Source organism: Taurulus bubalis (genome assembly GCF_910589615.1).
Source record: "Taurulus bubalis genome assembly, chromosome: 4".
In the NCBI taxonomy this organism is placed as follows: domain Eukaryota; kingdom Metazoa; phylum Chordata; class Actinopteri; order Perciformes; family Cottidae; genus Taurulus; species Taurulus bubalis.
In genome coordinates this window covers 25,345,613-25,633,970 of record NC_136592.1, presented here as the reverse complement: position 1 = coordinate 25,633,970, position 288,358 = coordinate 25,345,613, and the positions used below count along the sequence as shown (strand labels likewise).

At 42.0% G+C, this 288,358-nt stretch overlaps 7 protein-coding genes across 8 annotated transcripts in view; 1 reads left to right on the top strand and 6 right to left on the bottom strand.

The window, feature by feature from the left end:
* The window catches only part of neo1a (neogenin 1a), a gene marked incomplete at both ends in the record, with an annotated part of 146,129 nt that extends 127,161 nt beyond the window's left edge, over nucleotides 1-18,968 (bottom strand). The window contains one exon of the mRNA XM_079217567.1: nucleotides 18,878-18,968. Within this exon, the coding sequence (XP_079073693.1) occupies nucleotides 18,878-18,968 (91 nt within the window). The remainder of the gene's footprint in view (nucleotides 1-18,877) is intronic.
* Nucleotides 18,969-71,752: 52,784 nt separating this feature from the next.
* Nucleotides 71,753-84,931, bottom strand: bbs4 (Bardet-Biedl syndrome 4; the record flags this gene model as incomplete). Of its 2 annotated transcripts, none has more annotated exons than XM_079216710.1 (16): nucleotides 71,753-72,537; nucleotides 74,481-74,685; nucleotides 75,151-75,295; nucleotides 75,397-75,466; nucleotides 75,739-75,910; nucleotides 76,205-76,357; nucleotides 76,564-76,632; nucleotides 76,803-76,857; nucleotides 77,755-77,882; nucleotides 77,973-78,026; nucleotides 78,358-78,430; nucleotides 78,686-78,797; nucleotides 79,046-79,109; nucleotides 79,714-79,793; nucleotides 82,866-82,908; nucleotides 84,872-84,931. In XM_079216710.1, 16 exons carry the CDS (start codon nucleotides 84,929-84,931, stop codon nucleotides 72,395-72,397), a joined length of 1,626 nt encoding a protein of 541 aa, XP_079072836.1. In that variant the 3' UTR covers nucleotides 71,753-72,394. The 2 variants fall into 2 exon arrangements, with proteins under 2 accessions (XP_079072836.1, XP_079072837.1); XM_079216711.1 differs by having other exon boundaries at nucleotides 71,753-72,549; nucleotides 84,872-84,912.
* A 370-nt stretch (nucleotides 84,932-85,301) lies between these two features.
* scamp2l (secretory carrier membrane protein 2, like) lies at nucleotides 85,302-92,854 on the bottom strand. The gene is made up of 9 exons (XM_079216705.1): nucleotides 92,749-92,854; nucleotides 91,797-91,874; nucleotides 91,612-91,698; nucleotides 90,560-90,689; nucleotides 90,346-90,474; nucleotides 89,670-89,829; nucleotides 88,930-89,031; nucleotides 88,295-88,412; nucleotides 85,302-87,031 (listed from the first exon to the last, which is right to left on the bottom strand). Exons 1-9 carry the CDS (start codon nucleotides 92,803-92,805, stop codon nucleotides 86,885-86,887), a joined length of 1,008 nt encoding a protein of 335 aa, XP_079072831.1. The 5' UTR covers nucleotides 92,806-92,854; the 3' UTR covers nucleotides 85,302-86,884.
* A 1,567-nt stretch (nucleotides 92,855-94,421) lies between these two features.
* myo9aa (myosin IXAa) lies at nucleotides 94,422-167,525 on the bottom strand (the record flags this gene model as incomplete). The annotated part of the gene is made up of 44 exons (XM_079217305.1): nucleotides 94,422-96,877; nucleotides 96,978-97,120; nucleotides 97,291-97,499; nucleotides 97,737-97,754; nucleotides 99,021-99,144; nucleotides 99,861-99,992; nucleotides 100,080-100,185; nucleotides 100,338-100,466; nucleotides 100,578-100,770; nucleotides 100,997-101,058; nucleotides 102,019-102,130; nucleotides 102,364-102,414; nucleotides 102,728-102,916; nucleotides 103,475-103,591; nucleotides 103,824-104,047; nucleotides 104,155-104,282; nucleotides 104,714-104,811; nucleotides 105,488-105,700; nucleotides 105,926-106,025; nucleotides 106,816-108,525; nucleotides 108,935-109,242; nucleotides 109,955-110,104; nucleotides 111,335-111,457; nucleotides 114,355-114,465; nucleotides 114,685-114,765; nucleotides 115,923-116,045; nucleotides 116,134-116,173; nucleotides 116,723-116,863; nucleotides 120,631-120,706; nucleotides 121,296-121,343; nucleotides 122,107-122,226; nucleotides 123,435-123,630; nucleotides 123,948-124,089; nucleotides 126,076-126,197; nucleotides 129,977-130,111; nucleotides 130,304-130,420; nucleotides 133,205-133,294; nucleotides 134,011-134,137; nucleotides 134,754-134,851; nucleotides 137,165-137,218; nucleotides 138,790-138,889; nucleotides 139,727-139,789; nucleotides 139,885-139,979; nucleotides 166,641-167,525. 44 exons carry the CDS (start codon nucleotides 167,523-167,525, stop codon nucleotides 96,384-96,386), a joined length of 8,097 nt encoding a protein of 2,698 aa, XP_079073431.1. The 3' UTR covers nucleotides 94,422-96,383.
* A 24,610-nt stretch (nucleotides 167,526-192,135) lies between these two features.
* Nucleotides 192,136-193,380, top strand: senp8 (SUMO peptidase family member, NEDD8 specific; the record flags this gene model as incomplete). The annotated part of the gene is made up of 1 exon (XM_079216558.1): nucleotides 192,136-193,380. The coding sequence occupies one exon, from the start codon at nucleotides 192,136-192,138 to the stop codon at nucleotides 192,799-192,801; it is 666 nt and encodes a 221-aa protein (XP_079072684.1). The 3' UTR covers nucleotides 192,802-193,380.
* Nucleotides 193,381-201,018: 7,638 nt separating this feature from the next.
* Nucleotides 201,019-227,756, bottom strand: gramd2aa (GRAM domain containing 2Aa; the record flags this gene model as incomplete). The annotated part of the gene is made up of 11 exons (XM_079217184.1): nucleotides 201,019-201,127; nucleotides 202,134-202,227; nucleotides 204,087-204,264; nucleotides 205,653-205,709; nucleotides 205,814-205,885; nucleotides 208,258-208,356; nucleotides 208,989-209,092; nucleotides 210,083-210,155; nucleotides 211,912-211,969; nucleotides 218,899-219,003; nucleotides 227,617-227,756. 11 exons carry the CDS (start codon nucleotides 227,754-227,756, stop codon nucleotides 201,019-201,021), a joined length of 1,089 nt encoding a protein of 362 aa, XP_079073310.1.
* Nucleotides 227,757-233,138: 5,382 nt separating this feature from the next.
* znf609b (zinc finger protein 609b) lies at nucleotides 233,139-278,194 on the bottom strand (the record flags this gene model as incomplete). Its single annotated transcript, XM_079216455.1, has 9 exons — nucleotides 233,139-233,514; nucleotides 234,682-234,760; nucleotides 235,004-235,384; nucleotides 236,581-236,947; nucleotides 237,080-237,673; nucleotides 237,806-239,525; nucleotides 241,680-241,767; nucleotides 251,611-251,836; nucleotides 277,436-278,194. The coding sequence occupies 8 exons, from the start codon at nucleotides 278,192-278,194 to the stop codon at nucleotides 234,687-234,689; spliced, it is 4,209 nt and encodes a 1,402-aa protein (XP_079072581.1). The 3' UTR covers nucleotides 233,139-233,514; nucleotides 234,682-234,686.
* Nucleotides 278,195-288,358: the final 10,164 nt, after the last annotated feature.

Here is a 288,358-nt window from a genome sequence, read left to right as displayed (position 1 = left end):
TGTAAACCTCATTAAAAATAAACTATTCAATAGCAATTGAGGAATTGTTTGTTCAGAACATGCGTGTACACTCATGGGGGGGTTTGATCACATGGTTAGTGGAATGAGAGACCTCTGATAAGCTAAAAACCATTATGCCCACGCAAGTGATCACTTGAAGGGCAACGTGTCCCACTACTCGGCAGCACGTAGTGCTTTAAACTACATTAACAATCTCTCAAACACAACTGAGCACATATATCGTTATAGCCGATGAGGATAATCCCAGAGAAGTGGACGGCAGATATTTCCACTCTTCTGTCAGCCGAGAGTCTTGCCGCCCTCCTCTGCCCTTTTTCATTGATTTTGTTTTTTGTGTGCGTGTTGTACTCTGGTTTGAGCGTGACAATCTATGACAGGGGGATCCAACCAATACTGGTTTCTTGTGTTACGAGTCTGATGCGTTGGGTGGTCTCTTAAAGGAAATATACCCATACCCACACACACACACGACAGAGTGACATAAATCACTTGTTTGCTTCGCAAGTTCAGAAAGCCATGACTGCTGCCACCAACTATGCTGCCGCCGGAGCGCCGGCACCACAACCTCAATTAAGGCTCCTATGTGGCAGAAAGTTCACGCGTCAGTTCATGCGACTGAATGGGCGGCGCTAATTGAAGCGCGGGTAAAACCAGGAAACGCCCCAACAGATGACCAATCCGTTTGGATCGCGACAAAATTATATTAAAAAGAGAATGATTTATGTCCCTTGAATCATAGCCACGTCTGCTCACACCTTAGTTTAAATACTAACTTATTTTTATTTTAGTGTCTACCACGAATTGAAATAAATGAGGCAGCGTCGTAGGCAAGTAGTGTCTCCAGTAGGATTAACAGCACTGCGAGACCTCGGCCCGTTTCTCCACGTATACATTTCATTTATCATGGTGAGAGGATTAGCGTGGCATTAGGGTCTTTCAGATGCCACATGCACGGTATTTATGATCGCATCCATCATCAGCCCACACATGATTAGCGGCATCACATGTATGTGCACTTTTGAAGCCACTGCACAACGTGGCAACTGGTGTGCCTTCTTAATGCACTAAATCCATACGACAGGTCTCGGGCGTTGATGTTTTCCACAAATAGAAACTTAAACCGGATTATTTTGCTCGGTGTTGTTCTTTAGATTTATAAATCTATACTGTTTGTTCTGATTTACTTTCGGCTTAAACCGTCACTCGGACTCTGTGGTGTACATCCAAATAAAATGTAATAGATGGGGGAGACTGGGGAAAGGATCATGCTTCTGCATTCCCCCTGCGCAGGTGAAAACATGATAAAGATGTAATACAGGTGGTATGTTGCAAATGAGTGTGGGCTTGCAAAAGTTGCATCAGTTGCATGGACAGGACGAATAATCCAGTTGACTTGACTGGCGACTAAATCTACTGTGCACTTTCCACCGCTTTTGTGTCGATTCCTTGGCACTTAGATAAAGATTAAAAAGAACATGAACTATAGATGCAGCGTATTGCGTAACACACACTGTAGTCTGAGAGAAGCAGAACATAAAAAAAGGGTTAAGCTTGAGAAACTGGTGCTTAGGGAGCGTTATCGCGTAACAAATGGCAGATGCAATACTGAAGTGACAATCAAGATAATATTAATAAAACGAGCCTTTTCCCACTGTGCGTGCAGATGCGTCAACAATAGCCTGTATGCACTCCCCTTCATTCTCAATAACTCTGCCGTTTTTATTTGTCATTCATTTGTCATTGTCTGCAGGTTTCTGTCACGAGAAACAAAACAAGCTAATGTCCTCATCGAAAACCCTGATAATACCGGCGGCTGCAACAAAAAAAAAAAAAAAAAAAAAAAAAAAAAAAAAAAAAAGGGAAGCCAAACACACTCAAATATTCAACAATGTTCTGTTTTCGGGCAGGTGGATGTGTCTGTTGGATGATGACTGTTTGGGTGCTGCAGGGTGTGTGTGTGTGCGGCCAGCGCCACAATGATGTATGCACACCTGCCACGGCTCCTGGCTCGCAGTCGCACAGCTGAAACGGTGGTGGGGGGGAGGGGAGGCCGGGGCAGGATGGAGGTAGGGAGGAGGAGGACCGGGGGGAGGGAAGGGGTAGACGCCTTCAGGGGCAATGCTGTGGGGGGAGGCAAAAGGAGCTAGAGAGCTGTATCCATTATTAATGGTAGTTTGGTGTACGGAGAAAGAGATCTAATGTGGCCGCCAAGGTTGCAGCGCGTGTGTAATCGACAACGACAGATTCTCTCATTGCGCCTCTTAAGTCGCTCTCGTTCCCCGTTCTCCTCTGCACACCATCTTCCTGCTTCTCTCCCAGAGCATCCTCCCACCGCTTTCCTCAAAATACGAGATGTATTTGCTAGAGATTATCCTCAACACAACAGGTTGCACAAAAGAGCCCCACAAGAGGAAATTGGCGCTCGTTAGTTGATGGGATTTGATGATACAAAAGGAGAGTACAATAAGATGGGATTTGAGCTTCATTGGTAATGTTTCCCATAAAGCTTTGATTCCAGTGTGCGAATAAATCTCCGGTTTATTATTGACAAGATATACATTTTAACATTTCAACTCCCCTTTCACACAACAAAACAGAACAAAAACAGCTGGTGGCAGGTTTTTACGATAACAAACGTGTATTGTCCAATATTTTCACACTGAGCATATTCTTAAAAAAATAAACTGCTTTAAAAAAAAAAAAAAGTCCAATACATTTTGTGTGTCAAGGATGCGTCTTCGCTGTCCGAGAGCATGTTCATGCGTCGGATTAGTTTTCCCCCTCATCCTTTACAACAGGCCTGATGTGGGGTTTGATTTTTAATATAAGCTCAACATTAAGCCTCACTGCCTGGTGAGAAGAGAAGGGTGGCGGGAACAATAGAAATCAGAAAAAAGGAAAACAGTCTTTAATAATAAAAAAAGACACAATGTACCTTAGGGTACTGGGGAACCACAACCGTGCAACACCAAACAGAAATAAATTAAACAGTAAAGATACTTAAAACTAATGTCTGGTGTTGCAGGTACATGGAAAGAAGCCCTCTGGCCCGATACCAGCTGGGGCGGGGCCAAATAACTGCACCACCGTGACAAATCTAATGCAATTACACACATCGAGGTGTTGGGGGGTTGACAGAGAATGATGAAGCCAACATCAAACGCACGGTTGATAAATGGAAAGCAGGGAGCGGCTGACCAGAGGAGGAGTCCGGGGGGCGGGGGGAGAAGGCGGGTGAGGCGATTATTGATTGTACTGCCTGTGTTCTCGTTGTGAGGAGGATGACGAGGGGAGGGAGGATGATGTGTGAAGAATCGAGGGCAGGGTTCGCCTCGCGGGCAGCAGTTAAAGCCGAGTGCCCCCTGAGAACACGGCGCACTAGCCTCCAATGAGCTGCCCATTGGTCACACTGAATATTTGATTGACACGCGCACACAACCAGTAACTTCTAACACCCTATCCAACCCACCCCTCCCCCCGCAAATAAAACAACAATGCATCCAGGGGCCAATTGAAATTCAAGAGCGAGCCTCGAAGCCACAGGCACAGACAGTGACGGGTACAGGGGGGCGGGGGGGCATGTTGTGGCTCACTGGGGTCCCATAAAAAAAAGCAGATGCTAAATCACTTAACAACCCCTAAATTAGTTGCTGGTGAATCTGCTGGGACACGGGGACCCTAACGGTCTGGGGACAGTGTGGTGCAAAGCCTCTGAAGGCGCACACGTCCCCGCAGGCTAAATGGACGCCAGCAAAAAAAAAAAAAAAAGGGAAGATGGCCTCACAGGAGCAGACTTCTTCACATGCCACAATGCAAACAAGTCCCTGCGAAGATGCATCATGTGACATTAGCATCGCGTAACTGACGTTGCCGTTAGTTGACAAAGCTCCGCTGTGAAGGACTACCCGCACCTCCCGTCGCACGAGCGCCCAAAATCAATTTATCGGAAATGAGGACATGAGCGGCTGGTGGCTGACAATGCCATGTGTGCATCTCATTTTCTGACGGAGGCTTAGCCGCAGGATTTATCGCCACCTCTGATCTCATTTCCTTTTCATATGCTAGTAAATCCCAGGTAAAGCAGACATTTGGGATGATACACGGAGAGTGGTCAGACCGCTCAGATTGGACCCCTGGAATTAATCTGGGAAAATCCTCAACGCTAACCTGCTTGGGGGTAAACCAAATATCAAATTACACTAAGCACAAAATGTGGGCCAGATAACCACTGATCCCAACAATTAAACCAGAATGGCAATCTGGAAACTGGTTCATTGGATTCTTGGTGTATAATTGGCACATATTACATTAAAGTTTAGCAGATGCTCATGGAAGAAAAACAAAGCTAATGGAGAGAAAGTGGGCAACACTGCCGCACACAAACACAATTGAATTTTGCCTCATGCATTGTAGGATTGGTCGTCGTAATCTAAATCCCAACAACATTACCAATCTTCTCTGAATGCAGGTCAGCTCAGACACGCTTATGCTCTCTCACTCAAGGGCAAAACAACTTTCCCCTGCAGGGCTTCTCAGGTGATGACTTAAGTAACGCCGTCTGTCGATGAGTCACGCCGGCATTCCGCAGAGAAAAATGAGGATGTTGCAGCCGGGTGAGGTTAGCGAAGAGTTGACGGCGAGGACTGCGAATCGATTTACAAAGCGCCTACGGTGCAACGACAATGGGTGACTTTTGTTTTTCCTCATGTAGCAACTTTTTTGTTCTTTTTTCCAGCGCCGGCATTAAGCAGTGTTGGATTCAAACTGTGAGTTCCAATTTCACACAATCTGGGTCAGTTAAGACGCAGACGACACAGCCCAAAACATTTTATATTATGCCTCATTAGCAGATTGTTTTCGGACCACATCTACTGAAGGCTACCTTTGAGCTATTTTAAAACTAACAATGAGAGAAGTCTGCTTTTTAACCAACCTAGTTTGGTCAATTAGGAGCACAATGAGCATCCTGCACGCTCCTGTGTGAGCACAGTTCATTTCCTGCCATTATTGCTACAAGTGCTGGGCTCATACAAAAGTGGATGAAATGGGGAGAGGCCCAGACACTATTTACTCAGCAGGGAGAGACATGAGTCCCCGGCTTCCTGCATTTCACACAATTGTTTCCCCTCAGGAAATCTTATTGATACGGACTGCTGCCGCATTGAACCAAAAAAAAAAAAAAAAAAAAAAAAAGCAGATACTGTGCTTTAAGTAGCTTTGGAAAAGTTAGTTTAAAAAAAAAAAAATTAAAAAAAAAAAAAAGTGATCCTACCATTCAAAGAGAAAGCCCTGTGGAGTGTTTAACCTCGCTTAACACCGACTACAAGCAAGCCAGCTATATCAAAAAGTGCAGTACAGCTCTTGTTGTATTCACAGGATGTGTGCGTGTGCAAAATCAAAATATTGAATATGAAAAGAGCAGTTAGCTCAACTGGGCCCAGAAGTCACTCCGTGCCAGCTTTTGCACATTTTGGTGCAAAAGCTGGCACGAAATCCAGCAGACTCTGATGTGCTAGTGTTCGTGCTAAAAATAAACTTTGCGCTGGCAAATAACAGTTGCTGCTGGCTTTTGGGCCGGACTAGACTTTCCCCTCTTACTTTCTAGCCTCTGAGAGAAGCTACGCTAAACACATCAAAGTGATCATCTCAATATTAAAAGCCCAGAAATGTAATTATTTCAAATCATCAAACTCAAGGTAAGACGACATAAAAGTATTCCTTTCAGTACATTTTAAATGGTAAAATCAGAGGAGACTCACAAGCACATGATGGAACAAAACAACCTTTTGAATTTGTATAAAACGTCTTTAAGAAAAAGGGAAATACAGGATCTCTATCAAGGGAGATAAGCCCGTCCATCTTCAGGACCACCAGCTGTATTTCTCATGTAAAATATGAGAAAGGGTTAACACAGTTAACCTTTCGCCGCATACACAGGAGCCACAGGTATGTGTGCGACTAGCAGAAACACAGCCCATAAAATCCACACTCAGCCCCTGTCTAGCACGCGAGGAATGTTCTGAGCGCTTCACTATCGGCGTTGAGCCAGGAGGGGCTATCCTCGGCTCTTCTTTGAAGTCTGCGTGGGAGACGGGTGAAATAAAAAAAAAAGGGGCCGTAATCACAAACCAGAGCCAAGAGGCTAGCTATTGCGGGGTCAGCCAATTTATTTCTCATTAGAAATTAATTACCGACGTAGCCGGTGCGGGGGCCGAGCCGCAGCGTCGCTAGGCATCCCGTGCATCGCCCCCACGGGAAGCACTTGAACCCCTGACCCCGCCCCCCCCCCCCTCCACCACACACACACACACAACCACGGTCGCTCGGGGCCAGAAGGGGTGCGTGACATGGCTCTGGCCCAGAGACACTGCCCCGCCAGGCTGGGAATGCAGTGGCACTGTGGGGGGATTGGGAGAGGGACAAAGAAGGGGAAGCGGGGCTCCACTGATTCGGGGCTCATTGGGTTAGAGAGCTTCATTATTAAGTCCCCCGTCACTCTGCAACAAAAAGCACCCCAAGAGCCGGCCGGGGCTAATAAAACCACCGCCCTTTATAAACTCAAGACCACTTCTGACATCTTCTTTTGAGGAGTGCGCAACCCCAGCTTAATGAAAGTATGCACGTCTTTCGGCTGAATGAACCGTTGCTTCATGCTGAACACGGACCGACGAGGAGTGCCAAAACCCGACTTGAATTAAGCTGCTTTCACACCTGCTTAATTAGATAATGTTGGGTGAATTTTCATTTAGACTTGCTACACTTCACTACGATATTATACGGCATCTGGCACAAACAGACTGCAGGACATATTTTGAGGATCTAGCTCCGTGTGTGTCTGTGGGTGTGTTCTTTGAGTGAATTTGTTCAGCAGGTGTCCTGAGAGCTTAAATGATATGCTTATGCACTAGTTTAGGCCCTTCAGGTAAATGAAGTACGATAGCAGAAAGAGCATTTTAGCTTTTTCCCAAACTGGTAATTTGAGCACTTGGACCGTTTGTTGCAGGGTGGGGAAAAAAAGGTTATTGAAGAGCTCACCGTCCTTCATGAGAGAAACATACATATTCACGTTCTCAATGGTTCTACCTATGGTTATAACATACCTCCACTGCTGCTGTTAGTGTTGAAAAGCTCATGTTTGAGGAGCACAAGTGTCACATTTCATTGAGGAAAAGAATATTTCTGCTGAATCGGGATCATGCTGCATACACATGATCATTATACTGGCTGTTAATTCCCTCATCAAGCCAACGTATGCATTTATTTATTTATCTGCATCCACACAATCTGATTAAAACAACCATGCACCACCTGTCAGTGTCAACCCTCTCAAGGTCTTTACCTTCCCCCAACAACAATTCCGATAATTGATTAATTATTCGAGTCAATTTCTCAAGGGGAGAAAAGCAAATGCAAAACCAACATGTACTGGTTCTAGCTTCTCAAATGTGACGATTTGCTGATTTTATTTGTTATAATGTATAATCATATTCAATTGAATATCTTTAGCCTTTGATTGGGTCTTGGGCTCTGGGAAATTCTGATTAATTCAATCAAAAAATTATAGATAAAGCAATAATGAAAATATTTGTTGCGCTAGCTGCAGCCCTATTTACATAAAAAGGAAAGCCACGCTTAAAAAAAAAGATCAGGCCTGGAAGAAAAACCCAATTACTGTGTGCCCAAACATGTCCTGCACCTCATCCCGGCGTGATGGAAACGGAGGGAATAAATGAGCAGACAAGTTTAGCTGTAGTCATTAATGTTCATCTCCCTGTGTTCTTGATGGGACACCTCATTAAAAATCTGTTGGCAGCAGCTGGCCTGCTATCCCACCCCATTACTGCCCCACCATGCCAAAACCCCTGCCATTGGCCCACCCACCCCATCCCCCACTCCAAACACGTCCCTCGTGTCTCGTATGACATCTGTGTCTCGAGGTCCTGTGAAGGAATGCTGCCTGCCTGCTATCCCTCTGCAGGTGCTCCCTGCTGGCCGCCATCCATTCTGCATCCATGCTGGTGCTGTGACTGAGTGACCTGTCAGAGAGGCTGAGAAGGAGGGGGAGGGGGGTGAGTGGAGTCAAGGTTCAGGGGACAATGGTTAAGGAATCAGAGGGAATTCATGCAGCTGCTTTCCATCACTGCCCTTTGTGTACACTTCAAGCTGGATACAAAATTATAATAAAATCCTCACCTCTAGGAGCTTACGGCCCTGCTTTCACCTGCTCATCCTCCTCCTCCTCTTCCAAATCCGTATCAGACAGAGGAAGGTCGCGTCTGTATTTAGACACAGCTCGAGAGACTTGGTCGTCCCAGATGTGAGTCTCGGGTTCTGTGCGACTGAAAGTTAGCTCTACTCCATGAGTAATTTTGGCACGGTGCCAAAGAAAGTGAACGCAATTATTCTCCACACTTGCAGCCATCAGTGGGGCAAATATGAGAGATGCTCTGAGACATAATGTGCCAATTGTGCAATCTCCCTCTGCATTGTGTAAGCCTGTCAGTGACCCGACTTGTTTCTCACCATCTTAAGTTTCATATCGCAGCCAACTCTCGTCTTTTAGACTCCATAAAACAGACGCAAGTCGAGATTATCATGTTTTCCCAAAAAGCCGAGGGCCAGAATCCACATAACTCATAACTGAGGGAAGCGAGTGTGTTACTATAGTCGCTTGTCACCTCGCGTCAAAAAAGATTGGTGCACACAAATCACAAGCAAAGGAGAGCCACCCAGAAGCTCTCGTTTCTGATATTGTAATACAAAAGAAGCCAGTGCCATTTTCATCAACAGGAAAATGTATTCAACGCCACCGTAAATCAAATTTCAAGGAGCCATTAGCATTTTCTAAAGCCGTGTAATATTTACATTTAAAAAAAGAAAAAAGCCATCACCTTTCAAGTAAGTGCTGCTGAGGGACACATTTATTCGGCTGTGAAGGGCCAGGAAAGCAGAATCAAAAGAGACGGCCAATTCCATTACATCATGGCAGTGTATTAAAAGGGCTTACAGCAGTAATTTCTCCATTTCTGCTGGCTCTCTTGACCTCTGTTAGTTTCAGATGAGCTCAGAGTTGAGGAGGGAACTGGCTCCAATAACATGGTCAGAAGTCACTGCAGTGAGTGGAGCCCCACGCCGATGGGGAGCTCCCGACGGCACAAAGGAGCCTCTATCTAATGCTCAACTTTTCAAAGACTCGCTTCAGCTCGGATTTAGCAGCAGGAACATCGGCTAATAGTGGGAGATTTTTTATTTTTTTTTTCCAGTGGGGAGGTGGGGGTCACCATAGCAGCAGGTGAGATCAACAGAAAACCTGGGCGGTTGACTGGAGAGGCTCCAAGAGGAACTGGGACGCTTGTTGATGTATACGAGACTGGGACTTAACTCCAAACTGTTTAAACCCAACAATCCAGAACGCTGCTGCGCGCCGCGTGCTGAGAGCGCCATGGAAAAGTACGGAGTGGGACCAAAAAAAAAAAAATATGACACCTATTCTCACTGAAGCCTAAAACACACTATGTGCTGAAAGTTAAAGTGGTTTCTATGGTTTTCCACTATAGAAACTTGAATTAAATTAGTAATCTTGGGTAGAGTTGAGCACTGGTATGGAATTGGGTTATGTGCGCCATCTAGGCCTTACAAGTGCACATGTCCATATTGTGCAATGGAAAACATCAGGTTTTGATTTACGTGAATCTTATAAAATCTTTTCCCGAGCACATTTATTTATTTTTTTGACAACCACACCACACAAATACAGAGCTCTTTGCAATTCACATCTATATGGAAAGTTATAATTTTGTCTTTAGCTAAATAAAGATCTTTACAATGACATTTTTGCCTGTAATAATAAAAGCGGTGGGGCAATTAAATGCATCCCTCCCCCCCCCACCGCTTATTGGGGGGGGGGCACTTTTTTATTTTTTTCCCAAAATGCTGGAAAGCGATGTCAAGTCGGGGAAACTCTCTGAACCTTGTTGATAAAACAGCTGTTCATCCCCAGATGGGTGGCATACGCCTATACAAACACCCACCCAAACATACACACATCCCACCATGTCCAAAGCGGCCAAGAGCCACAGGCCAGGCACAAGATGATGGCAGCCAGCTCCACTGGGCCGCGCTCACAATCCTCTCTCTGTGGCCGCCGGCCCCCACGCCCTCGGCACATGAAAAGTCCCTTTGACCCGACGCCGGCTGAGAGGCTCTATGTGTTTGTGGGTGACTGATACTTTATGAGCGAGCGTAAGATCTCTCTCACACACAGGGAAACCCAACGCCAATAATATGATGAGGAAAATATCTGAAGTTAGAAACAACAAACACATGAAATGGTTCCATCACAGATCTGAAGGCCACGGGATCCATAAAAAAAACAAGCTGTGGGAATACCAAGAGTCAAGTAATGTACAATTCGAATGCACAAAAATCATTATATTGGAAAAAGTTGCATTGATTCTTGTTTGCGCGCATTATCTTTGAAGCACGAGCTACTTAACAGCTGCTCTGCACCATGAAACTGCGCCGCAGAGAAGAATCGTGTTAGTTCATCACACCCTGGACGTCCTCCAAGAAAACGGCAGAGAAGGAATTCTTGCCCGAGAGCTGCAGGATGTTTGAACTACAGCAGGTACCAAATGAAGGTTATTAATTATTAGTCTTCCGAGAAGAATACAAGTCTCTCTTGATTTACGTCACGGGCAGCTGCCAGGAATGCATCCAGCCACCTGATAGAGAAAATACACATTGCGCTGATTATTTTAGAAGTTCTTGAGGGTAAAGAGCTGCAAAAATCTAAATGCATTATCGGAAAAAGTAAGGTCAACTATGTGTTTTGTTTAGACTTGTAATATAAAGCCTGAGCCACACATTTGTCTTTCTAAAGTGCTCCTGCTTCCTGTTTGAGTCATTACACTTAAAGTGTTGAATGATTTTCGTCTTTATGTTTCCTTCTCTGAAGTCTCTAAACAATAGTCTCAAAATGACAGTCGTTTGTCATTCTTACAGGTTTATGGAACTGTTATGAGATGCCATCGGGAGATAATGCCGTCGGTAGAAAACCTTTGTCAATACGGAAACATAATTTTTCACACCGTAAACAAAAACATGCTTTACGTCTGCGCTAGAATATCACGATTTGATTTTAAAAGATTTCAACCAGACCAAGAACTCTAACGTTAATGAAAACAAAAACACACAACAAACCCAGCCTTGTCTAACAAGTGGTTAGAAATGTAAGTCAGAAGTAAAAACAAAAAGGCTCAATTGTATTCTAATAGGAAAAGTCTGTAATATGCCCCCCCAGGCTGTAAAAGCAGTTCAGTGTATAACAGAGCCTTGCACTCATTAGTCCGGGCTCATCTGACAAGCACAGCTTGCATGTGTCATAATCCGATGCAGCTGCCACTACCGACAGGAGACACCGCGACAGGAGCTCGGCAGAACCAAAATAGCAAAAGTTTGGAGGAAATTTCGAGGCAAAAAGTCCTCCCAGGGCCGCTTCCCTTGCATAACGTAACGATCCCTTTGGAAACACCACAGAGCCCATCGCCTCGAGGTTTTGCTTGAAATGCCAGGCCGGAGGGGGTAAAATGCTTCCTTGCTTGCAGTACACTACTTCAATCCAACATCAATACACTCGCTGCCATTTGCTGCTATCATGCTGCAGTTGGAAAAGGACGTGCACTGCAACGCGGGAGCTTGACTGCTGCAGTTTGTCCGTATGCAGTAAAAGACCGGACACCGCCACGCTGTCCCGAAGAACACGGCCAGCTGCGATTGCAGTCTTGCAGAACATAAATATTACAGTGACGGGCTGGAAGACTCCTACTTTCTACTCATACCGCCGTCACCGAGGAGTCTTTTTGGGCCATCTTGTGCGCTGCTCTGCTAGAGGCTTCAGTAAACAGTGGCGCTAGAATGTGCACATCATAAATGGTTATTAGTTTAACATACATCCCCGCTGCAGTATGAAACTACGCAGAGTTGAAGGAATGTGTGCAGAGATGTTTCCTTGGAAAGGCAAAGCAGTGGGAGCATTTGATAAGATTTTTATCAGTGCAGCTTCTCGCCTGATCAGATGCTTTTAAGATTGTAAAAAAAGATGTCCAAGACAAAGTCTATAACTGCCTCAAATCCAAAACCGTGCCCAAACACAACGGTGTGTTTGTGTAGCTGCGGGACTGCAGAGGTCGCCTTATTGCTGAAGCATAAAGCAGCAAAATAAAAAAGCAAACTAGACATAGACCGCTGACATATATAGACACAAGTTCAACGTCTTCTTTGTATGCTTTGCTCGCACTGCTACTAATGTGAGTCAGCTCCATGGAAACTGAAAAGACCCTGCTCTCAGTGGTCATTAGGCCTGAGCATCATTCAATCACAGCAGAACAGGGCAGCCTGAACAGCAGCACAGAAAAAAAAAAAAAAAAAAAAAGAGAACCCGAAAGGATCCGTGAGGCAAACATGTCTGCAGCCATGTCTCCAGCAAAAGATAACAATATTGTTGAAGTAACATCCCTCAGGTTCCCGTAAAGTCTCAAAGGACTCAGCACACCGGGCAGTGTGGACAGCTTTATAGCTTCTGTACTATTTAACTTATTTTTCAAAATGTTTTTTTTTTTTTTGCTTCTGTTTTGACATGAAAGGGCCGGCAGACACAAAGAAGACGCAGCCAGACTGGAAAGGTGCTGCGTCTGTCACAGCAGGGACACCTCCGAGGCTGAAAGAAGTTCGGCTTTTAAGAGGAGCGCACTTGATGTGAGCCGATATTTGTGGACAGACCAATCATAAAACGCCAAATAGACCGGCTTTCAAAGTACAAAGAGAAACGGATGGCTCGGGACAACACCCATAGCCCATTTGCAACACATTCAAAGGGTTTTTTCCCCCTGCATCCAGGGAGCAGAGCTCCACTAGGAAATTGATTAGCAGAAGTTGTAAGGTATTTGTATATAAATATATATATATATATAAATAGAAGAAAAAAGCACCTTTATTCTCTGCCAGCACAGACACAATGTCCTGGTAGAATTGGTGGACCAGGAGCTGCTGCTGTGAAGGTGGAACTTTAACATTAAACTAGCCTTGCTAGTGAATTGGGCATTTTGGGTCAAGCCAATGTTTGAACGGCAGAGGAATTTGTTTCCAACATTCCCAAATAGTTTTCTGTGCGTTTTACGCCGATGTCAGCACATTCACCACACGCCACCTGTCGTACAACAACCCCAGAGAGCATGAACACAGAGGAACGTTTATAGGACAGACGTACCTGTAAGGCTGGGCATTACCTTTGAAATTAGAATTCACAATTCTCTTTATATAAAGCGCAATACAAATAAAATGGATAGTGTAATTATTGTATCACAATGTATGGAAATATGGGACATTTTTGCAAAATCAAATAAGATAAACTGAATGTGGGTGACACTTCAGAGGCCTCAGAACGTGTCCCAGAATCAGCAGCTGGTAGACAGGCTTGGTTGGAGAGACAGGAAGGACTTCAAGCACGTTTCACAGAAACAACTCTGATGCTATTTCTTCTTCGACAGAAGGCAGCAGAAGCGGACTTGTCCGTGATGCTCTCTGGGTTTTAGACCATGACCCTTGGCTTCTCTCAATTTAAAAAACAGCACTTCCCAACACTATCACAAGCAGCCAGCCCATGTCTGAAATACACAGGGGGAGTGGCGACATTGCCAGTTAGAGAAACAGTTTTAAACCCACGTGCACAACAGCAATCAATAAACATACGGAGAAATACTGGATTAAAATTTATGGAGTGCGGAGAGAGAATTAATGTTGATTCAATCTGGTGTACAAGCGTTGCACCTCCAGACAAGCAGCTGCCGCGTGATGGTTTGATATGTTGGCGGGGATCAAACCGTGTGCGTTGTTTGCACAACGTACGCATGAATCCTGCTCACACATAATCCCCTCATTCCTGACGATTTGCCACAAGTTTCTAGCCAAAAACTACATTTCAGATTTACATTTAAGATTACATTTGAACACATCATAAGTTAACATGATAATTTAATTTCGGCGAATGGAGCTTGAATGCGTCATAATGTAACTCAATGGAATCGCTATGCATTAGCTGTCCGTGTCAGTATTAACAGGTAGCTCCGTTGTTAGCATCCGCTGTTTAGCCGAGCAGCAATGCTTACGTTATGAGTCGATTTCAACCTCGATTAGTTACAACAATTAAGGTGGTAACGGTACGAGATTTTCAAAGTACCATTACCATCTCTGAAAATGTCACACTTATTAGTATTAAGTAAGACACACTGATCCGGAAAGGATTGAGGACAGAAGATGGAATATCACAGAAGCTAGGGAGCTCACATGTTAGCAGGATTAACATATCAGGACCCCTTTAGTCATGAGCCCCACTCCCTCCTATGGTACCTGCAGTACTGCAGAAAAACTAGGACCGCTACACTTTCAGAATTTTAGCATTGACTTGGTACCGAAGTATACTTTTTAATGACATCCCAATTTAAATAACAGCAATATACGAGCAAATCAACAAAGTGGAGAGCCCAGTTGGATGAAACAAAAGCCCTAATATTTTGACACAAGAGTCAGCTGAAAGCGGATGATTACAGACCCCCCCCCCCTCATCAAAGAGATGCAACAACAGGTGTGATGACATATTGAGAGGATATTGATCCACCTTTCCGCCTGCCAATTACACGTGATAAACTGCCGCGACAGCTAGGGCAAATTATTTCAATAGTTGCCGCCACTTTCACCTCCGCAGACGAGTTGTTATTTTCAACCGTGATCCCAAACTGCTGACGTCAGCACGCCACCTCTAACACAAGGACACGGCACCGCAACACACTAGAGTCCCCACGTCATTGTCCATAGCAGACCAGTAGCTTCTGATGGGGGGTTTCATGAGTGAAACATAGGAATCAAACACTTGGCCAAGTGTGCAATTATCCATCTCTCGATGCAACCCTGTCTCCTAAAAATGACGTTCCCCCAGAACTAATACGCATTCCCAATTACGTTTGATCAGAAACGTATCTCCTCCCTGATTATGTTTGACGTATAGGTTGACTATACACGTATAGGTTGATTAAACACGTATTTTTGTTTTTATGTTTGTGTTTGACGTATTACAAATACGTTTATTATCGTGTGTTTGTGTTATTGTGTTCTTGCTTTATTTAAGCATATTTTAATTTTTAAACTCTTTGGAGAAAAAAGAAAAGAGGGGCGGGGTGAGGCCAGTGACAGCCGGCCAGCCCGGGCCGGGCGCCGGCCGCACCGGGAGCCCAAGAGTCGGTCGCACCGGGAGGCGAGCACCGGGGGGACCAGCCGCACCGGGAGGCTCGCGGCTCGGTGTTCAGACGCTTGGCGTCGCCGTCAGGCCGGCGGTAACAGCCTCCTTCGCGCCGGCGCCGGTCTTCTGAGTCGGGTTGTTTGTGAATGCAGCCCAAAGTGTGTGATGAACTCCATCTAGTGCAGTAAACCACTGCGATCATCAGCAGACACTCGGATCTCTGTGGTCACATCATGTGCAGAATCTGACGTGAAAAATATTCAAACGGGCGGAAGGAGTCACGGGACCCAACATCCGGTTTTCAAAATACTAACTGATATGAATGTGTTCAGAACATTTCTGACCACATCCAAACATATTTACTGTACTGGTCTTACATAAATGTTGTAATAAATCAAACACAACGTACTGTTACAGTAAATGTGGTCAGAAATGTTCTGAACACATTCATATCAGTTAGTATTTTGAAAACCGGATGTTGGGTCCCGTGACTCCTTCCACCCGTTTGAATATTTTTCACGTCAGATTCTGCACATGATGTGGCCATAGAGATCCGAGTGTCTGCTGATGATCGCAGTGGTTTACTGCACTAGATGGAGTTTATCACACACTTTGGGCTGCATTCACAAACAACCCGACTCAGAAGACCGGAGCGAAGGAGGCTGTTACCGACGGCCTGACGGCGACGCCAAGCGTCTGAACACCGAGCCCCGAGCCTCCCGGTGCAGCTGGTCCCCCCGGTGCTCGCCTCCCAGTGCGACCGACTCTCGGGCTCCCGGTGCGGCCGGCGCCCGGCTGGCCGGCTGTCACTGGCCTCACCCCTCTTTTCTCCAAAGAGTTTAAAAATTAAAATATGCTTAAATAAAGCAAGAACACAATAACACAAACACACGATAAACGTATTTGTAATACGTCAAACACAAACATAAAAACAAAAATACGTGTATAATCAACATACGTGTTTAATCAACCTATACGCGTATAATCAACTTATGTGTAATACGTCAAACACAAACATAATCAGGGAGGAGATACGTTTCTGATCAAACGTAATTGGGAATGCGTATTAGTTCTGGGGGAACGTAATTTTTAGGAGACAGGGTTGCTCGGTGGATGGAGGTCATTAGGACTTTATGGGCGACTGGAGCTCATAAATAGATGATCAGAACAGCAGCAGACTCTATTTGGCAGACACAACAGGTGACTCTGCACGACACCCCCTCTCAACTCACCACGAGACGATGGGGACGTGTGGAGCAGACGCATCTATTTGGAGCCGGCGATTAAGTTGTAAAGATATATTTGTGCAAATGACGAGAGGAGAAACCTTTTAGTACACTTTGCATACAGATCCCACTGGGAAACGAAGGCCATGACCGACATTCTTGGAATTCAGGATGAGTGGAGATCTAAACGTTAATCCTTCCGACTTCTTTTCCCCCACAAACTGGGATTTAGGACCACCGGGGCTTTCTCCCCCACCCCCCCAGACAACACAAAAGGTGGTGAATTATTTTCTTAGCAGCAGAGTCCACAGAGAAGACCTTAAATGCGCCAAAGAAAACAGTTGTTTATTAAGTCTCACATCGGAGGTGGTCTGTGAGGATGACACCCTGGCGAGTGGTCTGTAAGAGCAGAGAGGGTTGGCAAATGTTTACACATTGCTGCAAGTTATTTGCATTGTCCGCTGGGAGACAATCAGCCCACTATTCCCTCCCAGCAGAATTACAGAGATAAGATAGAGCCTAAATGGATTTTACACTCCTCTATCAGGGACTTATCTACAAAACACAAAACTTTTTTGAAGCCATTTTTTTTTTCCTTCTTTAAAGTTAACTTGAAAAAGTACAAATGGAAGCAGTGCTGCTTAAGTTTAACAAGTTATTTCAAAGTAAAACAAAAAAGTGAGACTATCTATTATACATGCCACCCCCACAAAAACAAGTGAGACTGAAACTCTTATGGCTGCAACTATGCCAACTTTGAGAGAGATAGGTTCTGGCCACAGCCAGGACCTCAAAGAAATGTGTTTTGAATAAACAGATCTTTTCAGAGAAGGGGACCCCACAATTAGTAATTTGAGACTCTCTGCCTGTGGGTCCCAGTCCAATTCTCTGGAATCAATCAAAGCTCCCAAAGGAACTCCCAGGTCCCCTTAATCTCCTGGTTTTATTACTTTCCAGACAGTCGGCCTGTTTCACCCTACCCCCATCTTTCCCTTTTGTACTGATCTCCAGCAAAGCCAAGGAGGGGCTTTTTTTTTTTCCTTCTCCTTCCTCTCTCTCTCTATCTCCCCTTCCACCACTGCAGAGTGCTTTTCATGCAGGAGAGGGTCTTTCATCAGGCTCCACACGCAAGAGAGCCCAACAGCTAGCACAGGCCTGTCACTCCGGGCCCGTCTTCTATGCACATTCATTCTGTTTCAAAGGCACATGGACTGCCTTTTTTCTTTCTTTCTTTATTAAAAACACATATGCATGCACAACCATTTTGCATATCAAAAGAATGATGGGAAGAAGAAAGAAAAAAAAACTGGGCCATGTTGCACAAGAGTCAGTTATATTTACAATGTTCCAGACCACATACTGCTGTGTTTGATAGCATCCAACAGCTTAAAATGATAAAGATGTCACGATGGGGTTTGTGATATGGGTTGGAGTTGTGCTCCCCAGTGACTGCCCATCGCTTTGAGTGCTTATACCCAATTGGGGTGAGTTATGCTAAAAACAGACTCGAATCAATACCTCCAATGTGAAGAAATCCCACTTCACAGCAGTGGAATATCCTCGCCACACAATACCACCAGTTGGAATAAGAGCGACTGCAGTTACCCTCACTTCAAAACAATTAACAGAAGCAAATTAATTGGAGTCTGTTTATCCATCATCTAAGCATGTATTGACGCCCAGGTAATGAGATGTCTGCTGGACTGATGATACTGGCTTATTACCCGACAGTGAGCACTAATGACTATTTTTTTGTATCTATTTTTTAATGCAACTTCCTGCCATCCTAAGCATTCCCATGACCACCACAGTGCTGGTCCAACACAGGTAAGATGGATGATCTCAATTTGACCAAAAATAATAAAAATGCCATTTCTTTGTTGCAAAATACAAAAATGCGCAGAACCCAAAAGACAAAATGTGTGAAACTACCAACTCCATGCCGCATGTCTACGAATCATCTGAAAGACAGAGGCACCTATGAGCAGTTGTGCCTCGATGAGCCTCCATGCAGACAAAAGGACCGGGGAGTGTTGCTTCTCTGCTTTAAACCGGGCTGCTGCTGGAGTAAATAGAGTGTCTGTACTTTTAAAGTTGCGTAAATGGTGGAGGAGTAGCTGCTGACCCGAACACAGCAGAATTAGCTCCCTAGATCCATGTCTGACTTCCAGAGCCAACAGCTTGCATTCCCGTGTGCCCTTTTTTTTCCTTCCCCTCTCTCCCTTTTTTTAAAAAAAACTCGTGATACAATGCCAGTGGATACATTCGAGGCGCAAAGCAGCAGACACAGGGCAGAACCAGCAGCAGTGCGTTAGACGGGCATTCGTTTTTTTTTTACCTTTGTCGACATGCTTCGCCGCGGCGGTCTCCGTGGAGAGAAAGGTGAGACAGAGGAGAGAGAGGAGCGGCAGAGCTCCCCGCTCGGCCATCACTTTTCACAAATAAATCGTTGCAGGCTTTCAGGAACCCCGGAGTAGCTTTCAAATAAATAAATAAAAATTCCTTAAAATCCCCGGCCACCTCCTGCAAAACGCACAAGCGGAGAGAAGAAAAAAAAAAAGAAAAAAAGTTCAAAGTCCTAAAATGTGCAGAAACATCCGGAGCCAGGTACTTTTCAAACTGTCCGGATGAAACATGTAGCTGTGGGGAGAGAGAGCCGCAGGTTAGAGAGACTGTTTTCTCAACTTGGTCGAGGCAGAGGTCGGAGAGAGAGAGAGAGAAAAAAAAAAAAAAAACACTGAAATCAATCCATTGCCACGGAGGCGCCGCGCAAAGGACGAACAGATTGTTGCGGGCGACTGAGCACCAACGCGCTCGACTTAACTCCTCCGGTGTGCGTCAAAGCGCTGGAAAACAGTAAAAAAAAAAAAAAAAGGGGGGAGCTCAGTCGGGGACAGAAAAGATAAGACCCGACCAGAAGGAGAAATCTCCGCTGCGGCCAGCTCTCTGCTCACCACGGACGGGACGTAAGAGAGCAGCGTGTTTGAAGGGCTGGATCTTCACCGGCTCCCCGGAAAACAGGGTGTGGAGTCTCACGGAAGTTTGGATCCTGGCCGCCTGTGTGCGACGGCGAGAACTAAAATATGGTGTGGGATCGCGATCCAAGAGGAAAAAAAAACGCCTCATGTAATCACACCGCAGGTGTGCTCAAGTTAATGCGCAAAATGACTGCATTATCAACAAGTTTATACTAACTTGAGGTTCCAAAACATACCTGTTGTATTTCCACAAGTGCTCCGTCTTATTAAAAGCTAAACTACTCGATATGTTTCATTGAGTAACTTTAATTAACTGTTTGGCACAGGTGCGTTACTAATTACAGCGCCAACCCCAATGAGAACAACTAACATGACGTCATTTCTAAGCTATTTTCATCTGTTGTGAGTTTACTCACCGCCTAGTTTTGTTGACTCATCTTAACCTGTTAAGGTTAAATGTTAGACATTGTTATATGTGGCTCACTATGTGCAACATAATAGTTTTTTCCATTTGAAAATGTTGCACCGGTGATTAAAGTTAGGTCAAATTAACATACAAAGCTTTTAAAAAAAACAACCTCAAAGGTAGTTTGGCAACACTTACCCCTCTTTTGAACGAGGTTTCCAGATTCTCGAAACATTGGAATGGTAAAAATAATCTGACTTTTGATAATAAATAGGATTTACACTCTAATTTACTGTTTACTGTTCTTTTCTTAAACCAAGCAAAGATGGCGGCCGGAAGTGGCACCATATCTCCTCATGAAAAACCAAAAAGCTACAGCAAAGCATTTGGCTTATAGCGAGCCTATTTATCTTTGAGGAGTAAATGATTTAGTCGAAAAGTTGAGCTGTGAAGAAATATTAATTCTATATATATATATATATATATATATATATATATATATATATATATATATATATATATATTGCTACAATCAAATGAGACAGAGGCCTGCAAGGTGTGTCTACCATTTCTATTGGATCTGTGAGAGGATCATTGTTTGCTACAGGTTAGTGATGACAATTTGTCAAGCTAATGCCAAAGGATTATTGCTGCAGAGTTCCGCCCCGATGGTGAGACCATGTTTAATAAGGTTTACATTTTTAACACAGTTGCCTGGAAACCATGGGCTTTCCATTTTAGACCAAACTCACCACCCTCAAGTCTGTCCTGTTTCTCTATCAAAGCTGTGATGAATTAGATGGTGTGCTGACTCAAAATGGTCTGTCAATATATATATATATATATATATATATATATATATATATATATATATATATATATATATCTATATCAGAAAAGCAGTGAACTATAGACTTCACTCCTGAACTGTTAAGATCTTCATTTACTTTCTGGCATATTTTCTTTTTACGTTGTTTTATACCGCATAGCGAATGTTGTAAAACGGAGCCATAAAAGTTGATGACAGACTATCTTTCGCAAATAAAAATGTGGATAAACTGAATTTAGGTGGCTTTACCCTCCAGCGCAATCGAGTCATGCTCCTCAAGGGGACATCGACTGAGATTCAGCTGAAAAGCAGTAAAACATGATCTTAATTCATGCCACAAGAGTCCTGTATATCCAGTAGTCGTGAGTTCAATAGCAGTGAATCTGGTGAGCCACAGTCTCTTAAAGCCTAATCCTGTGATTCATAGCAGAGCAAGCAGTGCTCCACCATGCCCATTGCAGCTGTCCTCATAAGTAGTTTATACTCAGCTCAAATAATGGCCAAATTTGTCCCTGTTTAGAATTTAACTCACAGAAACTGAAGCACACGCAGAGGTCAACATCTGTATTTTGACTTTTAAAGATGACGTCACATAGTGGCTGGAAATCAAAAGATAGGATTAAGTTGTTTAAGTTTCAGATCCAGTTGCTTAAAATAATCCTGTGTGTGTGTGTGTGTGTGTGTGTGTGTGTGTGTGTGTGTGTGTGTGTGTGTGTGTGTGTGTGTGTATGTGTGTATGTGTGTGTGTGTGTGTGTGTGTGGGACAAGAGGAGGTGAAGGACTGGAAGAATTAAATATCTCTGTTTGTTATGATACGGGATGGAAAGAGTGTTCAACCAAGGTGAAAAAGACCCTATTTTTTTTTTTAAGAAGCTCCTGTATTTGTTGGGAATGGAGCAGAATTGTGACGGCAAAGAAAACAAGTGCTGTATTCTCCTTCAGCTTGTGACGAGGCTTTAGGGAGAAGGGCAAAGGGAAGGGTGGCCTGTTAGGAAACGAGTGATATCCCACCACTGCTGTATCACCCAATAAAACACTCAGACCCATGGAACAGCTCCCCCCACTGGTTTGAGTAATCCATGACATATTAATCATGAACATTTCCCCCCATGGGCACGACAGAGCCTTGTTTTGTTGAGCGTCTCTGTAGCCGCCCTGGACTGGTTCTCATTTCAACTGTCAAACATTTTCCCTCTCGACTAATGACACTTTTTTTCGGCTCCACTGATTGCATGGTGTGCCTCAAGGCTCACCTCTTGGGCCAACCATTTTATTTTTCTTTATACCGTTGTCATACTATTTATCAGGTCTTTTCATTCCGTTACAAACATAGTCCCCTCCTTTCGGTAAACTAAATCCTTGTAATTATTTAACCTCTTTAAGTGGCTGTCACCTGCTAGATGTCTGAGGAAAATCCTTTAACCTAGTTCATACAAACTTGGTATCCTCGTTATGGGCCCTGAACACATCTCAAGGAAACTAGGACACACAACACTACACGGTTCAGAAGGACTGCAGAGGAGAAAGCATGCATGATTTAATGTGTCATCTGTAAATACTGTCATTGGCAGTAGGCGGCAGACAGACTAATTATGAGTGGGAGAGAATGGAAAATAAATCAAGGTGCTTTTAAAATAATTAGTATTAATGTAAGTGAGAAACCTTTTGGATCCACAAGGTAAACACTGAGCAACATACTACACAACTGGGTGCTTCGTTCCAGGAATATTTAGCGGTCATTTATTCATGATGATGCACTAATGTACCTTTTAATAACCGCTGCTATAACCTCAGAATTGAATATGAATCTAGAGGAGCTGGTCAGATTGTGCCCAATGTTTTATTATGCACCAATAAGTCAACAATCAAGACGTATTATATGATATATCATCATCATCATATCTGTTTTAGTTGTTGATTTATGAATGATTTATGAATCGAGGCAATGTGGTTCACATACGAATACTTCATATTTACACATCAAGGATATGTCTTGGTTTGGATATCTTGCCTCCTGAAAGTCATCATGAAAAACCATGTGAAAATCTGAGTATTTTTGTGGCAAAGGTTTCCAGCACAGGTGTTTCCAGTGCCGCTAATTAGCACAGGTGTCCCCACTCTCCTGACGACCCTCTGCCACGCCCACCCGCAACCCTGCAGGGACAACGGCCATTGGCAGAGAGGGTCGTCACAGAGTGAGTCATCATGTCAAGACTAACCAATAATGTGTTGTACCTTTGTCTCACCAAATCATTTTTCTAAATAAATTTAGTGATTTAAAACCAAATAATACTAATATATTCTACATTTCTTGCTGCAAAATGTTGTTACACTGCAAGATTGCACAGGAGAAGAGTCTCTCTGCAATATATGTTGCATAAATGTATGATATCCAGCTAATGGTACATTTAAAAACATACAGTGAAGACAACATACTGACAGATGATCATGATTTTTTGCTCGTGGCTCGGTCTACATGACCCTCCATTATAATGTAATGGCCAACATTTGTCCCCCTACAAGACACATCCCCAGTCCGCTGAAACAAAATCATAACATTTATTCCAACACTACATGAAACACAACCACAGCTTTTTTTACAATATGCTCTGCTCTTTATAATGAAGCAGTATATTCCACTGCAGACCTGCCTGTTAAAGTCAGTTCACATCCACGGGCCAATTATATTATGTACATGGACGCAGCTGGGCTCAAACTCGCTTCTAATTCTTTAACAGTGTGTTTTTTTCTTCCCACGGCTTGTTGCTCTGTGTTCTGAGAACATATTTCTTGCAGATTATAGAACAAGGTCATAGTAAATCTCAATTCTCCAACATTAAAGCGATATTCACGTCATGAATCAAGTAATGGCAACCATGCAATCGAGGAAATGGCCATTAGATTAGTGTGCGGACAGGACGGTGGATTAACTTGCACTTGAAGCAGCTGTTTAGCGTAATGTTTCAAACGTTTCGAAATATTTTTGAACTATTTTTAATAGCAGCAGCCATATGTACAGTACAACACATTCAGGCATCATTAAGCTGCATAGATGTGTGTATCTTTCAAAGGGCCGCTGCTGCCATTAGCTTAATGTGTGCAAGGGGAGAAAAGCACAGCCAGTACAGATTAAAAGGGAACATCTACACATGCATCTATTATCACTTTTATATGTAATTCATAATTAGATGCCATATTATTTCATCATAAACAGCCCCCTCTTTAATATTACCATGACCAATATCCCCAAATTTCACAAAATTAGCTATTCAGTTCAAATGATTGGTGTGGATTACCAATACAGGCATTGAGTTGAATGTGATCCCGTCATGATCCTGATCCGGATCTTATTTAGATCCAGATTAAGAGGCACAAGGTTCAACTGGTAGCAGAGCCGGATGAACAGTCCTTTGCGTGGCATTTGGTGCCTCCTGAGGATTATTCATACTCTGAATGAAATATCACCTCATGCCTGCAACACAAAAGTGCAGGACCAACGCTAAATCACAATGCAATTCAGCTAACCGACCAATAATTGTAATAAATAGGACAAATATGGTCAATGCATAACTATGGTGACTGTGTATGTGTGTGTGTGTTGTCTGTGTATTTAAATGCAACACTGTTTAAATCACATTAGCCCCAAGAAAAAGGATGGCATTTCAATCCTGAGACAGCGGTGATATTTCCTCTTATCTGACACATTTGACCGATACGCATGGATGTGTGTGTGTGTGTGTGTGTGTGTGTGTGTGTGTGTGTGCGTGTGCGTGTGTGTGTGTGTGTGTTTGTGTGGCGGTTATTTGCCCACGGAGACAAACAGCTGCTGTGTACCTGGCCCAAACCCCGGGCTAAAGATGGCAGCGGCACATGGCCTCACGGAGCGTTTTCACCTGCCACTGCACAGCACATAACTTGCTTCAGCAGGAAGCAGCCGGCGTGTACTCAGAACTCCCCCCCGCACCCCCCCCCTCTCGTCATACATGTGCTTGCCTGGGCTCTTTTTCAGAGCCTGGCACAGCTCAGCTCACACAAGTCAGCACTTTCTTTCCCCCCGTCTTCACTCTTTTCCTGGACGCCGGTGATCATTGGTCTAATTACCTCTCGGTGTGCTGCTGGGATCTCACAGCTCGCAACCCACTGAAAACACTGGCTTGATTGACGTCAGAAGTCATGACGAGGATGGAGAGGGCAGAGGAGCAGATTTGTGAGCACATAAACCGAGCATCTATCTGAGTCTGAGCATTTATTAGTTCAGGTAATGGTGTATTTTGGGGATTACTTAAGAATCCAAGATACTGACCACAGTCTGGAGATTTGCTCTAAAAGGAGTCAGATACAATGCCAAATTATCTTAAGTATTGGACTCCATGAATTGAGTGAATCAGGAGACGGAGTCATTTTGATCAACACAGTTCTGCTGTCTGCGTAACAGGTTTTCTATAAACATCCTCTCTTGACCTTGACCCAGATTCTTCTTTAGTCATCACATACACAATACACAAAACTGGGAAAAAAAGAAAAACAAAACAACAAAGGAATATTAAAAGATGAAATAAGATAGATAAAAGTAAAACAAAGACCAAAGACCAAAAAGCAACACTATGCATAATGCGTTAACAGAATCTGAGTCTGTAATAAAAAAGGGAATATGGAACATGGGAAATAAAATATTGATCAAAATGAGACGTAGAGGGCCAGAATGTGAATATGGATATTGTAAATGATGAAATTTGAGAAATCGCTACTGATTTAGTCGTATCATTCCAACCAGGGATGTCTTAATTCATACAACCACAAATAGTTTGCAGGTGCTGGCCAGCAAGCGTGCAAACAAATGTCTTTTGTGTAGTCAAAATGTTGTCAATGTAATTACATAAAATAACAGAATTGGAAACAAGAAGGCAGTGTGTGTTTCCTTTATTCTGCTTCACTGAAACGTAACCCTCATGATAAACGATAGGGTGTTTACCTTTTTATGAGGAAAAATGCACGATTTTAGATGTGTTCACCATGAGGGAGAGGGACAAATAACGATAGTATAGCATATGGTTCAGCATCACAAACTACCTTTAAACAGCTGGATGGTATCCAGACCAGGGCCCTCAGAATGTGTATAGGTGCAGTAAGAACGTCACCGGAGTGCGCCATCCAAGTAGAAACAGGAGAAATGCCATTATGTCTTCGCAGAAAAACAACTGTTGGTAAGGTATTAAAACACTCAGGTCACTTAATCACAAGTCAATCACAAAAGAGGGTCATACAAAGTTAAGTGCAGCTCTGTTAGAGATCTGGCAGTCATCCCTTTGATATATGAGTTTTCAAAGCAACATGAGCTCCAAAGAGGCAGAACTCCCTGTGGCCAAACTGCAGGTGCATCTGTGAAAAAAGGCAAAATGATTTCATGTGTCAAGAGGAACAGTCGGCTTTCACGAGGGTCTATTTTACCCACGAACGCAGACTATACATTTTATGTGTGCTCTGGATATAAGGGGATATTGACAGGGCGTTGCAACCAGACAACCGCTCCTCTCCTAAATGGCACCAAACTAAATATACGGCCCACTCCAGCGTGCAATGTTGATTCAGTTACATCAAAGTTAAAGTTGTTTCTCATGAGGAGCTTACATTCCTATCTATCTCCTGCAGGTCTTTTAGGTCCATAAGAGCTACATTTATTATGCAGTATGTTGCATAAAACTCTCTCGCGTTGCAAAGGTACGGCGGTGCTTTGAAGCGTCCAACATACCTGAGCGTATACGCTTGTCTATGAGCACATCAAACCCTTGAATAAACCCATCAATTACGTTCTTTTTCCCCCCTGATTTCTTTTGTGATGTTCTCTTCTCTCATTAGTTGGTTGAGTCTGCTTTTAAAAACAGAGAGAATTGTAAAGCCGATTAAAGGGAAAGCATGTGTCCGTATTTGTTTCTGCTTTTGTCTCTTCGGGAGAGACACATCACTCTTCTTTTTAAAGGTTAGTCGTTGACAATGGCGAACAGGTGTGCTTAAAATGTCAATGGTTTCTAATGAAAGGAATAGAAATTCAAATCAAAGCCATTACGCCCAACAGCTCTTGGTGGGATAAATCTCCTCACCCTGCTGCAGTTCACGGGCACAATTCTGTCTTGGTGCTTATTTCACAGGCAGGCGTGAGGGATTTTATCCCCGGTTCATTTGCTAAATGTGGACAGTCCAAATGCACGTTCGAACGCAAGACTTGAAAGAGAAAAAGGCATTTACAGGGAGATATTAGGCTGAAGGAAGGCGCAATTTGTCAAAACTGGCATTTCAAACTAATTCGTCGGTGCAGTCTGGAGAGCTCTCCGTCCATCTTCCCCTCCTCTCAGTTAGACTCCGTCTTGTGAAGGCAGAGCCTTCCTTAGCATCCCAGCAGGAGCCGGCTGCTGGGAGACGCGAGACTACCAAACCGAGCAGCGTAAACATGGTCTTCAAACCGAATACTCAATGCTGTGTGGGTTTTGCCACGGTGCCCCGCTTTGAGTTATATCCATTGAAATGTGTTTAAACCAGGCAACTGTGGAGGCACTTGGATTTTCTTCTTCTTTTTTTCTCTCGCTTTTTTGAGTAAATATTTAGAGAGCTTGTGGGTACGTTCAAAATCTAAATATGCTCCGGTAATTGTGACGGCGAGGAGTGAAGTGTGTGAAAAATGACGAGACACACAGCCCAGCAACACTCGCAGTACTGTACAGGACCCAATCAATTGTGCGAGCCCATGTTGACACCCTCTTGTCCTCTCTCCAGATGGAGCTGGCTTGTTTTATGCCGCTGCCCTGAATGGATGGCTTTCTATCGCTCGTAATGAGCACCATTGAGATGAGGTGAAGTCACTTAAGGGCCTGTCTGGGCAACACATGCAGCCTTCCCAAGATGTACGACCGCAAGCTGCCTTCCCCCTGGCTCACCTCCCACCTCCCCCTCCAGACCCAGCTCTTGTGGTTAAAGGCCTTCTTCCTGCCAGAGGAGGTCGACTGTTGTTGTTGGAATTGCCACGGCCACTTAAAGGGGCTCTCTCAATCAACAGGGACTACGACTCCTTAAATGGGTCTCGGGGATCACCGGAAAATACAAAACAAGAAGCAGCAGCTAATCTCGCATGCTCCACACTCTCTCAGTCCAGAAAAACGTATTCAATTGGAAGCTGACAAATAGGGTAGAGGTTTCCTTTAAGTGCTTCATTTTGATAGTAGGTGGCCCATTTTACTGGCATATTTGCTGTGCTTATCCTCTCATTTCCAGCCTAAGCAGGAGCTGATGGCCGCGAAGGTGCAGTGTAATATTTTATTCGTGATGGACGGTCATGAGTCTTCACAAGGGAGGTGGTCAGTGGGCTTTAGGCTCAATGTAACGAGTCTATGCTACAGCAGCGCTGCCCAGACTGACAATGAAATGGAGAGTGCCATACTGCAATAATGGGAAAGGGGAGAGGGAAAAGAAGAGAGGGAGGAAGGAGATATATTCAGCACTCCGACAGGGAAGCAAAATACCACAATCTGTTCTGGCAGAACAGATTGAAACTATTACAGTGAGGGGAATATTCAGTTTTAGGATTTTTTTGCCCCTGCCCCTACACTCCATCTCCTCTGTCATGAAGTGCATGAATGCTCTGACCAGAGTGTGTGTGTGAGAGAGAGAAAGAGAGAGAGTCACTGCCAAATCAAGCCTTGATGTTTGTAGCATCTTGCGTCAATCTTGGTTTCATGACTTACATGTGTGAAGACCGATGATAAGAATAACATCGAGAAAAAAGAATGAAACCTTCAAGCTAAAGACATGACAGCTTGTTGAGATAGTTCTTATTCAATGGGGCCGCAGTAGAATTAGCCCAGTCAGTGTTTTGTTATTTGTTGTAAGAATTAAAGAGCAACGTTTCATCAAACATGAAAGTCATTATCAGGGAGATACCTCAAAACCATTACCAACAATATATTACTTTAATATCTATAACTTTCCCCACAGTGTGGTCGAATAAGATGCTATCCTGTGTTCCATATTCAAAATGATTTATAATTTAGGAAAAACCTCACATGAGTTTTTTCTAAAGTGTGGATCCCCTTTAAGATTTAAAGCAAAAACCTGATCCAGTTAGGTATTACATTTGAATTTTTGTATTTGATACTGTTGAAATAACTTTGTCATTTTTTTAAATTGTTAATCCCTTGTTATTATGGCTTGGATACCCCTCTGAAAGATGTGTATATGAATTATTGTAATAAGAAGGGATTCTATATAGAATTCTATTTAGAATTGAATCCAATTCTATATAGAATGCAATCTAATTCTATATAGAATTCTATATTGAATGCAATCTAATTCTATATAGAATTCTATATAGAATGCAATCTAATTATATATAGAATTCTATGTAGAATTCTATATAGAATGTAATCCAATTCTATATAGAATTCTATTTAGAGTTGAATCCAATGCTAGTAAATATATTATCATGAAGAGTTAAATATGTCATCATGTAGAGTAAATATAAACACTGAATAGAATAAAAAATACTAATTAAAGCTGCGAGCAGCTGTGAGCAGGTCCTCACTTATCCCGGCACATTTGGGGTAGCTGGCGGGTCGCTGACTGGCCTCAGAAGGAAACTGGCCAAACCCATGCATGGTCTCAACAAGCGCAGGGACCAGCAATTAATGTTTACAGTTCAATCCTGGCAGTGCAGTAGAGCTACTTAGGTTTCAGCGTCACTGGCATCCGTCATGGTTCCAAATTACACGGGCGAAAGGCATGCTGGGAAAGACTGTCTCAGCGTTGGGCAGTGAACAGCGGTTTGTATGGCGTGTCTTCCGGTCTGTCTCTTCCTGTTTTGTTTTGTGCGCGAGTGTTTCCCAGCATGTAATTGGGCGCTGTCATTTTGATTTAAATCCGATGCTGTTTGGCTGATTTCCTTTGGCCAGTAGGTGGCGCTACGACAATGTGAACATATACTGTGTGCCGAAAATGCCAAATTGGCCGAAGTACTGTAGCGCCCCCTATTGTTCAAATCGGACGCCTGATTTATTGCAAGTTAGGGGATGCGACGTGCACATATAACCCAAGTTTGGAGTCGTTTGTCCAAATAGTTTTAATGTTATGAGTGTTTAAAAACAACACACGCCCCTAAGAGGTTGATTGGTCGATATCTCCTCAACGCAATGAGATATCCAATAAATGTCAATGCAGTATTGATGATTCAGCTCCAATAATGATAAGTACCAAGTTTGGTATGAAACGGAGCAAGCGTTTAGGAATAAACTACAATAATGTGTTTTTCACAAAATTCAAGATGGCGGAAAATATTCATAGGCGGACTTTGTGGGTCTGAGAGGCTTTTTTGTAGAGCAGGTGGAGACAGACATGTGTGTTTCCTCACAGTTCCCCCCCCCAGAAATGCATAAAAGTGGAAACATTTTGCACTGCCATGGTATTTTTAAAGCAGATTCATCTGAAGGCAGGCATCTCTGTGTGATCCCCACCTAAGGGTGTCCAAGGTCATAATGATCTAGCCCATCATTCAGTCATATATTCCATTTATTACCCAAACTTATGTTACACCTGATTACCCAATGTGTTCTGCCCTCATAACTAAAGCTTAAATACATATTTACATTCACTATGAGACCAAAATGTCCCTTGCAGTGAATCTTTGGCATATATGCACAAAAAAAGTCCCAAAAAAAGTTCCCCAATCGCCACAGCAGCTAAACATCTGTATGATCAGAGAACCTCACTGTGAACCAAACATGCCACAGCAACATGCCAGGCAGGAACATGACGCATTAACTCCCCATGGCACATTACAATGCCTTCCACTAGCGTGCCTGTCTCCTCTCCAATAGTTATTTATTCCTACCCTGTAATTAGGCCAGCCTGCAAAAAAAGTCGATTTGTTTACCCCGATGTTTCTTTCTCATTATGTCTGGAATACATCCCCTCGAGAATTACTCTGCATGTAGCCTGCAGAGCACAGGGGTAGCCAGGGTTTTCTTTTCTTTTCCAGCAATGATGGATAGTTCTTCCTTTGTTCTCCTTAGGAAATAATGTTGCCTTTTTTTCCATTCAGGTATCAGTCATGGAATTTAGGCAGGGTCATTCGTGTGTGGCTTGGTTTACACAGCGGATGTCGTTTACGTCACTAAATGTTACACTGTTGCCTTGAATTGATCCGTGTACAGCTGCGTTGTTGTTGAGACCTACGTATCAAAAGTGACAATTTATGTACTCCAAATATATGTGTATTAAATGCATACTACATACATATATGTGAAAGTATGGCATGCACTGTAGTGTTAAAGGGTGCAACTATACATGATTTTGAATAATGTTTCATGAAGTCATCATTTAACTTTAAAATGGTGTGTTTGTCAACGAGACTGAGAGTCTACAGCCACAATATGTGCTGTATATAAAGCGGTGCATTGAGCTCAATTCTCACATCAGCATGCTAACATGCTAATAGGCTAAGAATGACAATGCTGACAGGCTGACATTTAGCAGGTATAATGTTTTCATTATCACCAGCTATCGTTATCATTTTGACCTGATGACGGTGCTCGATGAAAAGTTACGATATTGCTAAAGTTATCGTAAATCGTTCTCCTGAGGGGGACATGAATGTGTGCCCCAAATATTATGGCAATCCATCCAAAAGATTTCGAGACATTTTTACTACAAGAAAGAAAAATGTCTCATGCACAGGAGAAAAAGTCAGGAAATCACTCGAGTCACCACGAATGTCTGCACAAAGATTCAGGGCAAACCATTAAATAGTCGATAAGATATTTAAGTCAGGGAAAGGTGGCGGACCGACGTGCCGAGCGGCATCGCCATCCAGGCTCAAGGCCGAATCAGATTTACCTCCGACCCGGACGCTTTAGTCACTAAACAGTTGCTAAAATGGCTCTGCAACCTTGCAGCATTTGACCACAGAAACAGTTTAACCTTATTTGAATAAGCGGTATTAGTGTTGTGAGCAATTCATGGTCCAGGATTACTGAGGATTTCGTCTTCTTCGGATTCATTCAGCACAGAGCATGATTGTTATCCTGGGGGGGGTCATGGCTGGTCTGCAAACAAAATAACGGGGTTAATAGGGCTAAATGACACAGCTGCTATTCTAACTGCCCTTCTGGAGATTATGATCGGAGATGTCGAGGATGAAAAGGTCAAATCATATGTCGACGGAGAAATCAATGAGGATAATGGAGGAGTCAGCGTGTGTTAAGCTTCCTCCTGCAATAGCAAAAGTAAGATAGAACACAGTGAAACTGGCTGTACTGGGTCTTGTCTTAAAAGCAAACAATTCACTCTATGTGTCTGTGTTGTCTAATGTTTGACATTCGAAAGAAAAATGTCTATAAAAAAGAAGCCCCAAATCTATCTACAGGGTCAGCCGTCAGACAGTGGACGTCCACCTGTTCCTTCACTGTCATATTCAATAACAATAATAAAAAAAAAATGCAGATCACCAACTGTCTGGCACTGGCAGGCTTCGCTTGATATCTCACATCTCCGAGTGGCGTTGCTCACAGCTTGTCTCAGCAGGCTTCTTGTTAACAGGATAGCGCCTCCGAATCTGCTCCTGCAACACCTCCCAGCACGGGTCATTACCGCAGAGATTGCCACTGATGCCCAATCAGATCGCAACACGAAAAGCATTCCCTCCAATCGAGGGGACAGATGCTTACGCGCAGGCATTATAACAATACCCTTAAATATCACGCGGAGACGGGAAGTGGTGGTGTGGCGCTAAAGCGAGCATCATTATCACATGGACTGCAGATGAATAGATTTGGTGTGATGCGATGAACACACCCGGATCCACGTGTGACTGTGCAATTACAGCACATTTACTGCGCCAGCTGCTGTATAAATCGTGGAGTTGGTGCAGTGTGGTGTGACAAACGCTCCCAGGAGATTGAGCAGTCGCGGGCTTTGAAGGTGAAATATAGCAGAAATATATTCACACTTGAAGTTGTGTCAAGATAATTTTAAGTCACTGGGCACAATTGGACGGTAGAGGAATACTAAATGAAATCAGCGCTGTTGATTCAGGAGGAAAACACCAACCTCCAAAACAAGGCCAGTCGACGTACGCATGTAGAAACTGCAAACTGCTTCTTCTACAAATACTGTTGGGGCACTGGAGAAAGCAGTGGGCAAGATTAGTCGGCTTCACCTGGATAGATGAATGAGAGATATCAGGAATAAACTGGACCGAATGGGGAGATGATTGTAGTTGTATGAATGGCACCTGTAACACTGAGCAGCGTGGCTGAGGCTCACGGACTGAATGCTTTGATGCCGTTCTTTACTGCATGTGCGTGTGATTCTGTTTATTTCAATGCAAAACACAAGCTCTCAAACTCAGGGAGACTTTGCAACACACTGGTGGAAGAAAACTAATTAATGTCCATACGCTCCAGGACATTACTTGAGTATTTCCATTGTATACTTCTACAACACAAGATATTCCTTCTTTTTTTGAGAGTTTCATATCATCATAGAATAGAAACCATTGCTAAAGATGTAGCTAGCCAATATTATATATAGTAGCCAAGTACAAAGTTACATTTTGATTATAAATTGAGAAGTCTGCATGGGTTTCCTCGACTGTCTAAAGACATGCAGGTTACGGTAGTTACACCTGGAGCAGAGACTCCCTTCAGCGCCTGCATGTGACACACTTACATAAGCACTTCCTGTACTTATGATGTTTTTTGTTCATTTATGATGTTTTTTTTCCCTAAACTTAAGTAGTTTCGTTGCATTGACCTGAGCATTCTAAGTATTATTTCTGCTTTTAATTAAACGGACAGTGTGTCGGATTTGGCGGCCCCACCTCTCACTCCTTTTCCTTTCAAAGACTGCGGTAACGTGAGCCGCCGAATGCAAAATCATGCTAACGGGGTCTGTATAGTACAAAGGCCAAACTCACCACGTAACACAAGCAGAAGTCAGATGCCGGCTGGCGGTATCATGGTTTTGCTCACGTTACCGTAGATTCACAAGCTTGTCGGTGGTTTGTCCGTTCTGGGCTCCTGTAGACTGACTGTAGGCTGACTCCATGGCTCATTCTAAGCTCATGAAAACACAACAGGTTTCAGGTCATTATATTCTCTTAGTATCATGAACCATTTCTCATATCTCCCCCTTAAATGCAACACACTGGCCCTTTAAGCAAAAAAATACTGAATACTTCTTCCACCATTGAGCTACTCTTTGTTCTTTATCCACAACGACATGATCTGGAAGTAATTATGTGCCCGTGATGACAGGAAATCAACCAGGACTGTTCTCTGAACTCACAGAAACTCACTCTTGACACTGTGACCACACTGGAGAGTTTGTTCCGGTAGCCTCTCTCCCATGTGCTGACATTTTGTGTGACACTTGCAGCGCTCCTGCCAATTAAGCCATTCATAACCCGGAGACAGTCTGCTTGGCTTATAAAGACGGTGGCTGGAGTCGCTTGTTGGAAAACGCATTTCTCTGATATATCGAGGTCTATTAGGACCCACTACTATTCCTTATGTTCCGTATTAATGCGACCAGAAAGGAAGATCTGCAGAATTCACTCCACCAGCTAAAAAGAGAGCTGTTATCAAAAGCACATGTATTTTTAAGGTCAGTTTTGCTAATTCATGCTCTGGAAATGTTCGCTTATGGAAGTGACTTTCAATGAGAGCCATAAACACCATGAGAGAGATGATGGCTGTTCAGTTCAGACATTAATGTGAAGCACAAAGGGAATATTTCAGTGTGCCAGTCTGATCTTTTAAAATGTCGTGGAGTTGCGTTACAAAATGTATGATGGTGTTGAATCTGCCAACGCTGTCAAAGCACTGACATCTACGACCCTATGCTGTCATTAAAGTGTGGATTGATGGAGGGAAAGACAACTCAGTTCTTGCATTCAAGGTTTGCCATTCAATTCTAATAGACAGAATCAGATCATTGTAAATATACAACATGCACATGCAAGATCACCTAAATGGCATATTATATGATTCATAGACTCAAGGTCAAAGCATGAACATAAATGCAATGAATGTCACATCCTTTCTGTGATAATCAAATGTTTTCTGCATGTGTCAGCTATAAAGGAATAAGGAGGTCTGGCAATCCGCGTTCGGCTATTTGAGCTTTCATGGCAACACTAGAGAGCAAACAGCGCTCAGAGAGGGTCTGAAACTGGTGGTGTGCCGCTTGAAAGCTGCAAATTATTTAATGTGTCAAGGGGAAGCTGGGAAATCTAAATCAAACTGAATTGACAAAAAGGGAGCCGTGCTCCAATTTGCAGAGCAAAAGTGATAGTTAAAAGTTGAATTCCTTCCTTTTGGAAATCATTCCAGTTTTGTGTATATTTAATAATGTAACATTTTTATTCTAAAATGTGTATTCATGACAGAGATTGTAAGTAAATATTAGTCACTTCCGTATAGGATTGAAACAAAGGTAACAGCGGCAAAGCTTTTCATTTCATAACAAGCTCTTTTACTATCAAATGCCATTAAATCATCAATCTGTAGATTCTAACACAGAGACCAATTGGAAAAAGCAAATCTTCACCAACATTTATTGATATAAACAGGATTATCAGGTGATTCATTTAAAGATAGAATGTTTTTTGTAATCAATACATGGCTGCTATCTCCATCTGTGGCATGTTGAAATAAATATGGTGGATTGATTGAGGTCTGTCACATTGAACTGCTTATCAAGGTCTCAAAAGTAGTTGTGTTCATGCTGAGTGTAGTTGAAGGCATTTTACTGCACACCTGCAACAATACTGAAAAAACAATATGCGTCATACATTTATTGTAGTTTTTAAATATACGATGTATGATCCGTTGTAGATTGCAGCTTTAAACGACACAATACCGATGAAAATGTTTACTGAAGACGTTTTGATGTTTGCCAGAGTGGCAAAAGCTCAGGTATAAATAATAAAATGAATACTGGCTGAATTCCATTTCGCTGCTCCAGTTTCTTGGTCGCGGTGTTGTGCAGACGTCATGGCTTACAGGGACATTTGAATACAACAAAGCCATCATGAATGTTATTCGAATTTTCCCGACTATAACGAGCCAAATTGTCTGCGGTGAAAAAGGCCTGGAAGTCAACTTATTGTACATGGCAACAATGTTGGTGGACAAAATGGCTCAATATAAAAAAAATCAGCACGATATTTCACTGCCGTTCTTTGTTTTAATTCTAGCATGACTGCTAATAATGACTCACCTGCCACAGTGCGGTGATGCTGTGAATCTGGGTGCCATATGGAGGCCACTGGAGGTTGCACTTCAGGTCCCCACTGAACAGGTGGAAGAGCCGCCCCCCTCTGGGCAGCCGGAGAGTGGACGGCCACAGCGATCGGAGGAGCTCCCCGGTTGGCACGCTCCCATCCCTCGGCCCCGCAACCACACCGAGTGCCAGGGAGATGGCATGCTGCATGCCGAGGCACCGAGCCATGCCTCCGACAGCGATGCCAGGTGGGATGGGGCGGGGTGGGAGGTGTGGGGGAGGCCCCGGGCCCTCAGAGTGGCAGCGGTGTGTGCGTGTGTGTGTGTGTGTGTGTGTGTGTGTGTGTGTGTGTGTCTGTCCTATTACAGGACACAGCCGACAAGAGACAATCACACAACAGACGCACGCACAGGCAAATCAGACACACGGGCCAGCAGTGATCACTGGAACGAAGCCCCCTGTGAAAATGGTGCTCACAGTACAGACAGCTGGTTCCCATGACACACACACACACACACACACACACACACACACACACACACACACACACACACACACACACTTTATTCATAGGGAAAAGTAAAAAGACGATAGGGTCGTCATCATGCAGACTATAAAACTATTTTTTCTTGTCGTCAATAAGCGCTCAGTCATCGTAATTAATCATCTGCATCACAGAGCTCAAAATATAAGACTGTCACAGACGAGCATCCTGCCGTGACTCTCATTCATCAATCGGTCAGCATTAATTTCGCTCATCGCCATGCGTCCGGACGGTGGATCATTACGAGTATTGAGAGGAAGAGGAAAGGTCAAGAATGGCCAAGCTCAGAGTAAAGCCGTCTCGCTCTGATCCGACATCTCCGGCGTCCATCAATCAGCCTGAGCCGCTCCTCTGTCAGTCTCCTCTGTCGACCTCAATTTTTTATTTTAAGTACGACTGAAAATTGGTTTGTTTAAGAGTGATTCATACGCACTAATCCAATCACATGCTAATTAAGGCTCCTGTCGCAGGCCAGTGGTACGGTGCCCCCTGTTGACACATCAGCTCTGCACCAATGGCTTTGTTGCCATAGCGATTCATTGAATTGCAACTATTTGTCCTAGTTTGCTTTGATTATTGTGGCCACCACACTATATGTATACTCTTTGTTGTGTACATATAACAATAACAATGACAGTAATTCATATTATTTTAAAATGTTAGGTGCTTTTACACATTTTGTTGTTGTTGTTGTTATAACATTGTCAGGTTTTGGTCAACCAATCAAATGAATATATATACAAAATCATAATAAAATGAAGATAAAATATATGCAGAATAATCATAAAAAACTAAAACAAAAAAACACAAAATAATAAATATATATCCCGACATTAATCTGCACCATTAGCTAATCTAATTTACAAGCAACAAACTAATTGTCAGACACACGAAGAATACGAGCGTTGTGTGATGGTGTGTGCTTTACATTGAGATCTGCCCACATTAACATCGTATTCCAATAGTTTCACCACTTTGAACCGTCTTTCACTCTCCTGCTCTTCTGGCTGAACGAATTTAATTCGTATGACGCCACTTTTGCCAACTCCGGGAACCAAACCTGAGAAGAGGGCTCAGCTCGGGTTCCTCCAGTTTCTCCTCTATAATGTGTTTTCCCACCAATTATAAATAAATGTCGGTGGCTCCGCAGTGCGATATCATTCGTGGATCACATGAGAATGTACAGCCTCAAAATTGGTCCTGGCAATGCTTTTTTTTCTGGATCGTGGGACGCTTTTACATCTCGTTAGTGACAAGCCGAGACTTTGTCGAGCAGCAATCAGGCTCCTGGTGAGCAATGGTTGAAAAAACTATAACATCTTGCAAAGATTTCCGTCGTCTTTGGCTCTTCCACCAGCTGTGATAATTACACCAATCAAGTTTAGAGGTGAGTACAGTTTCGATCTCCCATAGCCTAATCTTGGTTAAATGTCTCAGTTGAATCAAGACTGCACAAATAAAAATGTATCCCTATAGATTATGAGCATCTTGATTGACATTGTTAGATAAGGCAGCAAGACTAGATGACATTATGAATGTGAGTACTGACACCAGGAGAGGTAATTATAATAATCGTCATTCAAAGGCATGAAATGTACACGAAAGGTAGAGTATGATATAAAATATATATTATATGATTATGAATAGGGCTGGGCAATAAGTCAATATGATAATTTACCCTCTTTCAAGGGAATCATATTGAGATGAAATCATATATTGAGATACTGTGAAACACAATTTCCATCTAAATTGATATTAACAAGCATATACTATACAAGTTTTGCACTAAAGTTTCAAATTAACGGTCAATATACTCTGTCCTTTTTATTAGTTTCAATATATATATCTATATATATATATCTATGTATGTATAGATATATATACATATATATATATATAGATATAGATATATATCTATATATATATATGTTTATATACACACCCACACATATATATAAATAAATATAGTGAAAGAATTTGGCCATATCGCCCAGCCAAGTACATGTACAAGCATGGAAATAATCTTTTTGTTTTTGTATAAGTGTATTTAAGCGCACATGTTTCGACATATGGGACTCTAATGTATTTTCTTTTCATGCAGGGTATTATTCTGACTCACAACAATAGGAGCAATATTTAACCAAACACCACAACCCTGGCTTATCTGCATTTACTCTGCTTACCGCTGTTTTCTTCCAATGTGGCCAGATTACATGCTGGTGAAGCATGAACACATGGATTACTGCAAAAGCTTTTTGAGATGCACTCTTCAAGAAGAAGAAGAAGAAGAAGAAGAAGAAGAAGAAGAAGAAGAAGAAGAAGAAGAAGAAGAAGAAGAACGTTGGGCGTTCGACGTTTGTGTGCCGCCTTCATTAACATGAAATATGTGGCGTGATGATCACATGAGTGGAGGGAAGTTGACATGATTTACACATTTCAAAGAATGCGGCTCACTTTGGTGGATTAAAAGGGTTACTTTTAAAAATAGAAGCGTGGTGTGCGATGCTTCTTTAATCTACGTACGAACACATCACACTAGCCATCAGCAGTAAACCCACTGCAACAATACGAGCTGAAGCCCAACAGCTTGACGTTGCGGAGCCATCAGTGGCGTCTTCCAACAGAGAGTACAGAGGGAGATAAGAACGAGAGGGAGCCGGAGCCGAGCCAGTGGAGCTGTTCATCTCTCAGACAGAAGTGGAAGGGGAAATGTTCTCTAAAGATGGCCATGATGATGAATGGGACTCTGTGAGACCAGTTAAATATCTTGTTACTGTATGAATGGAGGGGCTATTTTCATGATAGTATAGTCTGCAGATGAGTTAATGATTATGGGCCCAGGGTGTATGAATGATAAGGTATTACACAAATACAGCCTGAACAAGGCAGCCTCATTTTTGCTTTCATGTGGAGACATTAGCATGCTATGTCCCCATTTCATACCACATACTGCATTGTAATGCAATAATATGTCATAACACAACTTCCAAATATTGCATTTCCCTCTCTGGCTACAGCACAAATCTGAAGAAATATTTACAACTGTTTGGCTGAAAAGAGAGTTTTTATTATCATACTGTGTCATATGTTTAGACACATTGCAATAAGGTTAAACGTGTTAGTCCAATGTGTACAAAGATTAAATATAGTTAGGCAAGACAATGATCTTTTTTCTATTCATTCATAACAAGTTGAATATTATTATTTTTGTATGGTTAGATGTTTGCTTAAAGTATGTTTGTATGTTGTTTGCTTAAAGGTTTACCCACATAATGACTTCTTACATCAAAAACAACAGAATATGTTTTTCCCCCTGCTTCTAGTATTTTAAAATATTGAGTTTGGTCTCCAATTGGAGGACAAAAAGTAAAGAACAGAGTAAAAAGCAATTTAAATGTTCCTTGTCATAACTGATTTGTTAGACAGTGTTATAATTACAGCAACTCCCACATGACGCAATTCTAATATGACTTATGTCGTATTAAAATAGGATCTGAACACCAGAGGTCTGTCCCACTTCTCTCTTCGCCTGGCTCTGTTTCTCCTCAGCTCGGTTTCAATCTGTCTCCCTCTTCATCACCTGTCTGTCTCCTCATTCTGTCTCTCCTCTATCCTTTTTTGCACAAGACTCTCCCACCTCCTCTTCCAGGTCTCATCATCATCCAAATCATTATCACCATCATCATTGTTATCTGGTTCCCCCAGACTCCCGGACCACCGGCTGCATCCTGGAGGCTCCTTGACCTCGTGCACAGCTCTCCACCGTGTCGGATGGCTGTGAGGCTCTTACAGCAGGTACTGACCAGCTGGAGCTACTCTGCAATCTCAAGTGTTTTAATTCAGCAAAGAGAATGCAAAGATAACATCTACAATAACCAAAGATTAAGAATGAGAGTCACATCAAAGAATAAAAAGATAAGCATGCAAATCATAAACAAACTTTAAATACATAACTTTTTTAATTAATTGTGTAAACTATAAATGCAACATCGTCACTGATGATCGAAGCTACTGACTTATTTCTTACAGCTGCAATATGTCTAGAGCCCTTGAGGGCTGAAAAGCACTCACATTCCACACATTAAGTTGTTCAGCAGGTCACGCTCACGCATTCGTGGTCAAGATGTCATAAACCACAACATCCTCGGTTGGAATCTGGAGAGGGACCTTGGTTGCATTTCTCTGCATGTCTCTTTTTTTTCTTGTCATCTTTCCACTAACTGCTTTTATCAAATAACAATGGCATGCAAACATGCCGGGAAACTCTTGCCTATTTATACTGTATGTGTAAGAATGTAAGTCAAGTATTAACTTTTCATGGTTCCTTTCAAGAACAGAGAAAATGTGCAAAAAGAAAATAACTTTCTTCATCAGCTATTTACTCGCCTGACTCACCGGATGACTTAGATTAGCCAGCCAATGGCCACGTATCTCACTCAATCTCCTCCCCTTCTGCCATCTGTGCTGTCTGCAGAGAGGCGAGGACCCGCCCCTTCCAGGAGGACCACCATGTGACCTCGATTCAAGAAAAATATGTACGGTTGTCAACGGCGAGATCCTGTTTAAAAAGACAACCGTGCACGTTAGGGAAGTTGCATTTTGTCGTAAAACTGTTGAATTATAAAGATCGTAAATAGATAATTAGAAAGAATATACATCCAAAAGTCCTGTTAATGATGTCCATCGCTGAAGCTATGCGTAGCATACAATTGTCAATTTAAAAGATAATTGTGCACGTTAAGAAAATTGCATTTTGTTGTAATACTGTTGACGTACAAGAGAGTAAAAATACATATTTGGAAAGACGACCAACCCCAAAGGCCTGTTCATGACGTCTCTCGCTGAAGCTACTAAGCTTGTGTGTTGCATTCTGGGATGTACTCGCATGAACAACTGGGATTTGCTCGTTCTGTCGTTCTGTCGTTTCCCAGCTGATAAAAAGAGTCGCTGGATAAAACACAGGAGCGCTAACGTTGCAAACCAAAAGGTAAAAGGCGGCAGCGGTGACGTACATCGCAATATAGTATTATCGTATCGTATTATCGTATCGTATTCATCGCCAGATCCTCCCTGCTGACACCAGACTGACTTCATCAAGGTGTTTACATGCAAACTAAAGACTCATCTTAACTTTCAGTTTGTTGCTTGTTCTTTTATCACTTCAGGCCTTGGACCATCACCACTATCCTTCTGTCAGGTCGATCCCAGTACTTACAGTCCATGTTAAACTGTACATTGTCTTAAAGTGCGTCTCTCTAACCGTCTGTTTGTTTGTCACACAACGCACACAACCATGCAAGCTGTGCGCCAACCTCGCTCTTTGTCTCGCTCGCCTTATTTTCTCCTCCTTGTCCTCTCTCTCCACTCGGGCGCCTCTGTGTTTGGATCAGGATCTTCGTCCTTCAGAGAGATTCAGCCTCTCCTAGTGTCTCTCCCGCCCTCTGTTGAGCGTGTTGTCCTTGCGTTTCTCTATCTCTGTCTTATCCATTCAAATGATACGCTAGCTTCAGCTTTGCCTCTTGCTTGTTTGTGCAGTCTGTCCTCTCTCCAGGTGTCCATGGAGGAGAGAGGTCATGGGGCTCAGGTTCAATCTGTGTGGCAGCACCTGAAGGGGTGCTCAACATCACAAACACACACACACATATATATATACACCTACACATACATATACACACACACACACACACATATAAATAAAACAGCCTTGGTTTGACTAAAATCAACATATGAGCACATCTTTCGTGAGCACCAAATAGAAAAACCAGCAGGACTCCAAACATAGAGCATATGGAAACGCTCAGCGTATGTTTGGTGAAATAATACATGACATGTCAGATAGTTTTCAATGACTATGCACACATGGAGCCAAACGTCTGATTGCCGAGCAGGTGAAACCACTTCCCATGTGGCGTAGAAGGCCATCTGGAGCCATACACACAGTTTTTGATGAAATAAGCCAGAGCACATTTTCGTGACCTTGGTGCAGTGAACTCAGGACATACAGTGAAGAATGTACGAGCATCAGCAGCGGCATGCTTTTTCTTCCGTGTCTTTCTCTTAAGGACAAGCTTTATGGGATGTCACATGAAATGACTGGCCATTTCAGAAATTGAAGGCCCGGCTGGCCAAACGCTCGACCAAGCAACCGTCTCTCAACTTCTCATCGGCCATCTGGACGTAACTCAAGGCGAGGCACGGAGCCAAATTTAAACAATCCCTCCTTTGGGCTGTTGCGCTGACTGATGAGGTGCTACGCGGCAGCCATGACCCCGCTCAGCTCTCCGCTTTTTCCAATAACAACATACACTCATAGTGGCATGTCCGTGCTGCCAAAGAGAATTGCCCCTGAGATAAGTGTCTCCATTACACAACGTGTCACTATGGCTGCATATGAGTGCACGCATACATGAAGCGGGAAGGGTGTTATGGCGCATTCCTCAGTGAGGCCCATTGTATAGAAACCATGGGGCCCGTAATAAAACCCAGCGGTTGTAAAACATGACATTTGACAGTAGCAGAGTAACCTGAGAGATTTGACTCCGGATCTCCTGAATGACATAGCTGGAAGTAATGGCCGCGCACTAATGAACGCCGGTGTTTATTCTAGCCGTAAAGTGGTAAAGCAAACACTTAACCACTGTCCCTCGTGGTTACTTTATATCTTGAACTAGTCAAAACAGCGTGCACTTTTCATTATGTTGCTCCAAATGGTAAAAGCAACATACCGAAGGGGCTGTGAAAGCTGTTTTATTTCAAGAGTCACCACAGCATCTACGGTGAATTTGCCACGATGACTTCCTTTCCCAGGCCTACATTGCTGACCTGTACTTCTCCCAGCACCTCTATGCGCCGTGACCTTGACGACAGCTCACCTAAATCTGGCTTGAATTACCCTGTATGACTGTATGAAAGCCACACAACCCCCACCCCCCTTATTCCTCAGCTTCCAACCCCCCCCCCCCCCAGTTCCTCAAAAAAGAAAAACTCCAATATGAGCAAAGGGGAAGCGGCTCCAGCTCAGACAGCCTCTCAATCTCAGGCAGCCTTTCTCCCGGCTGCGGCGCTCCCTGTCCTTGCTTCAGCCTGAAGGACTGCCTCCACCTGTACGGATTAACACATTTCCTATGTGGGAATCAGCCTGGAGCAAGTGCTGCACTGATCCAATAATCTCCACGTCAGATGGATTACCTGGCTCTTAATCAATGATACGATTGACACATCCACATCATGAAATGCAGCTCCTATAAGCGGCGCCGGGCGTCTGCTTTAAACTGATAAAAGAGTTTCACAGTCAAGCGCATTCAAGTGTGCCTTTATTTTGCTCTCTCATGTGAAATAGTCGCGGATAAAAACGACGGTCCGCTCCGTCTTGAATGGCACTTTTCTGATTTTGTTTACCCAATTGAGGCCATTTGAGTTTGAGAGAACAAAACTCAACTGGCTCATGAAAGCTGGTCATTAGACGCGCATTATAACTCCATCCATCATTCATGCGTACGGCTTCATTCCTAATTTCTGGCAGGTTATTTTTGGATCCGCTCTATCTTCCGCTTTTCTTCTGCACTTACGCCTCCCTGCTGACACAATGACAGCAACCTGTGGAGCCGTGCGAGCTGCTGATACGTTTCCTGGCGACTTGCTCGCTGGCACCGGCGGAGGCTTCTGTGTGATAGGCGGGAAATGATTAATGAGCATGTCTAAATGCCGCACGGGAAAGTCGACAAAAAACATTTCCAGTTTTTTTTTTTTAAACCTGCAACATGTCAAGACGCTGACAGAAACGGAGAGGTCCAGGAACCGAGCCCTGTGGGACTCCCCACTGCTGCTTGCCACCGCGCTGCCTCCCTCTTTGAGCTTGATGGTAAACAGGTGGCTGGTTCTAATAGATGGGTGTCTTCTAAACACTAATGCAAGATATCAGGCATTTGGCCCTCTCCTGTTAACAGCAGCGAGCACGACGCTGCATCAACACCCCGCTGTGACTCTATTTGCTCTGTCATCGCTCATCAGATAATTATTACAGCGATACATCTTCACTGTCTTTACTCACGCTGCTATCTCGGAAATAGGTCATTTATCACCATCATCAGCAGGCGATCTCTTCATCATCAATTGCCTGTTTTTATGTCTGTTGGATCAATAAGGATGCACAATAACCATCAAAGATCTCTTCATTTTGTCATATGCTGGTTATTATGCTACTGTATCTGTTATTGCATTTACATACTTTATGCAAACATGTATAATTATACATTTGTTTATTATGTTATTTTGCACATTATGCTTGATTTACTAACTATTCATAAACACTACACGTAAAAAATACATTCTAAATATACAGTATCTACTGTGGTACTTTATCAGAAAATATAACCGCATTATTGATTCAATAACTATATTTTGGTTATTTACCTTTATCGTGTTTCTTCAGACCTCTCTGGCCTGTTTCTTGTGATTAATTTGTGCTAATTTTCCATCCTGGGGATCAATGACATATGTTTTATATTTATAAACATATACAAATGTTGTTATCTGCTTGTCACCACATTTGAGTGTGCTTGTATACTGCTTACGAATGTGTTCACGCTTTCTATGTTCTAACTTTAATCTCTGAGGAGAAAATTGTATTTTGAGATTTTTCACGCGCCATATGCTGCAGTATGTGAGCATACTCTCAGCAGCTCGCATCACATCAGCATCATACAAATCTTATACCGAGGATTTGACACATGTGCAAGCATTCGGAAATCCAGGTATGCTTCCAGCTCTGTCCTCCCGCTTTCTTAGATTTTACCTCCCATTCCTTTTCCCCCAGTGTTGCTATGCAGCATACATCCTCAGACACACGCACACGCACGCACACACACACACGCACACACACACACACACACACACACACACACACACACACACACACACAGTCAGCTCCATCAACGTACCTGCCGAGCTCAGATTACAAAGCCTTTGCCGTGGTAAGGGAAATGCCCCTCAGCTAAGCTACATGGGAGGTAGTGTTGCCGGCTGCCTCTCCAAACCTTTTCACTCCTCTATGGACTGTAATGAGCTGCAGTGAGGGCAGCAGCAGTAAATATAAATGTGATGTGCATTATAATGGCCATACTTCTGCGCTCCCATCTCATCTTTGTGAGGTTTTGTGTGCTCAAAAATGTGATAAAAGATTTATCTGTAGAGACAAATCCAAACAAAGCTAGCTTCCATCAAACTACTACTTTCTATGTTTTATTGCGTTCTTTCTTTTATCTTCTCATAAGTCTAGCCATCTCTTATCTAAACTAGACAACGTATCCACATTGTTATTTTGGGTACTGTTGCACCGTCCACAAACTGTATTTACAGTCAATAGATGACACCATCGAAAAACAGACACAACTTCCATTTTGTGTCTTGTTGATGCGTGAAGAACTGTTAAGACCATAAGTAAATAAAATTGTGTAAGTGTGTGTGTGTGTGTATGGGAGGAAAGGTGAATAGAGATAGAGAGACACAGATAAAAGGAGAAGAATGCGTGACCCTTGTTGCTTTGACCTCCTTTCATCATGACCAAAACACGCCATCAATCACTATCCACTAACAAGCGTCCTGATGGCTAAACGCTGTTTCTCTACTGATGAAAGGTTCACAGCAAACACAAAGGACATAGAGAAGAAATGTGTGTCATTATACTCTGCAGTGTGATTTATTTTAAATCAAGCTTGTGGTAAAGATATTTCAACTGAAAAGGTTTCAGAATAAGGGACATAAAATAGATGTATTTCATAGCGCCGCGCGTGCCACAACATTTCCATATTCCCAAAATTGCCCCGGGGACAAAAACGCTTAACAAAATAATCAATCACAGCTTGTGGATATAAACATATGTGCCTATAATTTAGCCACCAGAGTAAATCAGAGGTGCATTTACAGATAAACAGGATGAGAGAGTGATTGACTGGCCGAGCATACAGAGGGGTTGTTTGATATATATATATATATTTAGATATGGCAGGATGTTTTCAGGGTTTTCGCCATGACCCATGCAATGTGAGTCACAGATTGTTTCATAATGAAAACCATTCGGCGCGGGGTATACACTATTCTCTGGTGGATAGACTGAGCTCGGTCATTCGCAATCACACGGTGCCCGCTTCACCGAAAAACAAACGCTCCGTTCATATAAACAAAGTGATGTTTACAAGTGAGGAGGAAGGAGATTAAAAAAACATGCTCGGTTGATTTATGCGGAAGAAACTGAGATGTTGAGAGATGTGAAGCGTTGACAGCTCGGCTACAGGCGGCCCTCGCAATCATTTGCAGGCTGACTCGCTGCGCCACCAGTTTTCTTCTGGGTGACTACTCACAACACTGGCAAGCGAGGCGGGTAAGCGAAAGGCTGATCAGCGGGGAGGAGGATATGCTCGCAGCCCCCTGTGTGGCGCTTCGCTGCTTGGGGTTTAATACCTGTTGAGTGGACAGAGATTTAGTGAGCTTGAGCGCCGCAATCCCAGCTTAATGTTGTACAGGTGCATCCCTCCTCTCAGGTTAAACTGGCCTCGGGGCCGCTGGCACCGCTAACCGGAGGAGCTTCAGCCTGCCGGAGTCTGCTGGGGAATCAGTTTGACACTGTGGCAAAAGGAAAGGTATTAATCATGAAAGGTACAGCAGCAGCAGAAATACACAATGTTTATATATAGAGACACATTAGACACAATTATCTATGATTTCGGATTATAATGTGTTCCCAGAACCAACATCGTTCTCATCTTTTCAGTATAGAATCCCGCATAATTATATATATCTTGATTTTTGTCTATTTTCGCGTAAGTGCAGAATAACGTTGTTCCCACTCCCAGAGAGGACAAGGCTGGAGAGGACATGTGTGTAAATAATCCTTTAATATTTAAGGACTAATCTTGTGTGTTTGGTAGTCAACAATGTTGTGGATTATATATAAAAAGCCAAATCTGTTGGGTTTTTTTGCTCAGTGAGCAGCAAGAGAGAAAAAAAGGTGCATCAAAGTAAATGTTCCTCTGTTTTGGTGTCAAGTGGCTGGAGAGAAAGTGGACAACACTCAAAACACATGACATGACGTGACATATTTTTTCTCCATATTTTTGCAGTTTAAGCTGCATGTTCTTTTACTGGTTGAAAGCACAAACAACAAGTACATGTCAGAAAGAAACAGGAGGAACAAAATAACATCTTCTTGGATGGGAGCCTTCTGGACTTTCCAAGTTACTCCATCTACGCTGGACCAGCCCTATTTTTGATGATAGACACGATTATTATTAAAAAATAAGGACCGGTTTAAATTAATGTCAAGATTAGAAAAGAAAACATGAGAATTTGTATTCAATTGTCATGATAACTTATTCTATGGTTTCTCTAGGTAAATTAAAAGGATAAGGACAAACAATATGCAATATTGCATGTTTTTTGTTCTTGTCAACAAATCCAGTGAAAAGTCCAAAGCTAATATTTGTCTGTATATGTCCCCACACCGCCATCTTCTCTGTGGATCTCAGCCTCGAGCCAATGGTGATCCTACTAAACACGTACATATTTGAAAAATACTTGTCAATGCACTTTTTTTTAAAAATGCTAAATAATAATCCAAAAACAGGAACACTGAAGTTTAAGCAGACATTACTCAAAAAGGGCTAAATATTTTGTTGTTGTTGTTGTTGGGGACCATTTTCAGCTGCGGATTGATACAGATGTGATGCTCTACTAAGAGTGAATAAACTGCAGTGCCCATGTTCATATACGTGTTTTTATTAATAGCTCGATAATAGAACACTAGAGTATTAAATGTACCAGGCTTTGGAGACAGGGACAACACTATTTTAGTCACATCAATGAATTGTTGGTTTTGGTCTTTTCACTGAATTTGTTGACAAGAAAATAAAGAAGACGGGCTAATCCTTTCATATTCAAATAAAAATGGAACATCTTTATTCTGAAATATAGAGCTGTAGCCACCTTTAGGTCCACACCTCAACAGACCTTTTGACTTGTCAACGCGAAAGGTGTTCTGAATAAGACGAACGGTGGGTTTGTTCCATTCAAGTGCCGCTACAGGTCACGACAGCGAGCACAAACCCAGGCTCCCTTAACCTGGGGCAGCTAAATGGTATTCAGCCTTCACTCCTTTCATTATCAACACCTGAGCTTTTCCTATACATGCATCTGTGTGCTTCTAATATTTCACATTCTGAAGATAACATCTTTTCTTTTATGTACAAATACAGAAACTGTATTTCCTTTAGGAAAAGAAGACAGAAACCACCTCTGTTCACAAAGGCTGTAAATATTTCAAGCGCCCAGGACCAAATTCCAAATGAGTTGCCTTCGGCGTAATGTTTTATGGAAATAACTTTTCGAACTCCTCCATAATTTACAACTCTCTACGGGTTCCTTTGGACGTACCCGTGCTCCGGCTTCGGCTCTGGACAGCAGAGAAAGATCGGTCTTCCTCTGCAGCACTATGTACGGTAATGGAAACACGGTTAAACTACCGACACCATTACAGCAACAAGGCCTGCGTGGTCATCTGTTTGGGCCTGGAGCTCCGAGTCATGGACTGTGGAAGATAGATCTTTCAAACCCGCTAAAAAGGAAAACAGAAGCAAAGAGATGTGAGCTTTACAGAGTCAGCCACGTTAATCGATTCTTTCCATCACATTTTTTTTTTTCCTTCTTTTGCTCTGGTTGGTGAGACTTGGTGAGGTCTTAAATCTTTTCAGGCTTCTAAACCTTTAAATGAAGGTAATTGCTTTCATAGTGTGCACTAAACTGTAAGATGGAAAATAAAAGACTTTAGAGTAAGCCATGACGCCTTCTTTTAATTGACCTCTCTCTCTGACCCGACCTCTCGTTGCCCTCTGCCTTTTAGTGTTTGGCTTCCTGACTCATGTTTACACCAGTCTCCTAAAGACTAATGAAACGCAGATTCTTAAGGGCGAACTGCTTTTTTTCCATCAATGCAGAGCACTTGGAGATCCCCCCGTTCTTTTTGGTAAAGTGTTTCAGTTGCCCTGAGAAACAACATGAATATATTTACAAAAAAGAGAATATGTCAAATATAAATAAAGAAGTTTTACATTTAGGTGAATGTTTTAGGGAGTATGATTATTTGGTTTCCTGCTAAGAGTTATTTAAGAAAGTCCATCTCACTCTCATATTTGTAGAGTAAACATAGAGTTGGAGCCAGTTAGCTTAGCTTAGCATAAGAATGGTAAAAAGGTCGGGAGTCCAGCCCAAATACCAGGAAAAAACGTTGGCAACGTATGTTTGACATGTTGAATGTCAATGTTTTTGCATTCATTAAGAGCAGGTTATTATTTATTTTTCGCTAGTAACGTTATTATTTTAACACAAACCATGATGTTATTTTCTATCCTCAAGCAAATTTTGTTTCCTAAACCTTAATGTACAGTATATCAGTATTATGTCTGGGTTACACAGGTATAACCATGACTTGTGCCAAATCAAACAAAACCAGTCGGAAGACAATTCGAAAGGATTATATATGATTTCATGGAGCATAGACGGATAGTTGTCAGACACCGGTCGAGGCTCCGCCATGTTTGACCGGTCAGCTTTTGCGGGGGCGGGCTTAGCAAACGGTTCAATTTAACTTCAGTTTAATAGAATATTCCACTGACACTTTGTTGCACACTATACTAATAGCAATGTGGGACGATATATGAAAAGACCAAACACAACTGTCACTTCATTTTCTCTTTCATGAATTAATTTGAAGACGCAAAGAGAGATAAAGAATATTGGACAGAGCTAAAATAATAATAATAAATGGAAAATAGTCAGTGGTGAATTCACACAGAGATAAAAGCTGTCTGGATGAAGCACAGTCAATTAACTGAATTTGTCATTTCAGGGCATTGTAGGAATTATGTGCTTTTCATTAATGTCCTGATAATGTTCCAGTAATCATTATACACACTCAGTGCCAAATAAACGTCATGCAAGAAATGTATTTAAAGCTGCGACAATGCATTTGTATCAAAAATAACAAATGGGAATAATGAAGAATCATTGGACGTTTCCTCACATTTAAGAACATTTATTTTATTTGCACAAATATGTGTGTGTGTGTGTGTGTGTGTGTGTGTGTGTGTGTGTGTGTGTGTGTGTGTTTGAAATTGTGTTCGTTGATCCTCGGAGCGTGTGGCGGCGTGCTGGGGTTCACCCAAGATGCTGTGTGCGTTGTTGCGGACATGATGTGTAACAGGTGTGAGGCGTGAGGAGGGGAGACGGCCGCAGCTGTAGACGGCGGTCAAGTCCTCCCCCCCATCTGCCTTTCCTCTCCACGCCCCACCAAGCCCCTAAAAGCCTGGCTCAAGTCGCTGTGTGTGTATGTATATTAATGTATGTGTGTGCAGCAGCCGTTGGATCCCTGCTTGCTTACTGCAGCCAAGTGTCATCACCTTTCTATCCAGCATCCTGCGCGGCCCATCCCCCTCTCCGTCCAGCACTAATACCCCGCAGGTACCCGAGGATCCTGGACTCATGCGGTTTTGGCCATGTGTCCATTCAACAATGAATTGCCATGCTTCGTGGCCTCGCTTCGGCCAGCAGCGATCCAACCTTCATGCTGCCGATCATTACGTCTGGGTGAAATTTAAATTACGCCTCTCAAATCAAATGCTAGTTTCAGAGTGTGAATTAAAAAAGAATCACTCGGAGGGAGAAGTGATGAAATGATGAGTGCTGTTGCATTTGACTCCTCTTTATACGTTTGATGTGCTTGACTTTTATGAAGGCACATTCATTTGATTTGCCTGTCGCAGAAACGTGGGATTAAGCTTATTATCTAAATTCCCGTCAGATTCACATGTAATTGGAACATAATTCGAGTGGCACTAAGTTTTCAGGAAATGGAGGCCATACATTTTCAGCCAGGCAGTCGTGACTCTATGAATCACAACGTTGGTGACGATTGCGCCACCACTGAACTATCTCAACCACAATTGGATGAATGTACATTCAACAGTGGGTCAAAATTTTAATTTGTCCAATGTGTTAGTTCATGACAAAATACCTCCTGACATTACCACACCTCAGCTGTACTTTGTGCACAGCACTAAATAATTAGCAAATGTTAGCATGCTGACACACTAATTCTAAGATGGTGAACCTTGTAAAGATTACACCCACTGAAACCTCTGCATGTTAACATCGTCACTGAGCAAACACAGCTGTAGACTCTGAGTCTTCTTGAGTAAATAGATGCCACACATGTTTCCCTTCTGAGTCCATGACGCTCGCTAATCAACGTCAAACATACAGCACAGCTAAACAGAGAAACTAGCTACAAACAAGGGGATCTTTATCGTGGCTGCCTGCAAGAGACAGTAACACAGCTGCAGTGTCTAACAAAAGAAAATTATGCTAATAAGGGAAATATATACATATATGTTTTGCACCTACCCAACCTCCATTGGAATGCACCTAGAAGATGCCAATTAGGCCGATCTGTGACACCGGAGAGAGAGCAGAGAAGTCGTGACGAGTTCGGAGTTCTGTGATAAGGTGTGTGTGTATATGTGATTTAATATTAGAGCAGAAAATAGTGCCCCTTGTCAAAGTCATTGCTCAACAAATACCACATGATGTGCATAGTTTTACATTAAGTGTGAGTGAGGTTCTCATTATATTAGTTTTCAATAAACCCACTTATAAGGAGCGCCTGTTTTACTGCGATGTGTGTGGGAACTTGCATCAAAAATCCTCCTGTTTTAAGTTTTCTTCAGTATCAAAGTAATCCAATGTTGTCTCTACATCCATGTGTAACATTGCAATCAGGAAATGCTAACAGCTAATTTTGTCGTTTGAAATTGTCCGACTTTGAAAAATCAGTGTGAGAAGATTTATTCTTGTTTAATCTTGGAGCATACTCAGCCATATTAAATGAAGAATAAGTATAAATTATTGAATAAACTATATCAAACATTGAAAAAACATAATATGCAAAGCAGACATTACAGTTTTAATGATCCTGGGTGACTATAAAACATTTTGAAGCATATGGAAACACAAAGTGGAGATAGAGATTTATTAATGTTTTTACATAATGGGTTGACTCTTCCTTCCTCTCTATGTTTACACATAATGCTTTTTACTCTGACTAATTAATCATCATTAGCTCATATCCCACACACAAGTGATTATTTTAAATGTCCAGTACGTTGATGATGTTCGAAGGTAAGAGTTTTTCTTCTTAGAATTTCTTGTGTCCTTTAATAAAAAAAAAAAAGATGCATTTTGGGTTTTGCATATGCAGAGTTTCAACATCCGGCTCCAATTACATGAAAATGTGCCGACATATTTCAGCTCCCTTAATTTGAGTTTTTCTTTCAGCAGCATCTGAAATGTGCTTCCAACGAGCTCCATTTCATTTGTGATTCTTCACGGTTTTGCTGATGACAATATTGAGTTTTCTTCCCTTCAGCGCATCCGAATGTCTGACAAGACTTTGACTGACAGCTTAAACAGATGATTATATCCCAAATAAAAATCTATTAAAGCCTGGTGACAGATTAGTGAAGGAGGCTACTTGTCCATGGCAACACAATACCCCAGGAAATCCCAAAATGGGATGTCATGAAGAGGAAATAATCCACAAAACCTCCTGCTGAACCAATGCCGATGTCAAAAGGGCAACTGTGATCAGAGGTGACCTGCATCTCAATGCACATCACTAACACACATGAATAAACACATGTAGCTGGAGCTCAGCTGTATTCAAAATGGTGTTTTGAGGAGCAAGTCGCTTGTTGATTTCTTCTCTTGTCAGTTCAACCCCAAAACATTGCAACTGACAGACAAAAAAGAAAAAGGTCAAGCCACGTCTGCTGATTTATTATTTGTTTATACAATTACAACTAAATCATGGTAAAAGAAACATAACTAAATGGACACGTGCAGGGAGATACAAATGTTACATTTTGTGGTTTAGGTAGAGGATGAATGGTTTGAGTTGATTTTGACCTTTATATTGAATAATAACAAAAAAACATGAGTCAGATAAATGGCTGCCACTCACAGAAGTTACAACTGTGTGGATGAAATCGCTGAATCATAAATATGCTCTGAACTCTGTGTTGATCACCTTTATTAAACATCAGTAGTACATCTTTCAATAATACGACTGTTTTCATTTAAAAACTGGACACTAAACATTAGAAAATCTGGTGAATCCGTGTCGATGATCTGGCATTAGCAATGCGCATACACTGTGACAAAATTGTGTTGATGAAGCATTAAGTTGTTACATTTTCTCTCATTAAGCGGCTGGCGAGTTAGCTAGTTAATGATGGCTCACTAGTTCCACAGTGTATTCATGCAAACGAATGGGTCGCTTCTCCCGGACGCTAGGAGACTGCAGCCAGGCGGAGAGCAGATAGCCGCTCCTGAGACGCCAAAGTTGGGGTTTGTGCTGGCTGAATTTGAGTTGCTACAGCCGCGACGGGCCACGGCCATCTCCAAAGCTATAGAGCAATTCTCATTTGTGGTCTTACAAACAGTAAATTCATCAATTTTAGTGCCCCATGCCATATAGCCATTTCCCAAGCTACCGTAGCCGTTTTGTTGACGCTGCTTTGAGGCTTTCGTCATACGGGCTTGGTTTCATCTCTCATCCGTTTGACAACCCTTTTTTGTGTTTGCATTATGTAGTGTGTGAACTCTACAGGCTGAGACCTGGGGGTAAAGTTACACTATAATTTTTTATAAATAATTGAAACGCAGATTTTTTTCCATGAAAGACTCTCATTTAAAAAGAGATCTTAAACCGTAGAAGGTACTTTGTTGTAAATTCAGAGAAGCAATGGACCCCAACGTAGAAAGAGAAACCTCTACCGACTCTTAAATATACACACAAGCCGGGCATCGGCCTTCATTTGTCATGACTAATACACGGTTCGCGACACTGATGTGATGTGCAGCACAGGGGCTGGAAGAGCAGCAGTTCATTACAGGCCCACTGGGTTTACTGTATTTTGATGGATTTCCCTAGGACTCTCCACATGGTTTCTACTGCACATCAGGTAATTGCTGTTAGTCTAAGTGCACCACCAACAGTCCCCATGCAGTCTGAAACCCTCATGGCACATTGTCCGACCTCCACTTTGTGTGTGCGCGCGTGTGTGAAAGACGAGGGGTGGGGGGAGAGGAATGAAGATTGAGATAAAGTGTGTGTGTGTGTGTGCGTGTGTGCGGGCACTTGCAGGCCCGTGCATTTAAAAAAGGCAGAGTGAGATTGGCTTCGTGATAATGATGTATGAAACATAAACCCGAGGTCATCTGTTCCAATGAAGCCTCCAGTCTCTCGGCCCCCCTCTTGCATGCAGATGAACCAATATAAAGGGCGCGCTTGGTTTCACAGGTTACGCTCTCATTTCTCTGCTACACAGACAACTGAGGGGTTACTTTACTGTCTGTCTGTCTCTCATATTGAGATGATAGAGGAAAAAAAGGTAATGGTAGACTCTGAGGCGACAGGAAGAACAAAGGAAATGTAAAAAAAAGAAAAAAAGAAGGGGAATCATGACAGAAAAAAAAAACAGACTCCAGGTTTCCAATTAGTCGGAGGTGAAATGGGATGTGGAATATATTGGAAGGACTGTCCAGTGCTGAGTGTCACTGAGCGGGATGCAGAGGTGGTGGTGGAGGGGCTGCCGGATTAGGAGATGAGATGAGAAGCGCTGCATTGGCCTCTCCTCCCAGACAGCTCATCTCTGCTAGTTGCTGGAGGCTGGCAGAGAGAGAACGCACACCGGGGGGTCTGGCTTTGGAAACTCGCTGCAGCACTTCAACTGAAATATCTGACCTCAGCCACGAGTTCATTTTTGGCTTCTCATACTTGCTTGAAACATCAGTAAGAAAAATATGCACCCGCTTCCCCGTTAATTACCAGCGCTTTGAAGAAAAGTAACATTGGATGATGGAAACAAGATGTGAATGCAACAATGATATCGCCTCTAAATTATGTTTAAATACTACTTATTTGTTTTGCCAGATCATATTTTCAGGGGATTTTTGATTATGTTCAGTGAGAATGTGCTGCATTCTTGTGGGAGCATCTAACACGCGTATGTTTGGTTTAATAAGCAAAGAAAGCACTAAGATAAGGGAAAGATCGTGGTTTCAATTGAATGTTGAAGTACTGCAAACATGTGGTTTCAAGTCAAATATTGTTGGAAATTAAACAAAATAATATTGTTAGTGAACATTTTGCAATTTTTCTGCCAGTTTATCTAACAACGTTTACATTTCCTTTAAAACGTATTAGATGAAAGTGAACCACAAAAGTTGCGGACTGAAAAACCAATATATATTTATTTGTATTTATTCTGTGTCACTTAATGTAATCTTTTTAATGTATTTACAATTTAAGTTACAATTTGTAGAATGGGTAGCTGGAGGCTATAGAAAAAATAAATATGTTAAAATGTAAAATGGTTTTTCATTGAATAGAGAAGGAGGATGAGGAGGAGGAGTTTGTGAGTCAATATTTATTGAGGTCTAATGAGGAGTAAATGAGGTATGAGGATGAAATAATAGTTTAAAAGGATTTGTTGATTTCTTTGAATTTGCTTGACTAGATGCGCAAATGAAGAAAATTAAGTGTATTCTTTCAAATGAACCCATTCTCTCTCATCCATTGATTCCTATCCCCCAGATAAAGAGCCTCGGCCAATGAATAAACATTGGACCATTTTCGTGCTCAGAAACAGTCTCCGAGCCTAATTCCAGCGACATCCTTTCGGAGGGATCGATTCCGTGAAAAAGCATAATGCTATGCTTGGTTGTTCAGCGTGTCTCAAGAAAGCAATTCCAGCACCACCGGCGGCATTTGTTACTGGGTTGTCTTGAAAAAAAAAGAGAAGAAGTTATTGTGCTGCTGTGCCATGGTGGAGAGGCATTTAAAAACAATGAAACGGCTGCTCAGGGGGCAATTAAACCCAGGTCAGGGCTGATTCACGACCCATTTGAATGACATGACAAACTCAGTTGTTGGTGCATATTTGTATGTCTGCAAGCATGTGCACACACCAATACAGGAAGATCACTGATGACAGTTTCACACTGCGTTTACCAAGGCCATTTAATCCTATAGGAGAGCTGCTCGTAAACACTGGCTGCTGGAGGCATTTATTGTTGAAGGATAGGTTCTTTTATTTTTTTCACGTCCATGTCAATGCAACACTCACATGGCTCTACGAACATCGAAAGAGTTCATGGTCGCTGTGATTGTTCCTCTTCTCTGTAATCGCTATTAAGAAAGTAATTGTAAGAGATGGGGGACACACTCCACGGTCCTTGTTTATGCAGCTCAGATGAAGCTAATGAAAGGCTTCAGCGAAGTGAATTAGTCAAATGAAGTGGGCGTCTTACAAAGTCACAATGTTTTTGTGCCGAATTCCCTCTTGTGGTTCCCAACGGGAGTGGAGTTTTTGTTGTTGCGGAAGGACAATAAGAAAAAAGGGAGAGGCGCACCTTTCAGACGACAAGAGTGCAGGACACGCTGACAGGATGCGCGACTACTGAGGGGAAGTAAAGCCATTTATAAATCATTATCCTTCCAAAATATTAAGCCTGGGTTAAATAAAGCTGATAACTTATGAAATCAGATAGCTTTACTCACGTCAATGCTACGTGTGAGTCATTTTCACTGTACACAAAGAAATATACATATTGTATGTATGGTTTTATGTAAGTATTTCAATTCATATGCAAAACAATGATTAGCACTAACGGCCACTAAGCGGTGTCTAAACTATCAACCAAACTGCAGCAGCGAGTCTGGCAGACAGGAAGTATCCACAGGCTAACAAGCTAAAAAGAGCCGAGTCTAGTGTCAGACTCTGGTACATGAACAAATCTGGCGAGCCAAGGAAGCGAGTAATTGTCAGGGGCAACGAGTATGTATGAGGGCTGGTATCAGCAGCAGATTTAAGTACACAGGGTTGTACTCAGCGGTCTCAGCACATCCACGGAGTCAGTCACCATCTGGACCTCTAAAAAGGAAAGAAAAAACTTCAGTAGTGTCACACAAAACGTCAGTAGTTTTAAGGTTGTAAGTAAGTAAGTTGTAGACAACTGGCAGATAGATATTTAGGCTGGAGAGGGTGTCCGCTTTTGTCAGTGTCAGACCCATTAGAGTGTGTGTCTTGAATAATTGCAGCAAAAATAAAACGCATCCACAGGCATGTGAATATTGTTTTAAGACAGACTTGAGAACTCACATCACACAGCTTTACACAGCTGTCACAATCTACTTCCCAAAAGGGACCCCTGTGTCACGCCACCCAAACATGGACGCCAGACAGCGATTGATCCCAGAAACCGACCGACTCGGGCTGGCAGGACTTTAGGAATCACTGAGTGGCCCTCCCTCATGGCCTGAGGCTGTTCAACTGCTTTACTGTTGCTCACTAAATACATCACCAATCGCTCTATTCATGAACAAACAAAAAAACTGTGCTAAATTCTAAATCCAGAGCATTGGTTGCATCCACTCGTCTCTCAACATGGCGACGGCTAGCAGCTTTCAGTGATAACAATAGTGCAAACACGGCAAACAAAGGCAAAAGTGCTGACGGAGCTAACGGTGTTTACCCGAGGGGGGAACTAGAGGGCGAGCTTTAAGCTTCCGCGACGACGGCGTGGGCCGGGACGGTGTTATCAGCGCTAACAGTTAGGGGGCCGGTTACTGGCTAGCTACGTAAACAAAGCACAGAGAAGCTTGGAATACAACACACACAGAGGGGGAGAGTGACCTCATTCTCTGCTCAGGTAGATGTCACTCTACTATCGTTACATTGCACAAATTGTTTGATGCTATATTAATGATCTGAATTTCAAAGTAGCACATTTAATGCTACAGCATGCAATGATGTTTTAGCTAACGGTTAGTGGACGGGGGCCTTTTCCTGCTCCAACATGACAGCAGTCCCGTGCACAAAGCCAGGTCCTGAAAGTTCAATAATGGTTTTCAGAGGTCGGTGAGTAAGAACTTGACTGGCCTGCACAGAGCTCTGACCTAAACCCCATCCGACACCTTTGGGATGAACCGGATCGTCGACAGCGAGACAAGCCTCATTGCCTAACATCAGTTCTCGACCTCACTAATGCCCTTCTGGCTCAATGCAGCCAGATTTCAAAATACTGCGGAAAGCCTGAAACCAGAAGTGCTGAGGCTTCTTATCGAATCACATCAAGACATTAAAAATCACTGATGATATCAATGTATCAGGCCCGCAGCACATGGTCGCTGCATGCAGACCGGCTACTTGTTACTCGTCATGATTCCGCTTAATTGTGCTTTCAAACGGCTAGATAATCATTTCACTGTGCAGACTCATCGTTCTGCTTCACCCATGATATCAGCAAGGAAAACATGGTTCCCCCTGATGCTTCATATCTTGCCGTTTCAAAGGTTTCTCTCTATATGCTATATACTTAACGTCCTCTTCACTTCCTGGAGTCTCCCTTCTCGACTGAGACGAGGCTGTGAAGCGGTAAACACTTCCATCTGAGCCTCCTGATTACAAGCTCTATTTATCTGCTTTCCCAAGACTGGTGGCCATGTAGGAGGCCTTCCTCTTGTGTTCAAAAACACATTTTAAATGCAGCTACGCTGCTCTAAGTGAATTCTCTCACTTTGATGTGCTCAGGTTGAAAATCATCTTTGCCATCTAAAAAGTCACAGAAGGTTGTTTTGATGTGCTATCTGCCTCTCGCCAAACCAAATGCTGCTTTACCCTTTGAGATGGTGTCTCCTGTTGTGAGAAGCTGCAACAAAGCCATTTTTGCAGGTAATTTTAACATAACTGCAGAGTTTTTCGTGTCTACATTTTTTGTATATGACAAGTCTGAAGTCTCAGCAGAAGCCACTTCAGCCTTTGATTTTACCTTCACTTTAAGTTCAAGGCTCACGGCTCTTGCAGGCAAGGACATTTTGTCTCTGATCACTGATTCAGATTTCTGACTTATGTAAGATGACCAGTGGCCAATCTTTGAAGAGCTGCGACTTTGATCCATCACTCAAACTTAGTTATATAAAGTGAGTTAACTCAAGTTTTAGTATTGGCAGCACTACAGTCAATTGATTCAAACAATTCTTGGCATTCCGGCAAAAGTTAATTTGCTAACACACAATAAACTAAGCTGGTGGTGAACGTTGGTCAACAGCAGCATGTTAGTAGTTAGCTTAAAGCACCCCGTTGCCCAAAGACCCTGACGCACTCTGACGCTTCAATGCCGCTGAGCGTCTGTTGCCCTAGTTTCTGCAGCGTGTGCCGGACCGTTGGCACACGCCGGTGGCTCTTGGGGGTCAAAGAAATTGGCGGCGGAGCCCGTCGGTGAGAGATATTGGCGGTTAGAGAAACCAAAGCGAGGAAAGCAAGCAAATGACTGAAGTCGAGAAGTTAAACACAGTAGGCTCTTTTTCATCTGATCATCTCATCTGGTTTGAAAATGGTGGGCCAACACTGCTTTGTTCCATTAGCTCTGGCTAGTATACCCGCAGTCTGAGGTCTTCAAGGTGACCTTTTTGAATGACCAACTCAGACCACCACCACCACCTCCTGCTACTAACATTAATTTCCTCTCACACACGCACAGAACACACGCGCTAGTTAGCCGAAGTCTTTGCAGTGTGTTCAAGTGCAACTTTTTGGCCAAGCCACAGGCAACGTGAAGGGATGCAACAGTTGGCCTTTGTCGACGCTTATTTGATGTCGGTTTCTGAGCGATTTGACTCTCATTCATTTGAATGGGCCCAGTCCGTCAACCCAGCGAGGTGCCAACACATGTTCCAGCTAAACAATACAGGGTCGTACAGCAAAATAAATTGACAGATTCACCTTTTGCTGAAATAGTTGCTGCTCTGCCAACAATTCTGTTTGAGTGCAACAAAGCATTTTGCTGCGTTTTAGTGCTTTTAAAAGCATTAATGTGTTACTCAAATTGGTTAGTCAACTGATTTAGAAGTCCTATGTCTATTTAGTGATCACTGTCCTGCCTTAACCCTTGTGTTGTCTTGGGGTCAAAATGACCCATCAACACACATACATATACACTCGTACACGGGTCATTTTGACCCCAAGACAACACAAGAGTTAACTAGAAACCTTCCTTCCCCTCTGAATACACTGAATCTGCCAACACTGTGATCTCTGACTATCCTGGTGAGAGAAAAAAAAGAGTCCGATGTTCAATCTTCAACCCAGTTATCAAATACAGCAGTGAAACATCCGTGAAGTATTGTGTTTAAATCTATTTTAAATGTGCTCACAGAGGGGTTTATTGGAGGACAGGATGGCTGACATTTTTTGGTTTTACGCTGCAGTCGTCCTGCCTACCTGCCTGCGTGGAATACAATCTCACCACAGGGCTCGGATAGCTCCACAGATCAATACTGCCAGAGTGGAATGAAACAAATAGTCTCTCTTACCGGATTACTGCAGTGACAGTATTTTGCTTCCATGAGTAAAATGTATTCTCCTCGGCTGCTGGTGAGAGAGAGATGTTAAAACAATAAAGTGGGAGAGTGTGAGTGTGCTCTTGGAGGGCGATATCACATCTCATAAAATTCTGGGGAAACACACGGACACAAATGGGATGGAGGTTGAAGTAGGAAGCTGGTGATATATGTTCATCTCCTTTTATATGACTCAGCAAGCCAGCTCCATTCAGTAAAAGGACAGTATTTTATTCTGCAACCAGAGTATGAGAGGAAGCCGTTTCTTTATTTGGCATTTAAACTGAATTTAGATGGTCGGGTTCATCCAGCGTGCTCATAAACAGTTCAGTTTGTTCGAGTGGAAAAATCACATTATAGTCTAATATGATGTGGAAAAACTGACCAGGGACTTTGCTCACATATTCCTAAGAAAGGCACACACACACACACACACGATAAAAAAGAAAGAAGAAATATGATAAATCCCCCACTATTGTCCCCTTAATCAAAAAAAATGCTTCCTTACTGTTTTTGAAAAGTCCTGTTGGTTTGTTTTTGGCTCAGTGCTCAAGCAAAAAGAAAAATCGACTGAGGCAAAACTTGCTTGCTCCAGAAGTATCAGAAATACTGTGAAATCTTACTTTGACTCGATGCAGTGCCGGTTTATTAAAAAGAGATCTAAAGATATGCAAAGCTCGGAGTTTTCTCCAAAACACAAGATAACTTTTAAAATGTATTCTATGGTTGCTAATCATAAAAGGATGCCCATGTTTCAATGTGCTATTTGCATGAAATGTAAGAAAAGGCAACATTCATGCATTTGTAATAACTGTGTAAAACCCTTGAAGAAGTTGTTGTGTTTTGGGCTGACTGAGGATTAGCTAGTTCAAAACACCTTCTGTCTTTAGGTTTGACATCAGCAAAGTCGAGCCTAAAGCCTAATTAATAGTTCACGAGGGTTCAAATGAAGTCGTTTTTTAATGGCTACCCCCAACTACGCCTGTGATCAGGTCCCCTGGAATCAGCAGCCTTTGCTACGGCATTGTAATCTTAGTTATCCCGAAACTCTGCATCAAAGACAAACTTCCATGCACTCTCTAAAATAACCAAAAGGGACTTGGATTCTGCATTCATGTTGGAAACAAAGATCTAAACCTTTCATTATCTAAACATTTAAAGCTAAGGTGACATTGAAAACACAAGTTGATGCGATTCCCTGGCTCGAGCTTCATGCATTTCTAACTGTACATATTGTACTATAATACACATTGTACATATTTTACACAGCTATGGGGAGCATGTTGTGCATGCACACACCATTTCTCAGAGTATCTCTCTTTGAAGAGACAACTTTGAAAATGATCTTGGTTGCTCCGCACATAAATCCCCTAAACCTAAACAGAACATTCACTTCCCTTCCGCTTTATTTGTATTCATTTACATGCATATGGAGACGATGAGAGACGAAACAGTGAACCTTTGTTGAGAGGGCTGGTGGTGGTGATGCTCTAATGAATGGCTCTCTCATCCCCGAGATGCAGTTTGTGGCTGTGACTTGCAGCCTGTGGTTGACACTTTGGGGTGACACAATGAGACAAGGCTTGTGGAGAGACGGGGAAGAGCGGAGAACCCAGATAAAGCTGCTCCACTGAGCTGCCAGCAGGGGGTCTTTGAGTTGTCTCCAGTAGGGGGGCGGAGGGGGGGATTTTGGGAGGCAGAGCTCGGAGTAAACAGTATCTGCTGAAAAAAACAACAGCAGCAACAACCATACGCCCTAATCAAGTGGCTTTATTGAAATGCAAAGCCTCACTCCTTCAACTCCTCACGAAACAACCCAGTGATTAAAAGTAAAAACACATTATATGCACCATTACTCTACCTAAATGACATGTTTAAACACCAACTAGGATTTTACAACATCATATAATTAGGCATTATTAGTGTCATCGTGAAATATGGCAGGAGTGTAGCGAAAGCTCGGCAGACTAATTACATGAAACAGCACCTCAAAGACACACTGGATTTGAGGCTTCTCTCTCTCTCTGTTCTAATCCATCTATTGCTGCTCTAAATCCCAAACACTGGTTTGTGTCAAACCAAGTGAATTATAAAAAGGGCAACAATCATTGGAGGGAAAGTAGTGAGACAATGTCAAGTGGAATTATTCTGAGAGTCATTTTAAAGTGAAGATTAAAAAAGTAAAAGCATCCACTTTATATAACAATTGCACGATCAACCTTCAATGAAAGGTCATCTATACAATATTCAGAGCGAGACTATTTGCTCTAAAGATCCAGTGGAGTAATGTCGACCCGAGCAAATATTTTTTGTGACCAAATCGTGGAACTACAATTTTCGCTTCCGTCATGTGATGCCATTGGGCCCCAAAAAGACTTTTCCCCAAAAAAACTTACATTGGGAAAAAGATGTCTGTAAGAAAATCCAATACAGAGTTAGTATAGATATGAGAGTGGTATCATCTTCTCATCTAACTCTCACTGAGAAAGCAAGTGAAATATCCCAAAATGTCAAACTAGGAATAAAAGTGTGTGTATGTGTGTGTGTGTGTGTGTGTGTGTGTGTGTGTGTGTGTGTGTGTGTGTGTGTGTGTGTGTGTGTGTGTGTGTGTGTGTGTGTGTGTGTTGAGGCTTCTCAGGCCGTCTGTAATACATGCAGATCAGACCTATTTACTATTTGGTCTGATCCTTTCCCTTTGAAGCTGTTAACAGTAAAATCAGGTCAGATCTCCAGGCTCTGCAAACACAGGTTGAAGTACAACACCACACAGTATCGCACAGAAATAGGAATCATCTGCCACACCTGCCACACAGCATGGCTGTAAACAATGCATTGTTTCTAAAGTCTCAGCACTGAGGTCTTATTTCACTTGTTGGCTTCGAATCCTCCTGGTTCTTTACAGCCTGTCAGGTCTCCTCCAGCACCGCTGACACAAGAAGAAGAAGAAGAAGAAGAAGAAGAAGAAGAAGAACAAGAAGAAGAAGAAGAAGAAGAAGAAGAAGAAGAAGAAGAAGAAGAAGAAGAAGAAGAAGAAGAAGAAACTCTCTACTGGGACTTTTTTTTTCTTGCTGCAGCTGTGTGTAGTCCCTGATCAGATTTGATGCAAACATCCAGAGGAGTCTTTATTGGAAGGAATAACAACCACCTCAATATGCAATATGGAAACCAATCAGAAAGTACAAAAATAACTAAAAAAACATGCTTGATTCAGCGGGTTTAATCATCTATTGATCACGCATTTGCAGAGCTGAAGTGGGGTGTAACTAATAAAGTCTGGATTTGCAGTGCTAACAGGCATTTTGATTACAATCCTTGATAAAACAGATTTATGTCCCCTGTTGCTTTGAAGTCTCCACTCAGGCACAAACACTAGTTACTGAAAGAGGACTGAAGGTTACAACGAGCGAGCGGCCATGAATTAATAAAAGAGCCTTTAGCTTGTGGACCTTGACATGGTCCGTAGGCAGGGGAGCAAAGAGACTGGCTCTTTTCACGAGGCTGCTCGCTTAGAAACATGCTGCTCAGTGAAGTCTGTGTACACAGTTCTCTAGTCCACTAATGCTACATAAACAACACTTAAAGCTGCATTCAGTTCTGATGCCACTTGGGAACAGAAATCCACAATAAGCTGAAAATAGTCACATACATTTGATGTATTCTGGTCTCACAAAGTTCCAGGGTAATGTGCAGCAGACATATTTACTCTTTTAGCTCTGCTTTGGCCTCTACCGATTCCTGCTAAAGGCTCCACTTGGTTCACCAGGTAGGAACTAACTGTGTCCGTTACAGCAGAAAAGAGGTGAATGAGAGCAGTAAAGTTTGGGGTAATAAAACCAAAACGACAAGCTGAAAGACATTAAAATACTCCATACATTTCTCAGCATGATCATCACTACAAGCAACCCCTTTCACATTACACAGAAGTATTACACACTGTTCATATAGACATATTGATTAGTACAGCCTTAAAAACAACAACAAGAAAACAAGTTGTTAGTTTTCTGTCATCACCTGTCATGTTTTATCTTGAGGTAGGATTGATAAGACTCATACCCGACTGAAAGCAACCGCTTTGTCATAAATAAATACGGACATGAAGCGGTCCTTCCTCCTTTAGTGCCATTCGATCCATCATAAGTAATGACAGCGCGCGGGCCTTGTGTTTAAAGTCATGCCTTATTAATCTCTAATAAGAAAAACTTTACTTTGCGCCTCTGGTCAGGGCACCGTGTCGATAGAGGTTAGATTCCTGCTGAAAATTCCTGGAGAGAAAATATCTAATGAGATCCAGCTCATCTCTGGTTACTGTCAACATTTTCTGCGGAGGGATGTCTGAATGTTTCTCGTATCCTCTGATTTGTAGATTTTTCCACATAAAAACCAGCAAATCAATTTTATATGTGTAGTAGAAAATGCCAAACTGTCTTACATGCTTATGAAAAGCTCAAATAGGATTTACTCAGGACTAAGATTTACCCTTTTCAGGCTCCACCAATGTTGATATGTTTGTCATATATGTTTTTCTTTCATCCCAGGAGCCCTGCAGATGGTAGCTTTAAGGATAATACTGGTTTTATAAGTGTAGTACTTTAACTAAATCCGACAAATAGATCAAAACCAAACAATGCGTTAGTCCAAGCTCCCTTCCTTCCCACTGAAGTTGTAAATCATAAAATGTGAACATACATTAGAACTATTTCCAATGCTAAATAATGTCCTAAAACAGCTGGGCACTGTAGTTTATGAGCACATGTTACTCAAACAGGAATAAATAGTGCATTTGTTCGGAACTTTCAGTGAAATAATACACATTTGGTGCATTGGCGTCCATTTAAATATGACAGTTGGATTTGACTCAAGATAAACTACAGTGCCCATGTTCATGGTAATGAAAGATCATGTATCCCCATTTCATGGACTTATGTGATTTTAATAGTTTGTGGACAACGTTAGAGTTCTATGACACAGATGAGATATATCCGGCATTGAATGCACAGACAGCATTTGTTTAAATGGTCAATTCATTGATGGTTTTGGTCTTTTCATGGGAACTGTTTGCAATAAGAAAAATATGAAATATCACCGCACTAAAGTGGGTTACTAGTCTGATGGTCCTGTAGCTTCGCAACTGCCTTCACACCTTTCCAGTATTGGATCAGTGGGAGGGCTGCAGCCGACAATTTGTGAAACCTTCTGAACGCGACAATCTGACATTCACATCCACTGTTCTTCCACAGTTTGTGATCGTTTCAAAATGTGTACCGTTCTCCCCGTATTCAAGCACCATAGAGTCTTCCCTCTTTCTTGATTGGTCAGTTGGTCAGACCCTTAATGCTCCTCGACCTGTAAAAGCTAACATGTTTAAATTTCAGGGATCCATTCGCAGAGATTTTATTTGACCACGTGTGCAGGAAATAAAGACTCTGTAAAACATCAACTTGACATGCATCAATTCTAAACCAGGTTCCTATCCGACACAGCACATTACTTGCTCGCTGTGCTGAGGTTTCTTCAGGCTGGAGGAGCACATCTGAACCCCCGTGGTGAGCTGCATGCAGGCTGCATAAATATGTTGCTATATAAGTGCCCTCAAATTTTAATGACGCTAGTTTTACTCTTCAAAACAAGTGCAATCTTTGAAATAGGATTGATGGGCTCGTGACTGAACCCTCAATTTCGACGTTACATTAATACGGCAATGGTGCCGCATGGAAATGTGTAAATTGATATGGGAGGAATGCTTGATTTATTACAACGGTTTCTATTAGACAGGTGCACAACGTGTTTTCCAAACGGGAAGACTCTGCTTCATTCAGATAATTTCATAAATCTCACTCATGCACAGAGTGAAAAATGATCTTAAGATACCATTAAAAATTCATCAGAGTGTGAGGGTTCCAGTCATTTCTGCGCATAACATCAGCTGAATTCAGGATGTAAAATGAGAAAACTCCTATTGAGATATTGATCAATCATTTTGCGTTCAGGCTAACATGCGGATAGACTCACTTAAAGAGTGACCTAAAAAGATATCAGAGATGCTTACGTTGATGGAGTAGCAGGAATCATGTGACCGTCACACTGCCGTCACCTTGCACTGAGAACTCCTCTTTTTCTTCCCCGCCTCATCCATCATCTGACGCTGATGATCTGCGGATGGTCAAATAATCAGGATGGATCAACATCAGGTTACTGCAAATTTGGCAGGGCCTCCTTGTGATAACAAGCAGCATTAATCTTTTTTTTCAGAATTTGTAATCTGTTAAATTTAGATGCTATGTGATTAAAAAGAATATTCCACAGGGTTGTGGTTTATATGTCAGGAGAGTGGGCGAGAGGCAGCAGGGGAAGGAGCCAACTGCAGTCAGTCTAGGCAGCCAGGAAGAGTTACGTGGTTTTATAAAAATGGGGAGAAATTAAAAGCTTTCAACCAGCTTCCAGCTTCCAGCTTCTAGGTTCTAGATTCTAGGTTCTAGATTCTAGGTTCCAGGTTCCAGGTTCCATCACAAACTCACTGAAAATTTAAAAACCTTGATCTGGATCAAAGTGGTGGACTTACCGACCATTACGCCATGCTGCTAGCGAGCTAAAGAGACAGTAGTCATAACAAAAAAACAGTTTACTGTTGACAGATCTATTTCCTCCAAAAACAGTGCACAAAAGAAATTGTAAGAGCTGCTCACAACAACAAAAAATAATCCAATAACACCTCAGAAAACACACAAACATAATAATGCTTTTACTTTTTGGAAAAACAGTTAATTGTCTCATCTGGTAGCATTAAACTGTCGTGATGTGTATTTCTTGTATAACAACCAAACAAAACAACAATACACAATATGTAGAATGAAAATGGGACACAGCTTGTGGGTTAAAGTTCAGACCAAACTGGACACAAATGACATGTACTGTAACCGAGGTAACTGAAGAGCAAAAGGAAATACGGGTTGAATACTTTCAGCCTTGCCAGGTGGCCGGTCCTGAGCTTGATACCTGAGACCTCGTGATTATCTGGGGAACTATTTAAAAGAGCCAGACGAGGGGCAGGCTGTGGATGAGGAGGTGCAGAGAGAATTATAGCCTGTTTTATGTGACCTACAAGTTGAAAGCTATTCGGTTATACGCTAGAACTGCAAAGTAGGAAGAGGGGTTGAAGGTTAACAGCAAGGCTGATCTAAGATCCACACAGCCAGAATCCTCAAATATCAATGTCACGGTAATTCAAATAAGAAAGATTAAGGGGGAGAGAGGAGATAAAAAGGTCTCCTTCTTTTTCACAAGTAAGGCTTCCGTCGGCTCTGACAAAAACACCAAAAACAACAAAAACACCTCCTGCTGAAACCTTATCAACGTTATAAAGATAAACTCGAGATGGGAGTTTAAAGGCATACACAACACAACACACAACACAACATTCAAAGTAGGCCCCTCCTCCACCAGAAGCACACGCCCCCTCACAGCTGTTGCCAGAAGAAGAGCCCAGCATAACCACCTGCAGAAACTAAAGTGAAAGCCAACCCCAGACTCTCTCTCTCATTTTGGAACAAACTTTGTCCGCTTGACCTTTTTCCTCGCTATCTTTGCATTTTAGTAGCTTCCTCTTGGATGCGTTGGTGGCTACACACCCAGTATCCAGTCCACTTCCAGAAACGTCCCGAAAATCTGCAAAATAGAAAGAAAATACGAAAATACAGGCAGAAGGCCGACAACTCCACCCACTTCTAGCGTGTGAGAAGTGATGATTGTTGAGAGGGATTTCTTTTGTAACAGTCTATTGTTCTTGACAGTACACAACAGGAGAAGACATTGGATGTATTTAGGCCGATTAATAGAAGTTACAACTGTATACAGAATCTGAATCAGCCTTGCATTCCCTGGAGTCAGAGAACTTGAAATGAAACCTCCACGAGGTCGCCTACTGAGACGCCTCCACGGGCGATTTGAATTGTAGAAGGACGAGAAATGGAAAAGCAATCTTCTACAGCTGCACTGAAAAATAACTGCAGCAGGAGCAGTAAATTACAGCCATCAGCTGGCGTGTAAAAGTTACGACCACGGGCATTTCAGGCATGCAAAGTTTAACTAGGACCTAATGAAAAAACTACTGCTTTTGGCAATAATAGCAACACATGTAGATTCTATTGTCCATCATAAAGAGGCTACGATGAGGAAGGACGATCAATGACCACATGATGCATCTTTAGGACCAAATAATAGTGTCGTGTTTGGATTTTAATGAAAGATTGTATCAGTATCACACTCCAGGAAGATAGAGACAGAGAACAATGGCAGTATTATGAGGGATTAAATAATTAGCACAATGCTTTTTTCCCGCTTTATATATAATTCTGTATGTTTTATAGGTGTACGGATTCAATTTAGGCTTAGTGGAATCTAAACTTGAAAAATATTGAAATTCTGCAAATGTCTTCTCTGAACATCCAAATCATTTTCACATCATTTTCATTTAATGATGTGTGTGTGTTTTTTTAACGTTTATATTCCACTGAGCTTAATAACTTGACTCCATGAATGATTCCGCCTCGGTGGACGGGAAATCGTTGAGTCTGAAATTGTGGGGTTCAGTTTGAGGAGATAAATGGTGTCAATAAAGCTATTTTAAAATTGTTCACTTTAGTCTTCACTCTCCCACTTGGGAAATGTATTTTTTGAAGCATTGCAAAAACAGGCACATTGAAACAGACGCGCACGCCCACACACACACACACACACACACACACACACACACACACACACACCGTTATATTTAATATATGCTTGTACAGCAGGAGGGATGACTGTTCATATTTCCTATGAGCAATTTGACAAAGTTAGCCAAACCCAGGAACATGTGTAGTATCATAGCATTTTGAGGGACTCAATGCTGAAGGAAGAAATGTCATTTGAAATATACAAGTGGTGTCACTAATCGGCAAGTAAGATCTAAGGTCATCAAGAAGAATTGCAGAGGTAAAGGTTAAGCGAGTTTATACAAAAAAAACAATCTTTGGGAACATTTTATTTCCAACACTGTGACGACCCTCCCACTCTGCACCTGGGACTTAAGATCGCTTCCTGGTGGGAGGAGTTGGGACAGCCCGCCTCCGAGAGGGCATGAAGGGCGGCACCAATGGGAGTGTCGTCCTCTCTCACTCAGCAGGACCTGCTGCACCAGCCTTGTCCTGTTTTGATTGCATGAATTGTTTGGACCTGACAATAAATAGGGTTTTGTGTTGGAGATCAAGGTGTGGACTCCCTTTTTGTTGCTAGCCGTGAGCCAGGTGGTAACAACACGTATACTGACATATTATTGATGCAAAAATCAACATCTGTGCAGGATGGATTATTGAAGGAAAATGTCACTTTTATGAATAAATACATAATAAGGGTCAAATATTGTGTAGGCTCAACAGAGTGGTTCTTTTACTGTTGAAAAATAATTAAACTACTCGCGATGTGCGGCCCAGAGTTTCCAGGTTTACTCGCTTGACTCGAATATTAAAAATCTAAACCTGCACCGCTGTTTAAAAGCAGAGCATTGCCTTCCATACCGTACCATCACCCGGTCTCCAGCCTCGGCTGCAGGAAGCTGACAAACAAGCACAACAGGTGTTACAAGGGAGAGAGTGACAAGCAGCTTGTTGACCTGACACTTCGGCCACAGCAGCATTCACTCAATCCTGAGCCCGATAACACATACATATTCACTCACCACTGGGAAGGGAAACTAAATGGAAATGCTCAGTTCGGCTGCTCTTTCTGCAAACCTCAGTGAAGCTACGACTCAGACAGTCTAAACTAACCCAACCAAAGCTCTGTTCTCAATGCTAGAGCCCTGAGAGGAATGTGACGGATAAATAAACAGGACTACATTTATTCTAATCACGCATCGTATTTAAGGGTCTGCAAAAATGCCTCTTAAGCCAGAGGAGCTATGAAGAGAAGATTCTTGAGCCTGATCGTCACCAAACTGCAGTCTAGTTTAGTAGAGAAACTCAAAAGTCTTTCAACATCTGCCATCTAATTAAATAACAATCTCGGTCAAACATCAGTAATTTATATTATCTCGGGATTTTAAACTAATCTTAAAGTCAGCAGTGAGGTTTTGGATGCTCTAATTGTTGTTGGGTATAAATCTTTGCTTTTTGAAATGTGCACAAGGACACTTTCCTTCGTCTTTCAGCAGTCCATTAGTCTCTAAACGACTAAACCAAAACACCAGCGGTTTGATATTTAAATGCCCCCAAACATTAAACGCACAGAATAATTTCCCTGTGTATATAAACTTTTTCAGGGGACATTCTTCATGAATAGTTTTGGTTAATATGTATAAACTGCCCCATCCACACTGTAATTCATCCACATAAATAATGTCAGTTTGTGTGTGACCTTCAGTACAGATAATTTATGAGGTGCCATCTCCAAACCAAACTAGCTTATTCCTTGTTCAGAAGTTCTTTCCCCCTCAGCAACCATTAGAGGATGTTCATCAAGGACCAAATGTTAAGCTTGATGAGTACTTCACACATCTGGGAATACAAAAGTATGTTAATTTATAAATTATTCTCCTTGTATTGCATGTTAACTTGACTTTGAGAGCTCTTTAAAAACTGTTGGTTGTTTCTTCTTAACTGAATGACCTTAACATTTGAAAACACAGCAAAAAAAAAAAAAACACATTAAAACAAGTGACAGAGCTATTTTAATTTAAAGTATCTTATTTAATATTAAATACATGACTCTATAAACATAACATTTATCCACATATAAAAGCATGTATCACTATTTACACTCAACCCTCAAAAAGAGCCCCACCATACAAACAAGCAATATCCTGCAACTATTCATACACATCCCTTTGTCTTTATGATTTTAGCAGTGATTGTCGCAGCATTTCATATATTTCAGGATCCTCTCTGGAACTGTCAATTTAAGGAAGATTCATCACTTGACCTTATTGATAAGCTCATCCAAATAGTAACACTTGTAACTGCACAAACCCCTAACCCATTAGCATTATGTCGGATAGAGATGTCCTTAAACTGCAACATCCAATTGGAATTGGTTTTGACAAACCGGCCACGTCGACATGGATTTATGAGAAACACTTGATTATCTCTGAATTTTTAGTTGGTGTTCGGACATTCGATATTCCTGTATAACCAAAGTGCACATCACTATTGACCTTATTGGTGTTAAATACATTATTGTGCAGGACATGAATGGTCTGTGAAGCAGGTACGTCGATTTACCGTAATTTCCCTCCATAACATATTGGTGACCACATGACAAAGATGTCCAGTCAGATAGTGGCTACCAAGCTAACTCATTCCTCCACTTTAGATTTTCTCTTGGAGGTTCTGGGTTTGGGGTTTTCTGACTCTGCAGGTTCTGGGGAGCCTGGAGGATCAGTGGGTGGGCTGAGGTCTTTCTCCACATCCAGTTCTGGCTCCAGGGGCATGGAGGGGCCTTTGGAAGCTCCTGAAAATAACAAAAGCATGAGAGTTGATGCCAATATTGCTCAGAAAAAAGTCTTGAAGTTCTCATTGATCGACACATATAAAGCAGTTTATCAAATCTGTAACATTATTCGTCGGCCACCGTAGTTCTTCTTCACCCTTGGCACACAGGAGAAGTTTCGGCTGGTAAATCCTACACACTGGACCTTTAAATGTGATTGACTTGCTGTCCCCACGCCTTCCACAGTCACATGTCTTTATCATATCGAGCCGAACAGAACCTGATTCTCATGATGGCTACGGTGAACTCGCAGGTCAGAGCTCACCTTGGTTCAACTTTAATAGAGTGGATGTGCACCAATGGAGGCAAACAGAAAAACACCGGAGCACCGGGTTTGTAAATGGTCATTGTTCTCGCATTGGCAAATACCTCGTTTCTTACAACATCACATGAGCAGACTACAAACTGTAGCGTCACGGCAGTTCTGTGAAGTATTCAATCATTACCAGCACGGAAACCATGACACCACATCATGATGTGAGGCTGAGTGCAGGTTAATTGTGACCGTACTCTTCGAAAAAATACACTTAACTAGATTTTCCAGTTGTGACATTCCACATACGGGCAACTTAGATTGGGTTCTTAAAACGGTGCAATTTCCGCACATTTAGAAGGTGGTGAGTCATTAAGGAGTACCAGTCTGATGCTTTCACAGCATATTTATAACTTTAACAACAAAGTTTGTCTCATGACTAAACAGTTACACAATACCCCCTGCTGTAACACACATGGGTGAGAAGCAGGGGGCTTCTGCATGCCTGTGAAACAGAATTTACCTCGAGACCGAGGTGGGACCAAGTCATTGTTTTGCCAGTCACAAGTAAGTCAAGCATATGCCATTTTAACAACGGAGTAATACAATATTACATTTACAAAACTCATGAAGGCTTTTTTAAATGTTTATTTGTTTGTTAAAACAAGTGTAAAGGAACTTACCGTAATAAAACAATTCTAATAATCTGGGGAATTAAATGTTTAACGGACTCGCTGGGAATGAATAGTGTTACAAATAACTTCAACCCACACTGCACTCTGACAGATTTCTTTACGAACCGTAAACCAAGTTTTAAGGGGTAAATTGTTCATCTTCATCATCATAATTGATGGTATACTGCTCAACATTAACTAACTGTATATTCACAATAGACTGGCCGTAAAGCACCGGAGGTTGAGTGTTAGAGAGCAGATAGATTGCCACAGCTGTGTAATTAAGTAAAAGGTCTGACAGCGAACATGGTTGCATTGTTCTGCTTGTTATTTGTTAACAGCAGAACAAAAAGGAGTAGAAAGCACAGCCAACAGGCTTCCCTCCAGTCCACTGACGTCTGAGAGCTGTGAGCCGTGACGATCATTTCAGAGTAGCCTTGAATTTATTATCTTAACTGCGTGTAATTTTTTCCAATTTTTTTCCCTCACTGCTTTCTTTTAGAATATATACTGGCTAGAGGTTAACTTCTTTTATTTCTTTCTTAACATATTCCATTTTGCCTTAGCTCATGAATTCAATCTGCTCCAGTAGTGCGGCAGGCAAGAGGCTGTGAATAAAACACACAGGGAAGAGATATTTTTCAAGTTTCCAAAGAGAGGTGGAGGCTGTGAAATTTGTCACCATCGGCACTAAGGGCGGAACACTGGACTTTTCTGCAGAAAAATATTTTTGGTGCGCTCACCTCATTTTGAGTTTGTGCTCAGAACAAACTTAAGAGAGACACTCAGCGGTGCGTGGGCTCATCACCTCCAGACTCAGAGCCGGACCTCATTTCAAGCCTCACCTCAGCTCTGACAGTCCACAGAGTGGCTCTGTCACGACACCCACACGTCAAACCAGAAGCTATGCCGAGGTGACAGAGTATTAACTGACACTTTCTACAACCCATATTGGTCATTTGTACCTGTTGACAGCTGCAGGTTCTTGTTGTAGCTCGCGGCAGAAGACATGGCTTGGCCCAGAGCTTGGTTAGTACCGAGGGGAGCACCGGGAGCTTTGGTGGCTGCTGCAGAGTTTGGTTTGGATTTGGAGTCCTTGCCTGGCTTGGTCCACACCAGACCCTCTGTCACCTGCAGAGCAGCTCCCATCTTCTGAGCCATGTCCATTAGCTGTGAGGGAAAAGTAGACTTAGAAATACTGGAAGGAAAGACTTCAACAACTGACTTTGAGACGTCAACAGGACCTCAAGGGGATGAACACCAAACTCACACAATACCATAACCAAGCTAACTGATCTAGGCCGCGGACTCCTGTGTTCTGCGAGGCAAAACTTCTGTTTTTGTCAAAAGGAGTCTTCTGACTAGACAACGGCTTTAGTTCCCTGTCTGATGCTAAAGTGGTGAAACTGTTAAATGTTCAATAGCGTACACTTAAACTGAAGTTTTTTCTTTTAGGTAGCTTAGAAATGTTTTGCTGCTGTCCCCATCCACAGCAGTACATTGCTTAGCTTCTATACTGCTACTTCTGTCCATTTCTACAAACTGTGGGCGTGCCGACGGCCTTCTATACACCTACTATGGATAAGTACGTCACACAAACACACTTAAAAACATCCAAACTGTCCCTTTAGGTACCTCCGTATCAAACTCAAAGTTGCTGTTGTTGTCTCGAAGTGTGTTGACTTTCCTCTCCATCTCCTGATACTGATCCAGAGTTGCCTTCTTGTCACCATGATTATAGAGGAAGATGGCAAAGTTCAGGTTGACCAGAGGGTTGGATCTGCAGGTAATTGATCACCAAGCCATAATTATATTAAATGATTAAATTACAGACTCCGATTCAAAACACACAGTACATTTAAGATAGCAAGATAGACTCACTCGTCAATTGTCACAGCTTGTTCATACGCTCTGGTGGCATTCTCTACATCCTCTAAGTTGGTCAGAGCCACTGTTAAGAATGAGCACGAGACAGTATTTCAGTTCAAGTTTAAACTTGTCAAATAAAGGAGGAGACAACTGTTCATAAAAGGCGCATTTCAGCATGTTAAATTTTTTGTATGTAGTGTGCACTTTACAAAAGGAATAGTATGTAACTTTTGTGAATATTAAAATGAATGTACAACAGTAAGGTGCTTAATACCCCAAGACCATTTCCACAGTTTTTTTGGCCAAGAACCCTCGATTTACTCAGGAATTATTCTCTCCGACTCAGCACAGTACCTGCCAGTAACATGTAGAGTTCCCCCATTCGTGGGTTCAGGTTGATGGCTGCGCTGAGGAAGTGGAATGCAGAGGCGTACTGCTGCATGGTCAGGTGAACCAGACCCAGGTTGTACAACACCTTCCAGTCAAAGGGAGACATGTAGTGGGCTCGCTTCAGGCAGCTGATGGCCTGCGGGGGAAGCCAAAAGACCGAACGTTAGGAAAGTGCCGTAATAATATGCAATCCCAAGAACTGAAGAAACCATAGAGCAATGGTGCGTTTATAATACATCAGTATTATAGAGACAATTTTCAATGCAGTGTAAAAATGCCTGAGCAGTGTTCGCGACATAACTATTGCAAAAGGGAAACGGCAAAATGGGAAACTGAACGATGAATGAACTTGCGGTGAACTTTTGTTTGGAGTACTGCCTTCCTTGGATACTTAACCGACAAAGACAAGTGAATGGACAGCATTACTCACGGCCACATATTTCTTTTTTCCAAAGAAGCACATGCCAATGTTGTTCCAGAGGGGCGGGCTCTCTGGCACGGCGCAGGCTGCCACTCTGTACTTGTTCATGGCCACATCAAAGTCGCCATGGGTCTGCATCATGCTGCCTGCAGCCAGGATGGCCTGGGAATAAAAACAATGATTAGAGAGATATTAGAGGAGGATGACAGTGCTTATGATGAAAGACTGGCTGTGCCACCTAACAGAGAATGACCTTTTGTTTGAACTGAACTGCTTTAAAAGAAGTTTAATGTGCTGTCCTCAGGTAACGTTAGCTACGTCAGCTATGTTTATACCAAAACACAATGTGTGTTAAACCACCCACATACCTTATAATTGTTGGGGTCAAAAGTGAGGGCATTTCCAAGGTGCTCAAATGCTTTTTGGTATTTCCCAAGCTGTCAAAAACAAGAACACAGATTATACACCAACTCATTTTTAAATGTTTCAGACACCGTGAGTAAATGTCACTCTTATCTTGTAGCTCGCATCTCTTGTGTACACATCATTTCACTGGAAAAGGTTATTAAAAAAAAATAAAAAATAACACAAAAAAACAACTACCTACCTGTAAAAACAGCAGCCCAAGAGTAGCCAAGAGTTCAGTATTCTCTGGAGAGAATCTGAATTGAGGAAGAGACAAGTAGAATGAAGAATGTCACTTTATCTTCGCCTGTAATTACATTTAATGCCTGCACTTATTCTTAAGATAACATAGTTGATATTCAGGGAATCTGCTGATTCAATCAGGGTCTGATTCAGCATAATTGTGGAGTATTAATTATGACCTGTGGGGGGATGATGTGGCTCTAAGAAAGAAATGGAGGCAGATCTGCATTAAAATAAGGTTCACAGTGGTACGTCTCATCAAAGCAACATCAGTATTGAGGCACTTGATTAATTAATTTAACCCCAACAGGAGGTAGCCATAATGAGCTCTACTATTATAGACACCGATGTTATTTCCTTTTTTACGGCACGGCCTAATGTTTGAATATTCAACATGTGAATAGAAATGGAAATGAATACTGAAGTGAAAGGGGCACTGATTTACAATGAGGCAAAAACTGGAACTTTGTGTTAGATTGAAGGAGATCAATCTAGAGGGAACCCATAGACAGCATGTTTTATGGCTCTTATCTCTTTTACCGCTTTGATACAATGTCATCATGAAGATAACTGGCATGCTAAAGCCTGTGTAAATATGAACAGCAATTAATACAAGTTTCTCTTATCATAAGGGTTGGATGAAAGGTTGTTCTGGTAAACAATTCCTGAACTTACTTCTACTACTACTTATATATATATATATATATATATATATATATATATATATATATATATATATATATATATATATATATATATATATATATATATATATATATATATATATATGCACAGAGAGAGAGAGACCCATATTGACAGTCCATAATTACATATATCTAGAATAAGTGGTTATTTTTAAATATTTCTTTCCTTAGATGTCTTCTCAGTGCTTTTTGACATTGTCCACTTACTCCACGGCCGTCCTATACACTTCGATGGCCTTGTCAGTTTCTCCAGCCAGCAGATGAACCTTCCCGAGCATCATAAACGTCTTGTTGTGTTTATTAATCCGGAGGGCTATGTTTAGATGCTCCTCAGACTGAGGAGAGACAGAAGATCAAAATGATCAAATCAGCCAGGAAAGAGCACAGTGCGTTCTGTCTGGTGTCTGCAAAACCGTCATACTCACATGTTTGAAGTCTTTGATGAAGAAATAGCACAACCCCAGATTATGACTGATCTCCTGGGGTGAGAAAATGTCAGATTAAACAGGGCTTTAATTTCCAAATATAAAACCTATTTGAGACAACACCTCTGTAGAATACAAACTCTACAATATTACTGACAGTAGAATTAGAAAAAAAAACAGCTTCATAGGGGTCAGTGGGTGGAACTATGACGCTTTTTTGTCGTCTTTTAATTGTTGCAAGAAAAGACGTTCAGTCATTTTAAATTTATGGAGATTTTGTTGCGAGGACGTCATGCTGCGTATTTAGAGTGAAAGATGCCAGACCCACTTAACACACAAACTTTAAGACAAAGCAGAAACTCAGTGCTAGAGTGTTTTCTTTTACCCAGTCTTTCTCATTGAGCCTCGCAGCTTCGTGATAGAACTCAATAGCTGCTTTGTGCTTTCCCAGGAGAAATCTACGGAAAGAATAAACAACAACCATCCATATGAGAAATTAATCAATCTTATTCACTGCATGCTGAATCACATTCCTTACAATCCTAAAACAGTTGAAAATACTCACTATGGCTGAACTTTTTCCTATTAAAAAAAGTTTGCGCCATAACTGGCCTGCAGTTGGGCTGTTATCAGTGATTTTTCTTTCCTATGTCTGTCTTGTTAGATAATGGAGACGGGCTGATGCAGCCCAGCCTTGAGGGCAGTAGACTCACAGTGATCTGGCCACCTGCTTGAGATTGTCAGCGCTGCTGGGATTCAGGATGGCACAGCTCTGAAACAGCTCCAGGGACGGCTGGATCTTGCCCTCAAGACGCATAATTAGTGCTGTGGAAAGAAATTAAAAACACAAAAAGAGAGGATCTTCATCTACATGAGGAAGTAAAAAAAAAAAATAGCACATTAAAAAGAATCAAAGGCACAGCATGGGGTCCACAGATTTTGGGGAAATAAATGATGTATTGAGGAGCTTGGGAGCCGACAACCACCGAGCCTTCATTTGATGCCGATCTTTTTTTAACATCATACATGTTATGTGTGTGGCACAGGGAAAAGATACTATTGAAAGGCCTCACCTTGAACATATATGGCATATTCACACATTCCACTAGTCTCCTGCAGCTGTTCTTTGATGATCGCCTGCATGGTCACAGAACAGGGGACAATTTCTGCAACTATAATGGATGTTGCAACAATATGATTTCCTGAAGAGGCCACTTCTTCTTTTGCTTCGACTGCGCATCACTGTGACTGGCTCGGCCGTATTTATTAATCACCACACACTCCTCTGACCCAAGTGCACCTCATCCAGCTCTTTTGCACTTTGCACTGCTGCACGAACCAAAATAGCAGGTGTGCTTCGAGACGCCCACGCAGTCAAAGAAGGTGCTTGGGCAAAAATGACACTTGCGCTGGCACAATTAAAACAGGGCCTTGACAGTGAAGAGTGCATCTCTTATGAAGAGAAAGGGAGAAGGAGGACTATGGTAATTTATCTCACAAGTACTGTACAGGCATCTATTCAGAGCTTTTATTAAGTACCTGCCCGTTTCATGTGGGAATACACAGGTCAATGCAGTGAATTAGCCCGAAATGAAGTAGAGTGTTAGACAGAACCCTGGACATGCCAGGCATTAATTATCTTCATTATTTCTTTAAAGGTCAATCAGATCAACGCTGAACACATGCAAGGGTCAACGACAGACCTAACCACGGGGAGAATGGAGGAATGATGGTGCTTTACCTTGCAGGTGTCATAGTCCTTACGGATGTAGTGCTGGTGGATCAGCCAGTTTCTCCTCTCCACAATGGGAAGCTCTGGAGCTGGAAGCGAGAATAGAATAAGGAAACTTTTAAGCTCATTACCCCCTTTACTGTTCAGATAATGTCTTATTTAGTTGATAGCTGAATGATTAATCCTGAAAGCTCCCTCCTTCTGCAGTCATTAGTAAGTCTCTGATCCGACAGTTAGCGCAGATGTAACACGTCAACCTAAATCCACAGGCTGAGTTCAAGTCAATTCACCGAGCACACTGCAGCTCGGAGCTCGTTCGCCGGTTTGTATTCACAAACGGACAGCTCAGACTATCAAAAGTTAATGTCTATTTGGACTATTCATTTTTAATTTAGTCTTTTCTCTAATTTGGCAGTTGAACAAATACTCATGAAAGCCCTGTCCCTCTCTGCAGTCGCCAGCAGGCCTTTGATCTGACAGCAACATAGATGTTAACACTTCAACCAAAAAGCCCCCGGGCCGAACTGTAATCTATTCACCAGCCACGCTGTAAATGTCACCTTGTAAGCAAGTTTTTATTTTTTTTCGTGTTACTGCTTTTTGTCTTGGCAAGTTGCGATATTTCCTGGTTGCCAGGGCAACAATGTATCTGGTGAGCCAGGTGCTTGTGACAGAACAGAGAAAGGTATAGAGACGGGCTGAAAGCCGGAGGAATGAGCAGTACTGCACAAAGCCAGCTTTACAAAGGGTTAGGTAACCCCAAGAACACAACCACAATGCTCCAAGCCTCCTTCCTGGCGGAGTACAATACTTCATTTCACGAGGAGGCAAACGTAATTCCAATTCATGCAAGTTTGATTCTAGTAATCCTGTTATCTTACACCTACTACCTTCCTCTGAGGCTAAAAATAGGATTCAATGCAATGTGGAAAGAAGTGCTGGGCTTTGAGTCTGCCACTGACATCTGGGGGATATCGTTAATGAATTGCCTGGGTAAAAATAAAATACAGTGTGAATTACACCAAAGCTCCCTTCTGTTTTCATCCGTCAGCGCTTCAAGCAGCGCGCTGTTGATTTGCCGCTAAAACTGGAGCCTCTTCCAACAACTTCAGAGAAATCCTCTCCGAGTGTGAAACTGCATAGATTTCACACGTTTGCCCCGTCAAGATTTCGGAGTGGCCCTATTTGTAGCACCCCTAATCCGCTTTCTTCCTGCTGAGACAGCAATAATATTCTTGTCTCTGTGTTTCAGATGGGTTCCTGTGGCGCTCCGGAGTCCACATCCACAAAGCAGGGCGTGTTTGTTGGAGGAGAGATGGGATACATGTGCGACATGCATTCCTGTAACCACTGTATAGAAGAATGGCAGAAAGGAGCCGAGAAGAAGAGCGCAGCAGGAGGTCTCCTAAATATAATTCTTTGGAAAACTTCATCCCAAACATGGAGGAATTTTCTCATTGTTATATTTGATCTGGCTAACGCTAAGACAGATTTGGCTTCCATGTGCTCCAAGCATCTGTTAAAGGGGGATAAGAGCAGAGGAGAGGCATGCTGAGATCAAAAGACACATGGGGAGAACGTAATGAAAAATACGAGGAATACATTTTTTTGGGAAGTTATACCACGAAAACTTTAAAAAACCCTTTGGTCCTGTCGAGTAATTTATTCTCATATTCATCTGCCTACACTTTTCTTCCAAGGATTTTCACAGAAATCAAAGCAGATTGCAGCACGGACACTTGATACTGGAAAATGGAAACTGGTGACCTTCTGCCACTGGCATTTGTTTTGTTGCTGGTTTTAAAAGATACATGGGCATGCTCACATATGCACAACCCCTCATGAGTCTGACACTCGGAGAATGAAGTAACTGCTTTGCATAAAATGTCATAAAAGCACATCATTTATTAGTGCATGACATATTTAATTGAGCAAAATATAACCCTTCAGGATGGTAATTATAGGATTTGTATGAAATCAGTAGGTTATGGAGACAATTTAACTGAGATTTGTGTTTTTTGTGATTATTTTCACTTCTTGCTCATATTTGGGAGACCTTGGACCAAATGTCATCATCCAATCATAGCTTTGTATTGCAAACTTCAGACAAGCGAAAAACTGTGAAAACACAATTATTTCACACTTCAACACGCTTCATACTTGATGTATCACTAACTATATGCATTTATATAGACCTACCATATATAACACATGATGTTTTACTGTATGTTCCAGTTTTTTTTTCTCTGGTTGATGCCCATGTGTCAAGTAAAGTCAATTTGATCTTTTTGGCCCAAAATATCAATTTTGCTTTTAGGGGCTTTTCAATGTGTGCAGCATACAGCACCCTCTGTCCTCTGATGTACACGTGTGGCATGGTTTTACATTGTATATTTAAGTTCTTACTTGCATTATAAACTGCATTCTATTGAATGGTTATTCCAAAACATGGAGCTCTTAATGGTTGATTTATTTTGTAATAATTGCATGTTAGAGTTAAAAAGAGAATTTCAAATGTTAGTTTTGGACTTAGATGTAGAGATTTTTCTTCCCTTGAACAACACTGTAAACTTTCAATACATCAACAAATTAAAAACTAATCTTTATTTTTATGATTTCTGGCATCTTCCTTCAAACGAATGCACTCAGGGTTTTGATCTGATTTGTCTCCGCTAATTATACTGAGCACACCACAATAAGCCTGCACGGCATGTGAAAGATCCCTGTAAATACAATAACATACATTGTACCAAATTGCTCTCAAAGGACGTGCAGTCTCAGCAGCGCTGATGACAAATACAAAATGTTGTCAAACAAAATTTAAAAAAGCTTAATCTTGAACAACAGCCTAATGGGACATTAAGCCACAATTATGATGACAAAACACCCAGATATAATATATAATCAACAAACGTTTTCCACACAGAGAAATATCTAGAACATGGCTCATCTGCATGCTGTATAAACAGCTTCTTCCTTCTAGGGATGAATGCTAGAAGGGTGAGGGTGACCTCTGCAGGACGATTAGTTCCAAACTCACTCTAGTGGCATTCTTTACCAGTTACAGACTAATTTAAAATCAATATAATGCGTGCCGTAAAAGGAATTGTTTGTAAATAATTTTATAAGAGGACTTGCACGTGTCAACTGTCTTGCTGTACCTTTAGGTGCTCGACGTTTCTTGGCTTCAGTGGCAACTGGGAGCTGAAATATACACACAAAACACAAACGAATAAGTAACAATCCATACATTACTTAGCTAAATATGCGGCACACTATCTATCAGTGTTAACCGTGAGCAGCAGGTATGGTGGCCACACCAAAATAGATTTTCCCCCTCCCCAAAAAATGTGTCTTTGTACCATCTTCTGTTGAAAGGCTAAGTGGAAATACATGTCAAAGTTATGAGTCTATGACTGTTATGCTTTTGTATGTTGCATTATTATATAAGAGTTTAGCGTCAACTCAACTGTTTTAAATTGTATATGGTCCTTGCAAAACAAACACACACAACAACTTAAAATTGGACTGACTTATGTGGTGTTGTTTCCAACTGGTGCAAGAGCCACTCCCACCGCCACACACTTTAAATAAATGTTGTGGGAAACACTGATTTATCTATGTTATGTTATAGTTTGTCAGTTGAGTTTGAAGAGTCCCATCAAAAGCCGTCTGTCAACAGTCTACACGTGTGTAGAATTTTAATTACAGCGGCCTACTGCACAATATGCCTTTTGCTCACCAGATAAAGGCTCGTTGGAAGAACTATGACCAAAAGATTGCTTAGAAGTGTGTAGATGGTTTTCTTATCATAATTACTCGCCATGACTGAGAAATACTGGATATTGTAATTATTCAATTATCACCCGAAGTTACTTTGGTGACTTAAAAAAGAAAGAACAAACTATTGTTATGTGTCTAATGCAAGCCCCCTGAAACAAAGTCACTCCATCTCCCACAAACGGTATTTTCTTTAATTAGGCTGCTTGTTCCCATTGTTAAAGAGTAGAGGGTCACAGATTTACAACTTAACAGGGGGCGTTTGCAATTCTTGGTCACAGAACAGTGATTGCCAATGGTGGGAGAAGTACTCAGATCTTTTAATTAAGTAAAAGTAGTAGTTAAGGATATACCAGTCTAAAAAAAAAAAAAAAAAAGTCCTGCATTCAAAATTGTACTAAAATAGATACTGAACCCTGTACTGTGATGAAAACATAACAATGCTGGAGTTAATGTTGACATTTCTCACCAACTTCATAACAATAATTTCATGGTTTTACAATGGCCAATCAGCCCTCTGACACATCGCCTGTATTCTGATGATGCATTTTGAATGCAGGACGTTTACTTGTAACTATGTCTTCACTGTGGTATTTCTACTTTTACTAAAGTACAATATCTGACTACTTCTTGCACCTTCGACAATAAGTAGTATTCAAGTACGAGGTTGCCTAAATTGTATTTCAGAGAAGTACTTGAGTACATGGTGACAAGCTGCATATGTTGTACCTATGACATCATAAACATTAGCTAGTTCACATTTCATGAGGCGGCGGCGATACAGCTTCCTCTTGAGCAGGTAAATACGCGCATGCTCAGTCCCAGTATTTGGTTGCCAATCACTTATCTCCATATTTGACTCACTTCGCCACCGACGTTTAGTTTATTCGCTAATATTCTCTTCACGTCACCCCCTCACCCCCGAAAAAAAACGCCGGACGTTGTAGCTATAACAGAACTAAAGCTAGGTTAAAACGTAAAGACGGCCTCAGTGACGTGAGTGCAGAGCTGGAGGGATAGTGGCGTTATATAACCTTAGTTTACAGCACAACGCGTGGGCTGACGAGTGTCCACGCCGCAGCGTGTAACGTCCCCTCACTGCAGCTAGAGTTAGCTAACAGTTAGCTCTCAGGTAGTAGCTTTCCCCTTTGAACGAGTGAGATTAAAATACGGGTCGTTAGCCGCTTAATCAACTTAGCTGCGACTTATAGAGTCGGTTAGCCAAAAGCAGCGAGCATTCAAACGACCAGCGTTATTACGAAGGTTATACTGGCCCCCAAAAAACGTCACATTTACTGAGGGAATGTCACGCTATCGCCTCACCGAGAGGCGTGTTTGTGTTTACTCAAAGAATAAACGGTAACTAGCTTCGGGGTTTCTCACTCACCGCCGTGTTTATCTCCTTGTCCGCCATCTTGGGATGATCGACACTAGAAGCCGTTGCCATGGCGACGTCATGGAGTAGCTGGTGGGATTTATGAATGCTGATTATTTATTTTTTTACCCCACCAACAAAATGGGAATATTTTGTTTTAGTTAATACAAAAAAAGTTAGATCATAAAACACCATATGCGTAAAATTGGGACTATATAAAAAAAAATAATTAAAAGGGCAAAACAATTACTTTCCGCCACAGCGAAAACAAAATGAGCCTTCTTTTTTTTAAGTATTGTATCAAATCATGACTTCTCTCATGCAAATTACATAAACAATGCTGAGAAGAATTTCAGACAATTTCCCACTTTCCCATATTGCCTGCTATTTACATCAGGGCAGAGGGTAGATTCAGTTTTTAAAATGCAGCTCACACCTACTGAAACATACAAATGACAGTTTATTCAATGTTAAGACTGAGAAAAGATTTACAGCAAATACCGCTCCAATTTATATTTTAAACCAATATGTACAACACACCTTAAAACTCATTCTGATCGTCTAAGGGGAAACTTCACCGGAAAAACTAACTTCTTAACTCTCATCAAAACAAACACGAATTGGTGGGTTACATCTGCTTCCAGGCACTGAGGTTACACTCAAACAACGTAATTCAGTATCGAAAGATCAGAATTGGACAACTTATATGTACAGTATATAGTGTACATATACAGTGTATTCACAAGCAAAAATGTAAATACCCAACAACAAGTAGGTAGAAAGCAGCGAGAAAATACAGGAGACATTCTGTCTGCAGTAGAATTACTATGGAAAATATTGGATAAATGTGTTCTTTCTGCTCGTTAATACACTCTAAGTACTGCAAATACACCTACATTGTTTACTATATGTCACTAAAGTTACATTAATAAATCTGCACCCTGACTTTCATTTTAATGACAGAAAACATAATGGTATTCTTCACAACTCAACATGAATTAAAATATGCAATCCCAGTTAAACCACATCTTCATTTGCCCGAAGAGGAACTGTTTGTCAAACTTCATCTAAAAAAAAAAATCAGTAAACTGATTTAAACATTAGAAAGAAAAACCTTCCTCCCTTCCCCTTCATTATTTATCATCCTCCTGTACACATGAAAAAAAACCACAAGATTTAGATCGAAAAATTCAAACAGCAGCTGTGTTCGTTAGTTGAGTAAGATAGATGCGTCTCATTTTATAGACGCTCAAATGGTGGAATATAAAGTCTGTATGTATTACACCTGTTTGTGAAGGCAGAATGACATAACCTGTAACGCTCCATATGCTTCTGTAATGACACAAATATGTATTCATACATTAAGTGGGTCCATCATTCAATGACGGTGAAACATTATCATGTTAAGTGTGCTTTTTAGATAATCCCAACTCCTCCCTGTGCTTATTCATGAGGTCCTAGTATGTTAGATAGAAACATCCTAATGCTCCCCGCCAGCGTATTTAACAGTGAAGGGATTTAAATAAATGTACTTAATCACTAAACTCCAGCCCTGTTCAGTGGTGCGCCGTACATCTTTAGTCGACCACGTTGAATGTATTCCAGTTAGTCAAATTGTGATGAGGGGTTGCCAATTCATTTTCGTCATACTGCCTCTTTCGGTTCAACTTCAGTTATCTGTCTCCTTCCCACTTTCCCCAGAATACATTTTTGATAGCAGGAGTTGTGCTGCATACTGATGAGGGTGGTAAAGAGCTCAGTTACAACAGAGACATATTGCAAGTCATGACATGCTTGCAGAAGACCTCTAGCTTGTCTTCTGTATGTTTAAACAGCAAGAGGAAAAACAGACACTTCACTCTGTTCTTGTAGAACAATTTCTCTCAAAAGTGTTTTTTTTTTTTTTTGTGTGTGTGTGTGTGTGGCCTTTTTTCATAAATAGATTAAACCCAGATCCCCTAACCACACTTAAGTATGTTGGGACATTGCTATGTTGGTCAGAGAAGAGACTAGCCTGATTAATGACTAATTCCTGCCAAAGGCTCCCTGGGCAGCGGTGGCGGCTGCACTGGTTGCAGCAGTCTGGACTGTTCGGTTGGTCAAGACTCCGGTGGAGAACTCCTGCTGGGCCTTGTTGAAGCTGGCACCTGTCCTTCTGTACTTAGAGTGCACCTGGGGACATAAGACAGGGTGAGAGGTTTCTTTCGATTAGAATAGTCGCTCTGTTTACCTCCTCACACTGCGTCAGGACAGTGTACTGTTTTCCGATTTGATTTATTATCCAAGCCGTCTGTATCTGTGTATTTGCAGCGTATGATTCGTTATGTAATCCTGTTTTTGTCTGAATTAGTTTGTTTTTTAAAATTTATTTATATATATATAAAAATCTTTTAGAATTTTGTATTTGTGTCTATACAGTAGCCTCGAAAATGAGATTCTACAATTCAAGTAGCTATCTTTTCAATCAATTCAAATGTGTTTATTAGTTAATGAGATATCTCAAAACTAAAGAAAGGTCAGTGAAATTTGGAAGTAAGTTCAGGATTTTGTTTTTCTAGAATTGTATACTGTAACATTGCAAGATCGGTCATTTAGGGCAGATTTAATTTGTTTTGCCAATTCCTCATTGACTATTGTACTTATTTGAATGAAAACAATGTGATGATTGTCTATCATTACTGTACGTGTATTTCAATGCCATTTGGGTCAAGACGCAGATCAAAAATGTCTACAAACATCTTTAGGATTAAAATAGAAAAGTTGTAGGATCGTGCAATTCTGATGGAGGTACGTGCTCTCCGAGTGCTTCCTAGTTGCAGTTATGATTTTTGGCAGGTTTGCGTCGCAAAAGCAGATATATGCAGATGATAATGAAGGACAACGTGGTGTTCAGAGTCCACACTGTGCACATGCTCACTGTTAAAATAAAATCTTCATAACATGGCACAGTTGTGTTTTTCGTTGTACTTCCATGTGCTGCTATGTGGCACGTTTTGGGAAACTTGTTTGTAGACTGACCTGCCTGGAGTGTTTCTGAACCTTTATAACCCTTCACCAGTTTCTAAATCTCCATATTCCCTCTGTTGCCCTTTCATCGCCAGTGTTTGTCACCACCATCTTTATTTTCCCTTATTTTGTTTCTCTTTGATCTGTATTGCCACAGAGTTGGAGGAAAAACAAACAATATAAACCCACAGTGGGAATACCCATATTTATATGTTCGACTTTCCATTTGTCTATTAATTATAAATAGGCACTGGCATCTTTAAATTGACAGCAAACATACATACAAAATAAGCGTTATGTAACCTAGCCATGGTATATTACATTTGACTGGTTTACATTCAAATACTAACCAGATTATCTGCAATGTACAAACTGTAACATGGTTCAGTACTCCGTTTGGTGAAGGGTCAAGTTTTTTAATTCGCGTACCATTTTCAGTAGAACCACAGCCAGGACCGCGTTCACAGTGAAAAATCCGGCGACCACCATCATAACCACAGCCACAGCCAAGTTTGTGCCAATCATGCTGATGGCTGCGATCCATCCACTGTTAACAACAGAGACAACAAATAGCCAGGTGTCATTTTACATTTTATACAACAGAATATCCTGGCATTAAAACAAAATATTATGACTGAATGGCTGAATTAAAGCTAAATGAGGCGTGCACCTTACCTTCCCCAAGTGACCAATGGGAAAGCACGAGGTTTGAAACAGTGAATGATGGAAAACTGAAAAGCCGAATATATGGCATGATATAGAAATAAAACCCAAAGAGAAAAGTTCGACACACTTACAAAGCAGCGACCCAGACAAGTTAGAGCAGCTGGAATCTGTCAAAGAGATGTAAGAGAGGAGATACAGGGCAAGAAAACACACACACACAAACACGTGAATGAAGAAACACATGGACCCATGCATACCCACATTTACTATGCATCTACCCAAAGCACACTCCTCACTCATGAAGTCAGAAACCCCTTGTTAGCAATGAAAAACGGTCATGTATGGCACTATCACCCAACATGCAGATGATTATTGGGTTAAAGAAAGTTCCCACTGACCTGTTCCCCCACTTGGGGATCCCAACCGTCTGGATGATGTACACCGCCACTTGGAAGAAAAAGACAAAGAAGAAGAAAAAGAAGCTGAAGGAGCTGTCAGACCTAGAGAGGAGAAGCAGAAACATAAGGAATTGTTATTAATGGTGTTAAGTATTTAAGATATTTAGGTTGGTTTGCTGCCAGACTATCAAATAAAGAAGTAACAGTTGAATGAAGACATATATTATAATATATTTATTTTTAGTAATAAATCTCCACACAGAACTCATTTTTTGCATTTGTCTTTTTTGTTCCCGTTTTACTGAAATTTGGGCTTTACAACACTTGCCTCCTCTATTCATTCTTTTGTATATCTTACTGCTCGATGTTATGTTGTATAAGAACATTTTAATAAATAGATCACAAGTAAACTACATTTTGCCGATATTACTCCAAAATCCAGAAAAGGTGTAAATGTGGTTTCAGATGCTTATTTTCAGCCAAACGTTCAGCCCCCCCCCCCCAAAAAAAATCTAATTAAAAGCACTGTAAAACCATAAGCAAGAAAAATAGTGATAGTATCATTTTCTAATATTTTTAATTGAGTACAGAGTGGCTCCATTATACTTCCTCTAACCCCTCTGGCTGACTTGGAGGATGAGGGTGCTAACTAGTTCCACTCCATATGTCCCTATTTCTACTGCTTGTACAACAAAACCATTACATCTGGTGAGTCATGCAAATTAAAGAGTACTGTGCACCTGAAGGCCTTGTAGACGGGCCTGTACCAGCAGATGAAGGACACGGGGGTGAAGAGGAGGAACCAGACGATGGACAGACCGAAGTCAATGCCGTAGTCAGAGCTTGCGGTGAAGTAAGCCAGGCAGGCCAGCACGTTGAGGAAGAGGGTGGCACTGTGGACTGGGAAGACACGAGGGAAACCAGTGAGCTGGACAGCCAACTATCATCCAAGACATCAGCCGAAGGACAAATTCTGCTTTCAAATTGCTAACGAATTGAGTCGTGTGTATATTTTCTAGTGAACCGTCTTTGGTGCCCTTTTAGAGGAATTAATAGGTGCGAGTGACGTTTTCAGTAAACCCTTAAAAAAGGGATACTTCACCCTCAAAATGGACACCTTATATGGACATACCTTATATAACTAAAAAAGCTACCAAAAAGCCACTACAGTATGTTTAGGATTCATGTAATTGTGATATTAAATATCAACATTCTAGGAACAATAGGAGTAAAATCATGACGTGAAGATGCTGACATTTGCCAGCCCTGGTGTGCTACAGACCTGGGTTTCTTTAAACGAGAGAGTGTGGTTGACATCTGACGGTTTGGTATGATAACAAGTCTGTTATGGATCAATGACCCTTTTATTTACAAACAGCAGGTATGAAGGTAAATACTGCATGCAGGGGTACGTACACATCCAGAGGTAGTACATCCTCTTGCAGATCCTGCGGTAGTCCTCAGGGATTTCCCCCTCAAAGTCCTGATAGAAGCAGGGCTTCACAGGGGAGTACGAGGGAAGAGGTGGCCAGTTGTTCTCTTTAGCTGACACACACAAAATGATGGGTTAGCATTGTGAGGGCGGTGTCGATCCGTATCCTTTGTACACACAACTCAAACGTCTAGTTACCACCAGTGTTGAGCGCTAGGCCTGCGCTCCTGTTCTGCAGCTCCTGCTCCTTCCGCTCCAGCTCGGCTGCTTTCTTCTCCAGCTCCTCCTGCTGTTTGAGAAGGTTCGCCTGGCCGGTAGCTATGCTCGCCTGGTGGGAGATGGAAGAACTGCACACTTAACGCCGAGCGTAACCCTGTCTCCACAACGCCTTGCTGCATTTTGACCTGCTTGTGATGTGGATTTAAACACAGGCACAACCCTGGACACCTAATTCATCCATGTGAGGCTCCTGAGACCAAATGTTACCCTGAGGTACCATCTCACTACTAGAGCCCCAGTTGACATGTTGATCCTAAAAGCAGGCAATACTATACACCAATAAAAGCTTATTACAGATATATTGTGTTGGCAAATAGTGACGAGAGAATTGGAAAGTTGTGTAAAATAATACTTTTGTTACAATGATCCTAATCATTGTAATATAGCCAGCAAAATAACAAAGTACAAGTAAAATTGGGTTCACCTGAACTACAACATTGTATTGCTCTTACATGTATTCAGAAGTGCTAAACATTTTATAATAATAACAAACTTTAAAAAGGAGACATTCTGCATAGTGAGTAATTTTACATTCGATATTTTAAGTCCATTTTACTGATAACACTTCTGTACTTTTACTTGAGTAAGATTTAGAATATAGGACTCTTACTTAGATCCTTTTCTTAAGTTAAAGTAGAAATACCATAGCCTAAAATAAAATGTGAAAAAGAAACCTGTATCAGCCTATGCATTGTTATGTTTTTATACACTTTCAAATATTGTTATAAGAGCCTCAAATAATCCTTATTGGTCAGGGTCCATGATTCACTGGAAACATTAGCGTTTTATCATTGTACTCATCTATCGTTTTGGACATTCAAAGCCACGATCAACCATCAAAGACAGATGCACTCTTGTTAATTGATCTTAGCCGAAGTATAAAATGGCTGAAAAGAGATTTCACACCAGCTCATTTAATGGCCTTTACTTGCAAACGTGTGTGTGTGTGTGTGTGTGTGTGTGTGACTCACTTGTGGACTCTGCTCCACAGAGGTCTGCAGGATGGCGGGTTGAGAGGAGGCAGCAGAGATGGGGATGGTCGTGGCAGTGTGGGTTTCCTGTTAAACGAGTGAAGCAATGCTTATTTTTTAAACACAGATGGAGGGAAAAACTATACATCACATCAAGAAGTAGTATTGAAAAGGGAGGAACAAACCATTTCAGTTGCAGAGAATGGGTTGAACTCGCCACTAGTGTCAGAGCCTCTGGTGGTGGCTTGTGTGATAGACGCATCCTGAAAAAAAAAAGTAGAACTTGGTGTTATGTATTTTTTTTGTGCGAAGCCATAACCCTTCTCTTATTTGGTGCCATGTGTGGGGTAAGCAGAGTCCCAAAGAGTCCTATCTAGCACAGATCGAGCACTTATTTGTCTCACGCACCAGCTATTCGGAATCAGAACCATTTATTTGTATATTTCAGGTATATTTCACATACGAGGAATTAGTATTGGCAGGTGGTGCATACATTAGACTTTTAATATTAAGACATTTCCAATTAAGACATACTAATAGACTCTTGGCCCTCGACCATCTGTCTCAGGTAAAACACAGTTTCTTAGCTTGAACACGCAAAATGGTGCTTTTTCTTTAAGTAAATAATCCACAAGGACACAAGCTCACCTATTACATTACTCCCTTGAGCTATTAGATCTGAAAACACCCGGATGTGATCATTAGCTTCTGATAAAAACAAAAACACCGTATAAAAGATGCGATACACCTACAACGTCCGCCATTAAATCATATATTTTCTCTTGAGGAGGTTTACAAAATCCTTCATTAATGTCGTCACTGGGTCACATTTGATGGCTAAATATCAGCACGCACCTGTTCGTGGCGCTGCTCACCTGCGCAGGTGAGTGAACCTAAAAGCCCACGTACAGCGTACACACCGTTTTACAGACACGTTTTTAAATGAAGGCTCTGTACTTGACTGCAATAACACTGCAATGTCTCATACGTTATAGTAGTGACGTTTCTTACTCAGGAAACGCAGAGGCCGAACCCAGCAACCAACCAAACAGGTTTGTGTTACAGCAGATCTCTTTCGGTCTTCAGGCTCCTCGTCTTCGAAACTTCGCGCACAGAGGAATAAAACCACAGCCTCACCTGGAAGGGATTTGTGTCCACCGGGTCCACGAAGGGGTTGCTGTCTAATCCTGACATGGTGGAGAAAAGTTTATCTTGTGTGGCAGAAACAACACGACAGCTCCCGTCTCCCCGGCGGCGGCTGCTGCTGGTGCTGGTGCTTCTTGTGACACGCCGAGCCTCTGCGCATGCGTCGATCGAAAGTGGCCCGCGTCACCAGGAGGCTGTCCGCGAAGGAATTACTGATCAATTAACACGTACCACGCACCTTTATTTATTTACATTTTATTTAAAGAAACAATTTTAAAACATGTGGTTCTCGTCACAGTCTGTCTAGAAATGTGACCCGGTCTGTCGTGGTACACGTCCAAAAAAAGAGCTCCTTTTAACACTTGAATCTGTTTATTTAGGCTTTTCAGTTGCCTTTAGGTGCTGTCGGATTTATGAGCTACGTAAACGATTAAACAAACCTCGATAGGAGGTAACTTTACACAGGATAATGGCAAGTAAATATGATAGACATGCCTATTTCATTTATGCGAATCAAATGTATTTATGTTGTATTGTTTGTCAATTGCATGCCATGTAGCTGCTTATGTCATGTGGTTGACTTGTAGCCTGTGGTGGAAGAAGTGCTCAGATCTTTTACTAATGTAAAAATAGCAATACTACAGTGTAAACTATGAATTGCATAAACATAATAGCCTAGTTCAAGTATCAAAAGTAAAAGGAACAATTTGACATCTCATTTCAGAATAATAAATATTTCTGATATTAGTATCTCAGAATTGTAAAAAAAAGAGAAGAAAAGTACAGTATAAGGGCAAATGTACTTTGATATATTACATAACTGCTTTCAGATGTGAATCTCTGTACTTTGTGCCTCTTGCTTACAAAGTGCACTGAAAATACCCGATGAGTTTTACTAACCAACATGCCTGCTGATACATGATTACAAAGCAAACATGACATAAAACACGATACACGAGGGCAATAACAACACATAAGGCTGCATCACGTTTAAGGCTATTTAAGGCACACTCAAGCACAGACTACATTTGGGTTGGTTTTGTAAAAAGTCTTCACAAAAAAAGTATTTCAACGTATAGTAAAAACTAAATGCTGTATTCTCTTTCATTTAAATTAAAAGGTTGAGACTTAAACAAATGTTTTACTGATCCCCTTTCTGGCTGGGAAAACTATTATTACATCGTGGTAACATTACATTTCCTGATTGAACCCCTTTTAGCTGCTGCAGATGCCTCAAAACTGCTTTTATGTATTGTTATGGCTGGATCCTTTGATTCTACAATATCCAAAAGGTGATGAAACTAATTGACTTTACGAAATTTGAATGAAAACTAATTTAAGAATAGTCTGCTGTCTTCAGGCTACAGACAGTAAAAGGTTAGCTGAGTGTTAATACTGTATCTCAGGAGCAGTTCAATATGCTTATAATTGCAAAGCCAATTTCTGTTTATACCAGAAGAGGAATATGGACCCCAAAGCAGAGATTGTCCTTTTTGTGATGATACAAATGCATGTGTAAATGTAAATTACTTTACGGGACAGAAGCAGCACCTATAGGATGAACAAATGTAGAAAAAGGACAGCAAACTGTACATAACCTGTTCTTCCAAGAAGAAGTAGCCTGATTATTTATTTATTATTTATTATTTAATTTCCCTGAAGGAAGCAACAGATTCCTAAAGCAACTCGAAAAGGGCACAGTAGTGGAGTACAGATCTCTGTCAGTTGTTTCTCCCTCTCCCATCCAAAACAAAAGATGACAAACAAGGGGATTTTTCTTCATCTCATATCGTGCCTAATTTGAGTGGATTGTAACATTTGTACTATTTTTGATAAAGTATATTGAGTATAGAATTTATCTGCAGATTCACCGATTCAAAATGAGATGAAAGAACCTTTAACATAAAAAGGTACAAAAAATTTGCACAGAAAATATCAGCGAAACCCCTGCGAGAACCGAATCAAGCAAATTAACTCCGCTTTTCATCTGGAAGAGAAATACTGTGTTGTTTCGTCTATAAAATGTGACACGGTCTCATTTAAATCATTGAAAAAGGCAGATTTCCCGTTCTGTCACATCTGCACCCTTGCTAATTGTACTGAATGTATCATGTGTTTTTGTGGCATCATCGATAATGGATCAGTATCAATATCAAAGATGTCATTTTCATAAAAGACATTTCGATGCGTCACAGTAGGAAAAGCGCATGTGTAAATAATAAAAATGAACAATGGCTGATGTCTAAATTGAACGGCTTCAGTTTCAGGGTCCAGGTATTTTTCATGCTGGCTCACTGTCATGGACTACTGAGAATAAAACAGAGCCATCATTAATGTTATTCGTAACACCTTTGCTTCTACTTTAAAAAGTCAAAATGTCTGCTGTGAACATTTTTGAAATAAGTAATCTACAGTACTTTGACATTGTTGAGTATTGGAAAAAAAATACACTTAAAGAGGACAAAACCATAGACATTATCAATAATAAAAACAAAAGACAAACTGATTGTATGTTCTTTCTTGGTTGCCATTGAGCAAACACTTTACAGGAGACAGGAGACAGGAGGCGGGGATGAGTTTGGGAGTGGGGTAACAATAGGTTTCAAGAATAGAATGGCATTTGTCCAATATACTGTACATATGAACTGTACTGTACAATTACAATTGTAGTATGGCTGTTAAGCAGTGAATGCAGGGATTGTATACACATCTGACATTTTCACAGAGCTGGGATCCCCTTTGGCTGGAATAAACACCAGCTGACTTGGTCCCTTTGATGGCGTTATTTCCCTTGTTAGGGGGAAAAAGCAGCACAAACTTACAACACGTGAAGTGGTTTTTCTCTTTCTCTTTCGCACACACACATACAGTCAAGCTGCATAAGCACTCAGCACATGCGCACACACAAAAACAAACATAAATCATCTACCTCCCAAATACGTACATCTCTGTCCAAGATATTCAAAAAAAAAAAATAAAAAAAAAATAAAGATAAATATTTGACTTCAACTACCCTACTCAGCAGAGGCTGGTGTTCCGGCTTTGTACAGCATTTATACCTGTATATTATATGCTATAAAGACTTTCTGTGCCATTAAAATTATTTAAATAAGGGGAAAAATAAATTTGTAGTAACAGATCAACCACCGCTTACACTGATTGTTATGAACTGTAAACTCATAAAGCAGCTAATAATTGTGAGCTTTACGTTCACTGTAACATCCGTGATGCCTGATGTTGCCGGCTGTCTTCTCATGTGCTGAAAGACTACCGCTTAAGCTTTGCAGCTCCGTGGCGTTCCCTGATGCTCGATGGTCTCCCGCGTGTTCCAACGCTCCCTTTTCTCCATCCTCCTGCTCAGCGGGTCTCCTCTTGGCGCCGAGTAAAGAGCTGCGGAGGCACTGTGAGAGCATGGGTGGCAGTTTAGTCCACAGAAGCGGAAGCTTTCCACTGATCCCTGAAACATTGTACACGGCACTTTATAATTTTTTTTGCAGACTTCAAGAAAGGCTAAGCAAGAGTGCTTTGAGGAGTGGAGATCAGTCGCCATCGCATCACTTCCCATTGAGAACGTATACCAGGGACCAGGGAGTTGGATAGGGAGTGCTTTGGTGTCCCACTGTCCTTCATACCATGAATTCATTACTGCCATACAATACCAGCTGCTGTGGTAGGTCTGGAGGGTCCCTGCCAGGGCCAGGGCCTTCTCTGGAGTGCCTCTGGGCTGAAGGCTTGGCCCCTTTAAGTTTCTGTTTGCCCTTTTCCGGGTTGAAAGTTCCTCTGCTTGTAAACAGGGGCCTTTCGTCATACGCTCCTTCCTGATCTCCTGTGGGGCTACTGTCTGTGTTGTCGAATCGGGAGGCTTGAGGTGCATTCAGAGGCGGGGCCTGGGCCAGACTTGAGCCCGCGGTGGGAGACTTGGAGTGGAAACGAAAATGCCGGGTGCTGGCAGAGGAGGAAGAGGACGATGGGTGGAAGTGTGATGACGAAGAGTAGGAGGAAACACTGGAGGAAGAGTCCACAGAGTCCAGGGAGTCAGGCTGCCGGCGAAGAGCGCGGCGCCGGGGGCTTGTCATGTCAGCTCTCCGAGGCCAGGGGGAAGTGAACCCTGGACCTCTCTCTGCAATGAAAGGCGAAGACAAGGTTAGTTGTCTTTTTCTCTCCGATTATACATAAAAAAAAACAAAAAAAACAGCAAACTGAAAGGTCAGGGTACACACCAGAGAAGTCAGAAATGGTTTCCTCGGAGTCCACATTGAGGTTTTCAGAGCTGTCGGCTGTACCAATAGAAGCCTCCGACTCGAGGGTCTCATCGTCCGATGCTCGTGGCTCCAGAGTCAATATCTCAAAAGTCAACTCCTCTCTGCAGAGGCAAACATTATAGAGATGAACAAATGAGCTGAACACACATGTTGAGACACATCTAACAGTAATAACACATGCAAATTGGAAACAGTTTTTATAATCTGGAGTTATTTTCATATTACGAAACCGTTGTTTTCAGGACATTGCGAGTGCAGTGACAGCGTTTACTTCTCTTTCTGCAGGCTTTCAATCTGTTCCGTCAGCACCCTCTCCTCTTGCAGCATGGCCGCCTGCTGATGCGCTGAAATTTCGGCAAATGAGTCGTCTCCTTCTTCACTGCCGCTCTTTTCCATCATGGGTTCGGCCACAGATGACAGCCGCGGACTGCACGGAGGCGAGGGCGCGTGGTAGCTCAGTCGATGCACATGGCCTTTACCCTGAGAAACAAGGCAGAGGCAGATGTTTTCTTCTCACTGTGTGGATACTACATTCATGCTCCATAAGAAAAACAGCAGCCGTCATACACACAGTACATTTCACCACTTTTAACAAGCAGCTACTCACTCGCACATGCCGTCAACAAACCACACGAAGCGTCCAGCCGAGTCTAAAAACAGCACAGCAGCACTGAAAGACTGGTCGAACACAGAATGTACATACGACACAAACTTTACCTTTTTAGCTGCATTAGTCTGTGTCGAGCAAAAGTGAGAAGCAAAGAGAAGAGGAATCAGTAATGCCAGGTTCATAAAGGTCCGTTGTCAGTTTTAGCAACTCATCTGCTTTTTAGCTGAGTGGCTTATGATGTGCACATCTCAACCATTTCTCAGTTCTTAGAGGTGAAGTGAATATCACTGTTGTGTGATAATGATTACTGGACTACTACAGGCTTTTCAATGGCCGATAGCCAATTTATAGCACTGATATCATCTTTTTTTTGCATCTGATGAATCTAGCAAAACTGTGGAACTTAAATTAACATTTATTCAACACTGTTATCGTCTCGGTTTGCTTAAATAGATCTAAACTCTGTTTGCAATGCATTTATCAACCAAATAAATGTTGTCAGGTAATGAAAAACTAAATTTGTGCACTTAACAGCAGCATTTGTCAGCAGTGGCCTTTGTTCCACAGCAGCAACACTCAGGCGGCTGCCTGCACAGCCTTGTGAGCACAGGCGTCGCCCGATGACGATCGTCTCAGAATTACATTAATCGGCCCGATTCATCAGGCGACCAAATGAATCGGTCTATCATTATTATAGATATGATATTTGCGAGGGGAATGTATAATGATACTCCGCCAACGCTTAATGAGAACTTAATTCTTTTCACAATTTATTCAGAGAAAGTAATGATACAAATTTAATTACCTTTTCAATTTTAATATTTTAGATTTATTGAGAGTGAGACACTGATTCGAGCTACTCAGTCAACTGCAAAAATATAAATTTTAAGTTAAAATCGTTTCCCTTTTTATTGTCCATATTCAAAGTGGCATAATGTAAATCCAATGACAAGCGATTGCACGAGCTCATGACTTTCATCCACAAGAGACAGTCACAAATAAACAGAAGCAGAGACTGAGTGAAGTGATGAGTCATGCTTCAGGGATGGAGAAGGCAGATGTTAATACTTGATGAGACGAGACGATGCAGAGGTCGGCACCACAACAACATCACCACTGGATGATAATTCGGGGATGTACACCGTGATGCGTGTATACATACCATCGTGAGCACTATGCTCATAAATCTAATGGCTATTAGTACGGGTTTCTGGGTAAAGGTAAAGGACAGGACAGGTTAGCGAGGAGAATCTGGAGAGGAAAAAACAGCTTTCAAAGGCGGACATCAGGGATGTTTTTAAGGTGGATCAGTCGAGAGGATTTAACAAAGAGTCACTGCAAACAGCTACTTCTTCTGATAGCAGCATACTTGTCACATCATTTGATCTTACCATCGACCGGCGAATGAGGGTCAGTCTGCACTTGGCCTTATTCTCTGCAAATTCCAGGCTGTTGATGTCCTTTAGCCGCACTTTGTACTTATTCATCTGTTCACAAATGATAAGTTCTACACACCTACAGAGGGAAACAAAACCACTTCAGAAGGACTGGAAATGCAGCAAAACGACAAGTTCATATTTAGTTCATCGAAAAGCAAAGTTATTAATTTGATAGCTTCATTTTTGGAAACAGAAAACAAATCCTTATCCTTATTTTTTCCTCAACCATTATTGAGAAATTTGCAGCGAAAACAAGCCAAGTAAACCAAAGTTTTATTGAAATAATATCAGGGGTCCTTCCCTTATCGGTCTGATTAACTGTAGCTAATCCAAACTACTTAACTATAGTTTTACAATCCTGTACGAGCATTTTTTGCTTTTATTATTATGTGTATTTATTCTTATTTATTTACTTACTTTTGTTTGTTTGCTTTACTGTTCTTTTCTTCCTATTGTAAACTGATTAACACAACACATTTTAACATCTTGTATTATATGATCCATAACTGCCCTATTGTACAGTATCATTTTTTATTTAAGTTAAGTATTGCATTCCATCCATCTATCTCGTTGAGCTTTTAGAAACGAATGACACAAGGTCGTTCTTCTACATATATATGTATATAATATATTCTGCTGATTTGGGTTTTGACGGATCTTGGTCGCCTTGCATACACTTTTGTCAATTGCTCCCACATGAAACAGATTAATTCAGGATCCACTCCCATCCCAAACCTTGAGAACGAGTGCCTTCGGTAAAGACAGAGAATTCATTAGATGTTCATGTCTTACGCAGTCGTCTTGCCGATGTCCTGGACACTCTGCAGCGGATCAATGGTGTCGGGACAGCGCAGGATACAGGGAGCAAAAACTATAGCCAAGGCGTTAGCTGACATACGGTTTGTGTCCTCTTGCAAGGCGATCCTATAAAGCATTATTTCAATATTAGAACAGTCCATCAGGGAGGAAACAAATCTGAAATCTAAAATGACTGTAAAAACAGATTTTTACCTGACAAGATGAAATATGAGGCGTTCAAGAGTGTTTAGGTGAGTTCTGCTGAGCTGGTCAATAACGGAATACACCCCTCTGACCGTTTCCTTTTTATCCTGCAAAGCTGCGGAGGCATTTCAACAAGACAAATCACCAATTAGTCACGGCAAACGAATGCGGCTGTTCACGATAATAAATGGTGATTGTGGGACAGCATCTCCAATGCAATGCATTTGAAAACCCAATGGAGTCGGAGACCTAATGCTGATTACTTACCCATGCCACGTATAAACTCCTCATACAGCTCAAATGTCATCAGGGGGTTCGGCAGGTCTCTCAGCCACTGCTTGAACACGCTAGCGATAACGTGGATGTTGTAGTCGTCCAGACTCACGCAGTCAATATCTGTGAGAGTGGAGACCATAGAAATAAATGCATGTGCTCATTTGACCAAAAACAGTGATTGTTGTCAGTCGGTTTGGTTTATATTCAATGAGGGCGACTGTCATAATTCACCTGTGTCGAGTCCCAGCTTAAGTTCCTTAATTTTGTTGGTGGAGCCGGGTTTTCTGTATATTCCTTCAGTGTAGAGCCCGTGCATCTCAATGTAGTTAATGAGCTTCTCCACAACCAGGGGCACCGTCCTCTCATCATTAGTCAGACGAGAAACCTCTACTCCGAACTGTCTGGAGGAAAGCTCCGGATCAAACTGTCACGAGACACAAACACATTATCCTCCGTTAAACACAAAGAGGTGCACACACTGGCACAGCAACAAAGACTAATATTTTAAAATGCTTATAAGGAATTGCTCACGTATTTAAAAAAAAAAGTTAAGATTGCAGTGCTAACACTACTTGCTGTAAATAAACCCACAGAAAAAACAATTGGTGTCTTGGGACATTGATGGAGGGCGCACAAAATGTCCGACTCACCTTCTTGCTGCATTTGGTGGTCGTCTTCAGGCAGCACTTTCTGTGGCAGGCGTAGCGGCACACTGGATGAACACAACCAGAGAAATCCAACAGGTTATTTCCACTATCCACAGAAAGGCAGCGCCTCCGCATTATTCAGCAAAAGTTGGTACAAAAGAGAAAATAAATTAAAAAAAAAAAAAAAAAATATATATATATATATATATATATTATTGGCTAGCATGAGGAAAGCATCCTGTGTGAATAAAGGACAAGCTGTAATCCCTGGAGAGACGGCGCCCCAGACCCCATGAGTCCAGTTGAAAACAATCTGATTAAGGCTGAGGAAGGAGAAAGGGTGGGGATTGCCCTGTGAGGCCAGACTGAGCAGAACTAGAACACAGACGTGGTGTGTGTGTCCAAATTCAGTGAATGTCCCCGTGGAGGAGAGGGTGTTTGTGTGTCCAATTGTGGTCACAAAGATTTGGCAAGATAAGTTGTTTCTCTCTAAACACATTGTCTGATAGAACATTTATTCAATATTCTTGTATTGGTTACATCAGGACAACGTTGGCTGTGTGTGTGTGTGTGTGTGTGTGTGCGTGCGTGTGTGCGTGCGTGCGTAGAGATTGGCCCGGTTCCAGCACTCACTGACATAATTTTAAGGACACAGGGCTTCATGCTGACTTGTCAAATTGGTTGTCATAAGCTTTTGGTTGCCATAACTAAAAAAATAAAACTTGCATTTTCAACTTAAAATGTTCAAATTCATAATTATTTTAGGCTGTCAATTATTCGCATTTAATCAATTAACTTAATGGTAGTTTAGTTAATAAAATGTGGGAAAATCGAAAACTAACAGCAGTTTGCTGGAACCAGCAAATATTGGGAATTTTACTTGATAAATGGCAATTACTCCATTCAATTTGTAGATGACGAATTTTCTGTCAATTGAATCAATAATTAATCGTTCCATCCATGGCTTTCGAAACTGCTTATCAAAAAAAAAAATCCCCTATATAATATTTTGCATGCACACTCACATTTGCACACACAGGCACGGTCCATCATCCAGATGAGCGATGAGCAGTACTCGCAGTACGTGGGGATGCTGTACTGGGTGGACTTGAAGATGTGGCCGTTATGTTCCTCCACCTGCAGAGAGCAGCATAGCACAGGTTCATTTGGAGTTCACATGCATATTTCCTTTCACATTTACATCTGAGCTTTCCTTTTTTTTGGTGTTTGTTTTGGAGCCTTTTCTATTCTGGTGGCTGGTGTATTTATATCTTGTTATTCCAAACAGCCAATGGGGGTGTAAAAGACTGGCTGTGAGAGCAAAGTGTTCATCATGTTCTTATTATTGATGATGACGAAGAGAGACTTACAATGTCCGTGTCCTTTTTCCTCCGTTTTTTGCGTTCAGGTTTAGGTACCAGCTGTCGTGAAACAAAAGAGAAAACAGAACAATTATTTAGTTTTGTTACTGCATGTAAATGGATTATTAGGAAATATAAACAGCATATATAACAATGACAACATCTCTATTAAAAAACAATCCAGAAGGCTTTTTATACACCAGAGTACATTTAAAGTTTGTAAAGATACTGAGAACGATACATGGATGCACAACAATGAACACACGTGTATTTCCTTGACCAGAACAAAAATCATTTAAAAAGGAGCACAAACTATCTTTTAACAGCCATCATCCAAAATGTTATTTTCCACGAGGCTGTTGCGTGTCCTCACCTTGGTGGGTGTGCTGTTGAAAGGTTTGTACTCAGTCATGAACTCATCCAGGAAGACCTTGAAGGTGTTGACCCACACCGTGACAGGAGACTCCCTCCAGTCCCTCTGCTCCTGCCGCATGGTCTTCTCCAAGATGTCCTCAAACAGAGCGTAGAGGTCTTTGTAGCGGATACTCTTCCCATCATCCATCTGGGCAGAAAGATGGCGAAGTCACAGGAAGAGCACAGTGTTAATCTACGTTGGAAACCATGTTCCAGCACAAAAATACTCATAATGCTTCACAAAAACAACCAAAACGCATTATAAAGCACTTTATGATTAAGAATAAGGTCATGTATCACATTAATACCTTATTATTATGATACTTGACAATTTTTTTTGCAAGGATTAAAGTGTATTATAATTCCCATATTTTGTAATACATCATAATCTTTTCATTATGCAATATAATCACTATAATAATGTGATTATAAGTTACTATCAGTGGTCATTGTTTGCTTTAAGTAAAGTGAGGAAAATATAATTAAATATATGCAAGAGCAATACAAAATGTTGAACTTTACTTAAAGCACCTAATGTTCACTTAGAATAATTTATGATCCCATTATAACACATTCTTACAGGGGTCGTAAACTATATGGTCCTATATATTATAGGATCAGTGTTATAAACAGTTTATAAGTTTGTTTATACTGCATTAAATAAATGGGTGTTACCGGTCATGTAAACAGTGTTGACAGCACTTACCGCGAGCGCCGTGGAGTAAGAGTTGAAGATGTTCAGACGGAATTCCTTCAAAGCCTTTTTAAACACGACGTCCACCATGGTGTCCTTCTTACTGTCCTCAGTGTCCAAGTCGTTGATCTAAAATAGGAAAAACCACATCCATCTCACTGTGAATATGAACTTCCTTTAGCTCTAAAAAGATTAGTGGAAGTGTTGAGACATAAATAACGAAAACCCCATGCATCGTGTTCATCTGGAGTTACTCTCCTTGTGAGGACTTTCAGATGTTAAAGTGCACGCGTCAGCAATATATAATCAGCTTTCACCCCTATGGGTCGGGGGGAATGAGAGTGGGCATGTTCGTCCGTACCTTCTTCATGAGGAAGTCGTTCATGCTCCTGTAGTCGTTGGTGCAGGTGAGGATCTGCAGCGCGTCGTTCTGCCACTGAGCCGGCTCCAGAGCCGCGCTGCTGATCTTCACGCTGCGCCGCCGCTTCACCTTGGGAGACGGCTCCTTGTTCTCCTTCAAGTCTCTGAACCCTCGATCCGACATCGGGTCAGGGCTGCAGGGGGGCGACATGTTCTCCTGACCTACTGTGTGGAAGGGAATGAAGGATTTGTGCGGGTGAGTCAAACGAACTTCAGGTGCATTCAAGCACCCAAAAGTGAAAGTCCTATTCATTTGCTTTTGGGTAACGCACCGTCTCCCAGCAATGGCCCGGTCTCCCCATCGTCTCCATCCAGGGAATCGGATCCGCAGATCAGCTTTTCTCTAGATGTCTTCTTCTCCCCATGCTTTGTCTTGCCCCAGAAACGCATCCTCCGACCCCTGGTCAAACTTAAAAACAAAATTGAAACATTATTTAATTACTGATTCAAATGAAAATAGCTTCAACAAGTGACAAAAGAGTACTTAACGTTACTACGAGGAACTTAAAACGTTTATGTCGATTTTGGAAGGTCACCGTGGACAAAAGCGGTCGTGTCAAAGACCAGAGCCCCGTGCCTCCCTTCCCTTAAGCGGGCCCATTAAATACGACTTGGGCCTCCAGCAGCGGGACGTTGGAGTTTGCTGGAGTCTGATCCGATGGCACTGATGCCAAGAATTGAGAATAACTATATAGAAATAGCCAATCTTCTTGCTGGTTGTCGTCATTATTAAATTAAGACCGTTTCACAACGTTCCTCACAGGAACTTTAACAATGTACATTAAGGCCAAGACATGAAGTGTGGCAGCACTGCAGAGTTGAGAAACAAACCTTCCATCTTGAGAGTTCTTGCGCATGGAGTCTTCTTTGACCAAATCTCCTGACGACATGGCTTTGTGTAACTTCTTTTGCTCCTCGGAGCTCGCAGGCTGAAATAACACCAGGTTGGGAAAAAGTTAAAAACATAGCAAAAAAGCCAGAAAGCCTCTCTATTATGAATAAACATTCAGCCCCATAGTATATTAAGAACTGAGGACAAGTTCAAGCCAGCAGAGGGCAGCATCACAAACCAGGAGCTGGAGGATTAGTGAAAGTGTAAATGCAGTTTATTGTAATCCTGATATTACAAAGCAATAACACAACAAATAATATATGAAATATAGGACGCAAATCCCTAGGAAAAGAGCAGTTAAAAAGGCAGTAAAAAGAGTGTGTTAGATGAGGAAGTCCATCAAGAGTGAATGATGACCATTTTCAAGAATTCCCAAGGTCTGACTCGTGACTAGAGCTAAGAGAGGAAATATAACAAAGTGACATGCAAACATTGTTAATTAACCAGGAAGAGGAAAAGCCAGTGTTACAGCTGTAAGAGAAAGAGAGGTCAATCTTGTTAGAAAAGCAAGTTAAAGGATTAGCGTTGAAAGGGAAAACATTTTAAATGCCTTCTCCCCTTTTGGAAAAGTTAGTGTAAATGTGTTAAAGCTCAGTTTGAGACAGGGGTGTCGTGTCACTCTACTCTCTGAGGAGGGGGTTAGAAATGTCAAAGAGAAGCCACGGCGTAGGAACGTATAGAGGGCCACGGATGGCTCGGATGGCGCCCGTTACCATGTCTGAGTCACTGAAACAGGACTTGCTCAAGCCCACCGCCTCCGTGGAGCTCTGCTTGGAGAGAGGCAGACTGTAATGGCGGGGGCTGCCGTCGTCGTCATAGTCATCCTCGTCTGAATCGCCCCCAACTGAGAGGGCGGGGGCTCGGGTGAGGAAGTCGGAGCGGGTTCGTGCCATTCTGGCTTTCTTTTTTTGGCCCACTCTTCCAACCTGGAGTTTCATCAGAAGTGATAACAGCATGTTTTAAAAAAGGAGCCTTCGATAACCTGCAAACGAGCTTCAGTGCATTTTGCTCTCCACGTAGGTCAGCTGTGGCGTTTTAAGTGTGAGATTTGGGGCTGCGAAGATGTATTAATTCATTCACAAACACAAAAAAGGCACTCCCGCAAACACATGCTTTCTACCTAAAAAAGGAGGAAAAAAAAGTTTGCTTACATCCCGCGTTTTTGCCCCTTTAGTGGGCTTGGAGACGGGTGCTGGGACTTCTCTGGGAATGGCTGCAGGCGTTTCTCTAGCGGCGGCTTCACGGTCAAACCTGCTGGACAAACAGAGGGGGAAAAAAACGTAAATACATGTAATTCATGGAAAGTAATGGATCCAAATAGAGAATTCATTATGTGTCAATTATAATGTAATTAACGCAAACTTAAATCCACTGAGAAGATGTGATGTGATGTATGTGGGCATTTAGAGCATCTTTCAAATTAGTATGATGGCATCATTTAAGCTTTTTGGAAAACTGTGCCAATCCCAATTAAAGCTGGTGTCGTCTATCTGTTACTTTCAACTCATTCATCTCAGTGACCCCGTGTCAAACCCATTGGACGTTGCTGTATTAAGTAAGAGGTTAGTAAAAACTGTTCAAATTCTTCACTTAGCACTATTTACATAATTATTACCACGATTCAAAGTTATCTATTTTATTTGAAATGGAAATTAGTTTTATTAACCCCTTGAATGTAAACTTATTTGTGTAGATTTATTCAGCATTTATTTGTTTGTTTATGGTAAACGTTCTTTTTTTCCTCTTGGATTTTGACTCATAGCACACCCATATTGTTCCTCCCCGAAAGGTTAATTAGATATAATTCACATCCTTTATGATACATTGTTCATATTTGTTTTACATTTCTATTCTATTTATGATTCTTGTTTTCTTATTTCTTGTGTTTTGTTATGCACCCCAAAAAAAAAAAATGATGCTAAAAACCTGCCTGTTAAAAAAAACAACAGTTCCAATAAAGAAGAACACTTCATAACAACAAAAAACTTACATAGTGCAAGAAATACAAATTAATATTGATATATAAACTACATCAACTCACTTTGTAAATGTGACTTTGTCCTTTGGAGAGAAGAAGATGTTCGGCTTGTCCGCGGTTCCTTGATCGCTTGGCGTCGTCTTGGTTGCCGTTCTCGCTCTGGTTCTTCCATCTTTGGACTCCAGCGTGAGCTTGGGCGCCCAGCCCTCAGCGCCAGGCCTGCTCTCCTTGCGTCGTTCTCTGGGGACAGAAGCAGGTGGCGGGGGCAGCTGCGGGTGAGGGGCGCTGCCCCGTACGTCCACAGGCGGGGGAGAGTGCACCGATGGGACAGTGGAGTCCGACTGTGTTCTGGCATGAGGAGCATCCTTCGCTGTTCTCTCGATCAGCAGGGAGCTGGGTCTACGGGGCTCCCTGGAGGCGGCGGCGGCATCTTGTCCACCCTGTTGACTCTGCTGTATCCTATGCAGCGCTTCCCCTCTTTGCTTCTCAAACAAGTCTCTCTCGTACTGAGCGAAGAAAAGCCGCTGCCGCTCTAGCACTTCTTTCTGCTGTCTGATCTGCTCCATCATCTCCTTCTCGTTCTGCTGCTGCTGGTTACGCTGCCTCACCTCTTTCTCCTCGTTCAGCCGCACCAGCTTCTCGATGATCGCCTGGTCGGCCTGAGGGCCGGAGGTAGAAACGGGGACGAGAGCTGGGTCTCGTTTCGTAGCCCCAGAGTCTCGAATCTCGACAGGGGGACGGACAATATCGCTCAGCTCTTGGCTTAGTGGTGATTCTTTCTGCATGCTGATGACCACCACCACTGGTCGCCGCGTAGTCTCCCGCCTCTCTTTGAGCAGCTTGGTGACAGTGGTGGCGGTGGAGACGGGCGCCTCCTTGTTTTGTTTGGGCTGTCCGGCGGGACGACGGGAGACGGCTGAGCTGCCTTCACTAGCAGGGACGTAAAAGGTAGGGAGGTAGTTTTCGATTTTGGGCGGATGTGTGGGCGCAGAGGGGGCCGCCGGATCCATTTTGGTCTGGCGCTGCCTCCCTTGGTGGGCGACTGCGTCTGTCCTGTGTGGCTCGAAGGGCTTCGGGCTCGATGAGACAACCTCCACATTGGGCTCAGGTGCTGGAGCTACTGAAGGACGAGAGGCGCAGAGGTCCTCACTGTCCGTCACCTCTTCCACAGCCTTCGGGGCTTCGTCCTCCAAGCTGAGAAGCTCGAAGCTGCCTTTGGAGCTCTGGCTGTCGGGCGTGCCGTGGGGCGAACGAGGAGGTGGCGTCGCCGGGGTCACCAGCTCCACAGACCAGCGCCGTTCCTCGGACGGGGACGAGGCACCGCCGCCGGTCGCCCGCACCTTGAGGAGCTCCAGGCTGAACTTGGCCTGCTCCAGCTCTCTCATCCGCCGGCTCTCTCTCTTGGCCCGAGTGGTTTTCTGGCTGGGCTCGTCTAAAGTTCTGGACCTCTCTCGCACCACCACGGTGGACGTCTGGATGGAGTCCGAGGCTTCAGCTTGCGCCTTGGAGGGGCCGTCTCTTGTCCGAGCATGTTCTCTTCCTTCTCCTTCCTCTTTGACGGCACCCTCGTGGCTGTTGAGGATCTGGAGGCTCCGTTCTCGCTGCTCGTAGGAGCGATCCTCCCACGTGCTGAGGTCCAATCCCATGATCCTCTCGGGCGGCTCCTCTTCTTCTTCCGGCGAGAGATTCACTCGGCCGTTCTGTAGTTGAAGCAGCTTCTCCTGCTGCTGCTCCTTCTCCTCCCTCAATCTCTGATCTCTGAGTTGTTTGAAGCTGTCAATCAAGAAGGCATGGTTACAACTTTAGCTGATGTTAAACTACTTCCTACTGCTATTATCAAGATAGATTTCAAACAGCTATTCAGAACAAACTCTATTATTGACCAAAGTTAAAAAGGTCCTTCTCTCAGGGGCTCAGCTGATTTTAGAGCAGCTTTGGGTTGCTTGTGTAACGGCATGCTCTAACCAAGCCTGGTCAATAAGCACACTGAACAATGACCAAATACACTGCAGGCACGAGCAGTGTGCAAAGATTAATCTGGCTTTTCATCAGATGGAGCAAAAATCATGCAGTCACCTACATTTGGAAGCTATTTTTGCTGAAGCTTCATGAAAATGCTACAATGTTTGTTTGTGATGAACTAAATGAAGATGCTCGTGGTGTGTGTTACAGGCTGGCTTACCTCTGCCTGGCCAGGAAGCCTCTGCTCATTGCCTGTAGTTGTGCCACAGCGGCGTACAGACGCAAGTAGGCGTCCCTGGCTTGATGACAGCGCCAGGCCGCCTGAATGACCAGAGCGGCTGTGCAGCGCCGGTAGAGCCATAACCTCCACGCCCTCTGCAGCACCACAGCAGCATCCCTCCACAGCCTGAACCTCTGACGCTCCCTGTGGCCTCGCCAGTGTGTCTGCAGACACAATGCTGCCCCCTCCTGAACGCGGGGGGCATAATCCTCCTCCTCGTCTATGGGCCGGTACAAACGCCACCATTTCTGAAAGGAGATGATGATAATGATGTATTATTTTTATGAAACTGATTTCCCCCATTTTAGTCAAAACATATGTTCATGATCACTGAGTAAAGTCATTCGAAAGATAAGCATTTTGCTTAATAGGTAATCTAAATTTTCTTTTATTGGATATAATAACTAATTAAATTCCAACCGGACCTGTGAGCAACAAGTTGATCTGTATTTGAGTTTGATGTTCAGCCAGATTTCAAATGAAATAAAACATTGTTTCCAGTTTAGGAACTAAAATAAAACATCCGCGATATCAAAAAGAAACCTTTTGGTCCTTTCATTTCGATTTTAGTGGTGCACTGATTTAGAACTGGACAGCGGGCATGAAATCAATACCGCAACATTAATACCAAGTATCACAATATAGCAAATGTAAGCAAAAATCCCAGTAATATGATAATTGATGCAATGAACTATAGTTAAAACTCATAGTAATGCATTACATCATGAAGACCTTTTCACCTCAGAAAAACAAAAACTTGAATAAATAAAATATTATAATTTAATAAAAAAATGATAATGGAAACATGAATTTGTAAAACTGCATTTTGAAAAAGTATTATTTTAATTTACTTTTAATTTGAACTGAAAGTCAATCAGAAATAATACAAAGAGGGAAAAAAAACTATAAAAAAAAGAAGAGTGATTTAAATCATGGAGAAGGAAAAGCAGTGAAGTGTACCTGGATGCAGAGCGCTGCTTCTCTCATTCTGACAAACTGCTTCCTCTCCCGCAGAGCTCTGAACCGCCGCTGCAGCGTGACGATGCGTCTGAGAACTTCGGCGTGGAGAACGGCCTGCAGCCGCTGACGCTCAGCCTCCCGGAAGAACACCTGAGGGGAGGGACCATGATGGAGTGAGTACACACACACACACACACACACACACACACACACACACACACACACACACACACACACACACACACACACACACACACACACACACACACACACACACACACACACAAAATGGAGAACAAGGTTGTTAAAAGAGATGCACACACACACACTTTTTCAAATCACTGGCCGGATACATGGTCACAAGTATGTCAGGTATGATCCTCTAATTATATACACAGCATCCTGAAGGCGAGGACCCCTCCAACATGACTCATTCATACCAACCAAGACCAAATATGGGGCACCGTGTTTATTACATCCTTTTATTCCCGAGGGAGGATGCTTTCAGGTAATACAAGTTTATCCTCAACACTCACCTTTCCCTTTGTCTATGACTCTATTTATAGTTTTTGAGTGATTTCAAACCCCCACATTATCTTAAGTAAACCAATTTCGGGTCTTGGACCGGCATTTTCCAGATTCCTAACTGCCTCAATATGCAATATAGCATAACATAAAACTAATAACAACATACAGTGTAATAAGCTGAAACATTTTTATCTTTTTTTTTTTTTTTTTACCAATGTCACCAAACAGTGACATAAGAGAAGAAAAGTACTAAAACACTGTGCAGCTTTACCGTTTCAAATTACATCTGGATTATATATTGTGACTTTATTCAACTTATTGAACCCTGATATTTCTCCTAAGTTTCTGCTTAAGTAGTAGTAAAACACTTTTTTGACATATCATCATATATATATATATATATATATATATATATATATATATATATATATATATATATATATATATATATATATATATATATATATATATATATATATATATATATATATATATGTCCGTTATGGCTGCACCACTGGGTCTCATTAAACATGATCTAATATGACATCAGTTTATACAAAATGAGCTGTCACTATGCATGTTACAGTTGCTATTGATGAAAACTTTGGGACCAACAATAAAATCATAATGTAATTTCTGAGAGCTGAATGAATCTCAGCTGTGCAACATTCATTTGTAACGAGCAACACATTTTTTACATGTTTTTTTGTACATTAGAGGCTGCTTAAAAGACATGGATAATGAGGCGTATTAAAAGCAGATGCCGCTTGATGTCTTTAACTGTATTTATTTATCTGTGGATTTGAAAGAATTGCAGAGAGGGAAGGAGGGAGAAGGGCGGCGGGTGAATACCATTGTCTTTCCCACTTGGTACCCATCTGGTTCGAGGTCTAGCTGGTCCAGACTCTGCTGGATGCCGTCGCTGGTGGCACTGGTGCCCTCCGGGAGCAGCACATTGAAGTGATGGACAAAGTCCTATCGAGAAAACAAGGAAAGGCGTTAAGGAGAAATATGTGTACTATCCTTCAGCATTCTATGTCTGTTATGTGCACAAGAAAAAACGATTTACTGGGTGGCCACATATTCCAAAAGCATTTCTGTACCTGCTGCTTTTAGATTTCATTTAAATGAATTAAAAACATTTAAACTCTAATACAGTGGCATAAGTGTCCACTTAAAATAGTATGATGTTATGTTCAAATATTAAAATAAGTCAATTTAAATAAATTAGATTAGCAAATATTGTATTCTGTTCACAGCCTAAGTGCCCACTAAAAGTTTCTGATAAAAATGTAAAATTGAAGATATAAATCCTTCTCACATCAAGATGGAACAAACAGAGTAGGCAGAAATGGTATAAAGTTGGTTTCTGTGCTCAGATGTTTAGCTAGAGAAACACTACACTACAGTAAACACTACAAACACTACACTACAGTAAACACTACAAACTACAAACACTACACTAAATGTAGTGTTTAAACTAGGATTTGCAATATACAAATATTTAAGGAGTTTTATTATGGAATGTATTAGAAAAATGCTTAAGCTATATTCTAGTGTTTAAACCAGACTATAGCTTGGGCACATTTCTAATAAATTGCATTCTATGCACATTGCACATCCTAGTTTAAACACTGGAGTTCGACTAAATTCTTAATCTTATGGCACAGAAACCAATATTTCACCATTTCTGCCCTAGTTTGGCCCCTCCCCCGGCAGTGAAGGGTTAATTGGTTGGGGATGCACTGCTAAATGTGAAATAAAAGTCTCAGCAGAAACTGAAGCAGACTCCTGCAGCATCTCTTGTGCAAAAACAAACAACAACAACAAAAAAGAAACTGTCGAGGCACATGCGGTTTCAGGTAAAAGTCCATATGGGTTCAAACATCATGGCATAAATGTGCTGAACTCCCACTCTTCAAACTGAGGCCCATTGTCTGAATTCAATACACTGTGTGCTGCTGGGGGGCGGTTAGGGAAACAGATGCTGTGTTTATACAATTACAAGCATGGGGAGTGCTTCAGAGACCCGAGCACAATGGAGAGGCTCTGTTCTGAAGAATCTGGAAACAGCAGACTCCTCCAGAGTGATACCATACCCAAGATATTTCTCATTAGTGCTGACCGCAGCACTAAACATGTTTTTTTTTGGGGGGGGGGGGGGGGGGGGGGGAGGTTCTGATAAATGAAGATGTCTGCTGTTAAAATAATCGCGAGTGAGCTCATCAAAACAGTTAAATTTTTAGGAATTTTACACTCTTAAGGTCCGGCCACAGACATAGCTGAATCAATTTTATAATCGTTTTCAAATGTTCGTGGGAAATATTTTCCAATCGTGGTGGAAGTACCAGTACAACAGTGCAAACAAAAAAAAGAAGAGTAAAAGTATTGCATTCGAAATCCTACTTCAGTAAAGCAGCAAACTTCCCCCTCACATTTGCATGCTGGATTATCTATTACAGAATTTAAAACTTGCTTTTTAAACTAGGATTCACTTTTACCACAACGGCATCTTATTTTCTTTATTTTTTTACAGATTTCAACCTGTTATCTGTTCACTACACTGATGTTGTGTTACTAGTGCTTGTTCTTTATTGTATCGTTCATCATCGATACACAGCTGAAGTGGATACCACTGTGGGAGTTTCATGGGAGAATAATTTGTCATATGGGTAAGTGACAATAACAATAATAAACCAGCACGATGACTTAATCTCTGCCTAAAACCCTGACATGACGTGACTGGCACAAATAAACATTCAAGACCACAAAATGGAAACTAATGGAAGAGGAAACTGGAGCCACTCCCAAACGTTCTCTGTCCAAAGACTCACTTCCAACCAGCATTAAAACATGATCGGCTTTATTAGTCATGCAGCATTTCTCACAGGGTTGACATCATTCTAACGAGAGCCAATGCGGTTGAGATGGCAGCCACCTCACGTCCCACATAATTGCATCGTGACACAATGACTCGTGGCTCAAAACAGCGACATGTTTCCTGGAGATGAATTCATCGCTGGCAGCAAAACTCGTAGAAACCAGAGTGTCGTTTAAGTTTCTGGGACACGAGCAGTGAGATTGATAGCGCATCCGCTCTCTGGCCTGCACACGCCTGCACAGAGGGAGCACACTAATGCAATCTGCTGCTCAACTCCTTTTAACGTTTGGCATATCGAAGGTTTGCTTCATGTTGAACGTGATACTTGGGATTTTCTAGACAAAGACGAGTGGGAGAAGTGAGTCTGCTATATCTCTCAGGAAACTAACAGAATTTAAAGGGGAACTACATCAATTTGACACAAAGATCAGTTTCACAAGTCCTGTTCAGTACTTCTAAATGTACTTGCCCCCTGCTGGTCAGTAAGGAGAATGCAGGTTTAAGACACTTCCGCATAGGCATCACTCTTCAGTCTGTATCTGACACATTTATTCTCAGGCTGGGCTCGGGAAAAAAATAGGCTGCAAACTCATTTGAACTACTTTAGATACTGTTGATAGTTATCCTCTAATTAACAGATTCTCTGTTTTATGTGTAATATCATAATCCGCATATGTATCTAATTATTATAGCTTATAGAGTGCAAAAAAGTGTAATATTTCCTTTTAAACTCTACTGGAATAAAAGTTTTGCACGACATAAGAATGGAAGTACAAGTTAAATACAAGTAATGTATCTCTAAACACTTGTACATAAGAACTTGAGTTAATCTACTTTCATTCTACTACTGATGACTTATTAAGTGGTTAATTATAGTGAACTAAAGTCACGTGTGTACTGTATTTGTTTATCTCCAATTGCTTATTTCTTTCTTATTGACTGTATTCAGATATAAAGATCTGAGTGCCTGCAGGGTGTACATGTGTGTTACCTTGAAGCTGTACTTGATGTTGTAGCCCGACTGTCGGATGCGCACGGTCTCCAGCATACCTGTGTAGCGCAGCTGCCTCAGCACCAGGTTATCATTAAACCTTAAAGGCAGCTGAGGAAAAGGAAAAACAGAATAACCGAGGAGGGGAGAGTGGGAAATGACAGAAAAAGGGAGAAACGACAGATGTCAGAGGTTACAGAGCAGAAAAGGGGGAAATGATAAACATGCTTTAGAAAATGTTCAACCTTCAAAAAAGGAAATAATAAAAATGCTTTGAAAAGTAAACCAAAACAGTCAAAGTGGCAGCAGGCCGGAGTGAGCGCACTGTACCTTGTCAGCATTGGAACGGATGCACTTGACAAAATAGGGCTCAGACTGACCCAGAGTCTCCATCAGCTTATTGAGGGAGGCCTAAAGAAAGACGCACACAAATAGAACGTTAGATTTGACAAAAGACATAAAGAGAAGCACAGGGTTTGACAGGCGGAAGTCAAAGTCAGACGTGAATAACTGCTGGTCCATCCAGCATCCTGCTAGTCCCTTGCTGCGAGATTAATGTTGCTGCCTGGAATCATAAATATAAGCAATATGCCCACGCAAGCATGTGGTTAAATAATAAAAAAAGATGTGTAGTATTTCCATGTGCAACCATTGTGTGTGTGTGTGTTCAAACAAATGCACATGTGTGTCAGCAGCATGTGTGTGTGTGATGATTCAGTGGCAGGCAGGAGGAATTAATTCTCCTCCTCCTCCATGGGAGATTAAAGCAATCAGCTCAGCACAGGATGTGGGAAGTGAAGTCATCTACACACTGAGGCCAGGGCCGCCTGTCAGAGGGGCCTCGGCCCTCAACGGCCAGAGCACAGAGTTCACGTTCAAAGAAGTCAGACAGAAATAAAGTGCTTTTTCTTCTAAGCTGGATTGTGTTACTGGCTGCATATGAGAGACATGTGTGATTTAAAGATTAACTATATTATTCTGAATGCTCACTGTAGTTGTCGGTCTAATTTGTCTCATGTTCGGGAAAGTCTATTCAAAGAAAATCACCTGCTGTAAAATGCTAAAAACTAACTTTCGTCTTTGTTTTCAGCAGTTTAAATGGTAGGAATAAGATCATTCATGGTTCTTGGGTATCATCTCCTAAGTGAACATTCGGGAGGAGAAGTGAGTCTGAAAAAAGGAAAAAAAAATTCACTTTCTCACCAACTCAAAAGTCTTATATTTTTATTAGACCTTTATTATTTTTTTGGTTTTAAATTTCCAGAACCAATGTCATACATTTAAGACTTTTGGGTGTGCGTGTGGATGAAGTAATAGACTCCACACACATTACGGACAAAAACAGGGATACAGGCAGAGAAACGGAGGGATAGTTGTAAAAGGACACACCTTGTTTTTATCGTATTCACAGCTGGAGGGGGAGATTCCTCACTGCAGCTCAGGCTAATCAGGCTGTTTTCACGTTGAGCGCACTGAATGGCAAATCAGTGAGCTCTGCAGTGTGCTACCGTGTGTGTGTGTGTGTGTGTGTGTGTGTGTGTGTGTGTGTGTGTGTGTGTGTTTCTGACCTGGAACTGTGCGCTGATACTGGGTGGTTTCTTCTTCTTGTGGAGGTGGAGCAGCGACTTGGTGATGCGGTCGTGAAGCGTCAGGTTGCTGAGGTACTTCAGGGACTTGACGTTCAGTAGATGCTGCAGGTGTGAAGCCAAAGTCAGCTGATAATGTCACAACACATTGGAATCTATGAGGATTAATAAATAATGATAACCTGGACTGTACCTTCGGTAGAACTGGCTTAGATTTGTAGTTTTTGTTCCTCCTGGTTTATAAAAAACAAAAAACAGAAATGTGAGAACAGCAGTTGAATCCATTTTTTAGCACTTGTGCAACAAGTCTTTTTTCAAGAGGTGAAAAGGTCGCTTTTATTTTTTCTGGCAAAGTGAAAAAGGTCAACAAAAGCGCTGAATTAATTTCAGAAATTCTTCCCGAGTGGCTCATATTCCTGTCAATAAAGTGGATCTTTATTCATCCCCGTAGGGGAGCAGCTCCCCAGAGGGAGGTCAGAGGTCAGGGTCGGCTGCAGAACAGCACCCTTGGAGCTGGTAGGAATGTAGTGATCACTGAAGGAGACAAGGCAGCGCAGATGTTTTCTGACACTGAGTTTGAACTCTGGTCTTTAGGGAATGTCTCTAGGGCACGAGGCCACACTGCTGATGTACATAATGATTAACAGTATAATTATATGATGCTAAAGATAGTGTTACATTTTAAAATCGGAGAGAAAGCTCAAAGAAAAACAACGAGGAGGAGCGCGTTGAAGGAGTTGTGTAAAGCTTCATGGTGCCTGTGGATGCGTGCTGTTACTGACATGAGGATGTCGTGGGCTCGCTCCAGCAGTTTGCTGCTTGCAGAGTTCACAAAGATGCCGTCTTCTTCTGTGGTGGTGCCGCTGGATGACAAACGGGTCACTCGACCCACACGCCCGTTCCAGCCGAGGCCCGGAGAACTCCTTTGGGCCAACAAGAAAACTTAGTTTAGTCTAAACTAGGCAAACTAGGCAAACCAAACTCCATATAAATCTTGATAAATATAATAACAGAGCTATAGATTTTAAAGTTTTTAAAGTAAAGATTTCAACTGTTATGCATCTCGTATTTTGTAAATTCAGCATAAAATCCATTCTTACTTTTTTATCAAAGAGCTCAAGACTAAACCACATATTTAACACACCGTCAACATAAAGTACATTTAGGCAATTAGTTCAGACTTCAGGGCATCTTGGGAAAACATGATTACTTACAAATTCCTGACATACAATATTACTGGACAATATGTGAAATTTAAATAGTGGATGATGACACAGGATTGATAAACAGTCAGTCACAATCAGACAGTATACTTATAGTTTTCCTAGCTTAAATAATGCAACTCAACTAACTTATTTTTACGAAAAAAGTATCTATTTGTGTGCATTGTCTTTCCACCAGAATATGATTTGCTCCACCAGAGACGTGAGGTATTGATCGTGTCGCTCAGCCACATTTTAACCGACCAGTCTCTTGGCTTTTACACATAAATATAAAACATTTTCCCGCAACAATGAGAAAGCGATAAACCAAGAGCTTTGGGGATTTTGAGAGTTTGTGAACTAACTCAGATACATGAAAAGTAACTATCTGGTTTTATCAAAAATATTTATAATTTTTTGTGTTGTGTAAGTCTCCATGCAAGTCTCCATGTTGTTCTCTCCCTTGGAGAGAGTGGAATCCACCTCACGCATGACTTAAACCTCAGACCTCAAGGTGAAACCTAACCACTGGCCCAGAAGACAAACAAAAACACGAGCGGTTCGGTCAAGGTTGAAACCATGAACCAGTCCGAGCTACTTCAGCCCAGAGGAGCGGACGAGAGAGGAGAAAACCGAGGAACCAACGATCTCCATCGTCCCTATATATACACACACACACATGGTATATCTGTGGCAGTAGCAGATATACCATTGCATTAATGATAGTAGTATCATTAATGCAGCTCTTCAGATCCATAATTTATTTACAAGAATCTCTCCTGCTGAGTTACAAGCCGCCACACACTGTGACACACCGACTACAGTAGCAAGATGTGTTTTGTAGCTTGTATTGTGTTATTAGCAGGAGGTTGAGTCATTCCTAGAGAGAGAACAAGGTGGGACACGAGCATGTGGCGAGCATTGTGGCTCATGAAAAATAAAGTCAATACAAATACAGAAAAGGCGGATGAGAAGGTTGAGCTTTCTGTGCAGGAGCAGCTGTTTGGGTTGAACGTGATTTTCCACTGCTGAAATACATAAATATGCTTTTAGAAAGTAGCGTATGCGACTCCCTCCTCCTCGCTTTGATTTCCTCTTACCCCTCTTTGGATGGCAATGTTGGTCGCTCCATCACTTTGGTCCAGACTGAAATACTTCAAACACTATTGGATGGGGTGCCATGACAGTTTTTGCAGATATTCATGGTCACTGGACTTTTCATGTAGCTTTTTCATGTCTTTGGTTCATGACAATAACCTCCGATTGAGGTTTGCTGAGGTCTATTATCAAAACAATGTGTTTTGATATGCTTACATTTAGTTAAAAGATGTGCGTTTACATTTTGTAAGACAGCCAGAACGTCATCATTTGTGCCAACAAAAGGTCTAAAGCACTTCTAAATGTGTTCACAGGGTACGAACAAATCAAAGCACAAATACACACACATCCGTATGCATATGCTTTATCATGTTAGCGTTCAGATAAAGTTCATAGAGAGCCACTGGAAACCAAAGTAAAAGTCCCAGCATGCCGAAACACACTTGGACAGTCAAGTTGATTCTGATTTAAAAAAACTTCTAAACACAAAACAAAACAAAAAAAGTACTTTTGCCATGATTTTCTTTTTCGGTCAAGCCTCAAAATACTGTGTGTTGAATTTGAAATATATCGTGGACAGAAGGCGCAAATAGAAACCAGGCGTGAAAATAGACAACATAGGTGCGAGTGGCTTTTTCAGCAGAGCTTCCCTCTGTGGAGGCAACAGAAGAGACCCAGAGGATGCTCCACTAACACAGCCACTGCTCCACTATCCGTATTGGCCTCCCACCGGAGTCCTACGGTTGGATTTGTACTACTAGCCTGCAATACGTTACAATATTATAAATTAAAAAAAGGCAGAAAAGCCACGAAGCTCCATTGTTTTTGTCTAAATCAAAATCTTTGGGTATATATATTTACTGTATGTATTTCTGGGTTTATGCGCCGTCTTTATGTGACAAGTGTTTAATGGCTCATTGCATTGAATGACCACATCAGAAAATAATGTTTGACGCCACAATGTGTCCCAAAGCACCAGCACAAATCCTCAGTTAGCATCTGGCCTACCATATAAAGAGCCAGAGAGAGAATGTCTCCCCAGTTGATCATCGATCTCAGTGAACGCTGATGGTACAACATGCTTCTTGTGACTGTTTATCTCCGCAGTCTCTCCGAGAGTCCCATAAAGCACTTCTCTGCTCTGTCCAGCAGACAAGCACACTGCAGGGACCTAATATTTATAACTCTCCAAGCACTTCTACCTCGTGCATAGCTGGGACTTCACATCACGGAGGAAGCAGCTGCACGGGGCTTAGTGCTCTCCGAGCAAGGAGAGGACGAGTGGGTAGCGTATGAGAGAAAGAGAGGGAGGGCAGAAGGTTGCTAAATCACATTAAAAGGGGGGGAGGACGGGGGTTAACAGCCCCGGACTGAGCTCCTGTGTAACAAAAGCTGTGTTGTACGAGCCGCTCTGTGCCACCGGTCGCTGTCGTGGGCCACTAGTCTACTAATCTCACAGTCTACAGCTAATTAGAGGAGGTGTTGGACCGGGGTCTCAGTGGGGGGTATGAGAGCAACGCTCAGGGTCACAGCACTCACCCTTTCTTACTTTATAAAAATACATGCCATGTCTGTCTCAGTATCCAGAGGTGCATATCATTGCTTGATGATTAAAAAAAAAAATATATATATATATATATATATATTTAATGATTGTGTGTCAGAGTATCGGTATTAACAGGCTTTGTTGACAGCGGTTCCAGAGCTCTTTGTAATATGTTTGTATTAAGAGACGCCCTGGAGGCCTCGAGGTGACGACTCCGACATTAATACCACAACATCCCCAGTTTAAGTCCAACCGAGGACCGTTGCTGCCGGTCGTTTCCCTGTCCCCTCATTTCCTCTTTTGACAGTCAACTACTAAAAAGGCAAAAAATGCCGGAATGCACAGTAACTTTGGAGGGTGTGTGTGTGTGTGTGTGTGTGTGTGTGTGTGTGTGTGTGTGTGTGTGTGTGTGTGTGTGTGTGTGTGTCCGTCCAGCCCTGGCATATCTGTAGTATTGTTCAATGAACGCAGTCATCTGGAGGACCTGGCTTTGAATTGATTGATTTGAATTTATTTCCACAAGTAATTCTGTGAACCTTTGCACATTCCTTGGATGATTTTTCACATTTCTACTACCACCTTAAAAAGAGCACAGTTCTTTAATTTGAATTTTAATATATTATATATATATATATTTTTTTTTAGTATTTCATATTTTCAATTTAATTTTCTTCTTATCAGCTTTAATATTAATTCAGATGTACACATATCTTATATCATCTATTTCATATAGTAATTATTTCTATTCTATATTTATGTTGTCATGTTTATTTCCTGAAAACGCTCCCGACTTGACCTGACAACAGATGGGAATCTTTATAAAGATCAAAGCACAGACTCTTACCGTGGGGATTTCTCGTTGATGGTGTTGCTTCCTTGAAGGTCCGACAGCGGTGTACGTGGACTCTTTCTGGTCACACCTGATCACGAACAAACAGGTTGGCATCGTGTGAAAGAACACAAAACCACACACTCTTACACACGCACACACACAAACTGACACTCAAACCCTTCCCAAGCAAAAAAAAAACACCATGTGTTATTGCAGTGAGCGTTTTGTGCCTTTTTATTGGACATACAATCCACTGCAGATGATTTCATATTGAAAAAAGATCTGTGAAGTTAATAGTGAGTTTATCTTGTTAGTGTTGAATTATGAAAGATGATGCTGAAGAGTTATTGGACTGTAGGTTTGCTTCAAACCTTGATCAGTTATTTAAAATACCAATATTTTAAAAATGTTTGTTGCATAAGCATTTATGGAACAAAGTACGGCAGGCGGTCACCGTTTAGGTCGGACTAAAGAGAATTTGAAAAAATAAAACTCAAAGCAGAATGGGATTAATTCAGGCTGCTGTGTGACATTACTATGGTGTGATGGCAGTGATATGCCATTTAATCATAGTGATGAGAAACCAGAGAGCTCTACGGTGAGGGTTAGCCTACTTTAAAATAAAATAAAAAAAGAAGCAATCTGAGAGCATTTTATCAGGTGACTTTGTCGTATACCGTTTTCAGTTTCATCACTTTGTACAACAAGTTCACTCTCTTCAGGAGCTGCAGGGTGGCACAAAACAAAAAGACACAAACACATCCGAGTGTCATGAAATGTTCGCAGAGGGAACGTGACCTCCCGTGACAGACGTGTGTGTGAGGTCGGCCGTGTGTCCTCCACCAAAGTGGCCTGTGAGCAAGTTAGTGACGTCTGACCACACCCCCGTCAGTGTTTCTATCACCATCACCAGCCTTTGTGGTATTAGTGAAGGGTGAAGTTGGTTGATTTTAGACGTGTGCTGTGGTGGGTGGACAAGCAACTCCCCCCCCAAACAGACAGGACTGGGCAAGAAAGTGTAGCTGTGTGACCAAACAGGAAGTGATGGGACACCTAGGAGGTGTTACTGCGTTGTTTCCTCATACCAACATTAGCGGATGACCGTCATGCATTTCTCTGCTAGGCTTACACAAGCACAGTGTGAGTGACCCAAAGGCCGAAGCACAAGAACAACATGCAAGACGAGACTAAGAACAAATGCATGCCGGTGCATAAGAAAGGGGGGAAGAGGGAGACAGAGGGAGCGGAGACCAACAAGCATCTAGTCTATTGATAGAAGATAAGTTTGTAAATCAAATCAACAAAAGCAGAAAGTCAAAACTTTTCTCTCGAAGTTTGAACGAGGATTTTGATCTCTTTTGGCTCGACTTTGGCTGCAGCGCAGTGCAGTAAAGTTGAGGATGTTGGTCAGCCTCGTCCCTACGGTTTCCCCAAGTAATGGTCTAACAGGAAAGTAAGGAGGAGTTATTGTTGTATTGGCAGCCTTACTGTACTTCTCCTCTTTGCATCTCTGCAGGATCTCTAAGCTTCTCTGATGCACAGGGTGCTGCAGAAAACTAAAACTATCCACACTTTTCAAAACTGCACAGGGAGCAGCGTCATCATGCCCTTGGAGAAGCAAAACAAAAGAGAAACAAGAGAGAGAGAGGAAAAAAAAAACACACAAGGACATAGAAGGGAGGGGAAGAGAGAGAGAGAAGACAGATTAGACAGCGAAGAAGAAGAGATCAAGAGATGCAGTCGTCTACTGGAGAGATACCTGTGCAAGACTTTAGGGGAGAAGATGATTCACATTCAAAACTGCAGTCGGTGGCAGTGGCAGGATGTTTGTCATTGTAGTTCTGTGAGTAAGTGTTTGCCGCCCAAAAGCACTTCCACACAATGTCTTCGAGAAGCTTTTCTGATTCTAAACTCTTTGTCCTCTTAGTCCTTGTGAGGGTATTTAAAAAGCCCGGGGTAATGAGAATTCTTTTAATAGATCATTTTACAGAAACGTTTTTAGAAGACATGTGACAGGTTCTCTTTGGTGACTCTGAGATCTTTAAAGTTCAGTTGGAAGGATTTCTATGGTTAAGCAAAAGACACAAGGCTTCTAATTTCACGTAACAGCGTCTACATGGAGGCCCTAATGTGTAGGAAGGGTCGAGAAGGTGCAGAGTCCGAGTGCTGAGAAAACATCCGATGGTAATATCTACTGCATGTCAAAGTCTCTCTATGGGGAAAAGAAGGCATTCGTAGAAAGCCGAAGCTGAGAGAGACGAAGAGGAAGAGCTACGGTAACTACATGGCGGCACTATGCACACAAACTACAGTCACTACTGAAACACAGAATACGGCAGAGGAAAAGCGAGCTATAATGAACTGTGTGGCACGTCAGCATACGGTACTATGCATAGAGGGAAAAACTGAAGTTTTTTCAAGCCTCATAAGCATAGCGGATATAAAAGGAGGTTCGCTAGTTCGCCAGAAAGTACCTGTGATGCTCACATGCCATTCAGCAAAATGAATGTCCTTTCCTACTTTGCTGTTTCTTTAACGATGTTTTGACACAGTGAGCACAGATTTTCATAATTGTTTTAATATCTATTCTAATATAATCTATATTATCACTAGTGCAGCTGCAAAATGCTGTAAATGAATAATTTAAGGGAAAAAAAAGAAACTTAAGATGATGCCTTAATAGAATAACAACTATATATTTGTTGATGACGTATTTTTCCAGGTATTATTAGTATGCATCTGCTACATCCCAGTGCTCTCTGTCTCACTGCTATTATGTGCCTGCTAATGGAGTTTCCGTTGGTGTGGGAGCTCACCAGTCTTCTTCTGCGTGTGTCTCTTCCCAGCCTCTCTGAAAGCCACCAGGGCCCTGAAGTAGGCTCGGAGTACCGCCCAGCGGAAAGTGGCTGACGGGTCGATGCCCATCAGCCCGCAGATGAAAGCGTTCTTGCTGCTCTTCAATAAAGCTACGATGTCCGGACGCATGTGGTCTGTGTTCTTCTCCCTGAAATCCTGTGAGTGACAGAGATTTAAAAAAAAGATTGTATTAATTATGGATTTTATTGGGTTAGTTTCTTTGCACCAAAACATTAGTACAATAATGAAGGTATGAAGCAGCAGATTGTAATAACAATATCAAACCATAAATGGTTCAAATTACCCCTAAATCTTTTGAAGCTTTAATAAGGTTATGATGATGTTGATGTGTGAAAACAAACACTTTCCATCCCACCAAAAAAAAAGAAGAACAAAAACACCGCCAAGACTGGCTGAACCTCCCTTTTCCGTCTAATCAGTGACTCGGTGTGGAAGTGGGGGATTACACTGACCTTGACCCCGTACTTGACCTTGCCGGCATAGTGTCGGATAATGAAGGCGGGTTCCATGACAGCAGGGAACTCGATGTAGCTGTTCCCCTCATGCTGCCGCTTGAATTTATCCAACAGAGTCTGGTTGGTGGCTTGAGGGAAACTGAAATAAACAGAAAAGGACAGCTGAGTTTAATTTGGGGTTTTACATTTGTTTCGAATGCGAGAACACATCAAGAAAGGAGATCTGCCGAACTCTGTCATGACTCATGAGTGCTGCGGTATAAATCACACTTCTCATGGCATCATTCACATAAAAGTACTGAATGTGGACCGCTGGAAACGTGGCAAGTGATCTGATCTGTAACCAGTTTTGACATTTCATCCTTTTACGCCACGGGTCGGGGATTATCACTTTTAGCTGATCTCGGTTCAGACTTCCCTCCAGTCCAGAATCCAGAAAATCAGCAGCTTACAGGAAGCAAAGAGGGGAAGAATGAGACACCGGGGGCTTTTGGGACAGGGGGAAACCTGAACTATGAAGACTGCACAGCCAAGGACTCAGTGCTCTGCAGCGTTTCAAAGTGGGAGGAATTTGAGACAGTGTCCAAATGGAGAAGAGGGAGAAATAAAGGAGGAAATACTGTCAGTAAAAATAGTCATATTACAGTCATGAACCTGAAAGGATCACATTTATTCTGCACTTTAGAGGGTGTATATTCTCGGCTACTTTATCTTTCACTGTGGTAATTAAATGTACTTATTGTTTGTTGTTATTGTGTGTTATACACATTTAATATTCTCATTAGTTGCATCTCTAGAGTGAGCAGCCAGTCACACTGATGTGTCACTTGCCTTCTTTGTTATTGTACATGTTTGTTGCCAAAGTGGTGATGAAAACAAAAAAATAATGTTTTATTTGCAGCTTGCATAAATCTTGTAGAAAGTCTCTGAGATACATTTAAAGCTCTGAATCTTCCTCTTGAAGGTAGCATGTGTGCATCACTTCCTATAACCTCCAGGAATCAGTTGTATCTGGTTAAGCTTCTGATTGTTCGACAGCTCAAGCCTTTTTTATTTTGGCCACTAGGGGGCAGAAGAATTAGGAAACAAGCTGACAGACACATGCCTGAGGTTCATCAAAAAGAAACTGTCAACTCATATTTTCAGCGAACATGAAGTATTTGAAGTGTTTCCGGCTTCCTGACGCATGGAAGTCAGATGTGCATGCTCCCTTTATCTTTACCTTTATCTCTAGCTTGGTCTTTAGATGGTAAATATAAATATGTGTCTGTCATGTGGTGCCATAATACTGAAACATTCAGAATCGGAACCAGAACGGATTTATTGCCAAGTATGTTTTGCGCGTACAAGCAATTTGACTTGGTGATTGGTGCATGAACACAGGGCAATAGTATAAGACATGATAAAAAATGGAAATATGAAAATGTACGATAAAGGAGCTAAAAGAGGCTGAAAAGCTAGAACAAGATGTGTTCGTCACTACAATCAACCTCTTTCACATTACGAATAGTGATTTTATTACGGTTTAATATAAAAACATATATGCAACCGCAGTAAACATGTATGTTCTACGGCTCACGGATACCAAGTTGTTTCTTGTTTGCGTTTCTTCCGTCATCTGTCAGCTGAGAGTAAAAAGACAGCTTCCAATTTGTTTTACTTTTAGTACACACTGTGTACTAAATGTTGCATGCAGAATGAGTTCAATTAGGACGTACTACTTCGTCGTAACATTGCATCTTCAACTTTGAACTCTTGGCCAGAGGATTGTGGGTCAGAATAGACATACAAGCACTGAGGGAACTGCAAAAACTGCAAAATGTGACCGGATGCATTAAGACATCCTGGTATTTGGTACATACTATGTATTGGGACATACTGCATTTTTTTTCTTCATTCTTAATAGTATGGCAGTATGGGTATTGGTAAAAGTCCCACGCTCGCTATAATCAAACTCTTGGCACTTTTATGATGTTGTGTCTTCACCATCCTACTATCAGGCTGCCCGCCAACTTTGCTTCAGTTCGTGGGAAGCACTTGGCGGTTTACCTCGCGGGAAAATGAACTGAGTTTTCACAGAAAACAAATGAGTCAAACAGGAAGCCAGGCGGACTGGAAGACTCACTTGCACTCTTCATCCAGGAGGTGGAACAGAGCCGTGGGCTTCTTGCTGATCAGGTTGATGCAGCCTGTGTTGTCGATGTAGTCGATGTTGTGCCAGCTGATGCCCTCTGCCCTGTATTCCTCCTGCAGGGACAACCAATACAAACAGAGACCTCCGGGTCAGGACTAATACTTTGCTTCCGAGCATTGTCATTTGATTATTCTTTTTGCTTTGGTTGCATTTGTCGTGCATATTTAGTGCCCTATTGTATTACATCTATATATGACAGTTAAAAAATAAATCGTTTTCGTGCTTTTGTTGGAAAACAGAGATAAATAATCACATTTAGTTTAGGTCTGAAGATGTGCAGTATATGTGGCATAAAAAAATAAATCAACGTGCCATCAAAAACCGGTTCTATATGAGTCGGGCTGTTATTCAATCAAAGCAACAACGTTGTTTGTTTGTTTGCCTGCTTTCATGTCATCTCGCAACACTCCTCAGATCATTCCTGGCAACTCGCTGGTTTAATAATGAGCGAAGCATTCAGAGCATTTATCATTGTATTCTTCCCCATAAATGTTATTTTCCTGTGTTCTTGGGAAAGAGATTCAATCAATAAAGACCTTGATCCAGGGGAGGTTAAATACAAATCACTGGAATCCCCTTTTCTCTCATCTCTGTTCTTGCTACCATGGAGTCCGAAGGCAGTTAATCACTGTTGCTTACTCCACATCTGAAGACAATAAAGATGATCCTTTTCTTCAGTATTTGGTTAAATTAAACCAAATAATTTAGTAGAACAGAGGAGAAATTGTCTGTATATAAACTGCCCACTTATGTTGATATTCTGCTGTCTGAAAAGTCTTTTTAGAGAAACATAGGTTAAAAAAGGTAGTAAAATAAGGTATAAAAAAGGTAAGTGAATTATTTTTTAAACTTCTTTCTGTTGTTCAGTGTCATCTGTTGACTTTTAGTTTAATGCCTGGCTGCAAACCAGACTTCCTCCTGGGTAAGCTGAAGAACAGGTCCGTCTTTTCATCCCGTCACAATATCAACCTGAGTAACTTCCTAATGACAGGTTTTTACTCTTGTGTCTTTTCAGGACAGTCGACACTCACACTCACACACACACCTATAAAAGCAACACCTGTGCAATATGATCCAATACAACAGCTCTGGAATACACATTTGTGAGCATTATAACATTTAATGCGTGTCAGATAGGTGCTGACTCAGTAATCACCACGCTGTGGTTTGTGGGGGTGTTGTTTTGGATTGCTTTATATTACACAGGATACTGTATCCGCCCCCTCGACATGCTTTTAAATCATCTAACAACCACTGTGATTCACTCGGATTTTGTCTCCAAAATGAGCAGAATCAGCATATGCAGATTGTCTTCCTATTTTGTTTCCAGTTTGCGCAGTTTGTCCCTATCATCGTATTATTCATGATAAGCCATTATTAAACGCCTGTAGTAACTAACTGTAACTAACTGAAGTTAACTCATGATTATACTGTAGAAATACGGTATGAATATTATCATACCAACATTCTCTTCTTCCATTTAATGTGATTCCTGGCGGAGGTGTCGTTTGAAAAGGTTGGAAAATAGACCAAAATAAGTACTATTCCCCCTTAAAGTGACCATCACTGGGCTCCAAAAGCAAACCATTCAGCCCTCGCTGCTTCCAACAGAGTGGGTTACTGGTCGCCCGATGAATGGAAATATACGTCTGTAACTGGAGACGAGGGTGTGAAGCCGGCTTCAGTGGAAATATGAAGCATGGCAGCTCTCCACTTATCCTGGTTGAATCATTTTCAGAGGCTTTCGGGCTGCACATCGATTTTTCCACACACAACTAATGCTTTAAAGTGCCGAATGTAGGCCATTATGAATTCATAGGCGCTCCAGTTTCCTCTGATCAAGTCTTTAGTGTAGTTTAAATGTTACCGGTAAATGCTTTAATATCAATCCACCAAGCCACGTTAATTAAGTTTACAGATTCGAGAGATTTCAGCAAAAAAAAAAATAGATTTTATTCTCTTACTTGCCTGATAAAATCTAGGATGTCTGATAGGAAATGTGAATGTCGTGGCAGTTTGATCCATGGAAAACATTAGAAATCAATAGCAGAACACATGTACTGTTCACATGCAGAGTTACTGGGGGTTTGCATACTGAAAATTAGGAAAGTGGGTGGACATCAACTGGAATCAGCTCTAAGTGCACACACAGACGCTGTATGGGAACCTCCGAGATACAATATGTAAACACAAAGTAGTGAGGCTGGAACTAATCCAGTAGAAGTAATTATTATAGTGAAGTGTGGCTAGATTCTAGCCACTGTTTTTCTGTTGAGCTAAAATCACTGTCTGCACCTTTAACACAAGAAGAGGAGGGGAAAAAAGCAGCATTTAAAGAAAATAACTCTGTGGCCAACTGTTTTGATCAAAGCTGGATCTATGTTGACTTGTGTTTGTGCAGCCTACTCCTATTAGCACAGGAAGTACTGTGGGGTTCTAATAAATATCAACAAATACTGGCAGCTAAAGTCTCAGTCAGTGAAAAGAAGAGACTCTTCTCAACCAAAGAAATGCTGAGTCAACTAACACTCATACGGTTTTGTCGACTAATTGATTTGTTCATTTAAATAAAACAGATCTGAAAAAGTAGTTTCTCTACAAATAATTTGTAAAAAGCCCCACTTTTAATCTTGTGTTTACCAAAGTTTCTTGGAAATAAGTCGCATGGAAAAAGCCACAAAAAAAAAATGCTAATTGACTATAGTGACTTCAACTAAAACAACCGATTAGTCGACTAATGGACTAAGAGTGGGCCACCCGAGAAACGAGGTATGACAACACAAGATGGAGATCATAAACACAACTTCAAATCAACCACAAACTACATACAGATACTCAAGATGAAAGTTTAAGGCCTTTACTGGCCCCGTGAAATTCGGACTGATTTAAAACATGTTTTGCGAGCCTTCTACAGGGAAGGGTGGAAGGGAATACTTCACAAGAAAGAAAATACTGTTTGCTAGTTCAAATAAATGTTTGGGGGCAAACAAAGTAGTGCCTGAGTCACTGGGTAACATTTACATATAGTTTTTACGATATAAACAACATATGTGGATACAGTGAGCATGAATGTCAAGTGCACGTCATTTCCCTGCAAAGGCTGCATTAAAACATACAACCTGGACAACTTCTTTGCTTTGGGAAGCTTTGAATCTTTAATTCACGAGTCATTACTGACAAAAGCCATCAGATCTTCAATTTTCCTCGTTAAACCGTTTGTTCTTTCTGACAAGTTCGTAATGTAGAGCCCAATAATTCTGCGTTTCCCTCAAGTTAACCTCCAAAACTAAAGAAGTCTTTGAAGTCTCTCGTCGTAAATAAATCTTCAGTCCACATCTTTACATATTTATGACATGAGGGCAAGACAGGATTTGTGAACAACTGCCTTTGTACCAAACCGGAAAGACTTGAGGACACGGCCCTTCATGTCTCGGTGAAATTTATGAACAGCCCCGTCAGACATGTCAGGACAGGTCCGCTGATTCAGTCAATCTCAAGGCAAACACCATCTTCAATTTATAGGCAAATCTTAAGAATCGTGCCTTTTGAAGTGAATCGGCTCAGGAGAACATACATCTTTCGTCGTGGGGGAGCAACGGGGAGGGAGAGTTCGGTCATACTTGACCAATTCCTCCATTGTTTCCGTGTCATTGTAGTGTAAGTGCACTGCGTGGTGTGATAAGCATCAGGGCTTTCCTTGAAACTTGGGCTGATCTACAATATCTTAAAACAACAGCAGCTCAGCGGTTCAGCAGTCGAAGCCTGAAACAAGGAATCCGGCTCTGACGATTTATCGGCCTCGAGACTGAAGGATATTTAGGAGATGTCTTACTTGTTCAAGCTTGAAGATGTGCTGGTTGAAGTAGTGCTGCAGACGCTCGTTGGCGAAGTTGATGCAGAACTGCTCAAAGCTGTTGTTCTCGTAATCCTCGAAACCAAAAATGTCGAGTACTCCGATGGACAAGATCTGAATGCAGACGGACAAACGTAAACACATTTTTTACTAATTATTTCACAATCTCCGTGCGGTCAGTACGGGTTTTAAATCTTTGAGTTACGGTTCATATGCAACACTTAAAATCAAATGAAGTGACGGTTATGATTCTGAGATTTTCTGACGTCGGCGATTGAAAAAGTCGCTGCGTTTGAGTCGTCCCACCTTGGTGGTCTCCTCCAGGTCCTTGATGTTGAGCAGAGCGTGGTTGATCCTGAAGACGATCCAGTCGAACAGAGCGCTGTACAAGGACTTCGCCATGGAGTCTCGCACCGTGCCAGCCTGCTCATTAAAACACAAACAGCGTATATTTAATGTGACTCCCAATGGAAATATCTCAGTTGACAACATTTCATTAAAAAAATGTATTAGAAAGTTCAATACTGAACTACTCAATCCAGAAGAGCCAGAAACCAGAGAAGTGACTGTCCCTCAAACGTCTGATGTCATCAAGTATAATTCTGGAGCTCCTCCATAGACAATGACTGTTTTCTTTTTATATCCAAATGAGCTTTATTCTAGTGTAGTCTTTTTAGTACTAAAATGTAATCATAGCCTCAGAGCTACCTAATCAGTGTCTTTTATCCCAATTCCCTGGAAACAGGGGAAAACTGCTCGTCTGGTCCAGCCCAAAGGGAACGAAAGTAGGACCTCTAAAGCTCGCTTATTATCATGTTTAATCTAGTTTGTTTAAAACATACAAAAACCAAAGAGTAAAAAGCAGTTTTATGGAGAATAATGTGTCTCAGTCAAGAAATAGTGCAACCATAAATTGGCAAATTGTCGTTATGTTGTTTTCTGCATGGATTAAAGAAAAATATACAACATGTTAATTAGTACAATTTGCTTTGTTGCTGTTTGAGGGTCAATTGTGTTACTTTTGCAGAGAGCCAAGCATTTTGTTTCTGCCTGCTTCTGACCTTTATCCCAAGCTACGCTAACCAGCTGCTCACACACACGAAAGTTGTATCGATCTTGTTATCGAACTGTCAGCAAGAAAGCAAATGAGCGTAAGTAAACTTTATGACGTTTATTAGTGCAGAGCTAGAGGTTTGATACCATTCCTGAGTCACGTGCTCACTAGACACATCTGTATTATAGATCAGAGCTCGGCCTTGTTACACTGCACTTTTAAAGTAAAATGGTTTTATATTAAGGTCAAAACACTGGCTCAGTTTGAAAAAGGTTATTTAAAAAGAAGTCAAGATGTGCAGACGGTTGTATTTCTCCTTTATGACCAAACATTTATAGTTTGCGTGTAAATCACATCCACACTGAACCGTCAGCCACCACTGCAAAAACATAGAATGGGCCCTAAAAAGGTAAAAAATTTATAAAAACGGATAAACAGGAGAAACCAGACAACTCGACTACCCAAACACGTCTCCAGCGTTCATGTTCTCTGTTGAAACTTTGGCCCAGGAGGCACAGACGAGCTGGCAGACGGCGCTGCATGACAGCCGGACGCCGCTGTGCCGTCAATGACGTCATTACCGCATCAGGTCGACTCGCCAAAACCCATCGAGTGCGGCACAGACAGTGTGACCTGTCCTCATGGAAACATTAGCTTCAATAGGCTAAACATAGACTGTATACACACTAAGAGCTCTGCTGCTGCGACGACCAGCACTATATTAAGATGACAAACATTACATATTTGGAAGATGAAGAAATAATAGTGTGCAGGATCATTTCTGTGTGTTTCTTTTTTTAATAAGCAGGGAGATTACTTGACAAAAGATTCCTCGTCAAATTATAGGGGGAAGAAATGCTCTAAATCCCGTATCCGCTGGAAATGTTTGACCTTGCTGCAGCGGAGGTGAGCCGTAGTATTCAGAAAGCAAACAAACCATGAAGTGGCGACTCAAAGTTGAAATCCCTTTCTTTCTAAATAATTAACAGGGATATTTTTAGCCAACCTCAAACCAAATATGCCTTCCATGAGTCGGGACAGATACTTTTTTTTTAACCGCAGACGTACTGCGGCCCTAATGACCCCATGAGCTTTTCATTATTCAGAGGAAGTTGGACTAAAAGACGGAAACTGCCTCGTAACTCATTACACGGGCGTTCAGGTTTCTTTGAGTGTATGATTTCAGTTAACAGGCTATGAGATTGTTGTGACTGTCGGAGCAATATTTACACTGAGACCACCCAGCGAGCCACCAAAACAATCACAGTTTGTCATTTGAAATGCCTCCGACGTAGCCAACAGGCCGTTATGAGGTTGTACGTAGAACACGGCAATATCTTTTGGTGATATATACTGGGACAAAAAGAAAACGATTTCACCATATTCACTGTATGTGTGCGGGAGATAGGTAACATTTGTCATCACTGGAATGTGAAATATTAAAAAGGCATCATAAGAACTTTAAAAGTGAACACAATGTGTGTGCGCGTGTAAAAACCTCTCCATTCAAAGTGACTGCCGCGTTCCAGTGTGCGCCCATGTTGTTCCCTCTCCCCTCATCATGCAGACCGTGACGCGAGTTTGTTTTCAAAGAAAACCGTGGAGGGACTGGAAATGCCTTCCATGTCTCTCTAAACACGCTGTAGGAATCTGTGCATGTGTGCTTGTAAGTGTGTGTGCCTGTGTGTGTGTTCATGTGTGGCCGAGCTGGAGAGCTGGAGGCAGCAGGAGGAGATCCGGTCCTGGTGCACGCTGTCCTGTAAACACGGCCGGGTCAGACCGAAGAGGCGCGGCTGCAGCGCCGTTATCGAGCTGGCAAAATGCCTTTACTGAGTAGGATGCTTTATTTAAAAAAAAAAAAAAGCTCAGCCATACTCCTGAATCTTTAGGTCTAATTCAAATGCTACAGTATACAGTTTTGGACCACGCTCATCTGAGTATACGGTTTCATACGAACAGGAAGTGATGCAATACTTACTTAATTGGATGTCAGATTACCGCGGTTCACTTCTACTTAAGAGCAGGGAAGAAGCAAACTTGTCTCTCCTTGTCTGGGACATTTAAATGTTGCTGTTTTTCTGTGTCTAATTTCCCCTAATTTATATGTGCCCTGATATTCATTGCCAGCACAGCGACGGGGAGAAGAGTCTCACCTCGGAAAGTTTGTAAGGAACAATCAGCTTCTCTCCGACGGTCACCGTCTTCCGGGTTGTCAGAGCTTCAAACAGCATCTCTTCTTTGACCTGGTGACCACAACAGCCAGAGAGAAAGGGAAGTGAGTTAAATCTCCGCGGAAAAGACGATAAACCCGCCATTTAATTAAATGCGCTTGTGTGGAGACTTTCATCCAAAGCAATAGCAACAGTGTGTGGTGTGACAGAATCCTGGATCATCATGGAGCTTTGATAACGGACACCTGTCACTTGAAAAGTGTCAGATATCAAAGCTCAATGATTTATAGGTTGTCAGCTTGAAGAAGTGCTGTTAAAAATCTACAGCAGCAACCAGAAACTGTCTCCTCGTAAATAAACACAAGTTAAAAGGTGAGACGTGACAGTTATGCACAGGCTTCTAATAAGGAAGGTGAATACCACGAGAATCTAGTCAGGCCGATGATCCACTAATAGTCATGATGTGAAACAAGTTAAACCACATTGCTGGGAGGATGTCAAGCTGTCACTTGTAATGTCTCGTGTATTTATTAAGCACTTCAGGCTCCAAAGCTAATTGAAGTCAAACTTTAGCTTGAGAGTAACATGATAACACAAAGATATGATTTATTAGTTATGATTTATGTCATATTTAGTTGTTTGGCAATACAAACAAAAAAGAAGAACAGTCATAGCAGTGTTAGCGTGTGTCAATTATTGGATATATCCTGTGAGACTTTGACACCACCTATTTTAGTTTTTTATACAAACACACATTTAGAGTATATGAAGCGTTATTTTTGCCGTACCTCCAGCAGTTCGGAGACAACGGGCAGCACCTCTGGGTTACAGATGTCGATGGAGTCGTCCCTGTAGGTTTTCCTCTTGTAGCGGATGTTGCCCAGGTGAAGGATGGCCGACAGCAGGCAGAAAATCCTAAACAACAGTTCAGTAAGCGTTCAACTGGTTAAATCCCTTTCTGTAACTGCAGATACTGTCAATAAGTGGAAACCTTTGATTTTATCAATGCAGATTTTATTGAAATATTGGACATTTAAAATCCATCATGGTGATGATGAAGAATGTGGTGGCCAACAAGGCTGAGGTGTTTGTACTTTAACAACATCTTATTCTATACACAATAAAACAGTTTTCAGGGACTATTACAGTAAAGTTATTCATATCTTTTGGTCACAATTAATTTTCCAACACAGGGTTGCACAATGTAGTTGTTGCGCAGTAACGCTACACACACATTAAACATATATACAGATCTTAAAATTAGAATGTAATAAAATGCAAAAAAATAGAATACATACCGTCACTTATGAACAAATCCTTACAGTATTTACATATATATCTAGATACTGTGATTTATAGTGTGAATGAGGGAAGTGCAAAAGGTAGCGATATGCTCATCTGCAAAGCCAGCACAGCAGAAAGTTCTTCCAGTCTGGACGATGAGGTGGATCACACACTCTTTGCGGCCTTGTGTGTGTGTGTGTGTGTGTGTGTGTGTGTGTGTGTGTGTGTGTGTGTGTGTGTCACTCACTTTTTGCGCGTGGAAGGAAGGAAGCCCACCATCTCCATGGCCAGCTGAAGCCTCTCAAAGTCATGCTTCAGGTCCTCTCCCTCCACTGTGAAGCAGTCCTGCAGAAAACAACAACAACAACGAGTGTCATCGGGTTTCCATGCGCTGTTTACGACACGGCCGCCTGGAAGCCAGAAGAGCTCATGGAGGACTTACTGAAGGCTGTTGACATACGCAGTGCCCAAGTGTTTTTCATGTTTACAGAGTACCCAACAAAAGGTGCCTAAAATAGTTTTTTCGTTTACTTGGCAGCCCAAAAAAAAAAAAAAAGAGTGGCTTGAAGCAGACGGAATGAATGACTCATGCTAAAATAAGCTGTCATTAAGAAGCTCGGGGTTCAAACGCTCCAGTCTGGTGTGCAGAGCGTGTGCAGGTTCTGCCCGTGGAGTGGAAAACCCCTTTAAACCGATGCACAGAATATTGGCGAGCGGGTGAAGAGACGCGGCGGGAGTCTGTTGTGACGCAAAGGCAGTGACGTGTGCAGGCAAGCGCTCATATGCACAAGCTCTTATAAAAGGCGCATATAATGCATGTGAAGTGCAGACTGGAATCATAAAAGGCATTACAAAAAATAAAGCATTTTAAATACTTTGTATGAAATCCTTGTAGTATTATGAGTATTATTGAGCAACCAGAAGCACATGAGCAGGAGTAAACTCGTGCATAAATCTGGACCTGGATTAGTTGTTTATGACCAGAGGAAGAGCGTTTCCCAGACCGGGGCCACATGCTTTGATGTAACTACATAACCACACAGTCTTGCACTGCGTAATGTGAGCTCTGCTCTTTGCTTTATGGGCCCATTCCACTACGGCGGCCATAATTATCACATACCGAGGCCTCAGAAAGACAAACACTCCAAACGCGGGACTCACACTTACACCAACGTGCCTCCGGCTCGCCGCCATCGCTCTCCTGCTTTCATGGCAGAAACTCACACTCACCTGTTCGTGACTCTGGAGGAGTTACAATTCTTGAGCAGGGAACTCTATGTTTACGTCAAAAGAAATAGTTGCTATAACTTCAAGTGAAAACAATCTGTCCATGTCGCAAAAAAAAAAAAGAAGGTGTTTGATGAATTCCTTCTTATATCGTTCCTGATATGGACCATTAGTGCAGGGCTCGTCGCCTGGTCACAGCCGATTTACAGTAATTTATATGCATAAATTCCGAAATTGTATTCATACATAATACAGAAAGCATCTCACAGTATCATGTATATTCAAAAACACAAATAACTTCTTGGGATAGGAGTGGAAAATTAATGGATTAATCAAATGTAACTCAAGAAACAAAGAGCAGGCTTACATACACAAGTTAATAAACAGAAACAACCACAGAACCCAACACAAAAAATCCCAACACAAATGCCAAAAGACTTTTCTGATCATTGACATCATTCAATCAAAGTATTTCTCCTGCAGAGTGTGATTTGAATCTGATCTGCTGATTGAGAGGTGAGGGTGTGTCTTTGGGCAAATAACCTGTGGCAATGTGGAGGAATGAGCATGTAAACATACTGGAGCTCAGCCACCAACTGGTGAACAATGGGACCAGTCTTTGACTAAACCTCAGCCCATTACTCAAACACTCACAGGTCTTGAATAAATTATGTTCTATTCAGGGAGCTTACAGTTAAGGTACTGTACTTTAAGGTCTTTGGAACGAGTCCAAGTCTTAAGAGGGTTAGTCCAAGTCAAGTCTCAGGTCTGTAAGGGGTTCTTCGGAGTCTTTGGATGGCACAAGTCCGTTGAGACTCCACTCAAGTCCTGACAGGACTTGAGTGGAGTCTCAAGTCCTAGTAGGGAAAGTTCAAATAATTAGAGGTTGTGTATGAGTCTTCCAATCTTAGATTTTTATATTTTGAAGAAATGTCAATGACTTGAAAATCCATTTTCAGCCCGGAGGATTTAGTCGGTACTAGAAAACGCTGCACAGTCAATGATCAAAAAGGTCACACAGGTTACAGCAGCAAAAGCATCTACAGTGGCACGGATATGACTAGACATACCAACATAACTCAGACAAGCAGCACAACAGAGGAGAAGCAAAAACAAACAAAGCCGAAATAAACACTACCCAAACCAAACCTGGAAGTATCCAACAAAAAAGCAAAGAAATGAGCAGGAGGGGGAGGAGGGAGTGTGCAACTTGTGCAGGGAAAGTGTGGCTCGGGCTGCAAGTGCTCAGGTGACCAAAAACTAAAATCTAATTGTTGAGGTTCGTCCAACACGTACAGTCACACGGACGTCACACACACACACACACACACACACACACACACACACACACACACACACACACACACACACACACACACACACACACACACACACACACACACACACACACACACACACACAGATACTGACCGCTTCACTCTCACAGTAACTGTCCCAGTGCGGTTGGCGGGTTGACTTTGTCATCTGGAAATGTTAAGGCAGAGTTTACAGGAGGGCAAGGTGCCGGTTAGACAGCAGCATTAAAATGAAGACAAGCACCGCTCAATTAAACACAGATTTATATGCAACCAACGGCAACGGAGGGACGTGCTGTTAAGACGCAAGCAGCGGCTGAACTTCACAGCTCTGTTCATTTAACACAGACAGACAAAAAGCCAGTAAAACACAGTCGGAACAAGTCAAAGCACACTGAGGAAGAGAGATGTATGCACAGAAGTCATGTTCACAGAGACGAAACAATGAGCGTGTGAAGTCATGATTGAACACATCAAGTCATAAAAGCAGGATGAGAGGGCGGAATGAAAAGCTTTGCTTTACTTTAAATCACAGCGGACTGTTTTTCTGAGCATTTCTAAATGAGTGTTTATGATTGATTTCCTACCTTCAAGGGTAAACTTGAAGGCGTACAACCTTCATTTTATGTTAAAATCTACTATTACATTGCATGATGTTCCCGTTTGTGAGCAGGAACTGTTTTTAAATGAATCTCCAGGTCTGTTTGGAAAGGCAGGACCGTCTGGGATTTCCGAATCTGCTTTTTGAAAGCGACATTTGTAGTTAATTACCAGATAAATATGAATGCCTTTCTGGACTTCTTTTTAGCGTCCCATCTATTCAATGAAAAGCAGCCAGGAAGACTCTGTCAGGGCACGTTGTTTACGTAGCCTGTAAACAACTTGTGTAGATTGTGTGGACAGGAGAGGTTGTGAAATCCATGCAAGAGGTCCAACCGGCACAACAGTGTGGTTTTCTTTATGTAAACTCCTCAGAATACACAGAACAGGAAGGAGGAAGAGAGACACAAGTCACGGGTAGAGTATGAACAGAGTGCAAGAATGTGTGCATGTTTGTATGTATGCATGCGTGTTTGTGTGTTTGTGTGTGCGCGTCAGTGGCCGGGAGAAATGGAAGGAATTCCCTGCTCTCTTCTGCGTAGGCGTAAAGAATATTTAGGAGGGGAGTGTGTGTGTGTGTGTGTGTGTGTGTGTGTGTGTGTGTGTGTGTTTGTGTTTATCATGGCTTTGTTTTATGTGAAACCTGGTTTCGCGGCGGGGAACACAAGCGACGAAGACGAGGGACAGATGCTGTTTTTTTTCTTTGTGTGACGATGTGCGAGCGCATGTGTCAAAAAGGTAAATGGAGACCGAAGTGCATGCAAAAACAAAACGCACATGCGAGTTACAGCTACACCCACAAAACACAAATGAACATACAATCGACCAAATGAAATGTGTCTCCAGAGATTAGACAGCTACATGTTTTGTCCGTATGTATGTACGACTTCATAGGAGGTGTTGAACGCCACCAACAGAGGAATGTGTTTCCTTTTTCCCTTTCCGTTTGCTGGTCGATGACACTATGTATAATACAGACACACAAGACTCTGAAAATGAATTAACACTATGACAAAAGTATTAGACAACGCAAAACTCAAACAAAAACGCAAAATGACCACGAGTGCAAGACAAAACCAGGACAGATTAGTTGTTAATCTCATTTTTTTCAATAAAGTGTATTGTGTCTGGTCGTCCCACCTGACTGAGGTAATGGTATTCTTCAGGCTTCATGAGGTGAAAGGCTTCCCTCTCTTCTTCACTCGCTCCTGCCAGCAGGTAGTAAAACACGTGGTAGTTTCTAAAAATGAAAAACATTTCCACTTATGGTTAGTTACTGTAAAATTAAACCGATAACAAATAAAAGCTACATTGTTCATGAAAAAAAATGTGTGTTTTTGCCTAATAACACCATGTAAATATGGGACAAACATGCTTCTTGGAATGGTTAATTATCTTAAGCTTGAGGCTAAAACAAAAACCTGAAAAGACAATCATGAAAGCTCCGGAATATCAGTTTGTTTGTGTGTAGGACTGTGCGTGCACTTTTCCTCATAAAGGTTAAAGGTCAAAAGTGTGCAGCAGCTGTGCGACCAGGGTCCCCTTGGAGCGCGCGCGCACACACACACACACACACACACACACACACACACACACACACTCCTGGAGTCAGCAATCCATCTCAATAAGAGGCGGCTAACACCGGGGGCCCACTGCGAGCCCCCCATGGTGAGGTTTAACCCTCCCGCACTTCTAGCCGGTCCAACACATTAGTGTCACTTCCACTTACAGCTTCATGATCACACTTTGGCAAACTCAAACAACATGCTTCCTGAGTTACATGCACTTCAATTTTGATTTCATTGCCAAAAATTTAAATTCCATTTGTGTCATACTTGCTGCTAGCATCATCTTTTTCTCAGTTAGTCAATCAAGTTTGAAGCAAAGTGCAAAATTCAAATTTGTGCGACTGAAAACTAGTGTGTTGACATATGAAACCTTAAACATAACTTATATTTACTTTAGTATTCATATAATATATTGCATTGGTCAGAAGTGAAGTTGCCCCTACTGTCAGTGTCCTTTTATATACTTTAGTTTTGGATTTCTATGATTATGATCAGCTTTAAGTGCTCACCGCTCATTGTGCTCCTGATACACCAGCCTCGACTTCTCCAGCAGGTATTTCTCCACATATGCTCTGGAAAACAACATCACACAGTAAAACTGTTAACTTCAAAACATTATTTTTTTTTTTTTAGGAAAATGAAAAGCATTCGTCTTTTGGTTGCTTACCCTCTCACAGTTCCACTCTCCTGGTAGTTCACCTGAATGAACTTGCCAAAGCGACTGGAGTTGTTATTGTGGGCTGTCTTTGCGTTCCCGAATGCCTGAAGGGGAAAGAGATAAAAACGTGGTGAGACAAATACAAATGCACACAAATAAATGGGAATGGGTCGCCTATTACACATCATACACACATGTTACTATCAGAGGTTTGAGGTCGAGTTCTGAGTCGGCTGTCGGTGTGGATGGTTCGTTTGTGGGTCAAGCGCACAGAGACTTTGGCCTCGTGCCAAACATTGTCTTGATAAGCCTGGATGACGCGGAGCAAGCTTTTCCTCTTGCACGGTTTCAAACGGCGTCAGTCCGAGACAGATGATTCATAACATGTGATGTGAATATAAATATGGTTTTAGGATCAATTCAAGTCAGAGACAGACAAATTGCCAGAGTGGGGATGAAGGAGCTGGGGCCGGATGGGGCAAAAAAACTCACTGAGTAATGGGATCCATGTGGCCGTGTGGAACATGTGTAGTGGTTGTGCTTTAATACGATGCTCCAGTATTTCCCCTCGCTGCTCTGTTTATGTTGTATGGCTGCCCGGAGGGGAAGTCGTTTTTCGCCCTATATAAACCCTGCAGTTATTTGTAGCTCCGCCACAAGTAAACAAATTCCTCAGTGAATCACTCAGAACTGGCCCGAGCCCTGTGTCTGAGGAATGGGAAAACACCCTTCTCTGGTCCCACCTTCAACCAATGGCGCTCACTAACATACAAGCAGGCACGCTGGGAAAAGGCTAATGGCAAGCTAATGGTAAGCTAATGGGCTACGTCGGCGGGCTTCAGGCTCCTCCGAATGCACAAATTTGCAGCTGACATTGAGTTCAACCATCGCCGAATTTGACTTCATGTCATTTCGTTAGGATGTAATTCACTCATTCTCAGCATCACATGTGAAAGCTTCTATTTAACTGTTATTTAACCAGATACCAATCCATTGGTGAACCATCCGACAAGATTGTACAATGTGCAGTGATGAGAAGCAAAGCTGCAACCCCATCGGGTTTCTTTTTTCCTTTTCAAATGAAATGAAAATGAAAGTTGATTCATTGTCTACAACGCCTTTAGGTTACGTCATAGGGGTAGCGTACAAGGCATGTAGGATAATCCTAAAGCAATATTTAAACAACCTATGTATTTATAATGCAGCACTAAAGGGAAAGCCTATGGGTAAAAGCTCATCAAACTATTTAAGTCCCAGTGAAACGGATGATGATGATGTCATCCCTCTTGTAACTGTACGCCGCTTAAATATTCTGTTCTACTGTGAAATACATCACAGTACATATACATTACTTGCTTTTGGGTTTCAGGACAAAGGACTCTTTGGCCTCTCTCGACTACAGGCAGAGCCTGACTCAAAGAACTGGATCCCAGGGATGAACTCGCCTTTCATTTATGACTCACTGAGCTGAACAAATCATTAAAATGGGCCGACGCTGTGGAAAGACCGATTCCACTCCGCTGTCTGGACAAAGAAAGAGCACAAAAGGTCAAAACTGCAGAACAGTGACGATAGAATTTCACACCCAGAAATGTGGGTTTAAAATGCGATGCCTGATGCATTAGATATTTCCAGAGGAGCTAGTGGTCTGTTCACCACGCCCTCCCGTCTGTGAACTGGCTGACATGCCTGGTTCAGGAACTACAGGTCAGACGAGGACAGACTGCCATCAGTTGGCGTCCCTAAGAACTTCCTGATTGGACAGCCAATAAGAAGCAGGCACTCATAACAACGACCCGCTCGCAGTCATGTTGAGGAACTCGGGTCAGGCGAGTCAGATATTAGACCGTTCAGTGTTTGCTTGACATTTAACATTTTGTGTTGGGCCAGCAGGAAGCAGGATGTGGAAAAACTAAAATACTGAGAGCTGATTTATGCTGAGGCACCGTGTATTCTTCCACCTGGTCTGTGTAAAAAAAAAAGACAGACAGATAGACACATTTACAGCCGACAGTTTGTAGTCTTTCTAAACTTTGGCAAGCTCCATATCAACGGCAATAAAACACAACAGAAAGATGTGTCACACCTGACCTCTGGAGGGGATGGAATTTCTTACCAACGTGCTAAAAAAACATGAATGCACATGCGATAGAAATGGAGATAAGTCACCAGACAGATCCTGCTGCCATCCGGTCAGGGAACTATAGTCACTGGCACGATCAGTAAGATAACTCCATCATTTCAAATTCTGAGAATACCAGAGAAAAAAAACGTCCTCTCCCAACATCAGACACTCAATAGAAACATGAAAAAAAGACAAAAACATCAAACAATCACTAATGATCCTGGTGAAGAATGTGACATATTTTCACCAAATATAGACCCTGAATTAAAGCACCCACATTAGAAAACAAAAAGATCTTCCTCCTCCGTCTCCTACGGGAGTCGTCAAAAGTTATTCTTGTTAAATCTAAGTCACAAACTCCAGTTAGAGTAAACCAGGACAAGTTGAGGTGAAGTTGGACGACGGTTTCTAACATACAACAGCGTGATGAATGATGACGAAGACTGAAAGGGACACCAGAACTAAAACTGTTTGTACAGACAGTGATTCTCACCACTTAAGTCACTCCAGCAGGTCAACAACATTATTCTTGGCTTCGGCCCACAGACCGAGCCAGAGGCCGACCAGCGGCGGGCTTGAGATGGTGCCAGTGTGTGTGTGTGCTGGGTGTAATGTGTCCACAGGCGCTGGTCAGAGTCGCTCAGAGGAAGCACGGACAGAGAGGATGCCACAAGGCCGAGGGGATGTTTTCATAAGTAAAGCGCCCTGTCGAGCCTCGTTTCTACAAGCGACCGGCTGTGTTGAATACTGCGGTCACTGTGAGAAAACCTTTTGAATGAGAGGTCTTTCCGTTGTAGCTTTCAAACTCAATCAACTTTCACTTAGTGGGAACTCATTCTGGTGTCTTTGCTCCGAGTGGCGACTAATCCCATGATCCAGCTCTTTCTTCACAATTATTCTACCAAGTCATAAGTAGAGTTTAAGTTGCAGAACGATTGTTTTGGAAGAAGGATTATACATGTTGTGACAACACAGAAGAGGAAAGATAGTTTATTAGGACTTGATCCATTGAAAAGGTCTCATTTAAATATAAATATGTAGCACATATAAGAATATAGGATGTACAGGGGTCATAGATCTCTAACGGGAAAGTTTCTTTTCTAGGAAATCAATTAGACTTCCAGCGCTGCCTCACACACAGGGGCAATCAGTTTTATTCTATTACTGCTCCGGTCCGTAGTGAGGTAATTAGGTCTTTATCCGACTTTGCATGCCCTGACTCATGCAGTGTGGCGCAGAAACACGTGGCTTTTAATCACTGGAGGATGACTTCCTTAGCAGCTTCTTGAGGAGAACAGAGGAGAGTGAAAAACAGGACTGTTGTCCCGTTGCCGAGTCGGCGGGGAGTGTTTTCAGAACGGACGAAGGGGGTCACGCTAGGCGCTCAGATAGACAAAAAGCCGCTTGATTAAACTCACAAAGGGTTTATCTTTCAGTAAGTCATCAACTGCTTTGGGGGTTACAAATGAATTTCCACGCTGGGTTGTGTTTAGAGGTCATGTGACAGCGCGGCCCCAAACTGCACAGGGAAATGCTTTGTCTGAATTTCAAAGTCACTTAAGTGAAATGAGCCATGGGATGAAAACAGCATTCTTATGACTGCAAATTGGTTTAGGAAATTGTCACCAAATTGTTTGCATTCCTTCCCCGACAGTAGCTAAGCTGCATCTGCGTGATTCGATGGTTACTCAGAGGCATTGCTCATTTGACCTCCGTGGATTCATATCCTTCCCTGAGCCCGTTACCAGGATGACTCGTCCACCACGGTATGCGCCGAGGATGTCCACAATAAGAGGGAAAGGGCCGGCGACTCGGCCCGATGTGTATCACGGTTATGTCACGGCGTGTGTGGGCAGATGACGCTCCCCAGATGCCAATTCCTGACCGTGCCCCCCTTGTAATGTCACACCCGAGGTCGTACTGACCAGAATGGACTGTGGTCAGCGTGGTGATCTGCAGTCGTGGCGAGAGCGTAAAAGCACAGTGGGCTGTGGGCTCTGGCTGCTTCTGTCAAAACAGTGGTTGAGGTGGGATATTTAACTGTCGGTTTGAAACATTTAAGAGGCTTTTTTTCTCTTCCCGTGGAACAGGAGGAGTGAACATATGCGAGTTTTTGTTTGGGATTCTTGTAAATCAGCCTTCTACATTTTTGTTTTACCAATGTTTGGCTGGAAGCAGGCGGCAAACCTCCGGTTCCACGAAGTAAAGCCAATGTGGAAGAGCCTTAAACGTGTCATCTTTCTAATGGCCAGCAGGGGGCGACTCCTCTGGTTGGCAAAGAAGTCAGATCGTATGGAACGAAAGTTACGAAGGTAACTACGGTTCTATGAATCCTGGATGACCGCCAGAGGCAGTGTAAAAACACTGCCTCTGGCGGTCAGTTAGGATGAAATAGAACTCTTTGAGAAAATGACCCGACTTCTCACTTGATTCATCACCTCGTTAAACATCGTAAATATGAGTTTATTGTGTCAATTGCTAGCGACTTCAATACAGTACGATAATCATTTAGTCAAACTCCAGGCTACAAAACTGTAGTCTGCGAACCAATGGGTGATGTCACAACGACTACAAAGTCCAAGCTTTTTGGAGCAATGCACTAAATCCTGTCGTCAGAAAAGCTGTCTTTCATAATTCTTAGTAAGATCATCATCACTCTGCCTCAAACACCCCCGGGAGCAGATCTGATGGTCCAGTGAATCCAGCCTCACACACGTCAACTCAGGCAAGATGTGTCACGATTGAATGATCTGCCATAAACCTCCGGCCTGTTTAGGATTTTTTGCAACTGTTGTGTCCAAGAGAATTTAAATTTCAAGTTGTATTTAATAAAAGCACAGTCACATCTGTTTATGCTGCATAATTCTGCATGCACACTGATGTAAGAACATGCAGTTTGTATCAAAGATGACATTTCTCACACTATAGCCCGAAGTAAAAATTAAAAAAACAGGCTTCTTCTGGGAAACGCATTACATCATTTCATGAAAGAACTTAAACCAAATCCATGCAAACCAGACACTTTTATAGCCAATACCATGCTGCATCCACCGGATCTTTTTCTAGTTTTTAACAACGGATAAGATTATTTTCCAAATGTAGAACTGTGAACTAGAATTATGGTATATAATAATGTTAAAACGTTTCATGTTTTAACGAGATATGTTTATTTTGTGGAACAAAGAGAACGTTTTAGGACGATAATGTCGTTATAACAGGAAATTCTAATGTTATATGGGATGATAACAAGAAAATATCTCGTAATACTTTGTAAAATATCTAGTTATAAAATGAAAAGGATCTCTTCAAAACATTTTGCTTTCTGAGAATAGAGCAAGGCTAGCAGTTTCCCCCCGTTTACAGTGTTTATGCTAAGCTAATTTAACAGACATATGTGAGATGGTTTCCATCTTCTCAAAGAAAAGAAAATAAGCGCATTTCCTTAAAATACCAAACAATTCTTTGAAAAGGTATGTGAATCACTGGACCACAGCTGAGAAGAATGCGTGCGACAGAACAAAACCAGAACAACCTAATTAGAAAAAGCAGAGGCCTTTTGATCAGTCCAATGGCTGACTAAAGTATTTGGCTCGATCAGAAAGTCCTCCTGAGTTAGAGGAAGTGAACATTAGTCACAGGGATGGAGATGAAAGCCAGACATAATAGAAAAAATAATCACAGATCTCCAGGAGTCTTCGGCTATCAGAGACATCTCTCATATAACATAAACCTCTCCGAGTTAGAGAAGATGAGTGGAGCGGGGGGGGAAGCTGCATTCCTACGTTACAAAAGGCCCCTCAGACCGAAGCAAACTAACAAAAACCTCAAAAATTAACGAATTCATTTCCCACGATGTTCCATGAATCGCAGACCCGTTTATGAATCCTGAGAGAGGACGTCAGTGTTCTCACCCTCAGGCTGCGGGAGAACTTCTCCTTCATTGCTCTGTTCTTGAAAAGTGAGACTAAATAAGCGAGGAAATTAGACAGACCATGACCATATTTGGATGAATCCATTTCCCAAGTCTACCGATAATTATCTGAACAGTAGAGACACACTTAAACCCTTGTGTTGTCTTCGGGTCAAAATGACCCGTGTACGAGTGTATATGTATGTGTGTGTATGTATGGGTCATTTTGACCCGAAGACAACACAAGGGTTTAAGTGGACATAATCTTATCCTTAAGAGAAGATCATGACATGGCAGTGTGATGTTGAGTACCAGAGAAAATTATGTTAAATCCCAAAAGTCGGGGCAACACAGAAAACACTTTCCAGGAACCCAAGAACCTTAATTGGTTGTTTTATTAAGCGATGGATTTATGAGCCCAGGGTGAGAAAACTGTCCTCAATCTGCAGTAAAACACAGAAACACTAGAACATTAGAGGACTGTTGCATCATTACACTGGGTTTATAATTCACACACATTTTGGGATAAAGCTTGAGAAAACGAGGCTGACTTCCTGCACTGTTCATGGGTGGCGCTTGTTTTCTTCAAGAGCAACTCAGAGCTGCCCAGTCATTCATTATCTGCAAGGTGTGTGTGTGTGTGTGTGTGTGTGTGTGTGTGTGTGTGTGTGTGTGTGTGTGTGTATTTGTGTTTCTTTTCTTTTCTCTCACTCACACACACCTAACGTCTGTATGTGAGTAATTACCTCGTATTATAACTGTGGTGGTAAGTGGTTGAAATACTTCTAAACTTGTGTCAGATGACAGATCTCTGTTGCAGAGCGATCAACAGGGACGGCGGACAGAACAAGCGGAACAAAAACATCATGAAAATGTTCACTGCAACAAAAACTAAACAGGAAGCGTTTGAGACAAGAGAGCCTCTGAAAATGTTATTGTTTTGAATAAGTTTTCTAACACACGCTCACTCACACACACACACACACACACACACTAAAATAAATACACAATTTAAACTACTCTGGTTTTATCATTCCCTGATATTGATGACACTGAAATAACATAATCAAAGTGAATTAGAACTAAACCTATTGTTTCTGCTGCTACTTCACTGTAAGAAGAAAGTGTGAACATATTTAGATAAATATGAGGCACGCAAGAAGAGATGAGCACATTAGAGCACGATATTAGAAAGCAGCAGAAAATAACAGTATTTTAAGATTAAGGATAGTTTTATATAACTGTGCCGTTTTATAAATAATACACCGTTTATGGCTGAACTTGGGTTTCCCAAAATCTAATTGGAAAAACAATATATAATTGTTCTTAAATCCAATTTAAAGTATCAAACGTTTTTTTCTGTCCTTTCACTTTCAGTTCAATCTTTCTGCACAAACTCAGTCTTGCAAAGGATGATGGGTACATGGCAATGAAGTGTACTAACATTCTTAACAATCAGACATAAAAATAGAACTGATTTATAAAAGAGAGACATTCACATCCGCTCTTATTGCTGCTAAATCCCAGTCTGGCTTATTAGTGTGCATGTACAGTGAGGAGATATGAGACTTAGCTAAATTAAAGGTTAGTCCTTTTTGTTTTTAAGTTCCCATCGGCTCTGGATTCCCCCTCGACAGCAAATGCACAAACAAAGCGCTTATACTCGACAACAGCAGAGATACAGCGCACAGACAACAACAGATGTATTAGTGAGTGTACTGAGAGAATGAAAAGGTGTGTGTCTGTGTGTGTGTTTTTTTGTTCCGTTCTGTAAAAAAACGCTAAAATTAGAGACGGTGATGACTGAGCTCAGCTGTACGTGTGGCCACAAGCAGGTGACATTTCAACTGAACTGGAAACTGTAATGGGAATTTAGGGCTTGCACTGGGCCTTCTTCCAGTCCAAAGAACTAAAAGGTACAGAGGTGTTTGTGCAAAATTAGAACGACGAGGGATTAAAAAGCAACTGCTAAATCTGTGATGTATTCAAAAAGGGAAGGAAAGATGCATCTACTAGTTATTTACAATCAAAAGTGAAAGATTTCAACTTCTTTCGACCTCTCAAATGTGGAGATGTGCTGGTTTTAAAGATATTTATTGAAAAATAAAACAAATGATTAATGCGTTTAATGCGGTTAAGGCCCAGGTGAGACAGCAGTTACTGCACTTGCAACGCATCTGAGAAATATCTTTCAGCCTGAGTGCAGAACAAAAATGGTTTAACTATTTTTGGCACCTAAATTCATAAGATTATGAAGGCCGGTCTGTATTTCTTCCAAAAAAAAAAAAAAAAAGTGAAGCCACATTCTTCTTCAGTGTAACCAGATGACTGAACTTACAGTCCTTTGCTGTGTGGGGTGACTATTTGTAGCCGAGGCCGCGTCCTCTTCGCAGCTGCCTCACGGGATTCGTTTCAAACATTGTCGAGATGCCTTTGACGCAATGTCATTTCTCACACTGGCACAGAGTCTGCTCTGTTCTGCAGCCGTTCACCTCATTATTCCTGCTCTTTCTGCCATGTGACAATTTCAAAGAAGCAAAACCTTTCCTCGGCTGAACTTTTGACCCAGTGTTGCGTAAGAGTGCTCGGTTTCTAGAGTGTGAGAAAGAAGGCAACGTGGTCCGAAGACGACGTCCGGTTGTGTGGATCGGACGGACGGGGGGGGAACAAACTTCTTGTTTCAGTATCAATTTTACAGAGACAAAACAATAGTGCAGCGCTTGTAACGAGACGAGGTGGGAGGGTGGGTGGGAGGGAGAGAGACAGAGACAGAGAGAGAGAGAGAAAGAGAGAGAGACATACAGAGAGACAGAGACAGAAAGAGACAGAGAGCGAGAGCAAGAGAGAGAGACAGACAAAGAGAGGGAGAGGTAGAGGGTGAGAGAGAGAAAGAAAGACAGAGAGAAAGAGACAGACACACAGAGAGAGAGATATGTCAAATAAATGTAGATCAAAGAAACTTTTCAGTTCACTTCTGCTGAACCAAACAGATATTTCAGATATTTGCAGCCGTCTTGATGAAGGTTTTTCCCCTTCTTTGAGCAACACATAAAAAAGTTAACAAACACCATCTATGCTGTTTCCTTTAACCTCTGGATGCAGTAAAGCTCATTGCCTTGATCCCGTACTGTCACGCTTACGTTCATTTCACCGTATCTGCACTGCCTGTGAACGGTCTGTTAATAAGCACCCAAGTGTCTGGACCTGAGCTTTACATTTCATCTCCGTATGCAAAGAAAGAAAGAGGGGGCCCATTGAATGAGTAAAAGTGAGAACATTTTAAATGTACACACAAATACAGACCCTTACTGGGAGGAATAACACAACAAAGGTGTGGATCTGTAGCTATTCTTGGTGCTCATTATATATTATAATAACTCACAGTATTGTAAGCGTCTGATATGATTTGTTACCTTCAATAAAACATGAATACTGATTTAATTCAACCCAAATAAATGACAAACACAAAGCTCAACTCCCAATATTTACTAGGCATGTGTTTTGGCAAGAATCTGGCAATAGGATACGTATAATGAGTATTATGATTAATATATTACGGAACTCAAAAAGGTGCGATTTTTAAAACCTAATTTGGGAGGGCGTGGGGGGAGAACAGTGTGATCTAAATAATATCACAATATTGTCTTACACCCATACTATTTAATTATGAATGTATTAATAACTCCCGTCTGATGATAGTTTAACAGAAGAAACGTAATCCTCCCGTCGTATCTCGTGATAACAACAGCACATCCATCCCATGTTAAAGGACAACCTGCCTTTTAGGGTCAAGAAGGTCAACTAGATGCAGACCGAGTATAGAAAACATCTTCACTGTCTGCAGTTCTTTTGGGTTTTACCAAAACAGTAGGAGGAGCTGATGTTTGATAGTCAAGAACCGCCGTCATTCCTTCCACTCGGCCCACAGCGCTGTGAGTCACTCCAACTACAGGACACACAGGACCTGATTGTTGAGTGAAATATCAAACTGACCAGCGCACCCACAACAATAATGAGTCACAGAGATGAAATACATACAGAAACCACAATTGGAGCTAAAACAATTAGCTTCTTAAATGTTTCTGCTGTTTTATTTGATTTTTTACAATAGTAAAGTAAATACAATTGAGTTTTGGACTGTTGGTCAATACATACTAGTTTGATACTTTTTTTTTTAATCCGTACTTATTTCTTTCCATGTGCTGCTGCAACACCTGCATTTCTCATCTGGAAATCAATACATGTTAATCTTATCTTAATATGATAAGACACAAATAACAACTGAACCTGATCGACGGCGTATAAATGTAAAGAAAAGAAAAACACAAATGTGTTCACCATCTGCACCCCTCAGCTGTCAGTCGTTAGCAGTTTCTAGCATCACTCGTATTGATCCACACACACACACACACACACACACACACACACACTCACACACACACACACACACACAGTACAGTACACCACACCACACCCACAGACAGTCTAAGCCCTCTGCTTGAATCTCTGCCAGCTCAATGCAGCACTGCAGACATGGGCGTGGCCGCCCCGAAAAGCTTTTCATCAATACCTCAAAATGGGACTCTGTTGCAAAGACACTGAATAATCACTACAGTATTAAGTGGAAACTGCACTGCTTGACAGCAGGAGAATATTCACATATTCGATCATATGCACCTGCTTCAACATGAATACGGTCCAACTACCACATAAATCCAGTTGGAAAGGCGAGCGGTAATGATGTCATAGAGGCAGCTGAAGAAGCAGCTGAGGGAAAAGGCTGTCCTTCATTCAAAACATACACACAGCAGAGCATGAGAAAAGCCTGAACCAGATAGCACTTTGCATTTGTTGCCTATTAAAAAGGATGTTCGTGTTGATATTTAATACAGAAAATAGTGAAGAACGAGCTTTCTTGTCTGTTTGGAATACTATGACGACTATCTGAAAAAAAAAGTACAAGCCTCCACCTTCTGGTGATGTCATAGCTTCCACAAAGAAATACCTTTAAAATGCCCTCCTCACATAACATGTGCATTTTAACGGCTGGGTGGGGATCGTGTCGGGTTCAAGTGTGGCTGTGGACTTCAGGAGGAATTGAGTTACAATCAGAGTGAGTCAGTTTAGTGGTCACCCGGTTTGATTATTAGATGAAATGTAAATCTGGGAAATAGGATTAAAATCCTAATGTACACAGTGGCACTGAGGTATAAGAGTCTGAGCTGGAGAAAACCCACTGGGGTACTGGTTGATCCTTCAGGAAACAACGTGTTTCCAGTTGATACATTTAGCTACAATCAGGGATGGGACAATATAGGATTTTATCACTGCTCACAATAATGATAAAAAAAAACACTCACTATGAATTGATTATGGTGAATTTAGATGATTGGTTTATCATGAATATCGTCATGAGTAAAAGGTGAGCCTGATGCATGACATTTTAAGTCTCACAAAAACATAAAACCAAGTACTAATGATTCAGAGATGCACCGAATTACACTTAACAAAACGGCGACAAATAAAGTTGTCAATGTCGGAGCAGATTTTGTGGCATTCCAGTCAGCGCTTTGCTTTGAGTGACTCGAGTCAATTTGCTTCCCTGTATAGGATGTGTTTGACAAGTGCTAAGTAAATGTGCTCAGCCATTAGGAAAACAGGCCTATCTTTAAGAGCAAACACTAATCCCACTCACTCCAGAAGCCTGAGTCAATATGCTGTTGCTCGGTGCCAGCCAGTTACTGGGATAACCTGCTGCCGCTTCAGAGGAAATATCTCCCTCCTCTTCCTTTTTCGTATCGCGATAAATAACATATACAACATGCCGGGAAACAACATATACAGTACAAACATACATATCTGAGGATCAGCTCCCCCTGGTCACATGTACCTGCATGGCATCTCTTCCAACTCGTCACATACCGACGCTCTGTCAGACCCTTTGGCGCCACTTTCTAACGCACTGCAGAGCTCAATGCACGGTCGCACTGATCATGTTGTTAACGTTGTGAACTCAAATAAAAACCCTTAGGTTCGGGAACTTTATCTTGGTCGGGCTTAAGATAAGTACGCAGATTTAAGGTTAAGGCAAGAAAACCAATTCGGTTTACGAAAAAAATCATAGTTAGGCTCAAAATAAGTACACAAAGTAGGTTTAGGCAACACAACCACTCTGTTTGGTTAAGGAAAGCATCACAGTTGGGCTTAAAATACATAAACTGGTACGGAAACACTTCACAAACATCACCAACGTAACTTCAGGAAAACGGACACCGGCCTCCCGGTTGATAGTCCTGTATTTGTGTGTGGCTTTTGTCTTTTTTGGGGTCTTTATACTTTGTCTTCACACTCCCGGAGCATTTTCACTAAGCATCCAATAATAATGACGCTGATGGGTTTACATTGTAGTTACTTGAAAGCCCTGTGAGTCTCATACAGAGGCTAAAGGGTGCATTATGCATCGTATCAGACGCCGAGGGCCGTGACGAAGCGGCGGCTTGAGACACCCTGGGAATGAGACCCGATCAAACCCCTGAACAAATACAAATACTTAATTATGCCTCTACTCTTTTCTTCGAGAAACGGTCAGATGTTTTGTTCCAGTGTCACCCTCATGTGTAAACAAAGATTATTATAATGCAAGAAGAATGACAAGCCCAAAAGTGGGGAGGTGCGCCATGAGGGCTCACAGGGTGGATTTATGAAGCGGTGACAGCTTTCTGGACAAGAAGAAGAAAAACCTTAATCCAACTTTTTGCATTCTGACTGAATATCCATACGAGTGCATCAGCGGTTACAGCAGCTCAATCCAGTGCTAAGGCAGGGTCTAAAGTACTGGCCTATAAAAACTCTACAAAGAGCATTCAGCATAGTGATATATTTCACCATTTCGCTGTAATTTCAGAGAAAAGGAGTAAAACTTCCTCTCAGCACTCGTCAAAAAAATAAAAATAGGAGCCGCTCACTGTAGAGCGAAAGAGCCAAAACAGTCCAGACTTCAGCAGAAAGAGAGGAAATGCGGGAGGAGCGGAAAGAAGCTCCCCGAAATCTGGCCACCATACACTGAGGAGGAATGTAACAGTGAGGGGGAGCGAGGGCTGGAAACATGGAGTCACGTCCCGATGAAGTGTTCGTCCAGAAGGAAAGTCAGGAAAGAAACAAGAACCTGAAAAGTGTTGAGACCAACTGGAACTGAATTATCTAGAACGTTGTCTCAAATGTTCACACTGCAAATTGGAGTCTTTAAAGTTTCGTGACTCATTTCTTTTTAGCGAATGAGGCAAAAGAACTGAAATGAGTTAACGAGGCAAAAGAACTGAAATGAGTCAAATCGAAAGAAAAAAAAATAGCAATCGATGTAGGATCAAGTAGAAATACTAAGTATTCCTCGTTCTCACTTTTAATGCTTTGCCTTCTTTTTGTCTTAAGATACAGTCACACCGATGGACTCAGAGGTCAGAGTTCACCTTAAACTGTTCTCATTTGTGCAGTAGAAACAAATATATTTGGATATACAAACCAAATACCAGATGACAAACTGTTGAGTCACTTTTAAAACAGTTTACAGTTTGAGATCATTTTCACTATCGATTAGTCTGTGGATTATTTTCTTGATTAATTGATTGACGTTAGAAAAGAAATACCAATTCATCGATTATCAAAATATTTGGTGGTTAATATAATAGTTGACAACTAATGCAGCTTTACATCATGTCCTTTTTTCAGAGCTGCATGCATGTAATATGACCAATTAAAGATCATCTTCATTATTTATTATTCGTTAATTTATCAAATGGTCAAATTGTGAAAAATAGCCAAAAGTGACGACAAATGTTAAAGCCAATAATCCATTGATTGATAAATAAACGAATGGTTTCCCCAGTAAACTTAATATTCTTAGGTTTTGATGTGTTGGAGTAAAGTAAGTGATTCAACGGCATGGCCTCGGGCTTCAGAGACGAAATGATTCATCGACTCATCAAGATGAAAGTAATTGTTAGTTACAGCCCAATCTCGATGCGTGTGCTTCACAGATGTGCAGTTGAATGTAGCTCTTGAAGTGGGTAAATATACAGCCTTGTTTCCCTTCCTCACGCTGTACTTAAGGCTGTAACATAACCCCGATGTCCCTTTGAGTAATGAAACGTAACATTTAACCCTGAAAAGAAAAGCAGTACGCATAAAAGCTGCGTACCGACAGGCATTACGCTGCAGGACGGAGAGGATTAGTCAGCCACAGAAACCCTCACTCTCTTCAAGTGTTTATAATCTCAACAGTGTCCTCAAACTAACAGTGCAAAGCTGTTGCTAATTGTTATTACAGATCAGTCACTGCCGGGCCTCAGCTTTCCCACTTTCTCAAGTCGTCAGAGCGAGCTGAACGCACACGGCGTGATTACAGCACGAGGGAAACGTGAGACGGATCAATTGCATGTTTTAGGGGAAGAAACAAAAAGTGATACTTAAAACCAATTTGGGATATTTTGAAAATGTATATTCAGTTGTTCATGTAAAGTACCTATAACACAGCTGAAAGGTTACAGCAGGTTACAGATTTACAATTCATGAGCAGACTTGATTGATGAAAGAATCCGGTCCCATCGCATTCCTAATCTGTTACGTTCCATATGATGTCACTGCATATTAAACATATATTCATCGCAGCTCCAAGATGAATTTATTTGAGGTCGACAGCAACCTTTAAACGCGTCAAGATAAGTTTGTAAATATTTGCCTCAACTGTGAGGGCTTCGAGTCGGGTATCACTACATCTAGGAACTTTCTATCAATAAATCCGAGCTGTGTACCCGACACTGTCAGCACTGTTTGAGTTTTAGCTGTCTGTGCACTCGGTAATGGAGAGCATCAATTTATGTATCTGTTCATCGAGGAATACCAGCGAGCAGCAGCTGTGAGGCTGCAGAAGGAGACAGATCCTGGAAGAAAAGTAGAATTCTTTGAATACATCTGCATGTAGATCATTGGGGTTGTGTTTAGTTGAATGTCCAAAATCTAAAATATTTTGGCCACCTGGGGTCAGCGTAAACAAGTTGAGAAAATAGCATTGACATGTGAAACAAACACAGGACTTTCACCCAGGAGACGGTTGTTTGTGTCGGTGTGAAACCAAAAGTAAACTTATTACGTTGTTGTTTATTTACGCTGGTATTTATTCAACACAAACCATGATGTGTTTTTTTTTTAACCACAACTAAGTAGTTTCGTTGCCTAAACCTTACAAATCGTTTCACAATGTTAACATAGTGGCATTGTGGGTTTCTGAAAACTTGATACAAGGCTAAGCAAAAACATATTCATGAAACGCATCCCATGGTTTGTAGAAACACACAATGCCAACATTTTCTTTAGTGACTTGGTTGTTTTGACAGCTTTCCCACTGAAAAGAGCTCGGAAGACTGTGAGAACGCGGCGAGAGAACCAAAACAGAAGAGTTGTGTCTCGGACAGCTGAACATTGACGCTGAAACTCACCATAACGCTTCATGAAGCGGAGAGGGGCTGCGGCCTCGGGTGATATTTCTCTGTAAGTTTGACATTGTGATGTCATACATTGTTATCGTAAACATTTTTGGATTAAACCCACACGACCTCAATTAAAGCATCATTACCATGCGTTTTTTAAATAGTGAAAGTGTATTAGTGGCATTTAAAAAAAAGGGACAGTTCACCGCAAAATCATACCTAGTGTGCTATTTATTAATCTAGATTGTTATAGATAGACCCTTTGTCAAATATAATAATGAAAAATAACCTTTTAAAAACTCTTTCCAGAAATCCAGACCCGATGCCTCAAGATAATCAGTTTCATATGTGAACTATTTTCTTTCTACCGAACTACACATGACAATCAATTATTTATGACACCGCGCAGAAGGAAGCGTGCATTTATACTCTATACTGCTAGCTCACCGTTACGGGACGCCCACTGTCACAAGCACAAGCCGCTCGTCTACGAGTAGACGCGCGAGTAGACGTGTCGAAAGCTCTCCATTTCTATGACAAATACGGCACATACTTGCAGTGAAGTGCATAAGCTCCAGGTGACCTCTAACTTCAGCTGACAGAAGAAGCTATGTGTGTATGTGTGTATGTGTGTGTGTGTGTGTGTGTGTGTGTGTGGGGTGGGTGTGTGTGTTTTGACCTCTCGGTCATTAGCCAACACCCAGGTCATGTTCGTAAAGCTCCGTCCAAACACTTAGCCATGTTGGAGCAAAGTCAGAACAGGTGGTCTCACCAGCAGCACGCCCATATGTAGGCCACATGTCGAGCATTAGCTGGCCAGCGCTATGCTAACGCTGAAGCAGGACAAGGCCGCCAGGTGAGGGGAGTGACTTAGCACAATCAATACGCTAAAGCTAAGCCACGTGGTCGGAGCAGAAAGGAGGTCAATCCTATTAGTTATATCTGAGAGTCACAAACATTGAAACTCTGTCCAATCCCGTGAGCGTCCTAGAATATCCGTCACCTTTGGGTCCTCGGTCGTACATTACACACAGACGTGTGAAACTGGCTGAGCCGCACACATGAACACGTTATCTTTAAAGCATCAAACAACCCGATCAAGATGAATAGGCAGAGTATGTTATACATTGTCTGGAATTAAGTGGTTAATTATCTAATCTGAAAAGCTGGCCTGCTCCATTCTTGGACTTCAATGTAAGGGAAAATAAGCTACGAGCGAATGACCTCACTGCGCTCATGACGGAGCTGTACTGCGAAGCTACCCTGCAGTGTTTACATTCAGCGTGTGTATCCTTGAGGCTCAACACACACACGTTGAATTCTTTTCCTTCCTAATAAAACAGTTGAAAAGTACAATTTTGGAATATTTTCAAACCTGCCTTGTTTATTTGTGCTATACTACTTTCTAGTTACTCCATGCTGGAGGAACAGGAGGTAGAAGCAAAATGTGTCCATTGAAAACTCCACGGTCTACCTTTCATATAGACGTTTTTTTTTTTTTCATAATCTGTGATTTGTGATATTTATTATATGTAAATAGAACCGACTTGATCAAGTGTCCTACAAATTTAAACCTCAAAGAAAAAGTGGGTTATCCTACAAAGTTACTTTCCTCAGAAAGCTTGAGAAAGTCCAAAAAGATTCAAGAAATTCAAATAAGAGTAATAAGGTCCGAGTGTACTACATCAAAGGGAAATGCAGCCGTACGTGGAGCGAACTCCACTCATGGTCCTTTAATGATTGAAGCAGGCGCGGTGATGTCTGGAAGTCGCTGCTGTTAAAAGCTTTATGACAGAAGGGAACCATATCTCCTCCGTCCACACTTACAACGCCTCTTCAGAGCCATTATTCGGGACAGTTAACATGGAGATAGACACACCGCTATCGTAGTTACGGGCCAACAGAGGAAGAGGGGGAAAGAGGCACAGAGAACTAGGAGCGCGATAACGGCACTTCATAATTGCTTTTCCTTTCCTGCAGTGATAACGTATCAGTGGTACAAAAAGCCAAATCTGATCTTTGCTATAAGCAAAACAACTTCCAGGTCCAGAAGAGATGTTTCCATGTCATCTAATTTTCCTCAACTTGGCACCAACAAAAGACAAACTACCGGAAAATATACAGAGCCGCACTGCGATGAACTTTCCATGAACGCGGGTGACATCCCTCATGTTTTCTGCTCCCTTCCAGATGTGTGCTCTTTTCACACTCTGTTTTATTGCAACACATCTGGATAGAGGGGAAGCGCAAGATGACCACAAACCCCCACAAAGTCTCAGACGCCACATGAGGACCTCGCAGCAGAGCGAGAGGTCACCTGTGAGGGTTTATGCAACTGTGAGGAGTGAGGAGCGGAGGGCGCGCTTTCAGCATTTATGTAACGGATTCATTAATACTTAAAATCATGAGGATGGAAAAGGGGTTGGTTTCCAATTTTAGTATATGCAATCACATTTTGGGGTTTTTATAAGAAAGAGATTGTATACAAAGACATGACTTATCCTTTTCCTGAATTTGAATAGGTTTGCATTTCATACAGCAAAGCGGACCTGTTTCTGTGAAAGAGCATCAAAAGAAGACTCTTTCTGTTGTTGCCACTCCTACAGGAGAAGAGCAGAGGGGAGGGATTTTAAAACAATCCAGAACATCCGCTGCTTCACCAAATCAGAGGAGGGTTTCAAAGGAAGGAAGGGGGGGCAACATCTGGCCAGCTGCAGATGAACAAAGTGACAGCAACAGAAGGGAGTGCATGAATCTCAGCATCAGTGTGTCATCTAAGAAAAGCAGATTTCAATTAAACCTCTTCTTTTTTTGGCTCGTGGGATTTCTTTCCAGAACTAAAATGACACCAGGCTGCAACAAACAATAATTCTGTGAGTTTTGTTTTAAATTTAAAATCAAAATGACAAAAAAAAAAGGGGGGGGGGGGGGGCAAATGTTATTAATCATGATTTCCCAAATTCTTCTTAAAATCAGCTGTCTAAAATAAAAAAATATTAAGTCCAAACTACTTTCAGGTGTAGGAACCAGAAAATATTTCCCATTTGAGCAGCTGGAACCTGTGAATCTAGGCTTATCTGTTGCGAAAAATGACTCATACGATGAATCAATCGGCTGCTTGTTTCAGCTCTACGTGTGTGAAGATAAACTGGTCAGACTTTTCATCAAAAAACACATAATCGGAACAAACAACGTTGCTGTAATTGATGGCATGGTCTACACAGAGTTGTGTGTGTGCTACAGACTAATTTAGTCTGAAGACGAAGAGAGCCGGTCCACAGAATAAAGCCTTTTCTGTCCGTCTCATTTCCATGTGACACGCTGCTGCAGGTGTAGTCAGGGCAGTAGGGCAGCTGGTCGAGTCCGACAGCAAGTGCTGACCATGGTGTGTGTGTGTGTGTGTGTGTGTGTGTGTGTGTGTGTGTGTGTGTGTGTGTGTGTGTGTGTGTGTGTGTGTGTGTGTGTGTGTGTGTGTTGCTGACGAGGCACCTGCAAACTCTGGCGCACCCCAGCATAAATAAAGAGCCTGTGAGAGGACACAAACAGGCACATTGTCGTGCTGCTGCCGACATCTGTTGCTGACGACCGGCTAGTTGGCTCAAAAAGCGTGATGAAAGACACAACAGACAAGGCTTCACATCCTGTAAGAAAAGTTACTATCATAGGCCATAACAATCTGGATGCAACGAAGAGATTATTATTATAGATGGTAGATATAATTATTGGTTAATTGATTCATTGTGTGAAGCTTCAAGCGTCATGTTTTGTGGGATCCAAAATCGTTTTCCAAGAACATACGACAAAAGAAAAGCAGCATATCTAACAATGTTTAGCCCCTCACTATTCATTCTTGAAAAATTACAGAAATGATGATTTGATTATCCAAATAGTTAATTGTTTTAGTTGCAACTGTGACAATGAATGCAATATGCAAGTTAAAGCAACTTCTATGACCGCGTCACCTGCGCAGAGCGAATGATCCAACTGGAGGAACGTTTCATTAAAGATGGTTTTGACCTGCTACACAACACAAGCTAGACTGAGCGAAGAAGGGCCTGACGTGGCTGCAGCAGATCTCTCCGTGACCTCTGACCTCAAGCTGTTACAGTCAGAGCGAGAGGCTCTATCAACTCGACTGTCCGCTCAAATCGGGGCAGGAACGCGATGTGCTCTTCTTTCCCAGACAGTTGAACTAGTCTGCATGTATACGGTTTCAGAGGGAAAAAAAAAAAAAAAAAAAAAAATCAGAGCTTGGCACCGGGTTGGCGAGATAAACACACTCAGTGAAAAGGAACAGCTGGAGTTGTTGTTGGCATTCGGCTTCGTTCAGCTCGAGCAAAATGCCGTTCGTTGAAACAAAGTATTGCGTTGATGCTTGTGCGTCGTCATTGCTTCATATTGACCGGATGAAACTAGCTGAAGGGAAGATTGTATTAACGGTATCAGCTCTATATGTTAACTCTATACGTTTAGATGAGGACGACGGTTTTCCTCAGTGTTTCCGTTTTTAGTAGCCTTTGATAAACACCATTTCCCATAAGCCCCACGTTTGCATTCCCAACTTAACAAATGAGGATAACAGGTAATACAGCTGAAAATTCGGGGAAATTACTTGTGTGTGGATAAATATGATGACAACGTCAGCAGCTGTGTTTTCATGCGCGCTGTAGTTTTTAGACTTTGGACAGAAGCTAGAGAAACCAAGACTAGGCTGGATGTGACTTCTGCTTCCTATTGTTAATATAATACAATATCATGTCAATGTTGTGATATGAGACTAGATATTGTCTTTGATTCTAGTATTGTCTTCCCGTGGTTATAAAGGCTGCATTACAATAAAGTGATGCAAGTGTATGAATCAGACAGTTCTATGTTATTGTAATACATTACTATATAACAATCAAAATACTATGTTAACATTGTGTAACATTATTGAGTTCTTAGTCATTTTGGCAATTTTTACTGATGATTATTTATCAAAAAGCAGCAAATCTCAACCATAAAATATCGTCCCAATATTGACAGATTTCCTCAAAATATGATGCCATTATATTTTCTGCACATCTCCCGACACAAAGAGTTACATTGTTTGAGAGCATGATTTGAGCACCAGTGTGTCCGTGACAGATCAGTCATCCCTCGATCGTCTGCGATAACCCTGTGCAAACAACTCCAAACATATGGCTCGATGTTACATAATCCTCATTCCATGGTGAGGCGGGTAGCAGCTCAGAGACCAATGCAACTCTGTTCTTCAACAACACGGCGAACCTCAAGTTGCGCAAACAACTCTATAGTGACCGGCTTGTGTAACTTGCCACTGTGTGTTTTTGCTTCTCGGCTAGAGTTTGTCGTACGGATCACTGGGCACTCGAGACGTCTGTGTTACTCAACCTACAGTCCAGTACCGTGACACTCTTTACTCTGGTTTCAACCTCAGTAAAAACACACAGCGCTGTAACTGTACACTCAGATGAGAGGACACTGCACACGGACGGCGCTCGATCATTCCCCGTCTCTTTTTTTCTTCTTCTTTTCCACCTCGGGCCTGAGGAAAACAACACCTTCAGGGGAACAGTAGATCTGACTGGACCCCGCCCAGTTGGTGGAGATCCCAGTAACACACACTAATCCTACTCTGTGTCGGTGTGGGCTCTGGGGGAAGACGGGTATTAAATGTACAAACGTGTGTGTGTAGCGTCTCTGAGTGTATCGAGGTAGCAGCAGTGAGGGAAATGCTGAGAGGTGAATCTGCTGACCCGGGTTGACTCACACTGGGAGTGTTTCTGTTGGCCGGGAACGCCGGAGGAGCACAACAGGAGCTCCAGAGCTCACCGGAGCCAAACAAGGCCTGCATGTCCTCCACCGGCAAAAATGATGCAACTAGCAGGTGCGATCCGGACACATTGCACTTTAACAAAGAACTACCAGAGTTGTCTTTGTGTCCGAAAGAAAACAAACCTCACACTGTTGATGGATCTTTTTAGCCACACAGAGTTACATAAATAACAAGCTGACACAGCCATCACATAGACAGTATATGGCTTATGAAGTTGTCACTGCAGACACGGCGCGAAGTTTATGTACACATCAAGAAGTCCAACATTAACTGAAGCCGAGTTTAACTCCTGAGGAAACCTCTGGGTATTTAGCCCTTAGATGTGTGTCGTTCCTCACCAGCTTTGTCTGTCTGATGTCGTCCAGATGGGATCAGAGCTTTATAACGGGTAAAAAGCTCCCTATGGGGGGTTGATGAGAACTTCACAGACACGACTATGGGAAACAGTAAATGTGGAAATCATACAAGCAAAACTAACTATTATTTTCATTATCGGTTAAGTCATGATTAATTCAGGAATTGCTTGGTTTATAAAATGTCGGGAAATGGTGAATAATTCCCATCAGCATTTCCTAGAGCGCCAGATAGCTTCTTTTTTTTTTGTCTGACCACCAGTCCAAAAATAAAAAAAGATTGTGTGTATATATATATAGTTTTATGGACAGTGTTTGTTTAAAAAAAAGACAATAACAAATGTTGGGGGGGGGTAAGCAGCATTCATAACGTTTACATACTTCAGCAATTATCAAAAGGTATCTTAATTAATGTAAATTAATAACCTGGCAATTAAGATGTTAGTCCATTTTATGTGATTTTTGCATTATGGCTGATATTTTGCAGTGGCCTTTTTCAGTGTTAGTATAAAAGACATGGATTAATGCAGGTTTAAGCGTCACAATGACTGGAGCCGAAGTATCGTTTATACGTTTGGCTCGTAACTGTGTTCACGTCGCCATAAAGTGTAATGATCGAGAGCGTTCATGCCTCTGTGCCCTGTGAATTCATGTGAGCGCGCACATGAAAGTGGGTCGAGCCTTTGATAGCAGTCCAGTGTCCCACACACACACACACACACACACACACACACTTAGCTGTGCTCCTGCACTAATGCCCTGTGACGCCTCCTCTCCGGTCTTGGAAAGCAGATCCTGATGATGCATGGTCAGAGTGAGCGGCGTGAGGTAACCCCATACTCCTCCACTTGACCAAGAGGGAGAGCAGAAGACAGCTGAGCTCAAATTAAGCCGTCACTTGGACTCAGATGTACAAACAAATGACCGCGCTTCCTGTGAGCAGTCTTTGTTTTCATCAGTGTCAACAACAACGTTGAACCCCAACCAGCTCCTTCTTAAAATTGTAACGCATTACATCGCCCCGTCTTGGGACCAGAAAATGCCACAAATCCAAATCTGTTATGTTCCATAAAGACATGGATATTAAATTAGGTCACTGTAGTACTTTTCTATTTCTACACAGATACTGAAGAGACAGGGTTGTACTTATGTTAACCATTCGGCTACAATGACACCCCATCCTGTAGCATTTTTAACCACATCTTGCATTATCATACCTACTTTGGACATTAATTTTATGTTTCTCGCTCTCCATGTCTCCAACATTCCCTGCATAAAATACACGGTGCCTCGTAGACATCGCCTGGTTTAGCAAACAGACAGAAAAAAACATTCCTAGCATCCTGCTTTCCATGTCTTAGCATTTTTAAGACTTTTGACAGATTGATTTAAGACAATGTAACACTACTAAGGCCTTATTTTTTAGATTTATTCATTCAGTGTCTTTTGAGACTTGTTAAGGATCCATGAGGACCCTGTGCTTAATAGCTAATGTCAGTCTGTGTCTACAGCATACACAGTTATGTAGCTTTAAAATGTGATCACAGAAAGTTGTGCATTGGGAAAGGCCGTAAAGAAAAACACACAATGTTTGATGTTGACATGGAAACAAAAGGAGACTACCCAAACCATTTCACACAATAAATGCCATTGTGCAGTACTCACAGGAATGTAAAGCGTAATGTCAATTTCAGTCATATCTGGCACAAGAAGGAAAACAGCGTGAAGAATGACAGACCACAGATAAGCACTAAACCAACATCAGGTGGAGTATTTGTCTTACTTCACGCATTTCATTCTACAGGGGGAAATGAAGTCAAAGGGTATTGAAGGTGACATCAGTAAGATCAGTCTATTCCTCTTTAAACTACATCATAAGTGAAGCCTGTCTGTCACATCTCTAATGTTCTTAATTTACTGTAATAACCGCGTTCAACCAAAACATAGTAACTCGCTGTGTTTATCTAACCAGCGCAACACGGTTTAGGTTTTCATCTCCTTGAGGCTGAGTCGTATTAATTGAAGCACTAGAGCGACAGGGCTTGTCAGGATCTTAACACGTTGATGCAGCTGTTGGCTGGTTTCCCAAAAAAAAAAGGCCAAAAGCTCTTGTAAGTGATATCCTCTATCAGGAGTTAAAAAGGGGAGAAAAAAAATCTCCATACGCCTTTGGCCTGGAGGCGAGTTCAGCCTGCGACTGACAGTCAGCAGGAAACGCCTGTCTGCTCTGCTCAAGAACTGTTGTCTTGAAGGCTCAACACGGTCCTGGTCTTTGATAGAGCTAAATGAAACCCAACATCACTGCCGTTAAGCAAGGATTAAACCTATACAACTTATAAAATAAACCTTTGATGGAAATTTATGTTTTATTTAATGCTCTGCCTTCATAATGTCTGATCAAAATCAGTCCTAAAAACTGGACATTTTAGTGCACAAAAAATTGAATCCACTGAAAAAGTATAATATTTGCTTTCTGGGTAGCCTTTGGACATTTGTTTCCATAATTATTTCACCAAACTGCTTGTTTGATGCTTATTATTTTACCCTTAATTCTGATGAGACAAATAGCAGCATTAAGCTGGGACCCACAGATCTGATACTGGATTTGGAGAACATTGAAAACACTAAACCAGATTCCTAAAACTTTAAAACCCCATCTACTAAATTTGGTCACTTGAAGTAAACGGCTGCTGTAAAGTTATGAGACAACCCGAATGAATCCTAGCAGATATGGCAAAGAAGTTATACATCCTGGCAAAGAAGTTATACAACCTGTTCAACATTTACTACCACTGTAGAATCTGTCGTTGATGATCTTTCACTCGTAACTTCTCCATTTTCTTTAAAAGAAAATTCAACATTTCACCTCTATAACAGTCAGACGTGCAATAGACAGTTCTACAAATTATCAAAACTCATGCAGTATTTGTTATGCCACGCATTTGTCATTCCTTGTCAAACTGCACCTACGTTACCTATAATGCAACTCGGCTGATGACAGCTTGGTCTGAGATTCCTGTTTGTTTTGCTGGTAATGATAACTAATGTGGCCTCAAGCAGAGATGAGGAGCCGCCTACTGAAGGCTGGTACGCTCAGTTCTTCCCAGACCCAACTGGCACCGACTCAAGTGACATCACTTGAGGACCTTTATCAGACTTTGTGCAGCTCCTTCTGGAGTCACAAATGGCTTTAAACAACTTCCCAACAACTCCAACCATCGACACCTGCAGACTGAGGCTCAGCTCTTTAAACCAAATGGCGCATGGCAGAGTCAAGGTTAAATTCAAACTCAAGCACATGAACTCAAGTCGAGGTCAGCACTTTTTATTACTGTGACCAGGACATCAAACTTCTATACAAAATCCTGTGATGAAATATGCCTTTACACAATTACAGGTGGCGATGAAGCAACTTAAAGAAATCCACAGAATGTTAAAAACGGCATTCATCATTCCTCCTGTGCTGCTCGTCTACATGGAAATGAAGATTACGTTTTCCAATGAGGTCATGTTGTCTGCCGTTCCTCCCCTCTATCTCTCTCTCTCTCTCTTTCTCTGCAGTAGCACAGCAGCTCCAGTCTTGGCATCAATCACCAGCGAGCTGATACGCAATCTCACTGTGCAAACAATTAAAGGCTGCTCCTCTGCACTCAAAACTACTCACTCGTGTTGCAGCGTCAAGGATTAACCCAATACGCTTACTCATTAACCACGCAGACACACCAATGAATGGCATTCCTGGGAACTGTGTTTGCTAAACCGAAGGCAATGAAACGCAGTGGAGAGCTACTTGTTGCAAAGATTGTTGTCTTGCCGGTTACCTTTGAACCTGGCTTCCAAACTGCCAGTTTCAACTTGGCTTTAAGACTGGGAACACTGGCAGGATCTTCATTGTATTACATGAGGAGGAACTGAAATAATACATTAACAATTCCAAAAATGGCATTGCCTCTGACAGAGTGGCCTCAACGTCGAGATACCATAACTTATTTGGCTGGTAGATATTAACCACATTTGCACCATCATGGCCGACTACCTAGATGACGAAATACCAGAAGGCAGTGTATGCATCTCTGTGAGCACTGCCCTCGTTCTTTGTACGTGAATCAAGTGTAACAAGCGGGTGGTCAGGTGATAGTGGGCGATACAACCCCTTATAAAAAAACAGCAACACTCTTTCCAATAAGCAACCAGTATTTGACTTCCTGACTGGCAGCATTGTGCATATAGTAAGAGGGTGTTATGTAACCGTCAGGAATTTAGTTGAAGACAAACAAGAAAACAATGTGTGGTTGTGAACCTGTCGAAGACTCTTGATGGGCGTGCATTTAGAGAGACAGGTTCCCGAAGAAGAAAAAGAATATGAGTGGAATGTCTCGAGAGATATGAAAACAACCGGTTTCCTTCACCGAGGCCTCTGCAAGGTCTACGGTCAGACAATCTTTCCCCTGTGCAGAAAACAAATGGCAGTAATCGAAACAAGTATAATACTACAACCACTGATAGGCCACTGGCTGTTTGCAGCTCCTCTGTGTGTGCGACATAATCCCCACACAGATGGACCCAAAGTGCAATAAAACCTCTGCATGACACAGGGAAGACCACAGAGACAGTTGTGGCTGAGCAGCGTTGTGTAACTGATGTTAAAAAGACACAGAATGACAGACACTCGCAGGAATCAATCCATTTATACAGGCAAACATCAGCCCACACATAATGGTATGACTTGAATAACTCCAGAAGACAGTTATCGTTCTCTTACAACTATGACATGGCTGCATTATTAGCAAGAACAGTCTGTCTTTTGAGGCAAATTCACATCAAGTTTCAAGTCATTTCAGTCTCAGTTCAAGAATTTAAAAAACACAAATGACGTCTCGTCTTTCGGGAGTCTATAGTCTCAATTCAATGTCGTCTCATTGCAGCCGAGTCTAAAGTCGTCATTCTTGTAACTTTGGTCTGCCTCAAGTCTTTAATGCGCAGCTTCGTCATCAGCAGAGCACACTCGCAAACGTCAAATGCGTATTCATTGAATCCCAGAATGCTTTCTGCTTACCTCTAGCACTGGCCCGGCCCCCAAGATGATCTGCTCCACTCCGCTGGCAAATCCCTTCTGGCTGAGAGCGGTCAGGTGATGAATGAGAAAGTTGGTGCTTTGCGTCTTCCCAGAGCCGCTCTCCCCAGATATAACAATGCACTGATTGCTCTCCCTCTGCAGCATGGCGTGGTACGCCACGTCCGCCACAGCATAAATATGTGGCTCCAAATTGCCCAGCGCGTGATTATCGTACATCTTCACATACTTGGGGTTGTAGATGGGCAGGAACTTGAACGGGTTAATGACGATGAGGATGCTTCCGACGTACGTGTAGATCTTTTCCTGCCGGAAGCGCGAGCGCAGGTTGTCCAGCAGCGAGCGCTCGTTGAGCTCCGGCAGGTGGCACAGATCTGCGTGGTCCCCCTGAGAGTCAGGCTGTGGCAGCAGGCCACGCTCCACCATGCGCCGGCGCTCCTCTGTGACCTGCAGCCACATCTGGAGGCTGCCGCCATAGTGGATGGAGCCGTCCAGGTTCTTCTGCCTGAGGAGGAAGCGGTAATCCTCGCCGCCGGACAGCGGGCGGAGCTCTAACGCCACGCGGGGCCAGAGCATCATCCTCTGCACGGGACAGTCGCAGGGGTTCAGCACCCATTCTTCCCCACCGAACTCCTTCACCTCAGCCAGAACGTAACACTTGGTGCGGTCCAGATGCAGGCGCTCAATGACGCGTTCGATGGCCTCGGCGGCAGTGGTGGTCTTGCGGGCGCTGATCGGGCAGTAGATGGTGCCCTCGGCCAGGGTGCCTGGGTAGATGCGCAGGGTGAACTCGGAGTTCTCGAAGCGCGGCCGCCGGCCCAGGGTGCCCATGCCACCGGCGCCACCAACGCCATCACGAGCACTCATGGCGGAGCAGGAGTTCCCATTAGCAGCAGCCCGGCACTGGCACGTTCTTTACTGGGCTGGAGAGACCGCCGAGTCAAGACATTACTTCTGTGGAGCAGAGGAGAGAGACACAGATATCCATCAATACCCTGAAGATTTAGGATCGGTCTAAAATCTAAATATCACTTGTTTGAAGCAGACGCTGAAAACACAGATTACACATCAAATGAAACAGCAAAGCAGCAGCAGGAATGACACTGCATGCATCTATGATGTGAAACGGCAACAAAAGCAGACTTGTACCAACTGTTGAATTGATCCAAATCCAGACCAAAGCCCTCTGCAGTCAGGCAGATTACGAAATGTGTCGGATTATGACACAGGGACTTCATGTGCTATTATGTAATCTAAAAAGGGCCAAATTATTTTTGCTGGAGCCCCGACATGCACACTCATAAAGGATAACGGATAAGTCATCTGGATCTACAGGATTACCATTAACACACATGCACGCTCCTGAGCACACACACACACACACACACACATAAGCCCTCGCCAACGCCGAGACCAACAGCTGCCGGCCTCTTTACTGAAGAAGACACAAATCACGCCCTTCACGAGTTCCTTCGTTAATACACAGCAGAGGGACATCATGGGGTGAAAAGAGGCCACGGAGAGAGAGAGATAAAAGAGAGAGAGAGAGAGAGAGAGAGAGAGAGAGAGAGAGAGAGAGAAAGACAGAAAGGAGTGACTAAGCCGGTGACAAAAACTCTATGATTTCCTCACTACCAGGTTTTGAAGAGCTCTGAAGCACAAACCTTTCATAAACCACATCTGAATGAATCAATTCAAGTTATTTTTGAATGGTGAATTGAACCGGAATTTTCATACAATACACGCAAGCGTTTAGCAAAAATCGGGCAAAATGTTCCCTTTAACGATAACTAAGCTAATCAGCATTGCACGGGGATGGTTGTGTGTCTGCAAAACGTTGAATAAATAAAGACAAATATACGTGATCGCTCTTAAAAAGCCATAGCAGAGAACTGCAGGTCGCTGAGAAGTATTTTGTTCAATATCTGGCTATCGCGATGCTTTTAATAACGATGAACATAATAAGAATACCGTTCAAGAGTGGACGTCACAAAGTGCTCCACAAGAAATGTTTTTTAAAAACATAAAAGACACTAATACAACTTAAGCCCAGTCAAAAGCGCCATGAGCCGCTTTTTAAAAAGTGTTCACACTGTGAGCAGATCTTCTAAAAGACTATAATTTGCGTCACATATAATGCTAAAATATAAATAGGCACTTTGTTGTGTTTATATCTGTCAACCGCAGATGAAGCCTTCGTTGCGATAGCCTTTGTTTTCCTTCTTTCGTTGAAACCAGATACCGTTGCAGTCTTGTGTATCATATTCATCAACGTTCAATGCATTCCAGGAGTTATCATGTGACGTGCTGTAATTTGTCTTCATTGTACCCTCTTTCCTTCAGCTCTTCTCTCAACTTCTCCTTTAGAAAGCCATTTTCAAAGCAGGCGAATGAGCTTCAACTTGTTGCGATCAGCTGTTGCTCTTTTCTAGCGGGTAGAGAAAGGAATGCCGACGTATTGTGTTGCTTAAGTTGCCATGTGTGCTGTCATTTCCTACAGCCAGGAGTAGTTCTTTTACATGTATTGTATTGTCTGACAAACAGTCCAAACCCCAAAGATATTCAGTTGATTTTCATGACAAAGAAAAAAGGATCAAATGCTCACGTTTGACAAGCTGGAACAAAGAAATGTTGCAGATTCATTTTCTACAGTGTTGCAGCTCCAATCAATATCTCAATTGTTCTTGAAACGTTTACATATGACCAGGTATAAATGGGGGAAAGGCCACACCAAACAAACAAAAAGTAAATCTCAAATATGTCAGTTTTTTGTTGTTGCATAAATTGCATGAGCAGCATGACCATGGCAGAAGGGAAAGAAGAAAAAACAAGTGAAAACAGGAAATGGAACAGGGACACGTTTAGTTGGTGCGCAGAGGGGAGCACAAAGGACTCCTGCACCGCTGGTCATTTCCTGTCGCTCCGCTCCCAACCTCTCCTGCCATGCGTCTCCTGAGCGACTTTGGTATGACCATGAGGCGCACAAACCTCTCCTCGTTTCCAAATACAAACACACAAACACACACGTCACTTTTAACCTCGACCAAAGCGTTCAATCTAACTGCACTAAGCGCAATCCATACACACACAGCTAATGACAGGTATTACCTGACTGTGATGAACGTGTGTGTGTTTGTGTGTGTGTGTGTGTGTGTGTGTGTGTGTGTGTGTGTAGCACTGAGGTAGGGCCCGGCGCCTGGAACAGATGGTCAGCTCTCTGCTTAAAGGATAGGGAAGGAGGGGAGATTTAGGGTTGTAGCCATGCTGGCTGCTTCTGTTTACAATCACACAAGGACAACCAACTAACGGACGCTTTCAGTAAAAAACAACGGTAAAACTCAACCCACCAGAGAAGATCTCCCCACTAACAACCAGCTCCACTGCTCCCTTGCTTTACAACTGCATTAAACACAGAATGGAATTATTAATTAATCATTAAAAATGTTGATAATAAAGTCATCCAGGTGAAAAATACCAACTCTGCTTTTGCTCAGTCAGTCTATTATTCAGACATTCGCCATTCACATTTTAAAAGATTAAAAAGATACTTGTGGACAAATTACAGGAGAGAATGAGGCAGACTGGAGAGAAGGTGTCGCATTCTGCTGTTTACATGCCGTCCATAGATATTTATTTATTTTTAAAAAGGCAAAGCAGCTAGCTTAGTTTGAATACCTTCAGTGACAGGAAAGTGTGTGAACAAATTAGACATAAAGCCTCAGCATGATGATAAAATTTTAAATCGTCTCATCGTTTCATCGTGGTTAAACCTCCAAAATGTCATCAAGATTGTTTGTTTTTTTAAATACCCAAACTATGGTGTTCCTGCACTCGCATGCTCTTCGCAACCAATCCACCCCCACAAATTCAGTTGTTGTCCAAGTGATACACAACAACTTTCTTTGTGAATGCTACTTGTGTCCAAGAGTAAAAATACTTCTTAGATAACATAAACATAAACTACTCAATCTTCAGACCTGCGTGTTCGACACTAGCATTGTTGTTGTTTTTGTGCACATGAAATGACTGATACTAAAAACGTTCACACATGATCACAATTGGTGTACTTTTTGCATTGATGACCTGTGAGACCACAGCAGATATGAGCAAAGAAGAAGAAGAAGAGAGAATGTTTGAGGTATGATGTCATTTTCACCCGAGCGCTGTGTGTGTATGCGTGTGCAGGGTAACTTTAAAAGAAAAATGCTTGATGTAGATAAGCTCGAGGTTTGTGCCCTGGAGGAAGTGACAGAGCAGGGGGGGGGGGGGGGGGGGGGGGGGGGCTCCTCTTCATTTATGTCCTCCTCAAACAACTGAACCAGCAACAGATCTGGTTACTTCACCTGAATGAGGGATTAGGAATCACAGTCAAGTAATCTGAGCCTGGAATCTGTTTGATGGTACTTCCCCCCCTCCAGCAGACCGGGACTGACGCAATCTCAACGGAGATGTGCACAGTAAAAAGGTCCTATATGTAAAAACAACACAAATGTTTTTGCTTTGAATTAAAACTCAGGTCAGATATTATCCGAATTCACCAGAGTTTAAGAGTAATGTGTAAATCTATCTGTACTTTGATCAGCTGCAGCGTAAGCGAAACATGAAAATGAGGATGTGTAGTATTCGGGATATAAAAAAAAAAAAAGTAGTGTGTCCCCTTTACGTTTCAAGTGCAGTAGATTTAATAAAAAGTAAAGCATTCAACAGATGGACTGATTTTCAAACTATGGCATCAAAACATCTGGAAGAAGTCTGACTGCAAAGGCATATTTATTGGTTGTGTAGGTCTGAATATTGGTGAGGTGGGGTCATTTCTTAATTCCAAGATGCTCCTCGATGTGCACGTGAACAGTTTAGCATCAGTGCAGACACATACATCGGGAATTTGTTTTAAATTCAGCACGCGAGTTTCTCGTTTGTGTGCGTGTGTGTGTGTTGGAAACACGGTCTTAATAAAAAGGTAGTTCAGATGTATGAGATTTTTTGATGAAAAGTAATTGATTTGCAGAAATATAGAAAAGCGCGGATGTGATACAATGAGATGCATCTGGAATAATCGTGCATAAAAACCGTTGACAGGTGACTCGTAACTGAACGTTGAGGCCAGTGAAGATTCACATCTACGATGTGGTTCATGGAAGTCCCCAAAAAGACTTGCAAATGCACAGAATTTATTGACAGATATACGATGATGGTTTGGTCATGGTTTGCTTTCTGTAATCTGAAGAATGTCTGTTTGGAAGTTCCCTCCGACAGGAAACCAAGGACAGCTTCAACCATGCGAATCGGCCTCTTCAATGGCTGCCATTGTTGCCGAGGAGTGAAGGATCAAGTTTGGTCAGCTTTCTACGAAGTGAAATTATCTTTCTGAAACGCTGTGCGAGTGTGTGTGTGTGTGTGTGTGTGTGTGTCATCGGGGCGAAGCTTGTGTATTCAAGGCTCATAATGTCGTGGTGGCTCTTTGAGCTTTTAGCCACTGGGAGTTTGAATGGTGTTACACGAAGGTGTGTGAGTTGGCACTGGATCGTGAACTCTCACATCTTTGTTGACTCGTTTTATTCTGGTTTCATCTGCCAATCTGACAGCTCTATACTGCTATGTTTACATGACTTAATGATGTTATGCATTGCACTGATGATAAAAGATACAGTATACAAAACAAGAAAATATTTAATAGTGGTCTTTTCATTGCTGTGAAACAAAGACAGCCCAACCAATATTGTGTCTGTCTTGTAAAAACAGACAATGACTATACTTTTTCTACGTTGATGTTATTTGGATGCTGCATGTATTAAACCTTACATTTAAAGAAGTAAAATAAAAATCAATGCATCCTTCATCTGCCAGTTAAAAGGCCAGTAAATGTTTCACTGTGTTCATAATTGGTAAGCAGTGCCAAGCGCTGTGCTGGGTGTCATCTTGTATATACTAGTTATATCACTATTTCAACACATGTTTGGCCTTATTAAATGTACTAGTTTATAACTATTATATAATGTTGCACCCTTTCGTTTCAAAACAGCTCAAAAACTGTTTCAAACAGAAAAAGATTTGAATTTAACGTTAATTTGAACTTAAGCCAAACTACATTGTGGTTAAGAGCGTTTTAATTTCCACCATTAGCCAAGAGAGATATTGACATAAGTACTATAATAAGTGTGGCGGAGAAGCATGATTTAAATCCTACTGGAAGGTTTGCGGCCATTAACTTTGATATACGTTTTATGAAACGGGAATGTTATATACTCTTTAACAAAAGGGTGTGCTTAGTTTATTGGCGTCCACGGGTTTCATCACATGTGTGAGAGAAGGTGCTAATCATGGCAGAGCATTACAGCACAGATAAGGCACGGAAAGCCAGACTATGCTATGCAGTATAAATACCACACAGGAACTCATTTCCCTGCTTTTAATGGGCCACGCTGCCTTCAAGAGCAGCCCAACCTCCCCTCATCGTTACAGGCTGAAGAAATTGCCCTTCAGACATAAAACTTGTACAGTACAAGCAGTCATAAAAACCCTCTGTAAAACTAAAACAAGGGATGGGCTTGAGCTGCTGTAAATGAGACTGCACTTCGATGGAAGATATACCGAAAGTGTAAAAAAAAAAAAGAAAATTAAACAACGCTCCGGCAGCATTTTCTGTAAATAACTTTCGCATGACAGTGTTGTGTAGCGTTGTGTAGTGTTGTGGCGTTTAAAGCCGGCGGACACGGAACTGGTTGCAATTACTTTACATGTTGTCGCTCAAACTGTAATCTTGACTGAGACTCTGTCGAGATCTAAAACTGAACTTCCTGGAGAACACTTCTTGTGTCACTTTTACGTTCATAGTAGAATTGCACAAAATAAATCTACCTTCATCTCTTTTCGTCATTCCGGTCGAGGACACGGACATCTAGTTTGAATAAAAGCTGTAGATTCTGGCCGATTAAAAAAATCTACTGCGAGTCAACTCAACGTACAACGCAAATAACAAAGTTTAAGTTTAAACTGAGAGTCTCCATTTGGGTCTGGTAAATATGTAGATTAGACGCGTACTATAATAAACATAACGAAAAAGAATATCTGAAGAACAAAATGTCCAAATCCTTATGCCTTGCTCATAAATATGTGATTTAGTGTGAATTGTATGTAACTTGGTTCATCTGACATTTTCCCCTCAGTGACTTGTGTCTACCTGGTTAAAAGATTAACTTGTAATCAATCATTTCGAATGCCAATACAAGACAATCCCACAACATGGCTGTGGTCATCCATCTGTACTTTATGTTTGTATTGTCCACCAACTTCACTAGCATGACATGGGGATTTCATATTGGTGTAGCAGCAACACAGGAGTCAACAGCAACACAAAAAAAGTATAAATAACAACAACTAAATGTGTATTTGACAATCCTGAAGCATGATCCAAGTGATCATAAAGAGCAATACTTCATGTCAGATCTATCCACCACATAGGTCATTTCTGTAGAGTTCAAGAGGACAAGCCCAGGCTGAACGAAAGGAAAGAGGTCAGCTGATTGATGAGTGGCGGTGCCATGCGAGCACCGACATGTCCCACAAACGCACACAGACACATAATTACAGGCCGCCATTCCCTACACCCCAAATGTATCAATGTGTAACACAACTCTGCCCCCGGTGTGTCCCGCAGAAACGGCTCGCCTCTGGCCTGGAGGCAACGCTGTAGCTCACGGAGAACCGCCTTGACCTTGTCAAGCGGAGCGCTACATTAGTGTTTGGACTCCGTGTGGAGCAACATGAAGATAGCAGAGGACACGGAAGTCTGCAGTCCAACAGTTTAATTAGTTCCAATTAAACCCCTTTACTGATGGTTTTAAGACTTCTATCAAGAAATACAAGTCAGTAAGCAAGCACGTTATTTCGGAGACCTTTTCCAATTCTTACATAAAAAAACACTTCAATCACTTTGGTCACTTCAACTGTGCAATATACATACATTTTATTCTGTCTGTGTATATATATATATATATATATATATATATATATATATATATATATATATATATATATATATATATATATATATATAATATTGTGCATTCTTTAACGTTTTTATTATTGTTTTACCGTTTATTTTTATTACATGTTTTATTTTACCATGTCTCTTGTGTGCACTTTACCCATTTCCTTCTGTAATCCTGCAAATTTCCCCACTGCGGGACTAATAAAGGAATATCTAAAGATTTAGCTACTGAGTAGCTTTAGCATGTTCCAGCTAGCTAGCGGGTTAGCAGTTAGCTTGTCAGCAGATGTTTACCCACTTGCCCTGCAAGTTGTTCTGATAAAGCCTCAACAAAGAAACACATAGCAGAAGTTAAAGCCCATAGATTATAGTAGCGTAACCGAGGATTTCTCTTGCGCCTATACTTGTACCATAATAATAAAATAACAACACGCTGCTCCGTTAGGTTAGACAAGACGGCAGCCACTTTAATCTTGACTTGCTCCTCACTCCAACAAAACCTTCTCTCTCTCTTTCCGTTTTCCCCTTCAGAATAAAAGCCCCAGAAACATACATCAGAACACTGCTTCATAGAGAACGGTTTAAATACACCATACAATAGCTTACAGTAGTTTGATTTTGTATATTTGACTGCAGGGGTAGACCTAACTTACAGTTTGTTACACCACTTCAAGTGTAAAAAACTATTTCACGTGTAAAACACATTATTGGATAATGGCATCTACAAAGTAAAAGGTTGACAGAGGTTAACTTTGTTTCTAGACGTTGTGGTAAATTGACTGTAACATGAGGATATGGCCCAGCAGCCAACTGCAACTTCTCCCTGTATTTAACTCGCTGCTGAATGACCATGTTTGACGCTAATTTGGGTCAATGGAAAACGAGGAGCGCAGGATGCCAAAGCTGCAGTCAGCGTCTTTGACGTTTCGGTTTTGAGGTTTTGTTTAAATTGCAGTTAATACATGCAAATGTTTCCTCAAAGCTGAAATGTGTAGACTGTGCTCACTGCTCCAGAACCTGGACTTTTCTTTTCAGCAACTCAGGAAATATTTCCCACAGCTGCTTACAAATGCTCAAAGTGACTGAAAGCTGCTCTAATTCTTCAGATGATTTTGACAACTAATCTGAAAGTACTTTAGACTCAATAAGAAAACCCATTTAGTTCTTTTATAATAACTATTTATTAACTTTCTCTCATATTTAACAACAAAAATAGGCATGTTGTGAGTGAGATGCAAATTTGGGCTGATGTTCTGATGTTTTCTCCACCTCAGCCTGCTGGTGTCGCACATCGCTCTCATCTTGTGAAAAAATGAGGAATCACAACTACATTTTCTAAATTGACACTAAAAGTTTCTTAATAAAAAATGAGAAAATACTCCGTTTACTAATTATGAACCAGGCTAGTGATTGAAACTGATATAAAATAACGACTCTGATTTGGGACCAATAAAACTTTACAAACATCAATTAATAACATTTAAATCTTGTCAAAAGTCAAAGCAGGACAAAAGATAAATGCGAGAGGTATTTTTCTTGTAAATTGTTTGTCACCTCTTTGTGGCTTTAACAGTTTGTCAAATTAAACTTAATCTGAAAAGCAGGAACTACTCTCTGGTCAAAATGTACACAACTCATATCCACACGTAAGTGATACCTGTGTATTTTTCAGCTTTGCCACGGAATTCGTAATTAAATATTTAAAAAAAAAAAGCTTCATAAGACAAGCCTCAAACAATTAGAGCAGATTTACCAGAAAATAAACGCATCATAACCCTTAATATCTAGTCGAGCTAGATTTACCGCTCTGATGACCCATTAGAGAGGAATGAGTCGAGATGAGCTGAAGGGAGTGGACAGTGTCCCGACTGAACTCCCTCGTCAGTTAAAGCCCAGAAGGAAGACGTGTTTTTGTTTCTCGTGCACCGACGTGCACGTGGTTTCAGGGCCTGAAACAAACATTACTACCTCTGTGTTGTGCGCTCACTCGCACGGCTCTCCAGTCTCTCTGCAGCTGCTAACGAGTAGGAAGCGGTGGCCGGGGTGTGGAACATGAGCTCCGACCGAAATACTCAGAAAGCCGGCAAAGTGTGAGAGAGGAGACGGAGACTAAAGGGAGCAGCGAGTCGAGCAAACGAAGGAGAGACGGACAGGCGGAAGAGGATGTTGGTTTGCTGAAATGTGATCTGTGGGAAAGCGAGAGTGAGAAATACTGAGAAGCAACCCGGCTTCAGCGTGCCGAGACATCACTGTGTATCATTACTGCACTTCAACACGTGGTGTATTCCATCATTTCAGTGACAAATAGTTTAAAAGGATAAAGGTTAGCTCATTTATATGACATTTTGGTAATCGGTTAACTATGAAGAAAAAAGCTTCACATTTGCTGATTCCAACTTCTCAATTTAAGGCTTTGCTGATTCTCTTTTTCATATCATACTGCAATTTTCTTTTAGTTTTGGACTGTAAATCATACCAAAAAAAAAGGACTTTGGCTGTTTGGATTTATTTACTATTTCCTGAAGAAGAAAAAACGATAAATTGTCACCACAATTGACAAATGAATCAATAAAGAAAATAATTGGTTCTCGCACTGATAACATATACTTTGCATTTTGCAGCCCATGCTACTTGGTTATGGATCATTGGATGTAGTTTTCCCACCTTTCTAAGTAGCCATTGGTTTCCATTCATTTCTGAACAACATTCAAAATCAATTTTTATTCTCTATTGGCTCTCAGTCTGGGTTTCTTTTTCCACGTTCAAGTACTGTTGCATGAAAAATGCAGATTGATGTGAAGAGTCTGCATTACATCGTCTCACAGAGGACATGCACCTTTGACAAAATATGATGCAAACGTATTGTTTACACTGAAGGATTTCACAACCCTTTTCCCTTTTCCTTTCACAGTGTTTGCTTAAACCTATGTATTTATTTATGTTTAATGGTTTTGAATATATATATATATTTTTTTTTTTACAGTTTCTGCTCATATTATATATCATATAACAGAGTATTGATGAGAGAGGTCTATTGTGGAAAAACAGAATGATTAAAAAGGATTCTATTGATCGATTGTCAAAAAGAAATATATTGAAATCCAAACCTGCCTCTTATTGTATGAGAAACGCATTCAGATTTCTAAAATTGGACGGCATGCATTAGGAAATGTTAATCGAAACTGTAAACCATCCAGGATTTGTAGCTAAGGAGCAAAAACCTTCCAAAACACAGGTATGGTCCTTTAAATTCCTATTATTTGGTTCTTAAGCTCCAGTTCAAAGTCATTATCAAGGTTTATAATGACATGTTAGACACAGGACACAATATGTATTCATTAAACAAACAAAACACTGCTCGCCAGACTGAAACAGGAATCATCAGGAATCATGTAGGGGAAAAAGTTGACTCCGTTTGAGTCGTGGAACTCAAATCAACGACAACGTGTTGGCCTTCATACTGCTGGTATTTCAGGTCACAGGAAGTGTGTCACCAAGACACCTGAGTCAGTGAGGCCGGAGCGGCGCTGGAACAAGTCCACGCTGGAATCACCGTCCACACCGTAATTAAAAATGACTGAAGGCCTCTCAGGCCCGCCTGTGCACACAGAGCAGAGGATAAACTGTGGCTGGTCACTCTGAATGAAGCGCTGGGCCGACACCAACTCCCTCTGCATTCCACCGGCACGAAAATATGACACTGGAGGAAGTGCCGTGTGCGTGGGCGTGTGCGTGTGCGTGTGCGTGCTAAATTAAAAGCCCAACTGTGCGGGACCTATTATTGTTATTGCCTGAGGTGGACTGGAGGGAGGAAGGAAATTAATGCAGGAATACAGCAGCAGTTCCAAGGACAACATTGTAGGAAGATATTGCACGCTACTGTGGGCTCTGATATCTCTGCAACTTCTGTACCAACAACTTGTATCTTGTTTGCGCTACATTCACCGACTCGGTATTTCAACATTACAAGCATTCCCGGAATAGAGGAATATTGTGGCAAATGTGGTTAATCCAACCAGTTTCAGTCAAAGCTTCAATGTAACTTTACATTCAGACACAAAAACAAAACAATTAAATAGTGCGAGGTCAAGTGGAAAGCTCGTAAATGGCCTTGATGAAAAACAGAGAGTTACAATGTACTTCTCAGTGTGGGATAACCAGTCCAGTTAATGATGACTGCTGGGGGGCTTCTATGAAAACGAGCACTAGAAACTCTGGGAGTAAACAGCACCACTCCTCTGTTGTCGCCATGGAGAGTTCCACTTCCTGTGTCCACTCCCAGGACAATGACAGCAGCTTTTGGGTGAGACAGGAAATGTAGCTCAGGGGGCTTCAACATAACACCACCATCATGGTGTTGGTAATACTTTTCCATCTCACCCTCTGCAAAAGATGCTTCTTTTTTTTTTTTAAATCATATTGATCTTTAAAGTCTATTTCAAGGAGGTAAAATATGTTTTGTTTCGCAACTATGTGATTAAAAAAACAGTCATAGCAATAAATGAAAAACTCTCAAAGTCAGACACACAAACCATGACAGAGGAGTTTTTGAAGAAAATTGGCAATCAAGACTACACACGCAACCGGCTTTAAACAATCGAGTCAAACTGAAACCACAAGTGACACACAGCTGACTACGGCGCCACCTACAAATTTGTACGCATTTCATTGCGGCTCGCTCACTTAAACATATAATCATCAAAGAACCAAAACCCAAATAACAATACAATATGGGCTGTGGTGAAAGAGCGACAGAGACAGTTGTACACCACGTAGTGCCGAGAAGGCAAAAAAAGAAAAGCAACATAACCAGACATGTGACATTTTAGACTATCAGTGAGGACCGGTGTGACGAGGGTGCAGACTCCATGGTGTGACAACACCTTGTTTTTTGTTGTCTTTGTTCAAAAGTACAAATGTAATTTCCCCCAATTAGTACACAAAATGAAACAAACATACGGTAAAAACTGTTACGTTTATCTGGCTGCTCGACATATCGGACAACTTTTGGACAAACTGTATATCTGTTTCCAGGGACTAGATCAGTGGTTCTCAACTGGTCTGGCTCCGGGACCCACCACCACCCCTGAATGACAAGCCGCGACCCAAATTGAGGAACATTCTCAACTTCTCAAATGTATTTAATGAAAAGATGGTGCAGTTTGAACCCGAGATTGTACAGGATATGTAGGCCAACACAAAAACAAGTTTAATGATCAACCAAAAGGACCAGCTGGTGGCGATGCTAGAGAGGGAACTATTCCCTTTTACACTCAATTAGCTGCATTTTAATGAAAAAACTAAAAGTGCATCTTCAGGACACGAGGTAGTACAACATACATAACAATTCAGAATCTTCAGCCATTTTTAAAAACAGACTCAACAGCTTTCATGCACAAACAAAAAAGTCAAACAACTAAGAAGTAGTTTCAAAAAGACTCAAATTACCTAACTTTAACTGAGAATACACACTCACTGAATCTATGACAAACACTTTACTGTGGAAAAAGTCACTGTCTTGAGGATCAGCTTTTCTACAAATTCTAAAGAAATTAATTCAAAAGGATTCATATATACAAAATTAACAAAGTTGCATTCGGAGCTTTGTCAAGAATTCTCATCATGACCCCTGACAAAAGAACGTTCATTAAATCCATATGGGTGTTTTTTTTTTAACAACACGTTTTTAAGTGTTGGAAAAATAGAAACATTCAAAGAGTACAGAGTCCAGAGCTCTGATCACCAGTGTTTTTTTTAATAAACTGTACGTCTCACTGAGTGGAAGTGACTGGTGCCCTTATTTTTATGGTAACATCAGGCTTGACTTAAACTTTGCCTTCTTAACCCTGTAAAACAAAATGGCCGGAGACATTTAACTTTGGACATAAGACAGTCGTTGTCTACCAGCGTGCTGCGGATGCATGACGTAGTACGCTGGTATGTGGAATGAGATGCAAACACAGAATTAAATAGATCGGCCCCGTTGTCATTTATACCCGATCCAGCTAGTATCGCCCCGATATCTATCGGAGCATCGAAATGTGTCATCTTGTAAAAAGCAAGGTTTACACATGCTGACAGACACAAATATGGAGGAAAAAAAGACTCATAACTGTTATCTTTTGACGTTAAAGGAAGCAACGAGTACAAGTGATGTATCTGCTGATATTAACTTATTGCAGATATCGGTATCGGCTTTATAACAGCAAATAAAATAAGCCTAGAAATGCCAAAAGATGTGTTTTCTATAGTTTGTCCTCCAAAGAGAAGGGATACATTTGTTTTTAAAATGTACTGCGTCCTTACTGATGCATGTCTTAGTTGCTATTTTAAGGGAACTTTATCAGCGCCAACCATCCTGTATCGGTCGGGCTATAATCAAAAGTTTATTAGCAACTAAACAAACTGTTGTTATCAGGCAGCGGCGGCCGAGAGGGAAGATGAAAGAAGAGAAGGAAGAGGAAGACGGCGAGGGAAGAGGAGGTATCATTGACCCGGATTATGCACACTCCATTTCCCCCTCAGAAAGGGAGTCTGTTGGGCCAAACAGGCCCATTCAGCCGCCTCTGGCCGAGGGGTCGGGGGGTCGGCGTGGACACACCATGACACCGGCACGTTTCCTTTTTCGCAAAACATTCAACGCGTAAAACACATGATACCAAGCAGCAGCAAGGTCGTGTGTAACAACAATGTCCGTGAAGCATACATACACTCAACGGGACGGGCAACGAGATCAAGAGCTCGTCTGCGAGCACGAACACTCCGACTAAGAGAGGCTGCGAGTGCCAAAAAGGACTCATCTCGTCTTTCACAGCCGAGCGGAGACGAGCCGTAATGAGTGTAGCCGCTCTCACAGCACGGGGCAAAGATGCCTCCAACACTCACTGGGATGAACACACAAGTCATCCAATGTGCACTGTTTCTCATTTGGAATACCTGTGACGAGGTCAAGCATACCGACAGACACCGACATAAAATACACAGACGTGTCATCTCCGCGGTCAATTGGCTGCAGTGAATTTGATCAAATTAGCTGCCAGAGGTTTCTTTTGTGAGGCGTTGCATAACGAGTGGAGGTTTTCGTCCTCGAGGCCTTTTCGACACCTACACCGAGAGCTTTTTCAAAAGGCATCGCTGCGAATCAAGGAATACATGAGTGGGCACCAGTGATCAAAGGAAAGGGTTACAATGCAATACATTTTGGTAATTCAAAAGTGCACTCGTGGGTTTGCAAGTCAGTGTGTATAACAGCAAGTTAAACAAACCCACCACACAGGATCTGACCTCCTTGTATGATGCAGCGCAGTCAGCCGTCTAATCCTGGCTGGCTCATTTCAAAAGGCCTGTACATTTAAACTTACATTTTACATGATAAACAGATTTTTTATTTTTTAAAAAGGCACTTAAAGAAAAAGCTACCCCGAATAAAATGTTCATGAGAACAAATTAAATGTTTTTTTTCCTGTGTGTCATTTAGTTTCCAGGTCAGTTGTTTCCATGCTCTGATACCTAGAAATTAAATATATTATTCACTTATGGTCACATGTCATTCTACCTAAAAATATATTTTCATAACTTGATTTTTGTTCATTTTAAATTCAAGTTATTGGCTTTTCTGGAATTAAATTGACCTTTTCTGACCATCGCATCCATTAATGTTTCCATTAGAAAAAATGAACACACCACAGAATAAATGATCAAATCCAAATCATTGATGCGACAGAAACCGTGTGCCGATAGTAATGACATGTCATCAAGTCTAACTCGGGGTCTGAATGTTAAACATCATTTTAAGCACATCTGTTTAGCGCATTAGGAAAAAAACATGACCTGTAATTACAGGGCAGCGTTGCAGTGGCTCTCTGAGAGGACGGGGGACGACTGCTGTCTCTCTGCCTTCGGCGGACCGCAGGCTTTTTGAAATCCGAGCCTGGTGGTGCAGTCAGAGCCGCGGTCGCCGGAGAGAGAGAGACAGTAAGAGCTGCAGCATGATGATAACGCATGTTTGCTTTTCCGGCCTCAAGGAGATGATGGGAGACGTTGGCGAGAATCTCTTTGAGAGGCTTCCTAAAATGCTATGACCTCATGGTTTACTGCACACCCAAAGCTTGTGGGGAGATGATGTGGCGCTGCTTTTGGTAAAGTGTAGTCAAAAAATAATAATAAACTAGACTCGTAGAAAACTTCCATTCTCAGATACTCTTTCACTTTTGTGTTATTAATGGGTGATCTGCATGGGTTATTCTGCGAGGCACTTTAAAATGTCTCTCAACAGGTAATTCTCCCTTCGTTCTCAGATTTCCCTTCATTTCCCAGAATGCCCTCTGACAACCCCAGGACAGCGTGCACGGTCTTGTTTTATTCAGTCAGGTTCCATGCGTTTGTGCGCAATAGCGATTGACAACGAGGACCACGGGTTTGTGGACAAGAAAGGACAAGCGCTGCACCTTTGGGTCAAAACACAATATGCTTTGTGTTTGCATTGCATTCTGGTCTACTGAGGAAACAAACCAGCCGTATCTCCTCATATTCTAATGTGGGTCTCTTCTTCTGTGGTCACCAAACATTGGGTATCCTTTGATTTTTCTGTTCGCCTCTTCCTTTGGGTTGCTGAACATATTCTGGTGTCAAACTGTAGATTCAGAGCAAACACTCAGAGATAATCCATTGTTTTTTGTGTATGATTATTTGATAGAAAATTGTTAAAAGTGACAATCACAATTACATTAATTTCTTGCTTTATCCACTTTAAACTCCTAAACCACAACATATTCAATTGACGATGACATAAAGCAAAGAAAAGCAGCACATTTCCATATTTGTTGAACAATTTCAATTCAGTAACTGTTTGATTACTTTTTCTAAAAGGGGAAATGTGGCTGGCCCATAAATGTTGCCGGTAAATGTCGTCAATTGAAGCAATGTATTCCTGAGTGTCCGCGCCGGTCATCACCATTTGGCACAGCTAGTGCAGTTGCAGCCTCGCCGTGTCTCTGCTCCGTCCTTCCTCGCCTAAAACTACATCAGATGACGGTGCTGGATGCACGAAGAACAACTGATTTTGCAGCTGCTTTCTCGGTCAATGTCGCACACACTGAGGAATTTATTGCTTTGACTACATTTACCATCAACACGGATTTGAACATCCACAAAAAAAAGTTGGTGAACTTTCCCTTTAAGAGCTTAGATTTCTCTCAACACTCCACAGAACATCATGCTTTAAATGAACCGACACATACACATCCACAGTTTAAAACACACATATTTGACCAAAAGAGAGAGTTAGCCTAAATGTAATTTTCTCTGTTGAGAAGGTCACAACAGGCCAACCCTCCATTTGAACCTTTTTTCTTAAACTCTCTGTATAGGACTTTATTACAGTCTGCTTTGAGTCTCCTCACATAGAGAGCAGCTAGCCCGACAAAAAATATGTGCTACGCTGAGACAGCTCCACTGTTAAGGGCTCTTCTGAGTGGAGCACTCGAACCCTCTAATCGTCTCCAGGGTGTCGGACACTGCAGTGAATGCGAGCTCCGAAGTGCATCAGCGGGTAATCGGGATGAATGCAGGTGCCAACGTAAAAAAAGGGCCGCGGCATCAAACTGGCCCATTTGTGGCACAACCAGGAGGACGCATGTGTCACCCTGTCGTGATTCATGTGTGGACCCGGTGTTGTGACAATGACTCCTTTAAATGAGGCTCTGTTTGTTCAGACAGAAAGCATCGTGAGATTGGTGCACCTTCAAAAAGCACTTCTACGGTTATGAGAGAGGTTTTGTCTTGTTGATGTCTGCTTGGTGGTCAAGCTGCACTCAAAACAAACTCTTGCTTCTCACAGACCATATATCTCTTATTACGTCTGGTCTCCAAGGCTGAAAAAGGTCATGAAATTATTTGTGTAAATACTAGGATCTGGATACAGATTAAAAAACATACCAAATTTGTTAACTTTGAATCTGGTGTTAACATTTTAGGATATTCTGGAGAGAAAAAAAATGAAAGAAAATAGAAATCCAATACATAAATCATTTCAAGGCAAGTTAAAACGTATTATCAGACGTTAATACTACATGTGGGAGAGTTGTCCTTCACATGAGATAGACATTTGAATCATGTAACCTTGAAAACAAATATAAAAAGTAATCTGCCTTCGACAGAAGGTCACTGTGACAGCGAGAGAACAGCTGCATCTCTGACTGACTAAATTTAAGTCATTTTCCTAAATAAGACCAACATATTTTATTCCAGCACACTTCCACGGTTAATGGGTCGCCTTATAATAACTTTAAAGTGGCCTGTATCATGTGCTCCGTTACCACACTGATAACTATAGTATAGATTAGAGCATTCCAGCTGTTACTGAGCCCATCTCGGGCTGCATTTGAAATCCAGCTTATCTCCGCCTGTTTGTTGTCAGTTAGCCACAACTATCTCCACTCTTCCTCCCCTCTTGCCTCGTTCTGACGGAGCGCAGACTACTGTAAGTGTAAACTGACAGAATTCCTCGCAGATAAGAGCAGCAGCGCAGAGTACAGACACAACTCTACGCCTCCTTTCCTTCTGCCTGGACGGAGGAGAACGCCAGGTGTGTTGCGCTCATTTTAGACAACGCAGGAAACGTTTGGTCTTTTTTTTTTTTTTTTTGAGAATCTCATTTTGAAATGTAATTTTAACTGCGAGGAAAAAAAATATTTTAAAAAGCAGTTGCAGCTGTGCTCCTGATGTGGATGAGGCATCTTTTTGTGTGCAGGCGCATCCTGTCATTTAGCTCCACCCTCTCTTTGCAACTGTGGTTAAATAACTTCAATGAACCTAACGATTCAAGTAATTTGAGGCTGCTGTTTTTTTTTTTAAATCAGATTTATTTCCTGGCCTGTTAAATTAATACACTATTCTCTCTCCAAATTCACCAAATCACCATTAGAAAGTTATACAAAAATTGTATTAGACACCCGTTCCCTCCAAAGTGACTTCCTTCAAACTCATCCATGACATTTAACCCCTACACACTTCATAATAATAGAACATACTAATTGAATGGAAATGAAAAACTGCGGGAAAAACATTTTGGGATGGCATGCATGTTAGAAACTAAAACATATGGTTTCGCAACATTTTCAAACGTTGACACCATTTTTGGCTCCGTACTCGATGATAAAGGCGCTGCTGAATCTTTGATTAGTAAAAGCTTTTCCATTCATAAAACAAAGACTCCTCGGGACAACTCTGAACATCATCGTCTTGCAAAGAGAAATGGGAATCTTCTTTGAACTTTATGGAAGGCAAAAATGCAGCGAGACCTTGAACATTGGCAAAGGACCGGCAACTTGTCAGCATAACTATTTTGTTAACTTTGTTTGTTAATGAAATGTGTGTCCATGCATGGTATTACAATACTGCATTCTAGCACAGGTCTACCTTATTGTTTGTACATAAAGCAAATTGTTAATAAAGTTAATCTAATACAAATAAAACTAGTCTGTAGACCAGACATAAAACAAAATACATCAAGGGATTTCCTTCAGGTTGTAATGTTACATGTCACACTGAGTGGGTGTTAAGGAGCATAAACACAACACTTGCTGGTTTAATATCCTCATTAATACGTCCCGATGCTTTGACATATACAATGTAAAAGGAGTCAACAAGATAATCCCACTTTTCACTGCTCGTTTAAGTGACGTGATGGCAGCACCGCTCTGCACACGGACAGTATGGTGAACCATTATTACACACCAGCACATGCCTGAGGATTAACCGTGGGCCCGGTCCTGTCTGCACCATGAGGCTGCAGGGGGCCACGAGCTATTGTCACAGCTGTGTCACAACACACACACACACACACACACACATGCACGCCGACGCACACTGTGCAAATCACAACTTTAGTTTGCAGTCGGAGCTCCACTGCCAAAACCCTGCAGTAATGTGGCTGCTGGCATCTGGAGGCTTTGGCCATTTAACCTGATATTCCATGCAAGAGAGGATCTATATCCACATCTAACGTCATCATTTCACCAGCACAGTCCTTTCCAAAAACTTGAGCTTCTTAAAGCTCAGCAAACTGCTTTCTTTGCACGACATTCACATCTTATGACATTTTCTAAGCTCTGACTTAATTATTTTCTCAGAAGAAGAAGAAGAAAAAAAAAAAGAAGACTTTGAACGCTTGCCTCTCGGTCCAAAACAAACCTTCGGAGGATGGAATTTAATTTCGGGGAACACAAACGGAGCTTCCAAACAGATCACTATTGTTTGTTGACTCCATTTCCCATTTTATGGGATTCATTAAAAACACCAAAAAAAAACCGGACGAGTTAAGCTTCTTTTTCACATAAACAAAAATCGCAAAGAACACCACAATGCACTTTCTTCTCTCAATCTCAGTCCAGCTACTGTTAGCGCCACCAGTGAGTTAATGAGGGGAAATGCAAAACGCGGGGCTAGCTGAGCCTTTGAGGCCAAAGCCTCCCTCATATAATGGCCTACTAAAGAAAGGGGAGCTTTGTTCAGTGCAACACAAGCAGGTTCCTCTTTAATGACTTCATGTGCATGCCAATCACTGACGCCACACAATCCCATCATGCGGCCACTTTTCAGGACATCCCGATCATGTGGGCCTGCAACACGTGACTCCCACTTTCCACCCCAAAACACAAGCTGCGACCGGGCTCGGCAGGTGACACCTCAGGGGCCGATGATGCGGTGGGGTGGGGGGGGGGGGGGTATCATTCCTATTTTCAGATTATGTCGGAAACTCTGTGTTTAGAGGAGTTGCTGCGGCGGTGCAAAGAAATATAGCCACGGACGGGGAGAGACTTGTTACATCAGTTGGAATAGTGGACAAAACATCATGTTTGAGGAGACGATGCACTTTTCAAACACTGTATTTAGGTTTTTAAGAGAACAAAGTAAATAAATGTGAGGATGTAGGCCCCCCGATTACAGTTGTAGCCTTCTTCCCAAAGCTGCAATTTTACAGGAACTGCAACTATGACCCAGTGGTAATACATATATCACACATAGGCCTATTCACGCAGTTACGATCACTCTGTGGGCCACAGTGTGGTGAACTTTAAGCAGGAAATGAAAAATGTAAATCTGCTCTCATCACACACATAGCTAAATAAATTCTTTCCTTTATCCTCCTGTTCAGTTAGAAATGTATTAGAAAATAATGTGTTTGCAGTGTTGCAGCCGTAGAAATCTGATATTCTGATTATTCAAAGTAGAAATGCTTATGATAACTCTCTGAAACTCATTCTAATTTGGATTTCTGTACAATATCTGCAGAAGTATTTTCTCACACCACAGACCGATTTCACTGTCAAAAGAATGTGAGGGTATATATAAAGACCACTGATAAATATCTTATGACAGCGTTTAAAACTGCAGAGTGGCGGTTTTCTCTTTCTGCCATCGTGATGCCTCAGCTGGTCTGCATCGAAAATGTGCTGCAGTTTATTTATGACACACTAAGACACAGAGGAGGCATCTTCCTTTGCACAAAATGATCTCAGGCGACATTACCCATCCATGACAGCATGCATGTACGAAATGTTAAAACACGCCAAGGTTGTAAAACATTTCCCCGCGGGATCTTACAACATCTCAAATCATATTTGCATTATGGCCCTCCATCTTTACCGGTGAAGGATTAACAGGAAGTTTGGCCATTGGTCGCTGTTTTAAAGTGGGAATCTGTTTTAGAGGTGAACTCATGGAGCAGGACTTGCCCATAGTGAGGCCACACCTCACGACTAACTGGTGGACAGGACATTGTGTACAAGTCGACAAAACCTGAAGCCGATTAATTGTTTGCCTGAATCTCAAATTATGCCGCTGTGAAGATGAAACACCAGTCATGGTTTCTTCAAGTTCTTCTGAGTGTTCCAAAGTACAGGAGCGCAGGTTGTCTTGTGATTCAAAGTGTTGCAATATGTTCAATACAACCACAAAATATTCTACAGACAATCTCCTGCAAACCTTCAAAACTCATTCGAGCTTCCAGGCCCCCAGCTTGGGTCTCTCAGGTGGTGCCGGTGATATCGGCCGACACAGACGGGGGCCCCCGATGTGATACAAACCGAGGCCAGTCTTTTTAGAAACAGCAGACAGAAGGGGGCCTGCGGGGTGTCAGATGTCGACGGGGACCAGTTGCCGGAGTCTCGGCCTGAGCCGCCTCTCATGCTAACGGCAGCTGGGTCTTCTCAGACCTCACATTCCTGCAGGACAGACCCACTTCACCCTCATCACCTGTGCTGATCCGAGTCCCGGACGGGCTACGGGGTGGGGTGGGCCTCGCGGCTACTTGAATTAAAGTAGGTTTTGCAGATATTAAAAAGGATACAGGAATCCTGATCTAAAGCAGAAACTACTAATGCTTTTACTAATGAAAAGAGAAGAAAACAAACTTGGGTTAAGAAAAACAGCGCGATATGGAGACGTTTAGCCCCGATAGTCATCTCTATATCTAATCGGGGTATTAAATATAATGCTCCCACGGACATAGTGATGGATAATGTTGTGTGTAGGTTACTGAACCGAGGGCCGACGTCACACATCACTCCCCTCATTCTCCTGTCATCACCCCACTGACAACTCTATAATAAAAAAATGCCCCAAAAAAGATCCTCAGCAGCTGTGACACAGACACAACGTAGACCAAAGCCTCCGAAAGCAACACTAAAGTGACAAAACTGTGCACAGAATGATATCTGGAGTGTGCAGCCACCAAGTGTTTGAAGTCGACTCTCTCAGTGTCCACTGGACAGTCTGAGGCATGCGCCCATGATTCAGCAGCTTCTTCACCCGGTCAGACCTCCCTGCTTTGCAGTCTTTATTGCCTCCACTGCATCCTAAGCTGTGCTGTCTGACCTCTGCTTCATAATGCATGTACACACTTACCCCACCTCACTGCAGACATGCATTATCCATTATCAAGATGATTGCTAAACAAACACTGTAAAGGGAGTCCTTTCATTTATGCCGAATCATCCTATATGGGGACGTGAGTTTATGTTGTTTTGGTTCTTTCTTTCAACGCACAACAACCTCAACCTGCGCAGGAACTACAGGACACATTCGCATCACAATGACATCTATAAATCAACAAAAGGAACATCATTGTCTTAACGCAGGGTGGCACGTTGGGGTGGAGATGACACAGTGACAGCGAGCAAATCAAACTTTACACACCACACGTAAATAGATACACACCTCTGGTTGTGGCTATTCTCACACACACACACACACACACACACACACACACACACACACACACACACACTAAATGAGCGCATTAAATGTTCTTGATTCACTGGTTGCTTTGCAGCCCCAAAGCCCCTCTTCCCACTGCGGGGCAGCCCACCACACACGCGCGCGCGCGCACACACACACACACACACACACACACACACACACACACACACACACACACACACACACACACATATACACAGTGTCCCAACTACTAAACATCACACTCTTACCTCCAGACGTGACCGCTGAAGTCAATCGTAAGTGGGACTGAAGTTTTCCGTCTGCGCTCAGGATGGGTCTGCTGAGCCACACACACCCGGAGACGCACACAATACCTAATTACGTCTCTATTTAATTCCCTGCATTCCCATTGAATTAATTGGTTTTCCTTCTCTCTCTCCCGCCGTTCGGCTCCGAACTACTCCTCGAAATTCAAGTCCGCGCTGAATACTTGCGTTGCTTTGGTTTTGTTTTTATCATCCGTGCGTGTTCGCCGCTGTGGACGTAATTAAAAGAGCAGTCCTTCGCAGCTCGCTGACGGTCGCCGAAAACTCCACTTTGCCTTGCTAATCAGTGCCGCCGCTCTGGGGGCGCGCGCGGCAGTGCGCGGTCACGCTGCTCATGGGCGGGGAGAAAGAAATAGAGGGAGGGAGGACTATGAATGTATAAAGAGACCGGAGAGGTGAGTGTGACGGAGCCGAGCCCCACGGGAGCAAGGCTGTGGGGAGATTTTAAACCGAGTGGCAGCACGAGATATTGCAACTTCCGCATTCATCATAACGCCCCCCAAAAAAGTATTTTTCACAAACACAATCGTAAGCGGCTGTAAAACGATTAATACTTTTTTATCTGAACCGTTAACGGCTAAATAAGGACTCCAGCACGCATGCGCTATGGACCCAAACAGGCTACAGTGTGAGGATATAAATATAACTATCATGTGCACCCGTTGGGCAATTCTCAAAGGAATGAATGGGGCACCATTTTTGAGCGAGTTATCGAGTCTATATGATCCAGTCCGGCTTCCGTAGCGAGAGAACAGGAAGTAGGCAGGAGAACGAGCTAACACGGCGGCGCTGTGCACACCACACGATTTTAAATTAAGTTAAAAACATATCTAAGCGTGCAATTTGAGTTTATATAAGATTACCATGACAGGAAATATGTCCTCTCTTTTACATACATGACTGACGTTTGAAATATATAACTGCAAACTGTAAGTACCGATAACTTTTCAGTCACTGGAGGTAACGAAGCAGACGGGTAGCCTTTCAGTAAACGTACTGTACCGTGTCGCAAAAAAAAAACGTCAACGGTCTTCCGGCAGCGGTTTGCGATAGTAACTGCAATGAGGGACAACACCGCAATTTTCGTGTTACTTTTTACCTGAGTGTGTCTTTTACAGGTATGGACATTAAATCAAGTTCGTGTGTTTTTATTCGACAGTGTACCGTTGATGTTTTACGAGCTTAAATCGCTTTACAGTCGAGTTGTTTGACTTCGTGTGACGGCGAAAGTGGTGGTTAGCTCAAGCGAACGTGCGACCGTTTCATCAGTAAACCGCTAATTAAATGCCTGCCGGCAAAAAAAAAAACGGTGAACTGAACGAACTGCGGTGACGTGATACTTAGCAGTGACGTCACCGACTGCCTGTAATGTTAGTTTGGCAGCTAGGTTAGTTATGTCTAACCAAACGCCATTGTACATGTTTGTTTGTTTTATTTATATATATATATATATATATATATATATATATATATATATATATATATATATATATATATATATATATATATTTCCAGTGAAGTGTAACGATGTATGTACCTTGAACACAGCTTTGTCCCTGCGCAGTCGTAGTTGTCCATCAAAGGAAGGTCAATAATCGGTTTTGCGACATAATATGCAGGATTGGTTTTTATTCATCCCAGTAAAAGTGTAGTTTTGGACACCGCTTTCATAAATGTTGCACAATTTAAAACTCAAGCCTTTAATTTATTGGTAAATTGAATAAACAAATCCACCTCACATTTTGTGCATATAGCATAATACCCAAATACATGTATTTCACGGTCACATAAGACAATTCTCACAATTTAGAGGATACATTTATTAATTGTACTTTGTTAAATGAATACAAATATAAATTGATCCCAAGTAACTCTTGATTGACTCGGCTGTACTGCAATCTTCTGTATTTTTCAGACGGACACTCTCTGTGTTGGGACGATGGACCCTGTAGTGCTGAGCTTCCAGGACAGCCTGTTGCGGCGCTCCGACGTGTCCTTATTGGAAGGACCTCACTGGCTCAACGATCAAGTCATCGGTTTTGCCTTCGAGTACTTTGCTGCAGAGCGCTTCAGAGTCCTGACGGAGACCGTCACCTTCATCAGCCCGGAGGTCACCCAGTTCATCAAGTGTGCTTCCTGCCCCAATGAGTTGGCCCTGTTCCTGGAGCCGCTGCATCTTGCCTCTCGCCAATGGGTCTTCCTTGCCGTTAACGACAACTCCAACCAGAGCGCCGGGGGTTCCCACTGGAGCCTTTTGGTCTACCATCACGACTCCAACCACTTTGCGCACTACGACTCTCAAAACGGCAGCAATTCGCGGCACGCACTGCGCATCGCCGTCAACTTGCAGCCCTTCTTGGGCGCGGGGATAAAAGCGCAGTTTTTGGAGGAGCCCTGCCCGTCGCAGAAGAACAGCTACGACTGCGGCATGTACGTGATCTGTATCGCAGAGGCCCTGTGTGAGAAGGCCAGGGTGGAGGGCTCGCCACGCCTTCCTGTGCAGATCATCACCCCGGCCTACATCACCCAGAAGAGGGCCGAATGGTGCAGACTGATCCAGAGCCTCGCCCAGAATGACCGCTGCAGCTCTCTGTCCTTTCCTTAGCACGTTGATTGCCCCTCACTATATGCAGAACGGCTGTCGTTCTCTACAGATCTGCTGCTGGAGCATCCGATTGCACTCCTTGAATACAGTACATACCTACTCATGACGTATATTTCTATTATTATCATCCTCAATAATAGAGAAAAAGGGTTTAAAAAGATAATGCATTGTGGGAACTCGTATGCGATTCTTTGAGAACTCTGTCATGTTTCTGGCTTGTATCTGCACAGCAACAGACAATATGTTAACCTGAACGCCAGCATGCCAATAAGAAATGTACTCCTGTGTGTGTACTTAGTGAGGGTGGAGAAAAGGAGGCACAGACTTTCTCCTTTGTATCAGTTTGGGGAGAATGTCGAAATGTTTACACAGATTATTGCTCAGGGTCATTTTAAATGAACTAGAATTGACGATAAGAATGTGAACCTTAACTTTTGCTTCGTGTCTCATGTTCATTCTGTCTGTTTGAACACAACTACAAGCTTTTAGTCTCGAGACGTTTTAAAGCAAATGGCTGTATGAGGGTGAGCCGTGCAATGTGTGTTGTGGCTGTTTTATGGGACAAAAGTCGATGTTGAGAGATGGAATGTATGATGTGTTCTCACAAAAAGGATCAATTTCACAGTCTGTTGATCTAATAAACTGTATTGTTACATTTTTGTTGACAAAATGGTGAATGTGCCTTGTGGTTTTTGTTCAATTACCTCACCGAGCATAGTATATTTTTCTTAGTGTTTAGCTTAAAATAATAAATTCAGCCTTCCGTTCCTTCATGTTATTTTAAAATATTAATCCCTATTTTCTTTTGAATATCTTACTTTGGGGGTTATAGAAGTTTTACATGTTCATAGTCTGAGTATTTGACAGTTCAATGGTAATACAAATCTGAGTCTGACAACATATTAACAAGCAAACTTATTTTCAATCTTCCTACAAACTCGGATTCAGTCAGGACTCAAATTTCAATAGCTTACCATTGAAACACGTCTTTTTTTTTTGTGGTTTGAAAGAAAGTAATATTCCAAGAATGGAACAGCTTGATGGATCGCAGCTAAATAAAGCTGAAACACATTAGGGGCAAAGTGGAAACTTCATTGTGCAAAAAATCTCTAGCAGTTATTCAGAAAACTGAAACGGAGACACTCACTTTGCAATCTTTAAAAATAAGCGTATGTTCATCTCTTAAAGGAAACCGCTTTCATTTTTTCAAAGTGTCAAAAATATACAGTTTCCAGAAGCAGAATGGTACAAGCTGTCATCCAGCATTGTACTTTAAATTAAAAAAGTACACAGGAAGGTCAAACTATTCTTTATTTAGTTACTATTCAGAGTCAGACTGTGGCCTTTGACATATTTATAAGTATGTATAACGACAGTAACGCTGACCCCAGCCAGAGAAAGACTATTCACAGAAATGTCAAAAGTGATTTCAGGAAAAGGGAGTGCAAACAAATGAACAATTGCTCTCCTGTCTTGGATTACTTCACCACCTCTGTAGGAAGCCAAAGCTAGTGTGGTGAAAACTCAATAAATGAATCACCATTTAGATAAATAGATTTCTCTTCATGTTCTCCGAAAGCAACCCGATGAAGAGCAGGGAGGTTAAAAGAAACATCACAGGTAATTATAAAAATGGGTGTTTTAATCTGTTTACATGAAGTCATTTGACCACAGAGTGTAATCAGGAATACTCATCCATGATTGTGTTGCAGTGAATTAGAGACACCGCCTCGTGATCACTGCTCTTATAGTCACACTGCTCGGACTCTTTCCACCCTCTGCTCTCCTTCCTCTGGATTCCTGTGCGCATCTAAAGGCGTATTTCACCCGGAGAGACCAGTCAGACGGGCCCTCTGGTTTTTACTATTGTCCTAATAAAATGCCACTAAACCAGGGCATTCACCACCCTGGCATTACACTGCATTAGTGAGACAAAGAGCCCAGGGAAAGGCTCAGTCATTTAGACACAGTTGCTTCCAAATGGCCAATTTACCGAGTCTCCGAACTAGACTTTCTGTCTATTGTCACCTCATTGTCGTGGTAGTCCAAGTGTACGGCAGTGCACCACGGTTTGGTGTCATAATCTACAAAAGGATACAAAGGGGCACCTTGTTAGGTGCCGGATAACCTAAACTGAGATGGATAAACTTAAATCCTACAAAACACTGGACCCTGCTCTTTGCTCTTTTGGCAAACGCCGCACGTCTTTCTGTGGCCTGAAACAAAGCTTCTTAGTATTGCTGCTTCTGTCCCGCTGAAAAATCAAAAGTAGGCGAACTGAAAATTGTTGAAGGCCACACGTGATGTGTGATGATAGCGATCAGACCCAGAAGCAGTTTAACTAAAGGACTGTAAAATGAATTAAGCTCACACAATGGGCCTCATGAAGCAACATTCTCTGAAAGTTTTCTTTAATTTCGTCTCCAAAATGCACCAAAAGTTCTATTGTTTATCATTAGCATAGGTAACGCCCCCTAAACGCCATATATGGAAGGTGTTGCGCCGTGTGCAAATACTCTGGCTTACGCCCAAGAATTTAAGAAACACCACCAAAAAGTGCTGAATAAGAACAACTTAAACTGAGGTACTGTTGACAAATCAAAGAAAGCATGTGATTTTCCCAGAGCATCAGTACTGCTGTTACAGGAATCACAAAATCGAAAAGCTATCAAACAAACAATACAATCCACAGGTTTTTATTGTCCTAAATTGGGATAAATGAAGCAATGGTATTTTTTGGGTAAATTTAATCCAATCTATTTAGTTGTTTTAATGTTGTCTAAAATATCAAATAACCTAAACTTGATTATGTGGTATTCACACGTTTATTCTGTTTCTCAAATATAAAATGTTTGTCTACTTGCATTGGACAAACAATGTGTGCACTGCAATAACCAGATGTTGTTTCTCTTCTTTAAATTGGGGAGAGGGCTCTCGACCACTCGACCAGCAAAAATAAGGCAGAAATATAAGAAACAAGTTGGTGAATCCCAGAAATCGATGGTACCTAACAAAATAAGAGAAAATTGTGGATACAGAAAAATGTACACCAGTAAACACATCTTGGAAAGGAACATTTGCCTGTGAGGGCTTGACTTAGACAAACACTGCAAGAGAGTTAAGGCATGTTTTAAGCATGTAGCCGAAACTTTTGAAGTATTTAGTTTTGTATGACCGGACGTATACCTTCAGTTATAGACATAAACAAACACAGAGCTCATGGGTGAACTCACTCATCGCTGTTCTTCATCAGTGTTGTGTGTAATTGATTTCAGGAGCAGCAGCCAAGCTTCCCCCTCCAGGATCTCCAGGTGGTTCATATTTACTCATCAGATTGAACCCCGCGGGCCTGGAACAGTACAAGTACACACACAAATACACAGAAACCACATATTGAGCTCAGAACTGTTTCTGAATCTGTCTTGGGAGTGTTGGTTCGACACTCCGCCATGTTCCGTCACAACACATCTGCGACCAGCTACAACTACTTTGCAACCATTTACAGCTTAATTTACAGCAGGATGCGTGAGAATCAGTTTGATTAAAACAAGCAACATCCTTTCGAGAGGCCCAAACCCGGCGCACTCGCATCCTGGACGGCAGTGTTTCCAGGTGTGCAACTGCACGGTAACACGTCGCGTTCAGGAGGAAGTAGGTCAAGTCCATATCACACCATCACATCAGGCATGTACAGCAAGGTTCCCCCGAGATAAGGCGTCACCATCGTCCCCCTCGTTCACACACTGTACCGGTGAAATGAAGACGTGCCAGCCAGGCTTGTCCTTGTCCTTGGATCAGGTGGTAAACTGGAATTATGGAGAACGTCTGTCCCTGTTGGGAAATTGATCATCTTAAACCCAATGAAGACACAACTGAAGGCCATAAATCTCAATATGTAAAATATTTAAATTCTGATGTGAAACCGCAGAACAAGACAATTCAAACATTTTAGGAAATCTGTGAGCAGTTAGAAAGATGTAAGTAATGCTTGACTTTTATCAACCTCTAGTGGCAACCAGGGAATTGGAGCAATATCTCTTCTAAAGTACTGTGTAAATTGGCTATAAATAATCCCATAAATCCCATTTTGATAAGATTAGCATCAGGGAAATAAATAGTTGCGTCACCAGTGAATATTAAACCGATTAAACTCTGACATCATTAGGACAAAAGCTTGAGATTTTGAGAAATATGCTTTATTGCAGAGAGTTAGCTGATTGATACCACTTTTGACTGTATAGTAAATGTAAGGCTACAGTAAGCAGCTGGTTATTTTAGCTTAGCATAAATACTGGAAGGAGGGGGAGGAAAACTAGCCTAGCTCTATCTGCCTTCCAGCACCTCTAAACCAAGACGTTTCCTTTTGACACTACAGTTCTTGTACATTTTACAGATTACAAGACATAATGTGTTAATAAACCTGTAAGGTTTAGAGGTGCTGGTCGGCGGATTTTGTGACCATTTGACAGATAGTCCAGCTGTTTCCAGTGTTTTTTCTATGCTAAGCTAACCGGCTGCCTATTTTAAACTTATTTTTACTATACAAGCAAGGGAGTACCAATCTTAGAATCTATTACCACAAAATATATTTTACATCAACCATGTCTATTACTTTAAGTATTTGAAATAAAACATATTTGAGCAACTGATTGTTCTGTCTAAAAAGCCAAAATGTGAAAACAAATTTTTCTTAGCTTCGCCACATCTCTGACAATTTGTGGACATTTGTGACCAAAGCCACTGACTCTGTGGGGAGAGTAAAAGTCCATGATTATTATTATTGATGGAAGGAAAAGTGAAGAAATCCAAAGAGCTGATGAAGTGAAATTGATGCTCACAGTCAACGGTGGCCACATGGACACAAAAATATAGTGAAACTGTCCCACTTGTTTGTGAATACCGGGTCTGTGGTCCCGGTCAACCTCCAATAATCAAAACACAGTTTAACTTTGGGGCTGCATAGCATTCTGATCATTTGAGGTCTACTGGCAGGGAATAAATTAAACATTTATTTATGTTTTTCTACGATCAAACTCATTTGTAGCCGCCTAATATGATGTCATGTCTTCTTGTTGGCTGGTTTTACATTGAGATAATAAAAATACACCCAGTGAGACGCTGACTTCCCGGTTGTCCTCCAAAAATACGTCATCCCTGCAGCTCTCTATTAAAGAGGAATTGTTCTCTAATACAATTTATTATGGCTTGCCTGGGGAAACCATAGTATGAACCAATGTGCATCCTTTTACATCAAATCAGCCTCTTTTCTTTCAGTCTTTCTTACAAACGTGCACTTCCATCACTTCTTAAAAGAAAAGCCATCATTTTATTGCCTTAGCGTAGACGATGAACGTCATTTGTAATTATATTCTCTCTGGATCTTTGCTCCAAAACCCGTCTCGAATCGGGAGAAATACTTGCACAGTCTACCACTGCAGTGACACACACTCTCACTTCATACATTGATTAACTGTAATGCACTTGGATTGTGCTCTCAGCAGATGCGGACACATTAAATGCATGGTAATGTGTTCCAGGAAAACCTCCAGTAATGCGGCTTGTCTGTGTTACGATTTCACTGTGTGTGATTCAGCCGATTACCGTGAAGTTACAGTCAGCATTCTTCTTCACACCAGAGGCCAAAGGTCACCGGGAGAGAATTCCACAACAGACAATACGACTCCCTGGAGGTATGGATGAGGCTGCAGCTTGTCTAACCATCTGCTGCGACCTGCTGTCATTACCCTCCAGCTAAACAGACTTGCACACACAAAGAGTTATGGTGGTTAGCCCCTGCCCTTTGTACTTCTTCAGATCTCTCGAAGGCTTGCTGTTCAGCTGAGACCGATAAACTAGGTTTTTTTTTCTTGCATTAGACCGAACTATTGAGAAAGTGAGATGATGCATAGGTGGCACCAAAGAGGACGAAACAGGTTTCGGAGATTGTAACTTTCAGGGTAAATGTGGAAAACTTCCTTCAGGAGTGAAGAAATGTCCACAGCTCTTCCTTATGATTTGCTAGTTTGTGCTTGAAGAGTTGATCAGTTCAAAAGCACGACAGTATGGCCAAACAGTGTGAACTAACTTGGTTTGTCTTTTATTCAATCTGGGCTGCTTTTACAGCATTTGCCTTGTAAGAACTTGTAACTCCAGCTGCCTTCATCTCAGTTTTAAGGGCCACACGGGGTCACACTGTGGGTTTAGACTGCTCCATAAGAGTTTATGGAGCATTTTTAAGACCCCATCAGTCAGATAATGAGAAACATTTATTCGTTTTCATGCATTTCTTGACGTACAGTAAGTCGAGGTTGGTTTTTGAAGCTTCGGAACGGCTGATATTTTAGAAAATATGCACATTTAATCCATGAACTGGATAAAGTTATTCAAATTAGACAGAAACATGGAAGAAGACAGTGCGAGTGGTGAACAGCCAACGCTACATATGTTATGTATTAAGCATGAAGTGCGTCGGCCAACATTGTGCTCCAACTAATAATAATAATTTAGGGCAGGTTGAAGAGGTTACTGCATTGGACTGTGCTTTTCATGGTGGTCCTGTGTGCGATGCCGATATGACAGCATGGAAGGTTGAAGTAAATCTTGACACTCAAATGACCGAAAAAATAAAAGTCGCAAACCCTTTTTCTACATTTTCTTGCCAATTTAATTGATAAGGATTTCACAACCTAGTTTAGGACTACATTCCACCCATGTCTGCAAGATCATAGAACATACTGCGAGACAAAAATATAATCACATGAATCTCACTGTGTCTTTTTTAAGTCTTTGGTGACTTCAATCGAAATGTATAAAATAAAAACAAACATCCTGGGAACTCCTTTCATACAGCAGATTATTACAGCTAAAACAGAAATAACGCATGTCACCGAACCATCTCCTTCACATTATAGATAAATAACAGCAACAAGTGGTGTTATCGCTTCAGTATATTACAGTTAAATGACAGGTAACTTCAATCAGTCAAGTATCTGTGGTCATAACATGACTTCCTTCCATAAAAACCCTAAAAAATGACAGCTGAGTACCTATTATCAGAATAAAATAGATCTAAACTCTTAAAACAGCTACATACATTTGAAATAACGTGGACATATTTCTTTTAAAAGTGCATTTTGTTGTTTGTTTTAGCCGTCTACTGAGGGCTAATGGCAAGATCTCACTAGAAAGACAAACAAACATTTGGTTTAGTCAACTTGTCAGTCAGAAATGATTTGATATTAACACCAGAACTCCCCTGAAATATATTTTCAAGTGATTCATGTGTTGAACTATCTCTTATCTCTTACCTCTCCTTCCTCGCCTCCAGCCTCAACCACCACTCCTAAACGTCACCGCTGTCACATACAGCAGCTTCAACTGCAACCGGCTCGCTAATTCAATTAAGAGATTTACGCTGCGGAGTCATGTGGCGAAAGATGAAATGTCCGTGGGAGAGAAAGGCGATGGTAGAAAATCATAATCTACATTAAAAGCCTACGTTGAATTCTGAAATAAATAGACAGTTTGCATAGTCTGGAAGTGATCACTAGATAGGAAGTCATTTCACGGAGGGGAAGGTCTGTCCAGATGCCTGGGCTCGGGTTGGGGTTGTTCCTTTCATGTTGCTACGTGTTGGTTGATCTTTTCTGGGCTCTAATGCTGGTCCTGGATCTGTGCAGGAGGGCATCATCAGCTCAAAGCACGAGGAGAGAAAACAGCCGCCAATCCGACGTGTCACAGCCAAGAGCAGTGGTTACCTGGAAGAGAAGAAAGCAGCCGGGTTAGTGAATTGAGAGCAAATCAACCGCGTACATCTAATCTTTTTGTTATTATGTCATCCTTACACTGATCCCAGCACACACACACTTACACATAATAACATACCAATACTGTACATGAGAAAACCAACCGAACGCCTGACGACCTCGACACAAATCCTCATTTGTTTCACTTAAACTAATTTAACGTCTGACCAGGGACATCTAAACATCTTATACATGTATTTATTTTGATGTCATAAAATATAATATAACATATACAAATACAACAAAATAAACTGTCGAAATTGTCGAACACATCTGGTTTATTTGGTCTCCTATGACTAAATCTCAACTTTTATGGACACTGAATGTCCTTCATTTCTGATAAATTAATGTGTTTTTGTCTTTAAATAAATAAAAAATAAATAATAATCATCTGTCAGGGCGTGTTGCAGCATCACCTCTGTCTCAGCGGCAGATTTGGGTTACTCAGGAAGGACAGCTGCTGCTCCAGACTGCACACACGAAAGGCCAGGTAGCAGGATGACAGGATGAGGAGAATAATACTGACGAAAGAACACGAGACACACAGATTAGTTAGATGACCAAAAAAAAAAGATTTAGGACGATGATCCCTCTGGTTATGTGGAGGAAGAGAGCTGTAATGTCTTTTGATGACCACTGGGAGGCGACGTTTGACTTGCCATCAACATATCACAGCACTTCCCTGTCCTTGAACAACAGTTTAAAGAACTTTGTGGGTTTTTTTGGACACATTTTGCAAATCATGTTGCACTTTATGTTCCTGTTGAACATTTACTAAGTTGCGATGTCACATTTCAAAATGTTAAATGCGTCGACTTTCCAAGCAGCAACTGGTTTTCAGTCATTTCTGCACTGGAAAAAAGAAATCGGAGACAACATCTCTATGTATTCATTTTAAATGATCGTTTCATGTTGTTACAGTTCAAGTGTAGAGTATCTGAAATCAACCTGCACTGTATTACCACACAATGATAACATAACAATGGAAATAAATAAGGCAAGAGTGACATTTATTTGTCTTTTAATTCACTCAAGAGTGACTAAATATGCATGCATTGAGTTTTCAATTGTAATTTATATGTATTATAATATGGGATAAAACAGAAGGGTCAGAGGTCACCGTCAGTAATATGACAAACCTTCAGGAGCAGAAAGGGAATCGCTGCTCTCTCAAGGACACTGAGGCTGCATGACCTCTGGGGTGAAGGACATTCTCTCTGATGGCGGCGCCGTGCCGCTATGCTCGAGGAGAGCACGACACTCACTTAGACAAATTATTTGATGCCATGAGTCTCAATAATTAAGTTTCGTCTCATAGGAGGTGTCTGATCCCCTTGTGTTCAGTTTGACGGAGTCAATCGGCCGCTATTTATATCTCCATGCTAATGCGTGCAGTGTGTGTATGTGTATGTGTGTGTGTGTGTGTGTGTGTGTGTGTGTGTGTGTGTGTGTGTGTGTCTGTGAGTCAGCTGTTGGAGGAGGTGAAGGTGGTGTTGTTGGTGTCTGTGTGTCGCTCTGTATACTCACAGCAGGGTGAAGAACTTGAGCAGCTGGTACTCCATCTGGCCCAGTTCTGCCAGTGGCTCTGATAAAAGACCCCTGTCTGTTTGCAGAGCTCGCTCTGTAAAAATCACACACACACACACACACACACACACACACACACACACACACACACACACACACACACACACACACACAGTTACATAAAACCATTAACAGTACTTGGCTTGACTGTACTACATGTTTCACTTGCAATAGTGCTGGCCCACCTGTTACAGTTGTGCTCGGACAATATGCACTTAAGAGCTTAAAAATTAAAAAATAAAATTTTGTTCACAGATGTGAAATGTCAGGTGGTGCAATTCAATTCTATAAATTAACACTGGGAGCTGTTATTCATAAAACTATGTCTTTTGTCAAGACAAAAATATCAACCAAGTAAAGAGTTTGAAGAACGTTTTTAACCAACTTATTATAAATACACAATATATGCATGTATGTGTATGTATGTGCGTATGTCTGTATCGTGTTTGAAAAAAGAAAAGTAATACACTTGTATTGTAATGATTAGATTATGTGCATGTTGTACTAAAACCCAGAAAAACAAACCCAGAAAAACAAAAAAAAGATAAAACCGTAAAACAATTTTTGCACATTTTCTTTTAGGTAAATAATAAATAAAGACTCTTGTGCGGTTTTTCATTCATTGTTCATTTTAAATATTGCAGAGAGAGAACACTATATTGTCTGAATCATTTGAGCTGACTATCATACCCTGACATCTCTGCATGTATTGTCTGCTAGCTGATATGTATGCTCTGCTTCGTTCTACACAGCTCCTCTCTGTGTGTGTGTGTGTGTGTGTGTGTGTGTGTGTGTGTGTGTGTGTGTGTGTGTGTGTGTGTGTGTGTGTGTGTGTGTGTGTGTGTGATGTAGCGCTACTACAATACAGCTGTTGACTCAAGTTATTTATCAGGCTTCCACATCTTTTAATTACATTATTTCCCAGCTTTCCGAGCTGTGAGGAAAATGCACACAGAAGCTCACGTTTATCACATGATGGACATGTAATCGAGAACAACATGAATATATCTCAGTGTTGAGAAATTATCTGTCAGCATACAGCCGTCAAACTGTCCTCACACAACGTTGACAGCAGACATTGTTTGTGATAATCTCTCCTTAATCTGAACCGCCCAAAGCTTTTTAATACAAACCCCCGCACGATTTAATCTCCACTTGGAGCTTGATGTGTCGTTGCGTAAGAGAGATGCTGCCATCCAAAAGCAATTACTCTTTCTTTCGCCCTCTCACACAGACACAAGAAATAAAAAAAGTAGAAAGACACACACACACACACACACACACACACACATACATACATACAAAGACTTCTGCATCCAGGGGTTCAACATTGTTATCCTATAAAGGAAGTGACATTTTGAAGATGTCACACATAATCTGTCCTCACTGACGACTAACTTCTACTTATGCCATATAAAACTCTTCATGGATGCGCACGCGTTGTCATCTGTTGCTGTTGATGAGAAAGCATTTTCTCATCAAGATTTTTCAATTGATTAATTATTAATTTTTCTCCCCCTATTCTAAAGTTGAATTATTTTCAGCCCGTAAGAAATATAAACATATGTATTCTACATTGGAATCATTTTTGGTAACTGTGTATAGAAAACAGGGTGTAACGAAACACTACTGTGTATAATTTCACACTCAAAATATACTTGATAACATTTCTAAAATGGCCTCAGGCACATGTGGATTTCTCTCTAAATTGGCTATTGATCAAAGTCCTGCAGGACGAGTTAAAAACTGAAAGTATCAACAAATAAGTGATTTAATGCTAAAATATTTCCCAGTAGGGTTTTCTTATCACACAGCGTATGAATGACCTCACTGGTCTGAGCCAGTGGTAACCAGTGCTGTTGCTGTTTCTCTACAATAGACTAGTTTTGTCACCTTCTAGCGCCTGTTCAGATTTGAAGGGCGTGTCTGCGGTGCTCAGGCTGCTGGTGGAGTTTCCCAAGAGGTCCGGAAGGGAGGACGACACCGACACCGCGGAGGGTTTCCTTCTCCACTTTAACACTGATGGGAATTCGTCGACCACTGGGAACTCGTCTGGAACTGGGAACTCGTCCTGTGGCACGGAGGGAAGTGGAGAATGTAGATTGTCAGCAAACTGCAACACATCTAAACTAAAGAAGCCTGTCAGCAAACTAGTGGCTCATCATCGAAACCGGAGATGGGAAACAAATCACCTCAATTACTCGATTACAAACCCTCAGCGACTTTAATGGCTCCCAAACTGTTTCTGCTTGTGGCCCCTGAACATAAAGTGATATCCACACGGGACCTCAGAGTACATGTAACTGCCTTAGTGCCTTCTCATGTTTCTTTATTTTAATGATTTAGAAGCCAGAAAACATGAAAACCAGAAAACATGAAAGCCAGAACGTGTTTTTCTTCTTTCTTTTGAGACTTAAATCATATTCATATATTGTGACCCCCAACATGAGACTGAAAGTAATGCCATAAATCTGTTCATGAGAACAACTATTGAGCTCTCTTTGATTAGTGTGCATCCTTGCTATTTGATAAAAAAAAAAACTATTGGAAATGGTAAGAAGTGAATAACTGCAGTTATGAATGTTAATAAGTTGCTAATAAACATATTTTGCACTGGGTACGATCCAACACATCATCAGGCTTTTAAACAACCTTGCTGCCCAAATGTTACTTTCGTTAATGGCTTACAAGTGATAGTAAATTATTGAATAACCGTTAATAAATGGTGTTTCTGCTGTCTCTTCATTTTAAAAGGTTGAAGGGCAATCTATCACCTCCTAAAGAAGCAACAATGAAAAGAGATAGTCAGTAAGGTCAACAAATATTCTTGATATTGGAATATTTCTGCTACTTATATCATATAATATAATACTTCTGGTGACTAGAAATCAGGCATCTTAACATGTTCTGTGTTGGAGAGCAAAGCTCCTGGCACCGCGAACAAACGCACTTTCTTTCTTTGAATACTTTCCATTTAGATTACAGCGTGATCAAGGACGAGGATGTTAACAGAACTTAATTATAACTTAATACAAAAGCTGTTCTGTGGTGCAGTGGCTGACACACACACACACGCACACACACACATACACACACACATACACACACACACACACACACACACACGCACAAGGTGACTTCACGGAGCTCTTTGAATCTGGCTGACTCGAGGGATAATTCACTGCAAGGCTGCAGCTGCAACAGAGTGATCTATTGATGATCTCTGTGTAAGAATGTAAGTCGGCCTTCGGGTCAGGGGAAGTTGTAAGGGAGAGTTGTAAGGGAGAGTTGTAAGGGAGAGTTGTAAGGGAGAGTTGTCGGAGGCCTTTAGATCAACAGGAAACACAACCAGGAATCCTTTAAGTTATTTCAATGCGCGTGGATTACGACACGTTGACGTTTCGCCCCCCAGGATCTTGATCTCTAATTTTATGACGGTTCACGAAAGACGGGACTGACCAGCGATAAGGTCGGCTCCTCCATGAACTGCTTCAAGCTCAGACTCTTCCCATTGACCTGAAGAGGGGGAAAAGGAAATAACCTAATTAACTGACATGCACACCACACAATACATGGACTACGTGAATAGTGTGCATGCAACAGTATCCAAGTCCTCTGACCTGAAGGTGTGTGCAGATCCTGCGGAGGACGTCATATACACTGTCTCTTGATAGCAGAGACACAAATACATACTGAGGAAATAAAAACAGTGAAACAGTGATGTAAGAATCCTGTTGATATTCTGTTGATAATGCTGCTTAAAAATAAAATAGTCGCTTGAAAATATTCAGAATCTATCCATACACAGAAAATGATGACAAAGGACAATTTGAGCTTATTTAAACAGAGCGATTACCTTGAATATATATGGATACAAAGTCTACTGAACAACATGAATAAGCTATATACTAAAATTAGGACATGATATTAAACTTTGACGAGCCCTGGGGGAGAAACTGAATAAAGAAATAGATGAAGAATTTTCTGTTTCAGATCTCAGCTTGCCTTTGGTCACTTTATCCCTTTATTTTATGCACGGAATCAAACGCTCTGCTCCTGTTGTAAGTACGCAATCAGAGCATGAGGGCATGTGCGGTAGAAAGGTGTTTGAATCGTTGCGTTTGCAGCCATGCAAAGCATATAATAATCCAGTAACATCACTGGGGAAGAGTCCACATTTTCTGGAAATAATTTGGGGCAAACAACCCTTTGGGGATTCATAATCTGGGACACAAAGAGGATATTTCTCTCATCACAGTGACGGCTCACCCAAATATCCCTCTGACCTGGATAAACCTCACTGCTGTCTAGAAAGCACTTCTAGAATGTATTCATGAGCGTTTGCAACACTGCGTTATTGTGTGTCCTGCTGGATCTCTCCTGCCACAGCCGTGCTGGTGAACGAGGTAATAAAAATTACAAACAAGCCTGGACTTTGTTGTTACAGACACGAGCTGTGAACTTTTTACCTCGTAAACACACGGGCCCACCTCAGCCCTCCTTTGCAGTGCGGTCCTGTACTGTACAGAGCCATGTATGTTCACACAGTTATGTAACGCATATTACACAACCACGCAGACATATATGGTATACTATGCTACATATCCCACATGGTCAGAGAAATGTTGTTGCTTTAATCTCAGCTGCTGGGCTCGACAGTGAATCAGACTCTCCGTAGTTCTGGTTAGAGTAATCATTTGTGTAATAAGGATCTACTTGCTCATTTTCAGCCACATGCCCAATTTGATAATAGTGTTTTGCACAAATGGAACAGCTATTTGACCCGGCTGGGTTGTGCTTGGGCTCAGTGTTACTTTAAATAGAGGAAGAGGTGGGAAACAGACGCCTTCACCTGAAGACAGTTTGCATTAATCTGGAAAGTGTTAGCTAATGGACCCCTAATGGACCTCAGGGCTGATAGTATGCTCACACTCCTGCATGCATCTGGAAAAAGAAATCTGCCCAGTCACTGTCTTTATGAATAATGAATGATTTGTGTTATGAATAAATGATGGACCCGGTACAGTACACATGTACTGTGGTGTATGTATATATGAGTGCATAGTGGAGTATGCAAAGCACTTAAAAACATGTGCTATTTCTGAACTTTGTGACAACTGCCATATCTCTGGAGTAGCAAGCTCTTGTGTGTGTGTACTTTGGCAACAGTCTGCATGATACGTGTGCAGAATATTCTGTGATCTATTTCAAGATCAACGGGGAAGCAAAAACTACTTTCCCTCTAATTAAGCTACATTCAGGACCTACTTTGTTAAAAACATTGCTACACGTAGGGACAAGAGAGCGATTCTAACCCAATACACAAAACCTGGTGTTCGAACACAGCCCAGGCTCTGTATATGGGAAACAAACTAAATGGCTTTAACATTACTCCAGCCAATCTGCAACAGGGGGCATTTGTGCTCGTGCACGGGACAACGTCATAAATGTATAAACAGGAAGGCAGTGGGAGCCAGAGGGACGTAAATCTGGCACATACCAGCGCTGAACTCCACAGTCTTTATCAGCTGTAACCGCCATACGAGTGCAGAGCGTTAGCATGTAAACACACCAGACTAAGATGGCGAACCTGTTAAAACCTGGTCATTGGTGCCCTTAAATTATCAATCTTACATTTACATTTCTTAAGTTTCCTCTCTTGTGAAGGGCGACCAAGAAATTAATGTATTTGCTGGTTGTTTTGTTTGACAATACTGGACAGATCCTTCAAGACACACAACCTGGGTCACTGCTAAAATTAGCTTGCTGGCTATCATTATCGATGAGGTGTTGGGGCCTGAACAGAACGTGAAGAGTGCATGATGTCTTTGAAACCACCACTCGATGACAGGAGTCTGACATGTGAATGTTAAGAAGCCCCTATGAACGTTAATTGTGGAAAAACTGGACTCTCTCGCACTAGCATGCTGGGACTCCACTCGGCTTCTATCTATAACAGGGTGTTGTTGTTTTTTCCGTCACACCTTCGCCTAGAGCACACAGCCACGCTGCACTGATCAGCATAAGTATTTGAATGCACGGCGACCGGGACGGAAGTGTTCACCTTCTGGCCGGTGTCTGTGGTGATAGCCAAGCCATTGGGCACGAGGCCCGCTGTTTTGTGTTTCTTCACCAGCCTCACGGAAACAACAGGGATCGCCACCTAAAGACGGATAAGAACATTTAGAAGGAGACACACAGATTCGAGAAGGCAAACTTGACAGTCAAATGAGGAGAAAATTCTAGGGAAGATAAAAAGAAACAAAAAAATGAAGTGTGATTTGGGAAAGCAGACACTGAAATACACTTCAGGAAAAGCCCTGAAGAGGAAAATCAGTCGTGGACATGAAACGTGTCTTAGTTCACTCAGAATGTGAGGAATGCCGTCTGAATAAGTAGCTTATTATCGATCAGATGTCAGGAAAGGTTTGGTTTCAAGGAAATGAAGGAAAAGCCGTGCACAACATCAGAGAGAAAATCGCATAGCCCGTGAAGGTGAAAGGTTCAGTAAGTCTACCTGTCCTGATACATAATTCCACAGTGCAGACGTAAAGAAAGAGAAAGAAAGAGAGAGAGAGAGAGAGAGAGAGAGAGAGAGAGAGAGAGAGAGAGAGAGAGAGAGAGTCGTTTTATGTGGGAGAACTGAGCCTGTGACACTGAAAGTCAGCCCGTAATCCTGAATGACTTTCAGTCAAGTAATTTGTCAAGTCGTATATGCAGCTTGTCAGATTGTGACTGGGAGATATGTTTGTCAGTCAGTTTGCGTTTATTAAGCTGTCTGTCAGTCTTTCGTACCTTGATGTCCTTGCCAAATAGGTTGGCATAGAAACACAGCCAGTTTCTGGAAATGTAGAGGCGGCCTTGCAGAAGAATATCTCTGAGAAGAGCACAGGAGTACACTGAGAACACAAGAGAACGATTATTGTCTCATTATATTGTCGAGCGGATACAGAAAAACACACCGGCTTATCGAGACATTGTATCTGTAACCCTACGACTGTCTCACCAGCATTTTGATTAAAAATGATTGCACATTGAAGTTTATGGTAAACCAGGTTGAACTATCAGAGGAGTTCACACTGTGCTTGAGAAGTTGGTGACTCTGGAAGTGTTTCTGAGATGCAACACAAAGCAGAAACACTGAAGCAACCCAACTAAAGCCGGAGAAGGGTGCCAAGAAAAGACGACTTCAAGCGACTACAAATACATTGTGATTTTTCAGTTCAACTGTTACCAGTGTTTGTTCTATCAGGCTATTGAAGATGCTAGTTTTTTGTACAGATACGGAAAACAACGTCATGCACAACGTTGCATGTCTTCACCACAACTAGTTTGGGTGTGAAAGCTAATTTGCCTTCATGCTACTAAAAACATTAGCTTTTATATTACTTTACATCATGTCAACTAATGACTTGTTATTGATCATGACTAAAAAGTTATAATAAACCTATTTATTTCGCCTTTACTACGTCTAGAGCCAAATATAATGATGAAAATGAAAATTGTTAACAGCCCAAAACCCAAATATACATATGAATACATAACACAGGTATAAAACAGAAAAGCAGGACATCCCCACAATTGAAACGCTGCAACATGGGAAGTTCAGCATTTGTTTTGGTGATTGCTCGATAAATTACTTGATGAGTAATCAATCATCGATCTCTAGCCAATATCTGGTATCTGATAAAAGGCTAATATCGGTTATTTTGCATCACAAGCTGGCAAGAAAAGCTAAACAGAGTGCAAATAAAAGAACCAATTCATAACGGGCAAATCACAGTGAAGCTGAAGCACGACACGTCCAAGAACAATAACAAGTTAAAACACATTTTACAGCACAAAACAGACTCCTGAAAGTGTTCCTCGTGGTAAGAAAAAGACGTTACCTTTCATGAGGATCTCATCCTTGGGCACACACTGGAACAGTTTGTGGTACTGCGAGTTGTACTTGCTGACAGTCTGTGCAGAGGGACAGGGCAGAGTCATGAGCATCTCCTTGGCGGACCGGCCTGCCCGCACAGCACCAGCGGCCACTCCACCACCACCGGCCACTTTGGCTCCGCTCGCCGCAGACACCACTCTCTGCCTCAAAGGACGCGAGCTCTGCACCAGGCTCAGCACGTTGGCACCGTACACACACACACACTCGCGCACATCCAGGGCCTGGAGCAAGCCGCTGCAAGACACACACTGTGCCCCTGTCGCTGGTCAGTACGGGGCCCCCGAGAATGGAGGACTGTCTACCTCTAATCTACATCTGCCTACAAACACACACACACACCAGGCTCTAATGTGTACACCTACACACACACACACATACACACAGACTACGACAGAGTTACAGCAGCAACGCCTCGGTTTACAGCCACCGAGCTCTTTCTCTGAAACTGAAAGGCTCCCTTTCTCTTTCTCAAATACACCTCCAGTGACTCCGCTAAAAAGCACCCAGCTGACACCCTCCCTCCCCTTCTGCCTCCTTCCCTCACATACGCACACTCTGCCCTTCATCATTCTGAGCTGAAGAAGAAAAAAGCACACACATACGCACACAAACACACACACACACACACACACACACACACACACACACACACACACACACACACACACACACACACACACACACACACACACAGGTACTCCTCTCTCCTCTCTTAGTTGGAGCCCCTTCTTCCTCTGCCTTCGCCGTTCATTCCTTCTATGTGTCAGCTCGTCTGCAGTGTCAGTGTGTGACACCTAAGAGTCCACACTTCACGGAGGAAATCATACATTTTCCTCCCGTCTGAACACACAAGAGGTCTCATTCATTCATTCCCCGCTCTCCTCCCTCGCAGCTCACGCTCCCCTCCAGCTCGACATATCCACCGCTTATTTTCCTGCCCTGTCCTGCATCTAGTCTTTTTTTCCTTCCACTCGTATCAGCTCAGGTTTACCTCAGTTGTCTGCTGTTCCTGTTTTTTGTCCTTCTATTAATAGCTCACACGAGAGCAAGCTCCTGTCCTCAGGAATATGGCGCTTACAGTAATGCAGAGGGCTCGATCACCACGGGGTGGGGAAAGCCCGGAGTTAATGTAAACTGCGACTGTATAATCATTCGCTGACTGAATTAATTGGATTCGTTCGTGGGGTGGTTGTATTATTTCCACTTGATGATGACGCTGTTACACTGTTTGACTCCTATCAAGGCTAAGTTTGTCTGGAGGACACTGGCCAGGATGGCAGCAGGTCTACGTGATGGTAATTTAGGATTATACAGCACTGCTGAGCCTGTCGATGAACATATGATCTGTTCAGTTTTAGATGTTGAGTGTAAAATCCTTTAATAATAAATGAGTCTGCAAAAGCTCACATTAGTAGGGGAGTATCAGGAAAGGTGTGGTCATTTCTCACAAGTGTATAATGGCAGTATGTTATTCTTCTCATATATGATTCAGAAAAGATGCATTTCAAAATATAACATGCATCAGATTGTAATTAGATTGCGTCACATCAGTTGGAGCCTTTTTTTCAGCTTTTGCGGCCAATTTTCATGACAAATATATTTCAACACTGCAATATGAAACTGAGAGAAATGCCTTTGAGTCAAGGAATTACAAAATGAATCAGCGTGCCGCTTTCATTATAGATTAAATATTTAGATGAAAATTAATACAACTAGTTGGACTCCAATCACAGACACTGTATCACTCAGGATCAGAAGAGAGACCGGACTCACCGAGCCCCGGTAACATTTTTTCACGTCTTCATAGGAGAGGTCTTCAATCAACTGAAACCTGGAATACAAGAAAAATACACTTTGAATTAAAATGGTACATGTTTACATGTGAATAATAATAATAACTCTCTTATATGTCAAATTACCACACAATCTACAACTCTTCTCTATAAATCTACTACTATGGATAAAAATAAACATACATATATCACACATTTGAAGGCAGATTGATGCCTTCATCTGGCCTGGAGACAGCGTGACAAATGGATGTTAGCTAGTGTGCGTGTAACACAGTGTGTGTGTATTTGTGTGTGTATTTGTGTGTGTATTTGTGTGTACAATGCGCGAACATCCCAGCTGGGTCAAAGCTTCCACATGATGAGTTAATCATCAGTGTGTGCATAACTGCAGAGAGACGAAGGCTGTCACAAAACCACATAATCAAAGATAAATATTGAGTTGTTTAAACGCAAATAGTGACCATGCCAGGAGATTATCCATGTTGTTCTTTTTATAGTCAGAATGCATGAACACACACACACACACACACACACACACACACACACACACACACACACACACACACGCGCACACACACGCACACACACACACACACACACACACACACACGCCTCAGGAGGTGCAGTCAGACCAGTGCAGCAGATGTCACAGCATGATGCTCATATCTATTACTAATGCGGACAGAACCACCCAGCAGATAAAATATAATATAATCAGCCCTCTAAGGAAAATGTTGTTAAAACGATTTGCTGTCCCAGTTAAGGCGCTTTAAAGAAGAAGACACGTATAAGCAACTACGCATTCTGAAAGGGCAGATATTTTTGAGGGATTATTTTCCGACAGAGACTTCCCTTTCTTCCTGTATCTCCCTGCGAGTGCGAGGTGATTGACAGCGAGCAGAGCGCGGCGTAACAGTGCTTATATGGAAACACTGCTGCTCGAGGAGCTACTGATAACACAGGAGCTCGGGCAAAAAAACAAATTGCAGCTTGATGTTGACTGTGATGGATTATCTCACTTTGATGGAAGCAATTTTCATACGGTGCGATGGTGAAAGGCATTGAATGAAGGGAGCTTTTATATCTTCAACCCTCCAGAGTCCCACGGGAATAATGAAATGAACAAAGGTTACATTTGCCAAAACACTTTGGTTAGTCCTCACACTCACAGCCTTTTGAATTGTACTGTTCGTATCGTACCTGTCATCAGAGGTGGACTAAGCTAAGAAATATTACCGTTACTGAGGTACTGCACTAGAGCACAATTTTGAGGTAATATTGGACTTTTTCCTCCACTACATTTACCCTTCAGATTAAGATGTATACATACAACACACGCTATATATATATATATATATATATATATATATATATATATATATATATATATATATATATATAGCTGTTCAAGTCAGCTCTACCCTGACTTTAAAACCCTGCTTACAGCCTTACACACATGTGAGTGGAGATGATAATGCTTTATAATAATGAAGAAAAGTGCCTTTGTGCATCATGCATACTTTCACCTTTGAATTTACTTCCAGTACAGACCTTTACTCAAGTATTCTAAGATTGGTATTTCTTTTATTGTGCAAAGTGAAAGTATTAGTTCTACTTCTTCTTCCACAACTGCTTAACATGATAATTGAACTGGGTTGTACTAATGTTAATGCAGTGTAAATGTAAAGACATAAATATATAGCAACTTCCATTAATTCATCCTCACTTGGGCCTCCAGACTAGTGTTTCGTGAAAATCTATTCCTCTACACAGCTGCCCTATGACTCAGCAGGGACTTTATAACAGCTCCACATTTGCATTCTCCTTGAACAGAGTTGCTGTGTTATACAGCAAGGTGCCATTGTGTTAAAATCGCTGACTTTCCTCTGGGTAAGAAGATAGCGTGACCTCTATCTATCTCACACCCTTCCCATGTCCCGGCTCCTCTCAGGTGAGAGAGGTAAACTCTGCACCGTCTATCACCGTGGCAATTATGTCAGAGAAATACTGATTTCTATCTCAGTGCAGTCAACCCGTTGAGTATTTCACTAAACCAATGTCAGCATCAGCAGAAATTATATTATTTAGGAGTAAAACTCTCCATGCCATTGCACACACTACATTTGTCAAAGTAAATTTTACTCATGTACCCAGTCTAAACAAAGTCAAATCTATAATAATTCAGAGTATTTTTTACTCTATTCAGTGTTCATATTTAACTCTACATGATGATATATTTTAGAATTCTATATAGAGTTGAATCCAATTCTATATAGAATTGGATTCAACTCCTTCAGCTCTCTTCCGTCCCATAAACCCTCAGCTCATTCCAGTAGCGAGAAGTTTCAAGGCGGCGGAAACAGAACTTAAGGAACCGTAGTGGGCGTGGTCACTCTGTTTTACTCTCTTAATATTATTTTATTTTGAATATTTGCTCCTACTCTACTGGCTACGGCTAGTATTACTCTCCAAAAATGATGAAATATTACTACTTTAGAGGAAAATAATACTAACTCTGTTTTTCTGTGTACCATTAAACGACAATATGAGAATGTAATTTGATATCAATCTGAATCAGCATCTTCTCAGGAATTAAAGTTCTTCACATTGTACTGTATGGGAAAAATATGTTTTACTTATTATTTCATAATATTACCAGATTAGATTTATTTTGCTCTGCCTTTGTGCATTAACTGACACAAACTAACTTTGCATAATTATATAATTCCAATTGTATTACGTTATTAAAAGACAACCAGTAACACTAAACAATAGCAGGCTTATGGCCCAATGAGTGGTATTTAAGCTGGCAACAGTTTCTTACTTAAAAAAGAAGGAGCGAGCTTCTTACATACAGTCGATGGGAGAGAGAGAGAGACTTTTAAAGAAGTGGTGAGATGAAGGTGAGAGCAGCAGTTGGGAGAAATGGTGTGGGCATCAAGGACAGAAATATGCTCGCTGAAGAATGAATAAAAACAACAACACACAAACAAACACAAGCACCATGTGGAGCGGAGAGACGAGATAATTAATGTGTGGATTGTCTTCTCCAGACACAAAACATGTTTACAATCTAATTCAAGGACTTTATATTCACACAGTTGAGTTTAACAAATACAAGTATGAAGGCTTAATATATTACTCATGCAAATATGAGACACAACTAGCACTATATGAAGTCTACAACTACATACAGATTTCTAACAGAGTCTTCATCTGCAGTTGGAGTTTGCGCTGTTTGCACCGTCATGGTGATACATCTGTTGTCATGGTACAACTGTGAGACAGGGTTGAAAGCCACGAAAAAATATAGAGGCTACAGTATATGTCTTCAAGTGCTAGGTCATTATTGTTTAAGTCTCTATTGTGACTCTACTATCATCTTCTCCTTCATTGGGAGAATCAGAGAGGGAATGTGATACTTTGGCAACATTGTTTAAATATATTTTTTGACTTTCATGCCAATAAAGCCGCTTTAAATAGAATTGAAGTGAAACAAATGATCCACAACCCAGGCTGGAAAAAGACCCAAGTAGGGTTAAAGTGTCAGAGAGCTGAGGGGGTTGACAGATGCTAAGCTGCCTGCTGTGCGTGTCTGTGTGTGTGCGTGTGTGTGTGTGTGTGTGTGTCTAACAGCAGGATAAGGCAGTTGTTTACAGCAGAGCAGCACAGCTGTGACAGCCCTCCGCTGCTCTCCAGCTGGATGTGCTGGACCTCTACAGACACTTAATGTAATGCATCAGTCACTTTACATCACTTAATTATTAACTTCAAAACAGCCAGAACATCCTCCATGCGCCCATCCAACAAGGCAAAGCAGCCTCTTTCCTGCTGTATCAGTGAAGATGTTCTTTAAGTTACTTTAACTGTTGCACATTTTGTATCTTTTGTTAATCTACTAGAACGTAATTGTGAGGAATACAATTACAAAATGTACATATCCTGTACATTGAATACATACAAATAGTATCCAAAACACATTTGAAATGTACACCTTTAAAAGTCAGACTTCCGAAACAATTTTGATGCTGTTTAAATTAATAAATTAAGTAATCCATAAACAAACTAAGCTAAAACCTTCTTCTTCTTTTTTAAAGAGGCCAAAATCTAACTTCTTTCCAACATTTCATTGTTTTATGCAGATGTTCAAATTCATGGTGCCCCCCTGGAAACGACATCCCATTATCTTGTGACCATGTTAAGAACAATAGTGCATGTGTGCTGCTCCTCCTGCCTGCTGCCTATAAATAGGCTCTGCACACCCAGGTGGAGAGAAGAGAGTGATTATTAAAAACACAGGCAGCTCTGTGGGGACTAACCGGCTCTCCAGTCCTCGCTCTCACTCTCCATCTGTCTCTTACACAAGATCCAGGTCCTAATCAATACTGCTGGTACATCAAGGCGCTAGGTGAGTGTCAGAAGTAAACCGCTACAGGCAATTCCCATCACAGCGATACGTAGGAGAGCTGTGAGCATGTCGAGGCAAAGCTTTTTTTTTATTTTTTATACGAAGGGTATAAACAAGGTCATGCTGGGATGACATGTGTGAAAATGATGGACAGTTAAAGATAAAAGCTTCTCCAGGATGTCACTTAAGGTTTATTTCGGATATTATTCAGAGGGTTTGAAATTAATTCCCAGGCCCAGGAGGAACCATGAAGTTATTCCAGCTGGATTAAAAACATAAAAATCACTAAATCAGAATCGTGTATGGTTTCCACAAAACAGCAGCAGCAGCAGCATAACTTGGTATTTCCCAGCTGCCTGGAGGCTAAGTGGACAGTGAATCACATTGTGTACACGTAGTGAACCTTTCTGAGTCCAGCACAGAAGATATAACAAGCTGGAATAAACCAAGGAATTGACCATCATTACAAGAGCTGTGGTTTGGAAATTGAACTAAACCTGTGTACCAGTTTATATCCCTGTGAGCAAAACAGAATGTTGCTTCTGCATGCAATTGTGTGTGTGTGTGTGTGTGTGTGTGTGTGTGTGTGTGTGTGTGTGTGTGTGTGTGTGTGTGTGTGTGTGTGTGTGTGTGTGTGCGCGCGCGCGTGCGTGCATGCGCCTGTGCCAGTGTATCCCAGTGCCCTTGGCAGTGAGGCTGAGTAGTGAAACTAATTACAAGCTCAAAGAATCCTAAATTGAATTCTAAATTAGAAAGCGAACACCTCCCATCGGTGGACGGTGGAGGAGTGGACTCCCAGTCAATAATTTAGCTGGAGGAGACGAGTTTGGCACCGAGAGAAGCGAGTCTCACTCTGGGAAAAGGAAAAGGCACGATGAGAGAAGTAGAGGAACTTTTCAAAACATCTCCTGAGTTTAAAATCAAAGTATCAGATTCATGGATCAGAGTTCTCATTTGAAACTAAATTAAAAAACACAGTTCATACGGATGTGGAAATCACATCTTCACCACGTCAGCTGATATTTTGTTCATGCAGTGAACCGACAGAACCCGAGTGAGCACCTGCAGCTTAATCTCTGGGGAAATCACACGCTCATAATCAGCTTCATATCTATAGAAAGAATAACATGTTTATCTTGGTATCTTATCAAAGCATTATCACGAGTGTTTTATAGTCAAATATTAGGACACGGTTTAACTGGAGGTTCAGTTGTGACTTCCATATGTCTGGTGATTTCCTTATTGGTAATATGTAAAGAATAAGACAACGCAAACATTTTCAGTGAGGAAATTATGAAAAATTATGGTGCACGAGCTGTTTAGAGGAACTTGATGGATATTTTAAGGCTTTTCTTTGAGCTGTAAAAACCATCGTTCTGTTTATTGCAATGTCACAGAAAATCAATGTAAAAGGCTTAAATGTGCAACAATTTAGATTATTTTGACTATTGGAAAGACATTTAAATAAACAACATGAACAAATATCCTGCAAACACCACACTGGATACTTAATACAAGACAGTGCTTTACAAATACTCAGAGTGTTTGAATTCAGTGTGTGACCCACAATAGCATGTTTATGTTAGTCTATGAATAACATTCACTAAGGTTGTTTCTATACACATTGAATCAATTGATTCTGTGTGGTGTGAAAGTGGTCGCTTGTAGCGACAAACCCACAGGGAATTAGCATCACTGTCTTTAGCCTCTTTTAGCTCATTCTTTTGGTTTTACAGCAGATTTAATTTAAACTTGATTAACATCCTTTGGAAGCTGTAAACCCAGCGTCCGCTGCTCAGCGACAGGCTGCTGAACACAGTGGAGCAGTTAATAAAGATGCTACGTGCAAGTTGGTGGAGACCAAAACAGAGCTCAGAATGAAAGTATTTTTTAAGTAAATTGTATAAACCTGTGTATGTGCCTTTTTTTGAGCTATTAAAGCAACTTTAAATACTTTACGTAAACCAATATCTACAACCTGAAATATTGCAGGCAGTGACAGAGGAGTGTTGAGGTGAGTCACGCAATAAGAGGGGATAAACCTAAAGATACACACATGGCTTACTGAGGGATGTGAGTTCAAGACTGACAAGTACATTAAGCCCCTCCCATTCTCCGAATCTACTAACCTGCTTCAGCGCTAAATCTCATCCCAGAACAGATTCCCCGGGATTACACTACACTGCTCCTGCCTCGAAACCTTCTGATATAACAGACTCTTTCGATCCACAGACACACACACACACACGCACGCACGCACGCACACACACACACACACACACACACACACACACACACACACACACACACACAGACATTGTGCATATGAATACTTTGTTTGCTGTCCCTTTGTGTGCTTGTATGTTTTTAACCATTGTTAGACATCAAATACAGCTGAAATAAAAGCACAAAATAATAAGGGCTGTGCAAATAAATCTCCTGTAGCTGTAACCCATGACCATGCACAGGATACAGATGGTGTGTGTGTGTGTGTGTGTGTGTGTGTGTGTGTGTGTGTGTGTGTGTGTGTGTGTGTGTGTGTGTGTGTATGAGCTTTGCCTGAAGTGGCCGTGTGCGTCGTCGTCCTTGCAGTGGTCCAGGTCCTGCGTTGGGGGCAGGCCCGTTTCTTCGCTCTGCTCCTGCTGCTCAGTCATGCTCCTGGCCCTGAATACACAAACACACAGCTCTATGCTAACAGCAGGGACCTCTCCGCTGGATCGTCAGGTACTGACTGTACACACATAAAAAGACCCAAAAAATAATGGTGTTTGTTTTCGTCCCCAGGTTTGGCTTCAAAGAGAGCTCTTACTCCCCCGAAAAACAGTTTATAGGGCAACCAAAGTGAACTCTGTCTTTAAAATCAACGCAGCTGTGATGTCAAAGTCTGATTCTGCTGGTTTATGCTACATTAATAAGCTCCACTCGGCAGAATGAAGCAGTGTTCTTGTGATTGTGTAAATGGGGTCAGTATCTCTTCTCACAGATGTCTACAAAGACAGAGAGCACCTCAGAGGTTGTGCAGATGGCTGACCTGATGCGCTGCTGCGAGCTGACTCAAACATTTTCTACAAACACACGCTGAAACTTTTCAGCACCAGATGTCTCTTGTAAAAGAAACTATTACAGATACCAAAGTGAGCATATATCGTAATGATGTGAGCCGGTTGGCAGTAAGTAGAACAAAGCATGACACTCCCACTAAAATTAAAAGGAAGGGAACTAAATCCCAGCTTCCTGGTTACTTTGATGGATTATGTGGCTCAGGTCATTTTCATGGCTTATTTAAATTGTTTTGCATACAATATGGACGGAAGCTAATATTTTGCTTTGACACAAGCCTTCTTCAGCATCTACAGTGGGACCATTGCTGTCTGACGTACCCTCAGTCCATCATGTCTCAAATGTGGTTTTATGTTGTGACGATATTGCTTTCATGCAATATCTAAGTAGCTGTTCATTACTGCTACTTCAACAATACTTGCACCCTCATTTAATTATAATTATTTCAAGTTATCCATTGCTTTTTTCTGACTATTTCCATTGTTTATGAATTGATCTATCTATCTAATCTATCTTGTGTTTAACGAACGTTTGCTCACTATTTCAACTTTTAATTAATTAATTTCTCTGAGCAAACAGTTTTATCTGTTCATCCATTACCTTTAGCAGATGTTAAATTAATGTTTAACGAATGTTTGCTCACTATTTAAACTATTAATCCATTTCTCTGAACAGTTGTATTTGTTCATCCATTACTTTTAACTCCCTTATATTGTATTTGTTTATCCAATCTTTAAACTCAAAGCTAATTATTTCCACAATGTACTACTTGCAGCTAACTGCTCGTCTGTTCAGACATCGTTTAGCTAGCTATGCTAACTGTTTATCCATTACTTTAAACTGCCGGTTTATATCCAGTACATTTGACTATCTATTTCAACCAGTCGGTTCACTAGCGATTTCAACCATTTATCCATTATTTAGCAAACTGTTACTAACCTGTATTGCTTTTATTGTGCACTCTCCACTACACGTGGTGTTTATGTGTTACGACCGCCTCAGGTTGCTGTGTGCACCATGCTGTCATAGCTGGTAGCAGAGTTATTGTAATTAAACCAAGATTAAGCAATCTGTAATCCTATTTGACTATTCATCTCCTCCCTGAATGGATATGTTTTTCAATCAAATCCTAATTTACTCACATTATCTGAATTGTACCCAATGTTACAGGTGGGGACTAACACACCCATTTGGGAAGATACCAGCTGGTTTTATTCCTCAAATGCGTTGCTGGGTTGTCATAAAATACTGGCAACCTTTAACTGATCTACGTTTCTTCCTCTCATCTGCACGTCAACAGCCACCTGCCCTGTGCAATATTTTCCTCTGGGAGAGGGGAAGTCGTTACCACCTGCTCTGGTATAATTACAGGTGTTGATGGAAATAGGCTCTCACTTGCAGTTTCCAGCGCATTATCTCTAATTGTCCAGAAGCCTCACGTCAGCCACTGACCTGTTCAAACAACAAGGGCTTCCCGGAGGTTTCCCATCTGACTGGTCATCTGTGATCACAGAGGGTTGAATCGCAGACGAAGGGCCTATTGTTCGATACGGAAAGGGTTAGTGGGGTCCTTTCACCTTAAGCCTGAGGTTATGGGATTTAGGAGAGGTATCTGATCCCAGATGTGAGCCTCAGGGCCAAACAGAGCCATGTTGTGCCGTTTCCCCTTCATTTAGAAGCAATGTTCAAAGGGACTGCTTGTAGTTGTACTCTTCTCTGCAAGGAATATTTTAATGAGATAATCATGATCAGTATAGCTGAGGGCATGGAGAATATTTAAGCAAAGATTTCTCTAAACCAATTTTCACAAAATCATTGAGATGCATTCTTATATATTTTAATGAATTCTGTAAACGTGGTCAAACTGTTGCAAATTAAAACTTCCGTAACAACATAGAAATGTCTGTTATTAATAGCTGGGTTGGATTTCTCTTTTAAATTAGTAATTTCCTAAATTTGTCCTGAGTTTAAATCAGAATTGTGTTGTGCAATTTAATCAAGTTCTGCCTAGTTAGCTTTAACAACTTTTCAATGACTATACTAGCATTGCGTGTTTGAAAAATATACTGTATATATAAAACTGCAAATCTGTATATAACTGTTTTGAGCTTAAAGTCCTGCCCTCCAGCCAGCTCATGGTACTTTTTTCATGAGAATAAACAAGTATATAAACAGTTGGGCAACTTTACGAGCCTTTACCTGAACGCTGGGAATTGCTTTGACACCACACTGTGTCCACTGTGTCTGGCGGCACAGGAAACAGACTTTGGATGTCTCTTTGGTGACCTCACTCACAAAATTGTTTGCTTACAGTCTAAAAACCTCATGAAACACATAACGGCCATGGTCACGTAGTTCTTGACACAAACAGCTCTGGGATAAACATTCTCTGTGAGGGGAAACACTTTTCTTTTTTGTAGCCATAAAGAAGTTTCAGGCTTTAGTCTGAGTTCGTCTGTGCAGGTTTCTAGGAAGTGGCATTAAACAAATGATCAAAAAGATAGAATACATGTTGCCTCCGTGACACCAGAATTTGCGATTTCACCCTCAGAATGTCTACGGTAGATGAGTGCATAATGCTTCATGCCATGCTGCTGCAGAAAAGGACATCAAGAAGCATTCTGATGAGGTTCCTCGAGGTATTCATGGACGAACAATCTAATTTGCGGGTCGATCCCATTTGATACAGAATCATTCAATCAGAAAATTGTTCAGCACAAAACATGCGTCCTACCCAAAGTTACAAATGTGGCCGTGGTTCTCTGAGTTTAGAGCTCAGATCCAAACCCCATCATCAGGCCTTGCAAACCTTCGGATGACATTCAGTGCCAATCATTTTAAAAGTCTTGCTTTCTACAGTATCGAGGCAGCAGGGTCCCCATACATACAAGTTGCAATGTTTTTCTTTAATAAATAACACAAAAATTAAGGTCTTCAAACTAGATTTTGACGCAAGGTCTCTCTCTCTCTGCCTCTAGTCGCTCGTGTCCCTTTTGCCCTGAGCATCAAAGTACCACGGCCAAAGAATTCGTTAAAAACACAAATCAATATTATGTACAGTATTGTAACGTCTCTGCACCTTAAGGCGACAGAGCGTTTGACACCAGGGCCCCCTGACTTTGACACAATCATCCAGAGGAGATTAGGATGGCTAAAGCTATCTAGAGTCTTCTTAAAACACACTTTTATAGCCACGCCTTCCTGCGATATTTCTATTTTATCTTCCCACGCCACTTGTTTCAATTCTTTAAATTGTAATGTCTTTACTATGTTTTATGGCAGTATGCTTGAATACTTTTATAATTCCGTTATTGTCGTTTTTACCTTTTAAAGCACTTTGTAATAATTGTGTTGAAACAGTGCTATAAATAATATTTATTATTATTATTATTATTAAGGAGAGTCCTGAGCATGAAGCACACAGCTTTGTAAGCAATGTGCTTTGTTTATTGTGGGTGTGCCGTCACAAAGGTTTAATTGTCTGGAAAGGGAGTTTGTCTTAGTGTTAGAGACAATTAAAGTTGTCTGCCATCTTGGTAGGTTTCTCTCATGTGTGTGAGTTCAGACTTACACAAACAAGAGTGTGCCAATAAATAAAACAAATAAGAAAAGGGAAAACATGACAATGCCGCTCTTTTCAAACTTTTTTGCCAGAACTTTGTTGCATCATTTGTCATCATTATGATTTTATGTTTCCTTGTAGTGCCGGTTGTCTTGTTGTTGTACACTAAATTAATTTGGTCTTCTGGTATTTCACAGACAGCCTATGAAGCTGCAACAGAGGCTAAGCCTTTGGACTCCGCACTGCTTGAGACCTCCTGAAATAACCTCCCCATTGTGCAAGCACCTCAAAACAGCCTTTGATGACAGAAGTGTGTTTTAAGACGGCACAAGGCTCTTTTTTTTTTTTTACTGAAGACTTTATGGCGCAGAGTAATTACTCTTTAGTGGGAAATTCAAAAGGGATTTCATGGAGGAATAGTATTTGCAAAAACACAATTTATTGTTTAGTGTTTGTGTTGTCTCATTAAGAGACCAAACATAAAGTAAACTGTGGAATGTTTAAATATAACAACACTTATCTTGGGAAGTGGCAGGTTCCCTTAACACGTATAATTTTATTGCAGACTGATGTAAGATAGGAGGCTACTGTCGTATAACATAAATAAATACTGGATTTCATGTTTTACGAACATTTTCCACCGAATGACTACTTTAAATATGACTATGAGACACATTGCATTCCTGAAATATATATTTAATAAGCAGTCTGTTATTATCAAAAGCAAAAAAGCCTGTCAAGCTTGCCAGGTTAAGATGGGGGAAAATAAACAATTCTTCAAAATAAAAGTAAAACAAATGATTCACTTTTGCATTAAATCTACATACGTAGCAATACATCATGATTAATTCGTAATTTTCATTCACATATCATAATTAAACGATTGAAGTCTCCTGTCAAGGTGTTATTAAATAAATTACTGACAAATATTCGCCAGCACTGCAATTATGACTTTCAGAATGAACTCAAATCGACACTCTGTTTGAATATATTACAATAAATACCTAAATATTGATTACAACGGTATTTGTCATGCCTATTCTGCTATGCTATTACGAGTCGGTCGCTGGTGCTCTTATTTTGAAAATCTCTCCTCTCTTCCGTTCGCCAGCTTCAGGCTCCCTTACCTGTAGCTCCCACAAGTCACCTCTACTTTTTCCGCCGTGTCGTCTCCTCGTCTCCCCGCGGAACTCGTTCGGTCTGCGCTTTCATTTCACGCTGTTTATCCACGAAACAAACAAAAAAAACCCGGGGACAAATAAAACCTCCAGCAGTTTTTGGGGGCACGAGAAGCCCGCGCGCGAGAGAGAGAGAGCTGGAGGAGAGCGCGTCGTGTGGACGGAGCCGTGACCTCCTCAGAAGTGTGTGTCCTGCGCGAGGAGGGCTGAGCTTACCTTCAGCCCAGTGCGGGCTGTTGACACACTGCAGGGGATTAAACGGTGGCTATTTTCTCCCCGCAGACTGCGAAGTGACCGCACCTCACTCTCCGGTTGCATTTTTTTAATTATTTTTTTTATTTTGTGAAGTCATGCAGTTCCTCCCCATTTCGTTTTAGCAGTGGTGGGGGGAAAGTACTCTGTTAATTAGCTCAGTGAAAGTAGAAGTATAGCATACAAATACTCCCATTGCAAGTAGAAGCTACAGCTACTTATTCTTATGCAGGCTCCTTTCAAAGTGTATTATTGTTATTATGGGATACTATATTAGCCTTCTTTTTTTTGTAATACCGCTTTCCCTGTATATACTTCTAATTCACTGTATATACACTTGCATTTTTTTAATTATTTAATTTAAATTAATATGTTCTGCTCTGCTATTTTATTGTATATATTGAGTATTTCCCATACTTAATATTTGTATGTTTACCATGTAACGTGCTTGCTGCTGCCACAAACAAATTTCCCCCTGGGATCTATCTATCTATGAATACATGAAAGAGTATTTTAGTTGTTATATACTTAATAAACTACTCTAGTATTATCTCAGTATAGTGCTGACTCATATCATCTAAGCATAGTATATATTTCTCCAATGTAAAACATAAGTAAGTAAAAAGTAAATTTCCCTCTGAAATGCATTTAAATAAAAGTATAAAGTAGCACAAAATGAAAATACTCATAGTACACGTGTCCAAAGTAAATGTACTTACATTCCACCTCTGAGTATTAACATCAGAATATACTTAAAGTATCAAAGAGCGGGGGTCATATCAATTACTTTACTTTACAGCTGAGTACTTTACTCAGTAAACTGCTACAAACATTCAAACCTTCATAACTACGTGGAGCCACTTTCCAACCAGTGAAGTTAAAGAGAGTTCACTCTCGGGTTAAAAGAAAACTTTGCAGAGGAAGCTTTACTCAGGACGAGTTTCAAATAAATCCCCTTTAATGAGGATTAATTGTTGGGAGACTTATTTACAATTGAAACACTGCTGCAGGGCCAATTATCAGCATCCATCTGGTATAAATGACTAACTTTAAACTGTAGCTCTAACACCTACTGTACCTGTAAATTATATCAGAAATACTTTATCGATCCCCAGGAGGAAATTTGTTTACTTTACAGTTACGAGCAACAGGCTGCACGCGCACTATTTTATAGTTTAATGTGGCAATCTTAAAGATTTTCATTTCGATAAATTGTTGGGACACAAGGCGGTAACACAATAGTGGTTGAGTCAATGGCCCCTGATGAAAGCAATGCAATGTTTACATATCTGTAGTATTATCACCTGGGTGCATGTGGTGACCCTGAAAAACAACACACACGTCAGTATGATTTACAGCTGCATAACGCAAAACTCCCTTTGTTTTGAGTCAAATATAATTTAAAGGACTGACATCTTAAGGATTGACAATTTTAATACTATGATTTTTAATGTCTCACTGCACGATATTTAGAGCATTGATAGAGCAGCAAACTACTATCTGCTACGTAAAGATATAGTGGAGTAATGTTTGATCAGAGAATGGTCGGTCGGCATTCCGTTACCGGCCACAGCCGATAACGGAATCCCGATCGACGGCACTGTTGCCGTTGTTAGCGCTGTTAGCACAGCTAGCACCGTTAGCAACGAAGTCTGGTTGAATGAGGTGGAGATGTGAAGGATGCGCGATTAATGTTCCGTCTGGACGCGGCGATTAATGTTCCCTCTGGACGCGGAGACTGCAGGCAGCGCGAGGCTCCTGTGAGAGCCTCGTTGAGGACAGAAACTACATAACAGTAAGTGCTTCAGTCTGATGGCAACAAGCCAGTCTGTGAGGCTGTCGAAGTGCGCGCGCATACATAAATCGCCTTCAAAGTAAAAGCAGTGCCGTTGTATTGCATTTATGGCATGTATTTCTTTCTTTTTTGATTTACCTCACGTGGGCCGGACTGGCAGAGCCGTAAGATGCCCAGGTCTGAACTACGCTGTCTGGGAGAGATTTAAAGTGCAGCACCTGTGTGCGGCGGCATTAAGCCCCTCCCAATGCAAAAAAAAACGAGTTAACGCATGGTCAAATAATTAACGCCGTAAATAGTTTGCTGCGTTAACGCGTTTTAAACGCGTTAACGCAGCAAACTATATATTATATATATATATATATATATATATATATATATATATATATATATATATATTATATATATATATATATATATATATATATATCTAAATCTCTACATAGTAGTCAAATGTTGATAACTAGCTTGTTCATCTTTGATGTCCTTGTTTTTAGCATTTGTCAAATTGCTTGTGTTTGTACACACAACTGGCCAATAAAGCTGATTCTGATTCTTGTGTGTTTGTTTATCAGTTTGTTAACACATTATTATTGAGAGTGGAGTCAGTATGCACAAGTGATTACTGAATATACAAATGAAGAACTATTGGTAAAAGTACAGCTGCAAAATAAAGATAATTATGAACAAAACTAATGCAGACACTGTTCTCTTAACACAGTAGAAGAAAAGAAAAACCCAAGGATCCACATTATGTTGGTAAGAAAAATCTGTGAATACCATTAGTCTCTTTTTGTTATTGCTGACAAAGACGATACGACGCCCACATCTGGCTGGCATTTTCGCACCAAACGACCCACCGTTTTATTATTTATATAATAATATAATTATTTAATCCTGTCACTGTGAAGTGGATTTTAATGTGTTATTAATTTTGTATTCCCTGTATGCTTGTAGCCATCTGATACCCAGAAGGAAAAACACTAAAACTGCAAACCTCAAACTGGACATCTTCACGGATAATGTAAAAATAAAACAAAATGAATCAGTAGATTTCATTTGGGAGTAACATCACAACAACAATTTAGCTGAATTCAGATTTAAATATCTCCATAAGCATTTCCATCTTAATTATGTATATTTTAATTTATATATTCAAATTCTATCTTGTACGTCGTTTTTCTAAACGTATACCCTGAATGTAAAACAACAAATCACAGAGGACGTCTTCCTGATGCTGAAGTTACCGCTCCCTCCAGTAGCTCAGTTCAAGCGTCCCTCTCATCCTCTACATCTCCTCTGTGATTGGTTGAGATGGAAAGAGGGGCCACTGACTAAATACACTGTTTTTACCTGGATTCCCCTCATCAGTGTCACTCAGGACAAGCATGCCAAGCACCCGGTGCACTTCCTGTGTGGCGTTGACTGACCTGGCTCTGCCGGCTGCTATCCTCTGACTGCAGTTACCATGAGGGTGGCGGTAGTGGGGGAGCTGGTAGTATCTGTCCTGGCCTGGGGCCTCGTCGGCAGGCAGGGCCTTAGGGCTGGCTGCGTAGATAGTGCATCCCATGAACACCTCCTGGACGTCACCCTCGGTGTCCTACAGCGAGCAGAGAAGAGCTGTCCTCAAGGTATCCTTCCTCCGAGCGGCCTGTCCTGCCCTGATGCCAGCCAGCTGCTCTGTGCAAAAAGCCATTGGCTCAGCACTTTGCTATCTTAACCCCTCCTTCCCTCTGAATCTCTCCAGCCAGCCAGCCTCTCTCTCCCTCTCTCCCTCTCCCTCTCTCTCTGGCCCTCCTCCTCCTCCCTCTGCAGAGCTGAGAGCATCGAGGATAATCAGATTTCACATTTACACTCAACAAAATCATCCCCACCGTAATCGTTCCCTGTCACCGATGTTGCATTATGCTAATGCACAGAGCGCGCTCTCAGTTCACGAGCATTAGGGGCAGTTAAAAATATCCCTAACTGACTGGTAGCAGTGCATGTCACAGCAGATGCAGAAGAAGTTTGAATGCAACAGTATGGAAGGTAAAGTGATGTACTGAAGAGCGTGGAACCGTTTGACAGCCGGCACTGCTCGGGTTGATGCAACTAATGACCATTTTATTTATTTTGTTCAGTCTTTAAATTGCCGTAAATCTGTAAAAATGCTCTCCAGTTTTCCAGATTTTACGGTAATCTAGAAATTGCTTGATTTGACATTTGATCAGCAGTTCAAAACTTTAAGATATTTAACTTTACATTTTTTGAGACACTTGTGCCAGCAGTTTTGCAGCATTGTTTCCATGAGTATTGACTAAAAGATCCCGTATAGAAAGTACCGAAAAGTACAGTCTGTTTGATGTTTTTTTTTTTACACTCATAAAACATTTTTTATTAAATTTATTTAAATCTACAAACTACTGACACACTCTTGAAACCACATCAATTGCTTCTCCCTAATATGAACGACAACTGGCACAGAACCCTGGTGATACAAACATGTGTTAATCCCGGACTTAATGGTTCCCTGTGGGGTATTCTGACCTCCAGTTGTGCTATTGTTTGTATTGTTTGCCATTTCACTCAACATGTGGCGGTAACACGCAGAGATATACTGCAATGCACCAGCAGAGGAGATGAAGCCGACTGCAAGCCGGTGAAAATGGATGTCAATTAAAACACTTCTAAAAGCGGCTTTGCAAATGTTTTATGAGGATTCAAAACTGACTCGACCGCGTTTGCGAGCTCGAAGATAAAACCACCAGTTTTTGCGAGAAACTTTCCTCCTTCAGCGGATGATTGTGAAAACGGACTATTTAAGAATAAGAAAAACACATGTGATGCTTTAAGGGAGCTATATTCAACATTCAGAGCTTTTATATAGCATCACACACTGTTTTATGTCAAGAGAATGTGGAGGAACGTCGACCTGAGCAGAGCATGAAGTCACTCGAACGTTAGCACTGCTTTCAGTGCATGTTGGCGCATGTTAGCTGGGTAGCTAACGGTCAAGGCTCCGCACTGCTCTCCTGTGGCGGTTGCTGCTGATAAAGAGTAGCACCCATCCTCCGGTTCCCGTCCTCAGGTCAACGTCGTTATCTTCCATCAGGACGTGCGGCTGAACGCTCCCAGTCTCGTACCTTGCACCTTTACAAAGATTGATTGATGAGAAGTGTCACTTTCTTTGGCTTCAAGACGACATATTCAAACTGAAACCGTACCAACATCTGACTGTGTCACATAGATGCAAAAAGGAGTGGCTTGCATATTGAAATAAATGTCATGTGTATCCATTTATTCGGCAGTAAAAGTCCCTAAAACAGACACAATCTGACATTTGACACCACTGAGTGACTGTGTGGCGTCTTTAGAGACACTGCTCTCCTGTGGCCAAATGCAACAGTGCACTTCCCATTTCTTAATGTGCATGTCTAGCATCTTCATATGAAAATTCTCGAAGGAAAGGAATATTAATTAATTAGCAACGTTTCAAACTTACATTCTGGTTAGGTTTAATGTCAACGACTCACTCAGAGATCAAACTGTGTGGCAAACTATTTATTCTTTATTGAAACCCTTAATTTCAATTTAAAATAAAATAGTCTCTCAAGTGGAATAATTGTTCCATGATAACTTTGTTTTCTCGACTTTGTTTTTGTTTTCTCGAGTACAAATATAACTTTGAACAAACAAACTGGAGTTTAAATTATGATAATTTAATCGTATTGTGACCTTAATCCCACAGCACCCTCAGAGCAGAAGCCATTGAGCAGTTCCCAGGACAGATTGTCTCATAAAAAGATTTATTTTTTTCCAGCCCAAATTTACAAAGGCAAGTTACAGAGTATTGTATAAAAAAGAACCATGGCAATGTACACTTTACACAAACTCCTGAAAGGGAGGGAGAAAAAAGGAGAGGGTGAAGAGTTCTGAATAGCTCACACAGAAAGAAAATGAAGACATTGTAAACATCCTTGCAAGCACCAGAACGGGTACTTTTGGGGTGGTGGGGCTTTGGGGTGAGACAATAGGTGGGTTGGGGGAGAAAAAAAAAAAAAGGACAAACGAGCAAGTGTCTCTGTGTTTTCACAGAAGAATGTTCAACTAGGCACCAATTGAGACAACTGCTGGCCAATAAATATACTCTTCACCATGAAACAAATACAGTCCTGCAAATTACAAGAGCCAAGCACTTTCTAATATGTTGATAGCAAACATTACTTTTCTGGCTTTTCATACACTTCAGTATATATGATTTTCACTGGGCTGCGCTTACTACCGAGATAACATTACTACTCCCAGTCAGAGAGAGAACAAATGCACTTGTCACAACCACTGTCTGATAAATCTATATGTACTGTATGCAGTCTGCTGGTACTAAAACCCACCGACTTTAATGACAACATCACTGCTGCCTAGATCACCCTTACAGATTAAGTACAAGTCAAACACCACCACATTCAGCTTTTTCATGTCAGCCATTCTTCCTTAAAAATGCGCAAAAAGTCAAAAAGATAAACCACCTTGCAAACTTCCGTGGGACGTGAAACTGCAACTTATTTCCTGGGAATGTCCGAGAACCTCGAAATGAACGGTTGCAGCTTCACAATCAACAAACAGCTAACATCCAACTCCAGAGGGTGTTAAACATTAGGCGAACTGGTGGTTTTATGGACTTGATCACAAACAGTATTTAATGAGAACCCCCACCCCCAAAAAAACTACAACAATGGGAACATTACAAGTGTGAAAAAAGAAAAGAAAAAAAATCAATAAAAATTTAATTTAACAACAACACGGTCAATATTCTACTCTCATTACGATGCGCCAGAGGAACGTGAAGACTGTTCACAACCCGCCACAGCAACCTTTAGCGAGTCCCTGTGCCGATCCACTTTCATTTATGGATGAAACCGCCACAGCAGCAGCACATCCGGCTCAAGAGCAGAAAATTTGCTTTTTTCTTCTTCTTCACACCCATAAACAGAAGCCCTCTCGAATCAATGCAAATGGCATCTGGATAGGATTTCACTTACAACCCCTGATATACAAGAGGACTGTAACTCAGAGCCAAGAGGGCCCTCTGGTAGAACAGGCCATGTTGACTGTCACTTTCTCCCCCATAGAATAAAAGTGAATTTCCAGAGTGGCACCAAAAGGAAAGATCCCAAAGGAAAGCCTGGAGCAACGTGCTTCTTCTCAGCTGAACTTTGAGCCCTCTTACTTCTGTCATGTGTGTGGGATCAAGGTCACCTTTCACTCGTTTGAGCCACTTTCCACTAGCTCACCTTTCTTCATATTAAAAAGGACCAGTGCATATGATTTTGGGCGGTCTTCGCAGAAATGGTATGTAATCCTCATTAGCATACTAAGAGTCATTGTGTTTTTGTTAGCTTAGAAAGAGCCCTTCATATCAACATTAGAGAGCCATGTTTCTATAGGAGCCCAGAGTGGACAAACCAAACACTTGGGCCTGAGGGCCTTTCCAGTTAGTTTTTTTACGCTGTGGAAGCTTGAATTTGGTGGCACGAACGCACCTGAAGGCCACCGCAGGTTCGTCCGCATGCTTTGGAGAGGGAGGGGTTACTCGGTTGGTTGCGGTCGGCCACCTTACCGCGAGACGCCGCTAAATCCTACACACTTGTCCTTTAAGTTCATAGTCTGCATCGCATTGGTTGGTGTAACATTTCATTTTCATTCAACATTGGGGTCATTTCACACACGCTTCACGTGCCAGCATGTCGATCCAACAGCACAGGCAGCAACTGAACAAAGACAGATGTTGGACCAGTTGATCCAAAGCTAGCCGCTTGTAAGAAACCTACGCTAAGCGTCCGAGGTGAATGTACGTTATGGTGAAGCCACATGAGCAAGTGAAGCATCGAGAGAAATCTTCGCCCTTTTGACATCAGTTTTGAGTTGCTGTTAAATCCACTGAAAAAGATGTGGACAGCGTGTGCGACACATTGGGACGATTGTGAGATGTGGAGCAAGGTTGTGATGTGTTGTACAAAGCAAAAGAATAATAAAACAATTAAAAAAGTGCACCAAGACAAAGAAGAAGCACGGCAGACGTCTGGGAAACAACGATCCGAGCACATATTGTGAAACACTGCAAAGGCCGGGAAGCTATTTAACAGTGACAGTTTTTAAAAAAAGTTGCGTGCCGGGATAAATATAAACATTGATGCACAGAAAAGTAGGCTAAAACTCTATATTACAGCAGAAGAAATACACAAGTTGAATGAAATGTCACATTGTTTACAGTAAACAACTGAAAGAGACGAACTGAATGAAGCACAACCACTCAGTAAAAACTCAAACAAAAGCCAACAAGTGGCCAAATGCGGAGAAGACTTCGGCCTTGTGAATTCGTCGCTTGCTGATGTGGCTTCACCGTTTCGAGTGTAACGACGGATGTGACCCTTTTAATGTGAGGGGGGGGGGGGGGGAACAGGACTCATACCAGCATCAGACACATTCAAGGATGAGCACAATGATATAGTAGGGGTGAAGTGTTACCGAGAAAAGAAAACATGAATAGTGTTTATTCTCCATTGAGGTGTGTGCGGTCCCCTTCGCAAAAAACATGACGACATCATCCCTGAAACAAGAACTGAGGGTTCAAAGAGGATGGGAATTGACAATGAAGATGGAAAATGAAAAACTTCAGTCTCAGGCTCTCAAGTCTCTGAAGAAAGCAGCGGTCGCCATATTCCCTCTCCTCCTCCCTCTCCCGAAATATAGCCAAACATTTGTCAAGTTAAGGATATACTGTTGTTTCACGGCATACAATAAGCCAAAGACAGAGTTGAAATCATTTCAATATGATTCTCTTTTTCTTTTCAGTCTTTTATTTAGTTTGACTCCCCTTTCCCGCCAGCCACCCAACTCAAAGTCCCCTGCCAATTTCCTTCTGCGTGTGACAAAAAACAATGCAGTCAAAGAAATAAAGAAAAAAAAACTAAAAACAACAACAAAAAAAGCTGTTCTGGCAGTCCAATAGTCTCTTTTTGCATTGTATTTGTTGACAGTGCAAAGACTAGATAATCAGCGGGTTGGTGATTCCTCTGCGTGGTGCGGCAGAGTGATGGCTTTGAACCTGGGTTATTATCAGTCCTGTTATAGTCCAAGGTTTGGAAAATTTGGGCTCATTTATGAGGGTAGGGAAAAAAAAAAAAAAAAAACGGACAATCTGCCTCGCCTCGGGGCAGCAAGACTAAAAAATATAGATAGAAACACCATTCAACTGATGTCTAACAGGTAACACCCGGGAGATTCGCTTCTCATGTGAGCCAGTCACATGAATCTTTGCAGGGTTGAGGTGTGACGGTCAGGTTTCCCTGTGAAACACAAAGAAGACTTGTTTACGACCAGGTCATGTAATCATTGACAGAAAATACAGAAACAAAAGACAACAAAGCGTTATATACTTGTGTGTATATAAAAAAAAAGGCAGGCAGTGCTGTACGTAAATACAATTCTAAGGTATTTGTACTTTTAACATTTTAGGCTATGTAATACATCTACTTCATTTAGGAACTATGTTTACTTAGTTACTTTATAGATTAAGACTTTACTTTAAGCCATGTTCAACCATTGTCCTTTTTTTGTTTTATTGTCTCTGACCAACCACAACATTAAAACACTGTTTACACATTAATGCATAGTAATACAATAATATATCTTGTGGTTCTTAAAGGACATTTTCTTGATAATACTACTCTACTTTTACTTGCAATGCAGTATATTTTTGTGGTATTTCTAAGGAATGGAATTGAAGACTCCTTCCGCCACTGAGGGTTATTAATTGTAAGTTTCTAGACATGCAGCCGACACTCAGTTGGCAGTTTATGGGGTACGCCTAGCTAAAACTTCACGTATTCTAACACAATAGTCCTGCAATAAATTGCCCTTTCATGAAGGTTGTAATGTTCAGGTTTGGAAGACAAAATTGATCTGTATTGCTCTATAAAATTGAATCCCCACCACACATGTATTCATCAAAGGACTCAGTTGTCATTTCAAAGAGCTGCCACTAGATGTCAGCGCAGCCTGCTCTGGTTTAAAGTCTTGGCGGGCTCATTCCACATCTCTATTATCAACACTATGATCCACTTGTCCTCAGAGGACCTACTTAGGATGGATGAGCTGAGGGGCTAAATGCTGCACTGCATATTATACTAGATTGCAACAGAGTAGTGAGGGCTTGGTTTGGCCAGGATTTGTTTTCTTTGCAGGTTGCTGCCTCTGAGTCTGCAACAGAAATGTTCAAGAGAGCAGGGTGTTCTTTTCACTTCGGATCAAATCAACCCCGGACAAGGAACAATAATCTGTGAGACTACTCGTAACCTTAATATTTCTAACTAGAGATGCCTGTGAAGCACAATGTCTGCCACCTGCGTTTGTCGGGTTTGCAAACACTGCTATGAGTTTGTGTCCCAGTCAGCTTGTGTTTTTGTGTCACTGTCACAGTCTTCGGCGTGTCTCTCCAACTAAGGGGGTCTTACCGTTCTCACCTCCGCGGTGGTGGGTAGAGGGAGGGGGTTGCTGCTTGTTGGCTGGCAACAATAGCTGACGAGGAGAGACCTATGGCGAGTCGGAAAATTCCTATTTAGGTTCTGAATTTAGATTGCTGATTGGTCATCTGCCAAAACAGTCTGCATCTACTTACAGTAAATATTCTGACTGTGGGCTTTCTCTTTTTTGTATTAACCTAACTGGCATTAATCTACTTTGCATATATAGTGCCTTATTAAGCATGTTTATAACATTTAGTGCAGAGAATCAATTGCCAAACAGCAGAGATGGGACGGCTGAGGACTGACTGACCTGTGGCGTAGGACAGGTCATATTGCCCTGAGAGCAGGGGGTACCCGAGGTGGTGGTGAGAGGGCATGATGCGCTGCGAGGGTGAGGAGCGTGGTCGGTCCACGTCTCTTTCTCTTTCCCTCTCTCGCTCCCTTTCCCGATCTCTGTCTCCCCCAGCTCCCCTGTCCTGCTCCCTCTCCCTCTCGTGGGGTGGCTTGTCACCTACTGTGGGGGATTTGCTCTTGTATTGGCTGGCGTGCTGATGCAGGATATCCAGGGCTTTGGAGTCTGCCGCCGTTTTGGTGACGGTGGGGCTGGCGCGAGATTTGTCTCCGCCCTCATCACCTCCGGCTATTTTAGTGCCATATGGAGAAAATGGATAGCCTCCAGGAAGGTACGAACCTAAGAGTGATGAAGAATATTGACGGTTCAAAATTAGGTTTAAGTGGAATACTAATGTTCCAGTTGACGATCAATCATTAATGCTCACATCAATCAAGCCGAGTTGTCAACACAATTAATTTCAGGTCACCAACCAGTCCATTTTGACTTCTGGACGCAATGTCACATCTGCTTAATATCCAAGTACAGACCGATAAACATCCTAGTATCAGCCTATTTTCTCTACATGGGATTATTTTGATCTTGAAAATGCAATATAAAACGGTAAATGGTAACTGCAGAATTTGGCATTTCCATTTAATTTACAAAGGGGAAAGTGGAGAAGCATTTTTCTCTATGCAAACTGTCAAAATGATGCCTGCCATACCTGGTGGTGAATACATGTGTACTATAGGAGGATTTTTGCCAACCCCCTCAATATTTTTGTAGGAAAACTCAAGCATGGAAGGATGCCTGCATTTTTTAAGTACATGTCATTTTCCATATATAATAATCCTGTTCAGAACTACACAGAACCACAAAATCAATCCTTGATTGACTTGACCTATCTTACTTCCTTACAGATTACTCCCATGCTGTGTTTTGCCCCCATCAAGCTCCACCAAATTATCGCCATCATCATCATCATCATCATCATCATCATCATCATCATCATCATCATCATCATCATCATCATCAATTATTTCATGCTGCTTTACCATTTTCCAAACATAACTGTAATTTCTAGTAAAACACAAAGATTGCTGCAAATTAAATATGTGCTTTATGCAGAAAATCCAGTCTATTCTGTATGAAATCAGCAAAAAAGAAAAAACCCAGAGATCCTGCTGAGACAAGCACATACAGATATGATAGACAATCCAAGTCTGCAATGAAAAATCCTTAGAGCCTTCTGTGCTTTCAAAAAGCAATGCATGCAAAACGTAAGAGATATTTAAATCTTTACGCTATGGTGACTATCCTTCATATTCTTTTTAATGTAGATCGGGTCAACAGCTTTATTACCATTCCAAATCAAAACTCATGTTAGGCTGACATGTATTTGACCAGGAAACCACCGATGACTTGCACCAAATTAATGACTAAACATTAGCCAAAAGAATACTCAAAACTAGAAGACTTTAACTTGCTAATGTCACCAGCTCAGTGTATTAAATCCCATCATATATACATATATTGTTCATCTAATGTCATACCTGGGTAATTCTGCATCATGACCGAGGGCATGCCCCTGTATCCAGGGTGGTTGGGGTCATAGCCTTGGCCATAGGGGTAACCATGCATGTAGGGCATGTAGCCTTGGTGCTGTGCAAGTGGTGATGAGAACTGCATGTGGGGATTAGAACGAGAGTCTTTGCTCATGACCCGGTGGTCCTCAGGAGTGATTCTGGGATCACTACCCTCTTTGCCCTCCTCCTTGAGCCCACTTTGACTGTCCTTGGGCCTGGGCCTGTCGTCCTTTAATTTACGATCGCGTTCCCGCTCTCTGTCCCTTTCATCTTTCCATCGAGGTTGTTGTTGCTGGTGTTCGTCTTCTGCTTGGGGCTTTTGGCTGTCGGGGTACTGCTGAAGGCGGTAAAGAAGGTCCAAGTCAGCACAAAACAGCATCTACATATTGAAATAATTCTAAAACATTCTCACACAACAGGTTCACAAGCATATATTCTGACACTGTTATACTAAATTGGTGTTTACCTGTCTGTACCACATGGCTTGCTCCATCCCTGCCTGACCTCTGGACTCCAGTGCTTGCTTGGAGTCTTCCTTTCCATGGTGCCCCCCTTCAGTCAGCTTCATCTTTAGCCCCTCAGCTTGCTGAGACTTTGGGTCCTCCCCCTTTACGCTTCCAAGGGATTTGGAGGAGGGCTCAGAGGGCGAGTCCCTGGATTTACTTGGGGGCTGCGATGTCTTTCCCAGGTCCGACTGACTTGAGGCTTTGGAGAGACTTGGTGGCATTGGGCTCTTTTGTTTCCACTCCTCCTTCATGGAGGCTTCTCGTTCTTTTAAAGCTACGTCTGACTTCTTCTCAGCACGATGCTGTTCGGCCATCTGTCGCTGCCGTTCTTCATACTGTTGCCGGTAGGCTGGGTTGGTGTTTATCAAGTGGTTATGGTAGGCTTGATCGGGATGGTATGCATATGGAGGGACATAAGCATACTGGTTGTAGTAAAGAGGTTGCATGTACATGTTGGATCGCTGTTGGATGACTGAGGGTTGCTGCTGCTGCTGCTGCTGTTGGTGTTGGTGTTGTTGCTGCTGCTGTTGCTGCTGTTGCTGTTGGTGTTGCTGCTGTTGCTGTTGTTGCTGCTGCTGCTGCTGTTGTTGCTGTTGGTGTTGTTGCTGCTGGTGTTGCTGCTGCTGTTGTTGCTGCTGCTGTTGCTGGCCAAGAGCAATGGTGTCAGGTTTGCGGTCTTCATGAACCTCAACTTTGATTTTCTCCTCAACTTGGTCCTGGTCCTCTTCCCTTTTGATCTTAATCGGACCTTCAGCCACTGGCGTGCCTGGAGTGGGCCCACCAGGACTGGGGTTTACGTAATTGGGTGAGTAATAAGTGTCATAGCTGGGATAGTATGGGGATTCTTTGCTGGGTGCCGGGTTTGGAAAGAGCGCTTTTTTGACACTTTCCCTGACAGCTTGCTCCTCTGTCCTGACTTTGGCACCATCAGGTCTTCCTTCACCATCCTCACCAGCATCTGAAATGTCTGAATATGCTGGGCTATTGGTTTTGACTGATGAGTTGTCTGCACCATTCTGGTTTGCCGCGTGTGGTGTGAGAGGCTGTGGCATCCCACTGCCATCTATCCGACTGGCGGCACCAATGGATGGGCTAGGGGCATTGTCAGAAAAGCTGTAAATTTTGTCAGCCTCAGCCTTGATACTGGCCAAACGACTCTGGTGAGGATCTGAGGAACCATTGAGGAGTCCTTCTCCCTTATTTCCTTGATCGGAGGTTTCAGGGTATGGAAGCTTCCCTTCCTCTAGTTTCCCTCCCTTTCCTGGCGGCTTGGGGCTGTCAGCCTCCTTCCCCCCATCTTTCTTCTTCTTGTCTTTCTTCTTCTTGTCTTTGGAGCTACTTGATGAAGGTTCTCCAGTGGCAGGGGGTTTAGGCTGTGTGCCCTTCATTTGGGGACTCTTTGGAATCCCTTGTATCATTGGGGTAAGCCCCGGGGAAGAATTGGGGTTTCCTGGAGGAAAAGGGTACATCTGTTGGGGTGCTGTCGAGCCGGGGCCAACTGGCCGTGGCGACTTCATGTTTTTCTGAGCCATTTTCTCAGCCTTTGTGCCAGCCTTTTTCGACTTGTCTGATCCTCTTTTATCATCTATACCATCGTTACTGGTCTCATCAGTGAGGCATGGCCCATCCTCACACCCGTCCATTGGGGTACCTCCCATTTCTGGATCTGTCTCAGCAAGCTTCTTTTTACTCTGCTTTGAACCAAACTTGCTAGGAGATGGGGAAGGACTTTGAGCATCAAAGTTCCTGCCTTTTGGAGTAACTGAACGTGCCGGAGACAAACATCCTTTCTGAGAGATAGATGCTCCATTACAGTTCCCTGGTTCAGGGTGGAGCGTCGAGTCCTCTCCGTATTCAATGTCTCCATCTATTTCCAACTTTATGTCATCATCATTGTGGGCACGGGCTTGGTGGTACTTGAGACCATTGATGTGCTTGTACTTCTTGTTGCAGTTAGGATGTGGGCAGTCAATAAGAACTGGAGAGGGGCAGCTGCGATCGAGGGGAGGTGGAAGTGGCTCTGTCTTAATAGAAGGAATAGGGAGACCTGTTGGTCCCACACCACTGTTGGAGTTTGTCCGCATACGTTTGTTGCCTTTGGTGTCCTCTGAGCTGGAATTGGGTTCCATATCCGAGGCTGGTTTGGTCTTACGTTTTCCAGCTGAGGAGGGACTGGCCTTGATGTCCTCAGTGTTGCTGTTAGGTGGGGTGCGGCGCTCTGATGGCGTCTGGCTCCCCCTCCGGCCCTTGCTGTTCGAGGCAGCACGCGTTTTGTTGTTGGTGGTGCCCTTGTTATCTGATGAGTTGCTGTTCTCATTGATAGGGGTGTTGCTGTTCGGTCTCATCCGCTTACCTCGACCGCGGCCATTCCTCATCTCCAGATCGCTTGTTGGGGATTCACAAAATCTGCAGTAGTGGCAAAAAACATGTGTAAGAATTCCATAAAACTCAACGCTTTAGTTTCGATACTTAAATGATGCAATGGAAAAAGAACTGCTCATTCATCCAATAATTAACATTGCTGTGGGGACTGAATAATACAATGCCAATAGAAAGGCATTTTTATTATTTTACAACATTAAAATTGCGGTGAATATAATTGTACATTTATGACAACAAATCTCTGGAAATGATCTTGAATTTATTTAACTCTTTTAAAAGATCAAACACCCACATTGTCCATAGTGCAACCAATTGTTAATTTGTAATGTAGAGTATGCCTGTGTCTAATCAAGATCTAACAAGTGATCTTTTGTTAAATACACTTGTATCTGGAAGGTCCAGATGTGTTTCACAGGTCCTGTGCAAACCCCCGTTACCCTCATTATCAGATAGATAACCAAACACAACCAAAACACTTGATTTTGGCAACAGTTGTGCTCTCTAAAGGCCTTTAAACCTATGCTTTTGAAAATATGATTGTTCATCACTGTTCAAGACGGTACTCCTCTGCTTGACCTTTCTAAAGTGTGTTATATGTTGACTGGGAGTCTGCTATACACTGTTATTTACTGCACTGGTATGCCAAATGACATGCCACAATTACACATTGTCTCTTAGGAAATTAAGAAAATAAGTCAGATTAGTAATACCAATGATGACAATACTTTTGGGTGCAAGTCTTTCTGAATCCAGAATTCCTAATAAACAATGGCAATGATCGCAAAATATGTGTGCCATTGTTCTGTCCCTGTCCTCTAATAACATACCAATCGGATATTGTGTGCACTGTAAGTGAGTAAGCACTTTGAACAAAGCCACATGACAACTCAAAGGCAGGTAAACATAATTTGAAAAGACAGCAGTGAACATTCTAGCTGCTTTGTAATCAAAACTACAAGCCACTCAAATACTTAGAATAGCAGTTTGGCCTTATCTCTCCATAACAGTAATGTAATTATCTTTCTGCACAGCAGTGAAGGTTAGGAATCTGTGTCAAAGAGAGACACCGGGCTGGTATGACTCACAGTTTTCTCTACAAGTCTCTCCAAACAATTTCAACCCCAGCAGGGAATGTAAAGACATCCATAGTCTGGCAGTGGTAGAGGAATTTAGACTCATTACAAGCCCAAGTTTATATTCAGTCTGCTGAAAGCTTTCTGAATTATTCATGGTGTGTCCCTAATGTAGTCGTACTGCAAACTGTAAGACTATCTTGGTCCAAATACAGCCCAGCAAACCTCACTTACTGTGCAAACCTCACTTATTGAACATTATTGTGATATACTGTGATACATTAGTGTGATGCAGCCTCTCCTTGTTTTCCATTAGCCAGGCTTTAATCTTGATTTTGTTTTCTTCTATTGCACTTAACCATGCATTTCAAATATAGATTTATATTTACATTTAGATTCAGTGCAGCTGCCCTAAATCAAAGCAAGTGCTTGGCAATGTATTTCACACAACCTGTGTATTTTGCATAACAAAGGCAAATACCCAGAAATTACAAACACCTTAAGCTACTGCCCACATAACACTGATCTAAGAAATCGCAGCCTTGGTGATAGAGAATGTTATACAGTGTTGAGGAAAAGCTATTAGTCCAATAATTGGATTCTGCAATCTGGCTTGTTAGAGTAGCTTTCTATTTCCACTACTTCCTCCTGGGACACGAGCCGATTGCCAATGAATCCCGTTTCCCCACACTCCAGATAGAGGCTAACATGTACTTGAAAGGTCCAGCTGCACACAAGCAAGTTTGTGCATTAGGCTGTATATCCTTGAGCTGATGGTACTACAGCAGATTCATATCACACAGAATATGAAAAGGTTAAGAGACCAAGTGCAGCTTGGATAGAGAGACTGCATCAATGATTCATTGAAACTCAAACTTTTTTTCCTCTACCTTGACATTTACAACTACCATGTGTGACAGTAAATTCTTTGTAAAGTGCAAATACCTCGCAAAACCGGTGAGTGTAGCTTTAGCTTGAACAACACCACACAAGCGACGCACCATTAATATAACGAGTGCAGATTAGATGATGCGTATAAAGATATCACCATGTGCCCCTGCTTTTTCCAGTCGAAATAAGAACCAAACAGGGAAATGCTCCTTACCTGGGGGGAGCCCAGTCATGCCGTGTGCAGTCCAACAAGGTGCCCACATATGTCTTGTTTCTCCAAGTAACATTGACCACCAGCATGCCTGTGAGACGAGGAAACAAAGAGGTCATTTACTTTGCGTTAAGGATGACAATAGGAAGAAGAAGACAAATATGAACACAAGAAAGAACGTTTCACAGTGAGTAGAAAGTGCATTGTGGCTGCTGCATCAAAGCGTTGTTCTTTGCTAAAGGGTGTCACATGCAAGACAGTTAAAGAAGTCAAAGATCCCCTTTTAATCTTCTTCACACAGTAAAGCCGCAGGGGCAAGACGGACTGATATCTTCTAAATGACTTTGAACAGACTCGACTGCAGTCAGTCCTTTATAACCTGGATAAGATACTGGTGGAAGGTCTCACTAAGAATGATCACACCGAGGTTACCAGGGAATATTCGCTCAACACCCTTTCCATTTAAATAAGCCGTCTCGCAGTGCAGGAGATTTCCCTGAAGGAGAATTATTTGGAGGCAAATATTTTATTTTTTGCAGTCCTCTAACTCACTTTGCAGCTCACAATTTTACTACCTTGGGGAGAAAATGAATCTACTACTACGGCTTCTGAAAAAAAGCAAAAAAAACAAACAAGCGCCTGGGTTAAACCAATTCAACGTGAATGGTTCAGTTTGACAGACTGTAACCGAGTGTGCAAGAGAAGCTCCTTGACTTCCCCGGTATTGCCGCAATCGGTCACACTTAGACGCTTCTGTGTTGCCATTTGGCAAGTGTGAATTTGGTAGCGCTCGGTGTGAGCTACACTATCCGACCTGCGCGCGAGTGCGACACATGACCTTGCATTTTAAATCTAAAATTGGTTCCAAAAATCACACGACTCTATGCATGTTTCTCCTTAGGAAACCAAACACTTTTCATCAGCATTCACATAAGTCAAACATTGCACTTTTAGTTTTTACACATCTAACGGCAGTAAATACAATTGATGTTAATGCAAAATAAATAAAATCAGAGCACAGAGTGGGGCAGCAGTCTAGAGGCAGATGAATGGTAATTTGCAGCTTTTGCACGCAAATTCAAAACTAAATCACCAACCAAACAGCTTCAGAGGATTAGGCGTAACGACCGTGCACAAAAACATTCTGAATTTATTGCCCATTGCCCCCCCCCACACACACCATCCCCCCTCACTCCCCCGGTGGTGACCTCAGCTTGCCACTTCAGCACTGCAGAGAAACTGGAGGCTGCAGTGAGCTAACTTATCTAATGGCACAGGAATGCTGGCTGGCAGCTTCCGTCCCTCGGAGCATTTTATTAGCTTAGGAAACCTCTCTTGCTCACCCCGTTTTCACTCTCTCCTTCACCCTCACCCTCATTTCCTCTTTTTCCAATGGTATAGCCATCCGCGACTGACAATCTTTCCCCCTCCTACACACAAGTCACAGTTCAGACTTCATTTTTCTCTGGCATAAGGCGGTTATTATATATGTTTACAGGAACCTGCTGACACTTGGCCACACGTCTCTTCCTTCACTTTATGGCCCCTAAAACATGAGCGCCGGGTCAAGGCTGGATCCAACTGCAAATGTTGTTGAGGAGAGGTTCTCGAGCTCAGCTTTCTGTCACATTAAAAGAACACAGGCCTTTTCTAAAACGCCTTCAACAGCCCGCCTCCCCACCCCCAACGCTCTCCAAACACTCCAACACAAAATGGCTCTGGCAGCTGGTTGTGGCAGGATGTAAATCAAGGCAGGACAGATGAATGAGTAGTCTTTCATGATGCACAGGATATAGTCCTCCCTGCTTTCTCTGGCTTGGGGGTTTAGAAACCCTACCATGAGTTCTTAAAGGTCTTTAATGATTTTAAATTAGCATTAGACTGTCTCCTCTCTTCAGTAGCTGTGACAACGGACGGGAATGAATGGAATTTTAATTTTTTGTGTTGTCAGTACTACAACTAAAAAATAAAACCCTATTCACTTTCTTAAAGAATGAAAACATTTTAACCACCCTGTCCCCCTCCCCCACACCTATGGAGAGAGCCAGGCTTTTTTTTTGTTATCCCCTCACAGATTTACTCACGCTCAGTGAAGCTGAATGAGGAGTATCTCAAAAACCATCTTCAAGCCACTGCAAAGGTTTTCTTTTACATGAACTAAGGTCTGACCTTTGGTTCAGATTTCAAGGACTTTCACAATCTTGTGCTGAAGAAATCCCCTGGTGTATTTGGCTGCTTGATACGGATCACTTTCCCGTTGGAACATGAATCTCTGTATCGGGTTCTCCGAAGGAAGTTCCCTGTATTTTCCTTAACTACAACTCATTTTAGGGGTTTGCCGGTGGAAAGTGGACCACAATTTGCTTCATGAATGTGAAAGTGATGAGAAGATGGGCATTTACACTCTATATATGTCATTGATCAATTGGCAAGAAACACCTTCATGTGCATGGACTGTATTGTATGTAAGAAGTGGACATCAACATTTTTAGGCAACCAAAATGGTTACTTTGAACTGTCATGAACTGAAAACACATCCGTGAAAGCTTTTAAATTGTAAGACAAAAACACGTACAACTCACAGACTGTCAATCACAAGATAGCTCCGCCCTAAAGCATACCCTGCTTTATGAATAATTTGACTAAATGGGACCATAATTCAAGTCTATCTATGAAATCAGGATAATTTTTGCAACCAGAGGAGTCGCCTCCTGCTGGCTTCACTTTTCCGACCCGGAGATTGCAGCCTGTTCAGTGGCAAAAATCAAATCATGAAGAACCCTTTAAAATGTAACTATTTCGATCAAACGTATTGGATGTGCACCAACACATGGATAGGGCACCCATTGACATACACATCTACCATCTCCAACAAATATGCTACAAAAAAGCCTTATAGGCCGATAGCTCAATTTCAACTACATAAATGTCTTTAATTCTAAATGGATCTTTCTTTTGTAGAATCTGTGCATTTGTTTCTTTATTTTTTTCTTAAGTGTCATCCTTCTGGCCACCCTCCCATGTCGAATCCAAGGAGCTCTGTAATCCTGTCAGAGTGGTCCTTGGCTTCTGGGTCACCTCAGATCTCTGCCTCGGCATTCTGTGAATGCTAATAAAGTAGTTCTTTGAAGTTATGTGTCTCAAGGACAGTCAAAGAAATGGTGATGCATCTCAACTCAAATGAGAATGGACCGAAAAGAAAAAACAACAAGAAATGCTTTCCGACTCAAAATGTTGCCGCACTTCATGTTTAATTGAAATGTTTTAGGAAGGCAAGCTAACTGTATGTTGTTATATGCTTTCAGAGTGTGTACACTGTATAGCTTACTGAAACTAAAAACATCACACTAAGTTATCGTTTCATATTCCTCGTCTCAGGGATCAGTTAAAAGGGTTTTCACTGCGCGTATTCACGTCCACATTACTTAACTCTGAAATAAACACAGCCACACTTATTCTAAATTGTAGAAATAATGAAAGATTATTTTTTACATCACTATTTTAATACTGTCATTTCTACTTGGTACTGATTATGTTCTGGAGATAATTATTTCGGCGCAAAGTGAAGTGGAGTATCATCAGTCCCACCTTGCACACATATGTAGTAGTTTTGTTATCAAAAACAATCTTTTTAATAATTTACAAACGTATTAATCATTCAATTCTTGATTCTGAATTATCTAACAATAATGTATATGTTGATTTCCATCCATTGGTTGGAAAAGGAAACAGGAGGGAGTGGTTAAAAAAAAAGGGATGATTTCAAGCAAGATTTCAAAGATTAAGATTAGGTCTCAATGCTGAAAGCCATTTAAATGTATCTGATAACTTTCATCCGAGGAATAATTTCCAAGCTGCCGGGACAAAGATGTCAACGCCAAGTCTGTCTAAACATGGAAAGCCCTCGACAAAACAACCCAAACAAATTTCCCTGTGGCAGAAAGCAAATTACACAAGGAACCGAAATGACTTTCCATGAACGATCATTTGTTTACACGCGGGGAAGTTACATATCCGTGTTTGTCCCTCTTTACACGCTGCGTTTTGCTTCTGGGGAAGAAACGACAACCCCCCCTTACCCGCCCTCCCTCCCTTTTGTGTCAGCCTTATTAGGGTCACTTGTGACAGCTGAGTGAAGCCCACATTACTGCGAGGAATTGGCCTGTAATTTCACCACTCATTTCCTTTCAATGCCGTCGAACAACAAATGGCAGCACCGAACTCCGCCGCGCACTTGTATGGGATTACTCGAACAAGAGGGCAATGTTAGGGGACAAATTAAGTCAGGAGTAGGTTTGTCTGCCGCATGGGTGACTGCCCCCTCTGGCCCCAACCCCCTCACCCTCACCCTCCCTCCTAAACAGATTTCATTAGGTTGCATTGGGGCCAGAATATCGGGCCCTCTGCTGCGGCTGCTGGCCACGGGTTCACTGGCTGACCTCTGCTCTGCTCCGACTCAACAGGAATCCAGTGGGGTTAATGGCATTTTCACTGACTGACTTTGTCAAAACGCCTTTGTTATCTTTGAAAATGGGAGCCCACTTCTGTGTAATGATTGGGAGTGACATTATACGACTGTTCTCGGGAACATATAATTAAAAAGGCGTCTTTAAATGTGCCCGTTTAAAAACAAGTAAAGTCTTGAGTGAACAATTGTGTGAACAATTACCAGGAATTATCACATCTTCTACACCGTCAGTAATTATTGACAGTTTTTCCTTCTTCTTCTTTGTATCCTCCTCGAAAACAGGTCTTTTCTTATCCTCATTTCCTCTGCACTAAAAGCAACACTCATATCAAAGTTGCATGTCGACAGGAAAGTGAGAACAATGAGGGGGGAAAAAGTGTCAGTATTTGTTACGGAGAGAGGATAAAAGATAGCCGGGTGCTGCCACGAGCAATAACTACAACATTGATAAATGAAGCGTTTGAGGGTTCAACTGTCTGAGCATGTTTCTAACAGTCCATTTTAAGAGTGCCGCTGCACGCGTGGTGCATAAAATGAAGCCGAGCTTGTCCGGTTACGTCAGAGTCAGAATACAAAGTCCTAAAACTGACCTTATCTTAAATCCTAGGCAGACAGGAATGTAGCATGATTTACAGGAGTCACTTTCAGCGAAGGAGATGCTGGCAATACCGTAAAATGTGGAAGTTGTAGCGCGTTTGTGTACACACACACCAGTGGAAATGACTGGTTGGCTGACGTAAATAAGATTAAGATAAATGAGATCGACGGCTATTAAATTACCGTTTCAAGCCATTTTCCCAGGTGGAGATGCACAAAGCTCTGCTAATTCCAGCTTTTCAAAGTCGCCAAATGATTTGCTGCATTTGGACTCGTTGGACTAAAACACATCTTTGGTCGCCAGCAGCTAGTTTCCGATGAACATTCTGTTGCTATAGCAACCACAGCTGACAGGCTCCCACGGCGGTGTATCTGTAGGTGATGGTATTTATCATGGTACTCCATCTCTGTCTGCTTTGTAATCCCCATCATCAATTAGCTTTTTTTTTTTTGCTTTCAGTAAAGAAAGGCCAACTGTTGCCTTTGCCCTTTATTGGGAGCGTGTTTAGCTGGCCACACACACACATAGTGAAGGCAGGAAAGGTGTTTTCAACTATTTTCCGACAAATGATTGATCAATTAATCAAAATCTATATATACACGTGGCAGATGAATAGGTAATCTATAGCTAGCTGTAGCCCTACTACACATTTTAAAGCAAAAGCATCAAAATAAAATCCTGATAAACAATATTAAAAAAAGCCCACATCTTGGTAAGTATATGTTTACTACAGACTGCAAGGTTGACGCTTATATTTTGAATTATATAGCGCTCAAGTGAGCCCTATCTGTGAAGTCCAGGCTGCATTCCAGTTCACGAGAGGTAAAAGTGCAAAGTCACTCTCACTGACAAGAATAACAGCCTGTGAGAAGGTCAATTCTCTCAAACCACTGAGAGGCAGAGGAAGGGAGCATTAGTATGCTGTCCACATCGCCGCAGCATTATCAGCCCCATGCAGCAATTCTCCCTCCACCAAAAAGAGAAATCAGTACATGTTTACTCTTTACTTGGGGAGTGGACCACAAAACAGCAGCCATGCATGGAACATCTCGACCAACTTCACATGCATTCATTACTGTAAAAAAAACCCCGCAGTTTCCTCAAATGCCATCTGGTTAAATCTATAATCCCCTTTTGTCAAAACAAACCCTGTGGTGTTTTTCCTTATAGGAGATGGTGCTCAGATTAAGAGACAGGTCTGCCAAAGGCGCATTACTCAAGCTCTCGTTGACATGTATATAGCAAACATGATATCTTATGACAACCACTAGCAAAGGCTACAGTTCCTCGAGGCATATGATTTACGTTTCAAGACCATTTGAGTGCTGGAAGAAATGCAGTTGTCGGGCCAACATGAATAGGAACCAAGTGTCTCTGAAAAGGGATTTGGGTTCACAGAGGCGCCATCTTGGTAACACCACCCGGGGACTAAATTTGGGACTAACAAGACAAGTCTCCTCCCTCAAAGAATGTGAGTCATCTATATCTTACGTGCCTCGCCGAGTATTTCAACCACATATTTAGGAACACTTTCCAGCATGGGAGTGTTCTTCCCCCACCTCTGGAAATTGGCCACTTCCACTCTTGCATGGTGAACGCTGATGCGGGTAAAGATTGTCTGGGTCGGAAAGTAAACACGGCTGAGCAACGGGCAGATAAAAGTCTACAGTGTGGGACAGAGAAAAGGGAGGCGTATCACTTTTGTTCCTTTCTTCTCAATATGTCCTCCACCGCTCTCAGAACTTTGTTACTCACTCCGGCTTCTTCTCGCTCATTGGCCCGGGCAGAGGGCGACAGGCTTCCTGGGAATGCTCCTTCTTATTTCAAGGACAGCTTCTATAGCGCGTTCACACAGAGCAGCCACCGCTCGCCTTTGTAAAAACATTTCAATGAGGCCACTGACAGGTGGTCTTCAAAAGAGCAAAGAGGCATAGCTGGCAAGTGAGCTACAGAGCCAAGTGCTCTTTTCATACAATATTCCCTTTCTCAACTCCCCTGACAGGGTTGAAGAAATACAGCATTAAAAAAGAAACACATCTCTCAAATGTTTATACAGGGATATCCGTTTCAGACTGACCTCTGTTCTAAGCAGAGGCCAAACCGCTTTTTCTAAAGCCAACGCTTGCAATGATGTAATGCGTTGCATAAATAATCCACCAGACAAACATTTATGACAAACAGCCTGTTTTATTTTTCTATTAGGCAGCTTAGGAAGCTGTGGAAGCTGCTCGGGGAGTAGCCTGCTGTGTACTGGAGGGTCGGTCGTGGGGGTTGGGTGGGCTTACTGGCATGGAGCTGCACAGTGTTAGGCCAAAGGGGCCCCCCTCTGTGTTCCCTCTGCCCTGGAGCAGGAGCCAAGGCATTCTGGGATGCGTTTCAAGAGCAATAAACTTCTCCAGCATTTTAGAGATGACATTTGGAGGTATCAGCATGCTAAGCCTGGGAGGGGTTGGCCCATCGCTCTGCCGACGCGACCCTGGGAGCTGCCACTGCCTCGTCTGTGCGGAAGGGGATTTGTGTCAATGCCGGGGCCTTAAAATACCACGGCCCCCATTCCCCTCCCCCCGACTACGCTTCACTCGCCCCTAGACTGACTTGAATGACACAGATTCACTTTTCCTCGCCTCATATTATCCCTTTATTCACCTAACACGGGACTAAACGCATCAACTTGAAAGTTGTGTGATTAATACGGGTTATTTAGCAGTTCTCATACAGTCTGCCCATTATCCAGATTCAGCTAAAAAAAGGGGGGGGAGGTGGGGCTGCCACATCTGTGCTCAAATTACACAGGATGAAAAACATATATTCCGCCTCATCAGACGAGATTCTTGTCGGCTCTGACCAAAAGGTGCGGCTCCTGTGATTGCATTTTTTTTTTTGGTGTCGCCTGCTTCCTCCTCATCCGTTTCTTTCTCTGGCATTCGGTGAGCCGGGGTGAGGCACAGACAATTACTGGGAGCCTGTTGTTCATTTACTCCCACAAGGCCGAGAGGCGGAGGTGATGAAGCAGCTGTTGGTTGGCATGCTAAATGAAACGAGCGCACACACACAGTGCATGCCTAAACAGCTCTGTATGAGACTTGTCATGCAGAGAAGTGGGGGGACCGCTCAACCTCGCTGCTAATCAGGATGCCTCTGCCGTTTCTTTGGGGCCCTCTGTTTGTTGCTCTTCCCCGGAGACTGTGCCTGGATTTGCTTGATTCCCTCATTTGGTTCTCATTTGCTGAGTTGCACCACAATAAGAGAAGTCTGCATGGGTATCTCAGGGAGAAAAACAGCAGAATGGCAATGTAGTTTGAAGTCAGCAGGTCTCAAATATATGCCTTCATCCTATATCACATGTTTTCTACCCTGACTGTGTCGACCTGATGGTTTTTTGTCTGCGATAAAACAAAATTAAACTTCAAAGAGAGGGAAGTGGGTTAGCTTCTGGAAACCCTACTGGTCTCAACAGCTCTGATGGCCGTAACAACCTGCGCGCTACACCTGCAGAGTGCTGCCCCCCCCCCACACACACACACACACACTATTCCACTTTAAAACCACTCAAAAGCTCCCACCAGCCTCCACCCCACTGAGCCGGATAGCGTAGAATCAGAAGAAAACACAGCCCCATCAGGCCAAACCACTACCTCTTTCAAACAAAATAGCAGCTTTGAGAGTGAGTGCAGGCAAAGGACAGACTTGGACGGGGAAAGGGAAGGGGGCAGGGCGAGGGGGAGGGTCAATCACTCTGTGGGAGGCAGAGAATGAGGGAGCACAAACATAGTACTGGTGTTGGCTCTGAGCCATGTTTGTGTCACTAACAGAAGTAGCCTTGTCTGTCTCCGCCCCTCCCCCATCCCCAGCCCAAACCCCCTGCCTTGCACTCGTTCTTTCCCACTTTGCTTGGAAACAGAGTCAAGGGGTGACTGGCTGGGTGCTTGGTAACAGAAAAAAAGGGTTGCAATGGAGAGGAGAACAGGGCATCTGACACGGCTCAGGGCCAGAGCAAAAATCAGGAAGAAAAAAGGGGGAGAGTGAGAGAGAGCGAGGGGGAAAAAGCCATTCAATAGCAGGGACTGTGCTTTGGGAATGTTGATGAGGCAGGGACCTTTTTTCCTGTTCGGTCCCTCCAAGTGAACCAACAAGCAGCACTGTGGATGTGTGGGCGATTTGTACTCAGCATGCCCGCAGAGAGACCGAGCGCGAGCTGCTTTGAAGATTAGGTGTTTGCATTATTTCACATGCACGACAGAAGACGAGGGGCGGTTTTTCAGACCCGGCAGAACCTGATAGTGCCTGTGATACATCTTAAAATTAAATAAGCTGAATGTGGCGTCGATCAAAGAGGCTGAGGGTCTGCGATTTCACTCGGACTGCACTGCAGGAAAGGAGCCAACTACAGTCCCAAATGGCAGCCTTGCAAAAATAAGTGCTTTGTGTTATGAGGCATGTTGTTGCTGAGAGCAGATATCTCTGTGCAACAAACTCCCGTCTGCATACTCCCGAGCAAAAAAACAAAACAACCCAAATCAAGGCCACCAAAGAACTGCCTGCCAACTACTATTCTTGTTGGCATTACTATGCAGCATGTGGGCTGTTAAAGCACACATTAGTACCACAACCAGCTCCCGAGGCAGTCAGGGCATATCCAAGTACATTTTAGCAGGCCAAATATGTATGATAATGACAGCATGTATGATAATGACGACAGAGGCTTCACTAAAGCCTTGAAAAACCAATACCTCTTTGACGTCTTCGTGAAACCACACTGGCTATGTAAATAAAAAACAAACCCACATATTTGTAGCTATTTTTTTCTCCACTTGACAATCCAGGACTCATTTGTTCCACTAAACAGCATGTTAAACCGCTCCACTTACCGTCTTCAGTTTCTTGCCACACGATGCCTTCGAGATTGACACTTGTACCGGGCTCGCAGGGCCCCAAGCACTCGGGTTCGGTAGCCAGGGCCACGTCGGATGTGTTCACGGCCACCGAGCGTGTGCGCACCATTATCTGCTCACACGGCGAGGAAATCTCACTGTTGCCTACTGTGGCCAGGAGGTGGAGGGGGGGAGGAGCTGGCGTGGAGACAGGAGAATCCATCTGTGAAGAGGGAAGTGGGGGTTTGAGAGGGAGGGAGAGAGAGCACATGAGACACCTCAGAACCACTGTACGAACACATAGAGGGCACGTGTGGGAAGATGCAGCCAGTGGAAGTCATCCTCCTCGCCGCTGGCCCTTGAAAGCAATCTTAATCAGAGCAAGAGTGATGCAGCACTTAGCGTTGTAATACACTTCTGTGTCTTTCCCCAACCGTAGAGGTGATTAGGAGGCAGGGGAGAGACAGGGAGGGACATGTGAACTGCTTTCACTGCCATTGTGGAAGGACAGAATTAGTCATGCAGGATTGGTCAAACAGTCGTCCACCACCCCCTCCCCCCCAGCTTTCCTCCCTCGCATGCCGCCGAGCGAGACCCGTGACACCAAATCATCTCACGGGCCGATCGCTCATTAATTCCCTCCAGTAAAGAGCTAGTTGTGGCGAGGGCGCAGGCTGCTGAGGGTCAGTAATTGATTCCACCTGTTCTGACACACTGTGACAGCAATGAAGAGACGGTGGGCCGACGTGGAAAAACGAAAATGAAAAGGACAGGAAGGGAGGGAGGGACGGGGGGAGCACACCAGAGACGACCAGAGAAGAGAAGTGTGTAGGCGGAAAAGAGACGGGGAGAGGAAGACTAATGGTGATTTAAGGGCTGCAGTGACACCAGGCTTAGTGCTCCTCATTCAAGGCAGTAGACAATAAAGAGCTCCAAATCATTAGCACTGAACTGCGGGAGGAATGCCACGCTGCAGCTAACGCCACACATTTATTAATTGGGTGTAAACTGCTCAGTGCTCGGGCATACCCTAACAATGCTGGATCCAATTAGACTTTAGAAGACAAAATAATAATGGATGCATTAGAAAACGAGCCTGCACGCCCCTTTAAATGATGGTTTGAATCTACTTCCTGTTCCTAACTGAGCATGATGTGGAGAAGTCAAACTATTTATCGCAGCATCAATCGGAGTTACTGCTCAGTCCTGATCGAAAATGTTGGTACAATTTCATGGTCCCCAGAAGATGTATCCCAACGACCGCTGAGCCCCTGATTTTTCCTCTAGCGCCACCAGCAGGTCAAATATTTAATAAATCCAGAGAGAGAAAAAAGTCTCAGCATTTACTAGATGGACGAGCACAACATTTTCATTCATGGTTCCCAGATGAGGAATCCTACTTTCGATTAGTCCATTGACCAAACACCTATAAAACTACTGACATTTGCCCTCAACTGTACTTGATATACAGCTGCATTTAAGATAAGATAATCCTTTATTAGTCCCGCAGTGGGGAAATTACAGGATTTAGTGCTTTTAGAGTGGCCTACAAACATCACGAGGATGCTTCGTTACTACATTTAGACTAGACATAGAAGTATATTGTTTCTGCTTTTTGCTCGCCATTCATCCAGTCTTTTAGGGTTTCGAAAGGATTGCAATCATGCACTCATGAGTCACACTTTGTCACGCAAGTGAAGAAAACCTACAGAATAAAAGCATAAACTTTGTGAGAATGGGTGAGAATGATTAGCATTTAAATGTTACTTTTTTTTTTTAATACTGCTGTGTCTCCATTCAAGGTGTATTTTTTTTTTTTAAACAGATGCTTCTAAATTCATTTCGCACAGTGAACTTTTTTTTAATGCAATATGAATGAACTTGATTATTGTAGATTGATAGTGTGATTCATCGTGATCTATAAATCAAAGTATTTGAGAGCGAGTTATACCGCATGACACATTTGAGATCAATCACCGGAATATGAATCCGTGATGAACCGAGTGCTTCGAAAACCAAACATTAGTCCCTGATGAAATGTAATGCTAGCTCAAGACTTGTCATCACAGAAGCCTCACATTTCATGGTTTACAGCAAATGAGCGCGGATAGGCCCGGTGCTCAGAGGACGAGCAGATTAACGTGTGCAGAGAGCGACGGAGAGCGAGGCCCTAACGACAACGTAATCACCGCGTGTCACTTTCTGATGCATGATGTGGCCAAGCTGCAGGCCGGCTGAGTGAATGAGACGGGACAGGTAATCACCCAAGCTGTCACCGCACACTGTTCCCGGGTCTTATGGAGACGCAGAGCGCCGCAGACATGACCACACAATGAACCCTCCCTCGGAGTGACAGCCAACGGTGAAAGGTGCCCACAGGTTCATGTGGAGCCTCCTGGAAAATTGACTCGACTAAGGCGACTTTATGGCGGCCTGGAAATAACCTTTCCTTAATGAAATTGTTGGGTAGTAAGCTTGTGTTATTAGATTCACATTGTCAATTTCCTTCTTTCTTTTGGCTGGCTGGTAGCGGGTCGTGCTCATCAATAAACTCACGTCGAGGTTTGTTTACTTGGTTGATCTACTGTCAGGGGTAAGAGCCTACATCTGTTTGCTTGCTAGTCAAAAAATTGTTCAACAGACGACCTGCAGATCAGCAAACAACAAAACGGGAACATGAGCTTCTTTGATTGATACCGTGTGTGTCGGCGACTCATCTGGACACGACTCGGGGTGAGGCCCTATGAACCGCTCGCAAGCCAGCCTTGACTTTCTTCCCTTTAGCCGTTAGTATTTTCTCCTACACATGCACACTATTAGCTAAAAAGTGACCGACTGCATCCCATTTTCTTGATTAAGAAATGACTAATGTCTTGCTTTGTTCAACCAACAGTCCACTACTAGATAGATCTTTTCAGACTTAACATTCTGAATGGGCCTCTTTGCATTTCCTGTTGCAATGTATGTTAAAGAAACAGCTGACAGGAAGGCAACGTGGACCAAAGCTGTTGCCCGAGCACAGAACGGTAATGAAAAGGTCTTTATACAGTTTACAATGACAAAATAGAGAGAAGCTGAAGGCTTTACAAAATGACTGAAATCATTAATCCCTAATAGTTTTTTCCCCATCGACTACACAACACGCTAAAAAGACCCCACTGCCAGTCCTTCTAGTCACAAAATATGTTTGCGATGAGTACGGTAATAAACGCAAATTTAAAATGACAGGAGGCTAATCACATGTAGATGAATTAGAGAAAAGAACAAGTCCAAGGATTCACCTGGTTTCCAAGAAAAGCCTTCGTATGAGAAGCCTTTCATTTATTTGTTAAATGAACACTGAACGCTGGCGATTCCCAGAAGAATCCCATCCAATATTCCAGAAGTCGATACACTTTCTAGAAATTAAATCATCTTGATGAATTTCACAGCCGTGTCTTACATTTTCATATAGAGTGTAACCTTTTCCTTGATGGACTTTGACTTCATCTCTTCCACATATATCCTGGTACCGAGCAAGCCACAGAAGACAGGAGAATCAAGTCTAACGCCGCTATACAATAAAAGAACCATTCTCTAATATGTAATGGTACAAATGAAATAGAATAGGATCACGGCGGATATGGGACCAGTGTACAATGTGCATGAACAGTGGCGCTCTATTTCCAAATTCTATCAATGGACGAGTGAACAAAAGGACTTTCACTCTGGGGCTACAGAATGTGAACCCACACAGGGAAATGCCTGACGTCTTGTCAGGGTTTTTTTTTCTTATTATTCTTCTTCTTCTCTCCCCCGGGAAAAAAACCCCACATGCAACTGAACTACACAACTTGTCAAATTACACAAGGCTCAACTCGGTGCTCAGCCAATGCCAAATTCCATGATTCCTTCCCTCCTCGCAAGACTTTACAAACGGATTTTGAAATCTCCCCCAAAACCACACAATGCCTCAGTGTCACGCAAACCTTTTCTTAACTGAAACCCCATGCCGACTGCTTGAGAAAAGACACACAAGCCAGAATAATGTTTAACTGACGGACAAAGATCCTATGAATCTGCAAGCATACCTCACAGCGCTGACAGGGGGTGAACTGGGTTTGCAGTGATCGCACAATAACTCACCCGTGGTAGACAGGACACTTGCTGCACCCTTTTTCTGGACACATTAAGTTTGGCTTTAACTTGTTTATTAGAGTTGGGATTAAGAAACTGAGCACTGAGCTCGGGCGAGGATTACGAAGGGATTACTCTGCAGTGTCATATGGAGACACCTGTCTTGGCGACTGGGGAACTAGAATACAGTTGTATAGCTGTTGTTGTTTTAAATAGTCATCGCAACGTCAACTTGCAGGATAATCACATTGTGAAAGCCTGATTGCACCCAGGGATTTTTTTAGTTTTTGTTTAAATTGTAACCATCTTTTCGTATTGGTGCTTTTTGTATTCAGTAAAACAATTTAGTTTGTTAAATAAAATAGTGGAAATAATTCCCTTTCATTTTTTTGCAGTGTACTGAAAGCAGCAGAAAAGGCAGAACTGAATACATGTTAATATTTATTTATGGCATATGACAAGTAATATCGCTATATTTCTCTCCCACTGTTCTTGCTTTTAAATTAATAGTACCGTAAATGTCACAAGAAATTACCTGGCTGTTTTGTTTTGCAATACCTTTTGGTGCGGTAGTGTCAGTTCATGAAAACAAGCGTGCCAATCATACAAATACCGGCGAGTGAAAAACAACAACAATGCAAACAAAAGGATATGTAAGGGAGCCAACACCTGACTGTAATCGTGGATCATTTGACATTAATAAACGCAGTTAATCGCTGGACTGGTTTTCTTTAACCAGCTAAAAAGTATTACGGCTCTGGATTCAAAACCATGTGACTTTGTGATATGTATAATACAGATATTATCTTTTCCAGAGTTCATTCTCAACAACAGACCTTTCATACACAAACCTCATGTTTGACACTGGATCATAAATCTGTTCATGGTCGTGGTTTTACCCTTTCATATGTGACTGCTGTTACAAGTCACACAGAATTATGTCTGCAACAGCAGTTCAATACACATCACCGCTAAACCATTAAATCACATTTCTTTCTGGAGCTTTTGCTGTATTAGTAGCTATAAAAATTAAAAATAAAAGCATGATAAGCAGTTTTCTCTTTTACATGCCAATTTTGTGCATCTGCTCGTTCGATTGAAATGCAGTTTATAACATTAGGAGGGATACCCATGCTTGTTGGAAGTCTGTGTTTATCATTTCAGACCAAAATCCAGACCTGCGTTTAACCCGACTTGAAATAAAATCCTGAGGTCAAGTCTGATAACGCACACTGGGTCATTTGGATTAACCCACAGATGTGGATTTATCATCTCAGTCTCTCTCTTTATCAGAAAATAGCGCTTTATGGGTCGATCTTGTTTTATTGAGGAGCAAGTACTGTACAAAAGAGTGGCTTTTACTACATTGCCATAAATTATGTGTTTCTATTTCAGCCTCCAAGTGTCCACAAGAGGAGTTAACGTTGTTGACAAATACATTAATAAACACTTATCTGCTTTGCTATAAATCATTAAATACAAGTGTACTGCTTAAAAATGCTAAATAGGGCACTGAAAGTAAAGGGTTGCCCATTTATCTGGCTTTTTTTTCATGACTGATAAATTATTATGCCATTCTGAATGTTGTCAAACAGAAAAGGTCTGGAAATGGGTCAAGGTTTTGATAGAGTTGTAGCAAAGTCAGAGAAGACTATAATTGATCTAAATTGGCACCTGTTGATTGCTTAACCGTTGAACAGTATAGATTCTCCAGCGTGATAAAGCCTGGGGAGTTCAACACCATTTCCAACATCAAAAGAGAGAAACATCTGCCTTGAAAAGAGAAAATGTAATTCTTCCTGACACAAGGGGCCATTATTTGGTAAAAAAAGGACTCCTTGCTGAAGTGCTATTAGGCGGCCGAGTTCTGTGGTCCCGCTTCAATTATGTAATTCTTTTTGACACCCGGGGCAAACCCTGTGGACATCTTTGGTGAGTTAGTGAGGTCAAAGGTGGGTGGAGATTACACTTCTCGCCGGCTCCGGTCGGTGCCTCTTTCAGCGCCAAATGACACCCAGTTAAGAAGCGTTTGAGAAAAGAAAAAGAAAAAAGGGACCCAAGCTCCTTTATTCGGCCGCCACAGAAACAATGTGGGGCCATCTGTACTACGTTGTTAAATCCACATAATTGATTTAAACATAATAATTCTAACCACAATCCAATCTTCTCTTCAGAAAACAAAATATGATGACCTAAGCTAGCACCAACCAATAATACTTTCTGACAACACTATAAGCCCGCCCACCTTTTGCAGCACAACAAAATGCAAAGGATTTAAATCCCTCTGCACACACACACACACACCGCTCAAATGTCTCATCTCATTGGGGAATACGTCACAGTGCAGAAGCTCAAGACGCTCTCGCTTCCGTTTCGCTGAGACTTTAAGGAAAGCCGCATTCAAATTCTAACCAGCCCAGACGACAGCAGCAGCGTGGAGTCTGATCAGCAGACAATCAGCTTTCCAAGTGAGCCGTGATATTGAAGTATCATGGTTATTAACATTAAGCCACAATTGAAAACAAATGCGCAAGCCTCATTTAATTTGACTACTTACATCAGCCGGGAGACGGGAGAAGAAGAAGGAAAAAAAAGAGACGTAAAGTGGCTGGATTCAAGACGTGAGAGCCGACCCGCTTCCTTTCAAAACAGTGAACACTGGCCTAATTCCTTTACTGAAACCACACTCGCTCCCTTTGAAGCTCGGAGTAATCACAGAAACTGAAAGAGAAAACACCTGACATCTATTGTAGACCACCAGCTAGTAACAGGCACTCGGTTCCTAGGCAACTCTTCTCGGTTTTAGCTGCTAATTGTGCTTTCAGGAAAGCACCGCCACACATAAATATTACCGAGAGGAAACTAAGCTGTGATGAAGTTGGTCACCCGTGACCCACAATCTCTATGGAGACATAATGAGTGAGCCGGGCTCCAACCGTAAACAGTTATTGTCTTTGAACAATATTGCCGTTCGCCATATGACTGTTAACATTACAGGCACATAAATGACACATTTTCATAAAGCGCCCCTGAGAGTGAAAATTAAGTTTGAAAATACCATAAAACACATTTGTTAACTTAAAAGCTTTTAAAAAAAAAAAGAAGAAAAAAAACGAAAAAAAAACAAACACTTCAACCTTCACACAACATGTAATTTACTAAATGGCTCCAGGAAATTCGGACACATTTTGGCACTTAACGTTACAGCTCGTTTTTTTATGACGCAACAGAGCCTCCATGGTCGGATACAGAGCCGTGAATGTCGAGACATAAACATGAAAAACGTCTGTACGAGCAACAGCTTTGCATGCCGCACCGAGTAAACTTTCATCTCACAGCCTTTTGGCAACAGCTGTGAATTACAGCTTAACGGTTAGAAAGACGGCAACGCTTCTGCATTTGCTGTAAATTTCAGTAGTAATCAAATTTAATATCTTTTTAGGGGCGACACATTCATCAGAGCTACTATTCAACGGAGGTTGATTATACTCATGGCAAAAAAAAAAAAAGTACACAAAGCTTCGTCGGAGAGAAACCTCTTCAGACGGCGTGAGTGGTTTTTACCTGTGGAGACATTCCCAGATGAAAGGACGACATACATTAGTCAAGAGTCTGCTCTCCTGCAGCTCCCAGCAACATGATGGGAAGTAAAAGTGATATAAAAAGACAGAAGGCACAAGGGACCGCAGGGTAGAGGACTGAGCCAAGATAAGTGGAGCTCACCAATTTGCTCACTTATGAAGCAGTGGCCTAATTTGCCCGCTTAAGAAAAGTCACATTCGGGAGAGAAAAAAAGGAGAGAGAAAAAAAAATACTCTCCTTTTACTACGACTATGAAACTGCAAAAGTGGAACGAGACCAGTATTTGGTCAAATTAGGGGTTTGTTAATAACCTCTCTGGCTGTTTGAATGCTCGTAGTCGCTGCATTGCTGTTGGCAAAGTCGCCAAGTCCCCAGATTTCAGCAATTAAAATAAAACCCAAGTTGTGGAGAGAAATAGAGAAGCTATAAATGCTCTTTCTAGGGTATTATATAAAAAAATGACTATTAAAGAGGAACTTAACAACCCGTTTTAGCTCGAACATTCACATTTCATGCATTCAAACAGAACCACAGCCGTATGAGCAACGCTGTGAAGATTAACTTCGGTAAAGTGTTGCTTATTTCTAACATTTGCGCAATTAGAAGGCTCCGTCAGTGTGTTGGCACGCTATCACATTTACTGATGAGCATTTTGTTGTCACAATTCACTCTGAGGGATGTGAACGTTTAACCGAATTTCACGGTGATTCATTCAACCATAGTAAAGACACGCGGCTCAAAACCACAGATATCAACGTTATGGTGGCGCCGAATGAGAAGTCAGCGACCTTTCCTCTGTTGATTGTGGCAATTCTCAAAATAAAAAGAAGAATTGAAAATAGCACAGAATTTCCTTTACGAAGAAAAGTTCACACCTGCTTATCTCAGAGTATCTGGCAGGTAAGCTGGGTGCCTGGTTGGTCGAATGGCTTACACACACAGACACACACTAACCAGGTGGCTTGGTACACTTTCCTCTTGTCTTGGCTCAAGCTTGACCTTGTCAACCCAATTCCTTTCCTTCCCCTCTCTCCCTGGCTCAGCCGGCTGACTTCAGCCTACGCCTGGTATTGTTTGTTAGATGACAGGGTGGGGGTTGGGTTAGAAGAGCACTCAGGGCGGGAGGTATTAAGAGGGCTGAAAAGATCTCCACGGAGAAGCAGGGCAACCTGCACATCCCTTTGTGCTCACTGCTGATAAAAACATGTTGAAAGCCTTCCTGAGGAAGTGGCTGCATGTACTGTGGCTGTACTTTATTAACGGGAACAAAACTATTCTTCTTGCCTGGTTGGTTCAGAAGATAGTCTGTGGTTTGACAGTTGGTGGTTAGCGTGCAACATTGAATACAGCGGAGTATAGCAGTTGACAATTATATTTCTAGTTTTTGTCACTTCTTTAATTAACCTATTCATTTTTTGTAAAATGTCAAAGAATAGCATCAAATGTCTGCTATAACCTCCCTCGGCTCAAGGTGCCATCTCCAAATGTCTTTTTGTCGGACCAACTGTGCAAAAAACTAAGATAGTCATGTCCAAAAGAAGCTTACAATCCTCACATTTGAGAATCTGCAAACAGGGAATTTGTGTCATTTTGCTAAGAAAATGACAAAAAAAAGATTGTGTGATTAAGAAAACAAATGCAGATTCATTTCCTGATGATTGACAAATTGATTATTCTGTGGTTTCCCTGTTAATGGGTGGAGAGATTCATCCCGTCTGGATGTGGCTTCTGCTACACTCCATTTGCTGAATCTCTCCCTGTTTTCCTCCCCCTTTCTCTCATTTCTCATCCTCCCACTGACCACAGGTCAGTTGACAACAACAGTATCTATTACAACAATAAACCACATTCTTGTCAAGGTCACCCACATGCGTCCGACTGGGAGGGAGCGAGCGAGAGAGAGAGGCGGTGCCGCCAGCGAGAAAAAACAGATAAAACAAAGCTGAGCTGATAAGGACTTCTCTCTCTCGCCAGCCTTCTCCATAGTCATAAACCTTATCTCACGGCGAAGGGAAACCTGACAACAAACAGGCGCTGTCGTCAACAGCTCAGCCACCTAGACTTCCACTCAAATACCAGTGATTCATTCTTTGACCAGGGCTTTTGAGATCAGGCTGGAGAGAAATCTAGTTCCCTGTGTGGCGAACCGTTCATCATAACACTGACAGCTGTGACCAAAAACTCCAGCGCCGGGTACCTACCAAAGCCTAAAGCAGTCGAGCTAAAATAAATGTTCCTAGACACACTAACCTTATCATCTGAGAGACAAAAGATATTTATCAAGTCCCACATATTATTCAAGGAATACAAGTTGTTATTCAGGCTGGGAGATTTCCCCAGAGCCCCTAACCTCAAACTATTAATAGATGTTCTCTGTTGTGTTGACGAGCATTCTGCGGGTGGTGCCTTCCCCAAACATTAGAAAGACAATCCAAAAGCCACACATCAAGGAACACGCTAAAAAAAAAAAATGCATTATACCGTATTATTTTCCATTGTTTTGTGTTATATTGGCTGACAAAAATAAACAGAAAACAAAGAATATTATACTTAGCACAACATAGACATGTCACTTTCAATGTGGATGCCACAGTGTAGAAACTTACATTACATTACATTGGATGATATATTAAGTTGAATTTGGCAACAGGGCCAACAGTAAATAATGAAACATTAACAAAACAACTCATATTACAGTCAAGGGGAACCACGTTATGAGCTTTCAAAATCTATTATAGGCAAGAAATGCAGCAGAGGTTTCAGCTGCTCGGATGGATAAGCAGGTGATAAAGGTGCAGAGGTCAAGACCGTGGCTATGGGAGTAGAGGGGTGTGTGTGTGTGTGTGTGTGTGTGTGTGTGTGTGTGTGTGTTCTGCAGATACTGCTCGAGCCGCACTCACTCCCACTACGTTAACTCAGGCTTGCCACTCGAAGCGACCTCGACTGCTGGCCGCCTCACAGAGCTCCCATTGAACCGTGTCTATCTTAATGGACGGTGATGTGCGACCATTACCGAGCGCTACGTTCCTTAAAAGCCTGGCAGACTTTTACACCTTTGAACCACCTTTGGGCGCAACGGATGCTGTAGCTCGCACCCTCATGACAAATCCACGCTCCTGCGAGTAGGAGGGGGAAATAAAAGTTGAAATGGCGGGTCACTGGAAGAGCACGAGATAAGATAAGATAATCCTTTATTAGTCCCACAACAGGGCGAGTTAACGCCGCAGTTTATTTTCTGATCCACGCAGCACATTTATGTCTTGTTTTCGATAATTATAGTCCGGAGCTGACTTGAGTGTAATCCAGGGAGTTAAGTGAGAAGCTCCGAACATGCCAAAACAGGGATGACCTGGAAATAAATCTCCGTTAGCAAGTATCAAATCAATCTAAAAGCTGCTCGGAACCACTCAGTAGATGCACTTTGGCATGACAACAAAAGCAGATTGAAATGCTCCCCGAGACGCTCGCTTAATCAGAGGACGTGTAGCGGCGTGTCAGCACAACGCAGCCGCTAGCAGGGAATCCAAAGAAATGATATACCCCGTGCCCTTCAGATCATTAAAAAGCACTAATAATCAGATGGAGGGGATGTCGAGGGAGCGAAGTGAAACCCACTATAACGCACCAAAGCTCCCGTTCTCTCTTTCTGTCAGCCGCTTAGCAGAGGTCTGCTGCTCTCAGCCATCAGAGTTTGATGACCTTGTTAGTTTGAGTGCCTAATCTGCTAATGCCCTGATAAAAAGAAACAGTCAGTGCAGTCATTGTAGTCGCCCCACCCCCCTCCTCCTCCTCCCTCCTGCGATCCATAAACACAGATGTTACCTCTGTCTTTATTTATCCTGAGGACTTTATGTCAAACTGACAGTCTTAAGAGCCAGAGGGTAGAAGATAAATGCCTTTTAAGGTGGCGTGACTTTCAAATATCTAGATACATAGCTGTAATTTTTCAAGACGTAACATGTGAGAATTTGTTGTGGAGTCTTTTAGATAGCCGCAGAACATCAGGCAAAAAGATATTTGTCATGCTCCATTTGGCTTTTATTTTAAGATTTTTCCCAAGTACATTTACTCGCAACACTTTGCTTCTTAGGGCTTAATAATTCATACCCAATATAGGATTTGAGATGAGAGCAGAAGAAATAATTAAACTCACAGTAGATATTAAAAAAATCTACAAAAAAACTGTTATGTTCTTAACAGTACTTTCCCTGTATTTTAACATCTTTAATTTGCGTATTGTTCATCGTATGCGACAAACGCCAAGGTGAATAACCTAATTGTCAATAAACCCTAATTCACGAGAGACAATCCAATCCTGCAGCCACCAACTGCACATCTAATACAATGAACCGATGTATGAATACGGTCTGCAGGAATCAAGTGGATACATTGAGGTAACTAGATCAGGACAAAACCCCAGATCATAATAAAAGGGGAGGCTTAGTCTGAAGGTCGAGTAGCACAGAAACAAAGCATTGTGTTTTTCAAAAAGCTATATTGAATGTCACATTATTCAGCAATGACCAAATTGCCAGGACCTCTGGAGTAACATCCTCCGCTGTATTATTAACAACAAAAATATACCCAAATAATTGTGACATATGACTTAAGTGACTGGATTTAACAGCAAAATGTCTCACTCTTCAAGGGATACATAAACCTAATGGATGTGATTAAGTATAATTTAGTTTTCCAGATGGACAGCGAAGCCCCACTTACCAAACATAATTGAATGTGCGAGCTCAGCTCCTCGCCAAGGACTAAACAACTCCCCAGCCTCCACTACAAAGAGAAGCTCATTTCCATATCAACTTCACCTTCATTGATCCACTCAACACATCCTCCTCCTCCTCCTCTCCCCAACACAAACACCCTGAAGTCCTTTTGGGATAAAGGTGGAGGGAAAGAAATGCGCACAGGACTATTTTAACTATCAGTGCCCACTCAGTGAAGTGTCCATTATTTGGGTGGGCTGTAAAAAAATGCATCGGCAAAAAACAACAACTATATGGAATCACTAATTCAGGAAGCTTGCCCTTAACGTGGCAACACAAAAAGCCCTCGGCCCATCTGTGCACCAGACCAACAAACGCACTAACCCCACTACTTCACTAATTTATCCATAATTCAAAAAAAGGACTTCACAGTTGCAACAAGGACATCCAAAAGGTGCAGACACGGCCAAAAAAAATACAACCGGTCCGAGTCCGTTTGACAGTTGTGTTTATACGACACATCTGGCGTCTGCGTACTGTCAGCTGGACACGCGGCTTTGGAAAGTATCGACATTAAAGAGCAGAAGAGAAGAAGTACTCCGGCGCTTGTATGTCTGGTCAAAGTGAGCGGTTAGCTACATGGCTCAGGTCTTTATTGAACACTGTAGATGCACATCACTCAAATGACGTCCAGAAGGCAGTTTGAGTGACGCGTCAGGTGGTTAATAATACTGTGAAGCCAACAATCTCTTTCTTATACGACTCAAACTATGGCAGGGGAACAGTAGACTCCCTATATTCATTGAGCGCCGCTACTAAGATTTCACACGGTGACTAGCATCCTCTGCTATTGTGTTTCACAAAGTGCAGGGTTTAGCTTCTCCACAGCTAGCGTTGTCGGTACCGGTTACAAACATGCTCGGTAGTGAATGACGTGCAAACCTGCTGACAGATTCTGTGCTTTTGCCTTGACCAGAGAAAAGTGGACACACACCATGTAGGGCTGTGCGGTATATCGGTTTCAGATTGCCGTACGGTATGAATTGTTCACATACCATCATACCGGTGCGTAGCCGTAACAACAGTTGTCGCTCTTCAGCAGGCAGCAACATTTATTTTTCACAGCTTACCGTGGAGGGCGCCACGGTCGGAGCTACTTGTATTAAGCCTAGTTTATGGTTCTCCGTCAGGTCGACGGCGTACCTACGCCGTAGCTACGCCGTAGCTACACCGTAGCTACGCCGTCGACGCAGACCCCTACGCCGTAGCCTGACGCGCACCTCCAAAAAATCCTAACGACGCGGACCACAAGCGCTGTGATTGGTCCGCTCAGAACGTAATTTCCGGCAGTTGCTTTTTCCCAGCCTCGACCGGTTTAGTGGTCGTACAGACCACCTACGCAAACGTCTTCTTTGTCGCCTGCGCTTCAACATTTGCAATATAAGCATTTGCTCTTCAATATTGATGAGCTCCAACTTTAATGCAGCCGCTCCAACTTGGTCGCCATTGTTTACTGTGACCGGAATTCGGCTATAACCCCTGAAACCACACAGACACACAGGCACACCCCCCTGGTGGCATGCGGTTAATTGCAGAGCAACGCGGTCCCTCGACGCACAACTTCGAATGCTCAACGACGGCGTCACGTCGTGTGACGGAGAACCATAAACTAGGCTTTACGTGTATTGAGACAGTCATGGTTTCTAACTTTATAACAACAATTAATAGCCCACTACAAACGCTCTTTAACAGGGTAAAACACCACGACACAACAGTTTGTGACAAACAATTTGTAACACTAATAATTGTACATTTATAAAATTACACCGCCGAACTGCATGCTGGGTAGAGCTCGCACACTTTCACAGAAACTCTGTCACAGGAAGACAGACTCTTCCGGTCTGTCTTTTCCTGCGACGGAGTTTCCCTGGGTCCTAAGTCCCTCCATGTTTAGCTTCCTAACACTCTACGTACCAACGTAAAAACAGCTGTTCACCACTCGCAACAGCTTTACAGTTGGAAAAACATACCGTGAAACCGCCAGAATCTTACAAAATACCATGATAGGAATTTTTGGCCATAGAATAGTTGCCCCGACGCTTTCAGTGTGGACTTTGGATGCTCCCCCCGCATTTGCACGGGTTTGTTCCAGGTGGTTCTGGTTTCCTCCCAACCCAAAGTCAATTATTTTGGGTGTACTGGGGGAAAATAAAAAAAATGCCTTTGTGTGAATGAGGAAGAATAATAGCTGCGAAGGTGTTGGCCGACGGGATATTCTGATGCACCAACATCCACCTGGATTCTTCGTTTTTCTCTCGTCTTAATCATTTCCAGCAGTTCTCCTCACATTGTAACCTCACCCGAAACTGCCGTGTATAAAAAAACAAAACCCTTACAAGACTGCTGACGGAAAGGGTCTGGAAGAGGAAAGGGAAAACTCCCAGCATGATATTTGATGAACACCGTTTTGACAGGGGGGACTCTTTCTCTGCCTGCAACAGATAATGCAACGCTTCTGTATTCAAGGACACCAATGCGGTCTCCATTGAGCGTATCAGCATTCATAAGAGGACTGCGCTGTGGCAGGGGTGACTTTGATGCATGTGGTACTCTTGTTTAAGTAGAGGAAGCAGCATGAGAAAAATCAAACCTCCACACACACACTGGAGAAGTCGTTGGCACTCAACCAATTTTTGAGGGGAGTTTTTTATTTTTTGCAGAGGACGACCTACATTTATCACTTCTTAGGCTTTTAATGTAGTAAATCATGTAGGTGCAGATAATCTATAAAGACACAGGGATCAGAAGTCTGCAGTATTACGAAGATTTAATTTGCTGGACAAAGAGGAGGAATAAAAAAGATGACGTTGCAGATGAGGTATATGATGTAAATTCCAATATTTTTCAACATTTAGTCAATAAATAGCTTAACACACACAGAGTGTTCACTGGATGCGGGACAGGAGAGGCTTTTGTTTGGCATTAAATATTTCCCAAACTCAACAGGAACTTCACACTGCAGATGACTTCAGAGCTGGTTTCATACGGTCGTTCTGCTCACAATAACGTCTTCATAACTCTTCATATATTGTTATTTTAATACTCTCAACTCTCTTGACGGGCCAAGTCTGGCCTTGGTCGAAGAGCCTCTGCCAGCTGCATTAATTCAAAACGATCATGTAAACAGTGACCGACTCCTCGATGCCAAAGTCAAATAGTTCCATGTCATCGGGTTTGAAAGGAGTTGGCAGCGACGCAGAACTTCAGTTCGGGCAGCAGAGCGGCAATGTCCGTACACTTAACGCGTATATAGTTTATTTATTTATCTATGTCTCCTTAAGAGCATTAGATTGGGGGTGAGGATTTAAGGGATTCAGTGGTGATGAAGCGTTAAGTTGTTGGACTGACGCCCGGGTCAGCGAGCAACAAGATGCTTCACCTCATTCTCAAACGCTCTTCCCACCCCCCGACACATTTAACATGAAGGGGTTCAGTGTAAAACTCTCGGTGGCGATTACGTATATCTAAAAGACAAATAAAAAAAACAAAAAAGAAGCCTTTGAGGAAAGCACTTATGCCGATATTCTTTCCCTCACATTAACGAAGTACTGTTAAGGCCTCGCTGATGTACGCTAATGACATCCTGATTTATGGTAATTAAGAATCAATTCTAAATTCACTGGAACATCATTTCTGCCCACTCTTAAAAGACTTCCATAAAAAACTATCTTTTTGCATTATAACAATGACAACATTTCTTTGTTCCAAAAAAATAATCTATTTGGATAATTTGAAACTTGAAAACGCTTTAGAGGAAGACACTATTAACTGCTGCCGTCTGCATGTTGTGGGTGAACCAATCTTTGGGAATTGCTTCAGTAACAACTCGTAAGCATTTGCATTAATAACCTCTCAAAATATAATTCATACATCATGAAATGAGCAGTTTGGTATTGGGGGAAAGAGAAAAAAAAGGAGCCTTGCAAAATACAAACTGCTCCAAATTCAGCCCTATATTGTGCATCGACTCATGAATGTTTGACATTGTTCCCGAAGGACGGACGTGTTCTCCCTTTAATTTCTATCAGCGGTATAATCCCCTTTTGAAACCTTTTTTTTAGGGTGAATTAGACGGGCCCTGCATTCAAAGAGATGAGTGGAGGGAAGGGGGTGGGAATAATCACAAGGGCCTCGCTGTCTGTGTGGATTAGAATGGGGAAGAAAATCCTTTCATCTCAGATCTGTACTTCCAAGCTTGGAAGCATGTGCGCTCAGACACAACGCACCGAACCTTCAAAAGCATTCTGCTCGCAAAAAATAAAGCCAAGGACCTCGACGCTGTTAAATGTTATTAATATACAAGGAGCAGCTATTTACATTTAAACAGATGTTATTCAATTATGCTGGAAATGGGGCACGGTAGTCGCTGGATTAGAGAAAAGCTCGTATAAAAGCTTTGCTCTCCAGGCTGACCTCTCAGACTGAGCGCAGGGGAGGGCACGCACATGATCCAACTCGCCTCTCCAATTTCTCAGGCTGAAATGCGGGCCGCCGCTCTATTTCTGGCAGACGAGCCTTTCTTTCAACATCCAGACAAAATGCAACGAGAGGGATCACACCAGAGAGGAGAGAAAACGACAAACAAACGCCACCGAACAACGCTATCTGACAGATAAGAAAATGGATTAGTTATTATGTCTGTTTGCTCAGTTGTCTACCTCAGTGGGGGGTTTAGCGGAGGGTAAAACGACAAGAAGCCTGGCTGGGTGCGACAGGAGTGGACACTTAAGACACCGTGGGGCTGTGATAACATAAACATCTCAAATTCCTGGGGGAAAAGCATGGTTCCACAACACCAAAGTCATGGGAAAATGTATATTTCGATGGAGTAGAACAGTTGTCTACAGTAAAGCTGTAGACAACCCTCGTGTCATTAGAGTTTCTCCGGTCCGGTATCTCGGAGGAAACACAAGCCACACACATGTGTGTATACTTGTTTTCCCAAAAGGCTGACAAATACCAGTCAAGTGATATTTTTAGGACAATTATAGATAATCACACAGCGGGAGCTGGGACGCAGAACTGAGTTAAGAATCTGACTAGTGTATACAGAGAAAATAAACTTGACTGTTCGTGTCTTTTGGGATGCAAAAAATGGACTTCCTGGACTGACTGACTCGTCCCATCTAGATTAGATGTTGGCATAAAAAAAAAAAAGGCAGTTAGTTTGCAGAAACAAAACAAACCTCAAAAAAGCACTTCACCCAAAGTATACCAAGTAATTGTCCACTTTCTACCTTACAAACTACTGTGGAGTTAGTACCTTTAGTTAAATAAATAACATTAATACGCAACTATTTGAATGATTGATTAATAATTTAAGCCATTTATTGTTAGCTCTAGGTTCTTGAATATCTTACTTTATAGTACACCTTTAGTACAGGTTTTCGACTGTTTGGCCGGACAAAACAAGACATTTATTGATGTCACTTTGAAAAGTGTGATGGACTTTTCCCCCAGTTTTCTGACATTTTATAGACCAAAGGATGAATCAATAACTTAATATAGAATTGATAATGTGAGTAATAGTTGGTTACGCTCTATTTCATTTGAAGCTAAAGCCCCAAAAAACAAAGAGCATGAGGCATTATAATGCATAATGAGGGAATGAGAGAATCTTTCTTTGTCTTCATGTCATTTCTCTTGCATATACAATCTTAAACCATGGCAGATAAAACTTGCTGGCGGATATGTACAAGTGACATTTCATTGATCAGAGGCAATAATTCGCCGCTATGGCCTCTTGAGGTTTCAGGAGTCTAACTATTATAGCATTCAATATCTTTACTTGATGCAGGACAAGCAGAGAACATAAGTGGTGAACCAAACACATTGTACTTCAGAGGATATAAATTATCTTTGATAACAAGCAATGGTTCAATGAAATGAGGAATTTCACAGTTGAAGAGTTAGTGATTTCCCTAAACTTGTTCCATTTAACAACAAACTGGCTGCAAACAATCCCCTTAGAAAAGTATTAGAGGGGGAGGGCGAGAAACGTAATCCTCTCTTTAATCACTCTTGCTCAAACACTGCCTTGCTGTTAACTTCCTCTTTGTTCAACTAAAAACCTTTCACAAGCTGTTAAGCTCTTGGACTGCAAATGTTTTCTCAGCCAGGGTTTCATGCGTTAAAAAAAAAAAAAAAGTCTGGATATTGGTAATTATTTTAACATACGCCCTGGAAAACGTGTACATTTAAGAGTCTGAACGACGAAATAATTTAGAGGAAGTTCCTTTCGCATGGCCCAGAACAACAGCAGTTGTGCAAGAAACCACAGAGAAATCCCCTGCAAACTATTTTCTACGACCGTAGCAAGTCAGTACAAACTTTCAGCCACCTCGTCCCTGGCTGGTAGAAAATTCCAGTCGAGGGGGGGGGGAGCCTCGTCTCCTCCTCCCCACTGTGTGGGTTTTGTTCTGCTAATCAGACCACATGCCTCAAGGATTCAGGAATCCAAGAGCTCTCAGCCAGCTCCTCTCATTCCACATACAGCCGCAGCAGCCTGTGACAAACTATTCAGTGTGTTGGGGGGTTAAAGACTCTATCCATTCATAACACTGTTCAACCCTCCCTCCCTCCTCTCCTAATCTCAGGCAGTTCTTTAGCCTCACCACCTCCTTGTCCTCCTCCCCCTCAAATGCCCTCTCTCTCCCCTCTCACCACAGCAGAGCCCTTTAAAAAAAAAAAAAGAAATCTATCTGCATACTGCACACTAGGCCTGAACAGGCTCATGGTGTATTATTAGACTGGTCCAACCGCACACCCACTATGGTTTTAAAATAGAAAAAAACACAACTCGGCCTCCATCGAGAGTCTTGATATTCTCTCCCCCTCGCTTATTTCTCCCTTTTTTTCCCGGTTTGTTTCCTGCCAGGCTCTCTAATGCTACTCACGAATCGAGAGGCGCAATGAGGCACACTGGAAATTTGCAGCCCTGACAATGGAAGACAGCTGCTCCTGCAGCATAAGTCTTTCATGAGCTGAATTAGTGGTACAAGCCTTTGCTCTCCCTTCCCCCACACCGACCTCCCCCTCGTAGCGCGCCGATCCAGACGCAGCAGTACACCTCGTGGAAAGCTTTGGGAGAGAGAAAGACGGGGAGGGAAAAAACAAAGCGCGACACAGGGCTTTGTTTGACAGATCTGTGATCGCTTCTTTTCTTCTTCTCTAAAAGTAGCCCAACATTGTTTTGCATCACTGTAGAAAACACTCACGTCGATTCTTAATTATGTGTTGAAAGAAGAAGGTACAATGATGTCTTCTAGGTGATACTGATGTGGAAATAAAACAATTACCAAGTGTCAAGGGGCTGAATGCCAGAAGCTTTTACAGACCGCAGGTAATGATAATAATAATAATAATAATAATAAAAACAACAACAACAAGCATGATAGAAAACGAATAAAACAGAACCATCAAATATTATGTCTGAGTTCAAAATCTATTGAAACACTGTACACAGACAAGTATGATAATACTATAAATCCAACATGTTTATAGAACAAAATACAAAAAGAGCTAGTTCTCAGATTGTGATGAATAAAACCTAATGAAATCAAAACACTTGAAAAGCAGGAGACGCATAATTATATTTCTCATTGGAAAAACCAAGCTATCCAAAGGAACAAAAAGCGAAGGAACAATATTGCATTCCACTTTGGGGAAATTGTCAGGTATGATTTAAAAACAGTATGCTGTTGACAAAAGACCGTCACGGAAAACAATGTTTAACACAAAACAGCATGTTCATCACAACAACATCATTGTTGACGCCAGCGAGGCTCTCTCCCCTAGTCACAATAAATGCAACCAAAAATTTCCCTCCAAAGTTTTTCATTGTTCCAGATTGAACTTGTGGTAAAAGCGAGCTTAATTTTACACTCGATCTCAAAAGTGACAACAAATCCCAAAAGCCTCCAGGAAGCGGTGAGATCACGGGACACAAATCAGGCTAAACATCCACCGAGGTCAAGGTGACTACAGGCAGCAGTGTTTACGACTGGAAAGACCTGGTTCCAGTATTAAATATTTCCAAACACAAAGTCTGTGGTTCCCCTTAACAGGGATTTCCTGAGCAACAAGACTATAAACTTTGTGGGCCGGCGGCATTCTTCTCCTAATTCAATATCTGAATCTGTGGACTGCCGCGTGGGCTGTGAGGAATCTGGCATAATGGTGGTTCTCGAATATGGTTTTCTCGGGTTAAGGGTCGATGACTGGTCTATGCAGCAATGTGAATCTGAAGATGTTTGGAAATGTAACTGAGTGAAGCGTAGGTGCAGAAATAGTGGACTGTGCCCTTAGTGATGGAAATACACTATTGAAATCGCTACAAGGAGGTTTGCAAGATAAAACTATTACATTGTGTTAGAATAGACACTTCAATGGTGTCTACATTTGTGGCGCCTGTCTTTCAAGGTCCAGTAATGTACAAACTGGAAGCCTGGGGCTGTATTTGGAAGGATAATACATTGAAAAATGTCTCTCGACTGTTTCATTATTGCCACCAACCGACTTCCTCAGATAAAAAGGAAGAGAGAGACGGCAAGCGAAAACAAGTTGGATGTTAAAAATACTGAAATTTCTTTAATTTGGCAGCATTTGGAGTTGGTACCAAATGACGAGCGAGGGCCAACTAATCTTGGAAGCTGTATGCATGTTCTGTGGCAGATCGAGATGGAATTAATAAAAAAATGCATTCCCATCTCAGGAGCAATCCACTAGTAAGTACTGTGAGGTTGTGTTAGTCTATTAAGCCCCGACCCATCTACATACATACATACATCATCAATAAGCATGGGAAAACATACTAATGCAGTTATGGTTAGAGAATATATTTTTTTAGGTTAGGTAATATATGAATAACAGTTTGTTTTTTAACCACTGTATATTTATGGAGGGCTTTGAAGGATAAATATTGTCTGCTGCTGTTTTATTCAAACAATTGTGATTTACACTGATTCTACCGGCTGTGTTGATTTGCAATGACATGTCAGTGAGGGATAAGACGCAGTAAACCTTGAAAATGTGGGCGATGCATGGCATGCGTCTTCGTCTGCAGAAACAAGCAGTATCCCTGAGACATGCTCGTTTACATTAAATGAAAATAGAAAAACACTCGACCAATGCTAACATTACTAAATCATTTGTATGTCCATTCCAGCAGCTGTTCAGTGATAAAAAAAAAAAGAACATAATGTTCAACGCGTCTGTATTCGACGTCCTTGGTTCTATTATATTTTCAAAATTCATAGAGTCTGGCATTTTGTTTTTTGCCTACAAGCTCAAACCGTTTCACGTTATTGTGAAGTCAGCTGCTAATGGCAGACGTGGAAAACAATTAGTGTCAAATGTTTTCTTCCTGTAGTAGTGAGAGACTCCCCGAGGGGGGATGCTGCACACAGGCAGAGGCAACCGACACAGAAATCACAACGAAACTGGGGCCGGCATATAAATCATTACTGTGATTTGTCAACTTTCTGTGGCACTGAACATTGATCAGATAAATGCGATTGGGTATTTGTTTAAAAACTCTGTTGTCCAAATGTACGACTTGAAGAAGGCTAGGGATTTAAAAACTAAGAAATTGAGTTACTCAAAGAGCTGGAGACACAGCCCTAAGCTGATGTCAGAAAGGTGTGTGTTGAGGGGATTTCCGAAGCTATTCGACCGCCAGACAGGCAGTTCTGTAAACCGGCGGCTTAATATGCCACCGATGTCTGCGAAGAGCGTAAATTTAGGTAAGATCTAAAAGCTCAAGATACACGTTTGTGCAAGATGTCGAGGAGATCTGAAAAATATTTGAACAAGCACTTCAAGTGCCGCCTGTTAATCAAGAAACGGCTCTGCTTATCTGCTTTACAAAGAGCACAGACAGGTAAGCTAACAGGCTCACTTTGTAGCGAGCGTCTTGATGTAATTTACTCCCCTTCTTAAAATAAGTCACAGTCTCTCCTCTTTCAGAGCCTCTAAAAAGCCCTGGCACTGCTTAAAAAGGAACGAGCTGTAACACAATAGCAACAGTCAGCCGGGCGCAGAGAGAAAAGGAAAAAATAAATATCTCAAGCTAGCTCTCGTGAGATCTCTCTACTACCAGAGCTGGACATTTGAATCAAGTGCTGCCTTTCCTTTCTCTCTCTTTTCCCCCTCTCCCTCCCTCCCCACTTTTCAAAGTAACCCTGCCGGTGTAATTTTCCATGAGAGCTGCTCCATTTATCAAGGCCAGTGGCACATCGAGGCGGCTAACGAATGCCTTACTCCTCTAGATTTTGTATAATTAGAGGTGGGAGAGAGAGACACACTCAGAGGTGGTTAGCACTTGTACGAAGGAAGCCGAGATGATTTATTCAGCATCCGAGAGCCAAAAGCTTTGGGGAGCTTTAACTTAGGACGCAGACAATGCAGCCTCGCTGTTACACCTCCACCACAGAGGACAAGACAGCTAGTGAGACACATACTGATTAGCGCTTGGATTACACTGGGCGTGGGACAGCTAGTTCGTTTAAATCAGCAGGCGAGACGTAATGAGGCTGACGAACTCCCAAATATACTTATTTTCTCTCCTCCATTCAACATTAACATAGCAGACAGTCGCTTGCTGCTATGTAAAGACAAAGTGGAGTGATGTCTACCTGAGCAGAGAATGAAGCCGTCCTCCCCCTGTGGTCTGTAATCTGAGCTACTCTGTGCTTTGTTTACTTTGACGCCATGTTGAGAGCCTTGTGGAGGCAGCAGATATGCTCAAGGCTTCGTGTTCAGCACTTTTAAGTAACGCTGTGTCGTATTATTCAATGTAACTATTCACAATATACACACTATCTTCGGCAATCAAACATTGACAACAGGTGTAGGATCCATATTCACCGATGTAATTCTATCACAGCGATGTAAAGATTAAATTATTTTCCAAATTCACATTTTAAAGGGACGCCATATATAGCGAAGTCGTGAGTCAAGTCAGCTATGGTTTCTTTGTCGACCACAGTCAGTATCAATTTTTCAGTTTGTGCCAGCTGCAAAATAAAAAAGAATCTCGTCTGTGGACGTTAGCTGCTGAGAGTAGTGCGTGGTGGTGGAATGGGATTCTTCAGTCGCATCACGTGAAATGCTCATTTTAGGCGTGGAGATCATGTTTCTACTGACTGGACGTTCTTGTGGAGTTCAGGATCGGGTCGGTGCCATTTCGTCTGTCCATATGGCTGCGAGTCTTCTGCTATTTGCAGCAGTTTTTGCTTTTACCGTTGCCCGAGGGAACATCCATTATAGAGCGAGCGCCGTTTCAGGTCGAAGGGCATGTAAAATACAGTATGTGTGCTGGGTGCTGGCTAATCGGAATCTAGATTTAACATTTCCACTCTTGTGCCTAATACCGAGGGACCGATCAAATCTCCCCCCCCCCCTTAGAAAAATGTATTTGTTGTTTTCAAGACCTTTCTTTTGTTATGATTGTATGAGTGAAACAGGAACTCTGACTACTCTTTGCATTATCATCATTAGAGCCATTGGACCAAACACATCAGCCTTCAAGACTTTTTGGGGGTATGCGTTTATCCTTCATGAGAATAAATGGGCAACTCCTTAAAACATGCTGTCCAGTTATTTTACTCCAGACAGGATGATCTCTATTCATCACAACTCATTTTTCTCACAGCATCTAATTTTCCCTCAACTTTGGCTTTGTACCAGTTGCAGGATTATAAGGCTGGGGTTGTCTTTTAAATGTGTACGAGAGCCTGACTGGTGTCAACACTGGGTTTGGATCCATCCGTCACATATCCTCCCTCTTCCTCATGTGATTAATTAAACATCCCAGTTTCTCCATGTAGAAACATGACAAGCTGATTTACAAAGCACAAATGATACAGAAATATAAATATATATTTATTTGTTTGCTTTTTAGAAAAATGCCCTTTTATTTTAAACTGGGGTTGCCAACCTTAAAACTGCTCATGAAGCCAAAATGGATGTTAGCAGCAATATCATTACATCCTTTTTTAGCCACGTTTTCAAGGATACCTTTCACAGGCTGGATATTTGAAAAGCAGCTACGACCTCGGTCCTTTATCCGGTGTTGAAAACCAATTCATGTGGTTCACCCTCTAAAGCCCTTTCACTCTAAATACATTATGATTACAAAGACTCTCCTGAAATTCCCTTTCATAGCAGCAAGCCCAAGGAGGCTCTCCAGCTTGTGTTCATGACTGGGTGTCCTGGATTTAAGGAATCAAACAGGCTTCCTCGCAGCCCATCCCCCACGCCACTTTCAGAGCAGCAGGAAAAAACGACGAAGGCGTGCTTTGCACCGGCTCCCTCCCCCACACACACACACACACACACTGCTCCACCAGGCATTGCTGGGGCTTGTGGGATTAAGAATGGAACACGATGACAGACAAAAACAGTCCTCAGCGCCTCCCTGCACTGCCGTCTTTTATTCTGCCAGAGCATGAAAAGGCCGCTATGAGGCATACAATAGAAACGGTGATAGATCAACTCCATGAGTGAACAAGATAAGTGTGGGTGAATAGCTACACGGCTCTTTATATTGTCATTGTGAGATTGTGTCGGTGCAGAAATCGTGTGAAGAAAAACAAAAACGTGGAAGGAGATGCGACATTCCTCTCACTTTGCTGGCGCGATGTGCCGTGTACACGACCGACAACACATGTCATATTCTTGCCTGACATTAGTTTTACTGCCTGGTGGACAGGACATTACACGCTGGGATTCATTTTTAACATGAGACATTTTTTAAACATGAAGGCACTTCCTTTTAATCAACCCACTGCTGTCAAGAAGAAGAGGGAGGACGGGGGGGCATTTCCTGTAGCTGTCTGAGCGTCTTATTGGTTAAGGGCGCCCTTATTCACTGCGTGGTAACAAAAGGAGAAAACAGCAGTAGGTCTTTTTTTTAATGCATCACATGTCAGTGCTTCTCCAAGCCTGCTGTGAACGACAGGCCGTCCCAAAGCACACTTCAAGAAGCCTAAAGCACTCGATCCTCTTGGATTAATTCATACCGCAATAATTAAACTGACGAAAGACAGCACTGTTTCAACGATACACAGACAAATGCACCACCACAGATGTATTTTATATAAAAGACAGCTGTTGCCAACGCATTTCAACGACTGAGAACTTTTACAGACTCCTCCGGAATATGGTGGCAGGCTAGCTCGCAGGGCTTCTTTGAGAGTTCAACTTTTGAACCACAAGGATGTTTGTCCGTGGGTTCCTTTGATATAAGGAGACTAATTACTGGAGTCATTTCCCTTTTTGATACACGAAACACAGCGCCAACCAAATCCATGCAGCATCAGAAGAATGTCAAAAAGGGAAAAGCTTACCTTCTCATTTTTCACCTTCTTTAACGTCTTGCATTCAGTATTACCATTTTCCACCTCCTCGGGTTCAGTTTTTGTGGTCAATGCTGGTACTATCCCTATAGGTTCAAGTGCAATATTCCCCATTTGATTGGCTTCTGCCAAGTCTGTGGATTGTGTGTTCTCAAAGGACGCATTACGACTATTCCCCAAAGCGACTTGGGCTTGAGACACAACATCCTTCTCGGCAGCCGCGATTGCCACGACCGGGGTTCCGTCGGTTTTGTCCTTCTTGCTTTTCCCGGTAGCCCCTTCCTTCTCCTTTTTACCACTCAGCACACTTCTGGAGGCTTTGCCGGCCTTTTCCATGTTCTTCCCAGAGGTGGTATTGTTGCCAGCAGCTCCTGCGCTCACCGCTGTGCCCGTCGGCTCCACTTGAGTCCGTCCTGTAGTTTCCTTTTTGCCGCCGTCCCCGGCTGAAGCTTTGCCACTATTGTCTTTAGAGTTCTTGCTGCGCTTGTATTTGGATTTGCTCTCCTTGCCTTGAGCTCCAGACACTGGACTAACAAACCGAATGTTGTCGGGCAACGCCGCCACTGCACTGGGTGGTGCCGCCATGCCGTCTTTGGTGCCAGACATCTCAAGTTTGTCCTTCTCTAAGTCCGCGTCAAGGTCAATAATCAGATTTCCAACACCGATATCCCACTCATCCCCGCTATCGTAAGTGTCCACCGCATTAGAGTCCACACCTTTCCCGCCTGCAGTGCCACCACTTAGGGACATTTTAGTGCCAACGGCCCAGGATTGCCTCAGTGAGGTTCGACACCCTCTCAGACGGTCGGGACTCAGGGGCTAGGGTTAGAGAATCCTCACGGTCTACTCGTTCCTGTTCCATTTAACCACATTTTGCCCTAGAAAAGGAGAGAGAGAAAATGATTTATATTAGTCGGATAATTCTTTCCTAGAAAATAACAGTACTACCACTCTGCAAACACGGAACAGAGCTTTTTTTGATCGGGGCACAAAGAAAATCGTTTGATCACGATCTGGTAATTCTTTTGATGTTCACGGCACAAACCTCTATGGTAATACCCACTGGTGCGACAGCACTGCTCTAGGGGAGAAAAAAAAAGAAAAACTCTCATAATCACTCCCCACAGTCGCCATGGCAACCGTGGGAAATGTAGCTTAAATCCTGCTTTGACAGCTGCGGTGGCCCCACTGTTCTGAGTGACTGGCTCTCTTTTCACAGGGCACCGCTGATAGTGTCACTGCTGATAAATAAGGAGAAGCTGGCCTCACACACCCCCACATGGTTTATCGAGCCGTGCCTTTTCAACTCGAGCACACAATGCTAATCTTGCATTAGCAGAGGAGCTTAGAAACATGAATGAACCAGTGTGTGGCTCGGGAGAACATCAGTTTGTTGTATTTGCTCACATAATACAGCCAAAAGGTCACCAGATATTTGCCTTCATGTATTTCAGCACTTCCAAGACGGATCGCAATTTTGGACAAACCGCAGATCAACATGGATGAAAAAAACCTTGGTTGGAAAATGGAACCTCAGGAATTATTATTATTAAATTACGGTCATTTTCACAATTCAGAGCATATATGTCCTCAGATTGGGAGGGGTTCAGGGTCTAGAAGAGTGTAGGTCCTTTGTAAAATACGACAGCGATAGATATATAAGGGTTTAGCAGGAAGAATGTAAGCATCAACTGGTTTTCTTTTTTGCGTGTTCATTGTGAGTGACTGAAAATAAATGTCTTTAAAACACCTTAAATATGTCCATTACTGCTCAGTGTCAGCCAATTAGTTTTACAATAAAAAAAATAAAAAAACTACAATCAGGAGGAGAAATAGTGGAGATTCTTAAAATGTAACTAGTCAAACCATAGCTGTTTGTGCACCAGAAGTGCATCTCAAGGATATGTCTTTAAATGGCTTCCTGGACAAATAAACATCACCGACACATTTATTCATGGAACGATTAATTCACCAGAAGTAGTATTTTATGCTCCTTTCTGTTATCATTGCATCGTATGGTTTAACTCCAGATAACCTGTGAATACACTGGTGCGATGGTGTTGATACCAGTACCAGAAAGAGTCTATTTACTGAAAACCCTGCGCTTACAGCCCTTCCCCCCCAGGAGCTCACTGCATGTTGGTAAATAATTAACACTCCCTTCTGCAGTTGTCATCTCCCCATGCGATCAGGAACATGACAGATGAAAAGACAGAAGCACAAAAGACTCTGGAGTGGCGGTAAGGGTGATGAGATCAATGGGGCCTCAAACACGCATTCATTCTGATGGTTCTCTTTGTGCTTTGTAAAATACAAAAGCTTAACAGTTCACAGCGGAGCCCTGGAAAGATCGTAAAGAAATTATGTACATATGCTCTTATTTCTAATTGGTAGCCACGGTGTGTTATGAAACCTTGATTTTCTCGTGGATATCTGGGTTTAATTGCTAAACTGAATTGTTCCCACATGCTTCTCCTGAGTGTGTTCTCCTAATTAAATAATTGAACACGACTTATTGAGAGCTCCACCTGTTTTAAAAAGTGTTGACAATATAAACCCTACATTATTTGACGGACTTGTACATTTACAAAACACGACAGACCTGCGCAGAATTTAAACCACAAACCGCAAAGTTATTACAAATTCACTGTACACCCTCGGACTATTAGCCCGTACTAAATACAGCTCATCTTCATGGGCTTATCAAGTCAAATCCTGAAGCTATGACGGCATCCAAAGAGATCGTATGGGGGTATCAGCATATTTTCCGCTTCATTACTGTTGGAAGCACAATTAAATTAATCTCTCTATCATGGAAGAGCTCAACGGAATATTATAAACACCCATCTGTCCAGCTATGAAACTGCATACGAGACAAGCCCAGCTGCATCTTCCCCAGGAAATAAAGAGATGCGAGATGCAAACAGCAGCATCTGACTGTTACAGTACAGATGCTGCTCCAGTCTTTAAAGCAGAGTAGTTCCCAGCGAAGCAGTCATTTTGCACCACCTACCACTACTCAGCTCTCATTAGAACAACAGGCTAAAATGGCAGCTGGATCACATAACACACAGAGCTCGTGCTGATTCGGTTAAGGGGCCATTCATATCACCTCCCCCCCTCCAGCAGCGACGGAGGTGAAACTGTTGAACAATCATTTGAGCACCGTGCCTGCTTATTCCTCACAGATGGCTCCCCAAAGGGACAACAGTCAGGGGCAGGTCTTGGAGGGTGGAGAGATGCAGCTGTCCCTGTTTGACTGGGTAAACAGTTGTGAGGTCTAATTTGTCCAACACCTCCACAAAAGAGAGGTTGTAACTCTATCGGCAGTTGACCTACTGTACTGCCCTTAGCTGGAACTGCAGCGCAGGCCCTTTTGAAAAAGCCCTGCAGAGGAAATGTCCCAGTGAGTGCCCTGTTTAGCGAAAGGCATGCAGGCTGCGCAACTCCCAGAGTGCTTGTCCTTTTTTTTTCTTCTTCTTCTTCACAGATCCAGTTTCATTCAGCAATCTATTACAGGGGCCCACATAAGCTGCAGTGGAAGTGCCGAAAAAGACTGGGGAGAAGCAATTTGTTTTCTGGGGCCGATTTGCCGTGGAACACAACTGAATCACACCTGCCGTAACGCAGGTTTCTGCATACGACCGGAAGGAACGGCGTCTGTGCGTGAAACACAAAGTACAGTGTGATGTTTGTCTGTATTGGCAGGGAGTGTGTTTAGGCAGAGAACACAGCACCAGACTTATCTCGCTGACTGAAGTGTGACAAACAGGTGTGTATCTAGAGGGTTTGTAAAGAAAAGGTGGCAAAAACAACAAGTACAAAAGGGATATATGACAAAAAAGACTTCTGCTGTGGCTTTCTTCTAGCTTTTAAAAATGTGAAAAACATCCTGGTTTGTGTGCAGCCAATTAAAAAAAACATGGTATTTGCCAGATTAACATTTTCTACAGCAAAAATAACATATGTTTCTGGTCCTGTGTGTCAGAGTACAGAACAGGTATTCATCGTTTCAATTGCACGGATAAAAAAAAAAAGAGAAGCTTCTCAGCTCAGGCATGAATGAGATGTGCCCCCAAATTAGGCTTGTGTCGACATGAAGATTTCACACTGTGATTATCTGGGCCAGAACAATTCTCTGTGCATGATCGCATCACAATAATTACTGAAGTGAGATTAAAATCAGTATTAAGACGTAGCTACTATACTGACAGAAATTTCCATTTTAAAACACTTTTAAGGGGAAATACAGATGCGAGCAGCGCTTTAGTTACACTAAATGTGTGTTGCTAGCATCACACGGGAGCCAGGCCTTTGTTCCTTGTTGTTCCTGCAAAAAAATGTAAATCATAACTCACAATGTTATGATGTTTTTTTATTTTTTATTGCACGCATGCGGTCATGATGATTATTGTCTCATCTCCGCTGACAATGCTCAAAATCTCATTAAGGGCTGAAAGATTCTTCTCTAAAGTTGCTTTAAATTGTCTTGCAGAGAAGCCGGGGAGAGTCTGGGTTTTGTCAGAGCTCAACAAAAAGAGATTCTAACACCTCGAAAATCTCAGCTACATGCCCCGCATAGCTGTGGCTCCGGGTATCAAACATGCGCTGACTGGTTGAACAGTGAGGCATATGCAGGAGCTCTGAGGTTGGGCCGACACCCAGTGCAGAACTAAAACAATAAAGCAAAAAGGTTAAAGGAAAGAGATGGTTTGTTTATTTAATGTCAGTTTTATAAATTGAGAATGTTTAGGTTTGTTGACTTTGGTCAGACAAAACAAGCACTTTTAAAAAGACATTGTTGCTTCTTAAGACTGAATTGAAACTTAAAAGAAAAATAGATTAATATTTCATTAAAATGATTAGTTGTGTCTTACCCACTCCAAAACTAGCCAGTATTGCTCTGTAGAACATAATGAGATTATTCTTTTTGCTTGGCGATAAAGTCAACCGATAAATTCTGAAAATGGAAAGTAATATATTTGAAATGATTCATTTTAGCACTACATAACTGGCCTTAATGCGTCACAACAATGAGAAAAATAACAAGATCTCTACGTACTCGTCAACATAAAACATGCATAGATTAGTGGTTACAAAGTGTTTTTTCTGATATGCCTTCTGTTTACAAGTCACTTGGACACAATGCAAATTTGAGTTGTACACCGTGTGACAATGTGCAGCCTTCTTTCTGCAGCTAATTTAAAAAAGGCAGGTCCCCGTCCAGAGAGCCCCACAGTAACCTCCATGTAATTGGATTGTGCGCTTGAGCTGATGACCAAAATAGAAATGTACCGGACCAATCCAGGTGATGGGAATCAGAAGTCTGTGGGTCAGTCGGTATCTTTAAATCAGTAAATATGTCAACGACAGGGACGGCAACAGGAAGTGCGACCTCACTGAAGCCCATTTGAAGGAATTACAGAGATGATTTAGTTTGTGTTCCCTTTATTTTATGGAAATATGTGTATTTTGTTTACGGTTGGCCAATAATTCAATATGAATAAGAAATATATATTACTGAGAAACTACTCCTCATTTGTATTTAATGTATTTGAGTCACACAAGAGTATACAAAACTATGTTTATGTATTGTATCACCACAAAACATGCTATAATGTAATTATTATTGAGATATGAAATTACCAATATAGTGATGGAAGATTTTGGCCATATAGCCAAGCCCTACTTTAGATCAAATTATGACGTTATACTCAACCTAAATTAGAAGCTAAATGAGGTCACTTTGGTTGATTCCCAGTATTCTTGCCAAAGGGCTTTTTTTCTTCTTTTTATCCCTGACTGCAGCAGCTTTCTGCATCTATTGGACTGCAGCTGTATGACTCAAATCAACAGTAACCAAAATGTAAAATATGCAGATTGTTCTCTGGCTGATTAGGCTTTAATGTCCAGCAGCTTGTGTGATGCAGCAAAAGAAAAGGCTATAACACCACACGACCTAGAACTATATCATTATCTATGGTAGTTTCATCAATAAAGAAGGTTAAGTGGCGAAACATAACTACAGTGATTTATCCCTATGTCTTTTGATTAGTATCCTGCATGGCTTGTTCCCTCTCACATCAAGACTACATCCACACTAAGGTGGATCATTTAGCGTACAGAGTTTAAATGTTCCAACGACTTGTGTTTTCAGGTCATTTGCTTTAAAACACAGCTCATAAATTCTACCTGTTAACCAGGCAAAGACTATTTCTAGAGCTGCTTCACCGACTGTCGAATAAATCGCTATTTTTTGATTGCAATGTCGTCTGACATTAAATGCTCGCGCTACACAGTCCGTGAGCTATGCTGACATTTAAAATGAGCGATAGCAGATAGTTAGAGGCATCCGAAACACTGGCTTCTTGACATTACTGCCACAGAACACCTCACCATGTCTTAGCAGGCATGTTACATAGTTTACAAAGTCCAAGATTTATGAAAATTATAGATTGCGTTGAAAAGCTGGTTCGAAACATGACAGCTCACTGTGATTTAAAGGGGGAAACAGAGGGAAAATAGATATGGTTGAAATTCCTGCTAACCAAAAGTCCTCCCCAGTCACCCTGTTTTGTGCATTAACATGGAAAGCTAATCCCCCACTGACGATAGGGCTTCAAGAACAACAAAACACAAAATTACTGTTCAAAACAAAGCTGAAGAGAGACAGACATATTATAATTACTATCACTGCTAACTTACAGAAACATTGCCTGCAATAGTCCACCTTCTCCCTCTTTTACACACACGGCACACAGACAGAAACTAATTATCGCAGTACAAAATGTATTGAAACCGGTGCAATCATTTCCAAAATTCACAACATGTTTATCCAACAAAATATTCTGCTTCAATCCACGTGTTTTGGAGTTTAGCCTTTTGAAAAAAAAAAAATCATTTTCACTGCAGCCATAAAAACGGTTTGCCCTCCTGCGCACACCTGTAATAACTGGGCTGTCTAACAGCTCCATAAACTAGAAAGATGACCTCAACAGAGTGCAGATCTCTGCCAGGTGTGTCTGCAACAACCCCTGCTGTATTGTGCGATTGAATGAATACAACCACAATTGACTAAACCCTAGACACAAACTGCCTGTGAGGTTTTGTAAAACACGCTTAATTCAAACTCAAAAACAAGCAGCGATGTATGCACGCAATCGGCTTAAAGTTGTCGTACAAGACATGTCATACTATCTTGCCAAAAGCATTGTCTGTCTTTCAACAGCCTATAGATACTCAGTATGTATGTACTGGTAGTTTCGTTAGCTATAATACCGTCCAAAAGAGAGGGAGCCATCAATGGTTCTCTACTGTGTCTTCGGATGCAGAGTAGCGACCGGGGGATGGGGGGGTTGCCGAGATGCACTCAGCTGTTTTATCACTAGCGGGCCCTACTGACCGGGGGCTGGTTAAGAGAAGTGAGTGAGGAGTCAGTGGGCAGTATACAAAGTGTGAGTCACCACAACCACGAAAGGTCCTTGAGCATGCAGCCATAACTGGGCATCCAAAATATTATGCAGTTTGCTGCAGCAGAAAGCAAGAGTGGCCGTGGACAGAATCAGGGACTCACACTCACTCACTGACGGGCACATGCGACCGATTGCATGATCCCTCTGGCGCAGATAATTACATTTATATAACCTATGTTCTATGTATGTGCTATGTTCTGTTATTTTGAACACACGAGTATTATCATTGTGACCAACCAATATTGTGCTGAAGGATAATCTCTTCACATTGGCCTACTTCAGAATGATGAAAGACCTCTGTTGCTAGTTGGCTGAGTGCCTCATGTAAAGTAGATATATGCGCTTATCTAGTTTAACCAATGCTATCTAAGGTCAGGGAGGTGAGGCAACTTCATTTGTAGAGTACATCGTAAGAGAACAAGTCAAATTCATAGTTCAGCTTTCACCCCAGTTCCGCGCCATTAGTGACTCAGTTTGAAGAGAAAAATAAAAACAAATCTGAGTAGGTATGAAAAAAGATAAGTGCATATAAAGAGAACGTGTGGGCTGGAGAAAGCTGACATCTTGAAGTGAAATGTCTAATCGGGGAGAAACAGAGATAACTGCCAGCAAATCAAAATAAATGAAGTGTTACTTGCACTAATTATTTTGTGTACTTAACCAAATATGTTTTTCAGATGATGACTAGCACCAGCACTAGAAAAGGCCTCCCGTTTACACTATGCTATGATAAGTTATGGGGCAATTACAAATGACATGGCCAACTCAATAACATAATGTATTTGTGAGGTAAACGTCTTTCAGAAATCTGCATTCAACTTGAATCGCAGCAATGATTCTAGCGAGACGTACGCTCACTTTGTTCCGTCATTTAATCTTTTGATATCACTATCAAAGGCTTTTGGCTTTCAAGGTTTAAAGTAGCTGACAGATAAAGTCAGCTCTGTATGAACTGCAATCAAATTGAGCTAAATATCAGTTTTAGAAGTAAGCAAACATTTGATTCAGATGAATCAAAGCTTAATTAAGTGCATCTACTGACATTAGATCATTGAAATGCTTGCCTCTGTAAATGACCTTATCCTTAATCATGCACGCTATGAAGTAAAGGCACACAAGTGCTTGTTCTCTGCTGGAATTGAGCATTTCTAATAGCATTTCACACAGTTTGAACATAATTCCCCAATATTTGTAGGAAGGAAAACAGACCGAAATATGACACTTCCCCACACCATCATTTTGTCAAGCGGTAATAGTTGTGACCGGTTTAAACTGGGAATCCGACCGCCTGAGGAGTACAAATAAATAATCAAATTGTGGCTCATCTGTGGCCACAGCTGATGCAGAGGCCAGAGTGTAAGGAAACCCAGATCTTAAAACCCTGACATGGTGCCAGATTGATTTTTTTTTTTCCTTCTCCTTTCTCCTGTGCTCAGAAAAGACTCCGGCAGAAACAAGAGAAGCTCCATTAACATGCTCAGCCACTGCACTCCGCCATGATTTCTGAATTACAAAAGCAAGTCGCTAAGATTATCAAAACAAGTCTCATTATCTCCGCTCACTTCATTCTATAATTGAGACACTGTCTCGATGCCAGTCGATACAACGACAGCGGCAGCAGCATCTGCTTTGGCACACTTGTTTACGATCAACTGTAAAGTAGGATTGCTGAGTGCATGCTTAATGTCTCAGAGGAGAGACTTCAGGAGAGACTAGGGTTGAGCAATATGTAAAAAAAAAAAAAAAAATATTCAGCCCAACCTTTGTGCCTTTGGTGTGTCCTGTTTAGAGAAAGAGGACAGCAAATGTTTGCAGGAATCAAAAACAGCCGATCAATTTATATACGACAGATGGCAGACATTAAAGTCCATAATAATTAACACATCTTGGTCTGAATCAGCTGCATAGCCTCCTCCCTGCTTGTTTTAACATTGGTCACATGAACAGAGCTTTGCTGTAGAAAGTAGTTTTATGTTTAAGATGTACGAGCAATGGCCATGCAGTGTGATGAGTCAAACATTCATACCAACTGAAAATGCAGCACTATACATGTAATTAGTATCATTTTTTTTTATTTTTTTTTTAGCTACATCAGCAGCAACACACAAAACACCCCGTTTCTCATTGACAATGAGTGGTGGGGGCACAAGAACTGATATGCAAACGCATGTTTATGAGCGTTTCTACATCCATTTTTGGCCAGCTGTGGGTGTGGAAATGAGACAGAAGCACGTGCTCCCAGGTCCACAATCATTGAGATTGATGATTAAAAAAACGAATCAGGTTCATCAGTCTGACGAAAAGAATGAATGCTTCCGTCCTACATCAGGGTGTTCCCATCAGGCATTGCTGCCAAGAAGTTTCAACTTGAAGGACGTGTCTCGACTACAGATCGTACTTTGCCGACAAAATAGTGTTAATACACGACGGCCAGACATCCACACAATATGACCGACTGGAGAGATTCTGACATCTTGTTACAAAAGACCTCCAAAGATCTGGCAGCTGCGTGACAAGAAGCTTCAAAAGTCTAAAAGTAGACAAATCCAAAACAAAAGCAGCAGTAAACGAACACGAAGTGGCAGAACTTTCTGAGTGACTCACTGTTTTGTGTCTGCTGTGACTGTAATACAGCAATTAAAAGGTGTTTTATTATTTTTGATCCGTTGCATTATTCATCATTTGAACAGCACCTTCTGTTTGAACGAATCGGCTATTTGCGTCAGCTACATAAAGTCCAATACATTTCTGTTTGCTTGCTCTGAATACGCCAGCTGGTCAGAACAACCTTTTGTATTAAATGTTATGCACAACATGATCACATCCAAAAATAATTAAATTCATTAAATAGTTACTTTAGTAACTAAATAAATGAGCTAACATGCAGCTGTAGGAGAGGTGATGTTTATGTTTGGACGCTGTTGCATCTTACATTTATCTGAAATTAAAAACATAAAAAAGGTTTAGAATTGCTAAATAATCACAGCAGTGATTAATAGACAGAATTAACTTCATACCGAACCACCGCAGGAACTCAATACTGGAAACACTACTGGAGAAATATCAAGGTGATTTCTCTACAGGGCTGTTAAGCCAAATTATTTTTTTCTCTTTTAAATCACTAACAGTGCTACTTAAATACTATAATAACATTGAGCGATGCGTCTAGTCCATATAACTTTATATTTCCTCGTAGGCACACAGACACTTAGCCCTTCTCATTTTCACTCATACCCGTGCCCTCTATGATGATGATGATGATCGGATATGATCATTTCTGGTTAATGGGCATTTCCTCTTCCGCACCTCACTGGTCTCAAACTTCCGTCACTGAACAGTTTCAGATAAACAACCCCGGCCTTTGGGGCATCTGGCGCTGTTAAGGACACTTGATTTAATGAGACTTAGGAATCAGCGGGGACGTTGGGAGTTGAGGTCGTCA

What these genes read in the sequence shown, in the direction of transcription:
- scamp2l (XM_079216705.1), bottom strand. Translation starts at nt 92,805, where the DNA reads ATGTCAGGATTAGACAGCAACCCCTTCGTGGACCCGGTGGACACAAAT. An exon ending in CTGTGGAGCAGAGTCCACAA is followed by an intron (nt 90,690 to 91,611) that starts GTGAGTCACACA and finishes ATCTCCCACCAG; the next exon opens with GCGAGCATAGCTACCGGCCA. An exon ending in ATCCCCAAGTGGGGGAACAG is followed by an intron (nt 88,413 to 88,929) that starts GTCAGTGGGAAC and finishes TGTTGTTAACAG; the next exon opens with TGGATGGATCGCAGCCATCA.